Raw genomic sequence first — 288358 nt, 5'->3', positions numbered from 1 at the left:
GCTTATTAGTAGTAGTAGTAGTAGTAGTAGTAGTTAAAGTAGTATTTATTAAATTATTTTCATATAATAAATGTTTGGGTGTATCAATCTGAAACTTGAAGGGGTCGACGAGAGCTGAAGAGTTTGGGAGCCCTGGTCTAATTAGTAACACTGAAGGGGAGGCGTGTGCCTAATTTATAATTGTCATATCTGGACTTCTTACATTACTCCTAAACCTTCATAGGTAGCATGAAAACCAACACATGTCTGAAACTTGAACTAAGTGGAGATTAGTTTTGATCTGGACCCAGATTTGAAATACTAAAGATTTTCCTACTACAGAATGTCTAAAGTTCCAAATACTGACTTTGACACAGAACTTAAAACTTAGTATAGTACTGCAGCTACCATACTAAGCAAAGCCATATATCACACTAAATCATGGTTTCTTAATATGTGATAATGACCTGGTTCATGCATCACCATGGTTTCTAAACCACTTAAACCCCTACCCTCACCTCAGGAACAACCACAACAAAATCCTATTAAAGAAATCCAAGGAGACAAACTCTCAAATACACAATAGTCCCTATATTCTTCAAAATCCCCATCTGTCCATGTGGGGAAAAAAACCTTCACCACAAAGTCTAGTAAGCAGTCCCTCCTAAACAATAATCTGAACAAGTGAGACCGTTATAGTTGCTACAACTTCAGAAATACAGTCTGGTGTAATTGTAGAAAAGATGAAGATATCTAGGCATTGGCTATGATTATTTTGCACATCTTCAAGATGAATGTTGGCTTAAAACAAATCATGACTTTAGTATTAATGTGAGTATAGTTTATATCTGTGCCTACATGGAAAACAATCGTACCATTCAGTTCTATGTTAACAGGAGCCTGAAGATGGCAATGCATAAACATGCCAGGAATTGAAAAACTGTCCAAGCTGAACCTGCTCTAATAAGACTTCTATTTCTGAGTTACTTTCCTAACTGGCTTTTTATCCTAATTTTCATCACAAGTCAACTGTTATTACAAAGTTCACAAATATTTAATACCAATATGTGTCTGATGTGGCATGCAGAGCACAGATGTAGAAGCTCTTTGAAGCTTCTGGCTCTCAACTTGAGTCCGGTCATAAATCAAGTTTGGCCTGGACCAAACCCTGGGATAATGCAATGCAAGAATGAATAAAGAATTCAAATATAATATCACATTAAAGGCAGCTGCCAGTTTAACCAGAACCAAACGTGAAGGAAGGATAGAGAAGCAAGCCCTCCATTTGGCCCAACAGTGCAAAAGACAACAAGGGAAACAAAATTGGAGAACACAAGCCAGAAGTCAGACTGAAGAACCATCACCTAGTCAGATCAATATCCAGGAAAGTCTTTAAAGCTTCTGGACTGTTGCTCTGAAATTCAGCCTGGTCCTGAATTTGGGGCTACGTCTTTATTACATTACTATAGAAATGTTGTCCTCCCCCTTGTGGAGTACAAATCTCGCCACAGTAGGCGCACAAAGGGCTGTTTTTTAAAAAGATAGATAATATGCCGATTTCTCTTGGCCAACCAGTACTTGCCGAAACAGTTTTGAAGCAGAAGGCTGGAGTTCATCCTGTTTACACCATTTAAATTCATATTGTGTGCACTTTCCAAGTCTTAGAATTAAATTAAATAAATGGGGGTTACCAATGAATAATGTTCAGGGCTGGTGTAGTTATGTGGAGTCCTTGGTGCTCTCTGAGCCTGGTTGTTTTCTTGCAGACGTTTCATTGCCAGACTAGGCAACATCTTCAGTGCAAAGAGGGAGAGGGCCTTGCTCTCAGTTGATATACCATGGCTTGAAGCCCTCTTCGCACTGAAGATGTTGCCTAGCCTGGCAATGAAATATCTGCAAGAAAACAACCAGGCTCAGAGAGCACCAAGGACTCCACAGTTCAACCCTGAGCTACAAACATTCGCTTCGATTGGTGTAGTTATCTCCAGCACAAGGTCTTCCAAACAGTCCCAACTAATTAAATGGCATCCTAAAATGCCAGTGCCAGGTATTAACATGCTACAGCAAGCTTTTATAGAACCTCATTTCCAGTCTGTGCCTTCAGCATCTCTGGACTGGAGATATACAGGAAAAGCAATCACAAGAGTGTCTGTGTATTTGTGATGCTTCACAGATAGATCTAATCCAGTATATCTTGATCTGCAAACCATATTTTGGGCATAGAATCTGTTTCGTCTACCCAATCCTACAGAGCTCACACAGAGAAATGATATTTTTCTAGCTGGAGAATATAATTTATATGCAAGACAGCAAGTAATAAAATACACATTTGCAGCAAGGAGGCTCAGAAGAAGGCCAATGACAGACAAGGCAGTTCACTGCAAAAGTGAACTTTTAAACATTTCATTGATTGTAATGGCTAATATTTAACTATTGGTGAATATTGTTTCATGTACTTCACATGTAATGGGGGCTTGGTACGTCCTAGTGATGGCTGGATGACCATCTTCACATTTATCATAGCATTTCTTTGGTGCTGCTAATACCATATAACCGATGGAGATATTTTAATAAAAATATTTCTTTAGGGCGGTCAAAGGAGGGCATACATGCAGTTAGAAAAGTATTCTACAAACAAGTCAGGATCAGTTAAAAGTTTTTTTTTTACAAGGGGAGAGACAAACCAGCACAAGAAGAATCTAAACAGGTTCCAGGACAGTCCAAAAGTCAAGCATGGTGCTGAGACTGTAGTTTGTCAAAGCTAAGCACAAATTTTTGCTATGATGTCATTCCCACATTCCTTTGACTCAGCCTTTCTCTAAAGGAATCCTTGAAATAATATTCAGGTCTCAGGGAATCCCTGCATAAAAATTATTACATCCATAGCTCACAGTATGCAGCATGATCAGTAAGTTGTGCATATAATAATCCAGTAATAACTGCCAATGCTCTTTCAAGTACAGAGTGATATTTTTTTGTGGATCTGTTTATTTTGGCCAAACTTTTTTTTGTTTGGTTCTTCTCCCTCACAAAGAATATCAACTCTAATTCAAGTCAGTAGTGTAGGGAGAGAAAACTTTAGTTTTTCCTTTTTTAAAAAAAAATTCCAACTTGATTTATTTTTTACCTTATCCGGATAGGCCTAAAAATCTTTTCACAAATTTCTACTCTATAAGATGCTAATAAGGAATGGTATATGCAAGAGTAGTTTTGCATATAAAGAACTAGCACTGCACAATGCACAAAGTTCAAAAAACAAGGTTTATTTTTTTCAGTCACAATCTTCCCCAAAACTGCTAATGACCTCTTACAGAACTCTAGTTGAGAAAGGCTGCCCTAAATCATAATGCAGTAATTATTTTTGATGGGCTTCAGATTTTTGTAGCTCAATGTGGTAGTTGTGGCTAAAAAGTCCTCATCCTTTTTAATATGAAATGATTATGAAGCAGAGGCCATTGTATGAAAGAATCTGCTACTTTATATTTTTAGATCAACTGAGGTTACATTTGAGTGCAATGATTTGTTTCAGGAAGTGTCTTGAACAGATAGGTCATCAGACAGGCCACTTCTGTCCTAGATCAGTTGAACAGGACATTTCAGGCATACCTTCAGTAGCAAACATTGAGCAACACCCAGTAAAACATTAAACAATTTATTGCAGTTTAGAGTACTATCTAAATATCTAACAGTACAGTAATTATCTCATGTGAAACACTCAAGCCTTGAATGTCCTTAAGTTGATTGCATCCCATCTTGGACAGAGGAAGGAAATGTCAGTCAACTGTATTAAAAGATAGCCAGGGCTCAAAGTAGGATGACTTTTTTGCAGCTTTTGGTGATGGGGGGAGAGAAAGAGATTCATTCATTCATTCATTCATTTCCAGAAGCCAAGGATCACAAATGGGGAAAAGGTGATGTAATAATGTTGTTAGAGAAAATGGAGATTTTGGCCTGATTAAAAATATGTAATAATTAATTGTGTGTTAAGCCTACTAAAGGGTTAACACATCTTATTTGTTAGATTTCCCACCAAAGACTACTAGAAAATCCTGTGCTACTATTTGCCATTTTGTCACTACATTTTGACAAACTTGGGGGGCTTTGGAAATCATAAAACCAGGAATTTGTGGCCATATGGTATCCTCAGTCTGATTGTCACCCATCCTTGCTTTATCTCTAAGCGCTAGTGATAGTTGACTTGTCAACTCCTAATGACTGTTAATAATAAGACAGGACCAAGTGCAATTAATCTTGGTTGGAGGCATCCTCCAAGATGCATTGGATGACACACTCAGAATTCCCAGCTAGCACAGGAACTGGAAACACCAAGGAAATCAGCCAATCTTGGTGGCTAAAAAGCTGGAGGTGATGTTGGAGAGAGAAATCAAGGAAGTTCACCACATAGGGAACAAGTAAAGAAATCATTAGATAATTCATCTTTTTATTCATACCAATATTCTCCTTCATTGGATTTTCTCATGAAACACCTGAAATATTTCCTTGTTCTGACTAATATAGTTGATTTAACATTTACTAAGACAGCTACACAATACCTAGGTTGAGGAAATGGTTTACTATGACATATGGCTCAGTGATCTAATTTATGCCTTAGTCATAAAACTGACCCGCCTTTTTCTTCTTATGCTCTTGTTCTCTGAGTCTCATGCCCCATTCAGCAGTAATCTCCAGGAAGTGGAGGTACTTGTGGATCACCTGCCTTGACAGTGCCCTGACAGAGCGTCTGAACTAAGTCTACCGAACAGCAAGAAAAACAGGAAGATCAGAAGAACAGGTAGAATGCTGGAGGGCTGGATAAATGTTGGTAGATGCTGGTGTAATAGCCCCACTGGTTTCAGTGGGACACACTAAGCTTTATTCAAATAGTACACCTATACATGTGCGTCGTCAGATGACCAGCTGAGTGGAACTTTATTTGCAGAGTGAAAGCTTTCCCCTGTCTGAATGGTGGACTGAGGGAGGTTTGAGAAATACTACAGTTGCCAGCTTTTCAGCCAGCCAGTGTGACTTTGCCTACAGCTTGAACTGCCACAGGTGAGGACATATATCTGCAGGCTATGAATGGATTCACCTGTTGTTTTCTATCAAGTTGCTGCTAGAATGCCAACTCAGGTGCTATCAAAGATCACTGCTAAGGATCTGAATAGGTTTGACACCTGAGTAGTGAGCGTAAAGGTGCCCTGGTTCGGGATCTTTCATTGTTACTTGAAAAATGCCATTGCTTGCTAATGCTAACCTTCCAAGGCTGGCTGGCTGGCTGGCTGGCTGGCTGGCTGGCTGGCTGGCTTATCTATCTATCTATCTATCTATCTATCTATCTATCTATCCATCCATCCATCCATCCATCCATCCATCCATCCATCCATCCATCCAATTTAGCTTGCAGCTAAACCTCAAAAAAATCAAGATTATGACAACCAGCTTGATTGATAACTGGCAAATAGAGGGAGAAAATGTAGAAGCAGTGAAAGACTTTGTATTTCTAGGTGCGAAGATTACTGCACATGCTGACTGCAGTCAGGAAATCAGAAGATGCTTAATCCTTGAGAGAAGAGCAATGACCAATCTCGATAAAATAGTTAAGAGCAGAGACATCACACTGACAACAAAGGTCCGCATAGTTAAAGCAATGGTGTTCCCTGTAGTAACATATGGCTGCAAAAGCTGGACCATAAGGAAGGCTGAGCGAAGGAAGATCGATGCTTTTGAACTGTGGTGTTGGAGGAAAATTCTGAGAGTGCCTTGGACTGCCAGAAGATCAAACCAGTCCATCCTCCAGGAAATAAAGCCAGACTGCTCACTTGAGGGAATGGTATTAGAGGCAAAACTGAAATACTTTGACCACATAATGAGAAGACAGGACACCCTGGAGAAGATGCTGATGCTAGGGAGAGTGGAGGGCAAAAGGAAGAGGGGCCGACCAAGGGCAAGATGGATGGATGATATTCTAGAGGTGACGGATTCATCCCTGGGGGAGCTGTGGGTGTCGACGACCGACAGGAAGCTCTGGCGTGGGCTGGTCCATGAAGTCACGAAGAGTCGGAAGTGACTAAATGAATAAACAACACCATCTCACAAACAAGCAACTCTGGGCAGCATACAGCAAAGCTAAAAACAGTTCTAAAGAATTAAAACACAAAAACATGTAACAGAGAGAGTACCTGGTTTTCATAATACAGAGCATTTAACTAAAGGCTGAAAAATGGCTGTTTGCACTGGCCCAGCCCCTCTTATGATAATAACTAACCAAATTTGTTTTTATCTGAAGTGAGTGTGTGCGTGTGTGTGTGTGTGCATGAGTGCTATGCACCCTTCTCTCCCACACAAAAAAACAGGGCCAGACCAATTCTTAACAAAAATAGGAGATAGGTTTTAAAAGTATACCTAAATAATATATGTACCTCTGTCCCTCTCTCTCTCTCCTTTCTATTTTCTTAATTTGTTAGGAAAATAAGATAATCATGTTTTGTTTTGTTTTTAACTAACTCAGTCACTGATTTAAGGTTCCTGAGAAGCTGATACACATCATTCATTGTCTTTGTTTCTTCACAATTGTTTTCCTTGGTTGAGTTTAGACATAGCAGAATTAGCACCCTGGGGCCTTAATTCCACATTCAGCCCGAGGCTGGTAGCATGGGATTCTCAGCATAATGTCAGATCTCCAGGCTATATATCATTTCCAAATATTTGGCATGTAAATCTAACTCTTTGCTGTAGCATGCCTTAGAGAAAAATGGTGATCAGAAAGAGAAGAAAGGAGGTATCGGGCACCAAACAGAGGGTCTTCACCCAATTTTGGCTTCGGGTTCTTGTATAATATGCTTCATCCCTGCTCATTCTGTAGCCCAGGTGAATTACTTCTGAGAGAATGAGGTTCTGAATAGAAAAAAGGCTGCCACCTTGATGTAGAATAATAGGCAGCTTTAGAAGTCCAAAAGGCATCTCTATTCCGCAGTTCTTTTATCCATTGTACAACTTTGGCATTATTCTGCTAAAAGCAACTTAGCTTCTCTCCTTAAAAAGGTGTTTAAACTAAAATTATTCAGCTACCTGAATGCAAAGGAGTGTGACTGAGTGAGAAGTCATCTTTGTTCCAGCAATCAATCTGGAATTCTGTTTTGATCTGCATGCTGAAGTGAGTGAAAAGTCAGCGTTGTCAGGTCTGTCCAAATGTTTTGATGCTATACGTTTCAAGGATTGGAAGCCTCTACTTGAAATCCATAGTTATCTATAATTTTCACTAAAACTGTAGACACAGTAATTGTAGAACAACCATGCCAGTATGGTACCCTGCCAGTGTGTTTCGATTATAAATCCCAGTATTTGCACTGGTTATGGTGGTTGGGAATTTTGGATGTAGTGGTCTTAACACATCTGGATGTCACCTGTCATAATTATTTCATGCAGTGCCCTTTACATTGGCATTAAAACACTCATATTTCATCATTTGAGCTACTATCAAGAGTGAACTCTTCCTTACTTTTGATTAGGAAGTGCATCAACTACCGTGCTGGGAGTGGAATGTTCATCCTGATCCTACGATTCTGATGGTGGTCAGAAATGGACTTTGTGGTCCGAGGATGACTTTTTAAAATCCATCCTCTGAAATGGAAGCCAGTTATAATATTCTGGACATGATCTAGCCCTGAAACCAGCCTGTTTTGTCTGGGGCTCCACAGGATTACTTTTTGTAAAACCTCCTGATCACCCTTGGAATGGCCACATCTAAAGGTCCAGAAGAGAATCAGAACATTCCAGAGTTCTCTGAAGTTTTTATGTCTTAGAATGGTAGATTTTGCTCATCCCCACTCTTAGTCCATCAGGTTTTCCTCACATTTAACTGTAAAATATCCTATTGTATAAGACTTTAGCCTGGTTTGCATCTCTGCATTGTGGAGAAGTGAGATCATGTTTTCCCATTTTGTCTGTTAAGCATGCCAGTTTGGGTGGATGTCTGCATTTCCACATTATATTTGCATTAATGCAAAATTCAGTGGGCTTAGCCTTGAACAGCACCATTCTTATTATTCATTACTCTTTCTTGTATATCTAATCTACATAATGATCAAAGTTCTCTGGGCAGATTATAAAGTGACTTAAAGCATTAAGAATTTCTAAAAATGCTTCTAAAAGGAAAACATTAAAGGAGTATAATGCAATTAAAGGAGCACCATGCAATTAAAACATCACAGGAAACAAGAAATACACTGTCACAATGCAGAGTGGGAACTTTAAAATCAAATTCTCTATACAGCTATAGAGATGCCTGAGAGAAGAGAAATTATTTGCCAGATGGCTCCCCAAAATTAAAATTAAAATTAAAATGCATTCCAGGCACGCCTCTCTAAAGAGAGCATTCTGGAAATGGGCCACTACCACTCTCTTGCAGCCAACAGCCTTACTTCACTTGACAGGGGCACCAAGAATAGGGCATCCAGCGATGGCAAACATTCTTGATAAGTAGATAAGGAAGCAGGCATGCCTTGAAATACTCTAGCACCAAGCAATATTCCAAACTAGACCAAAAATTGGTCCCATACCTTGAGCCTTCAGCCATTGGCTTACATTGCCATGTTCTGACCATAAGTAGGTTTCTATTGGAGCAGATCAATCTAGTTCAACTTTCAGTTCTGACTTCTGAGGAAGACGTGGCAAACTGAAGATGGCTCCGCAAGAAGTAGAGCCAATGACCACAGACAAATGAAGAGCCAGCTAGTAGACTGGCTCTTCGTAATTCCTCTCCAGACAAGGAGAGGACTTGAGATCGCCCACAGGTGCTCCAGACAGTTGCTCCTTGTGAGGAGACTGCAAGACAGCAGACAGGTTTTAGAGGTCTGGGAGAGAAGGGAATAGCCATCTTGCTAAACTGTGGTTGGCACCTTTAAAAGGACACTGGGTTTGTGTACTTCCTTTTCTAATCACTTCCAAAAATTGCTTGTTAACTGCCTTTCAGCTATTAGGAATCTTTGGATCCACAGATTTTACAGCACCGGGTGACTTTCCTTCAATCCTTAGTGAAAGAAGTTTTAAATACAAGTTTAAGGACTTTAAAAAAATCTCTTTTTTTAATAAACAGCAAAAGGGTAATTAAAACTTTGATTTTAGAAAGTTACAAATGGACTAAGGCTCCAGATAAATTTGAAATAAGATTTTAGAATTAATTATAAGAACCTTCCCCATGGGAAAATGCTTCTGTTTTGAATTCTTTAAAAAAACAATAAGACTTTAAAAATTGGGCACTAGAGGAAACTAGAAGGAACTAAAGATTACAATTAAAAGAGAAGAACACTTAAATTTGACTTACAAATACAGGATGAAGCAAAATATTTTAATATTGGACAGACTAAAGGATATTTTTGAACAATGCACCCAGAAGTTAATTTTAAGAGTATCTGCCTCTATAGACAGACTGTGTTTAAAAGATGTTATGGAAGAGGAACCAATTTTACCTGGCAACATTGAGATGGATTTGAAAGTGGATTTAAAAATGACAAGCTACAAGAATGACATGGAAAAGGATGTTACACTAGACATACAAAAGAAGCTGGCTGATGTCTTAGTAATTAAAAGGGATATACAAATAACAAACCAAGAGAGTGACCTGGATAATGTAGGCCACTTTCTGTACTACAGTGCATTTTTATTAATTATTTTAATCAAAATGAGTATTTCTGTGCAGGCATTTTCTTAATGCATGTTCTCAGGGTAGGAGGATTGATAAATGGCATTGCAAAATTCACAGAGCTGTGAATGTTGCATATGAATTTTCAAATGCAAAATTAAATGAATTCATTGAAATGTCAACCAGGCAACTTTCTCCCACATCCTAATTGCAACTCCCACCATCTTAAAGCATATTATTATACTTCTGGAGGGCAATGCTTTGGAGAAGTACTGCAGCCTTTATTTCTTCCTTACGTTTCAACATCTTTGTTTAGATAAGGCATGGATTTCCAGTTACAGATATCAGAGCTGTGTTTGCCTTTGTGCCTTTGTTGTTTGATTACAGGCTTAATTTGATAACTTTATCAAAGGGAACTCTGAAGACGTCAGAATGAAACCGGACATCCCATGAAACACCTTACACTCTCATACTACGAAACTATTACCAGCAGTACTCTGGGGAAATAGACAGTGCTAAACTCTCATTGCCTTGAAGAACTGTGTGCTTTGGTTTGTGTTAAATAGCAACCAGGCTACCTTAGGCAATCGTGTTTGCTGGTCACATTTTTCCATCACTCTGCATTATCTCAAGCTGCCTATCTTCTCCAGTATGAAAAAGCTCCATGAAGAACCTCTTCCCTTGGGATGTAATTAAAGCTTTGAATATCGGAGAAACTGCAGTCCACTCTAGAGATTATTGTGCCGTGAAACAGATGACAGCCATCCTTGGTCTCCTCATATCACCCTCCAGAATTTCACTGAATTTCTCATCTCATTTGAAAGCATTTTTTAAAAAGTAAAACTAAATGAGAACCGGTTTTAAAAAATGCTGGAGAATTTTTTCTTTCTGTACAGCTCAAAGGTTATTTTCTGTCTTTTTTTTTAAAGAGGGCCTTAAGCCAACCTTCATTATAGCCTCATAGAGAGTCATACACATTGCACACTGAGGAAGGTTGAGGTATCAGTGTAGTAAATAAAAATAATTTATGCTGTTGTTTACCAACCAGCCGTAAATGCCCATGTCATTCATGCTGAAGAATCAGGATCATATTTCAAACACAGCACATCAAAACAACTCCCTTCCCACCCTGCTATATATTGCTTAATTCTACAGCAGTTAATTTTTTTGCCTCTTCAGAGTAAGTTCTTTGGTCTTTTTGCTTCAACAGGTTGGCTGGTGTCCTTTCTGATAAGCTTCTGTATATCTTTCCCTGCACTGGAATAAAAGTATGCGAGCAACAGGTAAGCACAGAGGTTCTGATATCAAAAGAAAAAAGGTTCAAAACTTTGGGTTTTTGCTTGCACAGCTGATCATTGACAGCCATCTTTCACTTTATCAGAGCAGGTATTTTAGGAGTCAGCCCATACAGTCCAAAATATAACCTCCTTAGGTAAAGTAGATATTCCTGATTCTTTCAAAAAAAAAAACACCTTTTCTAACATGAAGACTGACAGAGGTTTCAGGCTAAACTAACACCATTCTCTCTCTCTCTCTTTTTTTTCCCCATAAAACGTTATTAAGTTTCAACAACAGATAAAATATAAAGAAACAGGGAGGAAAAAGAATTAAGAAAAAAATCAGGAAAAGAGCAAAATTAAGAGTTCAGAAAAGAAAAAAAAGGAAAGAATAGAAAAAGAATAGCTTCCGACTTGCTTTGGTACAGATACAACTATAAAATGCATTAACCTCTTACTATAAAATTAACAACAGTACATATTATTTCTATATCATAAACAGTTCTAATCATCAAATCCCCAAATTAAAGTTTCATTTCTTTCAGTTTCAAGCAAAAACTCCAGAAGAGGTTTCCAAGTTGAAACATAGCTAGACAAAGTCTTTTCTATAATCAGCTAACACCATTCTCAAAATGCAAGGCAAGAATAGGGAGAAACAATTTAATACACACACAAGCATGCATACAGTGCCAGTGCAGATTTTCCCATTGAAAGTAAACAACATGGAAGGGATTTTATCAGTCCATCATTGAACTGATGTCTGTTCATGCAAAGCTTTTTTTTCCCTGCACCCCCATGGAATCACACTTCCATCCCTGACTCCTATATTCTGTAGTTGAGCAAGCCTTGGTCCTGGTTCTGGGGCAACTAAGGATATCAATGTCTACTTCTCTCTGGCTGTGGAAGAATGGATGTTCCTGTGGACAAAAAATTGCTTTGTTGCTCGAACAGTCCGAGAAGAATTCACGTTGCCACAATAGGTAGATATAAATCCTTCTTTAAGCAGGCCGACATCTGAATGGGAGGACCAATCAGACCCAGCAGCTACCTGCTTTCTGAACATTCTCTTAGTGGCTGCCCATTCATTTGATGCACTGACTATGCATGGACAGTTTCTGAGGCCCCACCCTGAGTGTGGGAACTAACTAGTCCAGCAGCTGAGTATTAGTTGGTAAAGATCTAGGACAGTGTTTCTCAACCTTGCAAACTTTAAGCTGTGTGGACTTCAACTCCCAGAATTCCCCAGCCAGCCATGCTAGCTGGGGTATTCTGGGAGTTGAAATCCACACATCTTAAGGTTCCCATGGTTGAGAAACACTGATCTAGGATGTTGCCCAGCTTCAAAGCTCCTTCCCTTTCAGGAGTCAGATAAAAGACCTTGGTAAAGAAGAAACAGGCAGAGGATTTTGGTTGTTGAACTGTGCTCAGGAGAAGAGACAGGCAGAATTTTTCCCATTCCTTTATCCAGACACCACTTTTTAGGCTGCTTATGCCTCATTTGCTGTATTTATTTGCAGGATTCATCTATCTTTCCTTTCCTCCAAGGGTTAGGATTGCATGGTTAGCTTAATTTTCCTCCCACTTTCCCCACCACCATATTAATTAGATGGGGTTATGTCAGCCTTGCAAGGTAGTCCAGAGAAGAAGCATGACCAATGCACTAATTCTACTTTATTGTAAGATTACATTAACAGAATCTTGCAAGTCTGAGAGTACATTGTCTCATTGTCTTACCTACTGTCTTCATTCTGATGTCCTCTTTTTTCAGAGGATCATTCTTTCTGCCACCTCATCATCCTTGTTCATTGGCTGGTTCATGGATCACACTGAGTCATGAATGGCTGCACAATGACTTGTTGGTTGGGTTCATACATCATGCTAAGCCATAAGCCATGGTTTACAAATGACAAAGTCTAGGCTAAATCCAAACCAACCACAGTATGACTTAGCAGAATGTATGAATCTTGGCAGAAGTTGAACAAGCCATAAGCCATGGGTTGTTTAAGCCATGGGTTGTTGAATAAATCAGTGTCTGGATTCACATATTGCATGAAAATGAGGTGGCAAGTAAAAGGAAACACGCCCTTCTACCTTTGGATTCTTTGCTGCCAGTGAGAATAGACAATACTGTAGCAGTAGAAGAGTTCCTGATATTTCTTAGCTGAAAAGGATTGATTCATCAGTGGCACGCAAGTTCTAAAAAGTAATGCTTTATTTGATTAACCTCAGAGGTGATGTTGCTGACATTTAGGCTGCAGAGCTAGCGTTAGTTTTTGTGAGTTTATTCAGGAACACACCCAGCTTTCTCAACTCATCTTGCATCCAACCTTGTCTTCCTTCTGGCCTAGGTGTGCTGCGGATAGTGGTGCTGCTGTTTACCATAGCTGCAACCTGGCTTTTTGCCAGCACCTATTTCAGCAACACAGGCATGAAATCAATCAATGTGAAGAAATGGCTGAGTAAGTTGTAATAAATTATAGTTCTTTCTTCCCCAGTCCATCCCATCTTTTTCCTCCTTCTTTTGCCCACTAGGATCTTCCAGCTTAGCAGATGAACCACCAGGAATAGGGGGGAGGGTCTCTCCTGCTGTTTCCCATCTTTTTAATCTAAACTGTAATCCTGGGAAGCAAGCCAGGAAACGCCTTAGTTAGGTTTCCAGGTTATAACCTGCACAACATATTTACCTTGTCTCCATGTTGGCTACAAAGCAGAATACAGCTCAAGCATTTCCCTTTCTGCTCTTCATAGAATCACAGAATCATAGGATTGGAATGGACCTTGGAGGTCGTCTAGTCCAGCCCCCTCTTCCCAGAGCTATATCAGTTCCCCACCATCATGCATAATGAGAGAGCTACTTGGGGAGAAATAAGGTGGTAGAATACATCCTTCTAAGGGACCGGTGGCTTCTAAAAGAGACAACTCTTTCCTTCCCTCTGCCACGAAGCAAGAGAAGTGGACATAACCTACAGGAGTAAGCTATGGCCCTTTCTCTGCAACAGCCATGCAAAGTCTCTGTCCCACAGCTAAATATAACCCAAGAGAGTTCCCCAAACGATTTCACAGGCCAAGCTTCTTTTCTCTCTGCCAACCCTTTCTTAGCATTTGGGAGAAAAGAAGAGCTTGTATCTGATTTGCTACAGAGAAATATGCCCTTGATTCTATAGCCAGGAACTTTCTGTGGGATAACCTCAAGAATACTATTATGGACAGACAGCTACTTGATACATAAACGATACACTAGTTCCTGTCTGAGAGCCCAGTGTAACAACCACGGGGGCTCTCTGAGGTGATAAATCTACAGCGAGGTGTGGCCCTTTCCCTGTTTAATCTGTTCATTAATTCCATGATTGAATCAGTGAACAACTCTGACAGTCATGCCCCCAGATTAGGCTGCAAGATCTCAATATTATTGTACCCCGACTATGCGGACCTTACTTCTTGTTCTCCCCAGGAGCCGAAAAAGCAATGAATGCACAGGTGGGAGACAAGCGTTTTCCACCAGCCTCAGGAGATGCCTGGTAGCCCCTTTTATGACTTAACTTCATCAGATGAAGTGAACTGCAGCTCAGAAAAACTTATGGCTTTTAATAAAATTTGTTAGTCAGAAAAGGGCTACCAGACTCCTGATTTTTTTTCCACCGTAGAGTAAGACAGGGCTCCTCCTACAATTTCCCCAGCCTCATGTCCTTCCAGTGCTGGAGCAGGAAAAGGTCAAGTCCTTCCATGTTTAAGATGTGACTGGGAATGAACATTCCCCATTACTCTCTCTATGAAAAATCGGGAATGATTGTCTTTTCTCTCTTTCTGTAAATAGAAAAAGACTTCCTTACTGCAGAAAGAGACTAGAAATGATTATATTAGCCTCCATCACAGCAGAGGAAGATTGGGCAGACCTGTGTTTCTCAACCTTGGCAACTTTAAGCTGTGTGGACTTCAACTCCCAGAATTCCCCAACCAGGCATGCTGGCTGAGGAATTCTGGGAGTTGAAGTCCACACAGCTTAAAGCTGCCTAGGTTGAGAAACACTGGGATAGAGGGTGGTTGGAAATGAGTGTCAACACATGAACAGAGTTCATGAACATTATTTGGCCTGATGGAGGTCTGTGTGGGCTCTTAGACAAGATTCTGTTTCTGGCTTTTGCTAGAGTGTACTACAGGATAATGTTTCAGGTTCACATTCTTCTTGTTCCTTCAAGCTGACTTTCCTGTTTTATATTGTATTGATGATCCTGTTTTGTACTGATTAAACTGCTTTGATATTTTCTTTAATGGGAACCAGTACAGAAAAGTTTTGAATAAATAAATCATCTGAATTTATGTCTGAATGTGGCGAATATTTGCAAAAGTTAGCCCCTGAGAATGTATGGACTGTGGCAGTGTAGAAATGTGGAAAATAAATAAATATTCTGTCTGCTCATGCCACCTGAGGGCTAAAAGTAGTGGGGGTATAAGCTCTTTTTTACATGCAAATTCAATCCCCCACTTCCTAGTCTCCACCCACTCAGACACTTGTATGTTAAAGAGAAACATCTGAGGGGGTTTCACTTGTGAATATCAGTAGAAGTTTTCAACAAATTGAGAAGCTTCCTTTAATAACTTTCTCTAGTACATATTGGTTCTACTCAAGATCAAACAAGCACACTCAACCTAGGAAGATGAAGAGTATTTTGAGAGCTTATGGCTACACCTGTGTTTTCCTCCCTGCTTTCAGACATTAGATTAGGAGACTGAACTCCTGCACAATACTGTTGTTGGTCTCCAAAGTCAAAATGTGCTTTGTAGTAGATGAGAGTTGGGTACCTCTGGAATGTCGGGAGCCTCCTGAGCTTCTGGAAGACTGCAGGAAGCTGTGAATCATGAAATCATGTGATATTACTGCAAGTGGTGTGGCAAATTTTGTGAGTTTTAAGGTGGAAATGAAGCAGAAGCCTTCTGGAGGCCAACTGATCCCATCACTACTGTTCAGTGCTCCCTAAACGTCCAAATGGTAGGAAATTGCACCATTGAAATTCAGCTGTTTTGCTGCTGAATTTCATCAATACAATTAGGGATGCCCAACCCCAGGGTAGTCAAATTTCACTGTAACAGTTCCCTTTTCATATGTTTTACTGTATATATAAAAAGAGAAGAAAATGAAAGAAAAAAGGGAAACACTGCAAAAGTGTTCATCTTTCAAGTACAATAAAAACTATTCATGTGTGTATTCATATCTTGTTATACAATTAAATTATTAGAGCTTATCAGTTTACTCAACTATAGGAAATAAGCTGGAAATTAAAAAGATAAAGTATTTAAATGTATAAATAGTCCTTTAGGAGTTCTAGTGATAAAATCGTATTTGATTATAGAAAGTAAAATGAATTCTTCAGGCCACTATACATTGAAGGAAGATTGGTATCCTTCCAACCTTATTGTATCACTTTATTTTGAATCATGAAAGCATGCAATATCTATTTCCGTTATCCTCCTCTTACTTTCCAAACCATTAGTATATAATTCAAAAGAACATAAGCATCCAGAAAAACCAATGAATCATTCAGAACAAAATTAATATGTGAAATAACTTGATAAAATGGATCTGCTCTAGCAGAAAACCACATCATACAAATTGGCATTGCATTTGCATACCCCATTTCCAAAATTTAGCTGACCCCCCCACCCCATGTCTTCCTTAAAGGTATACTAGTGCCCAGTAGACCCCAAATAATGGTTTTGTTACCATTGTTGAAATAACCACAAATGTATATCCCCCTTTTTAATATTAATCACATGACAGTTCCTTCCATTTGGAGGTCCAAAGGATCAGGCACTATGATTCTGTTGCTTTGGCCCATGGCCTATACATTGAACATTGAGCAGGAGTAGACTAAACAGAGAGACTTACTAATGAGCTGGAAATCTGCATGATTGGATGTTCTACTCTGGCCTTTGCAGCAGATAATCTAGTGACACCTTAATATTAACTAATATTATTACATTTACTGCCTTTATGGATCACAGTCCATTCATCAGTATTGCCTTGAGAGAAGAAAATTAAGTCTCTGTCTCTCTGACTCTCTCACACATTGATGTGTATGTAGGTAGGATGGGGAGAAAAAAGGGGAAATGGTAAAAAGAGAGGAGAGAAGTGAAATTGTCTATAGGCAATTACTATTAATTAAACAGTCTTTAGGTGTGACAATGGGACGCGGTGGCTCTGCGGGTTAAACCGCTGAGCTGTCGATGGGAAGGTCGGCGGTTCGAAACCGCGTAGCGGGGTGAGCTCCCGTTGCTAGTCCCAGCTCCTGCTCACCTAGCATTTCGAAAACATGCAAATGTGAGTAGATCAATAGGTACCGCTTCGGCGGGAAGGTAACGGCGTTCCGTGTCGTCATGCTGGCCACATGACCCGGAAGTGTCCTATGGACAACGCCGGCTCTAAGGCTTAGAAACGGAGATGAGCACCGCCCCCTAGAGTCGGACACGACTGGACTTTACGTCAAGGGAAACCTTTACCTTTACTTTAGGTGTGACAGAGCTACTCTTCCATCAATCAGCTGGTTAACTTTGTGGTAAGAAACATTGTGAAAGGTCCCCTGTGCAAGCACCGAGTCATCTCTGACCCTTTGGGGGGACATCGCTTTCACGTTTTCTTGGCAGACAATAGCGGGGTGGTTTGCCATTGCCTTCCCCAGTCATCACCTTCCCCAGCAAGCTGGGCGCTCATTTTACCAACCTCAGAAGGATGGAAGGCCGAGTTGACCTGAGCCGGCTACCCGAGACTCCAGCTTCCGCTGGGATCGAACTCAGGTCGTGGGGAGAGTTTCGGTTGCAATACTGCCACCTACATTACTCCATGAGAAATGAATATGAGTTCTAACACAATGAAATACTCTTCAATAATTCAAGGATAGTTACCTTGAGATCACTATCAGGGTGTCTTACAGAGTTGGGATATGATTCAGGGCACACCAGCTTGAGGTAAATGGCCAAGTGATGACTTGGCCATGATGACATCTGAATCATTACATTTTGTCCTCATGGTCCAAACAAGAAACCTGGGGTTTTGTGAGGCAACACTTTTCCTTGCCTACAAAGCATGAGAGTTACCTCAAAGTTTGTTTGTTTTTTGGTTGGGACAGAAAAATAAACTGTAATCCATAGCGTATTTTTTTTATGATCAACTTTTAAATGAATGAGGCCAAAAGGATTTGGTCCCTCTTATTCCAGGGGGTCTCAAATATGTTCATAAAACAATTAGTATGAGATCTGATTCTAATCTGATTCAAAACATTCTGTTTTGTCTTTTTCTGATTATTTCTGCAGGGACCTATATTGAACCAACAAGTGAGTACATTTCTTTTGGTATTATTTCTGTTTTACCATATGGTAACCTCTGTATCAGAATGCTAATTCTGCAGACCTCAGTTTTCTGTGGATATACCTTTACAGGACAAAGCCCTTGAGAAGAAACATTGGTCATTCCCAAGGCCTACTTTCCCTCTCCTTGTTCCAGCCAACATTTCTTCCCCATGCAGCAGTTTGTCCCCTTTCTTGTAAATATGAGAAGACAAAGCTGCAGTAGTATTTTTCCCCTCAGTTAGGAGCCATGACAAAATGGCTTCTTCACTCTCTTTCCTTTCCTTACAAATATATTGATAAAAAAAGCAAAAGAAGCCATATACTTGGTCCCCTGGATAGCAGGCCCAGGAAATCCTTCTTTGTGTGTCTGGTGCTTTTTCATCTAACCCAAACTACCAAATTCTACCCTCGATGGTGGTATTTTTAGGACCAGCTCATGCTTCGACATGATCACAGGTGTTCATGTTCATGCTGACAGAGTTTCACCATTGATTTCTGTTTAAGAGACCTAGTTTCTTTCTTTTCTTTCATCAGGTGGCAGGGCTGGGTCCATGTTGGGAGGGGTGATTGACCTTTCTATGCCAGTGAGCCATCTGGCTGTGGTGGAGGTGCCCCACTCAGCATTGTCCAGCTGGACCTATCATGTGGAACACACAGTAGACCTCAGCAGTGGCCTTAAGACAGCCAGACTCTGACTTTGACCCTGTCAGCTGATAGTCTCAATATGATTAAGATTGTTGATATGATTTCCAGCAGAAAATAGCTGGCAAGACTTTGCCTGGGCCATTCAGAAAAAGAGAGACGCCACTGGGTGGAAACAGAGCAAGCTGAGATGATGTACTCTTCTCCTTCCTTCTCTTTAACGTATGCCTATCAGACAAGAAAGGCCCATCACAAAGCAAAATGAAGGTGCGGAAGAAAGCCTAAGATGGCCAGTATCATTCTTGTTCCCAGGCACCCATAAAATAATTGGAAATATTGGGTGAAAATATACAGAGTTTGTGCTGTTGGCATGTCATACGGGTCACAGTTAACAGGGAAATGGAGATCTCTCATGTAATATAACCTACCGGATAAATTTTTTATCTCTTCTGAATTTTCTTGCCAGAAACACCAACAATCCAAAATAAATGCCACAGCAGAAGACTTTGTCCTGAACACACTTTTACGTTCAGAATAGCCAGTGGTGCAGCAAATGTTGTTGGCCCTTCCATATGCTTTGATGACATTGTGTAAGTTCAGTGCAGTCAATGTGCTTATGTGTATTCATTTGATAGATGTAGCATTGCATTTACCAGCCATGCTGGCTGAACTTTCTCTCTCAATCTCTCTCTTCATTTGCATTTCTTAGATTGATGAGCAATGTGAAAAATAATGTCGGTCGGGGTTTGAACATTGTACTTATTAATGGTGAGTTTTTCCAAAGGCTTGATCATATTCAGTGTGACTTTTCCGTTTCCATGAATGCTTCTGCTGAAATCACTGAGACTCCCAGTCGGAGTGCTGTTTTGAAGCAAATGTTTTTACTATTCAGCTTATTGTTCCCCACTAAAAATGGCAATCCAGTTTAGTTAGAAAAAATACAATTGCCAGAACATCTAAAAGGCATGGCTGCAGATGAGAAGAAGTAGAAGAGTTACATTCTTCTAGATATCTCCAGAAGAAATCTGCTGTATTGGTTTTGAAGTGCATAGCTGTATGCAGAATGCTGTTCATGTTCCTTCCCTTAAATCCCAGGAGTGCCCATATAGCCAGGCAAAGCACAAACTGCACCGGAGGATCTCTTCACAGACACTCACACACAGATGGCTGGTGCTGTTGTGCAGTTTCCCTAGGATTATTTGCTTGCTTGTTTGTTTGTTTGTTAGATTTATATGGCTGCACAGCTTGTGAGACACAACTCTGGGTGGCTAACAGCAATAGTAAAAACACAATAAGACAATCCAATTTGTTACAATTACACATATGCACTTCACCAAAACCAATAAAGCAGATTTCTTCTGGAGATACCTAGAAGAATGTAACTTGTAACTTCTGTTTCTCCTCATCTGCTACCATGCCTTTGAGATGTTCTGACAATTGTATTTTTTCTAATTAACAAACAAGAAAAACCCAATGGCCATTCAACAACATCTGTCCAACTATACAGTACCCTGGGCTCCAACCTTGCTATGCCAGTGCCTGGGGGGGAAAGCCAGCCCTTAATGGCTTTCCGGAAAGCTAAGAGGGTGGGGCCTTGCCAGGTCCCAAGGGGGAGGGTGTTTCATAGGGCAGGGGCCACTACAGATAATGCATTGCTGTTCACTTATCAGGAATATATGCATTTTTGTATAGATTTTTCCCTAAGATACATATCTGTTTATTGGCAAAGTGCATTGCAAAATTCAAAAATATGCGGATTGTGAATGATAAGTATGTTTTGATTCACATCGGTTCAAAAATGCAAACTGAGGTAGGGTTCCATTTAAAGGTTAACTAAATAAATTTCTCTCCTATTCCCAGTAGAGAGGAGGTGTGGGTTACTGTCCACAAGGAAGAGATGGCTTAGTTCAAGAACTAAGGAACTCTTTGTGTATTGAAGTGATCTGAGTTTATATTCTGGAACTGATGGATTTGCTTGCCACCTAGGTAGCCCAGGCTTAAGGACACTTTTACTATATGAGGATTTCTCCCTTCATCTGCTACTGGACATGGCTATTCATTGCAATTCGGTGCTGATTCATTGCAACTAGCAAAAATACTTCAGCTGCTCTGTAACTTTGGGAAAAATACAACTATTACTACTACTATCATCCTGTGTTTCCATACAGAGTAGGCCAAGCATTCTAATGGGATGTTTCCTCCTAGCAAATGTTCAGCATTTCTCACTCAGGATTTATCCCCACTTCACAATTGCTCCATCACCAAAGTGGGCAGGCAACTTTGTTTGGAGAGCAGGAACAGACGACATCACTTTATATTCACCACCACTCCATTGCTAATCTTTAAAAGTTCTCTTTTCCCCTTTATGTGGGCATGAGCATGCCTGTCCATGTCAGCTGTTGTACTTCACTTCATTACAAGCTAACTCCAACAGTTCATTGGCAGCAGAGTTGAAGCCCTTCTATCCCAAGTGACTGGGAAAATATTGAAATGGTGCACCACTGGACTTATTAATTTTATATATATATATATATATATATATATATATATATATATATATATATATATATTTGTATGTATGTATGTATGTATATTTTAAAGGACAGGGAAAAGTTGGTAGGACATGGAAAGAAAAGTGGTGTTTTTTTTTAAGGGCAATGTTTCTGCCAGGTTTCAAATGAACAACCTTCTATTTATATGGCAAGTGTGACAGTCATTGTGCTATTACTGATACGAGTAGCTTTAGAAGATATTAGAAACCCTGGTAACCATTGATTCAGATGGGAGCTGTTCCTGCCTCTGTGAAGCACTGCAGGGCTTAGTCTCTAATAAAGTGAAGTGCACCAGCCAAAACGGACAAGAGCACTTGAGGCAGCATAAGGAGAAAAAGAATGCTTTAAAAATGCCAGGAGGTGGAGGTCATATTTACAATAGGAGGTGGGTGAGTGCAGAACAAAGTCATCCATTCCAGTAGAAGAGAATATATGGCTGAGGATTGAACTGTAGAATCCTTGGTGCTCTCTGAGTTTGGTTGTTTGCTTGCAGATGTTTCATTAGCCAACTAGGTAACATCATCAGTGCATCATCAGTTACCTAGTTGGGTAATGAAACATCTGCAAGCAAACAACCAAGCTCAGAGAGCACCAAGGACTCCAAAGTCATCAATTTCTGCCCTTCAAAAATGGTTGTTGGCCTGCTCTGGTGATGGGATCACTAAATGGTGCAGATAAGCCCCCATAGTGTTTACAGGCTGTAGTTGGTGAAGACAAAGTGAAGAAAAGATGGATCTAGTTTACATCTGCTTGCAAATCAAACAGTTATGACAAGGCTCAAAGTAAGCCAGCACTTTCTGAACAGATGCAGAATCTGAATCTTTTCTTCTGCAAATACAGAAGACAGAGGCAATGCTCCACAATCATAAAGATCCCAAGATAATTAAGCTAATCTTGAGAAAATAGTATGACATTGGGCAAGCTGAATGGACATTGGCACTATTAAAGACTTCATAAACACTTTCTGTAGCTTAATCATTAATCCTATTTATAAAGGAAGAGAATACCCACAATGGAGGGATGGTTGGTGAATATGACAGAATTTGCAGAGATGGCAAAATTGACTTCTTTGATTAGGGAAAAGACAACACTCTATTTGTCAGTGACTGGAAACCCTTTATGGACTTTTTGCTGAAAATGGAAAAAAACTAACGTGATTTATGGATTTGATGATTAGAAAGGGTAGAATATGGAAAGAAGGGAGCCATGATATAATTGTAGAGTGAGGATTTATAACTAAGAAAACTGGAAGCTGTTTCTTTATATGTTTTTTCTTTTCTTTTTCTTTCTTTTTTTCTTTCTTACTTATTTACTTATCACTTTACTTTTCTCTTTCTTCTTTAAATTTGTATTGTTTTTACTCAGTAAAAAAATTCTTCATTAAAAATTAAAATGGAAGGACAGGCAGGCGAAGAGGTCTAGTTATCTCTGGGCCCCTATTATTCATCCCACCATGATCACAGACACTTGCCCATGATTGCCTGCTTCTGGTTAATCTGCTTTTTGAATATGAGATCACTCTCCTTAATCCTAGGCTAGCACAGCTCACAGGCTGCTTATAAAGTCTCTCCTCCTGTGAGGATAGAGGCTAAAAAGGAAAGTCCGATCACATATCACTCTCCTTGATTACTTAAAAAGAAGAAACATTTAGTTATTCAAGATCAAAACATGGGAAGAAGGTCCTAGGGGGCTCTGAGTTTGCAAGTGGCAAAAAAGCCATATCATTCTGAGTCAGTTATGACTGGAGTGGCCTAGTAAATAAAAAATAAATGGGCAGAATTTAAAAGGGAGTCGATACAGTACGGCAGGGCACAGAAAGAGCAACAACACTAATTTCTACTAAATTTCAACTAAAATAATACTGGTGAGAACTTATGCATCTGGCTGGGTTCACCACGTGCACAGCACACTTAATTTGGGTACTGAACTAACACCTTTTTCTAGATTCACAACAATATATAGAATCATAAAATAACTATATACATGCATGGATATCCATCATACATACATACACACACAAAGCTTTCCGTGCAGCCACTGATTTGGTTTAGGTTTGAGTGTGTTATGTGAACCCAGCACTGCTCTCTAAAAGTATGTATCTGGATAGACATGAGGTGCCTGATGTACACACTGTGGAATTGTATTCACCATAGTATTATCACCAGGCATCCTGTCTTGTCCTTGGATCAGGAAAGAAATCTGAGTTTTTAGCTAGCAGCAAAGGTGGCTGTGCAGTGTGCATTTCTGATCTTGGGCTAACCACAAATATGTCATCACCTTTATTTATACCTACCATTTAGTAGTATCTCAAGTAGTCATTGCAATGCAAAAGTGGGCTTATAGAAGAATGCTATGCTTTTGTTGTTGTTTGCTGTACAACCTTTTTCTGAATAGGCTGATGCAAAATTCAGTAGAAGAGATTTGCAGTCTTCAGCTGGTCTGAAGCTGCGAATGGCATTTTTAGTAAGGGTGAAGGCCACAGTAGATGGGGAAGGACACAAACTGTGTGGGCCTGCTTGGATGTTTTGTTCCTTTTCCCATTTCTTGGGAGGGGCAGTGAGATTGTGTTTTCTCTTTGTTTCTGAACTGTGTGAAATCTATTTCAGGATTTACAACAAACCTTTAAAGCATTTCTTACCTCAGAGAGATGGAAAGCACTCGCTGTTTTTCAGCATTCACACTACTACAGTTTGGAGAGCGCTCTGAAGCCACAGAAGGGGCTAGAAAGGAGGTGCAGCTTTGGGGGCTAAAGGATGACGTTTTACAAATAATTATCCATTTAACAAACACATTTTAAAAAGGAAGAAATCCTACAGCCTCCTTTTTAGATTATACAGCAAGTTTCCATAGACAGGACTGTAGCAATAATAGATATCATTGGTAAAATATCTGTTTACCAGAAGTTCTTACAAATTACATGAAGTTTGACATTACTTTATTATTAGGTTATTTTTGTGCAATGTAACTTGAGGGATACATAATTATGTTTGGATAACTGGAAGATTCAAATACTTTGAACAAAGTGGCAACACTTTCAGGCCTACACATTTGCCTTCTCTGGGGTTCAGTTCACTGTTAGGCTAGGATTATTTCAAAAATCAGCAAGATCTCTCAACCAGAAGCAAAAGCAGGAAAACTGCATGCTTCGTAAGAAGCAGCCCTTCTTTTCAGTAGTTTCAACATTCTGGAAAAATTATCATTGTTCTTCATCCTTGAAGGAGTTACCTGGTTCCTTGTATTTTGAATACTAATTTCTCTTGAAATTTTCTGTGCCCATTTTGTAGATTTTGGCCATGCTCCAAGAACAAGTACAAAACCTGTTTTTAGCAGTTTTAGCAACAGGACATGCAATGCGATGCAGGAAAAAAAGTATTTCTTATCATGCACCTTCACCTATATTGAAAACTTGTTCCACTTTTGATAACCAATTAAGTTAACCTTTGACAGTTTTATTTCATTTTTCCATCGCTCTAGAGGTTGAACTAAGGGTATGTACTTTAAAAACATGTTTCATTAAGATCTGTGTTTCACTTCAAATCTCTAGGAACCACAGGAAAACCCATCGGTATAGATAGCTTTGACATGTATTCTGGAGGTATGTGAATTCGTTAATTTGGTATGTATAGATGGGGCAACACAGAGGGTGAGAGAGGGTTGCAAGTACAGGAAAGTTTCCATAAAGCAAAGAAATTGTTGAGATGGTTAGCATACGTTATTGTTAATATTAATATTTCTTCTGAAGTGCAGGGTAACACTCGTAAATTGGATAACCTCCAAGTTGGGTTTCTATAGTCATTGTAGTTTATTATACCTATTTCCAATCTCAGAGGGATTCAGAGGAGGCAAAGCAGGTTGGACCAGTCTATGGGATTACCCTTATATGTGGTTTGAAAGCTTTCACTTGTTCAAAATCCAGCTACTATACATCTGGCTGGTTTCTCAAGACAGAACCTTTCTCCAGATGCAACTTCTAGAATTCTATACAGCACAGCCAACACCTGGAAAGTGCTAGCTGACCTATAGCATTTGATTGATTGATTTTCTTTCAGTGTGTTACATTATTTGTTAAGGAACAGTGTGATCTCCTTTGTTAGTTATAGTGTCTTTATCTTGGAAGTTCACTAGATAGCACAATAAGTAAATAAACTTTTTTGTTTGTTTCTCCATAAGATGTAAAAAATTTACTGGCTTTTTTGAAACCAATTAAAAAAGGCACCCTTGCGCTCATTGCCTCTTACGATGACGTAGCGACAAAGTAAGTAAACTACTGAAGTACCTCTTTCAATTTTATTAGTCTTGTGGCATAATTTGTTTGCAAAGGAATAATGCATAAGGAGATCCTTTTTCGAAAGTTCCTGTTCGTGATATAAGCATGACGTGGCTGTCAGCAAAGACACTACTCTCTTCCTCTTCATCTCATGCCAAAATACACTAACAGCCAGTAACACTGCTTCTCAGCTGTGAACTTTGAACATTTCCTTTGTTCTGAGGCAGAGGAGAGAAGTCAGATGGTCTAGAATTCCCCTGAGTATTGAGTATGGGATAAAATGAGTGCAGTTAAGATGAATATAACTCCAAGGTTGATATATATTATGAGAGAATTTATTCGTTATATTATTGTATTAATTAATCACATTATTTATTTATCAAATTTCTATCACTGCCCGTCTCCCTTTCAAGGAGGGACTCTGGGCGGTTTACAATAAAAACAGAGTTAAAATTCAAACAGTTATAAATACAATAAATACCTAAAAATAAAAATGAGATAAAATCCAGATGGCTGAGAGTTCTCTAACAGTCCGTGAGTATAACGGGCCCTTTCAAAATCATTCTATGGCGCTAAGCCATCCCCAGGAGTGGCTAGTCCCCTTCCCATTTCGGCCTTTACATTTATTTTAAATGAACGTGCAAGATATGGAATACATTTCTTTTTTTTTTCTTTGCTGCGTAAATTAGTTTTCTGTCAAGAAAGGTAGATTTTACATTCCATACTTTTAGGAGTTTATCCAGGGCATTTATCCTCACTTTGCTTACTGTTTGGAATAAGGAAAATCAACTTTTAGCTCCCTTCTTGGGCTCAACTTGTTACTCAGAACTACTGGAAGCTTGGCGCTCAGACAAATCAGCCATCAATAGACACATAGAGATAAACCACATTTACACACCATCCAAAAGAGACAATAAAAAAGCTAAGAAGGAAACAAAAAGGCCAGAACACATCCTCTCCAGCAGCCAACACCCAGATAAGCAGGGATTAACACCAGGCAAACAATCAAGCAGAAAACAATCCCCTAATATACAAATATAATATACAAATATACAATATAATATAACATATATACAATATATTCATACCCATTACAAATACAAATACAATTAATAAAATGAATACAAATGTATTCATACCCATTCCAAGGAAAGGAGATCAAACAGAATGTGGAAATTATCAAACAATTTCATTAATTTCACATGCTAGCAAAATTTTGCTGAAAATAATTCAACAACATTTGCATACATCGACAGAGAACTACCAGAAGTCCAAGCTGGATTTAGAAGAGGATACGGTATAAGAGATATCATTGCTGATGTCAGATGGATCTTGGCTGAATGTAAAGAATACCGGAAAGATGTTCACCTCTGTTTCAAGACATTTGACTGTGTGGACCATAACAAGTTATGATTAATATTATGAAGAATGGCACTTCATAATAGAGCACTTAATTGTACTCATGCAGAACCTGTACACGAATCAAGAACAGAACGTTAGAACAGAAAATTGTGATGCCAAGTGGTTCAAAATTGGAAAAGGTGTGTGGCAAGGTTGTCTACTTTCACCCTTCTTATTCAATGTGTACGCTTATTCAATGTGTACACTTATTCAACGTGTACTTATTCAATGGGTACGCTGAACAAATAATTCGAGAAGCAGGAATGTATGAAGAACGGGGTATCAGAATTGGTGGAAGACTCATTAACAACCTGGGATATGCAGATAATACAACTTTGCTTGCTGGAAGTGAAGAAGACTTGAAGTACTTGCTGATGAAGATCAAAGATTGTAGTCAGCAATACGGACTACACCTGAATGTGAAGAAGACGAAGATACTCACAAATGGACCAATAAACAATGTCACAATAAATGGAGAAGAAATTGAAGTCGTCAAGAATTTCAGTCTACTCAGATCAACAATCGATGCCAAGGGAAGTAGTAACCAAGAAATCAAACGATGTATCATGCTGGGAAAATCTGCCATCAAAGACCTATCTAAAGTTTTCAGAAGTAAAGACGTCAGTTTAAAAACAAAGACTCATGCCATGGTCTTCTCAGTTGCCACATATGCCTGTGAAAGTTGGACATTAAAAAGGGAAGATCGAAGAAGAATTGATGCATTCGAATTGTGGTGTTGGTGAAGATCACTGAAAATACCATGGACTGCCAGAAGAACAAACAAATCAGTTTTAGAAGAAATACAACCAGAATGTTCCCTAGAGGCGAAGATAACTAGGCTTAGACTCTCATACTTTGGGCACATCATCAGGAAAGACCAATTGCTTGAAAAGGACATCATGTTTGGTAAAGTCAAGGGCCAGGAGAAAAGAGGAAGACCTTCAATGCGATGGATTGATACAGTTACAGCAACAATGGATGCAAACATTGGAACAGCCAGGCATATGGCGCAAGACCGAACAGCATTTCGTTCTGTTATACATGGGGTCACCATGAGTCGTAAACAACTCAACGGCAGCTAACAACAACAATATACAACATACATATATACAATATACAATAACATATATACAATATAATATATATACAATATAAAATATAATATACAAATATAATATACAAATATAAAATATACAAGTCAAGGAATATGATCATAAAGTTGGAAAGGACCATTTAGACCACTGTGTGCAACCCCCTGCTTAGTGCAGAATCAATTACAGCTTAAATATTGCTTGAGCACATAATAATAAACACCGCTATTCATGCAGATGGCTGGCAAACCTCTGTTTCAACATAAAATAAAAGACAGGTGATATGCATTATTTTTAAAGGTTCATGGACAATTTATGTTAATATATAAAATTAACTGAAGACATGCTTCTCTAAGTTGCAAGATATTGCAACTATAAATGGCTCTGAAGTTCTTTATGAACTACAGAAATATAAAAAGATATTGTGCAAAATTTCTACCTTATTTAAATGGACAGTAAAGCAGACTGGATTGTTAGTGTTATCCACATCTCTAGTACTATCCTACGCATGTTGCAGGGAAATAAGGCCCACTTAGTCCAGGGTATATAGGAGTACATCGGGTCAACCAATGTCAGATAAGAAGGTTTGAAATACATTAGATATAGATGATGAGAGATCAGAGATCAGAGAGAGAGAGAGAGACTGAGAGAGAGAAGATCTCTTCATGGCTCAGATATTCTCCCAGTCCTGTTTCCACTTCTCCAAGAAAGGATGACTTTCAAAAGGATGGTTCTAATAAATCCAAAATATGTGTTGTGGTTTTTCTCACACCAACTTATGAGCACACAGAATCTCAACTCAGAATGTTCTGTTTTGATAGTTCCCTGCAAAGCAGCAAGGATAATAGAAACAGGCCAAGCCTACAAAGGGAAACTTTAAAGGGTGACCTGCTTGGATGGAGAGGGAATCTCCTAAAATCTTTGGCTCTGGGAACAACAGTGCTGTTGCTTTGGTGAATGGTAATAGCAAAAAGATTAAAATCTCTTCGCAACAGATTTGGGCAATGGAGGATAAGGAGAAACTATCTGGAGTTGGAGTGAGCTTTGTATCAAGAGATCTTCCTCCGTCTTCTGAAAGGCTGAATCATGAAGTGTTGAACTGATGGGTTGAACACTTCTGGTGCTGTTATTCCCCCCCCCCCCCGTTTATTTTGCTATATTTGGACTTTAGGGTATGTACTGTATACTTCTTTGGAAAGTTTGTTGTTTTTGTTCATTCAATGACGTGTTAAAGAAAAAACATGACAAAACCATTTCTGTCTCAGGCTAAATGATGAAGCCCGGAATTTACTTGCTGACTTAGGAAGCATCCATGCTTTCCACCTGGCTTTTCGAGACAGCTGGATATTCCTTGGTGGGAAGGGACTCAAAAACAAAAGCCCGTTCGAACAGGTATGTTGTTGCTAACAGTAGCTGTGCACTGCAATCCAAAGTGACACATGTGCAGAAGGTTTCTTACTTGCTGACTTAAGGAAATGGCAGAATCAGAAAACTCCTAATCTCCCTCAGAACATGGCAGGAAAGCCCCTCCCCTGGCAAAGAGGAGATCACCCAGGGGTGGTGCATCTCTGTACCACAGGATCCACATATACTTGGGATAACGCCTATAGGTTTCCGCTAGCGTCAGCTCCTGGGCTAATCTGTTCAATTTCAATGACAGGTATTCCTATCAGCCCTTGGAGGTAGGCAAGGGCAGAAAACAGGAGTCGCTAGGCATCTTGGGATGTACTTTAATGTGGCTGGGGTATTGTAGCAGAATCTGTCCAAGCCCCTCTCTACTTCAGCTTATACCTAATACATCAAGGTGAATTGTTTCAAGTTTCTTACTTACACTTATCCTTTTATAGTTTCCCAGGACTCAGATATTTTTACTGTAACTGCTTAGCATTACTCTCCTGCTTCTCTGAATCCAACTGTAATGATTGCCCCAGCCCCAAATACTCAGACTCACAAGAGGATGCTAAATGAAATCTGATTTATTAGAGTACTAAAAGCAAATACAGAGAAAGCTGAGAATGAGCAAAAGCGCGCCAAATACAAACTTAAACCCTTGCTTCAAACGTATCCCGCCTCCCTCATAACAGCCCCGCCCGGCACAGGTGCTAGCAATCGTCAGAGTTGCTAGCCTGGGAAAGTAACCTTGAGCGCAGTAGATAACACAAACACATTCCAAAGCAAAGCCAAAATATAATCGTTCCCATCCTCCCTAGACAAATGAAACACGCATCCAATTAATGACATGCGAAACGTTACGATGCATCAAATACATTGAAACGGCGCACATGACATACCGCCCTCCAAAAATACCCCTAGGGACCTGGTTTCGAGGGATAAGCGGAGTGGAAACGGGCCACTAGAACCGGGGAAGCTACATCTGATGCGGCGACCCACTCAGGATGAGGGAAATGCTTCCAACGAACTAAATATTGCAAAGTATTGCGAAGGCGTCTAGAGTCCAAAATTTCTTTAACTTCAAAGTGTTGCTGACCATCAATCATGATGGGGGTGGGAGGTGGAGGTTGCCGATGCCAGCGATCAGAAGGAATAGTCGGTTTGAGTAAGCTGCAATGAAAAACAGGGTGTAAGCGTTTCAGGTTATGAGGCAAATCAAGTTTAAAAGTCACAGGGTTGATCTGAGCGACAATTGGGAAAGGACCCACAAACTTAGGTGCAAGTTTCTTTGAAGGTTGTGATGACTTGATAAACTTGGTAGAAAGGTACACTGAGTCCCCAACTTGGAATGTAGGTTGGGGGGCCCGCTTCCGATCAGCATACAATTTATAATCCGCTTGAGCATCAGCCAATGCATTTTGAATCATTGGCCAAGAGTCAGCCAGTTGTGTTGACCAATCATCTGTAGTGACCGCACCTGCAGGAGGTTGTGGGAGATCAGTGATAGGGACAAAGTCTTTACCCAGAGCCACCCGAAACGGGGTCTGTCCAGTGCTTTGATGCACTGCATTGTTGTAAGCCACTTCAGCAAATGGTAGAAGGTCCACCCAATTGTCCTGCTGATAATTCACAAAAGCGCGCAGGTACTGCTCTAGAGTGGAGTTAACCGCCTCAGTGGCCCCGTCCGTTTGAGGATGCCAAGCCGTGGAGAGGGCTTGCTTCGTGCCTAACAGCTTGAGAAACGCCCGCCAAAACTGAGAGGTAAATTGTGTACCTCTGTCTGAAATCAAGCGGGAGGGACATCCGTGTAGCCTGTACACGTGTACAAGGAATAGGCGGGCTAATTGACGCGCTGACGGAATGGACACGCAGGGAATAAAGTGGGCTTGTTTGGAGAAATAATCTTTGACCACCCAAATGACCGTTTTGCGTTGGCTGGGTGGGAGCTCTACAATAAAATCCATGGAGATTTCTTCCCAAGGGGAAGAGGGGGCTGCTACCGGCTGCAACAGCCCCTGGGGCTTGCCCACCTTGCGCTTGGACATTGCACAAACAGTGCAGGAAGCAATGTAGTCTTTGACATCTTTACGTAATGTGGGCCACCAGAATTGCCTCCGAACGAGGTGCAAGGTTTTTACAAACCCGAAGTGACCTGCGAGTTTGTCATCGTGTGAACGTGTTAACACGTCTTTTCGGAGGCTTTCAGGAACGTAGAGGCGGTCGGACTTCCAAGCGAAGCCTCTGTCAAAAGTAACATTGTCTTTATTCGCAAGCAACCAAGTATCCGTTTTTAATTCTTTTAAAAACTTTTGTTGCAATTGGGAGGGAATTGACAAAGAGCTTGGCTGAGCAGCGCTTGTGGTGGGCGGTTGTTGCGCGCGCGTTTGGCTACGCGTCACAGCTTGCATGCCCAATTGGGGCGCCGACCATAGGGTGCTCACCACATCTGGCGCCGCCCCAGAGTCTTGAGGTTGCCTTGACAAGGCATCAGCCAAGAAGTTCTTTTTCCCTGGAATAAATTTGAACTGAAAATTGAATCGATTGAAAAATTGAGCCCAACGAACCTGTTTAGGGCTCAGTTTTCGAGGGGTACTAAGTGCCTCCAAGTTTTTATGATCAGTCCATACCTCAAAGGGGTGATTAGCCCCTTCCAACAGATGCCGCCAAGCTTCTAATGCAGCTTTCACTGCAAATGCCTCCTTTTCCCAAACATGCCAACGCCTCTCAGTTTCAGAGAACTTGCGGGATAAATACGCACAGGGCTTGAGGCATCCTGCCTCGTCTTTTTGCATCAACAATGCGCCAATAGAATAATCGGAGGCATCAGCCTGTACAACAAAAGGCTTTGAGGGATCAGGGTGTTGTAAAATGGGCTCTTTAACGAAAGCTGCTTTCAGCCGCTCAAACGCCGTTTGACAAGCAGGCGTCCACCTCAACAACGCTCCGGGATTCTTGACTCGCCTAGTATCTCCCACCCCTTTCGTTCGAAGCAGGTCCGTTAGGGGCAAGGCAATCTCAGCGAACCCCCTTATGAATAATCTGTAATAGTTGCTGAACCCCAAGAAACTTTGAAGTTGCCTGCGGGTACGGGGACTCTCCCAGTCCATGATAGCCTGCACCTTGGCAGGGTCCATTTCTATACCTTTATCAGAAATTCTATACCCCAAGTAGTCAATTTGGGCCTGATGAAAGGCACATTTGGATAGCTTTGCATACAATTCAGCAGATCTGAGTTTACACAAGACTTTCTTTACCAGAGCTACATGCTCTTTCATGGTTTCCGTATAAATCAATACATCATCCAAATACACCAGTACACCTTTAAACAGATGTTCATGCAAAACTTCATTGATTAATTGCATAAATACCCCAGGGGCCCCAGCCAACCCAAATGGCAACACCTTATACTGGAAGGCTCCCAACGGGCAGTTGAATGCAGTTTTCCACTCATCACCCTCCTTGATTCGTACACGATAGTAGGCTTCTCTTAAATCCAGTTTAGAGAAAATCTTGCCTTTGGCCAGATGTGACAACATGTCCTTTATCAATGGCAAGGGATATTTGTTGGAAATTGAGACGGCATTTAATCCGCGGAAATCCGTACAAAGTCTCAATGTCCCATCCTTTTTTGGGCGGAAAAGAACCGGCGCCCCCACGGGTGAATTCGCCGGCTCAATGAATCCGCGCGCCAAATTTTTGTCCACAAATTCCCTCAACAAAGTCAGTTCCTTTTGCGTCATGGAATAAATTTTAGGTTTAGGCAATTGAGTGTTGGGCAGCAGTTCAATGGCACAGTCCGTCTTTCGATGGGGGGGCAACTGGTCAGCTTCCTTTTCACCGAATACATCAGCAAACATCCTGTACTCGGCCGGCAAGCCCTCCAGAGGAGAGGCCGGGTAAGGCGGAGTCGCAGCTGCCGCAACCCCCACCATCTCCTCTGGGGCACCCTTCCCCTCTGCCGCTTGATAAAACCCATCCCTAAATGTGATGGTCCGGTAGACCCAGTTTATTTGGGGGTTTTGCTGCACCAACCATGGTACCCCCAACACCACCAATGGGCCCCCTACGGGAGCCACGACAAAAGACAACCCTTCCTGGTGACTGCCCAGTTGCAAGGCTACCCGCCCTGTAAAATGGGTGACCGGTTTGCCCCCTGCCATGGACCCATCCAATTGAGTAAATGCGATGGGTCTTTGTAGGGGAAAAGTGGGGAGCTCCAAAGCCGCCACCACGTCGGGGTGCATCAGACACCGGGAACACCCCGAATCAATCATGGCCCATACTTCCACCGTCTTGACTTGTGAACCCAATTTCAATTTCACCATGAGTAAGCGATAAGTGCCACTCACCGCTGGAGGCTCGCGCCCGTCTTCTACCACCTGCCCAGCGGCGCCCTTTAGAGCAGGTGGCTGGCGTTTCCCGCCGGTTGCGGGATTTCGGTCTCCCCTTCAATTTCGTAGAACATCACATCGTCTCCCTCGGTCTCAGCCACCGCAGCTTTCTGTTTCCTCGGCAACGCAGGGGACTTCGCCGGCGGTTTTCCGGGCCGTTCCTCCACCTTTGCCTTCGGGCATGCTGCCACTCGATGCCCCTCCTTACCGCATCTCAGGCACAATCCTTTGGCATACCGCTTCTCACGCTCCTCGTCCCAGGGTCGCTGTCCCGGTTTTCCCCCGGTGGTCGATGGGCGGCTGGGCTTCATCTCCCGTCCCGACTTGACAGTCTTCCGCTGGGCAAAGACCTCTTGGGCATGTTCAGCCCTTCCTGCTAGCAGGATCCACTCATACAGCGTGTATGGGTCGTCCCTCCCCAGGGACCAGCGCAGCACCTCGGTATTCAAGCCATCTTTGAAGAGCTCGATAATGGTTGCTTGGGACCAGTCATCCACCTTCCCAGCTAGCGCTTTAAACTCCAAAGCATAATCGGCCACTGATCGGAACCCCTGCTTGAGTTCCTTCAGGGCTCGCTTTGCTCTCTCCTTTGCTAAGGGGTCCTCGAAGTGTTGCTTCAACGCCCAGAGGAACTCCTCGAGATTTTCCAGTTCAGGCGCTTCCGACTGGCACATCTGGACATACCAGTCTGCCGCCCTCCCCTTCAGTTTGGTGGCAATGGTGATGATTCTTGCCTTCTCCGATTGGAAAACCGCCCCCCATTCTTCCATATAAGCTTTCGCATTAGTCAGGAAGAACGAGAGTTTGGTCGGGTCCCCATCAAACTTGACAGGGAAGTCTCGCATACCGCCTCCCGCCGGGCTGCGCCCCACCACCGGGGCTGCTGCGGCGGGTGCTTCCCTGACTCGGAGCGGCACGGGGCCCCGGGGCGATCGCCCGGGCGCTGCTGCGATTTCCATCTGGACCGACTGGTCCCCTTCGTGCCTCCGCACCACCCGTCGCCGTTCCGGGGTCAGCCCCTGGGAGGAAGGGGTTGAATGCCTCTGGCTGGATTCTTCCCGGAGCTCTCGCATCGAGGTTACATCCAAGCTCAGCTGTTTCAGAATAGCCTCCAACGAATCCATTTTCGACTCCAGCACTCTGATTCGATCCGGAGTGGGTGAGCCCTCCGTTGGCTGCACCTGCACCACGTTGGGGGATAAAGGGTATCTCTGCCTCCAGGATGGGCCCCCCGCTGCTGTGGCATCTCCTCGGGTCTCATCCCAGGTGAGCAGCTCACCCGGAGAATTCACGGTGGTCTCCGGGGCCGTTTTCAGCCCCCCGGCTTCGCTCTCCGACCCGGAGCTCGCCTCCTCTCTGATGGCGGACAGCTCCCCTCCTTGGGACGGTCGGCCGGACGGCCTCACGGTCGAGTCCGGTTCCCCTTCCTCCATCATCACGATTTCGGGCTCGGTCATCGCGGGCTCTCTCCCTCACAAGTTAGACGCTTGTCTTCCTTGGACAGGGGCCAGCGGAGTTAGGAACTGAGATTCTCAGCTTTATGTAATGATTGCCCCAGCCCCAAATACTCAGACTCACAAGAGGATGCTAAATGAAATCTGATTTATTAGAGTACTAAAAGCAAATACAGAGAAAGCTGAGAATGAGCAAAAGCGCGCCAAATACAAACTTAAACCCTTGCTTCAAACGTATCCCGCCTCCCTCATAACAGCCCCGCCCGGCACAGGTGCTAGCAATCGTCAGAGTTGCTAGCCTGGGAAAGTAACCTTGAGCGCAGTAGATAACACAAACACATTCCAAAGCAAAGCCAAAATATAATCGTTCCCATCCTCCCTAGACAAATGAAACACGCATCCAATTAATGACATGCGAAACGTTACGATGCATCAAATACATTGAAACGGCGCACATGACACCAACCCGCATTCCTTCACACCACCAGAATTAAGATTTTCAACAGTGCTGCCCTGTAGCTGGTTTGCCTGCTTTTCTCTTTCTATTAGAGCGGAATATTTCTGTATCTCTCTCCCTTTCCCTCTCCCTCTGTCTCTGTCTCTCTTTCTCTTTATCTCTCTCTATCCTTCTCTATCATATCTTCATAGGAGGTCAATAACATCAGTCACTTATAAGTGACCAAGTGATTGAAAACCTGCGCCTTTTAAAGTGTGTCACACATTTTTACATATACATGTAAAAAAGGGTAGAACCTTGATTGCTTGGTCATGCCTGCCATTTTAATGTCATTGACCCACCCACCATGAATGCTCTTCTTCCTTCCTTTCTTCCATCCATCCATCCATCCATCCATCCATCCATCCATCCATCCATCCATCTGCAATGGAGTGAAAGGCCTGGTAACGTCACCCTCCCCTGTACATTTTTCTGTCCCTGCCTAACATGAATCAGCACTGCCTCCACAATGGCAATCTGTCCCTTTGCCGCTACACATGCCCTCACATGCCCCAACATAGCCATAGTTGGGATTGCTTCCTTAGTTTTCATAAACCACTTAAAACAACCTTCAGCATGTGGGCTGAAAGTGGTCTTTTTTCATCAGCAGCTGCTCTGATAGAACTAACTTCCCCACCAGTTTTTCTTTAAATATCTCTACAAATTCAAAAATAAATTGCAAGCTTGGTATAAAAGGAGTTTGACCTGTTTTATGTCTCAGCTTCAGCAGGGAGATGAGTTCTGAACAATGTGTCACTGGCCAGATGTTGCTGGATTGCAAATCTGATCTCCCAATGTTGGACTGGCTATTCTTGCCCAGGGCTTTGTAAATACACCACTAATCATACTTATTATGAAGTTTATATTTAGATAGTGAATATCAAGGCCAATTCTGAGAATGATTTTGCACTCTGAAAAAAATTAATCAGCTAATTTTAGATTCCCACCCCCCCACCCCCATATATATATTTTTTTTACATATTAAAGTTGTCTTTCTTGGTCACACTGAGAGACACACTGATGCCATGGCTCAGAGTGCAGTCTGTTGTATGTGTGTGCTTCCCCCACCACCACCAAAACTGAGCAGTTTTCTGCTCATCGATGCACTCAGAATCCACACATAAATGCATGAATGTGTGATGTAGTTATAACCACCATAATCTTTGCCACATCCAGTGAAATATATTAAATGGATATCCAGTTATCTTAACATAAAATAAATGCATAATCTCACTGATGCACTTTGTGGAAATAATTTTATATAGCCAGCAAACCAATTATTTATTCAGAAGAATTAAAATCTGAATTTGATTAATTATATGCCATCAAGTCATTGTCAAGTCTTAACCATATAGATAGATTTTTTTCCATGACAATCTACCCCTATCCTGTTCTTTCAAGTCTCCCAATGGTGCACTCATCACCACTGTAACTGAGTCCATCCACCTTGCTGCTGGTTATCCTCTTCTTCTCTGTCCTTCCACCTTTCCCAGCATTAGTGCCTTATCTAGAGGGCTGGGTCTTCGCATAATGTGTCTGAAAAAGTTTGAATACTCCATGTAACATTATTAAAGGCCCATGGACAACTTCATGTTTTGATGGCCTATGATGAACACTGAAACAAAAAGGGCTCATTCATAAAGCAGGTGCCATGGTGGATGTGGCCAGTCACATCACACGAATGTATCACTAGGCCATCTGCAAACGTTCTCCTTCATTCCTTTTGGCCGCCCAGAATACTCACTATCAGCTTCCCCTTTCTTTTTCTGGACAGGTGGACTGTGATGATTGAGTGGTGGTACTGCTGACCAACTTAGAGCACCTCCTCTCAGCCTAGAGGAGGAATTTAAGTGGTGGTGGTGGAAAGATTGGTTTGAAGGAGATTCACCGTATTAGTCTAGGGCAGGGTGTCTCAACCAGGGTTCCGCGAGAGGTCACTAGGGGTTCCCTGGGAGAGCACAATTTATTTAAAAAATTATTTCAAATTTGGGCAACTTCACATTAAAGAAGTAAATTTCATTCTTTATTTTTAGTTTAAGAACGCTGTTCATGCATCTATACAGGCCTACCCATGAAATGAATACAATAATTTTGTAACTTCTGGCCTATATTTGAGCCTGGTTGTGCAGGGGTTCCCCGAGGCCTGAAAAGTATTTCAAGGATCCTTCCAGGATCAAAAGGTCAAGAAAGGCTAGTCTAGGAAAACTTCTACTGCCAGGGAGACTGGGGCTAGGAATATATTTGCCAAGGTCAGCAAGGACTGACTGGCTAAAGATACAATGTAGAATCTAATGAAGCTTTTTAAGAAGCATTTAAATGCTTAGCTTATTTCCTTGTTTAAAAGTTAACCAAGGGACCGTACTGTCCTATATGTTTCCCACATTCCACCTAGCCATGTTACTCTCTAGATAAAGGAAAGAAAATAAATCTCCATCAGAACAGGCTGAAAAAAAGGACCCTGTAAAAACCTCCCAGAGGAAATAGAATTTGGCTTAATTTTAAAGAACAAAATAAGAAAATAAAGCCCACAATGAGGAGAATACACATCATGGATACATTTACAAATAAGGCAGTAGCTTGCAATCACCCAGGTTTTCTTTTCTATGAACACCTATGAAATTTACAGGGAATACAGTGGGAATAGATGTGTTTCTCAGTGCTAGGGCCAGCTTCCTTTTTTCAAATTTTATTTAAACATGCAGTAATCCAGTCTCATAAATTTCTACTTAAAACTTATCCTAAAAGTTAGAAATAAATGATGGGTCATGATCCCTCCCCTCTTCTCCCATTTTTTGACACTGGATATCGCACACACATACAAAAAGGGTATAGCTTGTATCTTTCAAAAGCCTTCAGCACTGTACCCAAACAAGGTGTTTTTACGTTCCAACTTCTTTTAAAATTGTGTTTTCAATTAAAATAATCATTTAAAAATGTAAAAGGTAGAAGAGTAAAAAGCTTGGTGGACCCCAATGGAGGTGTCGGCAAGGACATCAGTATCCATGGAAGACAGATTGAGGATCTCAGATATACTGACCCAGCCTTTCTTAACCTATTATCCTCCAGTTTTGATCTCAAGTTACAGAATTTCAAGCCACTCTTGCCCTTGGTTAGAAATCGTAGTTCTTCCCAAGGCATACAGAGGAACTAGGTTGGAAATAACTGTATGGACTCACCCCACTGCTCAGAAAATACTGGATGCTATTAAATGAATGCCTGTAGAACCTTGCTACAAGTCACCTATGATGCTTTAACGTATAAAAGGAAGGTACCTGATTAAACATAACTGTAGCTGTATCACAGAAATGCAATTCCTACATCTCCAAATAAAAGTCAGTTCTGTAATACTGAGGAAGAAATATCTGCCAGCTACTGAGCTGAAGAGGTTAATGGTTTGGTTTTATGGAAGCCATATTCGTATCTGTTGAAAAGTATAAATATCAAAAGCTAATGCCTACACATTTTACTCATCATACTCTTAATTTTGCCTCTCTTTTCTTTTACAGTATTTGAAAAACAGTAAGGAGACAAACAAGTATGATGGCTGGCCTGAAGTTCTGGAAATGGAGGGCTGTGTGCCTAAGAAGCTAGAGTAGCATAGAACTAAATTTGGAGCGAGAACAAACTGTGGTCTTATCAAACAGACTTTTTATTTTGCCTGAGAGCCTGGGGTAGGGAATTTGAAGTGACTCAGCCTTCAACCCCATGAGGTTTTGAACTCAGAGTTCAAGTCACCCTGCTGGTCTCAGATGAGATAACAAAAAAGGAAGTTGGTTATGGCATGTGACCAATAGCAATTTCACTACTGCTCTGATATATATGTAATGAGTTCTGAGGGACTACAGGCGTATGCTCCAGCTGAACTAATGTTTTGGGAATTCCTATGACCATTGTAGCTAGATTCCACAAATGTAAGAGCAAATCCTTCAAAAAGAGCTTTTGGAGCTGAAGATGCACATAATATAAAATAGTGATGGACACTGTTTCACTCTCAGGAGCCACGTTTAATATTGGAGCTGAAGCAAAGACTACAGTAGGCAGGGTCAGGGATTTGCGGGGGGGGGGGTGTTGAGGTTGGATGGAGCACAGTTCTTGGATTTATCTTTTTTATATATATACTGTTTTAATTCTATTTTAGGCTTACATTGCAGTTTTGTTGTATTTTGTGCTCCAGAATGGCATGTAACCTAGCTGCCAATTTTGAGTACCCCATCCTGAATACCTAGTTGATGAAGACTGTTACCGGATTAAATTGCAAGCTAGTGTTATGATACAAATCACACCAATTACATCATTCATATTCATTTATGACATTTGTCATGATGGCGTAATTAGGGAACTACTGATGTCATTATGTGAAGGAGTCCATTGAAGCAAATCATGTCATTTATATAATTTGTGTAATGATATCATCATGTAAATTATATATAGCAGTGTGGAAATTTGGTCTATTACATGGAAAACCTATTGTATCAAGGTTTGGTAAATCAAAGTTTCACTGCATTTGAAAAATGGAACCCCCTGAAACCTTCACAGTACCCATTTGTTACAGCACACATCTTTTTTCTTTGAACAGTAAAACATTCCAAGAATACATAATGTACTCTGGTCTGATTTCCTTTGGAAGGAGTTCAGTGGAAGCCTATCGGCCATTTGAAATGTTTGCACTTTTTAAAATATATATATAGATTGAACACGGTGGAGCTACACAGTTTTCACACTTCAGATAGTCATTCCACTTCTTGTTCCTACATCAGATCTCCAGAATGCTGTTGCTCCTGATAAAATCTAAAACCTCAGCCTTCAAGTCACTCTTACTCAGAGAACTATTTTGTCTCCTCTTTTTAGGTAGGGAGGGGATAAAAAACGTCCTGCTACCTTTGCTTTCTTCATTCCCATGGAGACACTTGGCTGTATTTGCCTAACAAAATAGTGAACCCAGCCAGTCTTTTCCAACCAGTTTGACTTCCACAGTTCTCTTCGACTCTCGGTCTAGTTTGTACAGTCACAGAACCTTAGACTTGGAAGAGAGTTGGAGGGCCTCCTGTTCTTTTTATGTGTATTTATTTTGTCAGATGTATAAAGTTGCTCAAATCAATCAACTTGGGTGGAATACAATAAACTCAAGCAATATAAAAGTCTCTGATAAGATGGCATGACCTAATGAAACACATAAAAACTCACAAAGTTAATACAAGACAACCAAAGGAAATCACTCTTTATCTCAAGGCCTGGGGAAAGAGCCAGGTCTTCAAGGAAGGAAGGGACAAAGCAACACAAAACTCTGGGTGGAAGATAATCTTGAAGAAAGAATGCAAGAACCATTAAATAAACATCAACTTATCCCTGGGAAAGAAGAGGAGGTGAAAAAGAATCTCAAGATAACCCCACCTTGATTTTTCTGAGTATAAGAGGGAGAAGGGAAACTCTAGCAGGCTTTCAAGGCTGTTGTTATACCCCCAAATAATAGAGTTCCTTGCATTGTATGTTCCCCAACCTGGCCTACCCCAAAAGGCTGATCGCCAGATCTTAGAAAGCAAGATCAAACAATGAGAGAAAGGAAGTCCCTTAAGTAACCAGGCCCTATACCACGAAGGCTTTATAGGGCATCAGCTTGAATTGCACCTGGAAGCTCATCAGTAAGCAGCACAGCTCATACAGCAGTGGTGTTATATGAGTGTACAGAGACATCCTAATTACCACCTACCTGGCTATTTTTGGGACCACATGCAGCTTCTGAGTGGTCTTCAAGGTTAGCCCCATGTACAATGCACTCCATTGTAACAGTCCAAATGTGAGGTGATTAAAGCATGAATGAATGTGAGAAGGGGATCTTAGTCCAGGTAAGAATGCACTTGATGCAGCAGACAAATCTGTGTAAAGGTGCTCCTAGATAAAGCTGCCACCTGTTCCTCTAATAGAAGCTGAGGATACAAGATTGGTTGATTATATGCCATCTAAGCAGTGTCAACTCTTAGCAATCCCATATATAGACCACCTCCAGCATGATCTGCCCCAGTCAGGCTTTTCAGGTCTTCCAACAGTGTACCCATCATTATTGTAATCAAGGTCATCCTTCTTGTTGCTGGTCGTCCTCTTCTTCTCTTTCCTTTTACCTTTCCTAGCATTATTAGACTTTTCCAGAAAGCTAGGTCTCTGCACAATTGTATCCAAAATAGGATAATCTGAGCCTGGTCATTTGTACCTTGAGTGAGAACTTTGGGCTGATTTTTTTCTGTGATCCATTTGTTTGTTTTCTTGGCTATCCACGGTATTCTCAGGAGTCGTCTCTAATACCAGAGTTCATAAGCATTAATACTCATTCTATCCTGCTTCTTCAAATTCAAAATTTTGCTCCATAGAGTATCACAGGGAAAACCATTGCCTGCATGATTCTGATCTTGTAGATATTGACACATCCCGGCATTTTAATATCTTTTCCATGGCTTTCATTACTACACTATCAAGCACCAATCTGTGGCATATTTCTTAACTTCAGGTTCCTATACTGTTGATAGGTAAATATAAAGGTTTCCCTTGACATTAAGTCTAGTCGTGTCCGACTCTAGGGGGCGGTGCTCATCTCCGTTTCAAAGCCGAAGAGCCAGCGTTTGTCCGTAGACGCTTCCGTGGTCATGTGGCCAGCATGACTAAACGGAATGCCGTTACCTGCCCGCCAAAGCGGTACCAGTTAATCTACTCACATTTGCATGTTTTCGAACTGCTAGGTTGGCAGGAGATACTGCTGATAGCTAATCCTAAAAGTCAGAATATCTGGCATACTGAAGATCTGCCAATCTATCCAGCCACCATGCCTACTCACAACCAAACAATATGTGTGTACCCTTAATGCACTTTTCTTAATTGTTCCCTTAAATCACTTTGATAGTGGGTGTTTTTAAAAATATACAGAATCATTCAGTGCTGAAAGGCAACGGCAGGTGCTAGCAACTAGTGGCTGCTATTGGCAGCACCCGGAAGAATTACCCCATGGAGTCTGCAAAATGGCATGAAAGCAAGCAAAACGGCACTGCCTCCTTCTTGAAGTAATAAAAAGAGTAGAAAGCACAGCCATATAAAATCCATTGTCAGCAGAAAGCCTTAAATGTGCTCATTTGGGACAGAACCAAAAGTATAGCGTTTTTCCCAGCCTTGGGCTAGATTGGATAGGGGGCCAGACTGTGGATTGTCTGATTTGCGAGATGGAGGTGGTTTTTCTCCAGACAGTATTTCTGAATTACATAGATTCTTTTATGTTACATTTGTACATTGTACCTTGCACAGAGTCATAATGGATTGGGCAGCCTATAAAATTTAGTAAAAATAATTAAATAAATAATTCAAGTGTCAGCCTTTTGACATTTGGCATAGAGAGAAAGGTCTACAGTATTCTCAAATGCCATTATCTACAGGTTTAACAATAAATCTACTGTTTTTCCAAAAGACTGGTATAGCAGTGTATATAAGGAGCCCAAGAAATGCCTGAACAACATTTTATGAACTACAGATCAGGCATTAATGCAGGCAGATGCATCTATGGAAATCACAGGTCTGGTTTCTCCAGCAGCACAAGCCAAAATGGTCATGGAGGGCAATGGCTAATGACCAGGCCAAGGGGGCATGACAGCTGGAGCTTGCCAGATGTCAGTCCTGACCATGTCATCCCCACAATTGCGAATAAGGCACTGCAGATCGTTCATACACCAAGACTTTGTCAGGAGAAGACAGCAAACACAACTTTAAATCTGGAACAGCTGAGGGCAAATTTAGGCTCCCTCTGTGTTGGCTGCATCATGAAGACATGTCCTCTAAAACTGGTTAATGGGATGCCAGGTGGAAAAGCCATTAGGAAGACAGATGATATATTATCTGTTTTGTTGAAACCCTCAAATTGCACGAACAAGTATAGATGATTAAATCTATATAGTTTACGTGGCTGGTTGAGATGAGTGGAGGACTCAGTGTTGTAATGGACTCCCGGCCTGAGACAGGACTGTTCATACTTCCATTTATACTTTCAGCCGTTACAAAAATCCCGGCAATCGACAAACGGAGGTTTAGAGCAGGGTAAACTGTTGTTGTTTTTTTAAGTCAAGATAGCAGTCACAAATGTGTAACCGAAGTCCCACCCCTTTCAGATATATATGCGCGTGTGGGTGTGTGTGTGTGTGGTTACATATATATAAAAGCGGAAAGTTTCAGTCATACATTTATGGCTACCCTCTTGACTTTTTTGATCCACCCCCCCCCCCCCATGGACACATCAGGTTCAGAGCCACCACAGTCCACCATAACCTCGAGAATGGCCTCCAGAATCCATCTAAAAACTGCTACCAAATTATAACTGAAAATCTAAAGTATAAAGAAATACTGCTTCTTTGGAAATAATTCTTTGAACTTGGCCATATGTTCAGAGGCAAATATTTCAGTTTGTAGTTGTTTATTTGTTTAGTCGCTTCCGACTCTTTGGACTTCATGGACCAGCCCACGCCAGAGCTTCCTGTCAGTCGTCAACACCCCCAGCTCCCCCAGGGACGAGTCCGTCACCTCTAGAATATCATCTATCCACCTTGCCCTTGGTCGGCCCCTCTTCCTTTTGCCTTCCACTCTCCCTAGCATCAGCATCTTCTCCAGGGTGTCCTGTCTTCTCATTATGTGGCCAAAGTAGTTCAGTTTTGCCTTTAATATCATTCCCTCAAGTGAGCAGTCTGGCTTTATTTCCTGGAGGATGGACTGGTTTGATCTTCTTGCAGTCCAAGGCACTCTCAGAATTTTCCTCCAACACCACAGTTCAAAAGTATCTATCTTCCTTCTCTCAGCCTTCCCTACGGTCCAGCTCTCACAGCCATGTTACTACGGCTTTTAAATATTTTAAATATTTTAAATATTTCTCTTATAATTTCTCTAAAGATAATTCAACAAGCCACAATTTCATCTTTTAACCAGCAGGTGGAAATCTTTCCTTGGGAAGGAATAGCAGCAAAAAAAAATGTTGGAACTTTATATTCACAGGTTGATTTCTTTAAATCAAGAGACCTCTTTTCTGGATGACAAAACCTGAAGGAATGCACTGGCTGTAGCCCAAATAAGGCACTGTGATACACCAATCACTTATATGTGAAATAATGCAGCCCATCCTTTTTATATTAAAATCAGTGCATTCAATTTACTTTTCTATTATTTATAACATATTTAGATGTTGCTTTTCTGTCCCATATGTGGCAAATAGAATATTCCCAGATTGATCTGCCCCATGTTTGACATGACTCACCATGTCCCCCTCCCCTGAAACCCTTTCCCTACTACAACTCCCATCTTCCAGGTCATTAACACGCTCCCCCAATTCTTCTATCAGGACATTTCCCTTGGATCAAGTCCACTGCCTTTCCTCATATCGTATGTTTTTCAGTTTTAGAAAATCTTCCAATATTCTTGTTCTGCTAATCATCCTACCCCAGATGAGTATTTCTGGCTGGCTTTCTTGCAAGGGAATGAAAAGATTTGCAAGGCACCTGCAGCAAAACATACACTAGACTTGCCTGTTCCTCTGCTGCTGTGCTGGGGTGGGGTTTTCTCTCAAAAGCATTACTTATCAGGAGGGGAGGGCTACAGTGGCCAACAGGTCAATGCATTATAATGCATCAAAAGGTGCAGTGTGCAGTCTAGGTTTTGTGTTGTCAGCTGTAGAGCGAATGAAGTCAAGGGCTTTTCTTAGAACAGTATTTCAGGTAAAGTCTGAATTGGGGATTGGGGATAAACTGGGGATTGCAAGAGTCTTCTTCTCTTCCCTCCTTAATTTGAGCTGTGGCTGTAATAATGGTTATGGCTAAGACCTGGCTCACCCAACATATTTTTATCCATCACACCACGGAAGTGACTATCACCTATCCCAGGCAGGTAGGTGAAATTTTACCACCTGGAAGGCAATAGAGGGATTCACTGATAAAAGAGTTTGTATCAAACCTTGGCCTGCCCATCCTCAGGGCCATTTGCTCCGTTGTGATGTTTTGCCACGTTTCTGTTAGGCGATGCCATGCTTTAGGCCCTTCTCCGAGAAAGACAGGAGCAGAATATAAGGCCAGTAGGAGTCTGCAAGTCCAGCAGGAGCATACAGGATGCTTAGGCAGCGAGAGCCCAACCAGACTCCCTCCTCCTCTCTCTTCCCAACGCAGCTCTTGATGCTTTGCTTTCCTTGTTGTTGTTTTTCCCAAGGCTGCGCTGAAGTGAGGAGCAAATTGGGGGCAGAGGGAGACGAGGGGAGGGTGGCACAAATCCTTAATCAAGAAAAAGGGCTCCCACCGTGGTGACCCAGCTGTGTGGCACAGGTTGGATTCCTTCTCTGATCAGCTCTGCTCCCAGTGACATCTTGCTGTGTCAAGTCTAATTAATCTAATCTTCAACAGGCTTTTACGAAAAGAGCTCTGCTAAGGAGATGGCCATCCACAGCATGAAAGCTGCCTTTGTATGCAGCCCCAGGCAGTGTGCAAGCCAGTTGTTAGGTATCTTCAAAAAATGAATTCTTTACATGCCAGGATAAGCAATCAAGGGAAAACGGCTTTGCTCATCCCCTTGAACAACTTGCTGCTATTTTCTGGCCCTTCTTACGCTATGAGTAAATGGGAGTGCAAGGGGATGCATAGCATCACTCTCTGCAAGACTGAAGACAGCAGGCATCTCTCTGCAAAAAGTACCCTGGAGAACATGGCAGAGTAAGACGGCTCCATATAGGGCTGGTTTTCCAGCTTTCTCACTCACCCACGTGCAACAAAACCCTGGAGGGAAATTCAAAGTGTTGCAAGGGAAGAAGTGAACTCCTAAAAACATGGGTGCGGCTCATGGGAAAAAGGTAATGATTTTCTATTTTGCATTTGGAGTTTGGATAAGAAGTCACTGCCTAGCTAGCAGGGGATTCACCACCTGAAATGGGTCAACCAGTTATAGAGTGAATCTTTCTACTGAATCAAAGGGGGAAAACAGCTTTGGTGGCCTGGAAGGAAAGTTTTATGAAGCAATGAGGGGAGAAAATAAGAATTGCTGGAATATTGGAAATATTTGGGGATCAGTTTTGAAAGGCTCCTTAGAGATATTAATGAATCCCTACCCAGGAAAATGTTTTCCTCCAAATAAGACACCCAACTAACATAGTAATATGTGTTTTAATGAACTGGAGCTCTGTAATTATTTTTAAGTTTATCTTATTCTCTGTGATTAAATATGGTAGAAAATGGAAGAATTTAGGGAAGGGAATATCCTCAGCTAAACTTAAGTGTCTCTAACATATCCTGGTATGATTTTTGAAAATTATTTTTAATGCATTTACACTCATATTATACCACAAGGGAAATGGGTAGAATAGGAGGAGGAAGGTGAATGCAAGTGCACCTCCCACTGGTACTCAAGTACTCAATTCGAGGAGAGGAAAAGTCAAGTGGCACTTAGTTCCATTTCTCCTTCCACTGGAATCTGGTCAAGTGGCTGCTGATGGAAAGAATCCTTGGAAGAGAAGAGCTACAAGCTGCTTATTCGAACCCAGTCTGTGGTTCCACCCAGTCTGAAGCTTGGAGTGTCACATTAATTGTTCCACCTCCTCACTTCTCAAAACGGTGAAAGAGTTGCAGGGGAAGCTTTACTTGGTTTCCTTTCAGAGAGATCACCCAAGTCATCATATTTGCCTTATCCAGTCACAACAGTTAAAACTTTAAGGCATTCAGATGATTACAAATGCTCATTTTGTTCAATAAACCCAGAATGTTCCCACACTTCTTTGTATCCCTCCCTCTTCACTATTTTCTTTTTAGCTTTCTTCTTGATTGGCCTGTCTCTCTTGTCATCACTGGCTCTTCTAATATCACAATGTTGGAAGGGAGTGATCATATTTCCCAGCTGAACTGGTCTGAAGGGGGAATAGCCATCTGCCTTGTCCCAGAAAATGTAGGGTTGGGTTGAAGGCTGACCTGAACACCAAGGTGTTCTGGGGTGAAGCTGTGACAAAGACACCTTTCATATTTTACAGCGCAGCATAGAACAGTACTTTCAGTCCCAGAAAAATAGGAAAGTGTTGCAACTTTTAATGAAACATTCCCAAGCAGTCCCAGAAATCAAATTATTGCACATTGTTCTGAGAATTGTCATCTTGGAAGCTGTCTTCAACCAGTCAATTTGTCCCTAGAGTCTAGATTGACGTATTCTGACCAGCAACAATTCTCCAGGTTTTCAAGCAGATGTCTCTTCCACCATCCTTTTAAAACTAAAAGTACAAGAGATTGAATCTGTGGCCAAAGGATATAAAGGAAATGTTCCATGATTAATGTATGGCTTCTTCCCTCCTACATGGATGTTGAAATGCCTCCCTGCCCTCCAAATCCTACAAAGGGTCCTAGGGCATCTTAGAGAAATTGACACACTGAGATGAATTTAATTTCACAAAATCTTGTATCTTGATTATGTGATTCATTGGAGGTACCACAAGTCTCTGAGGTTTTCCAACAGGAGCAACCCCCACTCTGGCATGGACAGATAATAAAGCAAGTTTTCTGGAAACAATTCAAGTTATGATTTCTCCTTTAAATGTCTCCTTTTTGCCGATGTCGATGAAGATTTCTCCTTTTAAAGTCTCCTTTTTGCCCTTTCCCTTCATGCAACCTCCCACTCTCCTACCTGAGGGAGAGGATTATTTTAAACCAAAGCCTATTAGTTTGGCCAGCTAGCCTCCTAATCTGATCTAATCCCATTGTCTGGTGTCTTCCTTCTTTTTTACAATTCTTGCCTGTCAAGGACTAGAAGGCCTTATGCATCAAAAGCCCAGAACTGCATCAGCCTTGTATGATGCACCCAAAAAGGCAGGGGTGGGCAACCTTTTAGCAGTGGCCACATTTTACAGTAGACTCAGTTAACCGGAACTCAAGCAACCGGCACTCTCAAGCAACCGGCAAAAAAATCGAATAAATAATACTTTAAATAAAATTTAATAGTAACTCTCAAGCAACCAGAAACTACATTTGTCCAGCATCTACCAATCCCCATGGGTGCCGGTTAACTGAGAGTCTACTGTACTTTGAGGGAGAGCAAAGTATAACAGCCACTGTGGTGATGATACAAAGTGGGCAGGGTCATGCCACAAAACTACACAGAGCTAGAATATTCTTCCTGGGATATTGTCTTTTTTCATGATAAAACCATAAAAGCATTTTAGACTGTACAGGATGTCTTCTACGTTTCTCACCTCAAAATGGAAGGAAACCGCACCTCATATTTTGGGCAACTGCAGATTCACTGATGCAGACGGTCACAATTCCAAGGCTATAGAAACAAGGTTCAGGGACTACCTACTGCACTCAGATGAATGGAAGCTCCATAACAGAGAATATTTCTGCTGCTATTCATTCATTTTTGGTTTTGGTTGAATTAGATGGTCACTCTTGCACAGGAGAATGCAGAGTAAGGTATTGAAAATGGTGGTTAATGTGTTTGCCTGGCAGCAGGGAGATCCACGTTCAAGTCCACCCCAGAGCCACAGAGGCAAAGGGCCAGTCACTTTCTCTCAGTCCAACCTTGTGCACAGGGATGTGACTGCAGGGAAAATGGGAGGAGGGAATGTTATATATGCCACCTTGAGCTCCTGAAGGAAAGGTAGGATATAAATCTAATTCATACATAGCAAGATGTTGAAACATTGCTCTTGAAGAGGCTGATGAGAAATTTATTCCCCAATTTTATATGACTCTATCCTTTTTGTATTTCCTGAATGAAAGAGTCCCTCTGGTGGAAGGAGATGGGTGGTGACAAATTTGATAAATAAATAAACAAACAAACGAACAAACAAACTAGAATGCCTGGATATGCTGTAATCTACACTTTCCAGAAATATATAAATGTGTGCATTATAATGACATACAGACAAAATGCATTATATTAAAGAAAAACTATTTGCAAAAAAACACATTTGTTTGGAGGAACATATTAGACACAGGTGGGCCAGGGTGAAACTCTGACTTGACCATGGCAATTTTGGGGCCTCTCTCTCTCTCTCTGCTGCTTCCCATTGAGATCCTTAAAGGAAACATAAGCTATAAATGTAGGAAATAAATAAAAGAATCACAAGATATATCTATACAGATTCATACAGATTATTTTTAGCTGTATTTAGCATCAGGATCAAATAGAACTCACAGTCAGTAAAGCAACAGATGGAGAAACCCTAAGGCTGGCTGTTAATCTGTATGAGGAGGCCACATTCTGTCAAGCCATAAAAATAGCAATTACATCTACAAGTTCAAAGTATTACAAACCATGGTGCCAGCACCAATTCCTCTCAGGAAGAAATCATCTGTTTCAAGAAGGCAGTTCCAGGAAACCTAGCTTATAGTCTCTGTCCTATTCACAGGATCTCCCAAATTCTAGATGCAGTCATATTCTTAACATATCCTCTAGGTGGTAGGTTCACCCAATCACATGGATTCTGGGTATACCTCAGAATATTATCCCTTCTATCAAATAGGTGAAAAATAACTTGCCTTTACTCATCTTTGTAAGCAATACAGATGTTTCTGTTACTTGATTCTACACTTATTAGCAGAAAAAAATACATATATTAAACAATGTAAGCAGTAGGTGATAACATCACATTTTTGAAAAGTCTGGAAAACATTACTCCAAAAAAAGTACAAAATTGCTCCAACGTTCTCTTCTTAATCTGGAAAAAGTAATACAGACATTTTAAATACGTATGTTCTATTATCATAACAATTAACAGAGGAAAAAGTATACATTCATGCAATGTTACTAACAATATCATGTAACATCAGTTGAGAATCATGATTTTTTTTTAAAAAAGAAGGGAAAGAAAAAAGCATGGAAAATTATGTTATATAAATATGGGGAAAGATAAGTCAAATGTTGACATATAATACCTAACAACAATCCATTACTGTGCAGATTTTTTTTTCCAGTGTTGTATAATAATCCTTTTAACCAGCCCTCAGGCATCTAAAGTCTTGATAGAAACTAAATACTGGAAATATAGCCAAGAACTACATATACATGCTTAACATATAGTATATTAATTGATCTTGTGTCACTCTAACAATTCCGTTGAATTTCTTCTAAAATGTGGCAACAATAGGACAAGTTAATTTTCCAGCTTCTGAAATACATCTCCAACAGCAAGGTTAATGATAGCCAACCTTTATTTACCGAGGTGTCAATATACACAAAACCAAAATTGTTGCATTAACTTCATTTTAAGATCAAAGGAAAGTAATTTCACATTATTTAAAACAATTCTCCAAAACAAATTCAAATTGTAGCAGTCAATCACATATCAACAATCCAGTGCTTCAGGTATAAATTTATCCTGTATGAAAAGCTCAACATTCTTGATGTCTGGATAAATACCAAAGCTAAACTTATGCTTCATTAACCCTGAATGATCTATCTAAACCCCAGCTAACAATTCTGTAGACTGCAATCCTAAATATAAAAATAGTAAGATGAAACCTGATCATCTGCGTTAATGTTCCAATTTCTCACTTGCTTCTACAATGACAAGATTGCTTCAACCATTATTATGAATTCCAGGTGTCCTATGTACCAGAAATAACATTTTCTATTGTATTAATCTCATTTAAAGATTAAAATAAACTCATGTTACATTCTTGAAAGCAACCTTCCACTGGATTACAAGAATGGGAAATTCAGTACTAAATTTCCTTCACTTTTTTCCTTCACAAAATAGATGGTTTGCTTAGGAAATTCAGGATTAATCTGGAACCTGTACTTCAGAAGCAACGATAGCATCAATACCAAATGATCCAATTAAAAAGCTGTTTAAGTAGAATAAATTGTCAAGATACACACTTTGATTTACCTAACTCCATTTAAGGGCCCTAAAAATTTAAAACAGCTTCTTTGGAACACTGTTGGTTGAAAGATAGTCATATTTGAAAGACCAAGTTTAAGAGCTATTTTTAAACTGAAGCTATTCTGTAATGTAAGCATTTCGGGGGCAAAACGTCCCAACTTATATCCATGATCCAATATTTTCAATATGTATTTTGCCCCATTAAGTGAAGATAATTAAACTGATCTTCAAATGTCCACAGCTTCCAACATTTTCATGGATTTCATTCAGGTCAAACAATAGTTTCAATCTGAGCCCAAAGAGAAGCTGATATTTAATTTATTTCTTCCAAAAGACCAATGCAGAAACTTAAATCCAATTTTTTGCAATTTACAATGAGGCTCTAGAAGGATGCCCCTACTAAAAATATATTTAACATCATATACATTTGCTTAAAGTGGTGTGAAGGAATAAAAATAGATATCTTAAAATAAAACTCAGGCTCAGAGTTAAATTCATCTTAATCACATTTATCTTACTCTAAGTACTGAATCTAATTCTAGCTCATTTGTTTAGATATTCATTTATTTGTGGTAGAATAGAGTTTCATCCTGAGCTTGGTGTATTTCATTCCAAAAGGGACCAAATGCCAAATATTGATCTGGAATAAGGTGATCCTCCAAATACCCTAATCCTAAATTATTTGAAGGTCAAACACATTACTGTGAATTGGGATTGGAAACAAATTGATAATCAGTGTAAATGGAATGAATTTCCTCTGAGATACTTATTCCACATTCCTTTTGCTTCTTTTCAATTTATACTTCTATCAAGGGATTTTGGAGGAAAAGATAGAGAGACAGAATTAATACAAGCAGGCAGAACACAATATTTGGTGCCAGCAAAACAGAGGAAAGCTTTATAACATCAGAAGGAAAGGCCTTTTTTCATTCAAAGGAGTAGGTTAATGGCAATGCTCAATGTTCCCAGGGGCGAGCATTATACCAGCCACTTAGACAGCTTGGCCATATGTTTTCTGCCAGAGAAATGGGAAAGATGTCCTAACTAAAAGTTAGAGCCATTCACATTTCTCCATTCAGCTTGCTTTTATATATTTCTCCTCTGCAAAGCAAAGGCTGACCCTAAAAAAAAAGTCTCCCCCATAAGCAGGATGGGAAGGCAGGTTCATTCATAATTAATTTTCAGCTAGTGTAGAAGAGTTTGGCTCTCTCCAGTTGAGCATTTCACACAATGCAAATATTATTTCCGTGGCCTAGCAACAGGTAAGGCCAGCAGCAGCAGCTGGGCAACCTGGGCAGCTGCCCAGACGTATTAGGCTGTGAAGAGGCCTGTTCCAGCAGCCACTGCCAGCCAAGAAGAACTGAGAGAGGGCTAAATTTTGTTCTTTCCTCTAGGCTTTTAATTACAGGAGGAGAGAAGCATTCATTCCTCCTTTGAGCTTTGGGTAGCACTGAATGCAGGATGCTGGCAAGAAAAATATTGGATGCTGGCAAAGAAATGGCAGCAAGCTGCTAAGCCCTGCAAGTGATTGCCTTTCAATATGGGGCTGCAGAAGAGACCATGTGTGCCCAAATCAGGACCATGAAGAATGGAATGAGATGGAGAAACGCAGGCGCTCTATCCAAGCAGCCTATATCCCCTCATCATTAGAAATAATAAGGGTGAATGGAGATGATCCTTCTTGTTTCACCACCTCTGTCATTTAGAAGATGAACATTTGCAGGGATGGATCAGTTCTACTGTATAAGATTTAGAATCCACTCCCTCCAGGATATGGGGAAACAACATGCACAGCAGAGGTTCATCCACACAGCTGCTTCAATGTCCTTTCTTCCCATCCTTGATTTGGGAGGAAAGTAAGTTGACATGTTGCCCTCGTGGCTGTTTTACTGACCTTAGCAAGAAGACTAGGCAACATTGCAATTCTGGGGTGGATTCCATGCTGTTCTTTCCCTCCACCCCCAGAATCACATACCACCACCTCCTAAATGGCAGAGGGCTTCCAGGCGCTTTTTATGCCTTCATCCCATGTCCCTCTTATACTCCATCAGCCAGTCACTTGGAATATTTCTGTTTCTCTGTCTCTGTCTCTGTCTCTCTCTTTTTTTGACGGGGTCTAGGGGTCTGTGCTGATTGATTGATGAACTGATTGTCACATGGTTATCACTTTCTGTCTTCTGGAAGGTACAGAAGATGAAGGTCAATATTCACATGGCAAAAATAGACTGTATTTTTTCAAAGCTACTGCACTAAAGCCCCCTGCCAAGCTGTTTCTAACAATAACCTTATTGTCTTCAACATCTCCACCTGACATTCCAACTCTAGATGAAACAACTCCCTTGGATTTCAGCAAACCTGTTCTCCCAGATAAATCTGTCTAAAAATCATCATCTGGGTTGAAATGTGAAGGTTTATGGCAAGTCAAGGGAGAAATTATATGCTCCCAAAAACAACAGATACATAAAAGAAAGCTGATGCTGCTTCTTCCCAGACTCTTTTCCTATAGATGGATGCACCAAACAATCCAGAATGTAATTCCCAGTATTTAACTTGATTGTGTTTCAACTATGGGCACTCAAGGCAGTTGTGAATTCTGCACTAACAAGGCATCCAGCTCCGAGAAAAAGTGATTCTCAGTCTAGATAAGTCAGTCCTTGGGTATAAGGTATGTTGATTCCACCAAGGTAGAAAACTGCCAGAAGACCTCTGTCCCAGCCTCTGCCTTATAGGTAGTATTTCACAAATGGGACAAGATGGGCTTTTCTCCCATTGTCCCCAAAATGAAAAATCAGTGTGGAGCACTATAGCAGGTATGAAAGGATGCTCACTTCCCAAATGAATGCTGTTGTGACAACATCTCAGAGCAAAGGTTTGGGGGATTCCAACATCAGTATTACTAGATTTGATTTGGTTGGTAAGAAGAGGTGAAGTAATAGGTCCCTCTTCATTTTTCCATTCTTTCTATTTGTTCAACTGCACGGCAAAGGAGATTCTCTTCTTTTCTCACTAGGGTCCAGGTCAACTTACTCCTGTTTCTAGGCTGCATTTTTTTGCCATTCCAATACTGTAATAGCATACCATTTTTGGCAAGGGTACTTACATATGCATTTATTGCTTGCTTGCTTGCTTGCCTGCCTGCCTGCCTGCCTGCCTGCCAGCCATGGGAATGTTAATCTCTCAGCCCCTCCATTCATTAGATCCTTGTTTCAGTGCCTGGCAAGCTGTCTGGGCTTTAACCATAGTGACCTCGGAGAAACTATGTGAAGACAGTTACAATGACATGTACAAAAACATGCTTTAAGCCCAAGAAGAAGATTGGGAAGAAATTCAGGCTGACTTCACCCTAACTCCCTGGGGTATAAAACAAGGAAGGGAAAACACAGACAGGCTTTCAAGAATCTGTTGCTGTAGCCTGTATCAATAAATTCAGTTGCACTCAAACTTATGGAGTCAGTTTCCTGGTCTGGCCCACCTCAAACAGCTGACAGAGGTTGATTTACTATTAGTGTAAAACCATTAGCTGGGGTTCAGAGGAAGTGATCATTCAGTGTTTCATTTCTCTAAGAATCAAAACAAAGTAAAAATTCTGTCACAGTGACCAGTGATCGAATGGAGGAGGGTGTGTGCTTGCAGCAGACTTACACAACCTATAGGGTCAGCCTCCAAACATGTCATCCCTAGGCTTGTCATTCTAGATTATCTGGATGGCAAGCTTTGTGTACAGACAGAAATGAAAACCTCACTCCCCCACTGGAACAACTGAAGCCAACTCTGGGCTGTAACAGCAGCCAGAAGACAAGTTGGAGGTGATGTCATGAGGACGTCTTCTTCAGAAACAGTAAGGCATCTTCTTGCTGTGGCAAGCATGACACAAAGATCAGCCCTAGGCTGGCCATTACTTTGCCAAAACTGAGGAAGAAAATGCCCCAATTTGTATAAAATGTGTATTGATGTCAGCCCTATGTGGTAGACCAGATCAGGAAACTGACTCCACAAGAAGACTAGATCTACACTTTGTTGAGATAGGCTATCATAACAGAACCTTGCAACTCTGCCTGTTTTCTTTTTCCTCCCTCTTATACCCCAGGGAGTTGGGGGGAACCAGTCTTTCTCATATTTTCCCAACTCTCCCCAAAGGCTTAATGTATACTTGTTCTGTACCTATTGTTGTCCTCATGGCTTCTGGATGCCTTCTCCAAGGTCATCTCCATGGCTCCCTACAGTTGCATCAAGGTTGCACATTGCATTTGCTACATACAGGCACACACTTGGAAAATGTTGTCATAAATCAAATAGAATTATTCGATGTATCTAAATGTCATATCCATAGGGTTTTCATCCAGGCATCCATAGGGTTTTCACAGTCAGGCATATGACACAAGACCAAACAGCATTTCGTTCTGTTATATATAGGGTTGCCATGAGTCGTAAACAACTTGACAGCAACGAACAACAACAAATGTCATATAGAAATTTGAAATAGGTGATGTGTTTGATCCCTCAATTTTAATTTGTTCAATCCCTCAACTTTAATTTGTTCGCTAGGGACTTTTCAAAATCTTGGATGGTGCAGAATAAAATCTGTGTTTATTTGAGCCTGCATACTCTTTCCCTACTTTCTTCTCAACGAATTAGATTAGAGTTACCAGATCTAGGCTGTATCTCTTTCCTGTCATTTACTGGAAGTCCAACTATGGTGGCTTTGGCCTATACTTTTCATCCTTTTATTTTGAAGTCAATGATCCAGTAAGTAGGAAATTCAGAATTATATTTTAACTGATTGGTTTTTATATTTATAACTATAATTTACTATAATTATATACTTAAAATTATATTTTAACTGACTGGATTAAAAGTATCAATTCATTGGATAGTTTAAAATAACAAACCATATTTTGAATGGGATCCCTCTCTATGTTTGTAGGGCCCAGAACAGTTGTCCTCACCTGAAAAGGGCCTTGAAATTTGGGTCATTTCCATAATTCTGATTTGCAGCATATCTAGAGGATTGATTGATTGATTGATTGATTGATTGATTTAGATTTCTCTGCCGCGCATCTCACATATGACTCTGGGTGACTTACAAATAATAAAAACAGCAAATCACTGAAATAATTCAATATAAATACATAAAAATACAAATTGTTTATTCATTTAGTCGCTTCCGACTCTCCGTGACTTCATGGACCAGCCCACATGAGAGCTTCCTGTCAGTCATCAGCACCCCCAGCTCCCCAGGGATGAATCCATCACCTCTAGAATATCATCTATCCATCTTGCCCTTGGTCAGCCCCTCTTCTTTTTGCCTTCCACTCTCAGCATCTTCTCCAGGGTGTCCTGTCTTCTCATTATGTGGCCAAAGTATTTCAGTCTTGCCTTTAATATCATTCCCTCAAGTGAGCAGTCTGGCTTTATTTCCTGGAGTATGGACTGGTTTGATCTTCTGGCAGTCCAAAGCACTCTCAGAATTTTCCTCCAACACCACAGTTCAAAAGCATCGATCTTCCTTCTCTCAGCCTTCCTTATGGTCCAGCTGTCGCAGCCATGCGTTACTATAGGGAACACCATTGCTTTAACTATGCAGACCTTTGTTGTCAGTGTGATGTCTCTGCTCTTAACTATTTTATCGAGATTGGTCATTGCTCTTCTCCCAAGAATTAAGTGTCTTCTGATTTCCTGACTGCAGTCAGCATGTGCAGTAATCTTCGCACCTAGAAATACAAAGTCTTTCACTGCTTCTACATTTTCTCCCTCTATTTGCCAGTTATCAATCAAGCTGGTTGCCATCATCTTGGTTTTTTTGAGGTTGAGCTGCAAGCCAGCTTTTGCACTTTCTTCTTTCACCTTCATCATAAGGCTCCTCAGTTCCTCTTCGCTTTCAGCCATCAAAGTGGTATCATCTGCATATCTGAGATTGTTAATGTTTCTTCCAGCGATTTTAACTCCAGCCTTGGATTCCTCAAGTCCAGCACATCGCATGATGTGTTCTGCGTACAAGTTGAATAGGTAGGGTGAGAGTATACAACCCTGCCATACTCCTTTCCCAATCTTAAACCAGTCCGTTGTTCCGTGGTCTGTTCTTACTGTTGCTATTTGTTATGGTCCACACAGTCAAAGGCTTTAGAATAGTCAATAAACAGAAATAGATGTTTTTCTGAAACTCCCTGGCTTTTTCCATTATCCAGCGGATATTGGCAACTTGGTCCCTAGTTCCTCTGCCTTTTCTAAACCCAGCTTGTACATCTGGCAATTCTCGCTCCATGAATTGCTGAAGTCTACCTTGCAGGATCTTGAGCATTACCTTACTGGCATGTGAAATGAGTGCCACTGTTCGATAGTTTGAACATTCTTTAGTGTTTCCCTTTTTTGGCATGGGGATATAAGTTGATTTTTTCCAATCTGATGTCCATTCTTGTGTTTTCCAAATTTGCTGGCATATAGCATGCATTACCTTGACAGCATCATCTTGCAAGATTTTGAACAGTTCAGCTGGGATGCCGTCATCTCCTGCTGCCTTGTTATTAGCAATGCGTCTTAAGGCCCATTCAACCTCACTCTTCAGGATGTCTGGCTCTAGCTCTCTGACCACACTGTCAAAGCTATCCCCGATATTGTTATCCTTCCTATACAGGTCTTCTGTATATTCTTGCCACCTTTTCTTGATCTCTTCTTCTTCTGTTAGGTCCTTGCCATCTTTGTTTTTGATCATACCCATTTTTCCCTGAAATTTACCTCCGATGTTTCTAATTTTCTGGAAGAGGTCTCTTGTCCTTCCTATTCTATTGTCTTCTTCCACTTCTGCGCATTGCTTGTTTAAAAATAATTCCTTATCTCTTCTGGCCAACCTCTGGAATTTTGCATTTAATTGGGCATATCTCCCCCTATCACTGTTGCCTTTTGCTTTCCTTCTTTCTTGGGCTACTTCTAGTGTCTCAGCAGACAGCCATTTTGCCTTCTTGGTTTTCTCTTTCTTTGGGATGTATTTTGTTGCCGCCTCCTGGACAATGTTGCGAAATTCTGTCCAGAGTTTTTCTGGGACCCTATCTACTAAGTCCAGTCCCTTAAATCTATTCTTCACCTCCACTGCATATTCCTTAGGAATATTAGTGAGCTCATATCTAGCTGATCTGTGGGTCTTCCCTAATCTCTTTAGTCTGATCCTAAATTGTGCAATAAGAAGTTCGTGATCTGAACTACAGTCAGCTCCAGGTCTTGTTTTTACCGACTGTATAGATGTCCACCACCTTTGGCTGCAAAGGATGTAGTCAATCTGATTTCAGTGTTGTCCATCTGGTGAAGTCCATGTATAAAGCCATCTCTTAGATTGTTGGAAGAGAGTGTTTGTTATGTAGAGTGAGTTGTCTTGGCAAAATTCTATCAGCCTATGTCCTGCTTCATTTTGTTCTCCCAGGCCATGCTTACCTGTAATTCCAGGTGTCATTTGACTGCCCACCTTAGCATTCCAGTCTCCTGTGATGAAAATAACATCTCTTTTAGGCGTGTTGTCCAGTAGGTGCTGCAGATCCTCATAGAACTGCTCTACTTCAGCTTCTTCAGCATCTGTGGTTGGGGCGTATATTTGGATCACTGTGATGTTAGATGGCTTGCCCTGAATTCGGATTGAGGTCATTCTATCGTTTTTTGGATTGTATCCAAGCACTGCTTTAGCCACTTTACTATTAATTATGAAGGCTACTCCATTTCTTCTGTGGTCCTCTTGTCCGCAGTAGTAGATCTAGTGGTCATTTGATGTGAAGTGGCCCATTCCAGTCCATTCCAGTTCACTGACGCCCAAAATGTCTATCTTTAATCTTGACATCTCACCAATAACCACATCCAATTTGCCCTGGCTCATAGATCTTACATTCCAGGTTCCAATGGTGTGTTGATCCTTAGAACATCAGATTCGCCGTTCACCACCAGCACCGTCAGCCGCTAGCCATCCTTTCGGCTTTGAGCTAGCTGCGTCATCACGTCTGGGGCTAGTTGAACTCATCCTCTGTTCCTCCTCAGTAGCATTTTGACCATCTTCCAACCTGGGGGTCTCATCTTCTGATGGTATACCGACATATCTCTGATTGTACTGATCCATTTAGTTTTCACGGCAAGAATACTGGGGTGGGTTGCCATTACCTTCCCCAGGGATCGCATTTAGTCTGACCTCTCTGTCATGACCTTCCCGTCTTGGGTGGCCCTTCACGGTTTAGCTCATGGCATCATTGAGGTGCTCAAGCTCCAGCACCACGACAAGGTAACAATCCTTTGCTGAAGAAAAAAATACAAATACAAGATATAAAATATAAAATATAAAATAATATAAAATATAAAATTCAAGATGGGATCGCCCAACCATTGCTGAAATGATATAAACGTTGTTTGCATATCTGTTACCTGTCACAATGAAAGTTGGATGAACTTTAGAAGATGCTATACTTTGCTAGTGTGGAAATTACGTTTCTCTTTTCTCTTATGGTTTTAGACTTGGGGTGAACATCCTTCAGACAGAGTACCTTCAAAGAGAGGAGAACCAGTTCCCCACTCAAATGCTTGACCCCTAACTTCTAGGACAAGCAACAGAAAGGATAAGAATGAATCCAGGAAGAACAGAGAAGGAAGTCATGAGGCAGGATTACTCAGAAAGAATCTCCTCTCTTCCTGCAACAGGTTCATTTGGCTATTTACAATTCAGTAAAAAATAATAAAATAAAATAAAATAAAAATCAGATGCTCTCCCACCTATATTCTGCTAAGATCTTACATTAATTAAATGGGGAGGTCCTGGAGCAGTAGCAGTGGGTATCTGTGAATTTAATACCATTTTACCTTGCTTTTCACCTTGAAATGCACTCAGAGTTAGTTGGAATATATATAGAGATATATAGAGATATATATAAAAAGTTCCCTTCTCACCCCTATTGGGGTATGAGTCTTCCTCAACCTCAGGTTCTCTACCAGAGGCCTGGGAGTTTGCAGGTTCTGCACTGTATCTTAGCTGTTCCTAGCACTGCACTCCTCTGGACAGAGAGCTCTGATGTTGTTCCTGGGATCCGTTGGAGCCACTCTCCCAGCTTAGGTGTCAAAGCCCCGAGTGCTCCTACCACCACTGGGACCACTTTGGCCTTCACTTTCCACATCCTCTCTAGTAGTTCTTCTCTCAGGCCCTGGTACTTCTCCAGCTTCTCATACTCGTTCTTCCTTATGTTGCTGTCACTTGGCACTGCTACATCTATCACCACCACTGTCTTTTGGTCCTTGTCTGGACCTGGAAGTCCCACAGGATCTTAGCTCCATGACCTTCTGTGGAATCTTCCATCTGGACTTGAGGGGATCTAGCCCATACACTGTGCAGATGTTCCTGTACACAATGCCAGCTACTTGGTTGTGCCGTTCAGTGTATGCTGTTCCTGCCTGCATCTTACACCCTGCCACGATGTGTTGGACTGTCTCTGAGGCCTCTCTGCACAGTCTGCACCTTGGGTCCTGTCTAGTGTGGTGGACCCCTGCTTCTATGGATCTGATGCTTAGTGCCTGTTCTTGTGCTGCTATGAGCACTGCCTCAGTGCTGTCTTTTAGTCCAGCCTTTTCCAGCAACCGGTAGGATTTCCCAAGGTCAGCCACCTCAGCTATCTGTCAATCATACATCCCATGCAGGGTCTTGTCTTGCCATCCTTTACTTGATCTTCCTTCCATGTCTGCTGCTGCCTCAGGCATTCTCTCAGCAGCTCATCTTTGAGTGCCATCTTACTGACGTACTCCTGGATGCTCTGAGTTTCCTCCAAGACAGTGGCTTTGAACTCGAGATAGATAGATGGATGGATGGATGGATGGATGGATGGGAGAAAGAGAGAAAGAGAGATGATAGAGAGATATGCATTTACACACACACACACACACACACACACACACACAGCATCCATTTAAAACATCAATCAGAAGTATGAGACCCAGTTAAAAGATCAATGAAATTCAAAGCAGGAAAAGCTAAGAAAAAAAGCCAAGTCTTCACCTTACACCTAAAAACTGGGAACACTGGAGTCTGGGTAGCAATGAATTCCACAAAACTGAAGTGGCCACTGGAAAGGCCTGATTCCTTGTAGATACTAGTTGGGCTTCAGATAGAGGAGGACTCAGAGGGAAGCCCTTCTGGCGGTTCTCAGGGACTTGACAGAAAAAATTCCCCAGCTCAGGATGGGTTTGAATTTGAGATCTTTTGCATGCAAAACATGTTCTACCACTAAGCAACAGGCTTTCCTCAAGTATTTCTCCTCATTGTTCCTATTAGGAGGGAACACTTGTACATTCTTAAATTGTGCCTTTCATATGCAAAGAAGTCCTTCCATCGTGAAGAACATATCTCAGATTTTGTTTCTTGGACTTCCATCATGCTACCCCCTCTCCATTCTTCCAGGCGGTTCCCCATTTCTGTGGAGAAGTTTTTCAGTGGTCAGAAGGATCAGTGAAGGGAAAAGGAACATGAAGATTTCATTGAGTCTCTGAACCCTCTCTTTAATAGCAGCAGTGAATTCCTAAAATACAAAAGATGATTTATTACGAAGCTTGACTCTTTCCCAACACTTCCCACTGAATCTCAACCCTTGAAGCAAACTTTCTGTCTATCCAACTTGCTTAGCTTTGCTTTCAGCTGGTTCACCCTCATTCAGCCTGTTATCAAACCCAGAGAGCATCAATGGTGTTAACAATTTACTTGGAATTATATGATGAAGTGTTACTGTAACACCAGTGACATCTGCTACGGCAGCTAGGAATGCAGAGTTCTTTCACCTGTTACTTTTCTACTTCAGATCATCATTACTTTTTCTACCTCAAATTTAAAAAGGCTTAGCATCACTGTGTTTGAAGTTCCTTCCCTGGAACAAAAGAGGTTCTCTGGTAGGCACTTCAATCGCTCTATGCTTAAAAGGCTTCATTGTTTGCTAAAATATAAAATGAAAACAAAGTGATAGTCTTCCTAACTCAAGTCCTGTGAATTCAGCATGTTCCACCTTGACACTATTTTTATTGATTATGTGCTGTCAAATCAGTGTTGATTGTTAGCAACCACCTAGATAGATTTTCTCCATGATGATCTGGTCCTTCAGGTTTTCCAATGATGCACTCATGGCCACTGTAACTGAGTCAATCCACCTTGCTGCTGGTTATCTCCTTCTCTTTCCTTCCACCTTTCCCAGCATTAGAACCTTTTCCAGAGAGTTGGGTCTTCTCATAATGTGTCCAAAGTAGGATAATTTGAGCCTGGTCATTTGTGGCTCGAGTGAGAACTCTGGACTGATTTGTTTGATGATTCATGTGTTTGTTTTCTTGGCTGCCGATACTATTACACAAAACATATTTGTAGAAGTGTTCCTGCTCCTTGGACTAAATATGATTATGTGGCTAGCTTGCATGAATTAGCTAGCTTGCATAAGTTACCATTTCTACATGATAGAAAATGTGTTTATGTTACTGTGATATATAAGAGCACAATACAAAAGTCCATTCTATGGGGTGTAGACATCTTATGTAAATAATAGGGAATTTAGGAGACTACTCCTAAGGCTAAAATATGCTTTGTTTGCGCTAAATTACCCTTTACCTATAGAAGAAGAAAAAGGATTCTATCTACAGGGTGCTCCTTCTGACATAGCTTGCTTTGGTATGCTTGTTTTTCTATTTTGCAAACAGATAGCATGAGCAGTCCTAACTGGATTAGGATCCTAATATGAGGGGTAAGGAGTTCTAACCAAAGATCAAAATCCAAACTAGAATTCCTCCCCTCCTGTCATTCATATTTACTATTCCCAATGGGAAAAGTGCATTTGCACTAGCAGTTTCAGTGGGTATTTGGCAATTCTATTTGTAAATTGTCTTATTTTTATAGGATTTTAATTGTTTATTATTATAGTTTTAATTTTATTGTAAACCGCCCAGAGTCCCTCTTTGGGGGAGATGGGCAGTAGCAAAATTTGAATAATAAATAAATAAATAAAAATTCCAATGGAAACAAGGGTGGGAGCAAAAGAGTAAAGCTTTCTTTCATTTTTGAGTAGCAAGTATAGGAAATCAGGACAATGGTAGAAACAAAATGGTAACACTTCCTTACTTCATTACATGGTCCCACCCATCCCACCTCTTGGCTAGCTACATATGAAAGAAAATGTGAGGGTGCAAGGACAAACTGCCTCAAATGACATGCCTTGTTTCTGTATCCCTTAGGGTTGCCAACTTTGATCTTATATCTTCCACTGTCCCTGGGATTGAAAGGCACAATAGTCCTGCTGTGAACAGGGCAAGGCAACTTGGCATCCTTCTGAAGTTTGGGCTTTCACTGCTTTCAGCCTTGGCCAGCATGGTCAAAGACAAGAGAGTTGGGAGTTGTGGTCCAAAGCTTCTGAAAGACACCAAATTGCCTACTCCTGCATATTAGGCTCATCTTCTACATTCTTCCATGTGATCAGGAGAGGGTATTATCCTTGAGAAGGTAAACCTGTACCTCGATTGTTCTACTTCAAACTTCAACTGGGGGCTCACAAGACTGAATGTTCTTTCAGTATAAAAACAGATGGGGGAAAACAATCCTGCCATCTCAAAGGGGAGAAATATTCTATGTTAACCTGCCCCTAGCATGCTACAAGTTTCTAAGTTGATGCTTATTTGCATGTGTATGCTGGTTGTGGGCAAAACTCAGCAGCTTACTAAGAGAACATTCCACTTTTTTCCCAATGGAACCTGCTAATCTGGCTGATAATTCCAGAACACAAAGATGGTTATATGTTGTTCCAGAGTGATGGGAGTTCTGCTCATCCTCATGGGTGCACGCACATATAAAAAATAGCTGGAAGCACCACTAATCCATTGAGTCCCTAAAATTAGTACAAAGAGTATATCATAATACATAATAGTGTCAAAAACCCACAAGAATGCCAAATCTTCATACAATGCGTTTAATTCAAGTTTTACTTAGCCGATATGTGTATTGTTTGTACTCAGCTGGTCTTCTGCAAAATGAACAATATGAGAGGAGAAAGTGGCAAAGGGGCTATTTTGCCTCATAGCTATTGGCAATGGTTCATTTCTTGCACCATGGAAACAGAAGACTATGATAATGCCCGTATTAATGAGGCAGTGTGGCTGAGGCTGATACAAAATCATAATTAAAAACTCATCAAGTTGTTTATTTTGTTACGCTCAGTCAGAAGCAAATTTTAACCCTCTATACTTTCTGGACCTCTTTCTTTCCAGTGTGGAAATCATGCCGAGTGCTTCCTCTAAAAGTTAAAAGATTAGTAATACAGGCTGTGTTACAACCACAGGCACTCATCACTCTAAGATGTAATGTGATATCTACTGAAACCAACTGTGCTGAGGTCAAGGAGCAAAGGTAATCTAATAGTTGAGTATTGCTTTAAAAAAATAAGCCAATATCTTGCCTACCATGTGCATGTGAACAAGGAACAGGAAGGACAAAGAGGAAAAGTCATCGCATGTTGACCAAAGGATGAGCAGAACATTTATGCATCATTGTCAGGAAAGCCAAGACAATGGTTAAATTCACTCATCAGGCTCAGCTCAAACTACTGCACTTTAGTGTGTTCAATGAATGAAGCAAACCATGGCTTGCTGACTAAACCACAATTGGCTGGAATCCCATAACATGCTGAGTCATTAGGTATGATTTAAAAGTTACAGTGGCTAGATTCACATAGCATATCACTCCTGCAACTCCTGTGGTTTTCACTCCCAATCCCCTCAAAGCAGTCTGAAGATTACTAGCAATCATATTCATTAATGTTAGCCTCAAAGTAGGAGAGAACAGCATTTAATTGTGGCCTGCTTCTGTCCTTCACTTTGTTTTTGTTCAATATTTGGTTCTTTCCTCTGGTGAATGGTTGTTGGGCACCATATCTGTGCTGCAAAATCCAGATGACCTGCACAGGGTCTGCAGAAACATCCAACATTTGCTGCCATAAAGTGGTCATCATGATTTTTGCAGCAATATGCTTCAGCCCCAAGAAGTAAATTGGAGTAGTTAAAGCCACCAGGCTAGAATCCAGGATACCGTAAGTTCTAATCCTGCCTTAGGCACAAAGCCAGCTGGGTGACCTTGAGCCAGTCCCTATCTCTCTGCCCCGAGAAGAAGGCAGTGGCAAATCACTTCCAAAAATCTTGCCAAGAAAACTGCAGGGACTTGTCCAGGAAGTCCCCAGGGGTCAAGACTGCCTCAAAGGCACATACACACAAAAGCACTATAGCCCTACTGAGTGGCTATAACAAGAAGAGCTGCAGAACCACCAGGACTGTCTCCCTCAGCTGTATTTAAAAACCTGTAAAATATGATAACAGAACTTTTACAGGTAGAGGGGAAAGATGTCTCAAGCCCAGGAGCTGGGAGGTGAGGTGAGAAAGATTCCACTGAGGGAAAACAGGCCACCCTCAACCTCTGCAGGGCTTCTATTGAGAAATCACCTTCAGGGCCATCCTGGATACTTACCACATCCAGAAAATAAATAGGCTTATCTGCCAAACACTAACAATGGCAGGGCCATAGAGCTGGTTTTAGAGCACTGCGGTTTTCCTAAGCCAAAACCAAATAAACTGTATTGAACAATCTGGATGAATTCAGTCAACATCTTTAGGGAGAAGGTATGCTATGAAGGTAATTTAGAATCTCATAAATTAGAGTAAACTTCTAAAACAATATTTGAAAAGAAAACTTTTTATTTAGTCCCAAAGATTGCCGAACTGTTTCTCTATTTCTTGTACTAAGGTCCTGAGTGATATGGATAAGAGGTCCACTTCCATCAGATTTATTTAGCTTCTTGGGCCAGAAGATTCAGAGAGCTTAAAATGGAAGGGAAGGGTGTGATGGGGGATAGAACTATGTGGGAACATAGAAATAAGACAAGGATTATAAGATTTGATCATGGCATGGAGGTGACAGAGCATGGTATGCATTGGTATCTCTGACTGAGTATTTAGTTGGAATGGTAGCATTACATAAGTCCTGGGTTCACATATCACATTAAACCATGATTTGTTGAATAAACCACAGTGGCTTGACTTACACATTAAGCTAAGCAAATAAACCTGTGTCTTAGGAGTCACCACATGCACCCAATTTGTGGACCCCAGCATGGATGGGGCTGACATTTCCTGACCCTTGCTAGAGTTTGGGGCCAGTTGTGGGTGGATTGAAAGAGCAGAAAGGATGCCTTAAGAGCTGCCAAGAGAGCCAAGCTCCAGGCAGAGCCAGAAAGATTTCGATCTCCTCTAAGCTGCTTCCAGTCATCAAAGAACTAAATGGATCAGTGAGCTGGATCGGTGTAACGGAGCGTCCTTGTTCCGTGAAGAGCAGGAGCCTTGATCAAATGTCAAAGGGCATCTCAATGCCACTCATTTAAATGCCATTCTCATTCCTTGGGAGCTCTGGGTGTGGTCGAGATTTCTGAGAGAATTAGTCACCAGAATTATTTGGGGAGGGTGAGGGAGACCATGACAACGGAAGTGTTATAAAATGGATTTACAGTGGGGGTATGTGAAGACTCTTCACTCAAGCACTGATATCATATTGATCAGACAGCAGAGTATCCACAGCTTAGCTTCAGAGAAGGCAACATCACTTCCCAGTAAAACCCACAATATTATCAGAAGATCTCAGGATCATTCCCTGATAGTTCAGTTTTTAAAATCAAGAAGCAGGTGACAGAAAACCTAGTGTTGCTGCTGCCTGTCAGAGTAGGTAGGCTAAGAAGGATACATAGGCCTGGTTCATACATTCCAACCTATAATTTGGTTAATTTGCTTTTGGCTGTGTGTACTGGAACCCCTCACTCATATGCCCCCCCACAGCATCGTTTAGTGTTCTGTGTAAACAGAATTGTGCAGCTTGTAGTGGCATCTGCAGCAAGCCACAATGACACAAAAAGTGATGATACACATGCAGAATCATCATCATACAAATTCTGCCGCTATATAGTTGCGTCCCATCACTGGATGTCAGTACAAAAGTCATGTGATTTGCATTACGGCACATATTTGGTCATTTTGCCCCTTGCCCTCCCTATAGATGCCCAGGGTAGTTTGTTCAAGGAGCCATGTTTTATTCATTACCTGGCTTAGTGTTATGTATGAGTGCAGATGTGGTTCAACCTGACAGAAGGCAGAATTCCACATATTCATGGTAGCCTATGAAGGCAGCATAGTGGTATTTAGGTTACCACTAAATACACAGACTCTGTTTGGGTGATTGGGAACTATGTAATACACATTATTCCTCTTGAAAACGAGCATATAAAAACCTCTCCTCAAAGTGCTGAAGGCTCCGTGTGGCTGCTTTGAAAGCTTTTCCCAGGTGCCTCCACATCTGTGTACATGCACAACAGGCTCACTTTGCAGATTGTCCCAGCGGAAGTGTCCGTGCATGCACACACACGTGGGCAGACAACCAGAGAAGATGTCCTTGGGGAGGACATGGCTGCTTTAATGCTTCAAGGCAGGATGCTTCATTTCCACCCATGCAATTCCCACCTTTGGAATGCATTGCACAGGCCAATAAGGACAGCATCCTATCATCAGGGTATTTCTATGGGACTTGAATCTATTGAGAAGGACACCTGCCATGAAGCAATTATGACTGCATTAGTGGTACTTTCTCGCAGCAGCCCAATCAAAGCAAGAGCCCCAGCATAGATGATTGACAGCAGTCATTTTGTTGAAAGGTGACTCTGAGCTAGCCAGCTTCAGGACAATTATATTATTATTATTATTATTATTATTATTATTATTATTATTATTATCACAACACTCCAGATTTAACAATTGTTAATAAGACAAAAAAGTCTGGATAGTGGACCTTGCAATACCTGGAGACAGCAGAAGAGAAGAGAAAGAATTGGAGAAAATCACAAAATACAAAGACCTGTGAATAGCAGTAGAATGACTGTGGCAAAAGAAAACCAAGATAGTACCAATAGTAATTGGCTCCTTGGGTACAATCCCAAAACATCTGGAGCACCGCTTGAACACCATCAGCATTGACAAAATCACCATCAGTCAACTGCAAAAGGCAGCTTTACTTGGAACAGCTTACATCCTGCCACGATACCTTTAATATTATTAAACAACATCTGCCTATCCCAGGGCCTTGGGAAGGACTCGATAGGTGGACAAAAATGCCAAATCCAGTCTAAACATCTGGCTGACTGTGCGACCAACCATAATAATATAAGTGGAGGAAAGGCCAATAGAGCGAAGCTCCAGGGTCTTTCTCTCAAGGCAGCTATTCAACAAGGATCTTGAATCAGATGCCAATCTTGCTATCATTGCTGCAATAAATAAATTCAGAAGAAGAGAAAAAACAGGGGGTGCTGCCAAGTAAATATAGATATAGCTATGTATATGTGGCTGCTGGTCCATCACTGAAACTGAAATGAATGGATATTAGGCAGAATAGAATTTATTCTAAGGGTATATGACTAGCTCTGCATCTTTAAAGAAATAACCAGAATCTTAAATTGAGCCTGGAAACAAACTGGGAACTAGTGATGTTGAACAAATGTCTGCCCCAATAGAAATGTCTGCTCGATCTGTGTTATTTTGTATTGATTAAATGAGTTAACCATACAGGGCAAAAGCAGGGATGTGTAATATCTGCTGCAAAAAAATAATATGCTTTTCATTTTCTTTTTGAACTTTTAATAGGAAATATACATGATAACCACACATGTACCAATCCTGGGAGTTTATTTTATTATACTGTATGTAATATCCTGATTTGAAGTTAGTTAATTAACTTGTTCCCGAGAGACGCATAACTGACTTTCAGGCAGTGTGTTATTTTCAGCAAAATGGCTCAGTGGTGTCATGCCACCTTATGTCACGCTGTACCTCTCTGCAAAGGAAATCTGAAATGTCAGTTTTCTGAGAAAAACAAGGTTTCAAGATAGCGATGATAGAAGGGAATAATAAAATGGCTGGATGCCCTCCCACACGGCCTGCGCTTCTGATCAGCTTGTATTTTATTAACTTCATAATAGTTCAGCCCTTGAAATCTAGATCTGAGTAATTTTTTAAAAGCCACCCTTCAATAGAATCAGCCCCAAAGTAGTTTGTGGAATCAAAAAGCAGTAAATGTTTTTTAATAGGGTAATCATATATTTTTTTAAAAAATGGCCGAAGGTTTAGAACAATAAAGTTGTCTGTGTTCAATAGTAACAGCTTGGAGAAATGAAAAAATTAAGGGTGAAGGAAGGTAAGGAGAAAGGTAGCAGATATATATAAAACCATGTATGGTGTGCAAAATAGGTACCAAGAAGTTTTTCTCCCTCTCTTATAAGCTATTGAGATCCTCTGTTGAAAATAATACAGGGACAATTGGATTTGGGTTTCTTTATACAACTATGGAATTTGTTGCCATCATATCTGATTCTGTCTATCCATGTATCCATCCATCCCATTTATATGGCTGCCCGCCTATCCAAGAAATTCTGGGCAGCAAGCAAACTAAAACCAAGGGATCCCATTAAACAAACAAACAAACAAACAAACAAAAAACCAAATTAAAAAACACTGAGACCATCATGTCCAACCTGTGCTCAGTGCAGTAATCTAAATCAAAGCCTTCCCAAAACATGAAATATACAGAATGCATTTTGCCATTTTCGACAATGTTAGGTAAGCTATCTATCTACAACCAAAGATTAGCTTTGCATTCATATGCACATCTTTAACTCTGAAATGAACTCCTAGAAAATAAAATAAAATAAAATAAATTGCATTTTCTATATTTAGAACTCAGTTTCACTGAGTTCACTAAGATTTAAGTTTGTATTAATATTTATTACCTATTTATCCTGCCTGGGCGGCATATATAGGGACCTCTTCTCATTTTAGCCTCGCAGTAACTCTAATCTAGGTCAGGCTGAACGTAATTGGCTCAAAGTCACCCAGAGATTCCCTGGCTCCTGGGGATTTGAACCAGGGTCGCCCATTCTCATCTACACAATTATCCCTGCATCATTTCCCCATGAAAATGTTTGAGTTAAGAGTTGCCAGCATGCATATCGAAAATGGCTCAGATTTCCTCCTCTTACCATTACCAAAATTTGCTATCTGCTATCCGCTGTAACAAGAGCCAGGTTGGTGTAGTGGTTAAGGCACCAGGCTAGAAACCAGGAGACTGTGAGTTCTAGTCCCACCTTAGGCACAAAGCCAGCTGGGTGACCTTGGGCCAGTCACTTTCTCTCAGCCCCAGGGAAGAGGCAATTGCAAACCACTTCTGAAAAACCTTGCCAAGAAAACTGCAGGGACCAGTCCAGGCAGTCGCAGAGAATCAGACACGCTGAGAATCAAAAAAATCCACTGTAACAGCATCTTCCAGACCTGCAGGTTAGAGATGGCTATCCTTGCTTTTCCCTTTCTGTCCCTCCCTCTGTAACAAAAATTTGGATTTTTCAGGTCTTCAATGCAGGGGCTGTTAGCAGATTGCTAGGAAAGCCTTTGGCCCAGGAGAGATCAGAAAAGTCACACACCAGACATTTCTATAAAAATTTTATTTACAGAAAGCAAACATATTTACAGGCTCTCAGTGAGAGCTGCTTAACTGTCTACATGCCTACGCAGAAGGGAAACTGAAACTAAAACAAGTCCAGGCAAGTTCTTCTCCCCAGGTGCAAAAATTAACATCCGAAAAGAGGACAATTAAATTCAACCTCTTCACCTGGCCAAAATGATTAGTTACCATAGTAACCTTAATCTGTAGTAGAAAACATATTAACAGGGGCCTCAAACATTTATGGCACAAGAAGAAGAAGCCACAATTAAGCTTTTTCAGATCAAGAACAAAGTTTCTATGTTTTGGAAAGAAGCTTCTTGGGGAGAAGGGTTAATTTTTAAGAACACAGCATGTTTAATTTCATCCTATATGTGACCTGAAATGATTAATGTCCTTTATGTGCCAGCTTCGATAGAGGTCTTCCTTTTGTTGAGCATTTAATAAAGATACAACATTGCCCAAACATTACATAAAGAACCTTTGACCATCCTATTCTAAGGCTAGGCTAGGCACTACACACTTGTGTATTGTCATATCACTTGATGTCTGTTTTTAAATCACAAAAATTCACATTTGGCTCAGTGGTGTAATGCCACCTTATGTCACGCTGTACCTGAAGCCAATTTAGTGGCCTGCTACAACCACTAAATTGGAGCAGAGCTTAACACAGCTTAGAAGCTGTCCACAGAAAAAGAATATTATCGTAGATAGCTTTAATGAGCATGGCAGAGAAATACAGGTTATGAATCTTATACACTCAGCCCTCCCAAGCATAAAGATAGATTAGGTTAAGATAAGTAAAAGAATTCTTACTGACTTTATTCTTTGTTGTTTCTGTTACATCCATCTTGGTGGAAAAGATGAAGTTCCTTTGTTCTTCTTTTCTTTCTAAATACTTAGTTTGCCCTAAACCCTCAGCCCTATTTTACTGCCAAGGGCTATGTGAAAGAAAGGGCTAAATCCTCCATCAAGGCCCAAGCACATGGCCCTGATGAATGGAGAGCAGAACAGCATGCTTGCTTCTCCCTGATTGGAAGAAGAGAGGAAGTGGGAGTGGCAACAAACAGCTTCCTCAGAGTTGCATTGTGGGACAACTCAATTTACATGCTAACTCACATGCTAATGAGGCATGCTGAATTTGCCAGGACTTCCAACAGTACCTCTTCCACTTACAAGCTGAGATATAAGCACAATGGCTGAGATATAAGCACAAACATCTTATATAATAATGTCTATGATTTTTTCCTGGCAGATGGAGATTTTCTGCATGGTTTTTAAGAGCAGCATTGCTCCTTAATGGTTATAGGAGCACCATTATAAGAAACAGATGAATAGGATGAAATCCATAGGAAGTATTGCATCACGAGGATTTTCCCATGGGATCTATCAGAAACAAAGGAAGCTGCAGATTCTTGGAGGAATAACTATCAAGAACTGGACATTCTCACCCATACCTCTGGGCTATCCCATAACTAAATAAGTACAAAAACAATATAATGATTCCACCCAGGAGAATTTCTCCAGCATTCTCCTGTGAAAATTTTCTTAAGCAAATTATCTTTTATCAAACTGAATAACAACAGATAGGAAAAGAGAGAAAGGAAACAGGAGAATTTAACCATCCATCACTAGCTGCTCAACCTTTATCAAGCTAATAAGCCATGAAGAGTCATAACTGTGAGATTTTGGCATCTGGACAAACCAGTATCCACATATTGCTTAAAGTGCAACCCTTTTATGCCCTTAATTTTAAGATTCCACTTTAGTACAGGGCAACCTGACTAGAGTAAAATTGCATCAAATAGATTAATAATTGAATAAAGCATCCTCTGCCATCCACCCACTGACCATCTGCCCTCCCATCTTCACCTCCCCACAAGATATATGCCCAGCCTCTCTGTGGATGTTGGCTGAGAATTCAAGAATTACAGGTACAAGTTCATCTGGGGAATGCCAAGTTGGGAAAGGTTGGGCGAAATAAATGGAGGAAAGAACAGCCCTCTTATCTGGGAAATGAACCGGGCCTTGTCCAGAGTTCCCCCACATATTAGGGCCAGCATTCCTTATGAATTATCATATTACAGGATAAGGCTAGCCCAGTGCATATGACATTGACTTCCAGGATTCTTCTGATTTAGAATGAAACTTCCTTGGAACACACCATGCCTGATAAGTCCACAGGGAGTTTAAATGTTGCAAAAGTTGATAGTACCATTCTGGAGATGAGATGTATGCAAATGTCATCATCTCAGGGTATCAAGTGCAGGAATTCCACTTTTGTAAGTACAATTGTGGGAGGAGACGTCTTCTTTTTAACCATGAGACACACTGTCCAAAGCAACAGCTCCAGATAACCATCACCTAGCAACCAGCGGTACTGACATGTGGTAACCTTCAGGGAACCATGGAGAAAGACAAAGCCTTTTTGTGCAGAAATCTGTAAGAGGACAGGCTGGGACTGTTTCTTAATTTAGATACCAAACTAAGGTCTAAACTAAATAACTTTTGGAAAACTGGATCTTGATGTGAAACTCATCCCCTTAATTGGTGCCCAAGATTAAAGAGGCCTAGAGTATCTCATTTCCTCTAAAATAGTTACCTTGTGCAAACCAGTGGAATTAATCTAATATACACAGGCCAATTCATTCACTTCTCACGATACCTGGATTGGCAAGAATAGCCCCAAATACTTGATTGAATTAAGCACAGAAAAGACTTTCGTTATACAGGGAGTCACCATTTGATGTCGACTTCTTGTCAAGGCAGCATGCAGCCTGTTCGGCAACAGACTCTTCTTCAGGTTGCTATGACATGTTTTCCAGATATTTGGCAGATCAAATCACACTTGCTTCAAGTTAGACATTATTTGCACAGGGTTAATAAGATGACTAGGACAACAGCATAAAAAGTCATCTGTGGAGTCTCCAAAAGGATTCTCTGTAGCAATAGCAAAACCTGTGAGCTGGATTCATACTCCATGTAGCTTCTTCAGGCAGCCATTATGTGAGTATGTGGTTGGAATCAAGAGGTAGTTTGTTTGTTTGTTTATTTAATATTTTTTTTGGATAGGATATGGTACCAATCATTTTGAAGGAGGCAATGATGCACCTTCTGCTGAAGAGCCCTCTCTTGATCCAACCACTTTAGACAACTTTCTCTACAATCTCTTCTATGAGCAAGGCGTGGGGTAGAATTCAGGAGAACATAGTGGAGCACAGACTCCTACATAAAGTATGTTATCTGGATTCCATTCAGACCTGGAAAAGGGACTAAAACAGCATTGGTCACTGCTAGATTACTTTCATGGCCTCCAGGTGGAACAAGTCCAATTAAGTTCTGGTTCTATTAAACCTCTCAGCAATATTTGATACCACCAATCATTAAGGCAGTGGTAAAGGCATCACTGAGTGAAAGGGTGCTACCATTCTCCTTAAAAGAGGCAGTGGTGTGACTCCTCCATCACTTGACCCAGATATACTGGACAATTACAGACCAGCCTCCATCCTTCCATTTTGAATTTGGTTAGACTTCTGCTATAAATACATACAATCTATTTTTCCATTGCTGTGTGTTCTCTAATTGTAGTTATTGTATTTTGTGTTGTTTTAATCCAAGTTACGATGTGGGAATTGTATACTATTCATAGTTGGAGCTGCCTATAAGATCTGAAAAATGGAATGAATGAATGAATGAATATTCTGGACCTCCTGCAAGGGTGGGGATTGGGAGACCCTGTTTTATGATAGGTCCACTCTTTCTTGAGTAAGCAACTCTAATCAATAGTTAAGGGGGAGAAGCAGTCAGACTTCTGGCTTCTTCAGTGTGAGTGCCATAGAACTCAGCTCTTTGCCCCATTGTGCGATTTAATGCTCATTGCTTTGATAACTGTTAGTCTCATTTTCAGTCTGAGCATTCACTCTCACCTTCATGCTAGTTAGCATCTGTGGTAGATGAAATTGCTAGGTGATATTATACACTGATTGGGGTGAAGTATTATCAATGTGCCGATGATACCCAATTATATACTGTCACTCTGAGCCAACCTGGAGATGCAGTAGAGGTCTTTACCTGGTGTCTGGAAGCTATGAGGCTAAGATTGGGTACAGTTCTTCCATATCAAGTGGCGGATATGCAAGGGTTGGGATTGGCTGATACGAATGTGTTGCTGCCGTGGGGGGTGGGGGGAGGGGGTGTCTATTGTGTTTTTTTGGTTTTTAATTTTGTAAGCCACCCAGAGTCACCGTGAGTTGGACAGCCTTATAAATTTGTTTAATAAATAAATGAATAATAAAAATAAACATTTTGACTTGATCCTGGCTCCTCAGCTGGCTCTGGATGGGATCATACTGCCCCTGAAGGAGGATGTCTATAACTTGGGGGTCCTCCCAGATTCATGTCTCCTACTTCATCGGTGAGTGAGAGCCATGGGCAGGCTAGTGTACAAGTTGTAGCCCTTGCTGGAACAGCAAGGCCTGACAACAATAATTCACGTCCTTATCACCTCAAGGACAGACTATTGCAACACACTTTTCTTGGGCCACCTTTCAAGACCACCTAGAAACGAGAATTGGTGCAAAATGCAATTGCTGGTGCATGCGAGATGCTTTAGCAGTATAATACCTGTCTTTCGGATGTTGCATTGGTTGCACAGCTTGAGGCTGAAGCGACAAAACAAAGAGAAAAGTGCTGCCTAAGCTGTAAAATAACTTCTGAGCTTTAGAAAAGCACTAGGAATTGAGATAATGATAAACAAACTGAATTAATGGCTTTTTCTCTCTCCCACTCTTCCCTAGAAAGAATACTCTCCTCGGTCCAACTGTCACCAGAAAAATGGAAAACGTGTCACCAGTCATGCAGGTGAGTCTGAGGTAATACAAATCCTGATGAGGAAGACTGCAACAGTATTCAGGCTGAAATTCCTTTATACCTTTGGATTCTGGCAGTATAGAAATATGAGATATAGGTTTGTTTGTTTGTTTGTTTGTTTATTTATTTTTTCTAAACCGCCTTTATTATTTTTATAAATAACTCAAGGTGGCAAACATACCTCATACTCCTTCCTCCTCCTATTTTCCCCACAACAACAACCCTGTGAGGTGAGTTGGGCTGAGAGGGAGTGACTGGCCCAAGGTCACCCAGCCGGCTTGCATGCCTGAGGCGGGACTAGAACTCTCATACCACACCTGATTGGCTCTTGGGCTGAGAGGGAGCGACTGGCCCAAGGTCACCCAGCCGGCTTGCATGCCTGAGGCGGGACTAGAACTCTCATACCACACCTGATTGGCTCTTGGGCTGAGAGGGAGCGACTGGCCCAAGGTCACCCAGCCGGCTTGCATGCCTGAGGCGGGACTAGAACTCTCATACCACACCTGATTGGCTCTTGGGCTGAGAGGGAGCGACTGGCCCACAGATTTTTCCCCAGATGTCTCCTACACTGTTGAAGAATCCTATTCTCTTCCCCTTCCCCCTGAACTTTAACCAACCTTAATTAGTTGCAGAACTCTTAATTGAGGATTCCATTTTTGTGATGAAAACACTACTAATTTAGACGTTTTACTAAGCCTGGCATATGATAAGATCAGCTCTACTCTTGGTCTCACAGCTGGGTCTGATTCAGAGTATGGTGCTTATGACTAGGACCTTCTCAGGTGTGGTCCCTGACTGTAGAATTCTTCCTGCAGGGAAACACAGCTGGACCTCACACTGTTTAGTCCCAAATGACACTAGATGTGTTTATTCATCCAGAGATTGACAGTCACAGGATAACCAATGTTCCAGGAGCTGACTGCTTCGTAAATAAATGTTCTTTTAAACTGTTGTACAACTAAGGAGTCCCTCCAGTGGGAGGAGATGGGCGGTGACAAATCTGATAAATAAATTAAATAAATAAATAAACACTGTATTTCTATTGCTTTGTTTTATCATACACTCGGGGCTCCTCTGGGAGGGATGATGATGATGATGATGATGATGATGATGATGATGATGATGATGATGGTGGAATGGGTGCTTGTTCCCACCCATTTGGTCTGCTCAGTTTAAGGAGTCCAGCATGTTATTTGAATGCAAGAGACACAGTGCTTCTGGCCCCAGCTAACTAGAGAATGTAGCCGTGATTTATGGTAGGTTTGTTCATGGGTACTTAAGCCAGAAAATAGCCTGTGTTCTGCATTCTGATGTTTTGTTGGTTTATTTCTTTGTTTGATGCAATTTAGAGATTCCCCAACTCCAGGTGACTCTGGGTGGCTTACATTTAAAAAGAAACTTTTTAAATATTACATTTTAAACTTACATTTTTAAAAGAAACAGATCATAAGTGTCCAGAAGGGAAACTTTATATAACAACAAAACCACCTACAGCAACTTTTCTCAGTTTTTTGACCCTGGAGGAACCCTTGAAATATTTTTCAGGCCTCAGGGAACCCCTGCACATTCAGGCTCAACTATAGGCCAGAAGTTACAGAATTATTATATTCGCTTCATGGGTAGGCCTGTATATATGCATTAACAGTGTTCTTAAACTAAAAATAAAGAATGAAGCTTACCTCTTTCATGGGAAGTTGCCCGAATTGAAAATAATTTTTTAAATAAATTGTGAACTCCCAGGGAATCCCTAATGACCTCTCGCAGAATCCTAGGGTGCCATGGAATCTCGCGGAATCCTAGGGTGCCACGGAACCCTGTTCTACAGGGACTCAACCAACCGTCCGCCCCACAACCTGGGAGAACAGCCAAGATTTCAGTGGCTTTCTAAACATCATCAAGGTGGGAACTGTACAGATCTATGGGGGAATGCTGTCTCAGACACTCAGGCACTGTGACAGAGAAGGCATGCTTCCTAGATCCTGATAGATTACCTTGTTTTATCAAAAGGACCTGAACCTCTATCATCCTTTATGTTACACTAAATGCTAAACTAACTACCAACAACTGTTTATAGCCACCACACCCATTGGGAGAGAAGAGCAGAGGCCACAAGTGCCCTTGTTCTAAATTAGCCAATCCCGTGGACATCTCTACATGTTTAGAAAGCCAATCTCTTAATAGCAAACTAATTATGTCCAGATTACCTCTGAATATGCCCATTTGGCCCCAGTCAAATTAAATGCCTTCACTTCTCCCAGATTAACTTCTATACTGACTGACTTTTTGAACTGACTGAAAAAGAAGACAGTTCCTTATGTTATTAATTATCGCCTTGTCTCCACTTGCTCCTAACCATGGCACACTTATACCATTTATTTTACTATTTTCCCCAAGATGTTATCTTAATTTTGTCCTCAATCCATGACATACGTGGAGTCTAGAGACAGACTTAGATTGTCCTTAGGAATGTTAAAATTATGTATTTCCCCCTTATTCTAACATTGTTTAAGAGCAGCTTTAAGATATATATAAAAGTTTTTGCAGCCATAATGCCATGGGGCTTTAGGAGGAGTAATCAGTCCTGGGGGTGGTTAGTGCCTTGAAGAGGCTCCCATGAATTAAATAAATTTAACTTAAGAACTTTTTAACATCTCTGTCTTGGATTTTATGTTTATGTTTTTATTTAAGAATATTGTTTTTATTGTATTTTAATCTTTATTTATCCCAGTTTTATTGTAAACTGTCCAGAGTCGCTCTTTGAGTGAGATGGGCAGACAAAATTTGAAATATAAATAAAAAATAAATAAGATTTCTGAAAAGAGGTTTCTGACATTATTCCCCATCTGCCAGCAATCTGGGGTATATTCAGCAAAACTGTCTTTTCCCCCGTTTTGTGAGACAATTTCTCTTGAGCCCTATATCTGTGTTTGCCAATTCACACAGTGTATTAATAGTTGGTATCCTTATATTCTCTAGTTTTGACAGACTCCAGATTATCAATAAATGGCAGTAGGACAGTTCTATGGGATCCATGGAGAAAGAGTGAATCCCAGGGTGGGAGGTGACTAGAACTCAGGTGGTGTCCCTGCTAATCAACCACTAGGGAACACATTACTGAGACTACTGTGGTAGTGATGGGGTGAAGCCAATATTTTTCTCCTCTGGTGAGTTTTTACCCAACAGAGCCTTTCAAGGTGGTCCAGCATGAAAAATTAGAACAGTGTTTCTCAACCTTGGCAATTCTAAGATGTGTGAACTTCAACTCCCAGAATTCCGCAGCCAGCAAGCAACAAGATATATCTGTGATATATCTGGCTACACATATCACTTTCAGGACAAAATTGATCATATTAATCATGACTCAGATTCTATGGTGTTGGTCGTTCATCTAACATATGTCTAGGACACCTACTAGTCAGATTTGTTTTGGTTAACTTTCCGTTTTTAAGGCCTCAGATTATGCTTGGTAGAATTCAGCCAACTACCTGTTTGCTCAATCTTTCTCTTCTTGGCTTATTATTATATCTAGTATGACAGAGATGTTCACCTGGATAGAGGAGCTTATAAATTGCTCCTTAAAAATGATCTCATTTTCATTAAAGGCAATCATAATGTGGCCAGCCTGGAAAATAACATAATTGGACAGAGAAGATCTGAGTATGTATAAGCTTCTGCTCAACATTTCCTTCCTGGGCAAAATGCTCAAACAAGTGGTGGCTAATTAGAACCAGATACTCTTGGATGAAATGGATTTCCTACAGCTATTTCAATCAGAGTTTAGGATGGATGTTGGTACTGAAATAGCCTTTGCCATCCCATATTCACTGGGAAAGAGACAGGAGGAGTACAGTCCTATAGATTCCTATGGCTTTCATTAACACCAATCACAATAGCTTTTCGAAAGGTTATCTGAACTATCACAGATTCGCAGTGATTCCTCTCATACCTGGGTGGCTGCCTCCAGAAGGTGGCACTGAGGAATTCTGCTCAACCCCATGACATTTACACGATCGGGTTCCACAAAGATCAATTTTCTCCCTGTTATTTAATATCTACATGAAGCTGCTGTATAAAACCACTCAGAGCTTTAGAGGACAACGACATTGGTGTACTGATGACACAGCTCAATCTCTCATTTTCATCAGATCCAGATGAGCTAGTAGACATTCTGAATCAATACTGGCATGCAGTAATATGGAGAAAACAGAGGCGCTGTTAATGAATGGTGCAGATTCAACCTGTTCTGAAATAAATTGCAATCCTAAAATGTAATATTTGAGGGCCTTTTTCCCACTGCTGAGTTGAAGTGCTCTCCACCCATCTTTGAGTTGGCAGAAAACTATACTGGCATGAAATGTGATGCTCCCAATCTTTATCCCAATTTTACTGTATCTGTTTTGACTCACTGGCAAATAATGGCATCCTGATTATGCACCTGCAGCCATGTTAAGCATGGCAACAGGTTGATTCTTCTGAATTTGCTTAATTTCAGTCTCCCCCAGATATCACCAACTGACAGTGATCCACCAATCACAATAGTCATTCAGGAACATGAAGGGGTCTGATGACTGTAAGCTTCTGTACCCTTTCACTTGACAGTAAAGAAGTGAGAGAGATCAATAGGTAGCAATTTTACATACTTTGCAAATGATCCTGAATGCTCTTGGCTTAAGTGGGAAACTCTACTTTAACAGTGTTACTTAACACTGACATGACTTAAGGCTATTCACTCATGGATGGGGATGAGATAAAGGCAACATCATGGGGATACAGAAAAAAAGCAGTTGTCATGACATGTGTGTGACACATTCAGGTACAAGTGGGGAGAGGCCCTACAGTTTGGGAGTGCTGTTACATCTCTCTTTGTCTTTACAAGCACAAGGATCCTTTGTGGCATGAAGCAGCTTTTACCATCTCAAGCTGGTGCACATAGACTTCTTATAGAAATCCATGCCTTGGTATAATTTCTTTTTTAGATTGTACATGATTCTGCCCTTGAAAATGGTTCAGAAACTTCAGTTAATACTAAATACTGCAGCAAGGGTACTGATTGACATGGGATGTTATATTTCTCCCATCATATATAGGCTTCATTGGTTCCTAGTTCATTTCCAGTCCCTATTCAAGGGGCTGACACTGATATAAAAAGCCCTTCATGGCTTGGAAACCACAGTGTCTGAAGTGTTTCTTCCTGTAGAATGAAATCTTGATTCAATGGACTAATAGGGTAAGGAAGGATCCATTATTCCTGATTGTCTGTTAAATCAGAATGCACATTGCTCATGGTGATCCTTCAGTCATTAAGCAAATGACACATATTAATCAAATAGCATATAGCACAAGTGACATAAATGCACTGGAATTTCATCCTCTGCTTCTAAAATCCATTGCACTGAGACCCATTAAATTTAAGTTTCCCTGTATTTTCTATTTACACCCTTTGATCGTTTGTGGAGGCTTACACCATCCAATAGGTCTATGAGTCATATCAGTGAGCCTGGGGCAACCGGGCTCTGTTAACCCTAGGCGTAAGTAGCGATCAAGTTAACAAAATCTCTGTGACTACATTCACCCATTTGGCTTAGCATTTTGACTGAATCCTGCAGTTTATTCAGTAAGTAATGAGTAAGGAAATCATAGAGTAATGGGGCTCAAAGGATTGGTCCTTTCTGATTTGCGTAAGCTCTTCGGCTTTTCTAAGTACGTCTGCAAGCAATTCTAAGCGGGGCTGCAACCTGAGCACTGATGGTGACGCCTGTTTTGATTTGGCGCCTGCTGTTCGCAGCGTAGGAGTTGTGCTGCAAATGTCCCTGCCTGCCTGCCTAAATTCCCATTTCACCAACTCCTCAGCATATCGGAAGCTGGTTTCTATAAGTCTCTTTCTCTTCGCTGGGCTACCTAATTGCTAACATGCGCGGAGTGGAGTGGGGTGGGGGGGAGAGATCTCCCTGAAACAAACAGAAAGCCTCGTTCTCCACGCAGAAGCTGAAGTTGCACATAATGCCCTTATCACGAAGTTGCCAGCATGCGCGAGCAAGCCTAGCACAAAGGCGTCTGAAGGGCCCCCTTGCCCAGAGTGTGGGATGCAGCTCTTTCACAGTAAGCCTTGCCACGTTACAGGATCCGAGGAAAGAGGTTTTGTGGGAGCGGAATGGGCTCGCCAGGAGGGGAGGGGAGGGCGGCCCAGGCAGCGGCAGCTCTACAGCACAACCGCTCACGCCCTCACGTGACTCCTCATTCTCGCTGCCTCCGAAAAGATCGGTGCAGAAGCGAGAGGGCTTCTCTGCGTACTGCCCCAAAGTCTTGCACACTTAGAAACACGCCGAAATAGGGGAAGGGGCAGAGGGAGGCTTAGCGCGGCTGGAACAGAGTTAGGCAGCCGCAGAGACCCGCCTGCGAGTGTGATGACCCAGAGGATGGGAGACCAGGTGAGAATCCCACCTGGGGCGACTGGGTTGTACAGAGCAGTGCTAGTCAAATCAGGTAAGGACGCAGCCTGTGGATGTTTTCTGAACAGCAGGAGAAGCCAGTGCTCGTTTGCAGGTGGAGCCTGCCCACCTACAGAAACGCGCAACCCTTTTCTTTGTAGATTGGTAGACTGCGGGATCTTCTCGTTTGTGTCCGCGTGCGTATGTGTGTGTGTGTGTGTGTGTGTTTTGTTCCTTGCACTTCCATTGAACCCTTGAGCTTTGCCGTGCTGAGTTGTCTCATAATGCTCCTTCCTTCCTTCCTTCCTTCCTCTGTTCTTGCTCCCCAGCAATCTCCAAGCCAGAGATGGCCAAATCTGAAAGCTGTAAAATGAGTTGTGCTGAGCTTTGCAAGACATTTTTCACTGGAAAGATTGCCAACAAATTAACCCACATTTTGACATTTGTCTTCCATTGTGAACTGTAACTGGGGGAGGAGGCCTGTTTTATGACAAGTCCATGGCTGATGATTACCTAATAATGATGCAGTTAATTAAAGATGTAGGGTGATAACATGATTTCACAGCACTTATCACTGCTTAATCTTATGGTTTTATTTACAAAATATGTTTATACATTGGTTATTGAACTCCCACAAAGAATTTTTAAATATTTAATAGGTGGAGAAAAATCAGCATTGTTACTCCCTTCCCCCCAATAATTTTAGAAAGGCAATTTGTTACTGGAATAATGAACTGTAGAGTGCTTAATCCTTCAGCAAGGCATTTTAATTGATTAATGGTTTTAATTTATTCCATTTACTAGAGGGAAGAAAAGATACACAACTTGTCATACTTACTTGGCTGCAATGTTTTGACCACTTTCTAAAATTCGGCTTCATTCAGGACAGAGGGAGCTTGCCACTAACTAAATAGTTGCACCCCCTGTATTAATTTCCAGGTGGGTCACCATGTGCATGACCAGGCTTGTGTCTTTGTGGATATTCATACAGGGAGCTCATATATACTGAATTTAATGTGAATTGACTCAAGAGATCTGAAGAGGGTTGATAACCCAAGGTGAAGTCAACTTCCAGATACCTAGTTGCATTATAAATACAAGCAAATTGTGTTTGGTTAATTATCTGATGATATATTTGCAAACCATAAAAAAATCTTTTGGAGGTTTCATACTTAGAAGATGTGTGAGGATGGGTGGCAAGGAAGCAGAAAAGCAGTTCTAAAAGCAGGCACAGCCATGGCATTGGAATTGCCACACAAGCCAAATTCCTGCAAAGTTCTGAAGCAAAAATGCCACAGTTAAAGGGAGCACATTAAGTCACAGGTGCTTAATGAGATAACACTATGGAAAAGGTTTGCAAAAGATTGGCTAGATAATAAACTGTTGTGATAGTTGTTGCTGGGAAAGGATTGTGCCTGGTTCTAGAATCAACCTCATCCTGACCTAATGAGAACTGGGAATTGCAGTCCCAACCCATCTTGAAGGTGCCAGGAGTGCAGCATTACTTACATTATTAGGAGTAGTGCGGATGTTTGCAGAAAGCTGTCTTTCCTGTAAAGTGGCTGGGAAAGTCACAACATGGGAGACTAATAAATTCAGATCTGCATGGTTCAGTTCACAAGAATAAGGTATCTGCCACAGCAAATTTCCTAGGAATCCAGTTTATATCGTTGTTGTTACAAGAAATGAAGTGTTTAGCCAGTCTGATTGCAAAGAACAGATATATCAAAATGCAGGAGGCAGAGAATGCATGTCTGTCCCACCTATCCTTTATTGCTTTCCTGTAGGTGCAGTAGTTTGAAAAGTACAATTTGGGTAGTTTCTCTTGGCTACTAGCTCCGTTTCTAAGTGATTATTAAACATACCCCAATTTTAGGGTTATATAACCACTCAAGGAAGCTTGCAGCAATTAAGCCAAGATACAAAATATAAAACATAATAACATTAATACAATCAAAATTAAAATCAGTATCATTAAAATCAAGTGTGAGTTGAAAGCTTGGGAGCCTGGGAGGCACGCAGAAGCAAGCTTGTTTCCTGCGTAGTCTGTAAGTGAGCTTCTAGCTGTAGGAACATCTTTGGAAAGGGTCTCCCCTGCTGATCTAAGTAACCAAACCGATTCATATAGGAAAAGGTGGTCCCTCAGATAGTCAAGCCCTAAACCATTTAGGTCTTGAAGGGTCAATACCAGCACCTTAAATTGTGTCCAAGAGGTAATGGGCAGGCAGAGTCAGTTATTCCATTCAGGCATGATGTCAGATGTATGGTTTTAACTGGTTGTCAAGACGGATGAGACTTTCGTACATCATCTCATGACCTTTGTTTGAGTGGACTAGAGTTTGCTACTTTTCAGTGATGTGCTGATAGTTGTCAGATCAATACACTAAGCCTGCAAGTACCCAAAATAGGTTTCCCTATAGCTGGTAGATGGGGCATTAGTATGATCAAGTGCTGAGGATAGATGATGGTGAATTCAGTACAGGAAGCAAAATGCAGAAGGAACGGCAATCTCCATCCTGATCCAAGTTCTGGAGACAGAAGCCTTCTCTGAGGGAGGAAGGAAGGAAGGAGATCTTTGTAGCAACTGTATTTCTACTTAAAGCCCTGAGGAACTTCAGAGGAGCAACAGACCTTCATGGAGGCTTTTTTAAAAGTTCTTATTGTTCTCTCCCTCAGTAATCTCGTTGACATCATTATGAACTTGTTTTGTGTGTTGGTGGTTGAATCTAAGATCAGAATTAGCTACCTATACACAGCTGGAAAGATGGTCAACTCTCGTAACATGTAGAATAAATCTACATGATCCTTTATACTTGAACAAGGCAAATTTTAGTGGGTTAAGGCTGAAATGGGTCTGCTGTTGAGGAAGGAAATGAAGCAGAGGATAAACTGTCATTTTTTTTCTTAATATCCTTGAAAAAGCATTAATATTGAGAATTCAATATGTGAATGTAAATTTAATCAGTCACACTAATTTAATCAATGAAAGGGAAATAATTTAATTAAAAGCTCTTTATTGGATAGACTGTCCTAGCCTCATCCTTTCAAAACCAAATTATTCTTGTGCTGATCTGCATATACAGTTAGGCACATGTGCTAATTAGGAAGCAAATTTCATTGAACATTGTAGGACTTGCTTCCAAAAAATATTGCAGTCTAACTCATCAGGTGTGCATATATACACACTATATGTTATACACACACATATACTATAATCCATTCTGTAACAAATGTGCATTCTTTTTCATTACATCTGCATAAATCTGCATCTGCTATGGTGGACTGTGATTTTATTAATTTTTGAAGCAGGGGTGGGCAGTAATACATACAATATATGCATCAAAGCTTCTTGACAGCAAAGAGAAGGATGAGGGCTGTCTCTCACCTCTCTTTTTACTGCCACTAATCTTGCCACCAACAGTTGAGTGTTTGTGTAATAGTCCTTCCTTGGAAACATGCTCAATTAATTGGATGAATTGTGCTGTGGTCCTCAGTATCTTACATGGGCATATACTGAATAGACTTAAAATGTCCACGAGACTTTTGCAATTTTTATGTAAGTGAATCTAGAATCCAAAACCATCTCCAGCAAGGGTGCAATTGGAGATACAAGATCTCCACAGGACTTAAATGCCTGCAGCTCTACTGCAAAAGTGCCATCAGTCTGAACTGAGACTATGCTGACTGCAAGGAAGTTCAGATTCTTCTTGTTTATAATGGAACATTTGCTAGTTTTCCCTCTGAGAGAGTAAGATCCACCTATTGGACTTCTAATCCTGTGATTGCTTAATGTCAGGGTCTTCCCTGTTCTGAAGCCCTCCAGATATGTTGGAGCTACTACTCATAAATTCTCAAATAGCACCCGAGAGATTTAGTTTAAGTGGACGATATTTAAGGGGTTGAGAGCTGCAAATCAGCTTCCTGGCTTTTCCAAAAATCACAGAAGGCTATCCAGTAATATGGCATCAGCAGAAGGGGTGAGACAAGGTTTCTTTCACTCTTTCGTGTGGCAGTTTAGGGTGGGAATGGGAGGAAAAGGGTTTTTGAGTGGGAACATAGTCTCATTCCCACCCTTTTAAAAAAACATGAAAAAATTGTCATATTCCTGTAACAACGTTGCACCTATCCCTGTATTTGAATCATCTGTGACTATGTGGAAATAAATAACGAAACAAACATCTTTGTTTCAGAATCTCAAATACTTGTTAGCACTTGGGTATTCATAGAACCTTACCCAGCCATAACTTTTTAACTGTCAGTCAAAGCAGAGCCTAAAGCACTGTATGTAGAACAAGTCGTCAATAAGAGTTGTCCAGATTTGATAATCATATATACTAAGCACTCATCCAAGTCATTTATCCATATGTAAAACAGCACAAGTCTTACAGTAATCCATTCAACACTTTCCTCTAACCTGATGGATGGCCATTGATGTATGCTTCTTGAGTGTGATTGTCCCACTTGGATCATAGGGATAGAAGGGATCATAAAGGTCATTTGGTCCACTCCCAACAAGTTCTGTATCCAGCTAAAATAGCTTACTCCCACCCACCATCTTCTCTCCTAGATCAAGTGGGAGAACTTTTCAAATGTCCACCTTATTCCCATCATTGCCTAAACTGACTGCTCTGTTGAAATGTTGACAACGTTCTCTTTTTCTCTGAGTCCCACTTTAGCAACATAAGAAGTTGCCTTCTATTGAGTTAGACCATCTAGTCTGTTGTTATCAATGACTGGCAACTACTTCCAACTTTTCAGACAGGGAACCTCTTATCTTTACTTGATGATGCCAGTGATTGTCCCTAGAGACTTTTTTTTATCAAAGCCTGACCCTCCCATGCCCTTTTTGCTATGCTCCACTCTCTAATCACAAAATCATTCATTTAAAAAAAACCATATAGGTTTGGGTATATGAACAGGGATGTAGGAACAACCCTGTGCTACACATACTGCGAAGAGCCTGTGTTTGATTTCTTACTATATTTTTTTAAGTCTGCAGAATTGGATGGCCAAGAACAATGTTTTGAAATGTATCTCTTCTTGTACAAAGCAAGAGAAAACCATTCATGGTCCTATTCCATCTCCAAGAAGCTAAAAGTAGCACATTTGATTGTTCCCCCACTCAAAACCAGATAGGTTAGGCTGACAGTGACTGTCAGAAATCATCCAATGTAAGATAGGGATTAGAGTATTGGACCAGGACTGAGGAGGCTAAGACTCAAGTCCATATTCAGTCATAGAAGCTGATGGGATGATATTGGGCCTCCCATCTTTCTCACCTCAGTCTGTTCACAAGGTGATTTTTATGTGGATAAAACTGGAGGAGAAAATACTTTCAACTCGAGTATTAAAAATGGAAGAATGTATGGAAAGGAAGTGATTTCCCTGGTTAAGGGGAGAATTGGACCAGGTATCTTTGGCCATAGTCCAAGATTCTAGATGCATAACCAAGGATGGTCCATCAAAGAGTTTTACCTTGTGGTGGGGGCTTTGTGGGGAGACAGGGGTTCATGTAAAGTAGATATTTTAGGCCTAAATAATATGTGTGTTTATTTTCCCAACGATAGCACAATGATGTCAAAATTGGGGGTGGGGTATGTGCAAGTTGCCTATCCCTGTATTACAGTATCTTGGCATACTAAAGATAAAGATGGGAAGGTTATTGGCTATTCAGAGAATGAGTTGAAATGATCTACAGGTTCCATGGAGCATAGAGACCCAGAAAGTTTTTCTCTCCAATTTCTCAATAGCAGAGGGAGGAGGAATCCTTATAACCTGGAGGAATACTCATCACAAAATTCTTCTGCAAGGGTTCACGTTCCTTTTACTTCTGCATGCTGCTTTTAGTGCCTGAGGATAAAGGTGCCTCTTTGTTTGATGAAATGTACACTCTGTATTTTGTAGTATACATATTCTATTGATCACTTTCTCAGTCTAAGGGTCCCTGGGTTGAGTTAGAAATATGAATAAAATACAAATGCATTTCCTACATTAGAAGTTTGGGAGTTTTTCATGCTGAGGAGCTATTCATGCTCAAGTAACTTCAGCCTAGAGAGCCAGCATGGCATAATGGTTAAAGTGCTGGACTAGGAGTGGGGAGACCCAAGTTCTAATCCTCGCTTAGGCATGGAAGTCAGCTGGGAGACCTTGGGTCAGTCACTCCCTCTCAGCCCTAACTCAGCATCAGGCTGTGCAACAAGCTGACTGAAAGTCTCTTATTGCAGCATGCTTTGCTATGAGACTGCAATGAGCACAGTGCGAATTCTAGCAGACATAGTTTGTGTCATAATGTTTCAGGCTAGGGAGTTCTTGGCTCAGCTGTGAATGCTGATGGATAAGTTACTGCTTGCTGTCTTCTATAGATATCAGTGGGACTTCTTGTGACATGAAGTGGCCCTCCATGCACACAAATGGGCAGAAAACAGGGAAACCTTCGAAGAAGTCACCTTGAGCCTTCCAGAGGAAGTGGCTGCTTTTATGCTTCTCGGAAAGATGCCAGTATGTTTTGCAAACCACCCCTTTCCAATGCTTAACACATCCCTAGCAAATAGGCAAGAAAACAACATTAAAAGTAGTGAAATACATACCTACTCCATTCACTTAACTCACATAACCTAGTTACTTTATTAACCTATTTTCTGGATCTGTGCAATACTCTGAACCATAAACTGATCGGGTTGGGTTTATACAACATGCTATACCAAACATGCCCAAAAGAAAGGTTAAAACTAGCAAAACTTCACACACACACTACCGGTAAAGCATATTGCACAACCATAGCTATCATCTCACATAAATAATTATATGTGAGAAGCATTCAAATTGCAACCACTATTTATGTCTATAAAGCAATGAGGGAAGGTGCACTTCTGATAAAGCTAGAAGGGCAAAAGATTTTAGAGGTGAGCAAGGCTGAATAATTCACATGTTGTTTGAAGCAGCGTGATGGATTAAAAATTAGAAAGAAAAAATTGAATTAAAAAGAGCTCAGTGAGGATTATATGATTCCTGCAATAAGAGCAGGCGTGTGGCCTGCTCTTCCACCATTTATTTCATTTGTCATGTGGACTAGTAAAATATTCTTATGAGGCCTCAATTTGCATACTTTTGTGGAAAGTGTGTATTTGAAAGAGAAGGGGATTCATCAGCTCTGGTAACTCTAGGAATCAGACTTAAACCTTGGTCATAAACTCATGGTGCTCTGCCTGAGGTTCTTTCACCCAACCTATAACAATCAGACATTGCAACTCTTAAAATATTGGGCCAGTTATGATTTGCTGTATTAAGAGTATGGTGCCATTTCTCCCAGAAGTGATTTTCTGGCTCAGAAAGTTCCATGAACTTGTGTGGGCTGAGCATCCAAAAACACAGTTGCCCTCCTTCCCAAAAAACACCCATTACTGATTGGTATTATCTTCCACTAACAAAGCACTGATTTATTTGTTATCTTCTTTCTTTGCTTCAGCTGCCTCAATTGTTTCTTGTAAAGCATTTGACGTGTTGTTTGTCCTTCATCTAACTCTAAAAATCTCTCCCATGTGTGTGCTTATGTCTGTTTTGCATATGGGGCTACTATTCTCAAATAACTTGATCGTACAGTTCCCATACAGAGAGGTTTTCCACCATGTAGGTGATCATTTTTTATATTAATTCTATTCCCAACTTGCTGTGATAACTAAAAAGAGTAATTTGTTGTTGCACATTCAGGATTTTATTGTGCTTTAACTTATTATGTAAATGTTGTTAGCACCTATGTGAGATTTAGACAACTTTTGGGGATGGTGGTCATGAGGCATTTTCAGAGCATGTCATTATAGGAAGACAGCTGTGTTGATCTATGATGGGAAAAATCAGCCTACTAACACCTTTTCGGACTAGCACATTTTATTAAAAGGTACAAGCTTTCATGCATTTCAATAAATGCTCTCGCCAAATGGCTGCCACAGTGGGTATTGCCCATCAGAAAATCAATTTATCAGAAGGCAAATGGATGAGGCTCCTCCCCACAACCTTCCAGCCTCTTCTCCTGCATGGTTTCTACTAACCCAAGCTTGCTGCTTTTTTTTTTGTTTACTGGCAGGAGCGCATACTTCCCCAAAATGCTCTAGAACAGTGTTTCTCAACCTTAGCAACTTTAAGATGTGTGAACTTCAACTCCCAGAATTCTCCAGCCAGCTAATTCATTTTTTTTATAAATGAAATTAATCCTAAAGGTTAAACTTTGCTTTACCTCATGGATAGAGAAACCTTTCGTGAGACAGACTGCCCTTTATTAGGAAAGGTGGATGTCCTGAGGCCACCAGGAGGAGATAAGGCTGAACTTTTCAGCCAATGTTTAAAATGATTTTGCAAGGCAAATATTATAGCAAATTGTTTTGTTAAACTAGCAATAGTTTAACATTTCTAGTTTATCCCCTAATTAAAATTTTATTTATTTATTTTTTATTTTTATTTATCAAATTACACCAAAAATTATGCTGTGCACACACAACCTAATCAGGTCATTATGTCTTTAACTAGCTCAGTTAAGCATGCTGTTGAATGCCCTAAAAAATATCAAGCAGCAGTGAAGTCAGGGATTGTAGGTAGCCTGTTGAGTAGCAAGGGAAATATTCATGGGCATTAGGTGCCCTTAGACCCTACAATATCTAGGCTGGGCCTATAAAATTAGGTAAGTGGACTATTAATATGCCATGGTGGTTGGATATTGCTTCTCAGTTAAGTTGTTGTTTTTTTTCAGAACCCTGATAGTAACATGAATATAACCCTTACTGCAATGTTGTTTGCAGTATTCTCAATATCATTTCGTAAAATATTCTGAGAAGCTAGTCCTCTTTAAAAGCTTATCTGGTAGCAAAAGAAGTTTGAATCATCCACATTTCTAGTGCTTTCTATCAGATCTTTGGAGTGGCGGTAATAAAGCTTCTAAATCAATTAGTTTACACAATGGGATCACCACATCAACCTGTTGCAACATCAAAAGAATAGCTGTTCCTAATGGTTAATTGGGCTGGATTTCAGAATTTTAAAATAGTGAGATCCTCTGAACTCCTTCAGATTTCACCTCAGCAGTCTCCATGGTGCCTAGTTTTGCTGCTTTTAGCATTAGTTCAGAATTAAAGAAGGTGTTGTGTTTTATTCTGTTAACGTCCATCTTATCAAGTCAGATGAAGAGAAAGCTTGTGCTGCTTTCACTGTATCCCTCCTAAGAGGAAACCTACGTGAACATTAGGTGTCCATTTTAAAAGGACCAGCTCTGTGTGGAGTTTTGTTTTTAAATATTTTTGATAGCTTTTTCCCCCCACTTCCCGTTATACAAGAGTTTGTCAAAGGTCAGACTTGGGAATGAAATTTTACAAGGCAGAAACTGAGTTGACATGGCAACCCTTTTTGTATTTAATATTTGTACTTGGCAAGCAAAATGATAGCTTTGTTTAATGGAGCATGATAATGTCAGCTTCTTGGAAGTAGCAACTGTATTAGTGAAGGTAGCAAAATATTTGAAATCCTACTTCTCCAAGTTATGTATTCTGTTTGCACTTTGAAATAAAGTATATCTTCTTTGGAAAATGGGATTTGAGACCTCTATAGTTTGCCATTATAGAATGATGGATCTTTAAGAGGCAAAAGGTCTGAAGATAAAACTGTGGGTCAGGGAGTATATTCCACACATGGAATATTTATCTGTGGCTCTCAAGCAGTCTGTCTACATAATGCAAATGCAGGAGGATAAATTAAGGCCACCTCCACAACGCCACTGCATTTCCTCCCTTGCACACCTTTTTGCCACTGAGTGAATGTTCACATGGCCACTCCCTCAGGCTTCGGAGATGAGGAAGAGGGCTGAAGGAATGGCCACTGAGGGATTAGGGAAATCAGCACCTCAGATAGCGTCCTACCCCCTTGATATGCTTTCCTTCAAAATGAGAGGGGGAAAACATAAGTGTGCAGAGTGAATGGCAAGACTAAATCTTCGAGCACTCCAGAAGACTGAGGATGGGAAGACATAGCTGGGAGGCACTATTTAGACCAATGCTTCTCAACTTTGGCAACTTTGAGATGTGTGGACGTCAACTCCCAGAATTCCCCAGCCAGCCATGTTGAAGTCCACACATCTTAAAGTTGCCAGAGTTAAAAAAAACACTGCTTTAGACCTTCAGGTCCAACCCCTTGCTCAATGCAACTAAACCCTTTGCTCATTGCAAATTAAAGCAACCCTGACAGATCATTGCAAAGCCTCCAGTTGAATACATCCAGTCAAGGGGAGGCCTCACCATCCTCAGTAATTCCACTGTCAAACTGTTTTCACTGTCAGAAAGGATATTTTTTTTCCCAACATTCATTTGGAATCTGTCTTCCTGTAACTTAAATCCATAACTCTGTGCCACGTTCTCTGGAGGGAGAGAGAGCAGGTCCTGAACATCTTGCTTGTTTGCTTTTTTTGTATCACATTGCTGACTCATGTTCAGTTGTAATTTACTATTCTGAGACTCATTTCACAAGTATTATTACCAAGCATGGTCTCACCATTCTTAGGTATTTCACTCCTTTTTCCTAAGTGAAGAACTTGGCAGTCATTTCTGTAAAATTGAACTTATTCAATTATTCAATTACTCAAGTTATTTTCAGTCCATATCCCTAACTTATCGAGATGATTCTGAATTTTATTTTTGTTTTCTATTATAATAGTTACCCCACCAATTTTATGTCATTTGCAAATTTCATAAGCATTCCCTCCATCTCTTCCTCCAAGTTATAAACACAAATTTTGAAGAGTCCAGGGCCCAGAACTGAAATCAGTGGGCCCTTCTCAGTTGATGAGATGGTTGATCTTTTAACAGGCTGTCTGTCTTTTGCCTGATGGTGAAAGGTGAAAGGTCCCGTATGCAAGCACCAAGTCGTGTCTGGCCCTTTGGGGGGACACCACTTTTGCAATGCTTTTTTGGCAGACTCTAGCGGGGTGGTTTGCCATTGCCTTCCCCAGCAAGCTGGGCGCTCGTTTTACCGACCTCGGAAGGATGGAAGGCTGAGTCGGCCTGAGCCGGCTGCCCGAGAGAGGATCCGGCTTCCGCCGGGATCGAACTCGGGTCGTGGGGAGAGTGTCGGTTGCAATACTGCCGCCTGCCACTCTGCGCCACACGAGGCTGTGTCTTTTGCCTATCACCTAGGAATTTAAATACTGCCAAATAGCCCAAACACACTATAAATGATTGCCAGTGCAATGTTTGGAGAAACCTGGTGTTAGGATTAAGGAGATGTGCTTTTTGATACCAGGTTCAAAAGGTTCCTCTCTGAATCTTCAACCAAATTTCCAAGCGGTGAAAGCCTCCTTGTTTTAACATGCTGGTCTTGAGAAACTGGCCCTTTGTTTTTTTAAAGAGAACATTGAGATGCATGAACTTTGGGACTCAACAGGTGCAAGCCAGCAAAAGACTGTGATGCCCCACCTTTAATTCCAGAGTAAATATTTGTTGAGAACTTGCTCAACTTGTCATAGGTGTACATACTTCAGTCATGGTGAACTTTCAGTGATTCATTTAGTCCTCCAGGAAATCATTCAAGGAATCTCAGCCTCAAGAATCTGTTCTCTTTCAATCCAGGCTTTTATTTTGATATACACAGGTCTTTGCATGCAATGGTAATTAATTTGCATTGCTGCCGACAATATTACCCCAAGGACCTTGTGTAATACTCATGTTCTTGTAGTTTTGCCTGAAATCACACAGTAAGTACATGGATGAATCAAAACATTTATAAAGCACAACTCTCAAACGTATTTTTGGTTGGTCATTCCCAGGAATCCCCAACAATCTATACATCTGTTGGCCATCAGGGTAGAGGGATAATGCAGGCTGAAATCCATCAGATATGAAGGGCTTCAGGTAGATGACAGATGATCTAAATTAAAAGGGGGAACTATTGGCCTTCCAGTGGCTGCTGAACTACAAATCCCAGCTGCTCAACCAACATGACCAATTGTAGGGGATGTGCATAGTTCAGCAAGATTTGGATAGCCATAGGTTCTGCATTTCTGCTGTAGGTGTTTATCTTGAGACATGAACTGCCATATCCATAGAAATTTCACAGCTATTAATGCAGCCATGATTGGTTTCTTAGAACCTGGATCATTAGCTGATGTTGTCATATAAAGCCTTACCTCACAGAAACTCTTTTAATTTGCAGTGTGGATCTAAGCCCTAAATCCAAACTACATTTCCTCCTGAGAAACTTGGTAAATGCAGGGGTCTTTTCAAGTAGAAAAGCTGAGAACCACATGTTCCTTCTGTGTCTGAGGCAGTGCCATGAAGTAAAACCCATTTTTCCAGCTGTAAGTAGCAGCTGGAGTTTTTTAGCATTCTGCAAAAATCTATCTTCACATGAATGGTGAGCACTGGAAATATGTTCTTCTACATACAGTACATGTGATATTCTCTCTGTGTGATAGGATTCATAGTATATTTCCCACTGTTTTTGGAAAAACCCAAAGAACATGGATGACGAGCGAGGAAATATACAGTAATACATGGTGGCAGAACTCATACAATGAATTGCAGTAGATAGGACAGCAGAAGAGGATTTTGTACAAAGAATGGACCAGCCCTACTATTAAGCAGAATGAGCAGCAGATGCCAGGGTGGGGGAAGTAATAGTAGTTTTTGGGTTTTCCTTCTCAGCTCCATAATGTTCTCTCTCAGAAGAACTGGAGGTCTTGGAACCGAATATAGTAACCAGGGCAACTCTCAGTCTACAGTTTTATAGGACTTTGCAGAAACTTTCAGTCTGCAAAATATCAGGATGAAAATGTGGCAGAGCAAGGTACATGTAAAAGCTCCTAATGTGGTGAGGCCCAAGTGTCTATCAATTCCTCTGCATGTTCAATGCCCCATTTATAGTGGTGTCATCAGTGTATTTAAATTAACAGGCCTACAAACCTTCCCTCAGTCAGGAACCCTGTTTTTCCACATTCAGCTAAACATACTTACATCAACCCTACAGGCTTTATTGCTCAATACACAACATATCTGAGAAAAGCCAGGAATGTAGATCTGTGGGGTATAGGTCTCATATTACCACATTAAAAAATGCCTGCAGAATTTAAGGATGATTCCATGAAACGTGCACCCATCCAGAACTCTCACCTGCACATGTGGGAATGAGCAGCTGGTGGGTGTCAGAATCCATCGGCATAGGAGGCAAATGATATAGCCTAAAAAGACTGACAGTTGAAATCCAGACCAGGATAACAAGGATCCTGAATGCCAGAGACAACTGGAGTGGTGTAAGAAGATTGTCAGGTTCCAAATCAAGGAAATTAGGTAGGTTTGCTTAGCAATTTCTTTCCCAGGTAAATTGCTCAGAATGCTGAGGAAAGTAAGACATGAAGGCCTCATTTGGGTTCTTGGGTCTCTTGATTCCTTCTAAAATGGCTGGTTGGATCTCTCTTCCCATCACTGTTGGGATAGCAAAGCTCCCAAAAATCTGTCCCCGGATACTCGGAATTACATGTAGTCCAAAGCCTACACCTGGCCTTGCTACCAGGTTCCCCGGCTGGACCCCAGTGATATCATCCAGAGGTGAAAGATGACACATCTGTACAATTAACATAAAAATAGTTTCATTCGGCTTCAGGTTAGCACACTCTGATTTCATTGAGCTGACCAGGAAGCAAAGAAGCTACAAATGCCAGCCCTGAATTTCTCTCCTGTGCACTTTTGCCGTGGGATTTTAAGGATTCTGGGCAACTAACAAATCCACTCAGCCCCTCTTTGCAAAAATTACTTCTCTTTTTTGAGGAACCAAAAGGTTACAGAAGAGTGGTCTGAAGCCATGACTACCAGAAGTATTCCCCCCTTCCCCTGCCAAAGTGACTAGGAATTGTGTCTTTTGGTACCTTTCATTTTACATAAAAAAGTCCTAATGGAAATTCTTTCTTACCACAAGCAGTGAGGGAACACTAACACATTCTTCAGCTCTGTCCCTTTGCTTTTTATCTCAAGTTTAGAAAGAGGGACATCATGTTCCACAGAGAGAAAGAGAACATATCAGAATCCTTACTGAAAACTGTTTCCGTCAATAGCAGTATCTGGTCTGAAACAACCATAGGATTTACATAATTCAAGGACAAACAGTGCATTAACAGGAAGGCAGTTCTCTTTGGCAAAGACATTTTTGTGAGAGAGAGAGAGAGAGAATGAGATACTGATCATGGTATCAGATTAAGCACTGAGGGTACAGATCTCCAGCCATGAGGCTCCATGGGTGACCTTGGGCCTGGGACTGCCTCTCAACCCAATCTACCTTGCAGGGTGGCGGTGAGGATAAAATGAGGGTTACGTATAAGAAGGCTATACCTTGCAGAAAGGCTGGGGTGAACGTTTTGAAATTGGGAAAGAAGAAACAGATTCCAGGCTTAGGAAGATCATCTAATGTAGATTACACAAGGAAAGACCCCTTAACAGTGTGCTTGAGGGACTGTGCCTCAAAAGTCTCTGATAACATCAGGAGTCAGGTCAATGGCTGATCTGGTTCAACTATTTAAGCTGATTTATGTTGTTGGCAGTAGCTTTCTGGGATTTCAGACAAAAATATTTCAAAGTTGAGATACTGGGGACTGAACTGGAATCTTTCATGGGCAGTCAGTGGGCTCTGTCACTGAGTTACCATCCTTCCCTAACCATATCAACTCACCTGCTGTCCATATACATAGTTGAGGGAGACCCCACAGATGTTTTTCTACTATCTGTACCTGAATCCTTTTTCTTCTTGGAGAATGGAGCAATGGCCACAATTACCCAGAAGTGAGTTTAATGAGAGTCATGTTATTTCGGGTTGTGAGGGCTTACCTGTTGGGCATTTGGCCATCTGTATCAATTTTGTTGCATGCCTGATCCATGGATCTCACCCTTTTCTCATCAAGTTGACATGAATGGCTGAATAGCGTTTTTCTGTTGTTGGAAAGTGAATACAGTGTACAATCCGTCCCCAACGTGGCACCCTCCCATGCAGATCCAAGGACTCTGGAGGGCACCAGGTTGAGGTAGGCAGCATTTGATGATCTGCTTTCGCTACGAACAGTGGCTTGTTATGCCACATACTGAAGACCTCCAGTGATCATTTTATTTAATATAATAAACGGTATTCAGTTTTGCTTTTGTTCACTTTTCTATTGACATGGGCCTGGTATTAGATCAACAGATTACTGTAATGAATTTTGTGTCCTCCATATTATCCTTGTAAACCTCTTCTCCCATTCCTGTAACCCAAACTCACAGTCTTTGAAATGTCAGGCATTACAACATCTTGAAAATAACCGTCTGCATGAAGAAGCAAACAAAAAAGTTCCTTATGCAAACATTTCTAAATCTTGAATTGGTAACACACAGAACAGCTTCCCTGCTTCCTGTGTTTTATTAATGAGCTTGTTTTTACTAGGCAAAATCCTGATTTTAATCATTCTAAAACTTGCTATTCCCAGGTTTTCAGTGAAGGGCAGCAAAAGGGGTTTGGTGCAATTTTTTTTTCAGTCTTACTGCTGTAACTCTCCAGGGGCTATATTAGTCTCAGTTACCCACCCCTACAGTTTGTGGACTCCCAAATTTTGAGCTTTCCAAGTTATAGAAAGAGTCTGCATCTTTTGAAACCCGAACTGGAAAATCTTTCTTGAAAAGAAAACCAGGAGTGAGCTAAGCGGGCAATGCCCCTTGTTGCAGTCCTCACCATTAGCAATTTCATAGGACCAAAATGATGGCAATAAAACCCACCAATCCTTGGTGAAAGGAGTCACGAGACCCATTATTCCTCCTTTGGTGCTTAATTGTAGCACTGAACTTTTCACCCCAATTATAGTGATGTGATCCATTGTGATCATCTTTGCCTTCAGAGATCTGTCACTGCAGCACGCAGGGGGAAATGTTTGCAGTGCTGTGAGTTCTGTCACTTTCTCCTTTTACAAAAGGAAAAAAGTCCTGCATATTGTCCAATTTTCTGAAATTTACTTAACGTGCCCTGCTTCCTTTCAGCTTTCTGTTGGACTTCAGAGATGTTTGGTGAAAAGAAGAACAAATCCAGCAGTCAGGGAGGGGGAAGGAGAAGACCACACGGAAGGGGGATCAAATGCTACCTGAACTCTGTATAGGTGTTCAAACTCTCCTTGAATGTTCAGGGGGAGGGTGTCTCACCTACAAGCCATGTCTCATCTGTTGAAGGCTCCCAGTCATACCATGGCCAAGGCAACCAGATATCTGTGGTCCACCTGAAGTACATTTTTCCATGGTCCCTTCAGGATGCAAGCCAGGGGATGGACAAGTCAAGCTTTTAGATTAAGTCCAAGGAGACTCAGATGCATGTCCACTCTCAGCCATAGATTGGCAGAGTTGCTATCTTGCAGTCTGTTCCACCCTAACCAGTTGTTATGGGAAACACAGGAGGAGGCCAATGAAGGAGGATGGCAGGCAGTGAAGAGGGAGAGGAAGCCCAAGTGCCAGTAAAAGTGCTTTTGGGGCTGTGAACTTGATCACAGATACTCCAGATGGGTTCTTGAAAAAGGAATACATTTTCCAACATGCATCAGGCCAAAACATGTTTTTTACTGGCACTCCCTCTCTCTCTCATTTGTTCATTTTATGTATAAACTTCCGGAGGAAAGAAGAGGTTTAAATCTTATGATATAAACCTCATGTATTAGACTAAGAAATAAATAGCCAAGCATCCCAACCATTGGTTATGCTAGCCAGGGATTCTAGGTGTTGTCGTTCCAACTTATCAAGAGGACATCAGGTTGTAGAAAGCTGGTGTGGCTTTTGATGAGCATGCAGACATTTGTGCATAATAATTCTGGGCTATTCAGGATCTGCCTCCAAGCTCAGAAGACATTTACCGGTAAGCTAGTGTGAGTAGATGTGGTCCACATGGATTAGTAGCAATGACCAGGGATGGGGAGAAATTTGTTTAGCATACATTTGAAGGGAAACAAATCCAAATTCGTATTTTTGGAACCAATATGCAAACCAAAGCATTATCATTCAAAAGTCACAGGTTTCTGACTATTTACATGAGAGAGTTCAGGCGTGAGAGAGAAATTGAACTAAAATATTAGCAAAAATTAGAAATGGAGAGAAACCAATATTGATTGCTTCACCCAAACTCTAGTAGAAATACATTGTGCCACCACCTGTATTAATCCAAAGCTCAGGGATTCAAATGATATTTTACTGAATTAGTCTTCCAGGACTAAATAATACAAAATTAGAAAGTAATGTAAAACTTCTAATGTAAATTAGTAACTTCGTTTAGGGATAGGAACTGCCCAAATAAAACTCTGATTCTAAAATCTGAGGGCTCTGGATTTGATATATGCCTGATTTCTGGGAATTTCCTTTTGGTTATTGTAATATTTGTCTGATGTTTCTCCCTTCCCCCAGCATCTATGTATTCAGAAATACAAACAGAGCGGCCTGATATTGGGAACATCATGACCCATCCTGATTATCTCGATGGAAACCCTGATCTTATCAAACCTAAAAAGCTGCACAATCCTGTAAGAGCCTCGAAAAGCCATCAGGAACTTCACAGGGAGCTACTTATGAATCACAGAAGGTGAGCAGAAGGTTGGAGCCATAGGCTTCCTTGGGGGAGAGGGGAATTATATTATGTGTGCTGTGACATGATGCAACTTTGACAGGATAAAGCTTGCACTGTGTTGTCACATATTTTGTTGTCATGGTTGGGAACCCAACTCCATCCATCCATCCACCCACCCACTGTATCTATCAAATTTGTATGCCACCTGATTCCCAACAACTATTTTTCCACCCCTCCACCCTCATGGTGTGTAGAACACATGTATTTATATTACTATCCCTCTTGTATAATTTATTATAATTTAATCCACATTTTCTCTGGTTTTTAATGATAATCTATTTCTATTGTACAGAGGTAGGCGGGGGGTTATATTGTTGATGATGATGATGGTTTCAGCCCTCCTCTTTCAGCATTCTCTAACATTTATCAATTAGCCTATAAATCCTTATCCCAGTGTTGTGTATCTGGTCAACAGAAGTGGAGAAGAGGCTCAAATTCTTCCACGTGTTCTTAAGTGATGGGATATGGGCTCAGTGTCTTGGATTTGAGGTTAAGCATATTTAGACATACTTGGAAAGTTTCTTAGCTGGGTACATCCCTACTCAGGAGCATCCACAGAAGGGGGCCATAAAGCCAAGATTGGCAGGCATGATGGCACAATCAAATCCCACCACTTTGTATGTGTTTGTGGCAATGATGTATGAACAAAGGAGTGGGACTTTGGTCACATCCTCCATCTTGGAGTTTTGCTTGATGTCACCTAGTAGCAGGTCCATAAACGCAACTGTTTCTGATGATACTCCAAGCAAAAAGAGAAAAAAAGAAGCAAGTGGAGAGACAGAATCTTGGTCTAGAAAGAGGCACAAAAGTGGGGTCTGGAAGCTCCTCTGGCCTTCTAAAATCCCTTCAGCGGCCCCAGGGGAAGTATATTACCCAACGTGGATCTGGTCAAAATTGTCATTTTTAGAAGTTTTGGAGGGAGGTTAAATGGATGTTTTAAGCCTTGCAAAGTGTGACCTTTGACCTGCTGCTGCCATCTTCAAGCCAATGGAAGTTCTAAACCTTCTGAACTGGATGTTAAGCAGCATTAACCTCAACCAGGGCTTCACTTTCCACTATCAAGGTTTCTAGCTGTAGTCAGTGAAGCACCCTTGAACATCTCCTTCAGTATTTGTAATGTCTTTTATTCCTCTCTTACCCCTGCAATCATTACTAGCAGTTCTGGAGTGAGATACAAAGGACCAAAGAATACTGAAAAGAAATCAGTAGGTGCTTCGTTGGTTATTGAGAGGCCTTCTGTTGCATCAACCATGTGAAGCTGTGGAGTGAGCCTAGGAAAATGGGAATCCTACAACATCTTGTGGTCCTCATACAAAATCTACACATAGGTCAGGAAGCCACAGGAGAGACAGAACATGGCAAAACAGACAGGCTCCAGGTTGGCAAAGGAGTGAGACAAGGCTTTATACTCTCTCCTTATTTTTTCAATCTATATGAGGGAAGCTGGACTGGAGAAGGATAAACATGCGTTTAAAACTGAAAGGAGAAACATCAATAACCTGTGCAGTGCTGATGACACTACTCTGATAGCTGAAAATGCAGATCATCTGCAAGCTCTAGTAATGCAAGTCAAGGAGCACAGTGAAAAAATGGGACTAAAATGGGACCAGGTTATTTGAGGGACAGCCTGTCCCCAATTACATCTACCCATCCCGTTAGGTCTAGCAGAAGAGGCATAATCTGGGTCCTCTCTGCTCGGGAGAGCCATGTGGCGGGGCCCAGGAAGACAGTCTTTTCTGCTGTGGCCCCTGCCCTTTGGAATATCATCCCTCCCCCAGGGATCAGATTGGCCCCAGCCCTCCTGGCCTTCCGTAAGGCCCTAAAGATTTGGTTTTGCCATCAAGCTTTGGGATGCGGGTGTGTGGTAGAGTCTGTACAGTGACTCTGTTGATTATTGTTGATGGGTTTTGGTATAACTTGGCTACAGACTCTGTCATATGGTTTTTTATATGGTTTTTTATATTGTTTTATACTGTTTTATATTTGTGTTTTTGTATTGTTTTTAATTGCTGTGAGCCATCTAGAGTCATATATTTGAGGTGGGCGGCTATATAAATTGAAATAATACATACAGTAGACCAAACTAATGACAACAGGTACAACAAACAGCCTTAGAGTTGGCATGAAGGTATTCAAGAGGTAGATAGCACCTACCTTTTAAGATCAGCTATCAACAATAAAGGAACCAGCATTCAAGAAATATACTACTACAGACTAGCACTTGGTAGAATAGCCAGGAAGGCTTTGGAAAAGATACTCAGACACTACAAATATCGCAATCATACAGGCTGTGGTTTTCTCTGTGACACTCTATGCAAGGCAATGTTGGACTTTGAAGAAGTAAGATAGAAAGAATATTGACATATTTAAATTTTGGTGTTGGAGAAAACCCCTGAGAATATCATGGGGAGCCAAAAAGAAATCAACACAATGGATCATAGAACAAGTCAACCCAGTTTATTCTACCCAATCAACCCAATTCTCACTTGAGGCTCAAATGACCAGGCTCAGATTATCATACTTCAAAGAAGACAACCAGCAGCAAGATGGATGGACTCCATTATAGCAGTGATGGATGCACTTTCAGAAGACCTAAAGGACCATGTTGGTGATAGATAGTCTTCAGTAAATCTGTCTACGTGGTCTCTAAGAACTAATACTAACCTGATGGCACATAACCGGTCAATCAGAGAGATACAGGAAATCTTGGCAGGTTTGCAAAACAGGTTACCTTTATTGGCGTGGCTGTGTTGTGTGTTGTGTTTGAGTACCTGCAGTGCAGGAGATTGATTAGGGAATGATCTTCTTATTCATTTAGGTTCAAAAAGGTGGTTTTATGTTTTGACTCTCCGAGCTCTACCTCTACCTTGAATAAATGTGGTGTCACCCAGTCTCAGCAATTTGCCTTCTGTAAAATGGAAGCTGGTGACCAGCCCTCACATAGCATATCAGAACAAGCATATTGTGAATGAGATACATGCAAACCCTGTTTCAAATGCATCCACCATTTTGCAATTGCAGCCTTAAAACTTGAGAATTACTATGTAGAAAACAAGCCATTGCTTGGGCTTTAAAACAGCTTGCCTCTTGCACTCTAGAAACTGGCAGAAAAAAAGATCAAGGCAAAATGCATATACATTTATTTGTGTATTTATCAAATTTGTATACCATCTGCTCCCAGCAAGGCTAGGACCATGTAATTGTTTATAATACATGCCTATTTCTACAACAGGGCTCTTGTATCATTAATAGAAAAGGCAGTTGAGCAGACACATGCTGGGTTTTTTGTGCATCATCTTGATCCACAAACTTTCCAGCTATGTTTAGCCTGTGTGAGGTTAGTTTATGATTCAATGTGTTGTGTGAACCTCGAATATTGGATTGAGAAAAGCATAATACAGCTAATCATAGAAAGCTTTTTTGTGCAGACACAGCCATTCGTTACGATATAAGATACTGTACATATGCCAACATTTGTGTGAACTCTATATCTGTGCTGGTGTTGTCTAGCTCCATATAGAACTTTGAAGAAGTTTTTTTTTTTTTTTTTAACTTTAAAAATCTTGCCTGATTGAAAAAGTATTTTCCTAGTTGTGTTGGTCCCGGAGGAAAAGCTCTCTCATGATTCAGATAACATTTCATCCTCTTTTTTTGGTACCCTGCAGCATAAAAAAAAAAAAATACCAAAGATGATCTGAGATTTCCCAAAGCCTCACAGAAAGGTGCATATATCTGTAGATTAAAGGCAGATGACAGGCTCATCAAGAGCTATCTAGATAAAAAGAGGGAGAGGATCTGGCAATATCCTGTTCATTTCTCAGCCATATCCGCTAGCATTACTTGTTTTATGAAACACAAATTTCCTTTGCAAAAGATAGACAGATCGGATATGGAGTGAGTCATTCAGACCTAATAAAGAAGGTTGATGTGGTGGGAGTTTGATTTAAAAAAAAACTCAGAATGCATCCTGACATTAAAAGGAGGGCTGCTGATCTGCATCTTCTTAATAACAGTTGTACTTAATTACAACTATGATTAATATTTTCTGCGTCTCCGAGAAAAGGCTACTTAGAAGGAAGCTTGCACAATTTTGAAGCACAAGCATAAAAGTATCCAAAATCTAGATAAAAACATTGGGAATTAACAATTATGGAGCACATCATGCACTATGAAGACAGGCTGAAGGAATTTGGGATGTTCAGTCTAAAGAAAAGAAGACTTAGGGGAGACGTGATAGCTGTGGTCAGCTACGTGAAAGGAAGATACAGAAGATGGTCAAGAGCTATTCTCCATGGCCACAAAAACTAGGACCAGAAATAATGTGTATAAGTTTCAGCTACTTAGATTTTGATTAAATACAAGGAAAAACGTCCTGATATAAGATGTCAGTCAAATAGTCTACCTGTGGAGGTTGTAGGTTCTGCATCTCTGGAGGCTTTTGAAAAAGATGCTGGACGGCCATCTTCCATGAATGGTTTATTGTAGAAGGTTAGGCTAGATGATCCTTGTGGTCCCTTCCAACTCTACAGTTCTATGATCAGTAAAACTCAGAAGGAAATAAAAGAGGTTTTGAGGGCTGTCTGAAGGCAGAGACTGATGTAGCCATAAGAAATAAGTCCTTATATCCGACATGGATATGCTGGCCTGCATTCAGAATCCTTTCTCATCCTTACTAAATGTAAATGCACGGCCTGTGGATTTAGAACCATCAGGTGTAATCGCTTGTGGGTTGGCTATGTGGCTCTTCCCCAATCCTCTACATGGCCTTTTAATATCTGAACTCCTCTGTTTGTATTTGCCACATTTATAAGCCATCCACTTTTGGCAAGCCAGCCTGAGGTGGTTAACAGAATAAATTAAAAAGAACTTCAGTGAAATTCAACAATACCTTAAACTTTGCAGTATAAAATCCATAAATTAGCTCAATACTCAAAACCATGCACAGTGCGAAATGTAAAACATCTGTGTTAAAAAACAGCAACCCTAAGGAAGGAAGGCTTGAGTGTAATACTGAGCCTTTAGTCTCTTCTTAAACTCAACCACAATGGGACCAATCTGCACTTTGCAGGGAAGGAACTAGTTAAAGCAGGTGCTCCACCAAGAAAGTTCTTGTCCCTGTCCGTTCTGCAGGCTTCTTGCAGGTTGTAACCCACAAGAAAGCCTTTGAGGATAATAGAGTGACATTGTCAGAAAATTCAGCTACAGTTGGTTACAGCTCCCTGTGTGTTGAAGGGACCTTGTGACTGGGAGGATTAGGAGTGGGACTTCAGAAATGTGTCCTGCATGTGCTTAGAAGAGGTTGAAAAGAATACGTGACCTGCTGGCAATAGAATTACAAGAAGATTCCCTCCTTTGCTATCCATCAAATCACCAAGCAATGAGCATGAGAACATAGGAGAGTCAACCCAGCTATTAACAGTGGTATGTCCTACACAGCACCAAGAGATCTGTCCTTGTCGTCCAATAGCAAGACTGACCCTCATAATATTGAAACCATTTTAGAAGAACAACTTTTTCGTCTGACCCGTATGACTCACGCCAACAATGGGAAAGGCCATCTAGCACTTCACATCCAGTGCTGAACTTAAGGGTGAGCTCTTCCAGCAAATAGAAACAGGTTGAGCACTTCTGTGGTGGAAGCCATGCCAGAGATTCCTGTGCTAAAGTCAAACAAGATTGTTGGTTATGTTACTCCCCCTGCTGGAAAAAGGGAACAGAATAACCTTTTTTCTGGGTTTTTTTCCTTTTAATTAATCCTAAGAAACATGATTGATCCTATGCTTTGTGAAACCTGAGTTCTTTTTTCCTGCCTGGGCTACTCCTTCACTTTTGCAGGTTATATTTATACACAAACATTCATCAGGTTATGCATTTGCCTGCCTGATGAAATGGAAACAAGAAAACCTTCGCCTGCCAAGTTTCTGCTCTTTTTTTTTTTTTTGCTCAGACCTTTGACAACCTTATTTCAAAATATCTGTTTATTTGAAATGCTTATATGCCATCTTCTACATGAAATTTTAGGCAACCTACAGTGTAAAAATAAATAATGCAATTAAAATTACAGCCAGCATAAAGCAATAGACCCAAACTTTGACACAGATTAATAACAATTTAATCAGATGATAATAGCAATTTGTTAAGCATGGATTGTGTTTTGGGAAATAGCATATGTGTTTATGGTGTGTGTGGTGCTGCTTCAGAATAGTAGTTTGCAGGTATCCTTAGTTTAATGCAGTGTTTCTCAACCTCAGCAGCATTAAGATGTGTGGACTTCAACTCCCAGAATTCTAGGTGTTGAAGTCCACACATCTTAAAGATGCTGAGGTTGAGAAACACTGGTCTAATGTAACAGGATCAAAAGACAGTCCAAGGATCAAGCATAACTGTCTAAACCCCAGGCCAGACAATATAACCAGCTCAGCATGCAAGGAGAAGTCTGAAGGCATTCCTAAGACAGAGGAAGGTAGGGAAGTCAAAAATTCAACTCATCAAAGGCTAGTTCACAAATGATGTTGTGATCCTGGTAGGCAACAAATTGAAAGCTGCTTTGCTTCACGCTGCCTAGAGGGCTGGTTTTTGCTAGTTAGAAAGCTAGAACCATGATGAGTTTTCATCATGAGCAAAACATCTCCCATTTCCTGTTTTCCAAAGCCTAACATTGGTGTTTCAAAACATGTTTCGGGAAGCCTCAGTTGTCCCTGTGGTCTCTCAGTGGATTGCTACTGTGTGCCCTTGCTTGATATATTTTACCAAGGCAATCTTCCCTTGTCCAGTGTTTGATCTGACTCAAAAGGGTCTACAGCAGGGTTTTTCATGCTCCCTTCTATGGAACCCTAGGGTTCCATGGGAGCTTGATGAAAGACTAAGGGGGGAAAAATCACTTGAATGCAGCAGGGGCATCAGTAATGGTTTTTCTGAGGTACAGCTGAAAGAGTAAAAATGTTAACCATGATCCTTACCTAGCAAAATGCCTCACCTGAGAAAAAAATTACGGTCCTTATTTTGCTGTGCTTTCTGCAAAGTCATCCTGCCCCAGCCCAGCCTTCTCCCCCTGTCCCCAAGCAAGGTCAGACCGAAGGTTTCAGGTGAAGAGGGCAAGGGCACCCCTCTGGACAGTGATTCCTAATCAGCCCTTTTGGCAGCAGTTAGTGTCAGCGCTTCATTTCATTGCCTTTTTTCTTTTACTAGAGCTTTGCCTCTTGTTCAGAGGTTCCAGGATTTTTTTTTAAGGTTCTGCTGCCTGAAAAAGTTTGAAAACCCCTGCTCCACAGTGTGGGAATTCATAAATGATTTAATATGCTTTGAGGAAGAAAGGGGGTGAGAACAATCCTTTAATTATCAACACTGCATCAGGCAGTATTACTAATTCTATATTTTAATCAAATTGGTGGGCCACTATGCATTTGTATTCATCTGTATTTAGTTTCATATCTTAGTTTGTTTAGCTTTTGAGGAGAAAATAATGTTTAATAAAAGTAGCAAGTTAATTTACATTCACATTGTCCTCCAGTGCTCTGATACCCATTTTGATGAAGCTGCTCTTTGCAACTAATTATCAAGCTTAAATAGGGGAAAAAAACCTCTGGGGACATTTGGAAATTCAAGGCTTCGGATTTCTTCTACTGCACCATCTACAATAGGTAGATGGAAAAAAGGGGAAGGTGAAGAGAGATGCTCTTTTGACACACCATTCTGACTAGTCTTTGTGTTCTCCAGAAGTTCATTCTTTTATCCTAGCTCTTTTTCATGTGTATCTTTTGACTTTGCACATTCTGATGTTTGCTTTCCTGGAGGTTCCATGGAACCTCAACTTCCATGTTGGACTCTGCTGTCAGTTGTTAGCAACTAGATAGATAATCTTTCTCCAGAATGGCCTGTCCTCATCTTGGACTATTTAGACTTTCAATACTGCATTCATTGCTGTTACAATCAAGTCCATCCATCTTGCTGCTGATTATTCTTTTCTCCCGTTTCCTTCCACTTTTCCTAGCATTATGAACTTCTCAAGGGAGTTGGGTCTTTGCATAGTATGTCCAAAATATTATCATTTGGCCCTGGTCATTTGTATCTCAAGTGAGAACTCTGGATTGATTTGTTCTATGATCCATTTGGTTGTTTTCTTGGCTACCTATGGCATTCTCAAGAGTCTTCTCCAACACCAAAGTTCAAAGGCATCAATATTCTTTCTATCCTACTTCTGCAAAGTCCAACTTTTGCTTCCATGGAGTAGGTATAGACACATCCCAGTATCTGAATAATTTCCAAGACCTTCATGACCACTCTACAAGTGCTCGTCTGTGGCATATTTGTTGAGTGCTGGTTCCTTTACTGTTTATCTTAAAGGGAGAATCTATCCACCACTTTAGTATCATCATTGTCAATTCTAAGGGTAGTTGCTGTACCTGTCTCATTCGTTTGGTCTTCTTTATATTTGATTCTTTATGTCTTTCCACTCACTTCCTTTTTTTCACTTTTTGCCTGGAGTATCATCAAAAACAGACCTGCTACTGGGTGACATAGAGCATAACACCAAGACAGAGGATGCAATCAGAGTACTGAGTTTTCCCATGTTCATGCTTCTTATGTTCCATGTTCCCATCATCATCCTATTTTTGCAGCTTCAGATTTTTTTTCCTATATGGTTTCATTAGCAACTAGACATCTGGAAAGCTTTGATCTAGCCATGTCATAAACACCATTAGTACTCAGAAAGATCCTCAACTCTTCCTCAGCAGCAGGTTGAGGGCCACCCAACCTGAGGGGTCTATATCAACAATCACTATATTTTGTCTATCCATTTGATTTTCTCGGTAAAATATGGGAATGGCTTACCATGCGTTCTCCTGTGCAGAATGAAATGATGCCTTTATGATTGTCACTAAAATGATCATCCACCTCCAGTGTCTTATTTTAGCTGGGCAGCTGGGGTGATATTTACACCTTGTGTGACTACCAGAAGTATACACTCTTGGCATATAGTCCCATTGTGTTTTGCTTATCTCTCCAAGGAACATCTCCCCAATGAGTGGCAGTACTGGGGTGGGGGTGGGGATAGAAATGTATCTAGGAACTCAGTGGAATTTATTTTGGGGGGGGCAGACATCCATATATTGCTCTGTTAGGTTATTATTCTCCAGTATTTATCTTTTTGGCATTAAAATTCAATCACTGTCTACCCTACATTTGTAGAGGATTGGGAGTTGAGAGTAAACCAGAACTACAAAGAGTCCTGGAGCATCGTCGACGAAACCAGCTGATGAGACAGAGGAAAGAAGAAGAAGAGGCAAAGAAATTAAAATCTCCATTTGAACAGGAGCTCTTGAAGAGGCAACAGAAGCTTGATCAGGTAGAAATAATTGTGGTTCTACTATGTTGAACTCCTTTAAAAGACACAGAGATTTGTCCAGTAGCGCAGAGAACCTTGAAGCAAATAGTCAGAAACCATTCTGTAAGCAAAAAGCATTCCCTAAGTCCTGGGAACAGGGGCAGTATTAAGAGATTCTGGTTGGCCCCTCCCTGACTCACTGGAGTATAAGAGGGAGGGAAGGAAAAGCACAACCAGACTTGCAAGATTCTGTTCTTATAGCCTATCTCAGTGAAGTATAATTCTACTCTTCCTGTGGAGTTGATTTTCAGGTCTGTTCTATCTTCTGGGGCTGACAAGTAGAAAAGTGGGTCTTACTGTCTTTAATTATTTTATTAAATACTATTCTACAAATATAGGTAGAATGCATGCAAATGTTCTCCTGAGGTGGGTATTATATTTAATTTATTTAATTTATTTTTTACAATATGTATAGCCTGCCCTAGTCAGCAAGAGTGCTTCATAGATGAGATCTGCCATGACCAGGCCTTTCACCTGGTCAACACCCCATGTATCTGTTGAGGAGAGGGAACTGCAACAGGCCCTCTCTGGATGACCAGACCGATTGGAGTAGATCCTGTTCTGGGAAGGCATTTGCTAATATATTCTGGTGCTGCACTGCAACCAGCTTTAAAGGTGATAACCAGCATTTCAAATTGGACAAAAAAACCCTACTGGTAACTAGTGCACTGCAGTGACTTCAGAATCGGTGCTATTCTAAGTTTATGGTGCTGTCCTGCCAGAAGTCTAGCTGCCACATTTGTGCCAGCTGTACCTTCCAGGTTGTTTCCAAAGGCAGCCCCATGTAATCCAGTTGCAGTATTCCAGATTAATGGAGATCAAGCTTTGAGTTATGATGCCAGAGCATCTTGGTCCAGGTAGAGCTGTAATTGGCACAACAGCTGAAGCTGAGCAAGGGTTCCCATAGCCATGGCTTCCACCTGCTGTTCAAACAGGAGCCAAGTGCCCTGAACAAGCCCAAGCTTTGAAGGGAACCATGACCCCATCCATAGTTACTTCTAGGGTCAACATTATTAGATTTACCGGATGACTCTTGATGATAAGCAGCTCCATCTTGGAAGGATTTAATTTGAGCTTGTTTTGCCCCATCCAGATCCTCACAGCGTACAGGACTTTCATAGCATTTCTGGCTCAGCCCAGAGTGATGATACATAACAGTGTCATGACTATATTGATGACACCCCATCCCAAAGCATTGAATGACCTCCTCTGGTAATTTCAAATAGATGTTAAAATAACAATGCCAGAGAGCACCAAACCCTGAGGCATCCCACACTGGTGTTCCTAAGGTCTTGGGCACTGCCCCCAATGACAACTGACTGAAGCTGCTCACAAGGTAGGAGTGGAACCACTGTACAACACTGCCCCGACTCCCAACCTTGCAGGTAGCCCAGAAGGATAAAATAAAAATATAGCACTCCATTCTTACATTATAAACAGTCTAGCATTTCTCCACAATTGGTTGTTTAGATGTAACCATCTTTCTGCCAAAACTAGCAACCAAACACAAAACTGACAACTTTGAGTGAGGGTTGTGGTCAATATTAATATTAGAACCTGCATTAGAATCTGAAAGGAGAGCGGCAACATAACATTTATCTGATCTGCCATGGAAGATTGTTAAAAGGAAGTAATGAAAAAATAATATCTATTTAAAACAGGCAGTGTAACAGCCCATGACCTACAATTTCAGTCATTTCCATTTGATATGGAGAGTGAGTTTGGGCATAAGGGACTTGTGCAAATCTCTACTTCATTGCATTAGAAGGCAACACATCAAAACAGGCCAAAGGAAAGGCTCTTCGGAGCTTGGGAACTACAAAACTAGAGAGATAATATACCAGAATAAAGTTTCTCTTTTGATTCCTAATTGCCAAATAGCGTGAAATTAAGCTCCTATGTCTTTGAGTTTCCACATACTAAATTCTTTGTCCAATGTTCTCTTTGGCCTTAAACAGGCCTGGCTTCATATTTCAGTTTCTGTTAATCAACAATAGTGGCCATTCTGGGGTTGCATAACACACAAGACCATTCCTGGTTAACAGAACATAAAACACAACCAAACAGCAACTCTATTTTGCACCATGGACAGATGCTGCCATAATGAGGTTCTCTTCCCTTTATCCTTATTTTCATTATTTACAATAATTTGTAACATTTTTAAAACCAAGTATTTAACTTTGTTTTTAACACACTGACTTAGTTAAATACTGATTTATATGCAGGTAAGAGGGTGGGGCATACCTGTGATGAGGAACTATCGATGGGATTGCTGAAAAGGGAAGAAAAAAAAGAAGCAACATATTCCAATGCAACAAACCCAACTAAGGGTTAATTTTGTAGCTCTCTAGAGGAAAAAGGATTAAATGCTAGGAAAGAATTGATTTATAAAAGCACTTCAGAAAGAGATTTAAACATCCACAATTGCATGAGGATTGTTTACTTCTGAATCCTTATTACTGGGCACAATTAGAGACAAATTTTGAACTCTGCCTTCCACTTTCCAGCGGTTGCTGCATCAAGAAAATAGAAGTGACTTTATGGCACTGATTGGACTGAAAATGAAAGCTGATGAGGGATTCTGTGCTACTAATTGCCTGATACAGAGTTGAGAATTCAAATAACCCTTTAGGTTCTAAACTCTGAATAACATAAAATGTGTTTGGTTCAGTGGCTGGATGCAGGTGGAGGCAGATGGCAACACTTAAGGCTAGTTGTCTATATCCTCACTGAGTGACACATCACATTAAATTCCCATAAAAGTTTTGTCTGGTCTGCCATTTCCTGTAACTAATTGAAATTGTTAGGATTAACAGAATGTACAAAAAAATCTACTATTTACTTATTTGTTTCTTCTGTCTTTATCAGTTGGAAACGGAAGACAAGAAGCAAGAAGAGAATGCACCAGAATTTATTAAAGTCAAAGAAAATCTGAGGAGAACATCTGCAGTAACTGGGGCAGAGAAAGTTGTATAGCAAGGCATCAGCTAAGACCATAATAGATTAAGATCTTCTGCTTTGAATACCTACATTCTGACATTTTGGTAAACAGTGGACGTTCAAAGTTATGTCTTTGGGGCTACTTACTATACATTAATGCTTGCTCCAGTAAAAGTTTTGATGGGGCATTTTCACATCTGGGGAAAAAAGAACACCCAAACAATGTGGCTTTTTGTTCACAAGAGTCCTCAGATGCGAAAAAGATAAGGTAATGGAGATCTAGGCTTCCTTTCAAGTACTGGGATAATGCCAATAATGCAGGTGTCCTTTCCCATCACTAACCTTTGGCTAATCCCTTGAGATTCAGCAGGACAGGCGCATGTGTAGAATGGGAGATGCTGTCTGAAGAGAAAGAGATTGCTAAACACTTGGGATTTCAAGTTTTTATATAGCAGAGCATTCCGTTGGTGGTATTGAAATCTTCAGTTTAGCTAAATCAGTGCTTGAGGGAGCAAGTTGGAAAACTAAAAAAGATGGTAAAAGGGGAAGTTATGATCCATAGGGAAAGTACTAGCTAAGGTTTAGAGCACATCTACCTAGGCTGGCATCATAGGTGCTGTATCCAAGCAACAATATCCAGCAGATATATGTGTGTTTCTTTGTTCCTGGGATGTAGCAGCCCTGTGCTGGCTTCAGTCATAAAATGATGTTTAAGATTCTTGTCACAAATCAACATCCATGACAATTATATAGTCAGGTTTACTATGACAAGGATATTGAGTTATTTCCAAATAGTGGGATAGTCCACAAGTCTTCTCCAGAATGAGAAGCAGAAATAAGATAATCTACTTTCTGGAAAGGATCTTTAAGAGCAGCAGAAAAAGTAAAAGAAGGTACAGTCCTCTGAATTATCTGGGTAAAAATAATAGGAGAGCAACACAGAAAACATAGATCTGCAAGTATGTTTCCAAAAAGCAAGTGACAAATCCACAAAAAAGGATTTGAGAGAAACAGCAAAGAATTCGAGGGAGAAGGTCACGGAACAATGCCAGATGGAAGATCTTCTGACTTTTGGACAAATATAACACATTAAAGTAAGATAATTTTTTTAAAAAAATCTAATGAAATGGAAGATTATTTGTAGATTATAGCCAGATGAGGTCTACTCCTTCCTGGTGTCCTTTCCTGTTTCTAAAATCCTGTGAACAATATGCTTACTATACAGCTGCTTATTATAGTACTGGCTGCTTGAAATGATTTTAAAATATATGACAACAGCAAGGCAAAAAAGGGGAGTTGCCAACCCCGCTTCAACTCTTATTTCTGGAGGTAGAGTTAGGAGCCGACCACATGTCTGTCCAATGGAGCACCACTCACGCTTGGTTTTCAGAAGGATGGCTGTGTTGGTTTTTTACAGCAAAAACAAGAGACTTCTTTTAAAGGCTTCTTAAAATATCACAAGGTTCTTTGTCTTTCACTTAATCTTGGAGTGCAGATAAACATAACCAAAAGCCACAATAGCTTTTTTTTAGTTTCACAATTTACATATGACAGATTAGGGTCAGCTTTTCTGGTAGGGAGGGCCCTCTGAGGTGCAGATGGCTGTTCCACCAGGGAGGGACAGGCCAAAGTAATACATATTATCATCTAGAACTCATAAATGACTTAATTGTAATGACAGATTTTGGGGTGGGGGGAAGGTTATTAATAAAGAGCAGTTGTATCTTTTGTGAAGTCTATATTCTGTGAATTAAAGCAGGCAACAACCAAATAAACTAATTTTACTTTTTAAAAGTAATAATAAAGTTGATGGTTTTATGATCTTTTAAAGCTACACCTTCAGAGGTATCAAGAAGCCATTTTTCTTTTCATGAACCTCGGGCCTTCCATGCTGCTTCTGAGATGTATGTAGATGGGTTGGGACTGCAACATCATGCCAAGAAATCTGGGAACCCAATCAGTAGGGTGTCAAAATTGGAATGGTTACATTGGAGCGCCATTTGTCAGATGGGACTATTGGGAAATGAGAGCCAGAGAGGAGAAGACAAGAACATAATGAGAAGAAGAAATCCCTGTATTTCCAAGTTGGCACAGCAGAGCTTCAAGGCAATACAGAGGCACTTCGTGCAAGATGGGCAGTGATGAAATTTGAAATAGAAATAAATAAAAGGCTTGAACTTGGCTAAAGCCTCATAGGCAGAGTTAGACAAGGACCTTGCTTGGATACAATGAAGCTGTATAACACAGCATATGGCCCTGTGTCAGAATGATGATGTGGATTCCTTCTTCTGCTCTAAGGCATTTCAGACCTAGTGCCTCATGGCCTTGAAGCTGAGTGGTTGCTTACTGTTTATTAAACCATCATCTGTGCCCTGAGAATTGCTGCCTTTAGATTTGCCTCTCCTACCTGTCTTGAAGCTGTTTTCTGGATGCATGTGATGGCCTTTACATTGAGTGAATGGGTTCATACATGATTTGCTTATAGAGTACATGATTTATTGACTAAGCCACAATTGGCTCGGTTATTCACTCAGCGAATACTCTGCCAAACATAATGGACAAATTTCTATCTTGCTAGGGCTGCTGTATCTGGACTACAAAAAATCTGGACTACAAAACCACTAGAAGACTGCAAAGGCTGATATTTTCTGTATCTCTCTGCTGCTGTCTGGTGATCCTTTGGATTTCTGCAAATATGATAGCTCTGCAAATCACACTGAGCCATAATGTGGTCTTTGATTTTAGCTTAGCACAATGTAGAGATGTAGTTAGACAATCCGTCAATCTAGCATAAGCTTGTCTAGACTGAGAGATGTTCTCCAGGGTCTCTGGACCCCTCTGTGCTACCTGCCCATTTCATGGATTGAGCATTGGGATCTTCTATCTCAAAAGCATGTGCTCTATCTAACAGGTATTCTTCTGTCTTGCAACCCTGATCTGCCATGTTCAATACATGCTACACTTTCATCAGAAAATATGTGGTTGCGTTATATCTGGAGGGCATTGGGCTAAGTGGTCCAAAAGAAGCAAAAGGTTGCCTCAGTTCGTATATTGCACCTTGGTTTGTTTAGCCATGATTGGTTGAATAAGCCACAGTTACCAGAACTAACACAGCACTTTCAGCCGTGAAAATGACTCCCATGTCTTAGTGGTTGGGTTCATACAGCACATGATGTCAAAATGAAACAAGCCACGTGTGTATGAACAAAGTCCTAGAGTGAAAAAGAGGAATGCTGCAATAGAAATAGCCACATTCTTATAAGGTACATCCATATGTCCTTCCACTAGTTCCTCAAAGATGCCTCACTAAGGATATATCCTCCCGTAGCTGAGGCTACCTACCTTCATCTGATTTAAGGTGAAAATTGTGTTTTCCAGCTTCTCCCAACACAAAGTCTTACTACATGCACAATCAGTTGTGCTTTATCAGAGAGCGCTATGACGACACAGTCAGAGGCTGTCATCTACTCATCTATTGGCTGTTCTCAGAAGCAGTGTGTCTGTCCCTTCCAAGCACTAGATTTTGCTCTCCATGTCCATTTTTATTAGTAATGGTGGCCTGATGTGGCAACTGGCTACAACAACCTGCACTACACCTGATTCAACATGTGTTCAGTATTCTTGAGAAAGATCACCCTTCGTACCAAAAAAAACTTTTAACAAACAATGGGAACTTGGTACAAAAGTTTACACAAAGATTCACTGGAAAAGAGTTGTGTGGTGCTGATCATTGTGTGGTGTGATCAACAGATCACAGTATCTGTTTTTATGCCAACTTCAGCAGTAGGAGAAGTATGGGGATCAACAGCGGGACTACCACAAATACCACTGCTGGCTGCTCCATGCTTTGAGAGCAATGGTGGAAGTTGAAGCTCATGGTGATTCTGCTGTCAGTCCTTATACTGGCTGCTGCTAGCTACTCTTTGTATAACTTGAGGGGCTGCCTTCTCCAGTGCTATTTTCCCATTCTCCATCCACCATTTTCCCTACTGGATTGTCCACACAACTGGACACCACCAACATACTCCTTATGAACTACATGATGATGGACACCAGAAAGATCATTCTTCAACATTGTCCTGGTTTTTTTTAAATTGCTTTTTAATTAACAACAACACAAAAACACAAAAATCATAATATCAAGGTACATACAATATCAGGAAAAAAAACATTAAAAAGTGCTATTACAAACAAGTGAAGAAATACAACAAAGGGGGGGGGGAGCCTTGTATATCATTATAGTTCTGTTGTCCTGCTGATGCAGGGAGCAGCAATGGAGGCTGATCCTCGTGGTAGTGATAACTCTGTTAAGTTTAGTGACCTGACCAGAAAGGAAAAAAAAAAAAAAAGGCAGCTTGGGTCCAAAAACCATTTCCAGTACAAAGGGGAGAAAAAACACAGTGTTTCTTAAGTAACTGGAGGAAAGTATATTAAACTAGCTGGCTGGATGAGCCAGCTTCCATAAAGGCTTATTGGCAGAGCATCCTCTTTCTGTGCAGAAAGTCCTACTTTTAGTCTCTTTGAGGCAAGGCATCTACAATCAAGTCACTTCTCTGACCAAGCCACACCCCTGAATCTTCAGCTAAGTTCACGTTTGCATGCTCAAAGAGGACCTTTATGTCTGTCCACAGAATAGGAGGCTGGGTCAAAATGACCTCCTTGGGCAGATTATTTCAGCCTTTTTCTTTTCAGTTGGGGCCAGGAGCTGGGAGATTATGGTAAACTTCAAAGCAGTTTAACACACATATTTCATTCTCACATAAGCACACCATTAAAGCAACCTGCCACTAAATTTCCATGCTATATTTGAGGGCTTGGGGGGCTATAGAAATTAGGCTAGGGGCTGCATGTAGTTGCCTGCTCCTGCTCTGATGCATGGGCTACATTCACACATTACACTGAGCCATAGTGTGTTTTCCTAGGTTTTGCCTTTGTTGTGTGAACACCACTATGGTTTGTAAATCATGATGTATAGCTTGGAATTATATATAGACCCAGCCACTGAGGCTTAGGCAATATACCATGATCAAAGTAAGCCATGGCATAAAGTGATATCTGAACCAGGCCATAGTCTGACAAGGCATCCAGTGTTTCTAAGTGGTTAAATAGAGGACGAATGCATTTTGTGCAGTGCAAGAGTTAGTAACTACACATCCTTAACTCTGGAGCCGATGCTCTGTACAAGGCTATCCTTTTACCCAATATACAGTAGCTGTTGAAGTACATATTCCAACCTATTGCTGGCTTCCTTATAGGATGTTTATGTTGTTTTTATGTTTTTGCTTCCTTGATTCTATTTTTTATATCTAACAGTGATTATGAATCCGTTTTTGGGAGAACTGCTGTGCATTTCTTATTCATAGCAGAGTCTATGTCTCTTTTTGTCAGTTTGCTTTTTTTATCCGCAAGAGGAAGAATCAAATCTTTACCTCCAGCACTTCACAGTTGGAAGCATGTTAATGATGTTCCATAGTGGCACAGATCTTATTATTAGGACATTTTTCCTGGTGTCCTACTGAAATGGACTTCCCTCTAACTTAAACCCATTATTTCTGGTCTTCTGGAACACTTTTGAGTATTCTGCCCGATATTCTACATGACAGCCGTTCAGCTACTTGAAGAAGGCTATTGTGCCTTTCCACAGACTTCTCTAGGCTAAACATCCCCAATGCCTCTAACTTAGGGTATGTTTTTCCTTCTAGGCTCCCATCATGCAGAGTTGCCACACACCACATGCTGAATGTGTAACTGCTCTGCTTTTGGAGTGCATTTAAATAATGCACTCTGCTAGTCTTTCTTTTCATGTCTACAGTTTTTATTGGACTGTTTCTGCTCAGAGGACATGAACAGTCCTTAATTCTTTTTCATCAGTGTTCTCCTTCACACTGGATTCCCAATGGATCCAGAGACAGTAGGAAATGTAACAGATATTCATACATTCTCCTATTGACCCCCACTACACTTTCCTTTGTCTGTCATTTCCCCAGTGCTGCACTTTTAATTGTGAGCACCCAGAGCTGAGACCTACTTACTTCTTCACTGTAAATAAGACAAGTAAAATGATGGTACTGGGTTTGTACAAGTAAATACAGGTAGTCCTTGCTTAACAACCACAATTGGGACTGGAAATTGGTTGCTGAAGTGGTCATTAAGTGAATCTTACCCAATTTTACAACCTTTTTTGCAGCGGTTGTTAAGTGGATCACCATGGGCATTAAGCAAACCACATGGTCATTAAGCAAATCACGTCATTCCCCATTGATTTTGCTTGCCAGAAGCTGGCTGGGAAGGTCAAAAATGGCAATCATGAGACCACTGGATGCTGCATTGGTCATTAATGCGAATCAGTTGCCAAGTGCCCAAATAGTGATCACGTGACTGTGGGGATGCTACAATGGTTGTAAGTGTGAGGACCGGTCATAAGTCATTTTTTTCAGCACCATTGTAAAACCAAATCATCACTAAACGAATGGTTGTTAAGTGAGGACTACCTGTAATTCTATAGTCAGTCAGGATCACAGCCTCAGGTTTATAGTTTCACCACAAGGAGGTGCTTTTATCCAATCTTTGGACAAACAAAGCTTTCTTTAGCTTATGTAGGGAACATTCTGTAAATTCATCCTCAGTTTTGATCCTAAGAAATAAGTGACTTGGGCCTTTGGCCTATGACAATTAGACACTGATCATCATTCTTGACAACAGTTCTCTGCATTTGGCTTTGAGGGAAACACAGCTGGAAGTTATCTAAATTTTCACATCAATGACAGATGGAGAGCACAATCCTATGCACCAATCTCCCAACCTACTGTCTTTCCTATGTGTTGGAGTAGGGCTTCCATCATCCAAAGCCACCATAATTATGCTAGTTGGCATTAATGGACAACTGGAGAAGGCAGTTATAACTTTCTTGGTATACCAGTCCCAATTGTAGAAAGGGATTTCTGAGATATTTCCTGGGTGGGTGAAAGGGAAAGATTGTGAATCTACCCTACTCCAGAAACTTCCCCAAAGCAGAGTAAACTTAATGGGTAGGGGATTGTTTCTATAAGTGGGCAGAGTTTTGTTGTAAATATTGAGTGTAGTGTAGATTCTTGTTGCTTGACAGTTGATATAAATATAACCTGAAAGCTGAAAGGGCTTTTTCCTGGTTCTGCACTAGATCATTTGACACCTGAGGGAGGTGGTCTTGTCTTTTGCATCACTGGGCTTGTGGATGGTCTGTCCTCCCTTGGCACAAACTTCCCACATTCTACCAGCTCCTGGGCTCAAGCAAGCCATTGAAACAAATACATCTTCATGAAAGAACACAGGAGGCAACCAACAGTGACTATCTACTACTAAGCTTGTTTCTCAGGCTACGTTTACACATAGCACTAAATAATGGTTAGTTGGTTGAACTATGGTTTTCAGAAGAAACCACAATAGCTGAGTTCATACAACAAAATGCAATGGCTGTGTCCATACAACATACTAAGCCAGGTCAGTTTAAGACCTAGTGCTTTATTTGTACATCATGCTATATGGTGACATTGTAATGGTTGCCTATCCTAAAACACACTCAGACTCACAAGCAAGGGCTTGATTCAAATCTGGTTTATTTAAGAATAGTGTGCAAGTACAAAGGAAGCTCTTCAGCAAAGGATCGTTACCTTGTCGTGGTGCTGGAGCTTGAGCACCTCAATGATGCCATGAGCTAAACCGTGAAGGGCCACCCAAGACGGGAAGGTCATGACAGAGAGGTCAGACTAAATGCGATCCCTGGGGAAGGTAATGGCAACCCACCCCAGTATTCTTGCCGTGAAAACTAAATGGATCAGTACAACCAGAGATATGTCGGTATACCATCGGAAGGTGAGACCCCCAGGTCGGAAGATGGTCTAAATGCTACTGGGGAGGAACAGAGGATGAGTTCAACTAGCCCCAGACGTGATGACGCAGCTAGCTCAAAGCCGAAAGGACGGCTAGCGGCCAACGGTGCTGGTGGTGAACGGCGAATCCGATGTTCTAAGGATCAACACACCATTGGAACCTGGAATGTAAGATCTATGAGCCAGGGCAAATTGGATGTGGTTATTGGTGAGATGTCAAGATTAAAGATTTTGGGCGTCAGTGAACTGAAATGGACTAGAATGGGCCACTCCACATCAAATGACCACCAAATCTACTACTGTGGACAAGAGGACCACAGAAGAAATGGAGTAGCCTTCATAATTAATAGTAAAGTGGCTAAAGCAGTACTTGGATACAACCCAAAAAACGACAGAATGATCTCAATTCGAATTCAGGGCAAGCCATCTAACATCACAGTGATCCAAATATATGCCCCAACCACAAATGCTGAAGAAGCTGAAGTAGAGCAGTTCTATGAGGATCTGCAGCACCTACTGGACAACACGCCTAAAAGAGATGTTATTTTCATCACAGGAGACTGGAATGCTAAGGTGGGCAGTCAAATGACACCTCGAATTACAGGTAAGTATGGCCTGGGAGAACAAAATGAAGCAGGACATAGGCTGATAGAATTTTGCCAAGACAATTCACTCTGCATAACAAACACTCTCTTCCAACAACCTAAGAGACGGCTTTATACATGGACTTCACCAGATGGACAACACCGAAATCAGATTGACTACATCCTTTGCAGCCAAAGGTGGCGGACATCTGTACAGTCGGTAAAAACAAGGCCTGGAGCTGACTGTAGCTCCGATCACGAACTTCTTCTTGCACAATTTAGGATCAGACTAAAGAGATTAGGGAAGACCCACAGATCAGCTAGATATGAGCTCACTAATATTCCTAAGGAATATGCAGTGGAGGTGAAGAATAGATTTAAGGGACTGGACTTAGTAGATAGGGTCTCGGAAGAACTCTGGACAGAAGTTGGCAGCATTGTTCAGGAGGCGGCAACAAAATACATCCCAAAGAGAGAGAAAACCAAGAAGGCAAAATGGCTGTCTGCTGAGACACTAGAAGTAGCCCAAGAAAGAAGGAAAGCAAAAGGCAACAGTGATAGGGGGAGATATGCCCAATTAAATGCAAAATTCCAGAGGTCAGCCAGAAGAGATAAGGAATTATTTTTAAACAAGCAATGCGCAGAAGTGGAAGAAGACAATAGAATAGGAAGGACAAGAGACCTCTTCCAGAAAATTAGAAACATTGGAGGTAAATTCCAGGCAAAAATGGGTATGATCAAAAACAAAGATGGCAAGGACCTAACAGAAGAAGAAGAGATCAAGAAAAGGTGGCAAGAATATACAGAAGACCTGTATAGGAAGGATAACAATATCGGGGATAGCTTTGACGGTGTGGTCAGTGAGCTAGAGCCAGACATCCTGAAGAGTGAGATTGAGTGGGCCTTAAGAAGCATTGCTAATAACAAGGCAGCAGGAGACGACGGCATCCCAGCTGAACTGTTCAAAATCTTGCAAGATGATGCTGTCAAGGTAATGCGTGCTATATGCCAGCAAATTTGGAAAACACAAGAATGGCCATCAGATTGGAAAAAATCAACTTATATCCCCATACCAAAAAAGGGAAACACTAAAGAATGTTCAAACTATCGAACAGTGGCACTCATTTCACATGCCAGTAAGGTAATGCTCAAGATCCTTCAAGGTAGACTTCAGCAGTTCATGGAGCAAGAATTGCCAGATGTACAAGCTGGGTTTAGAAAAGGCAGAGGAACTAGAGACCAAATTGCCAATATCCGCTGGATAATGGAAAAAGCCAGGGAGTTTCAGAAAAACATCTATTTCTGTTTTATTGACTATTCTAAAGCCTTTGACTGTGTGGACCATAACAAATTGTGGCAAGTTCTTAGCGGTATGGGGATACCAAGTCATCTTGTATGCCTCCTGAGGAATCTGTATAATGACCAAGTAGCAACAGTAAGAACAGACCACGGAACAACGAACTGGTTTAAGATTGGGAAAGGAGTATGGCAGGGCTGTATACTCTCACCCTACCTATTCAACTTGTATGCAGAACACATCATGCGACAAGATGGGCTTGAGGAATCCAAGGCTGGAGTTAAAATCGCTGGAAGAAACATTAACAATCTCAGATATGCAGATGATACCACTTTGATGGCTGAAAGCGAAGAGGAACTGAGGAGCCTTATGATGAAGGTGAAAGAAGAAAGTGCAAAAGCTGGCTTGCAGCTAAACCTCAAAAAAACCAAGATTATGGCAACCAGCTTGATTGATAACTGGCAAATAGAGGGAGAAAATGTAGAAGCAGTGAAAGACTTTGTATTCCTAGGTGCAAAGATTACTGCAGATGCTGACTGCAGTCAGGAAATCAGAAGACGCTTAATCCTTGGGAGAAGAGCAATGACAAATCTCGATAAAATAGTTAAGAGCAGAGACATCACACTGACAACAAAGGCCCGCATAGTTAATGCAATGGTGTTCCCTGTAGTAACATATGGCTGTGAGAGCTGGACCATAAGGAAGGCTGAGCGAAGGAAGATCGATGCTTTTGAACTGTGGTGTTGGAGGAAAATTCTGAGAGTGCCTTGGACTGCAAGAAGATCAAACCAGTCCATCCTCCAGGAAATAAAGCCAGACTGCTCACTTGAGGGAATGATATTAAAGGCAAAACTGAAATACTTTGGCCACATAATGAGAAGACAGGACACCCTGGAGAAGATGCTGATGCTAGGGAGAGTGGAAGGCAAAAGGAAGAGGGGCCGACCAAGGGCAAGGTGGATGGATGACATTCTAGAGGTGACGGACTCATCCCTGGGGGAGCTGGGGGTGTTGACGACCGACAGGAAGCTCTGGCGTGGGCTAGTCCATGAAGTCACGAAGAGTCAGAAGCGACTAAACGAATAAACAACAAAACAAAGGAAGCTGAGAATGAGCAGAAGCGCACCAAATACAAACTAAAAACCCTCGGTGCGAATGTAAGCCCTTCCCCCATACAACCGTTTCAAGTTCCCCAACCCAGGTGCCCCTAACGAGTTCTGCTAATCAATGGGTAAAAAGACCTTGAACACCAACGATAACCCAAACACATTCCATCCCCAAGAAAACAGATAGACAGCCTGGTACAAGGTCCCCCAGCAGCTCCCTCCCAACCGGAACGCGCGTCAGCACCATGGCATGCGAAACAATACGATGTAGATCAAACACTGCAACAGAGAACCTGACATACCGCCCCCCCAAAAGAAAGCAAAGCAAAGCAAAATTAACAATGGTGAAAGGTACAGTCAAGCCGCAGGCTTGAAAGGATAAACTAGGTGAAAGTGGCGAACTAAATCAGGAGCATTGACGTGTCGAGCAGGCACCCACTCAGGGTGGGGGAAGTGCTTCCAGCGAACTAGGTACTGCAGGGAGTTGCACAGCTTGTGGGAGTTGATGATCTCCTTGATTTCAAAATGTTGCTGGCCATCAGTCATGATTGGCGGAGGTGGGGGAGGTTAGGGACTTGCCAGTGAGCGGAGGAGTGAGCCGGTTTGAGCAAGCTGCAATGGAAAACAGGGTACAAACATCTTAAATTGTGAGGCAACTCTAGTTTGACAGTAACAGGATTGATAAGAGCCACAATGGGGAACGGCCCAATGAATTTAGGGGCAAGCTTCTTTGAAGGCTGAGGGGATTTGATAAACTTTGTGGAGAGGTAAACCAGATCCCCAACCTTAAAGGTGTGTTGGGGAGAACGGCATTTGTCAGCGTGACGTTTGTAGGAAGCCTGGGCATCGTCTAGAGCCTGCCGGATGATCGGCCAGGAGTCAGCCAGCTGCGCAGCCCAATCATAACCTGAGCAAGGGGGGGGGGGTTGAGGTAATTGAGGAATGGGAACAAAGTCCTGTCCGAAACCAACCCAAAAAGGGGTCTGCCCAGTGCTCTGGTGAACGGTGTTGTTGTAAGCAACTTCTGCAAAGGGCAGAAGTTCAACCCAGTTGTCCTGATGGTAGTTGGTGTAGGAGCGAAGAAATTGCTCCAGGGTGGAGTTAAGAATCTCAGTAGATTCGTCCGTCTCCAGATGCGATGCCGTTGACAACGCCTGTTCGGTGCCAATGAGTTTTTAAAAAGCCCGCCAAAATTGGGAGGTAAGCTGTGTCCCACGGTCGGTCACCAAACGGGAGGGGCAGCCGTGGAGACGGTAGATGTGGCATAGAAAGAGGTGAGCCAGCTGCTGAGCAGACAGCAAGGAGGCGCATGGAATAAAATGGGCTTGTTTGGAGAAAAAGTCCTTGACCACCCAAATGACGGTTTTCTTTTGACTGGGTGGGAGGTCAACGATAAAGTCCATAGAGATCTCAGCCCAGGGACGAGATGGGTTAGCAACAGGTTGGAGAAGACCCTGTGGTTTTCCCACCTTTCGTTTGGACATGGCACAGACAGGGCAAGAGGCAACATAGTCTTGACATCCCGCCGTAGCGAGGGCCACCAGAATTGGCGGCGCACCAAATGCAGGGTTTTGACGAACCCGAAATGGCCCGCCAGTTTATCATCATGGGATCGTTGTAATACTGAAGCTCGTAAAGTTTCAGGCACATAAAGGCGGTGGCCGAGCCATGCGAGATCATCCTTAAAGGATACTTTGTCTCGACTAGCCAGCAACCAAGTGTCAGATTTCACTGCTTGTAGAAAGTCTGATTGTAATTGACAAGGGAGCGGCTGCTTGCGGGGCGGGGTTGGGGTGGTGCTCTGGGTAGGTGGAGCACGGGTTTGGCTTCAGGTGAGAGCAGCCAGTCCCAATTGTGGTGAAGAGAGAACAGTACCAATTACTTGAGGGGTGTGGTCAAAGTCTTGCAGCAAGCGGGACAAAGCCTCCGCGAGGAGGTTTTTCTTGCCGGGTATGAACTTCAGTTGGAAGTTAAACCGACTGAAAAATTGAGCCCAGCAAATTTGTTTGGGGCTCAGGCGGCGGGGGGTGCAAAGAGCCTCCAAATTTCTGTGGTCCATCCAAACCTCGAACGGCTAGGCAGCCCCCTCAAGGAGGTGGCGCCAAGTTTCTAAAGCAGCTTTGACAGCAAAAGCCTCCTTTTCCCAAACATGCCACCGGCGCTCAGTCTCAGAAAATTTCCTGGACAGATAAGCACAGGGTTTCAGGATGTCGTCAGAGTCCTTTTGCAGCAATATAGCCCCAATAGAAAAGTCAGAGGCGTCTACTTGGACAACAAAGGGGCGTTCAGGATCAGGGTGCCACAGAATGGGTTCCACAGTAAAGAAAGTCTTTAGTTTCTCAAATGCAGCCTGGCATTCTGGAGTCCAATTCAACACTGCCCCGGGGTGTTTTACCTTACGTGTTTCCCCCAACCCTTTCGTGCGAAGCAGGTCGGTAAGGGGCAAGGCAATTTCAGCAAACCCCTGGATGAACTGGCGATAATAGTTGCTGAACCCCAGAAAACTTTGTAGCTGGTGTCGGGTGCGAGGGCGTTCCCAATTTAAGATGGCCCTAATTTTCTCAGGGTCCATCTCGATCCCCTTGTCAGAGACCCGATAGCCCAAATAGTCTAGTTGGGTTTTGTGAAATTCACATTTGGACAGTTTGGCATACAGCTTGGCTGCCCTCAGTTTTTCTAACACCTGCCTAAGAAGGCATTCATGCTCCTCCTCGGTTTCAGTGTAGATCAATACATTGTCTAAATAGACCAGGACCCCCTTAAATAAGTGATCATGTAACACTTCATTAATCAGTTGCATGAAAACTCCAGGCGCGCCGGCTAAGCCAAACGGGAGGACCTTGTACTGGAAGCAGTTGAATTGCTCCAATGGGCAATTAAAAGCAGTTTTCCACTGGTCTCCAGCCCGGATGCGTATGCGAAAGTAGGCTTCACGGAGGTCGAGTGTAGAGAAAATTCTCCCTTTTGATAGGTGGGCTAACATGTCTTTCATTAGGGGCAAAGGATATTTGTTACATAGGGAGACTAAATTTAACCCCCAATAGTCCATACAGAGTCTGAGGGTGCCGTCTTTCTTTTCCCGGAAGAGCACAGGCGCACCCACTGGGGAATTGGCAGTTTCAATGAATCCACGTGCCAGGTTTCTGTCGATGAACTCATGCAATGCCTCTAGTTCTTTCTTGGTCATTGGGTAAATTTTCGGTTTAGGCAACTGCGTGTTGGGGAGCAACTCGATTGCACAGTCAGTTTTACTACCCATGGGATGGTAGCTGGTCTGCCTCCATTTCCCCAAAAACGTCTGCAAAGTCTCGGTAGCGGTCCGGCAGCCCTTCAAGCTGCGGTAAGTTGGGGCACGGCGCTGCAATTGCAGCCCTGGCTCCCCACCCCCACTTAAGGGTCTCCCCACTGGAGGGGCTTGGTAAAACCCATCGCTAAGGGTTCGGTGCTGCCAGTTTACGTAGGGGTTTCCCCAAGTTAGCCAAGGAATCCCTAGAATTACCATGGGGTCACCCACAGGAGCAATGATGAATTTTAAAGCCTCTTTGTGGCTGCCCATTTGCATTGCTACAGTCCCAGTGAAATGAGTTGCTGGACCCCCTCCCGCTGTTGACCTGTCTAGCTGGGTAAAGATTAAAGACTGCTGGAGAGGGAAACTGGGCAGGTCTAGGGCAGTCACTAGATCCGGGTGGATGAGGCATCTCGAACACCCAGAGTCAACCAGAGCCCAAACTTCTGTGGTTCGGGTGCGGGAGCCCAGCTTCACTTTCACCGCCAGGGTGGGGCAATCAGCACTCACCATAGCGTCCTCATGCTCATCCTCCTCCACCTGCCCCAGGGCGCCGTTCAGGGCAGGTGGCTGGCGTTTCCTGCCGGCTCTTTTGCATCTTCTTCAACCTCTGTGTAGAAATACAGGGCTTCCTCCAGATCAGTGGCACCTTTGGCTGTGGTTGTTTGGCGTGACGGCTGGGGCGATTTAGCCAGGGCTTTCGTTGTCCGCTTTCTGGACTTGAGCTTCGGGCACTCAGTGGCTCGATGGCCTCCTTTTCCACAACGGAGGCACTGCGCTCACGCCTAGCAGCGATCCTTCTCCTCGTCTCCAACTCGGTGGCTCGGTGGGGCAGCTGTTGCTTCGCTCCGGGGTCCCCGCAATAGGGTTGTTGCCTTCTCGGTTCGACGGGTCTGCATGTAGGTGTGCTGAGCATGCTCAGCCTTTCCGGCCAGGCAGATCCACTCGTACAGGGACTCCGGATCATCTCTGCCCAGCACCTACCTGAGGACGTCTCGGTTGAGCCCTTCTTTGAATCTCTCGATGAGTGTTGATTGGGACCAGTCGGGAACCTTGCCCACCAAAGCTTTGAATTCGAGGGCATAATCAGCTACCGGCCTGGGTCCTTGGGTGAGTTCCTTGAGCGCCTCCTTAGCCCTGGCTTTGGCTAGGGGTTCTTCAAAGAACAGCTTCAAGGCGAACATGAAGTCGTAGAACGACCCGAGCTCAGGAGCGTCCGCTTCCGTCAGTTGGACATACCAGTCCACTGCTCTGCCCTTCAGCTTAGGGGTGATGGCCGATATCTTAGCCTCTTCAGAGGTGAAGCACGACCCGTATTGCTTCATGTAGTTTTTCGCGTTGGTTATGAAAAAGGAAAGTTTGGTGGGGTCTCCATCAAATTTGACAGCAAAGTCCTTCGCCACCTTCCCGGTTGGAGGGGGCCCAGGTGCGGTTTGAGCTGTAGGGGCCCAGGACACCCCAGAAGACCCTGTCCATGATGAGGCTCCGTCGCGATGTCTCCTCCGGCCTCGCGCCAGCTGCGGTCCACTAGGAGGAGGGGAGGAGGGCTGTGGAGAGCGAGCACTCTCGTCGCGGCTTCCCTGGTCACCCATCGCAATCGACAGGGTTTTCAGCAGGTCTTCCATCGACTCCACCTTCACCTCCAGCCTCCTTACCCTCTCAGGGGTCAGTGATCCTTCCCCTCGTTGGGTATCCGGTCGTTTCTCTGGGGCCACTTTGGTCGACTCTCCCTCGGGAGTCAAGGGGAACCGATACTTCCAGGAAGTCTCAGCCGCCTCCTCCTTGGGTTCACCCTCATCGCTGGAACCCCCCAGCTCAGGGCTTGAGCTGGAGCCCCTTGGGTAGAACGAAAGGTCAGGGGGAAGGGGGCTCTTCGGTGCTGGACCAGCTTGCGGTTCTAGCCCCTCGGATGTTGGTCTTGATTCGGTCATCGCTAACTAATTTCCTCGCAAGGAATAGCCTCAGAAGGAGTTAACGGGAATTACAAAGATTCTCAGCATTATGTAATGGTTGCCTATCCTAAAACACACTCAGACTCACGAGCAAGAGCTTGAATCAAATCTGGTTTATTTAAGAATAGTGTGCAAGTACCAAGAAAGCTGAGAATGAGCAGAAGCGTGCCAAATACAAACTAAAAACCCTCGGTGCAAATGTAAGCCCTCCCCCCGTACAACCATCTCAAGTTCCCCATCCCAGGTGCTCCTAACGAGTTCTGCTAATCAACGGGTAAAAAGACCTTGAACACCAATGATAACCCAAACACATTCCATCCCCAAGAAAACAGACAGACAAGGTCTCCCAGCAGCTCCCTTCCAACCAGAACGCGTGTCAGCACCATGGCATGCGAAACGTTACGATGTAGATCAAACATTGCAACGGCGAACATGACAGTTTGTGTACTCACTGATTTAGAAGAATATACTACAGAATTCAAATTACCTAAAGCAGTAGGTCTGTTCTGGGCCATCTTCAGTCCATCCCAGTTTAGCCATCTTTTGTGAGAGGTAAATAGTTTTTCTGACAGCATTTTCGTGTATCTCATTTTGGTTCTCGAAATACCAGTTTTCTCGGCTAAATTCTGGATCGGCCTGGAGCACAGCCTCTGTTGAACACACAGCCACTCTTTCAGCACATGATGGCATAGGAAGGGCTTAACAATACTTTCAGCTATCTCCTCAGATCCTGCCATAAAGAATTCCCTGGAGTGTTGCAAATGACTGTGGGAACTTTTGGTTGCTTCTGCAATTTTAAATTGGAGGAAAGCATAGCTCGTACTTTGAAAATAGCTGCCTCTACTGATAATTTTGCTTCTATATTGATCAGTAGTACTTTTGAATGGAAAAAACATTCCAAATCACAAAAGATGAAGCATTCAGTATGTTCAGATTTATTTAGTATGCCTCACTTAGTGCCAACATTCACAATTCTCTAATTAAAGATGAGCATTTTTGAGTGATGTGTCAAAAAGACTGGCTTAATTTATTTTTAAAATGATAGCTGCAGTGGTTCACTAAATTATAAATTATGCACAGTTTCACAATGATACGTTAGAGCCAAGCCAACTCCCCCAAGAGGTTATGCAAGTTTTCAGGACTTTTCATCAAGTGACAACGTGCAAAAAGCCAAAATGGGAGAAGTAATAAAAAGGCCCTTAATTAGCCTAGATGTCCTGGCCAACAACCCATCCTTCAGTCCTGGTCTGAGTAAGACAGACGGCAGATTGAATGAATGTGTTACTATTAGTTATTACAGATTTCAGATTATATTTCATATCGTAGGGCAAAGAAGCAGCTATGACCACTAAGAGTGCCGTGATATTACATACCTCCCTCTTGAAAATATGAAGATAATTTGCAATAATAATTTGTTGCAAAACTCACAGGTTTAGCTATCTTTTGTGAGAGGTAAATAGATTTTCTGACAGCATTTTCGTTTCTTTCATTAAATGAATAAACAACACAATCGTTAGAAAGGTCCAAAGTGCAATGAGACTGATTCTCTGGTTAAGTGCATACAGCAGCCATCCCAATCGTGCATTTTCCATAAGTGTTGGACCTCAATGCTCATAATTCCCAGCAGCATAGCCCAAAACATCCACTCTGAGCAGCTGACAGGAGAAGCTTGCGTCTTTCCTTTCCTTTCCTTTCAAGAAGCAAGCCTGCCATCGAAAAGATTGCTTCCCTCCACACCCCCACCCCTACCTCACCCCCAAAAGCAGCAAATTCCATTTCCAAAGCAGTAACTTGCATTCCCTCCGGAAGGAAGCGGTAGCGACTCCACCACAGAGAAAGAGAAGGGGGAAAAGCCGAGATCATAGAGACAGGACGGAGAAGGAGGAGGGGCAGGAAGTTACTGTATAAAGTCCGTAACCGATCGAGGGAAGCGTGCTGGGATTTGTTTTTGGACAGCTGGTAAGTTAGGCATTCAATCCGATGCAAACTGGATGTGTCTCTGTCGCCGTTAGCTGATGAAAGGGAGTAGAAAGGATTTCTTTTTTCCTGCCCTTTGCTAAAAAGTTTCTGCCAGGCACGAAGTGAGGAAGTGCACGCTCGCTCGTTTCTGGCATTTCTGGGTAGGCTACGGAGCTTTTTAAAATTAAGCTGAGTTTGTGTTGGCTTTTCTCGGCACTTGCAACAACTGAAAACGGATTTGGTTCATCTCGAGGGTGCAGAACTGTCCGCTCGCTTGCCAGGTGGTTTGACCACCTGCGTGACAGTGTTGACATCCCTTTGTAGGGCGTTCAGTTGGGAAGGAAGTGTGGGTTTCGGTTCAAGGGGGAAAATGCTACGAGGGTTGCGGTTCGAGGCACACTTACCTGATAGTTTGTAACTTTCGAGACTTAACTCCTGAATAAGATGCCTGGGCTGAGCGAATGCAGTTTTTTTGCGTGCTGGGACGTAGGGCCAGTTAACTCGGGGGAATTGATTTGGAGAAAACCCGTGTAAGTTTTGATTCAGCTAAATCCTCCCATGAATTGTAATTGATTTGTGGCTGAGCTACCAACATAATTTAATAAATATAAATTTGTTTAATAAATAAATAATAATTGAACGTCCCATATGTTGCTTGCAATCTTGGTTTTTTTCCCTTGATTACTTTCAATAATTCATTTTGAGACTTCAATTTTGTTTTAATAGCTTCACTCCCCCACCCTACCCTTCATTCTAATTGGGCATAAGGCCTTATAGAGGCTTTCTTCTTTGTGCTTATTATGCGTCTGTATGAGGAAGCCTCCTTCAACTCTTGAACTGCAAATGGTAACTGGCAAATTGCATTGACACAGTTGTGTAGTGTCAGGGGTGTCTGCAGGGTGTAGTTTAAAAAGTCAAGATGGTGACTACAATAATGCAGTCAAAGCTTCGCCTGTTTTTTATGTGCCACATGTGAGACACACATTTAAAATGGGTGAAGCTTTGACCACACTGTCAATCTTGACTTTTTTGAGCATATCTTGCGGACACCACTGGTACTGATTAAAGCAGCCTTTTGACCCTGGAGGAACCTTGAAATATTTTTAAGGCCTCAGGGAACCCCTGCACATTCAGGCTCAAGTATAGGCCGGAAGTTACAAAGTTATTATATTCATTTCATGGGTAGGCCTGTATATATGCATTAACAGTGTTCTTAAACTAAAAATAAAGAATGAAACTTTGCTCTTTAATGTGAAGTTGCCCGAATTTGAAATAACTTTTTAAGTAAATCATGCTCTCCCAGGGAACTCCTAGTGACCTCTTGCGGAACCCTAGAACCCTGGTTGAGAAACCTTGGATTAAAGCATTAGACTAGAGGTCTAATGGGGTTCCCTAGAACCCTGGATGAGAAACCCTGGATTAAAGCATTAGACTAGAGCAGGGTTTCTCAACCTTGGCAACTTTAAGATGTGCGGACTTCAACTCCCAGAATTCCCTAGCCAGCCAGCCGGGTTAACATCTCCACTCACTAGTTACTTTCCCTTTTCATAACTTACAATTTCACAGAAGGTTGTTAGTAGGAAATATTCTGCATTAAGTTCCTGTGGAGGACAGGTGGTATGTAAATTAAATTATACACAATTAAATTATTGGTTCTAGTTAGATGAATTACCATTTTAACAGAGGCCTTACATTTTAAAAAAATAGCTTTCTTTCATTGAGATTTTGTTGTTGAAGTCATGTAAGAGTGAAAATAAAAATAAAGTGTTTCTTGAGATGAACAGTAGGTGACGTGCAGAAGGCTTTATTTGTCTTCCTTCACCTTGAACATTTGTCTTTCTATTAGTGTTCTATTAATGTGTCACATCTAGGGCAGTGCAAAGGTTAAGTTTAGTTTGCAAGGCAGTATGACATGGCTGCCAGAGAAAAGTAAGAGCAAAAATGACAGGTTTTTCAGTGGCTATTCCTCACAATCTTATCCTTCTAATAGTCTTTTATAGGAAAGTTATTATAGGAAAGAATATTTTCCACTTGGATGTCACAGAAGTCATGAGTTGAAATGTTTTTCTAAAAATTATAGATAGGTAGTCCTTGTTTAGCCATCACAAGTGGGACTGGCAACTGGGTTGTTAAGTGAAATGGTCACTAAATGAAACCATGACTGTGTTTATGATCTTACTTCAGCTTTCCTTTGCTTTACAGACCTGCAAAAGTTATAAGGATCAATCATAAAGTTACTTTTTCATCACCATAGTAACTGAATGGTTGCTAAATGAAGCAGTCACAAAACGAGGACTGCCTGTAGGTTATCAGATAGCATTGTGAGGATGTAGACATGTATTTTAGGAAGCTTCCTAAGAAAAAGAGAGGAATAAATGCCTATATGTAATTATATAAAGATTCTTAAAGACAAAGGTTAAGCTTGCATTTGATTAATGATTTATTAAATAATGTACAATTAAATTAATCCACATAAAGCGTCAAGCCAAAAAAGAGAGTTTATTATAGCTGGTCATACAGTACATAAGGTGCTAAGCCAAAACCAGATTTAAGCACCTTGATCTGGTTTACACTGTGTGCTATGGTTTAGAATCAAAAATCATTTGAAGATGGCAGGATATACAGTTTGTTGTTGTTTATTCATTCAGTCGCTTCCGACTCTTTGTGACTTCATGGACCAGCCCACGCCAGAGCTTCCTGTCGGTCGTCAACACCCCCAGCTCCCCCAGGGACGAGTCCGTCACCTCTAGAATATCATCCATCCACCTTGCCCTTGGTCGGCCCCTCTTCCTTTTGCCCTCCACTCTTCCTAGCATCAGCATCTTCTCCAGGGTGTCCTGTCTTCTCATTGTGTGGCCAAAGTATTTCAGTTTTGGCTTGAATATCATTCCCTCAAGTGAGCAGTCTGGCTTAATTTCCTGGAGGATGGACTGGTTTGATCTTCTGGCAGTCCAAGGCACTCTCAGAATTTTCCTCCAACACCACAGTTCAAAAGCATCGATCTTCCTTCGCTCAGCCTTCCTTATGGTCCAGCTCTCGCAGCCATATGTTACTACGGGGAACACCATTGCTTTAACTATGCGGACCTTTGTTGTCAGTGTGATGTCTCTGCTCTTAACTATTTTATCGAGATTTGTCATTGCTCTTCTCCCAAGGATTAAGCGTCTTCTGATTTCCTGACTGCAGTCAGCATCTGCAGTAATCTTCGCACCTAGAAATACAAAGTCTTTCACTGCTTCTACATTTTCTCCCTCTATTTGCCAGTTATCGATCAAGCTGGTTGCCATCATCTTGGTTTTTTTGAGGTTTAGTTGCAAGCCAGCTTTTGCACTTTCTTCTTTCACGTTCATCATAAGGCTCCTCAGTTCCTCTTCGCTTTTAGCCATCAAAGTGGTATCATCTGCATATCTGAGATTGTTAATGTTTCTTCCAGCGATTTTAACTCCAGCCTTGGATTCCTCAAGCCCAGCATGTTGCATGATGTGTTCTGCGTACAAGTTGAATAGGTAGGGTGAGAGTATACAGCCCTGCCGTACTCCTTTCCCAATCTTAAACCAGTCCGTTGTTCCGTGGTCTGTTCTTACTGTTGCTACTTGGTCGTTATACAGATTCTTCAGGAGGCAGACAAGATGACTTGGTATCCCCATACCGCTAAGAACTTGCCACAATTTGTTATGGTCCACACAGTCAAAGGCTTTAGAATAGTCAATAAAACAGAAATAGATGTTTTTCTGAAACTCCCTGGCTTTTCCCATTATCCATCGGATATTGGCAATTTGGTCCCTAGTTCCTCTGCCTTTTCTAATCCCAGCTTGTACATCTGGCAATTCTCGCTCCATGAATTGCTGAAGTCTACCTTGCAGGACCTTGAGCATTACCTTACTGGCATGTGAAATGAGTGCCACTGTTCGATAGTTTGAACATTCTTTAGTGTTTCCCTTTTTTGGTATGGGGATGTAAGTTGATTTTTTCCAATCTGATGGCCAGGATATACAGTAAATATTTCTAATACGTAAAGCAGAAGAGCATGTGATGATCTTTGGATGAGAGTTTTTGGAGGCAAGAATATAGTGTGATAAAAGCAATAGATTGTATACAGGTAGTCCTCATTTAGTGACCACAATTGAGGAGGCAATTTGGTCATTAAGTGATATGGTCGCTAAGTAAAACCATGACTGTGCTTATGATGTTACTTCAGCTTTCCTTTGCTTTACAGATCTGCAAAGGTTGTAAATGTGAGAATTGGTTATTAAGTTACTTTTTCATCACTGTCGTAACTGTGAACAGTTGCTAAACGAAGCAGTCGCTAAACAAGGATTACCTGTATGTGTAACTTGTCATACCCAACCAATCCAGCTAATTTGCTGTGCACCCATATGGGGTCCCCAACATGCCATGATGGACCCCAGTGTGTGCAAAAACACCTCCCTCCACATCCAATAGGCTCCCTGCTCCGCCTGTCTTTTGACATATTTCCAATTATTGTTTTAATTTTTAAAAAATGGGCAATTGATGTGATGCGAAGTGGGATGGCAACCTCCAGCATAATCTTGATTTTCAAGAATGCCTCTAGGTCCTTTGTAGAAAATAAAACGCTGAGCAGCTGCAATTTCATGTTTCTCCTGAAAAAATGTCCAACTTTCCAGTGACAAAACAAAGGTAATGCACAAACAGTAAGAAAGATCTTGGGGGTGGAGGATACTAACAGGTAATATTCTAGTACTTTTTTTGCCATTTAGGTAACAGGAAATAGAGAAATGGTGAGAGAATCCACAGATGTTGTGAAAATTCCAGATGTGGCTCCCAGACCCAAAAGACTGGGGACCACTGCCCTTTTTTCAGCTATAGGAATCATAGTGATTGTTAATCATACCTAGCCAGTGTCTTACATTCAGCCTGGTGATAAATTGTATGGAAATGAACTGAACAAAGCATGCAGTATGTTAAAATTACAGGTAGTCCTCACCAATTGCCTTGCTCAGCAACCGTTCAAAGTTACGATGGTGCTGTCCTGCAGTCATGTGATCGCCATTGCAATCAGTATGCATTGTCCTGTGCCTGACCTGCTGTTTTTCCTTTTTTCCCCCCTTGCAGAGCAGAGAGTTTGGAGAGGAAGGGATTACAAGAGAGTAAGCAGGCACACAATGGGGAATACACATAAAAAGCAATGCACTGGCACTGGCAGCCACGAGAATAAAGCAGAGGAACACCTCATAAAAGTAGTGCAGTTATGTATACAACTTCAGTACTTTGATGAGCTCCAGTTATTTTTGGCACATAAAAGGTGGATAGCTTCAATGCTTTGTACTAGGGCTATGCAAATCATTCAGTGGGATGTTTTGCAAAGTGAGTGCAGTCCCCCTCAGAACCTGCTGCTTGAAGCACTGAGGTGGCTGTGCCTTTTGAAGCTTGGCTTGGCCATTTCCAGGTTCTCCCACATCATCCTAGTATACAAAGAAGCCCTTCAGCAGCTATCTGAGTGGAACTGTCTTCTGTGCCTGCATGGGTATGCTCAGAAGACATGAAGAGAGCCTTGAAGTGGCTGCCCCAAACCTTCCAGAGTTGTGGCTTCCTTATGGCTTCAAGTAGTAGATTTGGAGATGCTTTGGTTGCTTCACAAAGCATGCCCCGCAAAGGATTTGACCAGCTCAGTTATTAGTTGGAGTTACAAAAGTGTACAGATCGGTTGCACAAAAATTATCAGATATCTTAACACCTTCATATTTGCATGGCAGAAATTTGGTGTCAGGTTATTGCATCCTTGAGACATCTGTATTTTCCTGCAAAGTTAGGAAACAACTTTAGGGGTGAGATCACTGAAATCTTGACCATTTAAAAGATTATTTATTTATTTATTTATTTATTTGGGATGGGAGGAGGACAGCTGCATATAGAAATGTCATGGTTGTTTTGGCATCCGTGGCTCCACATTGCTGATGGAAGATGATAATGCTACTGGTAATCACGACGAACAGGCTCATCCCCAGGAGTTAAGTAAAATATATCAAGTATATGAGATACTCACAAATAGACTCATGCAATGACAGTGCAATCTAGTGAATGATTGTTCAGAATAAATCCTGCTGTATTTGAAATTGGTTATACCCAGCAGGAGAGTATATGTAGGATTGTATTGACACTCTGCTAGACCCATTTCTAAGAAAGCATCCTTTCTATACTCAAATTGTTGGTTAGTTAAATTTTCCTTACAAGACCTCAGAAGACCCTTAAATAACTAATTTCAGCTGCATTTTACAGGTTCTTAAATATTCAAAATGGAAGCACAGAAGGCAAATCCATTTTCTCCAAATTCTCTGGGACAAGATGTGAACCCTGATCTTGACATCGAACGAAAAAATACTCCTTTTGCCATTGAGCGCCTTACCAATATATTGGATGGCAGAGCAGAAAACACCAAGATCCGGAGGGAAGTTGGTTAGTAGATACCTCAAAAGAGCTCGTGACAAATGTATTATTTGATTCCCACACCTGTGTCTTTCTCTCTACCCTATGGACATCTTCCATCATTGCAGTGCTGTATATGTTTTTTTTCAGACGGGAGTTATTTCTTTGATTTTAGGCTGTAGCAGCCAAAACAAGCAGCAGACATTAAATCCAAACTAACTGCACTGCATGTAGTCTTTGGAACTTAGCTTATGAAACTATCAGTTTTAAAGGAAAAATAGTAAGTCCTCTTGATCAAAGAGAAAAACATGGGGGGAAAAGTGTGCACATAGGGTTCAGCAACAAATGGGATCTTGAGCAGATGTTTTAATGTTGAGAGAAGAATTTTTATGTTCTGCAAAGTTCTCGTCCCATCTATGGTTCCTGTTGCTGAGAAAAACCATGTGGTTCACCATCAGAGAATATATTTTACATACAGAAGATTCCAAGTTTGGTCTAACCCAGAAAGACTTTGCTCTGAGAACCTGAGCATACACTACAGGAGGTATGCTAGTTGGGTCAATGTTCTGACAGAGCATTCCTTGGTAAACCTGTGAGTTTGCAACAAATTATTATTGCAAATTATCTTCATATTTTCAAGAGGGAGGTATGTAATATCACGGCACTCTTAGTGGTCATAGCTGCTTCTTTGCCCTACGATATGAAATATAATCTGAAATCTGTAATAACTAATAGTAACACATTCATTCAATCTGCCGTCTGTCTTACTCAGACCAGGACTGAAGGATAGGTTGTTGGCCAGGACATCTAGGCTAATTAAGGGCCTTTTTATTACTTCTCCCATTTTGGCTTTTTGCACGTTGTCACTTGATGAAAAGTCCTGAAAACTTGCATAACCTCTTGGGGGAGTTGGCTTGGCTCTAACGTATCATTGTGAAACTGTGCATAATTTATAATTTAGTGAACCACTGCAGCTATCATTTTAAAAATAAATTAAGCCAGTCTTTTTGACACATCACTCAAAAATATTCATCTTTAATTAGAGAATTGTGAATGTTGGCACTAAGTGAGGCATACTAAATAAATCTGAACATACTGAATGCTTCATCTTTTGTGATTTGGAATGTTTTTTCCATTCAAAAGTACTACTGATCAATATAGAAGCAAAATTATCAGTAGAGGCAGCTATTTTCAAAGTACGAGCTATGCTTTCCTCCAATTTAAAATTGCAGAAGCAACCAAAAGTTCCCACAGTCATTTGCAACACTCCAGGGAATTCTTTATGGCAGGATCTGAGGAGATAGCTGAAAGTATTGTTAAGCCCTTCCTATGCCATCATGTGCTGAAAGAGTGGCTGTGTGTTCAACAGAGGCTGTGCTCCAGGCCGATCCAGAATTTAGCCGAGAAAACTGGTATTTCGAGAACCAAAATGAGATACACGAAAATGCTGTCAGAAAAACTATTTACCTCTCACAAAAGATGGCTAAACTGGGATGGACTGAAGATGGCCCAGAACAGCCCTACTGCTTTAGGTAATTTGAATTCTGTAGTATATTCTTCTAAATCAGTGAGTACACAAACAGATTGTATTCCTTAATAGATTTGGGCAGCTGCAGTTGTAACCACATGTTACGAAACGTGTGACCTATTGAAAGCAGCAGGACTTACATGCATAGGATTGCAAAGTAAAACTAATGACTTTACTGGAAGCAATTAGGTATAATTTTGTTTTCTGCTCTGAGTATTTTCTTGGAGGCTGTGTGCAGAGATAATGAGAGGGGTAGATGCTGCTGTGGAAATGGGCTAGCAAGATTTATCAAGTGGTATGTGGTTGTAATTTTTAGGAAGGGGGAAAGCAACACATCTACTGTAGAAAGAAACAAATCTCACTTATGGAAGCTAAACACGATTGCTCCACTGCAATTTTAAACACCTCCCCTCTCACTGTCTACTAATGAATTGTGTATTGAACACATAGTTGTGGGTCAGTGTTCGAGATATAACAGCATCTGTGTTTTTGCAGGTTTCTTCATGGTAATTTGGCTTTTAACATACACACAGTCTTTATGAAGAGCATTTTGGCATTAGGCACCGATGAACAGATTGACAAATGGATTCCCTTAGCAAAAAAGTACTTCATCATAGGAACCTACGCCCAGACTGAATTGGGACATGGTAAGCATCCTTGGCAGGTACAGTGATCCAGACCTCTGGTGTGAGTGCTATTACCCGACAGGAACTGACTTGCAGCTGTCCTCCTTTACTCAATGCCCAGGAAGGCTGAAAGAAGCAGGATTTTCTCAGTAGGACTTGTGGATAACCATAGCCAGGGCTAGGACAGCTTGCCCCATCTTCAGCAGAGTGTTTTTTCTTGTTCTCACTTATCAGTAGGTCGAGCCAAATGCAAATCAAATGTTCTAATGTCCAAGTTGTTTACTGAAGTTTTGCAGAGGAGGCTGTGAGCATAATGCTTAGTGATCCTGTACTGGGCAGTAGGAATAACCTTGAGGAACAGGAGGAAGAGCCACAACCAGGGAAATGATCAGATAAGCTAAGTCTGAGTCCGGTTAGATAAACTAAATCTGAGTCTGGGGCAGAAAGAGAAAGCATCTCAGACAGGATCTTCCCTAGTTCTCATGAAGATCAAGGGACCGGGGAAGCGTGTTCCGATCTGCAAGGGTCTGTTACTGGAAGCTTATAATAAAAGTAGTATTAGCATTCATAACTGTGGCTTCCTAGTCTGCTCTACCTTGAAGGGCTGACAGATCCACAGGCTCCCACTTTCTCCAGTGCTGTGGGGAGATCAGTAATGATATTGCATATTATGCAGATGTTGGCTAGATTCAGAATTCTTAACATGCATACATATATGTCATGTGTTGACCTACATTGTGTGCAGTGCCTCTATTGAATGTCTTGCTCTTCAAGGTGAAAGCAGCTGAAGATGATAGCTTCCTATATTTATTCTCCAGTGGCTGCTTCACACAGGCAAATCAGTAGTGTAGCACTGGAAGGGTTAAAGATGGACCTGGAGCTGGGGCTCCATATCCTCAGGGCTGAGGAACCTTTTAAGAACAATAGCAGGTCTCTATCACATTTCCTTCATTCCTGATGTGGAGGATGCTGCAAAAACCTGTTTTGCATATTTTCAGCTTACAGTAGTTCCATTTGCCAGGTAAATCTCTTTGTCGAGAGACTTTACTGGTTAGTGCTTGTGATACCACATTTCTACCGCATAATCTTCCCAGCAAATTTTGATACAGGCTTTTTTATTATTTAAATGTTACACAGCAAAGAATATATAGGCGTACATCTGGCTCTGTGCACTGTTTTAACTTTTTTTGTTTTAAGTGCAGCAGAAATGAATTGGTGCTTGCTTAACGGATTAAACAAGGCTCACCCTTTATGTGAGACTAATAACTAGTAAAACCCATCCTAGTGTGACTGTTAGTAGAAGGTTACTTCTCTGTTTGCCCTCATTAGCTATGGAAAACTCTTGGTCTGATGTTTGAACCTAGATTTTACAAATTATTTCACAGATTTATGGAAGCTCTTGTTAATATGACAGTTTTTAATTAGTTTTCATGTATGATTTTCTTTGTTGTTGGCCTCCATTGGCCACTTCCCTCGTCAAAGAGTATTCCATCACCATCATCATCATCCTTCACAATCAACTGCAGAGCAAACTACATAAACAAAAATAGCTATAGAAAATAGAATGGAAAGATTGAAGAAAAACGTACTGTCTTTGTAACCTCCATGTGTTCCAATCAGTTGGCAGCAAGCACTTTAAAATAACCCAGTGCTTAGGTGAAGAGGTCTAGCATTTGACCAGATTGAAACAATACGAAGTCTGGCGTATCTATGAAGTAATTCTACACTCTGGGCACCACCACAGGCAAAGCTTTTGCTTAGGTAACCTTGAGTACAATGCCCTTCAGGTCAGTTCTCTTTTACAGTCACTGAGCAGTATGAGGCAATGTCTGCCAACAGCAGTGAGAGCAGAGTCCTTCCTCCAACTATCTGTTACGTTCGGTCCCTAAGCGATTTAGGACCTTATGAGTCCACCTAGATAGGCACCCAGCCTATCGCCAGAGAATAGGTGCAGAATGGTGCTAACTTTGTTGTAAAAGTTCAAGCTGATTTTTAGGTCATAGCCACTAAGTGGCTACGATCTCTGAAGGACAGAATGAAAAAATTGGTCATAGTAAGCTGTTAGTCAAATCAGGCCAGACAGTGATTTTATGATTTTGATCAGGGAACCTCTTATTTATTGGTGTATGTGTTTTAAGATAATGGATACTAGAAGTTCAGAGGAAATGAGATTAACGTCTAAAATATCACTGAGATCCTTGCAAGGATGGAACTTGCTCACACCAAAAGAAAACTTGCTTTCATTCCTGAAGAGAGACCAGCTGGGATCCCTAAATCTTGCTAGCAAATACTCAAATCTACTGCTAGTTGTCTGGTGTGCAGAAAACTGTCTCCTTTATGTTTTTGTTATAAAGGATCTAATCTTCGGGGTTTGGAGACAACAGCCACATTTGATGTGGCCACTCAGGAGTTTATCCTCAACATGCCAAGCTTCTCTGCCATGAAATGGTGGCCAGGAGACTGTAAGTAGCAAGTATACTGGTAAGTTGGATCTATATGGAAGGAATCCTTAGATTCATTTCTTCGTTTGTTTTCCCCACAACCTTCAAGATAATTTAATGTGAAGGCTACAACTTTCTCGGTGGAATCATTATAAGTGAAGACATTCCAAAATCACATAGAGCAATGAGGGCTAAGCAGTGAACTTTTCAAGTTGATTATCAAGTGTTTGGGTCTTGTCTTCTTTAGGACAACTTTAACAATTCAATCGAATAGCTAGTGAGATTATATAGTAAGATCTGAATATTCTAGTTTATTGTTTAACCAAGTGATGACCTGTTTTCTCCCCTTGCCTTTCTTCTTGCAGTGGGCCAAACTGCAACTCATGCTGTGGTTTTTGCTCAGCTTTATCTGAAAGGACGCTGTTACGGCATGCATCCATTCATCGTACAAATCCGCAGCCTCAGAGATCATTCTCCAGCTCAAGGTGATGTTTTTCTGAAGCTCTTGAGAAGAGTAAGCTAGGCATGTTTTCATTCTCCCAGACACTGGGCATTAGCCACCATGAACCTAAGAGTGCTGAATTCTCTTTATGATCTGTCTGGAATCTTCCTAGGTATTAATATAAGACTAGTCGGTAGTTTCCTAGATCTTTCTTTTTCCCCTTTCTGAGGACAGAGTCAACGTTTGCTCTCCTCCAGACAGCTGGCACTTCACCACTTCTCCTTGATTTTTCATGGATAATATGTTGGGTTTGGCCAAAGTACTGACTAGTTCCTTCATCACCCTAAAGTGTAATTCATCCCATCCTGGAGATTTAAACTCATTCTAAATGAAGAGGTATTTCCTTACCATGGTCCTAGCAATCTCAAGACTCAATGTTGCTGCAACACCCTGCTGTTTTGGGTTGCCTGATGGAACACATGCCCTTAGTTGAGAAAGACTAAACCAACGTAAGAGTTAAATAGCTTAGCCTGACTTCTTTTGTTTCCTCTTATTTTGAATGTATCTAGGAAGCCCTTTTTGTTATTCTTAGCATCCTTTACTAACCTCAGCATATTCAGAGGTTTTGTTTTCCCAAACCCATCTCTATTGTTCCAGGTTACCTGCTTGTTCTCTTCCGTCCTCTCATAGGGATCATTTCCATACATAAGGAGATGTAAGGGAATGCAAGTGGGTGAAGGGCTGGTGAAACCAAGAATAATACATCACTGCAAAAGATCAGAAAACTTTAAAATTTAGCCTGTAATTGTACACATATTTTCCCGAGAGAAGTGCCGTTGAATTCAGTGATATTACTTCTGAATAGACATGTACAAGAGATAAGAGAAGGAAGCTTATTTAGAATGGTTTTCTCTCTCTCTCCAAACTGCCTAGCTTCTTGCTCAACTTTTTCCAGTAGTGCTCTTAACTGATTTCCCAGCAAAGCCTTCCAGTACTTGGCCCCCTTAGCATTTCCTTTAACAAACTAGTTTTGTATCCCCATTGTGCAGCAGCAGATTTTCATTTTATGAAATCATGTTAATGTTTTTGTTTTGCTTCTTTTATTCCTCAGGAATATCTTTAGGGGATATTGGTCCCAAAATGGGCTTTCAGACTATAGACAATGGCTTTCTCATCCTGAAGAATGTCCGCGTTCCAAGAGAAAACATGCTGGCCAAGTTCTCTCAGGTATAGAGAGGTAGCTCTCAGGTATTCCAGTTTCAGAATAATGAAGATTATGGAAATGTTCAGAATTTTGACAGAACGTTAGTAACCCTTCCTTCCTCCCTCACTTCCTTCCTCTATTTGAAATTGTACTAGCTATGGCTGTAGAAGGTTGAAACGTAAAGATCTGAGCCCTGGATACCCTACCTCCTCCTCCTCCTCCTCCTCCTCCTCCTCCTCCTCCTGTTTTCGTTGCTGTTATGGTTGGTTGCACACTCAGCCAGATGTTTAGACTGGATTTGGCATTTTTGTCCACCTATCAAGTCCTTCCCAAGGACCTGGGATAGGCAGATATTGTTGTTTAATAATATTAGAGTTATCGTTGCAGGATGTAAGATGTTCCAAGTAAAGCTGCCTTTTGCAATTGGCTGATGGTGATTTTGTCAGCACCGATGGCGTTCATGTGGTGTTTTGGAAATGCACCCAAGGCGCCTGTTACTTTGCTTTCTTTTGCCATAGTCCTTCTATATGCAGTTCTTTATATTTTGTGCTTTTCTCCAGTTCTTTCTCTTCTTTTCTGCTGCCGCCTGATGATGATGATGATGATGATGATGATGATCTCATCTCGTTTACCACTGAATCCAGTAGGATTCTTGGTGGTTAATAGTGTTGTACAGTAAAACTTCTATAGTAAGAAATAAACTTACATAGAATGTATGTGGTATGTTAAAAACATCCACCACAGAATAATCATTTCAACTGAAGTGATAGTCAATCACCACCTAAACATATCACAATACCACATTCAATCTAGACAGCATCCTTTCAGCCCAGAAATATTTTGTAAAGGAGCTAGTTTTGATCATCTCAAAATCAAATTAAACACTCAAGTCATTCAGTTTTTGTAATGAATTTTCATTTATAGAGTCATTTTGGGGGTTAATATCTAGCCCAAGTAGACTTTGGTTCATATTAAATGTACCACACTTCACCCATAACTTTCACATAGATGAAGAAGAGAAGTTGGCCCATATTTGCTTCTCAGTTGCAGTCTTTGCTGACAATGTTGCATTTCCTTTTTCAGACTCACCAAAATATGCAGGATTTAGGAATAAATTCTGTGGATTATTTTAATCACGTTTCATAATGCCTATCAGTTCCCATCCCCAATATCCATGCTTTAAAAAAAAAGTCTTATCTTCCAGGTTCTACCAGATGGTCAGTATAAGAAACAAGGATCTCAGAAAATCAACTATTTGACTATGATTGTGATTCGTGTGACCATGATTCGGCATGAAGTTGTCCTCAGTCTGATGAAGGCTTGTACCATTGCTATCCGATACTCTGTGGTGCGTCGGCAATCTGAGTTAAAGCCTGGGTACGATATGAAAAAAGGGAACTGCTACTTTCTGGATGCTTAATTTCCCATACACAAACACACATACATAATGCTGTTCTCCTTTTACAATATTGTTTTTGACTTTGGGTAGGGATAGGTATTCTGTATGTTGTTGGACTACAATTTTCAGCATCTATTCTGAACTCTAACACCCAGCTGTTATACTCCTGCTCAAGGATGGGAAAATAATTTTAAAAATACTTTTTGGGATCCAGATGACCCACAATTATTTCTGAGTTTCCCATGGATGCCATAGTCACAACTCTTCCAGCTTGGATCCATGTCACTACAAAAGAAATGTTTTCCACAATACATCAGCAGAAATCCAGGAAGTCACCTGGAGTTGGTTATAACTTAGTTGAGTTTATTAAATTCAAGTAACATTGGTGGGTTAGCTGCCCTGTGTACCCCAGTAAATAATTTTGATGTGATTTCTTCTGATCGGAACAAAGCAATTTTTCTTATTTTTAAACAGGTCAAAGTCAATGACCCAGGGAACTATAATATAGTTTGCTGGCAATCATGGGAGTAACAGCTTCAGTTCCTTCTTGGAAACTGGAGATGTATGCATTGACTCTTAAACACCATTTGGAGAAAACTGCTCAATCTTAAACCATTGTTTGATACTCTTCCAACTCAAAAAAAAAGCCTTAAAGGGTGAGCTTTTGCAGCCTTCATGGATCTGAATGCAACATGTGATTCTATTCCTATGGATGTTATGGTAAAAATTGGAGACTCTACCGATAAAGGGCTGCTTTATCTTATTAAGGCCTTAAATAGTACTACCCTGTTTCAGTTCAGATTTGGCCATGCAGGACACCTGTTTGTTATCTCCGTGTCTAGGGAAGTTAGGTAATAATGTGTTTTCCTAGCTCTTACTTTGTTCAATTTACAGTTTTGAATTATTTCAGAAATATCTCAAATGAACCTAATGTATATTTGCCAAAACCTGACAAGCAGAAAAACTATGTTGAGATATATGCAGATGATATAGTCAACATCTCTCGTTCTAGACCTGGGGTTAAGTATTTATTACCTAAATGTTCCTCTTATTGCAACAGCAATTTCTTAGAGTTCAGTTATGGCAGATAAAGAATTTGGTCCTTAAGTTTACTCCGCAAAAGCTGTTACCGGATGATCAAATACTGGAAGAATTAAAATGGAGATTATCTAAATTGGGCAGTAGCTAGTTCTTGAAAAGGGGTGGGGGGCAAACCAAGCAAGGGAGGTGAGTCTGGCAAGATCCACGTCCTCAGAGTTGGGAGAGGAGTTGCCACTCCTCCTGCTTGACTCATCAAGGAGTGGAAGGCAACTTCTGGCTTCACAGCCTCTGGCATTTCTGGGTTAGCACTGTCTAGTGCTTTGGCAGGTTGGTGCTGGGCTAGAAACCAGGAGACTGAGAGTTCTAGTCCCACCTTAGGCATGAAAGCTGGCTGGGTGACCTTGGGCCAGTCCCTCTCTCTCAGCCCAACTCACCTCACAGGGTTGTTGTTGTGGGGAAAAGAGGAGGACGAAGGAGTATTAGGTAGGTTCGTCACCTTGAGTTACTTATAAAAATAATAAAGGCAGGATAAAAATTTAAAAAACAAATAAATAAATAAATACAGCTGCCCCTTTGCCCCTTAAGCGTGCTGCCTGCTATATCCCACTGGAGACTGAGTGCAGAAGTATGATCATGTGTCTGGGGGGGGGGGGTGACATTTTGCAATACTCAGAAGTGTTTTATAGGCTGTAAAGCCAGGCCGCAAAGCACCAATTCCGAGGCTGTCGTAACTTTGAAGCTTTGTTAAATGAACAGTCATAAGTCAAGGTCTACCTGTATTTTTAACTTAAAACAGTCCACCTATTATAGCTAGTGGTGAGCAATGCTTAGAGTCAGAGTTTGGCAACATTCAGGTTGCCATCAATGGAATCTATCCATTATGCCTTAATTTTATGCCCAAACCAATATGACATTCAGGAATCGCAGATTAAAACTCCTGGTTTAGCACGCAGGCGTTGCCATTCATTGTTTTACAGCTTTTCCCTTTATCCATTAAGCTTTAAATTGATCTGAAAGCCAACAGGGGTTCTTTCTGAGGAATCACCAAAGGTCAATAATGGACCATTTAGTGATAGAAATAGGACACCACCTTACCTCATGCTGTATGGATACTGGGGGACAAGAGTGTGGCAAGGTGCGTTGGAGGACCAAACTGTATCACCCATGGCCAGCATGTCTCATGGAAGTCTGGTGTCCTCAGGTGAATAAAGAAGTGTAACTTCACTGTAACTGAAGTAAAATACAATACAGTGTTCAATCCTTGTTTATTCGTTTAGTCACTTCCGACTCTTCGTGACTTCATGGACCAGCCCATGCCAGAGCTTCCTGTCAGTCATCAACATCCCCAGCTCCCCCAGGGACGGGTCCGTCACCTCTAGAATATCATCCATCCACCTTGCCCTTGGTCAGCCCCTCTTCCTTTTGCCCTCCACTCTCCCTAGCATCAGCATCTTCTCCAGGGTGTCCTGTCTTCTCATTATGTGGCCAAAGTATTTCAGTTTTGCCTTTAATATCATTCCCTCAAGTGAGCAGTCTGGCTTTATTTCCTGGAGGATGGACTGGTTTGATCTTCTTGCAGTCCAAGGCACTCTCAGAATTTTCCTCCAACACCACAGTTCCAAAGCATCGATCTTACTTCTCTCAGCCTTCCTTATGGTCCAGCTCTCATAGCCATATGTTACTACGGGGAACACCATTGCTTTAACTATGTGGACCTTTGTTGTCAGTGTGATGTCTCTGCTCTTAACTATTTTATCGAGATTTGTCATTGCTCTTCTCCCAAGGATTAAGCGTCTTCTGATTTCCTGACTGCAGTCAGCATGTGCAGTAATCTTCGCACCTAGAAATACGAAGTCTTTCACTGCTTCTACACTTTCTCCCTCTATTTGCCAGTTCTCAATCAAGCTGGTTGCCATAATCTTGGTGTTTTTGAGGTTTAGCTGCAAGCCAGCTTTTGCACTTTCTTCTTTCACCTTCATCATAAGGCTCCTCAGTTCCTCTTCGCTTTCAGCCATCAAAGTGGTATCATCTGCATATCTGAGATGGTTAATGTTTCTTCCAGAGATTTTAACTCCAACCCTGGATTCCTCAAGCCCAGCACGTTGCATGATGTGTTCTGCATACAAGTTGAATAGGTAGGGTGAGAGTATACAGCCCTGCCGTACTCCTTTCCCAATCTTAAACCAGTCCGTTGTTCTGTGGTCTGTTCTTACTGTTGCTACTTGGTTGTTATACAGATTCTTCAGGAGGCAGACAAGATGACTTGGTATCCCCATTCCACTAAGAACTTGCCACAATTTGTGATGGTCCACACAGTCAAATGCTTTAGAATAGTCAATAAAACAGAAATAGATGTTTTTCTGAAACTCCCTGGCTTTTTTCATTATCCATCGGATATTGGCAATTTGGTCCCTAGTTCCTCTGCCTTTTCTAAACCCAGCTTGTATATCTGGCAATTCTCGCTCAATGAATTGCTGAAGTCTACCTTGCAGGATCTTGAACATTACCTTACTGGCATGTGAAATGGGTGCCACTGTTCAATAGTTTGAACATTCTTTAGTGTTTCCCTTTTTTGGTATGGGGATATAAGTTGATTTTTTCCAATCTGATGGCCATTCTTGTGTTTTCCAAATTTGCTGGCATATCGCATGCATTACCTTGACAGCATCTTGCAAGATTTTGAACAGTTCAGCTGGGATGCTGTCATCTCCTGCTGCCTTATTAGCAATGCTTCTTAAGGCCCATTCAACCTCACTCTTCAGGATGTCTGGCTCTAGCTCACTGACCACACCATCAAAGCTATCCCCAATATTGTTATCCTTCCTATACAGGTCTTCTGTATATTCTTGCCACCTTTTCTTGATCTCTTCTTCTTCTGTCATCTTTGTTTTTGATCATACCCATTTTTCCCTGGAATTTACCTCCGATGTTTCTAATTTTCTGGAAGAGGTCTCTTGTCCTTCCTATTCTATTGTCTTCTTCCACTTCCGCGCATTGCTTGTTTAAAAATAATTCCTTATCTCTTCTGGCTAACCTCTGGAATTTTGCATTTAATGGTCATATCTCCCCCTATCCCTGTTGCCTTTTGCTTTCCTTCTTTCTTGGGCTACTTCTAGTGTCTCAGCAGACAGCCATTTTGCCTTCTTGGTTTTCTCTTTCTTTTGGATGTATTTTGTTGCCGCCTCCTGAACAATGTTGTGGACTTCTGTCCAGAGTTCTTCCAGGACCCTATCTACTAAGTCCAGTCCCTTAAATCTATTCTTCACCTCCACTGCATATTCCTTAGGAATATTAGTGAGCTCATATCTAGCTGATCTGTGGGTCTTCCCTAATCTCTTTAGTCTGATCCTAAATTGTGCAAGAAGAAGTTCGTGATCGGAACTACAGTCAGCTCCAGGTCTTGTTTTTACCGGCTGGGATGCGGTGGCGCTGCGGGTTAAACCGCTGAGCTGTCGATCGGAAGGTCGGCGGTTCGAAACCGCGCGGCGGGGTGAGCTCCCGTTGCTCATCCCAGCTCCTGCTCACCTAGCAGTTCGAAAACATGCAAATGTGAGTAGATCAATAGGTACCGCTTCGGCGGGAAGGTAACGGCATTCCGAGTCGTCATGCTGGCCACGTGACCCGGAAGTGTCTATGACAACGCCGGCTCCATGGCTTAGAAACGGAGATGAGCACCGCCCCCTAGAGTCGGACACGACTGGACTTTACATCAAGGGAAACCTTTACCTTTACCTATAGATGTCCGCCACCTTTGGCTGCAAAGGATGTGGTCAATCTGATTTCAGTGTTGTCCATCTGGTGAAGTCCATGTATAAAGCCATCTCTTAGGTTGTTGGAAGAGAGTGTTTGTTATGCACATTGAGTTGTCTTGGCAAAATTCTATCAGCCTATGTCCTGCTCCGTTTTGTTCTCCCAGGCCATGCTTACCTGTAATTCCAGGTGTCATTTGACTGCCCATCTTAGCATTCCAGTCTCCCGTGATGAAAATAACATCTCTTTTAGGCGTGTTGTCCAGTAGGTGCTGCAGATCTTCATAGAACTGCTCTACTTCGCTTCTTCAGCATCTGTGGTTGGGGCGTATATTTGGATCACTGTGATGTTAGATGGCTTGCCCTGATTTCAAATTGAGATCATTCTATTGCTTTTTGGATTGTATCCAAGCACTGCTTTAGCCATTTTACTATTAATTATGAAGGCTACTCCATTTCTTCTGTGGTCCTCTTTTCCACAGTAGTAGATCTGGTGGTCATTTGATGTGAAGTGGCCCATTCTAGTCCATTTCAGTTCACTGACGCCCAAAATCTTTAATCTTGACATCTCACCAATAACCACATCCAATTTGCCCTGGCTCATAGATCTTACATTCCAGGTTCCAATGGTGCGTTGATCCTTAGAACATCGGATTCGCCGTTCACCACCAGCACCGTCGGCCGCTAGCCGTCCTTTCGGCTTTGAGCTAGCTGCGTCATCACGTCTGGGGCTAGTTGAACTCATCCTCTGTTCCTCCCCAGTAGCATTTTGACCATCTTCCGACCTGGGGGTCTCATCTTCCGATGGTATACTGACATATCTCTGGTTGTACTGATCCATTTAGTTTTCACGGCAAGAATACTGGGGTGGGTTGCCATTACCTTCCCCAGGGATCGCATTTAGTCTGACCTCTCTGTCATGACCTTCCAGTCTTGGGTGGTGTCATGCGCTGCCTACTACTGAGTAAAACACAGACACTGATTCAAGGAAGAGCAGGTTCAGATTTATTTCAGCATAGTGCATAGCTAGAAAAAGCTGAGAGTGAAGGGAGCGCGCCGGTGCGGGGTTTAAATAGCCCGCGCCAGTCAGCGCCCCCCCCCCACCTTGGGTTGTGTCATCCCCCCAAGTCCTGCATGCTTCCTTGCCGGTAGGTGAGGGGTCGCGGGGCCCCTGCTGGTGCCCCGGGCTTCGCTCATGATCGTTTTCTTTCTCCGACCGGTGATTGCTGTCAGCTGGGCGATATCCGTTGCGTTCTGCTGACAGCTTCAGGTGTGCCTCATGATCCGCCCTGTCTTTGTCTTTCTTCCTTCCTCCTTTGTGTTCTGATGGCTGGTTCATCCGGCCGGGGTCGTTCCCTTCTCCTCGGGGTCTGTGTCTGTTGTTGTGCATGCTTTGCTTATCTTTAAATCCCTTCCTCTGCTTCCTAGGTATTGTCATGTGTGCCGTTGTGCTGATGCCTTCAGCTCAACGGTGCTCATGACAGGTGGCCCTTCATGGTTTAGCTCATGGTATCGTTGAGGTGCTCAAGCTCCAGCACCATGACAAGGTAATGAACCTTTGCTGAAGTGTTCAATCCTACCATCTTATTATTGTGAAAAAGAGGGGAAGAGCAGCTTCTTCTGGAAGGTGAGATTTGTCTGTTTGCACCATTAGCTTTGCTAATGGAAGCAGAAGTGTAACCAAAGGAAAGCGGAACTGTGGTAGAAAGCTCCTTCTGTGTGAGGGTAGTTCGAAGTTATGTGGGCAAAGTTGCCATTCATCTTGGTTAACCAGCAGTGTTTCCTTTCCTCAGTGATCCAGAGGCTAAGATTTTGGACTATCAGACTCAGCAGCAGAAGCTTTTTCCTCAGCTGGCCACTGTCTACGCCTTTCACTTTGTTTGCGACTATCTGCGGGACCTTTTCAACAGATGCTACAGTCATACCAAAGAAGGAAACTTTGACTTGCTTCCAGAGGTAACGTGAAAGAGAAATATAGCATCTTTTCATGTGTTTTGAAAACCTTTGGCCCATTTCATCTGTCAGCAAAAAATATCCCTCACATATCTACTCAGAAAAACATCTCATGGTCTTCAGTAAAAATTACTCCCAAGTTAGTTTTGTTGGATTGGAGGGTGAGCCGTGTACTATGTCTTGACAATCTCCCAAAATAAGAAATGCTCGAGATAAGGCCAGTTCCTCATAGAGAAGTTAGACTGACCACTAAAATCTCTTCTTCATTGCTGGTGATGTGACAGCATCCTCTCTACTATTCTTGAGGGCAGTTGCTATGTGACACATAACAAAGTATTTTTAAAAAATGATACTGTAGTAGTAATTGCAAAAATAGTTTGAAAGTAAAATAAAAGTATGAACTGTTACTACCTTTTGCTCACAACTTTCCCTCTTTCAAGAACCGGTTTTAAATCACAATTTGCATTCATTAATTTGTGCACATACAGTATGTTCCTTACTAACACATGGATTGAAAATTTGCAACTGAGATGTGAATTGCTTACAGAGGGACACTTGTGCATGAGATGACACAAAAAATAGGATAGCTGTTCTGTATCTGCAGTCCAACACGTAATATTTTCTTCTACAACTGATGAATGGAAGGGGAAGAGAATTAGCAACTGGAGAATTTCAGCAGACAGTTAAGACTTTGGAACTCCATGTAATAGTTCCAAAATAGTGGAATAACTAAAGCTGCATGTCAGCACTTAATCTGAGTTCTTTCAGTTTTGCAGGGGTTCCCAAAAGAGAGCTGTGTGAGATGGAAGCAGTGGTACACATGCCTGGAATCAGCATTTGCTCATTCTTATTTTTAAAAACATTTTATGGTTGGGCACATTGGCTGGGCATCGCTAAAGCTGCTGCTTTCATATCGTTGCTTGGTGCCAAATAAATACACTTTGTGTCAGGCCGACAGAAGCAAGCTCTATCTAACTGCTTTACTCATTGTATATGCCTATGAAATAGAAAACCCCATATACTCCAAACACTTAAACAGACTCTAGTAGCAGTTCCTGTTCTTAAAGGATAAGATATGCATTCTTTATCAATTTTAGAGATTTCATATATCCTAAAAATAAGAAGATGGAGCAGTATGTTCCCATATGGTCTAGATTTAACAAGTTTAAGGATTTACTTAATTTTATATTATTACTGAGAGCCTGTTTGGTGTGGTGGTTAAGGCATCAGGTAGAAACTGGGAGACAGTGTGTTCTAGTCCTGCCTGAGGCACAAAGCCAGCTGAGTGACCTTGGGCCAGTCACTTTCTCTCAGCCCTAGGAAGGAGGAATGGCAAACCACTTCTGAAAAACCTGCCGAGAAAAGTGCAGGGACTTGTCCAGGCAGTCTCTGAGAATTGGACACGATTGAATGGATAAAAATTATTATTATTATTATTATTTGGATCCTTTTTTCTTTTGTTCGGTCTTTTTCTTCCTTATATTTATTTTATCACTGTAAGGTCTAGACCAGTCTTCCTTAAACTTGGCAACTTTAAAATGTGCTGACTGGCTGGGAAATTCTAGGAGTTGAAATCCACTGATCTTAAAGTTGCCAAGTTTGAGAAGCATTGGTCTAGACTTTTTTAATTGAAATATCACTGATAGGGTTTTTTTTAATTGTTTGCTGTACTTCACTAATAAAATGAATAAAAAAGCAATTCAAAGGGATGCAGTTTCAGGAGGAAAGCGATTGGAGCTTTCTCCTTGTTTGAAACAGAAGACTTTGGTTCTATGGACAGCTGTGGTTTCAAGAGATATTTGTGCATTGACTCGTTTTACAACCACAAAACACAGGCTTCGGATATGGTCCAAGTAATGTTAAGAGCTTTTAAATCTGTTGTCCAGTATAGATGCTTTTATTAATAGCAGTGGTCCTTTTTTTAAATAGATGCAATATTGATTTATGTAGGTAGAGAATGCTTTAAGGGTGTGCCTAACTCTCTCCAGCATGAATCAGTGGGACTTGATCCAACCACTGGTAAGCATTTATTGCCTACATTTGATCTAATAGTCTTTTCCAACCTGATGTCCGCCAGACGTGTGGGCCATTCCGGTTGGAGGTTCTCAGACTTGCAGTGCCAAGACTTTTGAAGAACATCAGGCTAGGTAAGACTGGCCTGAAGAAGTTTTAGTTATTATATACTGTGCTTGTTCCCTTCCGCAAATTCCTGGACTGAGTCTATCATAACATATGACCTGTGAATATAAAGTAGGAACAGATCGAAACCCTCATAATTGTACATTTCTGACTCAGAAAAGGTATGCTAAATTGAAGCTACTGTAAGCTGCCTTGCAGCTTGCTTGCTTGTTTATTTATTTTTCATATTCTCTGAAGAAGTATCTATTGGAGTATCTACCTTTTTTTTTTAATGCTGAGTCAATGTTGACTCCTGGCTTTTTTTTTTTTCTCCTAATGCCTTCAAGTCAGTGTTGACTCTTGGCAACTGCCTGTACTAGCAGTTTTCCTGGCAAGATTTCAGTAGTGGTTTGCCTTTGTCTCCTCCTTCCTAGGGATGAGAGGGAGTGACTGGCCCAAGGTCACCCAGCTGGCTTTGTGCCTAAGGCGGGACTAGAACTCACGGTCTCCTGGTTTCTAGCCTGGTGCCTTAACCACTAAACCAAACTCGCTCTATCTTACCATCTTAATTTCTGCCACATTCACAGCTTCATGCACTGGCAGCAGGCCTAAAAGTGATCACTACTGAGTATAGCTCAGCTGGAGCGGAGGTGTGTCGCAGGGCTTGCGGGGGACACGGCTACTCTCTCCTCAGTGGCCTTCCTTCCATTTATATGAACCTGGTCGCATCTTGTACTTACGAGGGAGAAAATACTGTTCTCCTCCTGCAAACAGCCAGGTAACATCAGTAAAAAATTGTGTCTTTCATCTCTGGAGCCTTGCCAAAACCATTTAGAGATTTCAGAAGTTTTTCCAGAATATCTTTTACAAGCACTTCTGGAGGGTTTTTTTTTATTATTATTTTTTAAATGAGTGGACTCTGGCAGTCAAAAGTTTTATTTTCCAGCATTTTCATATTATGAAAGGGATTCCAAAATGATGCAGGGAAAACTTCCATGTTTGGGCCTGTGTTGGTTTGCATTCTTATCTCTATGTCAGCCTTTTTCAACCTTTTGACCCTGGAAGAACCCTTGAAATGTTTTTCAGGCCTTTGGGAACCCCTGCACATTCAGGCTCAAATATAGGCTGGAAGCTACAACATTACTATATTCATTTCATGGGTAGGCCTATATGTATGCAGTAACAGCGTTCTTAAACTAAAAATAAAGAATGAAACTTACCTCTTTATTGTGAAGTTGCCTGAATTTGAAATATTTTTTAAAATAAATTGTGATCTCCTAGGGAACCCCTAGTGACCTCTCGTGGAACCCTAGGGTTCCACAGAACCCTGGTTGAGAAATCCTGGTCTATATGTATAATCCTTTACTTAAAGTAGGGGAGCCTTTGGTGCTGACTGGCTTCCAGAGATATCATGGAATAGAATATCCAAGAACATTCCAACTTCTATTGGGACAAAGCTGTAAGCATACTTGAATTACAGCTTTTGTGAGGAAGGGAAAAACTGTCATTTTTGCTGGAATGAGTCTCTCTCCCAGTTTCCAGAAAGGAACAGAAATACTTTTTTCTATCTTTTTATTGTTATGGTTGGACCGGGCTGAAATAAGGAGTTAAGGAAAGATAGTGATGTAGCATAATATGAGCACAGATTACCTATATAGTAAAAAAGGTTTTTTCTGTATTCTGTTGTCCAAAAATTATTTTCTGCATCCCTGTTTTTTCTGTTTGAAAATAATTATCATTCATATGCTCTTGCCTGAGGATGTCTCTTGGTTTTCATTTTTCTTCTTTACCTTTAGATTTCTTATAAAATGCTATGGAATGGCACAAATGGGCCAGTCACTTCCTTCATCAGTTGCCTACTTTTCTTCCACAATTTTTGGAAAATGCCAAGCCCAGGAAAAAAAGGATTTCCTAAATCCTGATATTTACACAGATGCCTATAAACACCGAGCTTTCAGGTTAGTACAAGGAGACTGGAACAGAGTTTGGTATATAGTACACCAATCCAAAGGTTGGGTGGTAAAAGATCTGAGAGGATTAAAGATGAGCTGGAAAATTTTAGCTTAAGGTCTTAAGTCCTAGTGTAAGCTGCTTCCCAGAGTTTGTGTGTTCTTCAGTTGGTTCCCCTAATTCCCAGAATTAAACAAATTGGCCACATGAATATAACAATAGCTGGAAAAAATCTGTGTTGTCACGAAGAGTTGACACTAACTTAAGGCACATCATCAGTCAAGAATCCAACACTCATTCAGTACTGCACTTACCCAAGGAAGATGATCTTTCATCTTCCAAGGAAGAATAGAGAGGAAAAAATTACAAAAACAGAAATCCTGTATAAGGTTCAGTTTCTTACCTTGTCCACTTAAGGTTGCCAACTGCAGCTGAAACCATCCTGGAGATATTCCCCGTCCAAAAAGTATGTGCATGCTTCTCCAGAAGCCAGTGTCCCATTAAAGTCAAATGTTAACTACTGACTAAAATGAACTCCTTGCAAAGTAAGATTCCCCTTTATAAAATTAACTGATTTCCCTCATCCTGTCATAAAGAAGGATGCACAGATATCCTCACGGTCATGCATGCAGTTTCCTCTCACCTTCAAACAGAAGAACAAAAAGAAAAACAAAATAGACAGGATGAGGGACGGGTGGTACATTGGGGAGAGAGGACTGGATGGAAGGCAAAGGAAGAGGTAACTGGGCAGGGAAGGAAAGGTGAGAGAGAGAGACAGACAGAAGCCCATATAAGTTTTAGCAAACAGATTCCATGCAGGCATGCTTTCCCAGCCAAGTAAACAGGGAATCTTCAAACTAAAGTGCAAAGGTTCCAGATTTTTCAGCAGGACTGTTTAGTCAATTGCATTTCTGGCCCATTCTTTTGTTTCTAGCAGCCTCTATTTTCTATAAGATGCCCCCCTTTCATTCATAAGTAGTTGGTTGGGAGAGGGAACTCATGGTTCTATTGTACTTACATTCAGGGATGGCTGTTGGATAAAACATTTTTAGGTTTTTGATCCCATGATTTTGTATTTAAGACTGTTGATGGAATACCTCCATTGATAGATTTTGCCCATAGCAGCTTCTATCCCTCAGCTGATTAACACTTGAACTAAATACTCTCTCAGTCAGCTGAAACAGAGCTTTACCCAGATGGCACAGAAAAACAATCATTATTGAAATGTAACCATTTTATAAACATAAACTAGAAGCTGAAATTTCCATTTATCATAAGTGACATACAATTGTGTCATGGTCTTTGGATTGTATATTGAACTGGTTTTTGATCTGCAGTGAGTTATTTTAAATCAGTGTTCAGAAACGATCTTTCATTTGCAATCATACATTCCAGAATTCCATCCTCCCATTTCACTGCATGAGTAGATCAGCCCCCTTCTTGTGCCATTAAGAGTATTTTTTAGAAATGAGGAAACCAATTATAAATATTTGTTGAACATTTTGACATTTTAATATTTGTATTCCTCTCTTCTCAGGAGTATAAGAAATGCAGTGATCAAGCTTCAACACTTGGTTCAGTCAGGAAAAGCACAACATGAGGCCTGGAACCAGTGCACTGTGCAATTGGCAAGAGCTGCAATGGTTGGTAATTGCTTTGTGCTTTTCCCCAACTAGTTCTTTTGCCAGAGACTCTGAAAATCCACCAACTAAATTGTGCTCAAGCAATGAAGCCAAGGAAAAAGGAGTCCTCTTTGGCATTCATCCAGATTGCGATTTGAAAAGCCACGCTTTGTGTAGGAAGAATGGTAGGGAAAGATGGCATTGACTTTTTAAGTTTTTTCAAGGTGTACCAGTTTTCTCCAATCTATCATGTCTTCTCTCCATTAAAGTCCTTTTTAAAATAATTTTTTAACCAAAATAGGTAATCCAAAATTAAATATTTACTAGTTGAGTCAGGGTCTGTGGCAGTTAGCAGGCTTTGGACTGGCCAGCTGACTCTTGGTGAATGTGGGGAAGGAGGTTCTGGCCAAGTGATTGTGAATACAGTCAGGCAGGTGCTACAAGAGTGAGCAAGCCCTGGCTGATGAACATAGGAAGGCTGCTGTGGTTTAGCAGTGATCCATGTTCATTTTGAGAATTGCTGACTTATATTTGCTTCAGTTCTACTCTTCATTCTATCACTAGCATTCCCATATAAATTTCTTTAAATACTTCTAGCATTCCCTCATTTCAGTTTCATTCCAGATAATTTTATTGCTTTTATTTCTAATTCCATTCACTTTGCTGGAAGCTTCTTGTTTAGCCCTTTACCCACACTTCCTTTACATTTTCTCTTTTAATTTTCAGCATTTCTTGTTCCTTTTAACTACATTCTTTGCAACTTTCCTTTTCTCTATTACACATGTATGCATCTTTCTTTTGTCCTCATTTTTTGCAGCAATTATTCTGTTAATCATGTTTTTCATTCACAGCCTCCTCAATACCATCATTCAACTTAGCATTCTTTTTCATACTTCTCACTAGCATAACTACAGACACTTCTGTGGAACTATGTAATATGATTCTTTTTACTGTGTTCCAAGCAGCTTCGTCATCCTATATCCTTGCATTCACTTTCCATTCGTTCTGTTGGGAGATTAATGCATCTTCTAATATATTGTCATAGAGGTCATTTTGCTTTAACTCTAGTTTCTTTTACTTCTTTTTCTTCACTATCCATTTTTCCCTAAGAAACTGTTTTGATACTTCCAAAAAATAGTCTGTTTTTGTTTCCTTCACAAATTCTCTTAGTCTGTTGTCATAAACAGGTAATCATGCTTTTCAATCTATTCCTTTTTCATATTTACACATGAATAGACTTAAGCTGAAACTTGTCAGCTTTCTCTTGATAGGTTCAGTTAGAAGCTAGTGCATACAGACTTCCAGCAACACAAGCTACAGTAAATGCAGATAGTGAAATAAAGGTTCAAATTCTTGCACTCTTATTTCCTGCCTGTGCCATATATCAGGATTAAAGCCACTCTCTTTAGGGTGGGAGAGTGAGTTTTCAACAGTCTCATGTTTTAGTAAAATGGACTAATCTGGTTTCAGGCTGCCTGCTTGTGACTTTCTAAGAACTGGCTCCCATACCTACAGAACTTTACATTTAGACTTTTAATACCTCCTTTTTTAGAATTCTGAACTATCCTGTACTTTTTTCCTTGCTTTTATTTGTTCTCCACTTATTTTAACCCAGATGCTCTCAACAGTACTGCCAAGTCCATTCACTTGGAATTTTGAGCAAGAGTGGATACTTCATTCTTCTTCCCTTTCTGTATTTTTAAATAGTGTCCTTCAACTCTTCTATTCCAATTATAGTATACAACCTATCAGGTCTTTGTTATACCTATTACATTATAATAGGTATATTATAATGTAATTATATTATTCCTGTTCAAGTATATTATTCCTGTTCAAGTCAAATTATTTCTGATACTCTGATTTCCATTCCATTTTTTATTTCTTCCCTTTTTGTTTCCACACATTATGATGGAAGTCCACATTTTTCTTTTCTTTGTTCCCTTTAGAACTGGGATCTTGATAATCTAGAATGGAATGCTATTTTAGGGTGTAGAAATTTATGCATACATGTATTATGAGACGACGCCAGATCTCATGGTTCTCATTGTCACAAGGTGTTTGGGGTAGGAAAGTAGTACTGCATTTTTCAGTAATTTTATTCCATTTGTTTCATTTGCATTTTTATCAGACTAAGACAGAGTTTGTTGTGCTATATAAAGGTATTATGCTCTGGGCTCCCAAAGTATTGCTGCCCAGAGCCACTTCCCTTGGTGCCCAGCGCCATTCCATATTGATCCCAGAAGCATTCTTAAAAATTACAAGGTATTTGGTCCAATTCTGTACAATTTGTGGAGAGTTACCCTGCTGAGGGACAGAGATACAGAATTCCAAGCACCTTTATATGATTTTTCCAACATTCAATTAGGTTGGAAAAAATAAAAAAATTAATGGTTATAGGACAATGCTTTGTTTACACATTTGCATCAGTATGAAGATGTCAGGCACTAGAAAACAGATGAGATCACTGTCAAGTTCTTTGGGGTGTTGGAGCAACAGAGTCCCAGCTAACAGTAAGCAGCTGTTGGGGCCAGATGTTTCCTGCATGGTCCACCAATCACCCCTTTCTTAGGTTCTCTGTTGATTTTTCTTTTTTTCTCGTGATCTCAGGCCATGCATTTGGGTCTGTTTTATTTTCCCACAATGTGTCTGAGGAGTTAGATGAACTTGAATTCAAAATGGTGGACAACAGACATTGTTAGAAGCGTGGTATTGCTCAGAGTTATGCTGCTCACCAGGCCCTATCAATAAAAAATGTGGATTTGCCTAGACACACCCACCCCCAACCTCAAATTAACCAAATATAGAGTAAGAGAGTACCAATTTGGAGAAACATGCCTTTCAGATGTAGCTCCCAGACTTGTGCAAATCTTCAGACAAATCTTCTGATCCCAGTTCCTGAGATCACTGTGAGTAGAGTTATTTCAGACATTGAAATGGAAACCCTACTGCATAGAAGTAGAACCTCCACAATGGATCTCTTTCCCACCATTTGACATACAAACTTTTAACCTATGTGGAAGTTTATGGTACAAAGATCTGAGTTATGACTCTGTTAACTTTTTCAGGCTCATAGCCATTACATTGTGGTGCAAAAATTTACTGAAGCCCTGGAGAAGTTTGCAAAAGAGTCTGCCATCCAGAGGGTCCTTAAAAATCTCTGCGACTTGTTTGCGCTACATGGGATTTTCTCTAACGCAGGAGACTTTATGCAGGATGGGTATTTTTCTACAGAGCAAATTGACGGGGTGACTGAAACATACCTGGACCTCTTGGCAGTCATTCGGTGAGATGACTTTCTTCTCCTCTCAAAGACTTAATGCATTTGGCTCCATATTTGTATTACACTGACGCAAATCTAGCAAATTGCCTAACTTTTAGATGAACAAGGGAGGCCTGCACATTTCAGGGATCCTGCGAGAAATACTGGTATCTCTTCTGGATTGCCCATAAACATACTTTGCATTTCCTTCTCTAGAAAAGATTAACTATGTCATGTGCTATGGCCTAGTACAGGTAGTCCTCACTTAACAACCATTTGTTTAACGATGGTTTGGACTTACAATGGTGCTGAAAAAAATGACAACTGGTGCTTGGTAACCAGTTCACATTTATGACCTTTGCAGCATCCTGCGGTCACGTCATCGCCATTTTCAATCTTCCTGACCAGCTCCTGGTGAGCAAAATCAATGGGGAACCGCATGATTTGCTTAACAACCACTTGGTTCACTTAACGCCCAGTGATTCACTTAATAACCGCTGCAAAAAGGTCATAAAATTGTGTCAGATTCACTTAGCAACCTAAATTCTGGTCCCAATTGTGGTCATTAAATGAGGACTACCTGTAATAGTGACATTTCTGTGGGCACCGTATTTCTTTCTGTGTGAGTAAATATGGGAATGGAGTTAAAAGTTTTTACTCGCAGTGTCTGAGCAAAAGCCAGTTTGCCCAAGAAATGCCTATACCACACTGAGGAGCACACTAGGATCTCTTCTCCCCTAGCGGTGGCTTTGCAAGGCAGGGAACTTCCCTATATTAGGTCAGCCTCTTTGCCATCCAGCCCAGAGTTAACAGCTTTGACTGGCAGCAGCTCTTAAAATCCAGGCATTTTTAAAATCGTTATTTGTATATTTGTTTATTTTTTATGTCTCACCATTTCTCCAGTTCAGGGTGGCTTATATGGGAATCTCCTTTCATTTTAGTCCTGACAACAGCAACCATGTGAGGTGGGTTGGGCTAAGAGAGTGTGAATGGCCCAAAGCCACCTGGTGAGTCTCCACAGTGAAACCTGCATCTCCCGAGAGAGAGCACGCGTGAGCGAGCAGCAACTGGACTTGAGACTTTCAATATATATGAAACAGCTGTTCTGCCAGTGAGCTATAGCCTCCCTCTGAAGGGTCTTTTTAAAGGTACCTAAGACGCGGTGGCGCTGCGGGTTAAACCGCTGAGCTGCCGATCGGAAGGTCGGCGGTTCGAAACCGCGCGGCGGGGTGAGCTCCCGTTGCTCGTCCCAGCTCCTGCTCACCTAGCAGTTCGAAAACATGCAAATGTGAGTAGATTAATTGGTACCGCTTCGGCGGGAAGGTAACGGTGTTCCGTGAGTCATGCTGGCCACATGACCCGGAAGTGTCCTATGGACAACGCCGGCTCCAAGGCTTTGAAACGGAGATGAGCACCGCCCCCTAGAGTCGGACACGACTGGACTTTACGTCAAGGGAAACCTTTACCTTTACCTTTACCTAAGAAGACCATCCTGTAGAAGTTCTAGGGAAATAATTTGGAAATAATTCTATTCTAGATGGCTCTTGGAGCTATGAATTCTGAGAGTTGTAGTTTTGTACCTGGTGCTCCCTCAGAAATATTCACACAGTATTTGTACCATAGGCAGGCTCAGGATGGGCTTAGTTTCCAGATTATTAAAGATACTGTATTCATAACAGTATCTCCCATTTCGAAGGCTCTTAAAATTCAAGAGGACTGAGAGACCAGGCTCAGAGAAGGTTTGCCAGTAAACATTAAAAACAGCAGGCTGAATTGCCCAGTAGCTTAACTGTACAAAAATCAGCTTGAGATGTTCATACAAGTTCATAGTTCCTCTGTTCAAACTAAAAATGGCACTGTAACCTTTTAGTTGCTGATTGGGTATGTGGCTGTTCATAACAAAAGCAGGCATTGAAGAAGTGCCTTTGATCATGGCTCTGATCTTTGGAAAGCATGGAAGTCGCAACTTTGTCTATTTCACGATGGGAGCAAATCCATTAGTGCCGTCAAATAACTTTAATTGAAGATGAGTGTCTGGGCTTTTAAAGAAGTCAGAAGTATTAATTTAAAATATTTATTAATCCCTTTCTAATGAAGAAGGTAGGTGAAGTGGTACAACCGCATCACCAAATACAAAGGCATAAAAATAATGTATTATTTCCAGTCTTTTAATGTATTGTTTGACACACTGAAAGGGATAGGCAACATCTGTATGGCAGAGGCTAAGACATGTTTTTTTTTTGCACAGTGCAGAAAAGCAGCCTAATATGCTTGACTTACAGAATTATAAACAGCACCATAACGGCTACTTTCTTCCTTTTGTGTCCTATTGCTACCCTTGAAGACTATTATTCCCCCAACCCATCTCTTCTATCCATAAAACAGGATTGTGTGTCTCCTGGGGTTTGAGAATCGTCCTTGTCTTTAGGGCTGTAAAATGGCTGGTAGATTTTTGAGAGCAAACCACAATGAATGGAACTGTTGAGAAAAATTCCCAGTGCTCATAAGAGAGCTGGGCTCCAACAAGCTGCTTGTTTTATCCCCAGAGTTAGCAGAACAATAAAATATATTCCAAAATAAATGGATTGGGTATATAATTTATACAGCTTGTGGAACCTGGTTGTGTTGGTGGGCAATTTTGATACATACTTTTGGTTTTGTTGAAGTGTACAATGTCAAAGAATGTAGTCAGAGAACAAAGAGCAGACAAAGAGAAAATGTAGAGGGATTTTGATGGAAATTAGTTGTTTTAGAAGTGGGTGAAAAAAGTAAAAAAAGGGGGCCTCCAGCAGAGTTGAATGGAATTAAAAATGAAAGTGATGAAATTATTTGGGAGGAAACTGAATTGGAGAAAAGAGTATTTTAGAGAATTGTTTGGGAATAATAGTGATATACTTAAAAGTAGAATTGAAATTAGTGCTATAAATGTTACAAGAAAAAATTGATGAAATGGAAGTCTGTATAAAAAGGGAAAGGTAGCAATAGTAAATGCAAAAACTATGGGGAGCTTAGGTTGTCAAGTGTATCTGGAAAGGAGATGGACAGAATTTGGATTCATTTTTTACAAGAGGTGGTAAAAGCAAGACGCGTGGCTTTACCAGTGTGGCTGGTCAGCTGGTATGCAGACCAACACCTTTTATACCAGTGTGCAGGTTAAGGATAGTTTATGCTGCATTACTGTTTATTAATATAATTAACATATTTAGAAGTTGTATTGTGTAATAACAAAATCAATTCTTTATACTGTTATTTAGCTCGTGCAAAATGTTGGTGAAAGTACATTTTTCTGGTTCTGGCTGACGTGCAGTAACTTTCATTAGCTTCCATGCCCAGTTTGAGATCCTTGCACTTTCTTCTGAATCCCTGTTGTTCCAGATTTTGCAAACTTAAAGGAATATCTGCTTCCATATAGATGGAAGTCTAGAACCTAAACTACAACTTCCACGTTGTTCAGGCCAGGGCCAATGGTAAGACACAGAGTTGTAGTTCTGCAGTATCTGTAGAGCCACAGGTCATCTCTCCAGGGATTTCCCTCTGAATGGTGATCTTTCATTTCCCTGCCCGTGTTACATCTTTCACTGCTGCTTGATTTTTTTAAATTTTGTTTATATAGATGCTTATAAATTGCTGCTGCTTCTGAACTATACATCTGGTCCTTATGTTTCTAACCTGCTTTCACTTAATGTTGATGTCTGTTTTAAGTTTCTGTTGGATTTTTTGGTTGTATTTTGTTTTGAGTACTATATGGAATAGAATGTATGACTGATAAATTGTGACTCACAAAATGTTTTCTTTGCTGTTTCAGGAGAGATGCTGTACCATTAGTGGATGCATTTGACTTTTCTGATGCATTTTTAAATTCAGCCCTGGGAAGCTATGATGGCCACGTCTATCAGAGGCTTTATGAGTGGGCCAAGAAGTCACCAGCCAATCACCAGGTGAGAAGAATGAAGGCCAAAATGAATAGAAAACCAGGTTTGCGTGAAAAGGCAGTATTTAACAGGAAATAGTTGCTTTTCAGTGTCAGACCAAGACAAAATCTACTTTGCAGGCTGAACTTGTATTACGAAAAATGTATCATTTGTGTGATTTCCCATAACCTGGTTAATCTTATATAAATATATACAATGTATACAAACCTGGGCATGATAAATGATAAATAGAACTAGCTGTAACCAAACTAGGGTTAATGGTAACAGAAATCAAAACATACAGAAAACGTAAGTTTGAAATGATTTGGGACATGCTGTGGAAAGAGAAAAAAGGGCATTTGAGGGCTGATTTGAAGGAGATAAAAATCATTAAATGGGCAAAGAAAAAGGCAGTTCTTCATACAACAAGAGAGGCAGGGTATTGGCAAAAAAATTGTCATGACAAGAATACAGATTACCCAGTACAAAGAGAGATGGAAAATTGAAGCAGTAATCTTGAGTAACTTTAAATTCTGGATTTAATGGTCTAATGGGATTTGAAATTGGCATGCATATTACTTCTAGGCTTCAAGCCTGGTGTGGAGACCATCCCAGTTAATGTTTCCAAACAGGACCCTGTACTCCTTTCTTAGGTCTTTCATGATGGGTTGGACAAGAAGATGCATTAAAATGCAAAACTATGTCAATGTTTTACAAACATGGGAACAGGCAATAGCCAGTTTGGCTGGGTTCACACAACATACTTAACGTGGATTAAGAAAACATGGTACCTAGCCACTTTTGACTGCTGGTGAAAAGTTTATAGGTTTACACCTGGTTAGTACTGGATAGGAAAGCTCAGGGGAAAAGCAGGGCTGGTGGTTGTCTGAGAAGATGGGGAGGTAGTTTTCTGACCCTGTTTTTTCTCCACGAGAGGAAAAAAAGAACGAATTAGTGCTCAAATAACAGTTGGGCTGGATGGATGAAGATATCAACATGAACTATTTTAAATAGCTCTGAAGGCATCCAAAAGTCACTGGAACGTAAAATGGGACATGTTTTTGCATTTCATTAAGCCCTTCTTTCCCATCTCCCAAATAATCTGAAAACTAAGAATAAATCAGGGGACAAGAGAAAATATCCGTACATCTGCTTAATTGGCATTCTGTCCACCAATGCCTGAACGCTGGCTGGCTGGCTGTCTCCAGGGTTTTAAGTTGCACAGAACAAATACATTTTCTCTGCTTCTTGATAAAATGTTGGGTGCTTCCATTCCTGTGTTATGGACTTCTGCTCCAGTATAGTGTCGTTGGCTGGCATGATGTATAATGATAGGAAGGGAAGGTTTTTGACGGCGAACAAGCAAGTAGTCTCAGTTTCCTACTCAAATAACCCAATGAGCACAGCTTGGGTGGGGGCTTTGCTAGCAGCTGCAGAAAGAGCAGAAAAGGAAGAACTAGGCAGTGTCGTAAGTCAAGGCCAGAGACTTGGTGTAGCAAAGCCCTACAACAGGAGGCAAGCCCTGAACTGCCACACTAATAAATTTCCCTCCATCTTTGTCAGTTTTGACCATCAGATGCAATGTGTGACAATACACAATTATCATTCTAAAGGCTGATCATTAAGTGATGTGCATAGGTTCTGGGAATGCTGCATAGAACCTATGCTTGCTACACACGCCCTCCCCTTTTTTGTCCATTTTCAGTACCTTTTCAGATGTCTGATGGGGAATCCTTCACCCAAGCCCTAACTCCTTGCTGTAGAGGGCATAGGAACAGAAGGGACAGAAGGAAGAGCAGCTACCAAGGCAGTGGTCAGATAAGAGGGGCTTGAGCCTATTCCAAGGAAGTAACTTGGGAAAACGTATCAGTCAAGCCCCTCACTAGTTCACACACAGATTAAGTGAGAGAAGGGGGAAGCACATTCAAATTTGCACAACTATGTTATCATAGCTGTTACAATGAAAGTACTCGTGACCTAGATGGCATTGGTTTCTTAAGTCTGTAAGGGCTGACATTTGCAGACCACTATTTTGAGCTGGGTAAGAGCCTAGGAGCTCTGATTTCGCTACATTTAGTTTAACGCAGTGAAAACATAAAATTGGACAGGTAATTGTGAGGCTGTAATGAGAAAGTCAAGCTAGTATGTTCTGCTGACTTTGCCACCAACAGCCGTGGACGGAACATCTACCTAATGCTTTGCCCTCCCTTTCCTCTTTCCAACAGGACAATCGGGTCTTCAAGACATACTTAAAGCCGCTTTTCCAGAATGCTCTCTCCAAGCTATGAAGACGGGGCTGGCACAGAGCAACTCCTTTCTTAACTGCCCTCCAAGCAAGATTGTCAGCTTTCCATAATAAGCCCATGTAATGTAATTGCAGGCTGCTTTTAAGCCTTACCTATCAGACCTGAGTTGTCCTTTTGAATTGTCCTGTCATACAAAAGGCAGGCAGTTGATTTCCAAAGAGCATGTGGTGGTGGGTTGATCACAAGATCACCACAAAAGTGTATGATAGTGATCCTGTGTTCATTTTCCATTCACAGCAGATTTGACCTACATGCAATCAAATGAATTCTATGAAATCCACCCAGTTACAACCAGGGAAAAAGTCATACATATCCTCCAAAAGAACTGTCTCCATCATGATGCCTTCCAAATATACTAGCCTGCAACTATCCACAGGAAAGTTGTAGTCCAAGGCATCTGGCAGGCAGTAAGTTGGGAAATGATGCCCTAGAGTAGTGATGATTGGGGGGGGGGGGGGGGCTAACAGGAAAGGGTTTATAGAGGTGGGGTTTGGGGGGGGCGCTTTTGAGTCAATGCTGACTTCTAGCAACTGCCTAAACTAATCCCTGCAGTTGTAAGGCTGAGAGAAAGTGACTGGCCCAAGGTCCCCCAGCTGGTTTTGTGCCTATGGCAGGACTAGAACTCACAGTCTCCTGGTTTCTTGCCTGGTGCCTTCACCACTACACCCAACTGGCTCTCATAGTTTTTTTAGGGCTTACTTAATTTTTGAAAAAGTTCTTAGTGAAACTCCGACTGGATGCTTACTATAGTCACACACACCAAATCAATTTCTCAAACTGACCCTGAGATAGCACCCCTTGGGGCAGTGGGAAAATTACAGCAGCTGTCCTTACTGGTGGAGCACATGCTGACTCCAAATCTGATTTTTCTGTACTTAGTAAGTGCATTCTCAGAACTGAGCGCATCCTATATGGTGGGTTGCCTCTCCTTGCCACCACTTCTGAAATCTCAAAACTTGGTGGTGCTTTTCCCTATTGCTCATATTACAATGGTTGCTATTTTCTCTTACGACTATTAACACTGGATTCACATCTGCATTCAACCTGAGTCTCGTCTCAACTGTGTTTTGGACAGTTACTATTTCTCCATCTTATACAAATAAAATAAAGTGGTGAAATCAGCCTGAGGTTAAAAGTAGTATGTTTAAATATAATAAATATTACCACCTTGCAGAAGAAACCCTGCAACATAGATAATAAACATGTATTGTGAGAGCTGGATAAAAAAGGAACCAAGTAGAGCCGGGGGTGCTATAAAGACATTATTTACAACCCTCTGTGTGATGAGCTAAGTAAATTTAAACTGGAATATGGGTTTTGTCTGCTGCTGCTTTGCAGCTACATTATATTTGTCTCTAAGTCACTGTCCCATTCATGAAGGAGCTTTTGAAGAAGAGTACAATCAATATACTATTAGTTACATTTGTTATATGGCTTAATTAAAAATAATATGACTAACAGCTGTTATATTTAAAAAACTGTGTTCAATATGCCGTTTCAAGTTGGAAACAATTGTTCAGATCTTTCTGGAAAGTTTCCAATATTCTGATTGTTCTGGAAGGGTTATGAGTTCTAAATCAAGCACTGAACACTTCAGAACATCCAGAGCATTTCCAGTAACATAAAAAAAACGTTTCGAGCTTGAAATATTTTGAATATAAAACATTCCTCTTTTGGATAGAATCCCACTATGTAAGATGTGCTTAGAATTTGCTCATCAGACATGTCTTTTAAATCAGGAGTGAAGAGGTTTTTTTGATCTACTGGGTAACACAAAATACCCACAGGACCAGCCCTAGGTTTGCTCCCCTGAAGCTAGCAATTAATCAGTTGGCTGGCAACCAGGTGCATAGGATGGACTTGGGCAGATCAGGTGTTACCACTGTGGGCTATAGCTGGGTGCTGCTGGAAGTTACAAATGCAGCCTAATTCACCTCATAAAGCTGATAAAAATAGTTTTTTTGAAACACCCATGGGGAGGCAGCTTGGTGTAGGGCTGAAGGTGCTGGATCAGGAGACTGACTTCTAGTCCCCCTTAGGCACCAAAGCCAGCTAGGTGACTTGGACCCTCTATCAGCTGAATTCACCTTACAGGTTGTTGTGCAGGAAACAGGAATCAGGAGCATTAGTTATGCTGCCTTGAGTTGTACAAAATAAAGACATGATATGAATCTAATAAAAAATCAAAAATTGGCAATAAAAGACATCACAACTCGTGTCATTTTTTTCAGATTTAACTACTATAATCACAAGGGAGTGAAGTCTTGTTTTAAAGATAAAGAGGTGGTATTTCAGAATCTCGATAAATGCTATGAATTGTAAAAACCACATATTATAAAGAGTTTTAATTAATAGATTATAATCTGGGATGGGCGTCTATGCCTAAGGACTCCCATGATTTTCAGACAATTAAAATATTAGCTTGCTCAAGACATTTCCTTTATCAGATTTACATTCCTCTACAAAGTTTAACATTTATTTCAAAATTTCTATTTGTATTCCTTTGAGGTAATCCTCTCCCCACCAAAAGAAAAAAGAAAAGAAACAGCAAAAATAGTAATTATCCGCACACAAGCTGTTGTCTGTCAGAGGTAGAGGCACTATTTCCTGCAATGTTAACAGCAGCAAAAAACAAGCCATAATTTTTTTTCATTACACATTTTAGGGCTTATGAAAATCTTATTAAAGGTTGCAATTATTTTCAAATAGGATAAAATTGGGAGTTCTGTACCATGTTGCAAATTCTAAAATAATTGGTTGCTTAATTGGTATAAAATATTACTATTTTCCCAGTTTGATTGTAAATTTCATAAAAAATACTAAACTATATTTGTGATTCAATGAAACTACATATGCATATATACCTATGTACTCATATATTCTTGCATATATAAAGCAAGAACAGGACCAATTTAATTCAGCAAGTCCTAAGTATCTGCACTGGATTAATACCTAAGCTTCCATTTGCTCTCTAGGTAAAAATTCCTAACCCTGTAATGGATCCTCTCCCAGAAAGGTATGAAAGCTGATCTCTCCCACATAACCCCTACCTGCTTGTATGATCCATCTTGTTCTGCAGTTAGGGATCATGTTGGAATGGATGTCACCTCTTCCAGGAGAAACATGTTGTCTGCATGCAGAACAGCTCTTGCTTTGCTCCTGATGCAACACTGGCATCGGCACACAGTACAGTCAGATTATGCCAGGATGCCTGATGCTTTTCCGCTAGCACTGTTTCAGAACATTAAGGGTGTAGGCCTGAAATAATAAAGTATGGTAGTCCTCCATCCTCCTTCCTTCTAGCCCCACTGCCAATATAGTGTCCTTTCCAACAATAGGGGTGGGGGGTGGGGAGAGAAAACCAGGTTTTCCCAGAATTCCCCAGCCAGTACATCTTTGGAATAGGGGTTACCTTGTTCTCAGCAACTCCTCATTGCTGCCTGTGTATGGATCAGAACCAGTGAAGCAGATGCAGCCTGAGCAGTTTCAGTACCACCATCAGACCTGAGATGGAGTGGGAATAATTGCTGGCATTCAGAGAGTTTGAGGTTTGCTTTTCAGAGTGGCAGATGCCCTTGTGCACTCTCCCTATTTGTCTCTCAAGCATTAGCAGAGCAACAAGAACATTCATCAAAGATTGGCACAGGCTGGTCTGAAGTTGGTAGATTCATGGGCCCCCAACCACCACCCAATGCTCAGGGTTGGCTGTGATCAGAGTAGCCTACAAGCCGATGTTTCTCAACCTCAGCAGCTTTAAGATGTGTGGGCCTCAACTCCCAGAATTCCCCAGCCAGATGTACTGCTGTAAGCTCTGTAAAATAAACAAATGAACTTTTCATGGCAATCTGCCATGATCTGGTGTATCAATTTAAACAGCCTAAAATCAGCATGCTTAGGAAGCACTTGAACTTGAACGTGCCTCTCAAACTAGCTATTTTTAAATACATCTCTGTATTGTACTGTGTGGCTCTCAAAATACTGTTCCAGGAGTCAAAACTATGTATTCAAGCCAAGATGATTCAGGCCAGTAAGTAAAAGCTTTGGAGATATTTACAAATGACTGAGACTAAGAAACAACTACATAGATTAAAGCCCCTAATGATGCAGGTCAGCAGTAGCCTTTTTTCTCTTCCAGAGTGCAGACAACATGACTCTGCAATCAAATACAAATAAAAAGTACATGCCTATAGGCTTATTGGCTGCATTTGCACGTATTAGACCATGGTTTAACATTGTTTGTGTGTGTCATGGCAAACTGAAAGAAAACCTTGGGTTTATTCATTCCGTCTTCTCTCCTTCGCTATATGGCCAGGAAGACAACACAGATTTCAGTTTCCATAGTTTCCACTTGCTGGCCATAGATAAAACTATGGAGAGTGATTTAAAAAAAATAATCACCAGTTTGTTTAAGTATTCATCAAAGTTGGTTATACGGTATAATGTGCAGTTCATATGGAAAAGCAAATCGCTGGCAATTTTAAAGAGCTTTGGGCAAAATGGACCAACCATTTAGATTCTACACCAAAGGCCAGCAATTTTTTTGCATCTGTGGAGGTACTTGGAATTTTGAGACCATGCTGGGGACACTGTCACCAAAGGACTGCCATGGAAAGGTATTTATTCATGAAACAGATGCTGTACGGCATAGGTAAAATACAATTTGCCAGATAGAAAAATGATGAAGTTGCTTACAGCCACCAGTTTCTGCTCCTTGCCCTCCACCCCATTTCATTTTCTCAGAATGCCTCACATGGGCCCAAAAGCACCCTTGGGAAGAAAGGGTACATCAGAGATATGGGGCAGGGAGCCTAATGGGAGGTACGTGTTACTTGCAGCCCTGTTCTAAGAGGGTCCCATTTGCATTGCCCAGCCTACTTCCCATTTACAATTGTTTTGAAAAGCCCAGCCAATAATTTTAAGTACTTTCCCTGTTTTAAAAGTTCCTTCATTTGACATTCCTGTATGTCCTAGAATGAAATGCAGATAGGTAAGTAGGAAAATAGGGAGGAAGAAACAGCTTGCAAATATAATTTCCACACTGCCTTTTATTAGCTTTTTTGTTGGAAAGCATTACATTTGGGAATAATATTGCACCTGGCATTAAAAAATAAGGATTTCTACCACAGGGATGGTTTTGCATTCAGAATCCAATATAAATACTTCTAATTGTACTGTCATAGCTGCAGATATAATATTTGGTTGCTTGATTTATAATGCATAGAAAGAAACAGTTGCCATAACTGCAAAATGCTGTATTTTGGAAAATAAAACAAGGTGCAGGGGATGGCCTTGGAGGTTTGTTGGTAACTAAATTGTTATAATACTGCTTGCTCGCTGATTTAGGAAAAACTAGGTTAGATTACATGATGGTAGCATTTCATCTCCAAAAGCACCGTAACCATTTCTGGGGACAACCCAGAGGAATTTCTCCAGCTTTACCTCCTCTTGCAATCATCTCCATGCGATCTGCACAGAAAGGCATGAGAAATTGCCTCTTATTCCCAGTGGTTTGTGGTAACAGGAGATGGATTAAACACAGTTTGAACCCAGAGGCTGATTTTTATCATACTATATTGTGGTCAATGACCGCAACAAAAAGTGTCATAATGCGGTCATTTGCCATTTTTCTAAGGATGCCCTCTTGCTTTATCCTGTTTTTAAAAAGTCGTAATATTTGAGCAGCCACATGCCTATGTTTCTCGTGAGACAAAAGACAGAAGAGTCCAGCACGTGTCCATTCTCCAGTCTTTAAAAATCAATAATAAATACCCACAGCAAAATAAGAATAGAGAGCCTCCAATGATGCTTTAGACAAAGCCAGACCCATTCCCAATACATTGTTCTGAGAAGCTGGGCCATCTTCTTGAGAATAAAATAACAGAGAATGAACAGGAAATCAATCATCTGTTTTCCGTGCGAGCCTGCAGAAAGTCCAGTTGTGCTCGACTGTGTTTTCATTGGCTCGTTCGCTCATGTGGTGGACCCTCGTGTTTCGGATGGTGAAGCCTTGCTTTGTAATATACTCCATCAGGTGGACTCTAAGAGACACTTCTTGGTGGTAATCACAGGGCCCAAATGTGAAAGAAACCTGGCAGTCCCTTGTGTCCATCATATGCTTATTCCACTTGGTAAAATAGTTGGAAATGCCTTCCAGCAACGAGTGGACCTTGGTTGTGATGGTCAGCTGGGTTATGATCACCGCCACTGGGTTGGAGTACTTTGAAAGTTTGCGTGTACTGGAGAGCTCCACTACCTCTTCAAAGGTATCCACAGAATATAGAGGTTTAGGGTCATTAAGACATTGTATTAAGGGTTCAATCTGGTAAAAATCGGCTTCTTTCCGAAGCAGATCAAATTCCTTAAAATCCAAAGGTAAAGTTAGCTCTGAGGTTCGTAAAAAGTTGAGAACGTACCGGAAAAGTGGCCCATCTCGGTCAATGAAGTAATTGCCTTGAGAATCTCTGGCAGTGGGGAAGTCCCCCCTGAACATGGCCCCCAACATCGAATCGGGATACCTTGTGAGAGTTGTAAGCGATGTTGTATACAAGTGTCCGCCCACATTTAGAGTGACTGGCTCAGTCATCTTGAGGAGGAAGAAGAAATAGTTTCAGAGCTCTTTGACACTCACATGAGCACAAGTTACCGTTTTTAAGTATTCAGCAAAACACCATAAAGAAATCACCAGCTTTTTAAAAAGATAAACTAGGAATTCTGTAACTTAACACATTATTATTATAAAGAACACCTCCAGTTCAGAACACTTGCAGAATACGCATTCAAATTACTTGAGGAACACATGCTAACAAGTAGGTCATTTCTGGTTAAAGTCCCGCTGCAGGCTGCTTTAAATCACTCCATGTGGCAACTTCCACAAACACTAGTTTTATTTACATACTGTACATCATTAGGCATATTTCTATGTTTTTTTCTCTATGTACCTTCTTGATTTTGGAGACAATGTACAGAAGACAGACGTGTAACAGTAAGTGCTGCACAACCGCAACTCACACCATGAAAACAGAGCTGGCAAGTAGCAGAGAATCCTATAGTTGCTAGGAGTTGGTTAGGCTACTGAGGGCAACCCACTGCTCCATGCAGCATTCCAAATTACAGCCTTTCTAACAATTAACTGTCCAGGCTCTGATTAACACATCCAGCAAAACAAAGTAAGTCCCATCAGTTTCTCTGTGACTGAGTTCACTACTGAACTTGTCTTATTGTTAGGAAGTATTTTTTTTCCTAATATTTAACTGGAAATTGCCTTTCTGTAATTTTAATCCATTATTCCATCTCCTGCACTCTGGAATGGGTTACAACAGGTTTAACCTTCTAATTGGCCTTTTTCTTTCAGGTATCTAAAAAGCTAAGCAAATCCTGTAGACCACAATTTAAAGCAGCATCTCTGTGGCCTTTAGCTTCCCCTACAGGCCTTGTAGTTTGAATTCCAGGATAGTTCATCATAATAAACGACAACCCAATTGAGTAATAGAATTAAAAGAATTCAGCGTGGAAGGACCCATGTATCAGACGTGAATGGAGTTTTCAGAAGAAAAGAGCCAGATAACAAACAAGAAAACTCACTAACGTAACTTATTACAAAGATAGTACAACAGGAAAGCAGTGATTCTTGCACTGGAGAAGCCGTGGAGATAAATTGCTTCTGTCAGATACGGCTCTTTTAACTATGACACAGGGGGTCTAGAAAAGATAAACAACTTGTAACATTTCCTTGCTGATTCCGGGGAAATAGTTCAAGTAGCAATGAGCACAAGTTACCGTTTTTAAGTACAATGACTACTTTAAAACACAATTGGAAAGGACTTGGTCACTGCTTCATTGAAAAAATCATGCAGAAATAACATGGGGCCAGAATCCAAGGAATTTATGGGAACATCTCTGATGTGGAACTAGAGGAGAGGTTCACTTGAATTAACTAGGACAAATATTCCAAGAAGGATAATGGGTACTGGGAAATTCTCCAATATAAGCCTTATTGAATGAGATTTCACTAGGCAGCAGCCATTCTAGCAGGCAGAGATTGATTGAAAATAAGGATGCTCCATCAGGCTTGCTGAAAGACTAGCTCCATGAAATTTCTCCTCTTCCTGAACAACCTCCATTTCAGCAAGTCATTGTTCCATTTCTGTCACCTCCACTATTTAAGAACTATTTATATTCTTCCTCTCCTTACCTTATGTGTGTGTTTACATATGTGCATGTGCACACATACAAACAATTCTTCTCATGAATTAGAAGTTAATGGTGGGTAATGGCAATTTTTTAAAGAAAGAAAACAAGTATACAACTCAAGGAAGGGAGGGAGGGAGCACAGAGTCTGGGTGTTCTCAGACTACAATTTGGAGATCACCTGACTTTATCAAATGCATAAATAAGGGCTTTCCAATCAGCATAAACATGGGCTCTGAATTCTCCTCCTTCTAATTAGCATAGTAAATTAACTTCTGGTGTAGGTCTGTGAAATCTCTTAGTATTTATAAATGTAGCATTGGTATTAGGATAGCTATTTGTGAAAACAGCACTCTTTTATATAGTTTGCAGATCCACACATACCACTTATGAGAAATGTATGTTATTGGGCAACAGGAATACTTACTATATATCCCCAGTCTCCATTATCCATCTGTTCCAATGCACGATCTACGCAAATCTGGTTTTATTTGAAGTGTTTTCGAAAAGCTGTACAATTCACCACTTATTCTACCCTGTTCAGGAGGTGGGGGGAGAAAGAGAAAAAAGCATTGCAGACTATGAGCTCTTGCAATAAACATAACAAGCAAGATGTCTCTACCTTGGATTCTAGCTCCAAAGAAACACAGGTCAAATCATATATGATAGAATACCTTCCCCCTCCTGATTATCCGGAATCCTTTACAGCCAAACAGGATATATGAAAACTGCTCGGTTATTCTGCTTGCCTTAAATAATGAGCTGCGGCTTCTCTGAAGAAGATTGCATTTTTAAAATCCTACATCATTTTATGTGGTCAAAAGCAGCTGGTTTTGAATAGCTGGTCAACTCTACCACACACAGACCAGGATCTCCCCTTGCCTTCTCTAAATCAAAGACATAAATACATCTCTGTGTTAATGAGACAAACACTGTTCCATTTAATTAACACTTGCATCTTCTATACAGATAAGGATTTTTAAAAAACTGAAGTTTATCAGAATAAGGAAATAGGAAATAAGCCAACAAGCCATCAAAGTGTCCCAGTTTTCATGATGCTAAATGAAGAACAATTAGCTAGAGATAATAGTACATTAATATTAGCAAATAATCTCTCAACGTTTTATGACAAGGTAGCATGATCCAGTAGTGAATTCATGTCTTAAATTATGTCTGTTTAAATACCACTTCACATTATTGTCATAAGTTCATCACTTGAGTTTATCCTGCAGTAAATGATTAGTTTTGCTTTATAACAGCCAGCTGAAATGTGAAATGTAACTCTTTTAGTCTAGAACAATTTAGTTGTTTTTACAAGAGAAGATGAATACAGCTACTGTTCTAGAAACAAATACATACACTGCTTTCAAACCAATTCAGATCTTTTAAAACTCCTATCCCAAGAAATATTCTAGGAGTAAGAATATTGGTACCAACTGTGTCATTCCCTCATCCTAAATAACATATTAGAGATGAGCAGAAGAATTTGATATGAAAAAGAACTACAACTTTTATTTTTCACTCAAGTTTAGTCAGATATTCTATGGGCAAGACTAAAAGGAAAGTCCATCTCAAGTCAAGCTCAATTCCTGGTAATTATATAGTCTGCAAATTTTTATTGGCAACAGCACTGTATGGAATGGTTCGCTACTGTCTTCTTCAAGGACACTTTTCAACTTCCCAGTCTACGGCTCTGGATTGTGTAACTCTCTTCTCCAAAGGTAAAACAGGAATTTTGCTCTTCAATAGGCAGCGAGCTGGGAATCTGTCATTATTGTGGAAAACCATGGCTTCTAGTAGAATAATACAATGTAATAGGCTGCCTTTCATTACACTGCATAAGGGGAAAAAACCAGCTCATATATACCATTCTTTGCCTCTTACAATGGGCAATAATTATAACTCACCCCAAATGGTGACCCACAACCACAGCAGAGCACAAAGAGTCCTCTGCAGTATACAGCAAAAGATCAATGAAAGCTTAATGCTTAGTTAGAAACAGCAGTATCACTGTCATCTTTTTTTTTTTAATCTCATTGTATGCCAAAGTACTAGTTTCCTATGTAGAAAAATCTGGCTAAATGTGCCTTCACAGAGAAAGTGTGAGGACAAAGGAAAAAAGAGGGGATGGAGAACAGCTAAACCAGATCTGAAAATGGTGACCTATTTCTAGATATTGTCTCTACACAGTATGATGCATCATCCAATATCTTCGGTGGTGCTTATTTAAGATCCAAAGTTGCAAGCTGTAGTACTGGAAGAAAATGTATATTTAAGTAATTTAAGTACAGTGCTAATTATTCCTATTTTTGAAGGATGCAGATCTTGCCAAAGTGCTACTTCTCAGTTATATCACATACGCCCTGTGGAAATGCACTGACTTTGGAAAGTAATGTTGATCCCTAATGTAGCAGCCCAACTGCTAACCAAGGTTGTGTGCATGGAGCATGAGGGCTCCCTTGTTTAAAAACACTGACTTCCTATTTCTAAATGCTGCAGAAGATCCACTGAAGACCATTAAAGCTTGGAACTGTTTAGGTGTCATGCACTGCCTACCGCTGAGTAAAGCACAGACACTGGTTCGGTTGAAGCAGGTTCTGTTTTATTCATCACGTAGTGTCAGTTGTGGAAAAAAGCCGAGAGTGAAGGGAGCGCGTCGGTGCGGGGTTTAAATACCCCGCGCCGGTCAGCGCCCCCTCTCCTTAGGTTACGTCACCCGCCCTTTGTCCTGCATCCTTTCGTGCCGGTAGGTGTAGGGTTGCGGGGCCCCTGCGGGTGCCCCGGGATCGCCCATCATCGGTCTCCTCCTTCAGCCGATGATTGCTGTCCGCTGGGCGATCTCCGTGGCGCTCCTGCTAATAGCTTGGGTGTGCCTCGTGATCCGCCTTGTCTTTGTCTTCTTTTCCTTCTCTTTGTGTCGTGATGGCTTTGCGTGCTATGCTTATTTTGTGTCCCTTCCTTCTGCTTCCTTGTCTTTGTCATGTGTGCCGATGTGCTGATGTCTTCAGCTCATCGGCACTCATGACATTAGGGCCAGAATATTTGAATGGCTATCTTCCCCCATGTTTACCTTCCATGTCCACCTAACTATCTATTGAGATCCTCTGCTGTGACCTTTGTATGGCCCAAGAGCCCCTAAGGAAGGGCCTTTTGGTGACTCACTTAACTTCTGGTAATCCTTTCCAAGGAAAGTCAGACTCTTTTTTAATGTATATTATTTACTGAACATTTTGAATATATATATATATATATATATATATATATAATCGCGCGCACATACAAAGCGAAAAGACACAAAAAAGTGAAGGACTGGGTGAATAAACAATGGATTTAGAAATGTGTTAAAATTTTAACTTTTCAAATATTCCAACAAGTGATTAGAAATAACTGAATATACAACTTCTAAAAACCTGAAAATCACTATTAAATTCTACACAAAATATGAGTATCAAAATAAACAATGCAAAATAAATCATATAATGAAATTATGAACCGCAATAAATTCCTTTATTTGAAAAAAATTACTATTAATATACAAAAAACCATAAAAATAAAAATCAATGACATTAAGAAACTACTTACTTGCAAATTATACTCTTTCCTCTCATTGTACCGCAACTGTTAATTTCAATCAATTTATTTGTAATCATTAGGAATTGTTTCTGATTTCTAGTTAGGTACTTTCATCTATTTTTCCCCCTTAGAAAGTGTGTTCTAAATGTCTAGTTTGCATTGTTTTGAAATATATCATATATAAAGGAGCCATTCTTGCTTGAATTTAAAGGGAAGCCAGTCTCAATAATCTTCCAAAACTAACATTATTTAAATAACAAGGAATTAAACATAATTATAATTTACAATTTTAACCCAGCTCTACTTTTTAATATTCCAAGTATTTTGATTGCTGGGTTTTTGTGTTTCACATGATGCTGTAAATTGGAAGGATCTTTTTAAATTACTGATTTGCTGTAAACCATCAAGAGCTCTTCAGAAACAAGACTATATGTTTTCAAATAAATCTGCTGAATAGCCTGGATAAGCCACTGCCAACTGCAGAAGTTAATGTTAGTCCTCAATTTCCTTTAATATCAAAAGAGGCCTGAACATGTAAAAACCTAATTCTCATCAAGGCAGTAAATCAAATTCAGGTGCAACCAGATTTGACTGAAATTCTTTCACTTAATCAACTAACATATCCAGGAAAAGACTAGCTATATGCCTACTCTTCAAAAATGTTTTCTAAGGAGTAGGCTGTTTCTTGCAAGGAAGAACAAATGAATGGATGAAATTAAAATCCACTCAATTATATAAATACATGAGAGAAAACAGATGGAGCCTTTGGTTTGGTTGGCTCAACTTTGGTGGAAGCTGTTAGTAGCCTCCATTCTCTCTCTCAAAATTGAATTAACTACCTACATATTCATGAGAAATTAGATCCATTTTTTATTACTTGCAACTACCAAACGTAATAGCCTCATTTGGGCATTCTACAAAAAACTCACAGGATATGTATACAATATATTGTTGTATTTGGAAAAGCTTTCCTGATTTCAGACAACCATGCTGAACCCATGAAGCCAGTATACTTTGATAACGTTAACACCTGAATTTAGCTACTGTTGCATATATTTGCCATAAGTACAAAGAATAGTGAAATTAAGGTAGGCATCCATACAAACAGCAAAATAAGATCTACTGATAATTCTTATAGAGCCACCTTCTCCAATCTGATGCCCTCCAGGTGTGTCAGTGGTCATGTTGACTAGGGATGACTTGACCAATACATCTTACTGCCTCAGGAAAGAGAAATGTTAGGGAGTAGACTCACTCTTTCCCAAAACACAAAAGTGAAATTATGGGGAGCCTAATTTTTCCTCTATTCTCTTATGTTATTTGTCCATGATTTCTCATGGCAGCTAATTCTTAATATGGAGTTAACCATCTTCTCTCACAGAGGACAGAACTGCTTTTAAGTACATAGGATTTCTCTGGTATTGCTGAAAAAGTAGGACAGTTAAGTGTAGTGCTAAAATTACACAAGGCAGGAAAAGCAAGCAGAGCATGGCTTTTGGAATTCCTTCCAACCCCTTTACCAAAAGCAGGTAAACATTGGCATGAACATGTTAACTGAGAAGCACAGGGCAGACTCTAGAGCAACCTTGGCAACTTTAAGATGTGTGGACTTCAACTCCCAGAATTCCCCAGCCAGTGTGATCCAGATGCTCCATACTGAGCCATGTACCCAGGAGAGCAGCAGGATGGGGCTCTGGAATGGAACAGTCACCAACATTCCAAGCTGCAACCTGATTGTTTCTCCCACAGGAACACACTGGATGAATTTGGGGGAAACTGTTTTTCAGCCCATTTTAAAACTTACTCTTTTTTTTGCCAGTTTCTCCCACACATAAAATTTGGTTCAGTTCATTCAGCTTTTGGAGAATTATCCTGCTGGCAGATAGGCAGAAATATAAGGTCACAACCCCTCTACATAAGTTATTTCTATTATTCCTTTGAGATATAATTAAGACATAATTCCATTAAGAGAGCAAGTCTGGCGTAGTGGTTAAGGCACAGGCTAGAAACTGGGACACCGTGAGTTCTAGTCCTGACTGGGGCATGAAGCCAGCTGGGTGACCTTGGGCCAGTCACTCTCTCTCAGCCCGAGGGAGGAGGCAAAGGCAAACCACTTCTGAAGTCTTGCCAAGAAAACTGCAGGGACTTATCCAGGCAGTCACCAGGAGTCAATACTGACTTGAAGGGACCAAAAATAAAAAAATAAACTAATTTCATTGGGTTGGAAAGAATAAAAAAGGTCCTGTCTGCTGCTTTTAGAAAGCTACTGAGGAAAGTTAGTCAGAACATCATTTAAGGGGCTTCTATCAAGTACTGATCATGCATTTTCGCCTTTAATATTTACTAACAGTCATGAGATTAAATATATAAGCTTTATCCAAAGGATTTGTTTCTGAGAAAATAACCAACCATAGGAGACAAAACTAGACCTTTTGGACAAATGCACTACAGATAAAAGGTTACCACAAGTAATAATTAAAAAAAAAAAAATCCCACTGGAAACTATCACAGAATTTCACCGAAGTAGATGTTACGCTGTATGGGGAGGGGTGGCCTTGGATGTCCACTGACATCCCACAGATATTCCTTGTTTGCATACAGCAGTACAAACCAATCAATTTAGATTCACTGACCAATTTCCATTACCTTTAATATCCCTGAAGGCTTTAAAAGATGAATAAATCACAACTTTGGGGGGAAGCAAAAAAGATTTACATCTTCCTGTCTCCTCCATGGCAGAGGAGACAGCTTTTGATCACAATGCTGTTGCACAGCATCAGAATGCATAATTCATTAAGGCAATTGGTTCAGGCAAGCATTCCATAACCCCTTTAAACATGGACACATTTGCTCAGACACACACACACAGAGACAAACAAGTACGTTCAGTGGATGCCTTATTGATTTAGTGTAGTTTTTCAGAATCACCAGCTACGCAGAAACCTAGTTTTAAAATGCTAGCATAAAGCAAAAAGCATCAACTAGTGTATCTTGTACCAGAAAATACCCGGCTGCTGAATCTGATCAACAACTTTAGCCTGAAAAATTTAAAGCTGCATATCAGAAGGGCACAGTTGCACCCTGATTTTTCTGGCGCTTTTAATAAAGAACCACTGTAAGGCTTGTATTTCTGCACAAGATATAACCATCTTGAATTGAAAATATGAAAAAAAAAAAACCACAGAATCAGTCCCAAGAGTAGAAGTGCAAGAATGGTACACATAGGAGCAAGATAATGAACAATACACCACAAAGCAAACTGGTGCCTGAGAATACAAAAATGAACACTTTCGCTATATTTCCCAAATCTTGCCAAGTCTGATTCCATAAAAATAATCATGGGTCTGATTACTATAACAATAACAAAAACAACAACAGGGAAGTTGATGTATTTTCCAAGTTATGATCCTGGTAATTTCTTTATCCCTTTGCAGAATGTGGGGCTGTTAGCACATGATATCTGTACGTGTTGGTACCAATTTGTGGATATTTATGTTTATACGTATGGGTTTCTTGATGTATTTTAAAGCCACCTAGAGCCAGCAGTATCAGGCAGCCTGCAAGCAACATATATATTTTACCCCTCATATTTACTTGACTGAAAGTTACCTTGGATAAGGAAGACTCTCTGCTATTTCCATAAGATACCTGAAGGCAAAACTGACTGTTCTGGAATAGGCAGAATACCTAACATTTTATTTCTCAGAAGAGTAGTGTTACAAATTAAGCCAGGGAAAATGTGCCTCTATTAGCCTGTCTAACAACACATGTTAACCATTTCTGGTGCAGATGACCAAAAAGGTAAAAAACAAAGAATGAGGAAAGGTAATCTCTCCCCACCTTTTCCCTCAATAAAAGCTTTTCTTCCCCAGTTCTTGATCACTACAAGATGATGGCTGGAAAATTAAATGAATTCCAAAATGCAGTGATGATGCTCAACAATGTGGCACCAGTCTAGCTAAATTTCATCGCCTTAAAAGGCTCCAATTTTATAACTAATTATTTGGGGAAAAGCACTGAACTCCACAGACCTGATTTCTAAGGATTGTACACCGTTCCAGTAGTCTCAACTACCTTATTTTATTGGTTTCATTTAGAACAGGATCCCTCAAGATGAGGCTTTATCTGGCAATAATTCTGCTTAAGTCAATAATTTTATGGGAGTTCCAGATAACATTTTCTTCTATTTCCAACCCTCCCATCAATAATTTCATTTTTTTTTTCAAAAACAAAAAATGGGTAAAGATGGAGAAACAGTGCATTTTAACTGAAGTCATCAGTCTGGAAATATCACTCAACTAGCTGTAGCCAGATTAGGACCAAAATATAACATATTTATCCATATATTTATTTTATTTATTAATTTGTCAGGATCTATACCCTGCTTTAATCCAGCATGACTCTGAAAAGGTTTTGCAAAAGCATGGTTCTGATACTGAAGGTTTTTTTTAACAATTATACTTTTAGCATTACTAATAATATCAAAACTTTGTACTGAATACCAAATATTTACATCCTCAATAGCAGGCATTCCTTAAAATATATTTTAAAAAACCTACGAATATACAACTATATATTCTCAGACAACTGTAATCAAATTATTTTTTGTTGGCTTCTAGGGTTCCCCTTTGTTTCAAGAAACAAGTTTAAATGAATATGTGATTTAGGTTATGAATCAGTTCATGCCTCTGAAGTATAGGCCCCAAACAATAAGAATGTATTTTCATTACCTGTACAGCATCAGAAAAACGACCTTAAGCAAAATAGGCATATAATAGGTTATATAAGTAAAGGGGGTTGAAACATTCCTTAAGTCGCTGATATTACCAAAGGCTTGGTATATAAATGTCAGTTCATTATATCTATGCCACTGCATAATTTTGCAAGATAATAAAGACACTATGTTTACAGGCAATCTGGGCTATTAATCTGGGCTTTCATACGTGCACTGGTTTACATACCACACTACATTATGATTTGTTTAACCATCCCTTGACTAAGTCTCAACTGGCTGGGTTCAAACATCATGATAAGCAGCTTACAAACCACAATGTCTGCATTTTCACATTGCTAAGACATAATGTGGTCTTTTGCTTTTGGTTTCAGGTGTTCTGTGAACTTAGCCATCATGGTTCGTAAGACAATTTCTGGATCAGGCAACAAACCATGGATTAAGCAAGCCATGATTTACCATACAATGTAAATTCAGCCACTGAGTTAGACCCCTGATTTATCTAACCCAATACCTTAGTTAGGAAAGACGTTTCCATGCTTCTTATCCAAGATCTTTTTAGCGGGACATGCTTGAAATTGAACACGGGTAATTCCATTTGCCAACAATGTTCTCTACCATTGAGCTATGGTTCTTCCCATTTTGTCACCAATGGGCAGATTTTCTACCCATGTAGAAATTGGAAGCATTTTGGCTTTCTGAAACCTGGATACTTTTCAGTCTTGATAAAAACCAGGCTTTAAAAGGTCTGTTTTAAAAGAATTTAGCTAAAATGAGGCTGAGACTTTCATTACACAACTCCATGCTGTCAGTCTTTCAAGCTGTTCTCAGACTGACAATTACATCCCATTATACCAAGCTTCCTGCCTCTGGCACTGAACTGTTTTATATATTTAACAGATGGAGCATGTGTCCTAGCTCCAAGGAGAACTACATACAGTGCTATTTCTGCTGAATTTCTTCCCTTACAAACAGAATTTGGCAGAAGAAAGAAAGAAAAAAGAGAGAGAAATAGAGGAGGAGGAGGAGGAGGAGGAGGAATTTTCAGATAGCCTCTTGAAGCAAGAGGATTCAAAGTTAGTACAAAATATAGTAAGAGTACAGAGGAAGTATTCTGTTTTATGACTCTGAATGGGCATAGGTAAAGGTAAAGGTTTCCCTTGACATTAAGTCCAGTCGTGTCCAACTCTAGGGGGCGGTGCTCATCTCTGTTTCAAAGCTGAAGAGCCGGCGTTTGTCCGTAGACACTTCCGTGGTCATGTGGCTGGCATGACTAAATGGAACGCCGTTACCTGCCCGCCGAAGCAGTACCTATTAATCTACTCACTTTTGCATGTTTTCGAACTGCTAGGCTGGCAGGAGCTGGGACTAGCAACAGGAGCTCACCCCGTCACGCGGATTTGAACCACCAACCTTCCAATCAGCAAGCTCAGCAGTTTAACCATGGCATTTTTCATCTACTAGGTCACAAATGGGAGGAGTAAACCACAGCCTACTGATGGACCACCCCTTGATAAACTTCTGTCAGATTATCCAGGTCTTGCTGATTCCAAGGGTTTGGGCAAAGAATGCTAGACAAGCAGAATCATTGCAATCCACTACCTGAAGGATCCTAGGACTTGGCAGAAGCTTTCTTATGTTTGCAGAAAGTAAGGTTTGAAAGACACACTGATAGAACCGTCCAACTGCATATAGCAACAGAAGACATGATTCTACCACCACCAAAGATACACCAACAAAAACCTTAAGTCACAACAGTGATATAGAAAGAAGGAACAGGATAATGCAAGACAGGAGCACACTTATACCATATCCTGCACTCCTGCAAACTATGTCTATCCGCTCAATGACAGCAGGGCATTATAATATCATTAATGATAGAATTTTACCCCAGCACTAGGTTACGTGCAGTACATTTTGTGTTACTGAATGGAAAGGGAAGTGGGGGAAAAGAATCACCATCTCTTCAACTGCTTGGCCAATATCATTAAAACAGACTACTGGGTATGTCACAGCTCCAGTATATGAATACTATCCTGGAAGATCACAACTCAGATGATAGAACATGGGCTATTTTTTCCTAGCCTTATGTTACACTTAGTGCTTACTTATACTAAGCACTAATGAAGGGGAACAAAGAGAAAAAGCAATTTGCACAAAGCAGGCTCTCTTCAGAATACTCTTAGGAACTTGAGTGTATTGATAAAAGAGCTATACTTACAACCTTAACAAGTATTTCATCATCAGGAAACCAAGCACAGATAACTCAATATTAATTCCCAAGCTTATTCAATGATCAGGCTGCTCCTCAGGGGAAAGTTGGTCTGTGAGAACTGGCTGACCAATTACCTCAACTGAGTCCAAGTATGAAAGTCCACACCTTTCTTGCAATCTTGCACCCCCATCCTTGACACTAAGCATCATTTAAGTCAATGAGTAACTTACTTTTGAAAAGGTAAAGAATTGCACTGTAAATTGACCTTACTCTGACCCAGCAGGATTCTGAAGCAAAATTTTGTAATTGTACATTCTAATTATATCTTAACAGTTCAGCAATCCTGAGAGTACTTGTTTTGTAAATTAAATGAAATCACATTTAGATTTTGTCCTGGCCATTTCCACTTTTTGGAATGTGACCCTCCTTTCCCCACAGCATCCCATTCAAAAGGCACATACAACTCTCACCCTATAAAAGATTTTGTACCATTTATTTAATTGAATCCCACTTTTTGTTTTAAAAATTCCCCCAGCATTGTCTCTCACATTGTTTTTAATTTTATACTTGTGTATCTTGGTTTAAGTGTTCATATTCAAAGAATTCTCATAACATGGAACTCCTCTGATAAATTATTCCAGTAAAAGATATCAGCTAATTTGGTCTGATTTTTCTAAATATTCCAAACTATGGTACAGTATAAGAATCAAATATCTGAAAATAAATGATACAATGTAGCAATTACACACACACACACAAAGTCTAACAGTCTCATTATGTTTATCTGTTTGTCTGTCCCCTCAAGTTAGCCCAAACAGTGCATTATATTGCAACAATTTTTGAATCAAGGTACCTAAAATCTGCTCACTTAAAGTATGCATAAAAAATCCAGGACCCACTACTCCTGTGGAATTGAAATTTCCATGATGTTCAGACCAGTTTCATTGGCAAAGTTATGGCTGTTGCAGCATCCCTGCAGTCATGTGAACATGATTTCTGATGCTCCCTGCCGGCTTCCCACAAGCAAAGTCAATAGGGAAGCCAGCAGGAAGTCAGAGGTCGCTCCCACTCCCACTGCTTTTTTGCCTGCTCGCAATCATTCTGTTTATCTGTTTAGGTGAGTAAATATTAACTTATTATTGAAGTTTGTTTGCCGCTACAATTATTTTTCTATTTATGATATATATTCTTCTTAGATGATCATGGGACCATTCAGCATTGGGGTAAAAAAAATATGGTCAGCCTAAAATTTAATGTTCATTCTGGTTACATCAGACTGCACTACCTTTCTCTCAAAGAATGACCCAACGGGTCACAGGCATGATGGAATGTGTTTCTGAGGGGGAAGGTGATGTTATAGAGATTGCAGGTGAGGAAGGAGGGGGCACTATCCAGCAAGAGAAACGCACTCACAGTGTGGAAGACCTTGGGCACCCAGCCAAGAAGGTCGGGCAGGACCCACCTTAGAGTTCCCGGAGTTTTTCCCTTGGAACCTGCTAGTTTGCTCAATTTGGCAAGATTCTGTTTGTATGGTAGAAACAATAAAGATTAGAGCTTCGTTACTGGCTTAGTGTAGTTTCTTCGCCTAAACCTTGACATCAGGATTGTCTTGTGTGTGTGTGTATGTGTATGAGAGAGAGACAAGGTATTGTGTAGAAAAGAGACAAAACATTAGTTTCAGAATTTGCTCTAGTACTTTGTAAGAGCTAGCAACTTGCTTCATAATAAAAGCAAAACAATATTCCTTTCCAACCTACAAGCAAGAAATTGAAATGCTCAGGATTCAAAAGATTTTGGCTCCATCCTACCATTTCTACCTTGCAATATGCTAACAGCAACATAGATTAGACCATTTGTAAATCCACTGGAATGTATGAAGGATATGAAATTGCAAGATTTTGTTGACATGCCTTCCATCTCCCACATGTGAAGCACAAACAGGCAGCGAAAAACCATTCACTATTTAATGCAAGAAGTACCTGTATACTACAAGTATGGATAGAGTACAACAAGACAAAAGGCCAAGAAAGGAAGGGCTACTGTAGGGCATACATATGTAAACAAGACTCAGAATAATTAAAACAGTTTGTTCATATCCTCGAAGAAATTGCTTCTCTCTGATTTCCATGACCAGCTCACTGCTTTAACCACAATTTCTTTAACCCTCAGCCCTTCCCTGTGACATATCCTCCAAATGCTGATGCTGATGCTCAGGTAACATTCAAACAGAGCACTGACCTAACTGATGTTGTGGTAGAGCGCAAAAAGAACCACACAGGGCCAATGACCAATCTAATCAAGCATTTGGCTATGGGAATCCCTCCGAGGTGTTTCTTCTCCAGACACACCAATGCTGAGCTACCATCTCTAAAGTCATAGGGTTGGAAGGAGCTATTTACATCACTGAATCCAGCCTCCTGCTCAGTGCTGGCATCCCAAGTAGATGGTTGTTTAGGCTCTGCCTGACTACATCCAATGAAAGCAAGCCCACTCCTCTCAGAATCATTACCTCCACTCAGTTCCGCCATCAAACCACTCTATTAGAAACTTGCATCTAACATTCAGTTAAAATTCTGCTTTCCTGTAGCTTAAATCCACTGTTCCAGAAAGAAACAGATCTTGACCTCCTTTTTCATGGTATTCTTTCAGGTATTTGGAGAGTGCACATACACATATACAGGGTCATCTTTTCTCAAGGCTAAAGGTGCCAACGTACCAAACGTTCCATCTTCATTAAGTCATGGTTTCTAGTTCCCCAATCATCCTTGCTGCCTTCTCTGAATCTGTTCCATCCCTCTGAATCCTTCTTAAGGTATGGTTGCCCAGAACATGAAACAATATTTGAAGTGGATGTTTAATCAAAGCAGAATAGAGTGGAATAATTACATTTGCTTTTTTTATAGCCCTATCATCCTGCTGGCTCATGTTCAGTTCACAATCAACTCTTACTCCAGCGTCTTTTTCACAAATACTATATATTACAAAGCCCAGGTACCTCCCAAATTATACCTGTGATTTGAATTTCGTCTCCCAAATAAAAAACTTGGAATTTGTCTGTTAGATTTTATTCAGACCATCAGCTAATACCTTTGGTACTACAGGATTCAATTCATTCAGAGTAAAAAGGCTTTCCCAAACCATGTTGTTATCCTTTTCAAAGCATCAATTCTGCCTTTTCATTCAGCTCTTCAAAATTTTCTAATGGAAATGTATTTTTTGTTAAAAAATACAAAACCAAAATAGGTGCTGACTAGCTCTGCCTTTTCATCACTACTTGTAGCATTTTGTTATCTTCCTTGTGCAGCCAATATACTGATTCTTTATTTTTCTCTTTTAATTTGAACATACCGAAATAAGACCTTTTTGTTGGTCTCCTTTCCTAACTTCAGTTCATGCTGTGGGTTTTGTTTTCTTGACACCAACTCTACAGTTCTAGAGTTTGTATTATTCTTCATGACCTGGACCTCTTTCCATTTCCTATTCTGTCTTTACAGCTTCATGTTTTCACTAAGCTTTTTGTGTAACTACATTGGCTTCTTCTGCTGTCCTCTTTTTTTTTTCTTTTTTCATCTTACTGGAATTGTTTGCAATTTCCTTTTAGTATCTCCGTCCTTAAAAACCCCTTTTTCCGGTAGCTTCTCCTGCCAGGAGTTCCTACTTCTAACTGCTCTAAGTTTATTTAATTTGCCTTTTGAATGTGTATCTGGCTACACTAAGTTTTAGGTTCCTTAAAATCAAGAACTCCAGCATTACATATTATCACTTTTTCCCCAATGCTTCTGTTTCTTCCTCAATGAAGTTTTCCCTACTGATTAGTACAATGCTTCTCAAGCTCAGGAACTTCAAGATGGGTGGACTTCAACTCCCAGAATTCCTCCAGCCAACATGAACTTGAAGTCCACCCATCTTAAAGTTCCTGAGCTTGAAAAACACTGGATTAGTATATAGCCTCACTGGAATTTTTTTTTTCTGACTGAAGAGCAGCACAGCAATGCTTTAAATTAATAAAATCTCTGTGGAAAATAGCATGATTCATAGCTTGAGGTGACATGACTGCTTTTCAATAAGCGCAAACCATGAGACAGGGCATGTAAAATATTCCTAAACGAGCAATGATAGTGGTCCTCCAGCTATACTCACCACTATCCATTATCATCAGCAGGAAATCAGCTACTCTAGATGCACAACAGAGGTCTGACTTTTTTTTTCTTGGCTGAAGGTTTTCCTTAGCTTTGTAATGGCATCTTACCAGTCCTAAGCTCAAAAAAACAATTATTGACAGGGCAAGGAAGGTAAGACCAAAACAAAACTTAAATTTCATTTTTGATTGTGTACATTTAAAAATAAACAGTTATGTATACTTAATTCAATTACTTCTCATGTGTATAGCAATTCCTCCTTACACTGAAAAATCCTTCGTAGGCTGGTGTCACCCATCACAGACTTCCAGACAACCCACCTATTAGCTGATCAATAGCTGTAGGAGATTGGTTTTTGAGAGGAGGAAAGAGAAACCAAGGGAAAGGATTGAAAACTGCTAAAAGCTAATTTAACAATATGTTTCAGGATGCATTAATACATCTGCCTTAGCAATGCTATACCAAAGTGTAGTTGCACTTGCCGAGATTCTTCTTGGGCAGGTAGAATAAGTAGCAATCACATATGGAATCTCACAAACCCACAAAATCTTTTATTCATAACTGAATCATGAATTACAACCCATTGATTGAAAAAGGGCTTATAAACATTCAACAATGTTCTAAATGGCATGCAACCATCAAGACAGTCTAATAGAGCACTAAGACTGGACATCAGAACTTGCTTGAAATTCTAATCAGCATGGGCCTCAAGGAAATCTTCCAATCTTAGCCCATTTATGTACTTTACATTCAAACAATTTTAGGAGCAGTAGCCTAAAATTTTATTTCTGTAGTATAAATCTTTACACACTTCACATCACTGGATATATGTAGAATATTCTGAACAAGGAACATGCATGAACATGGCTAGTAGGCAGGAGGGAATAATAAATGAATACACTCTGAAATAAATAGTCATCAATGCGAGAACATGTGTCACATCTAAAAACTCTGTTGGGAATGACTACTATCAACAGTCAGTTTCTATAATTCCTACATTTCACTTCCTTCTGACCTTACTCTTTATCATTCCTCTACCACCATACAAACTTGTATGTTGCCCGACTCTCAGCAACTCTGGGCGACTCACAACAATCAACAAAACTAAAATAATAAATTGAGTAGCCTTTCAGATGCCACAAGACAGTCATAAATGGACTGAGGCTTCTGAGTCAAAACGATGAGAATGATATGCATTCTACTACACCATTAAAATATAAAACCTACTCCAAGCTGCTACATTCTGGATAGAATGCAATTACTAGAATGTTTAGCCAAGGTCACTGATTCAGAACTCCGGCAGTCTAACACCTCTGAAAGCTGCCAAGCTGGAGAAGTCTGATCTGGTCCATCAGCTGGGAACATTCACTGATCCTCTTGCTGAGAAGTCTGAACCTGTCATTAGGCAGGTTGAGATAAAAAATCTGTTGGCTCATGTCAGCTATCAGGGCAAATAACTTGCTACTTAGTTGCTGTTGTTATTATTATTGATTTATTTAATTTTTATCCCTCATAACTTTTAGAAATAACTCAAGGTGGCAAACATACCTAATACTCCCTCCTCTTTTCCCCACAACAACAACCCTGTGAGGTGGGTTGGGCTGAGAGGGAGAATCCCAACGGCTTTCGCATCTAAGGCGGAACTAGAACTCACAGCCTCCCATTTCTAGCCTGTTGCCTTAACCACTAGACCAGACTGCCTCTTAGTTGTTTATTAATTACTATTAAATATTATTGTATCACTACAATGGACGGTGCAATCTGAATTTTCTGACCCAGGCATCAAGAACTGTTTGAAGCCAATCTTCTGCTACAATTACTTAATACACAATGCGAAGCTCTATTTTCATACACAAAGCAAGCTGACTGGCTTTGATCAGATTTAGGCTTCACTTCTATGAAACAAACAGAAATGAAGCTACATCAAAATCTTAAATGACTTGACTGCTCTATGTCTACTGAAATCATACAACACAAAAGCCTAGTTTAGGTTGTGGCATACATTCTGGATTGTACAATTAGTGCAGTGACAGGACAGCAGTACAGAACAGAAAGTGAAAGGTAAGTGAACTGAATCTTAAATGGATTTTCTGCAATGCAATGCAGTAAATAAATATTCTAACTGGAAACCACAAATAGCTGATAAGCACCAAATTAAAAAATCTCTATTCTTTTATTTTCCAAACTAGTTAATATAATAATGCTACGCTACCTTGGGACGTTAAAAGGTATGCACGAAAGACAGTTGCACGTAGCACGGAGGAAGCCCATCTGACAGAGCGCACAGTCCAGTTGGGCTTGCAAAGAACAAGGATGCACGCTCTTCTTCTGCACATCCTTCCCTGCTTATGCATTCTTAAGATGTCACGAGCACACATCATGGATTCTAATTCCCTGCGGACGCATCCCTTCCCTCCGCTTCACCCCACAAGTTCCCAACCCTCCTGGCAGCTCCTACCGATTATTTCAGCCGATCAACCCACCTTTCCAAACTCCCCCCCTAAAGAAAACTTTAGACACGTACCCTGCTAGCCCAACCTATCCCCAAAGCGTGGGACTACACTGCTTCCTCTTCCTAGCCATGATCTGGAGGGCACCCAGTGCACAGCTGCCTTACTCCTAACCATGCTTGCTCGGGCACTTCATTTCTTGGTAAGCAAGTTCAGGATCCCGCTTTGGTGACATGTACGAAACTTACACGCCCCGACGAGGCTCACGCATACCCCAGTGGGGGGAAGGGTCCCCTGACAAGCTATCATACAGTGGGGATAACCGCCGGCGGAGACGACGACTGGCGGCGGTGGGGAAGCAGCAGACATCAGCATCCAAGGTTGCAGAACTCCCCCTTCGCCCTTTAATACGCCGCTCGCATTCCCACGCTCCAAATTAGCCCTCTCGCAAAAGGAAGAGCCAGCCCACCTCCCCCTCCTCGAGAGGAGTCCAGGGACGGCGCTCCCCCTGCTCTTCAATCCCACCTCGCCCTCCCCGCGAAGAGCCCGGGCGCTCCGACGCTCCCCTTCCCTTTATCTCCAAAAGGGAGCCCCGACGCCCGGGCTGCACATCCCTCTCCTGCCTTCCCCCACTCAAGAGCTCTGGGCTCTCTCGGTCTTTCCCCCGAGCGTCCGACCCGCTCACCGCACGCTAAACGCAGCGCTCCGGGCTTCCCGCCATCTTAAGCCCCGCTGGCTTTACGCACCCGGGAATCGCGGTCGTTCCGCAAGCTCCCTCGGTCTCCCCCCTGCGAGCGCTCTCCGCCGCTACTGGGCGCAGGAGAGGCCGGCGGCCGCGACAACAACCGAGCCTGAAATCCGCCTGCGTCTCTGGCTCCTCCCCGGCGCCGCCGCCTCCTCCTCGCCCCTCGGAGCCTGCTCTGGCCTGAGCGGGGAGGGAGGGAAAGGAGGAGCCGGGCGGCGGGGAGCCGGGCGGGCAAGCCCGGGTGGCGGCGGGCGCCCAAATGCAAGGAGTCTCGGTCCGTTTCGCGTCCCGGGTCTTGCAAGGCCTTTGTTGGAGAGCGGCTCTCTCGCCCTGCCTGGGTCCCCGAGTGCATTTCGACCCTGAGTGTGTTTACTCAGAAGCTTGATGAAGTCTATTGATCTAGAGAGTAAATGGCTGCATAGTCAGCTGCGGCCAATGCATTCCAAAGGATATTCCAAAATCCGAACCGCGTGGAAAAGGGGATTATTTACTTCCACGATATATTTCATGGGTTATTATATACCCCACTTGCTGCCCTCTAGTTCTGATGTACATCATTCCTTCTCAACTATGTTACACCCTAGTAGCAGTCTCACATTGGCTGGATTTGCACATAGTCGTCCACAGCATTGATCCGCGCATAGTTAGGTACAACTGCGTAGCTGAGCTTGCCTTCCCTATACAGGAGCAAACAGGACTGCGCTGCAGGATCATTAGAGAGAGCTATTGAAAAACCCAAGCATGAGGCCATCGCTTAAGTTTCATTAAAGAGATCGCATACGATCACTCATACATACAGCAAAAGAGGTCTTCCCTCCAGTGGTAGTGGATTTCTTCAAAGCGAGGTCAGCATGTTATTCCAGCTGTAACTTTTAACAACTTTAGCTTACAGAAAACATGTCTTATTTGTAGAAATCTCAATGTTCCTGTTATTTCTTTGGCAGCCTAAAGACTTCCTAGCAGTTTTTATTTTCAGCTTTCCAGCAGACCAGATTTTTCCTTAGAGTTCTTTCATTAAACTGTTTTCACGCCATGTAGCCCATTTTTCTGTCTCTTGTAGATTTTCCCATCCATCTTCCATTCGTGCTCTAAAATGCTTAATAGAATATAGAAGCTGTGGTAATAAAAATGAATGAATATCTTTAATTACAGAAATTACAATGAGCCAAATAGCTACCCAAACATTAATAAATATTGTATGTGTGATTCACCAGAACATGACAAGCCAAAACATTTATTTATTTATTTATTTGGTTGGTTGGTTGGTTGGTTGGTTGGTTGATATGGCCACCCATCTCAAACATATGACTCTGGGCAGCTAGCAGGGAATAAAAACAAGGTAAAAATATCATAACTTCATATTCCCCGTTTTTTGTTTTATATTTATGGTTTTTAATCATTCCAATTGTTTTTAATGGTTCTGTTTTAATTGTTTCTGGTTTCTTTTTAACTGTGTGCACTGCCCAGAGTCACATATGTAAATGAAGGACTATATAAATTCAATAAATAAATAACAAAACAAAGGTTATAAATAGAGCAGCCAAGATAAAACTAAACAGCACAATCGACATAATCACAATATGTCACGCTTAACCACACACCCCAGGCCCCAGGCTTACTATTTTGGCTTTGGATATTGAGTCAGCTCTTGAGTTTATATATCAGTTTATGGGACTCTGACTTATTAAACGCATCATTCTAACAGCGTTTTTCTGAACTGCACCTGAATGCACCCAAATTCTCTTTCAGGTCATGACATCAGGCTTGCAAACTCAGAAGAGAAAGAGCTCCTGCCGGGATGTTTGGACTTGGGTCAACTCATGCCTCCCAGACTGCTTCCCACTTGGTGCTTTCATACCCTCAGGCTGTACACTTGAACAAGGCTATGGTTATTCAGGAAATGTACACATGTTTGCATATATATCTCCATATACAGTATATGAGACCCAATTTAGTCCAGCATGTTACTTCCCACGATGGCCTGGGATACTCTCAAACAGGAGACGGTGAGATGCCCCTCTCCTAACATTGTGCCCTTGCAGTAGGCGTTTGGAGACACACATCTTGTCGTAATGAATTAATTATGCCTTCCGTTATATTGTGGGTCTCTCCAATTCGGTGACTCTTTCAGTATTTGTACTGTGGAAATGTCTATGCCACTGTTTTGTGGGGAGGTTCTTTACCATTCTGGAAGTAAAACTGATATAGAGAAGAATTCTCAGGGATGAACATTTTTGGGGAAAAAACTGAGAAGATGCTCCAAGCAATCGTTTTCATCCGCCACAAAATTTCTCAGTCATGGACTCCCCAAGGAACCAAATGATTCAGATGACAATTTTCAGTGACTGTAGTTGTTTGGTTCTAGAGAATCATGAAGCTGAGGAAGAGAGATTCAGCTCATGAGCAATTATGCCTTTTAATAAAATTCGTTAGTCAGAAAAGGTGCTATGGGATTTCTGATTTTTTACCACCATAGGCTAACATGACTCTCCTTGTACTGAGTCCAGAGAGTGGCTTTAATGAGTGTCTTTTTTAATACATATTTTTATTAAATAAGTTTTTCTAGAGTAAAAACAATACAATTTTTGAGTTAATGATAAGAGAAATATCTGAATAACAGTGTCAGAATGAAAGTCAACAACCACTTCCATATATTATTAACTTAAGTTCATGAAAGGAAATAACTGAATGAAATGAGTACAATCAAACAAAAGTATAATTATTCAGAAAATACTATTTTTTCTTATTTTCCAGGCTCTCAAAAAACAGTACCTTTGGTTAAGTCTGATCATTTAGTCCTAAATACTAGTATTTTTCCTATTTAGTAGCCTATGCTTTTGAGAACCAGTATATTTGATAAAACTGTTCTTATAGACTGTTTGCACATCATACAAGTCATAGTTAAATAATCCAGTTATTAAATTTACCTCAGTTGGCTGGGTTATATAATGTACAGTGCTATCAACCACAGTTTACGTATTACATTGGTTCTATTCATGTAACTTTCTAAGCCAAAATCAAACACACTACATTATGGTTTAACCTCATGTCTGCACCCAGTCATGAGAAGCATCAGGACCCAGAATTTATTTCCATTTTCTAAATTTCTCGAGTAACATGAGCTACCAAGATCCTTCAGAAATACTGAAACAGCCTTGCTCCTGCCTGTCTTATTCCTCTATCTTGATCCATGTACTTCTCTACTATCTACAGTAAGTATGTCTTGTCTGCACTAAATTTAAACTTTTCAGTCTGCACCTATCACCAAACCACTTCCATCTACATATTTTGGAATTCCATAGCCTACCTTGGTTGGCTGCAGAAAATAAGTAGAGCTGCGTCTTATCTACAGTAGAGCTGTGTGTTATTAGTGGTATTACAACTCAGATCTTTTATGTATTGCCTTTATATCTCATCTTTTCTCTGACAGCTCAAAGTGGGTTTCCCCTGACTTTATCTAAGAACAGCCTGTTGGCAGAGTGCTAGAAAGCATTTGGCCCAGGAGAGATCAGAAAAGTCACACACCAGGCATTTCTATAAAAATAATTTTATTTACAGAAAACAGACATATTTAAAGGCTGTTTGCTGAGAGGAGAGATTTCTCTCAGCTGCATATTCTCTGCAAGCCTACACAGAAGGGAAACTGAAACTAAAGCAAGTCCAGGCAAGTTCTTCCCCTTAGGCAATGCAACCATTAACACGTGAAAAGGGGACAATTAAATTCAACCTCTTCACCCAGCCAAAATGATTAGTTACCATAGTAACCTTAATCTGTAGTAGAAAACATAATAACACAGCCCTCTGAGGTAGGTCAGGCTGAAAGTGAGTGGCTGGCCAAAGTTGCCCATTCAGCTCTGCATAGCTCTCATCTATGGCCAACAGAGAAGTTTTTTTCCAACTGGATATGTCGTATCCTAATTTATTTATAACTGTTATTTATTTAAAGCACTTTATAGTCCACCAGCCAGAAGGGCTCCTAGAGATAGCCTCTGCCCTCAGGTTTACAATCTACAAGAGGTGGAAAACAAAGGAAAGCAAAACACAAGAACCAATGTTTAAAGTCCTAAGAATTGTTGTTTCTCTTTCTCTGGATGAATTGGAGCCAGGGGTTGCAGAGGGGCTGTCTGATGGCCTTGAATTCTTAGGAGGGCTGATGTGATAACATATAATAAAGTTGTTGCAAAAACATGTTTCCACAGGGAATAATTTTGTCCCCATCATTTTTCTCCTGTAATCCAGAAACAAAGAAATAAATAAGCCAATTAACAGACCAACCAACCAATTTAGTGTGGTTTGCTGGTCTAGACAGTTGGGAATTTGCTGCATCCTGAGTTTGTACATTGTGCAGGCACCACGGGTCACATTCCATGTTTCCATGAATCCCTAAATGAATAGAAGCTGGCACAACCTCTACAAGGTACAGAGTTAAACATAATATCTTTCTGAAAATCTGAACACATACTTACTATTCATGTGCGGCTGTTGACATATTCAAAATAAGAAAACAGTCAATGTGGCAAGTGCAAAAGTTTGAATACCCTTTCAGTCAGTAGTTTTTAACACATCCTTGGCAGAAATAACAGCTTCCAAGTGTTTTCTGTACCCAAGAGCCCTTCTATTCTTGCTTTTGTTTTTTTGGAATTTTTCCCATTCTTCCTTGCAGAATTCTTCTAGCTCTGAAATATTCTTAGGCCTTCCTGCATGCACTGTGAGCTTAGAATCTCTCAAAAGATTTTCAATAATATTCAAGACTGGGATTATGAAGGCCATTCCAAAACTTTTGTGCAAGCATCTTATGGAGGTATGTTCTAGATTGTTGCCTTGTTGAAATATCCAACCTTTTAGTTGGTGGGAAATGGCAATAATCTGTTGGCTTGCAAGGAATCTCTGTCTTAGAGATCCTGGTTTGTGAGGAATAGCACAAGCATGCTTTGGGTAAAACTGGTTGCATTGATGCATTCTGGCCAAAATATAACAAAACTGGCATATCTTTACTATTTGCAGGAAATGCTGCACATGCTACTGGTATAACTAAGGCTGGTATGTTCATCAAGATTTTGACGTCTAATCTAAAAAGTGGTATGTGAAAGTTTTGATTAACCAAACCTGTGATGGACAGAAGATGTCAATATCTGTGGACCCATTTTGTGAGAACCTAAGAGAAATAGATGATGAAGTATATGAATTCATAAATGAAATGAAAAAGAAGGAAGGAAATGCATGTCTGTGCAACTAAAAGGAAGATTGTACTATATGAATAATGAATAATGATAATGGCAGAACCTGAAATAAGTTTGGGGAAAATGATGCAATATTTTGAATGAATGTGCTGCATGGAAAACACCAATGGGTGAAAATGAGATAAGAGAATAAAGTTACTGGACCATTTGGAGACCCAACTATGAATGAAAATGATGATTGGCAAGCATCTGGTTAGAAAAAAGTATATTCTGACTATGTGATTTAAAATAAGTCTCTTCATATGTATGCATGAAAAAGGAATGAATCTAAAAGAATGATTGACCTGATTGTTTTTGATGAAAAACTGACAAAACAAATGAAGGAGACAAAGGAAATAAGATATTCTGAGTGTGGAATAGGCCATTTTTGGTAGTATAAAAAGTAGATATTGGCAATAAGTGGACATGGAACAAAAATAAACAAGAGGGAAAATACAGTGAATGCATGAAGCATGAGTCCTATATACTACAACAGGGATTCTCAAACTTTGTGGTGCCATGACCTCTTAAGATGAGTGTGTGAGATTTCCCACAAGCTCCTCTTTGGTTTTACTGAATGTACCATCAATCAGTTTAGCTTTGAATGGCCTCCTTAGATTTATGTATTACTAGATTTGGAATGACTTTGGGCAGCTTACAACTACAATGTTTAATCTCCCAACATAATTAATGGAAAGTTGCTGTAAAGAAAGTATAAAAGCTGCTTGGAACAGAGTGAAAATAATTGTGTTGCTGAGTGTCACAGAACTGTCTGGAGTTATGCTAACAAGAAATTATGAAAAAGGATGCTTGGTGGAATGATGACAGAAAAGATGCTGTGGATGAGAAAAAAACATGCATATGAGTGATTATTTCAAAAATCAAGGAGAGAAAGACACTGTGTAATGTGAAAGAAAGTAAGTTGCAAGGAATCTGGTTGAAGAGCAAAGAATGATTTATTCTTAAAAGAGGCACAGGTTATGTATGCAGATGTAGATGGTGTAAATGCAATAGGAATGTGGTTTGCATATGGAGTGGCTGAGGGATTTGTTTAATGTATGTGCAGAAATTGTATCTATGGCTGACAACTGGAAGAATACCATTGTTGCTCCCATATACAAAAGAAAGGCAGCAAGAGTGAAAGTACAGAGAAATTCGTTTGTTCCATTGCCTGGGAAGATGTTTGGCTGAAACCGGACCGAAAGGGTACATCGTTCATAGTGAATACTAGAAGACCAAGGTAGTGGTGTTTAACCAGTTCAGCTAGAACTGAAATACGGGTTTTCTAATAATTGCCACCAGGTCTTTGCCCTGCATATAATGCATTTTCATATACTTGTAACAGAACTTGCAACAATGAATGGGCTTCATTTCCAAAATGTCATTGGGAAGTGTATTCCATTCATCCTACTCTTTCTTTTTGCAAAACAACTGTAAATAAAACGTCTTTCCCAGCGAAGAAAGCAAATGTCTTTTCCAGATGAGTTCTAATGTGACGGCTCAATAATCTTAGATGGACTTCCATTCTAAAGCTTCAGTCTTAAGAGTCCTACAGATATCCCTATCACCTTATTCCCTTGCGGAGTGAGCAAAGTTATGTAAATCATCCTTAAATAATCATTTACATTTAAAGAGGCCGTTCCAGCCGCCGCCTCTGAACCCGCCTTTTCTTTATTAACTGTGTGGCTTTTTCTGTCTGAAATCCACCCAGATACATATAAGCTGTCCTGGAATTGGGTCATAGTGGGATTTTTTAATAGGGGCTCCGACTTGGTAATATCAGCTCTGAGTCCATCAAAGAAACACATGTTCGGCTTTCTCCATTATCTGGCTGAAATTCTGGGCTCTTTTCTGTGATGCCAAACCAAGGCAGGTTTGATAATAACGCAGATTTTTTTTTTTCTCATCCAGCCAACTTTCCGCGACCGCCACGAATTACCGCAGGACAATATTCTCGTATGACGTCGGAATCCCAGAGTTCTCAACTGAGGGCGGAAGCGGAGCAAAAAGATACTAGCAACTAGCTACAGGGGCAGCTCTCGTTGTTTCAACCTCGCGAGAGCCCTTTCCTTGCCTGGTTACTAGGCGACTGTGGAGCGCGAAGGCGGATGGGTGGGCGACTCAAGGGTTACGCACAGCGGCGCGCCGGGTAGAGGGCAGGTTCAAGATGGCGTCGTGGTCACTGCGGGCTCTTGTCCGGTGTGTACGGAGGCCGGGAGCCGGAGGGTTCTCGGCACTTCCACAGCGAGGCTTCCGGTCGTCTGGGCCTGCTGCTGCTCAGGTACGGGAGCTAGTACCAGAGCGAACTGTAAGGAAAGGTTAAAACACGCGGAAGCAAAGGTCAATTTCTCCCAAATTAGGGACAGGACTTTGAATCATTTCTAGCCGAAAAGATACTTGTCTGGACGAAGGTAACCTAATTGGGGATTACTTGGTTGATCTAAAGGAAGAGCAGATGCGAATAAGTAAATTTGCTGTGTTTAATTTTTCAGACAGAGTTACTGCAGTTTTCTGTATAATTCCAGATTAAATCTGGCACCTAATAACATCTGTTTGTTGTGTTGTGCCATTTTATATGTCCTGGGAGAAAAGAGATAACTTTATGTAATTTCTCCAAAAATCTTCAACCAAAATCAGCTGAAATGGGTATTGCCACCAAAAATGCTAATTTTAACCCTCCAGTTTAGAAAGATTGTAATTAGGATAATAGAACTTTAAGGAATGGGTATTGCCACCAAAAATGCTAATGTAGATGGTCCTGGCTTAATGACCACTCATTCAGAAACTGTTTGAATTTACAACGGCGCTGAATGAATGGTATATACAACTGGTACTGATAGTTGTGGCTGTTGCAGGATCTTTGCAGTCATGTGATTGCGATCCAGGCGCTTGGTGTCCAGCTCACAATTACAACATCGTAGCATCCCATAGTCATGTGATTGCCATTTGCGACCTTCACTGCCAGCTTCCCACAAGGATACTTAATGGGGAAGCCGGCAGGAGGTTGCAAATGGCGACCATGTGATGTCACATTTAACGATGTCACAAGATTCACTTAACAATGGTAATTAGGACTGAAATTTCTGCTGCTAAGTGGCACAATCATGTGATGTCATGCTTTATGACTGTGTTGCTTAGTGACAGAAATTCCAGTCCCAATTGCCATCATTAACCAAGGACTGCCTGTACAACAAATCTAGCCCTCCAGTTTAGAAAGATTGTTATTGAAATAATACAATTTCAAGGAAGTGTATTACCAGATATGAATTGAAAAAAGTTGTTTAATGTATTATTGATAAATGTCTAGGGAATGCTAGTGACTTTGCAGATGTGTTTTGGGGTGTGTGAATGCCTATGTACTTTTGTATGCAGACAATATCATGTTGATGGCTAAGAACCTGAATAACTTGCAGCAAATATTAGATTGTGTGATGCTACAAGGAAAATGGATCTGGCAGTTAATGTGGCAAAGAGGTATGTAGTTGTGCTTGACTGGGAAAATGGAGTAAATGATTATAAGATGAATGGAGAGAAATTAGAACTATTTGTGTATCTTGACAGAATATTCACTAAAGAAAAGGGAGGGAGACATTGTAGGCTGTGCAAATACAGGTAGAAAAGTAGTGAGTAGCATGTAGTTTGTTGTGATTATTTGTTTGTCTGAATTGTGGTCAGTATAGTCTTGACTTGCTTTGCAAAGTATAAAATAGCTTCACAGCCTAGCAGCAGCAAAGATAACTTATTTTTCCACTGTCACTGTATAATCTGTGAAGTACCTAGTAGGACATTTTCAGAAGGTGGGCAGGTTGTTCAAAGCTAGTCCTGAAGCAGACTTAACTGGCCACTAAATCTACTATGGCTGGTTTACTAATCATTTTGAGAATGAAATCATTCGTGTCTTCTCTGGATTTATTCATTACATTTGCATGCTATCAAAACTACCAAAGACTCCTGGTAATTTACAAGAAGGGAAATAATTAAAACATCCACAGTAATATGTCAACAAAATATGTATAGTAATAATTAAAATAGAATGATATATTAAAACATAACTATAACAATAATAATAATAATACTAATGACATTTTTATTGACAGGACCATCATCAAACCCAATTGATTATAAACATGAACAATAATAACAGATGGTAACAACTAATTAACTACCGGGCAAGTCTGACCTCTAAATCAGTGTTTTTCAAACTTGGCAACTTTAAGATGTGTGGACTTCAATGTCTAGAATTCCCCAGCGAACATCTTAAAGTTGCCAAGTTTGAAAAACTCTGGTCAGTGGAGGCTGTTCCTTAAAAATAGGGCTATCGCTGAAAAGTGATGCCTCCGGGCCTCAGCACCTCTTATTTCACAGAAATGGAGAGCAACCAATAGCTTGTCCTGGGACAAATATACTGGATGGGTCAATTTGAGTTGGAGAAGGCACTCCTGCAGGTCCCTAAGTGCTTTATAGGTAAAAAATAGCACTTCGAAGTGCATCCAGCAACCTATAGGCAACCAGTGCAGGTTCACAGGTACAGGTGCTATGTGCTCCTGTCCTCTAAACCCTGCCAATAAGCAGGCCACTGCTTTCTGTACCAATTGTAGTTTCCAGGGAGTCTTCAAAGGCAGACCCATATGGAGTGTATTACAGTAATCTAAGCAAATAGGGCATGTATTACTGTTCTGAGGTCCTACTCCAGATATGACTGGAGCTGGGTAACTTTTCTCTACCTGCCTGTCCAGTAGTAGCTGAGAGTCCAGGAAGATCCCCAGTTCACAGACTTGCTCTCTCAAGAGGCAACACTGGAACAGAGTGAGAATTTAGATGAACAAACAATAGGTCTTCATGAACAATCAGCAGGTCTGAAGGTGAAGGTTCAACTTCAGCCTGTTTTGTCCTATCCAGACCTTCCAGCCTCTGGACACCAGAACAAGACTTCCACAGCATCATTGGTCTGGCCAAAAACCGACGGATAACCTCTCCCAGTGGCTTCCCATAGATGTTAAACAGTAAGGGAGACAGGACCAAATCCTATGTTGTTCTATAAACCATGAGGCTTCCTGTGCTGTCTGGTGACATTCCTTTTGGGGAAAAAAAGTCTCAGAAGTGGCTTCGACTGCTCCCTTGTATCAGCTCCAGCTCTCGCTGCAGCTGAGTGGTCCCTCAGTAATGGCAGTTGCCACATTGCGTTCTCCTCTGCCGTTGCCATTCTAACCTTAAGAGCAACTTCCATATTGATGGCAAGGAATTTATTTCAGTCTACATTGCTACATAAAGCAGTAACTCAGTCCAGTAGCCAGTATTATTAACACCAATAGACTAGATGAACCTCTGAACCAGTAAGCCAAACACAGGCAGATCACATAATCAAATACCATCCACTTCCACAATATCTCTGTAGCCACTTGTTCAGGCCTTATTTTTAATTCCTTATTCTGATAATCTCAGACTTTCTATCAATTTTATACTGCATCCTAAAACAGTCCATCCCACCAAACTAAAAATTGGTGGTCCTTCCAAACACCATCTTAGTAAACAGAGATGCCACAATAATTCATAAAAGTTTGTGGGATCTGTTTCAATTTTATCAGACCAAAGAGGTGGCCATGATGCTTGCAGGGATTATGCTAACTTTGTCTTCTCTAGATATTTACCAGTACCTGCAGAAAGGATCTAGTTATGTGGCTGGTGCCTCTGTGTGAAGGAGTTATGTCCATCAGAATGAAGGAGGTAGTGGTATTACTTGTCCCTGGACCCTGAGATTTTGATAAGCTAGTATCCTGTTGGAAATACTTTTTTTCTGTAACAGGGTGCTTTAGTGAGTAGTGACCATCCAACTGCAAATGTGCTTGGAAGGAGACCATTACTTATATACATCCAGTCAGTCTTCAGGCCTAAATGTAACATGGAAATAGCCTTGGTTAGAAATAAGGAATGCTAGCATAATGATCCTTCTGGATTTTTCAGACATTTTTGACACAACTGATTATTTCTGGAGCAGCTCAGCAGTTATACATTAAAGGCATGATGTTACTGCAGTCATATCTATAGGACCACCACCAGAGAGCGGCATGGGAGAGATATTAGTTTAACCCCAGTATGTGTGCATTCTGAGGTTGTGATTAAAAAAATAAACACAGTATTTTAAACTTTGCACACCATACCGTTTTAGTGATTACAGTAGTGGGAATTTTTATACACTACAGCTGGGCCTGCCACTTTGCTGCTGTGGTAAACATTGTAAAAGGTGGATTGTGTAGGTTAGAAGTGTGAAATATGAAATTGTGAAGTTTTCATATTTTTTGCAGAGGTTCCTTGAGACCTGAAAATTACTCAAGGGTTCCTCCAGGGTAAAAAGGTTGAGAAAGGTTGCTGTAGACTGTGTCTTGAGTGCTATTACTATTCAGAGAATAAACCTAGGTGTTACTAATAGCCAGGAAAAAATTAATTCATGATTCATGCTAGCTCAAAATGTGATTTCCTTAGTCTTAATTTAGCATATTTCCTGAATCTAGGCATTGTGATTTGTAAACCATTGTTTCTGCCTTAGTTTAATGTATAAACCCAGACAACTGCAATTTATTGCATCAATAAGCATTAACCAATCAGGGCTTAACATGAAAATGCACAAAACAATGTTAACATCCATTAAAAAATAGTACAGAATAATTCAGAAAGTTCCATAATAACCACATGATCTTTCCTCCTTTTAAGTGCCAATGTAGCAAAAGGAAAATCTGTATTCTCCAAGCATGGGCACCATTCTAATGTTTTCCCCTGCATAGAACTGAGACAGATAACTTCTACCTCTTCAATAATTTGTTCTCCAGAATGAAGGATATCCTATCCTTTCTACTCCAGAATGAAGGATATCCTATCCTATCCTACTGAGTAAGATCTCAGATCAACATAAAATACTTGCTCTCAACTACAGAAATTCCAATTTCCAGTTAAAATACTGCAGTCTTCCTTTTTCAGAGGACAGTAACTACAAGTAACGGTTAATGGATTTTGACCTAGATCTCTCTGTCATCACAGGTCACTGTCCGTGATGCTTTAAACCAAGCCTTAGATGAGGAGATAGAGAGGGATGAGAAAGTTTTTTTGCTTGGAGAGGAAGTTGCACAGTATGATGGTGCATACAAGGTAAGCCCTGCAGTCTAACTAGTACATTACTTAAAAGGACATTGTTTTAGCAGCAGTTTGACCTCCTTTTTCAAATCTACAGATTAGCAGAGGACTTTGGAAGAAATATGGAGATAAGAGGATAATAGACACTCCTATATCAGAGGTATGAATTCAGAAAATATTTTTCAATCTTTTTATTTTAGTATTTGGTTTTAAACAAACTTGCTTGCAAATGAGTTCATCAGTATCTGTAAGTCTTATTTCATAAAGTAATGGTTTGAGTGTTTGTTAAACCCTTTGTTTGCTTGTTTTCCTTCCCTAGATGGGATTTACTGGAATTGCTGTTGGTGCTGCCATGGTATGTAGCTTCCATATGTTATAAAGAAATGTATTTTAAATAGCTTTAAAGGCAACTTAGTTTTTATATACACGCACCACACACACACACATGGTTCTTTAAAAGAGTCTGATGATTTCTAAAGAACAGGTATCAATCGAAGAGGATAATTGTAGCTCAGGGTTGAACTGTGGAGTCCTTGGTGTTCTCTGACCCTTGTTGTTTTCTTGCAGACGTTTCATTGCCAAACTAGGCAACATCTTGGAACATTCTTGGAAGATGTTGCCTAGTCTGACAATGAAATGTCTGCAAGAAAACAACAAGGCTCAGAGAGCAGCAAGGACTTCAAAGAACAGGTACGGCAGTTCTGTATTCAAAGGGCTGGCAGCTCAAATCAGACATAGAAAATGAATAGAAGAAAGAAAGGGAAGAGGGAATAAGCAGCAATAGACTATGTCAGTTTGTCTCTTAATATTAATTCATGTGGTTTGTTTTATCAGGCTGGCTTGCGACCTGTTTGTGAATTCATGACCTTCAATTTCTCCATGCAAGCTATTGATCAGATTATAAACTCAGCTGCCAAAACCTACTATATGTCTTCTGGGTTGGTACCCGTCCCTATTGTTTTCAGGGGTCCAAATGGTGCCTCAGCAGGAGTAGCAGCCCAGCATTCACAGTGTTTTGCGGCCTGGTATGGGCATTGTCCTGGACTGAAAGTAGTCAGTCCTTGGAGTGCAGAGGATGCAAAAGGTCTCCTTAAAGCATCAATCAGGGATGATAACCCAGGTAAACAAACCCAAGAAATCGCTATGTAATGTGAATGCATTGTCTTTTTACATCTTATCTGCATCAAACATTTTCTGCACTTTCTTATGCAAATTGAAGTTGTAACAGCAATTCTATGCTGAATATTCCAGATTTCAGTAGGAAATTGGAGGGAATGTGTTGGCCATGGAGTAACTAGATTTAAGCAGATTATTTTTCTGCTTTGTTAGAGTTTCACTGCTTTTGGTTTTAGATTTGTATTGGCAAGAATTGTGTATTTATGCTTATTGACTTGGAAATCATTATACCAAAAAAGCTATTCATAAATAATACTAAATGAACAAAAGAATGCACCCTGATATCCTTTAAACAAGCCTTTCTTTTACTACTGCTACTTCTACTTGATCTGAAATACAGGTAGTCCTCATTTAGCAACCACTGTTGGGACCGGCAACTCGATTGTTAAGCGAAGCAGTCGCTCAGTGAAACCACGACTGTGCTTATGATCTTAATTTTTCCATTGCTTTACAGACCTGTGAAGGTTGTAAATGTGAAGATTGGTTGCAAACTTAACTTTTTCATTGCCATTGTAACTGCGAATGGTCCCTAAATGAGTCAGTCGCTAAATGAGGACTACCTGTATGAATTGCTGATTTTATATTAGAAAACCTCCAACTCTGTATTAATAATCCCAGCATCTTATGGCCAGGATGCAACAAGCCAAGATGAGCCCAAGGTAACTTTCACAATAGCAACCTATTTTCCAGACTCAGGAATTTAAATTTGTTTTCATGAAATTTTTCATATCCAGATGGTTTATAATTGTGCAGGCCTAAACTAATATACTGGACAATCAGTACAGGTGTTCTTATTATACGACTAGAATTTTGAAGGAGGATGGTTGGAAGACACCTGATGGTTTTCAGAGGCAAACTTTTATGGGCAGAGGGATAATGTATCAGGAAAAGTACACAGGAAGTCACTTTGTATACATTTGTTATAGGAACCAGTTCAGAAGAGCTGCTATTTAACCCTTTGACTTCGGATTCTAAGCAAACATTGTCTGAAAGTTTCAGGAGTGTTCTGTTCTCCCAAAGGATTAATAACCTGTAACACGAGGTGCTTGGAGTTTCCACATCCCTAACATTTCATATGCTGTATAGAATAAAAACAAAAGGGACGTGGTGGCGCTGCGGGTTAAACTGCTGAGCTTGCCGATTGGAAGGTCGGCGGTTCGAATCCGCGTGACGGGGTGAGCTCCCGTTGCTAGTCCCAGCTCCTGCCAACCTAGCAGTTCGAAAGCATGCCAACGTGAGTAGATTAATAGGTACCGCTTCGGCAGGCAGGTGATGGCGTTCTGTGTAATCATGCCGGCCACACGACCACGGAAGTGTCTACGGACAAACGCCGGCTCTTCGGCTTTGAAACGGAGATGAGCACCGCCCCCTAGAGTCGGACACAACTGGACCTAATGTCAAGGGAAACCTTTACCTTTACTATAGAATTTATACACTACAGTATTTGCACAGATTTACTTTGAAAAGTGGCAAGGTTTACTTGTCTTTTTTTAAACTGAAAATCCAGTTTGAATTAGGTGAGTTTCACTTGTGAAATAAAAGTTAAAGGCTGTTTCATGGCTGGAATACTTGGTAAAGATGGAGTAACTGGTTTCAGATGCAGATCAACTAGTTCAGGCTTGAAACATTTAATGCTTGAGCCTCTAATACAGTCCTGATTCCCATTTGACTATTCCAAACACTTTAATATCTAAGGCATCCTCAGAATTTTACATTGCACGCGCGCGCACACACTGCAGTATTTTGACTTTTGGGACTAACATGAACTCTTCGCACATTGCATCTGCTTCATCAGGATGTTACTTTGTACTTTTGGTTTCACTCCACAGTATCAAGTTGGTAATGTGCAGACCGCTATTGTGACATGTTTTAAGAGTTTTTCACTGTAAATGTAATCTGTGTTGGGCAGAAGAATTTGACAGTGATTGAAGTGTACTTCTCTTTTTTTCCCTCATAGTTGTCATGCTGGAAAATGAGTTAATGTATGGTGTGTCCTTTGAGTTGTCTGAGGAGGCACTTTCAAAAGATTTCATTGTTCCTATTGGAAAGGCCAAGATAGAAAGGCAAGGTAAGCAAACAAGCTATTTGCATTTAACCTTTCCAAGTATTTATTTATTTATTTACTATCCCGCCTCTATTATTTTTATAAATAACTCAAGGCGATGAACATACCTATTACTCCTTTCTCCTCCTATTTTCCCCACAACCACCACCCTGTGAGGTGAGTTGGACTGAGAGTGAGTGACTGGCCCAAAGTCACCCAGCCAGCTTTCATGCCTCAGGCGGGACTAGAACTCTCAGACTCCTGGTTTCTAGCTCAGCACCTGAACCACTTGTTTTTTAAACAGTTTGCTCTATTCTGCAAGTATTTTTTTTAAAAAGAGAGATTCTGATGATGCAGTTTTTAAAATCAGGCAGAATCTTTTTTTTTTAAAAAAAAACTTATCATCATCATTTACTGAATTTATATGCCGCCTGACTCCCAGTGACTCTGGGCAGTTTACAAATTGTTAAAAACATTAAAACAAGAAAACAACACAAAACGAAGACAATGACGATAGAGATAATAAATAAATAAAGGTGGCGAACATACCTAATGCTCCTTCCTCCTCCTTTGCTTTTTGAGAGGTAGCTTTTGAGTGTGTCTGATTGATCCTTCCGTTGGCTAGCTTTGCCTGGTATATACACTCCCGTATTGTAAGTACGCTCCCCCTTGGCCCGTCACCTTTTAAAAATTTGGTGATGGGAGAATACATAAAAAAATCATTGATCTCCTTTTTAAAATTAATTTCCCCCTTCTTGTTTCTAGATGGTTCTAAAACATTATTCATAAATATAGACATTCTCCTAATTCGCTGAGGTAGGAGAGTTTCAGCCCCTACATTTGACAGTACAGTAATAACAAACTCCTACTTCTCCTACACTGTTTTGATAATGCTAGGCTTACTTCTTAGCAAGAAAGTTATATATTTTTGAGGTAATTGGTTCATCTTCACTTCGAAAGTTTAAAAGTTGACATGATGGTGACTATTCGATGATCCTTTTTTAAAGAATTTGAATTTAGAACACAGATCTTTGCCCATGTTACAGCTCTCAGTCTTCAATCTCTTGTTTCAGGAACCCATATTACCTTAGTGGCTCACTCAAGACCTGTTAGCCACTGTCTAGAAGCAGCTACTATCCTTGCCAAAGATGGAGTGGAATGTGAGGTATGAATTATTCTACTGGAATACAGTTCGCAGAAAAGACATCTTCAGAACTTGTTCCCTACCTTTCAAACACGTGTTGAGTACTGCCGGTTCTTTGGCTGCACCTACTTAGTCAAGCAGAAGCAGCTTTAGAAACCAGCTTTGATGGGAATCTCAGTTACCTGTCATTCACATATTTGCAGATACATATTAATAACCAGATATGGTAGATACTTACAAGGACATCACCTGCAATCCCTGAATCACTTCCAAGATTTTCCAAACTAAAAAATTTTCAGTGGTGCAGAAATGGGGAACAGTACCATTCTGTGAATTTGGCTCTATTTACTAAGAGAAAGTTATGATCTCCATTTATTCCCGAGATGGAATTGACAACTAGTTGACTTCTCAACTCTTTCCCATAGGTTATAAACCTTCGTACTATTCGGCCAATGGATGTTGAAACCATCGAATCTAGCGTCATGAAGACAAATAATCTTGTAACAGTAGAAGGTGGCTGGCCCCAGTTTGGGGTAGGAGCTGAAATTTGTGCCAGGATTATGGAAGGTATTTGGGGAGTCTGTATTATGGTGGTGGTTCCTAAAATCAGAATGCTTACTCTCTCTTCTTTGAAGCTTCCAATGCTGTGACCCTTCATTATACAGGTAGTCCACACTTAACAACCATTAGTTTAGTGACAGTTTGGACTTACAAGGGTGTTGAAAAAAATGACTTATGACTCAGAGTTATGACTGCTGCAGCGTCCCTGTGGTCACATGATCGCATTTGGCAACTGGTTCACATTTATAACTGTCGCATCATCATATAGTCATGTGGTGACCTTCCCAGTTGGCTTCTGGCAAGCAAAATCTGGGGAACATGATTCACTTAACAGCCACATGGTTCACTTAGTGCTCATGGTTTGCTTAACGACCACTGCAAAAAAGGTTGTAAAACTGGGTCAGATTTGCTTAATGACCACTTCGCTTAACAACCAAAATTCCGGCCCCAATTGTTGCTAAGCTAGGACTACCTGTAGTGTGTTTCGTTTTAGACTGCACAGGCCATCCCATCTGCGATAGCAGTCTTTTGATAAAGATCAAGTCTGTGCACCCTTATACTAAATGGATAATAGAGCCTTCAAACTTACAAACCCCCGTATTTTCAACCTAAAAAGAATATATAGTCCTTTAATTTTTTTTACATGAACTCTGTATCAGTGGCCATTGTACATCTTTCTATCTTGTTTTCTAAGAGAAATGATAGCTTTACATTTGGGGATGCAGGTTCTTGGTTCCCTGAACTTTCGCAAGCAGTTTCTTAGATATGCCAGGCAACTATCTGAAAACATCCAATTTCTTACACTCGAGGGATGAATTTCAATCAGTTCTTCTGATTTCAGGTCCTGCTTTCAACCACTTGGATGCACCTGTTGTTCGTGTCACAGGTGCAGACGTGCCTATGCCTTATGCAAAGATCCTAGAGGAAAACTGCATACCGCAAGTAAAGGACATAATACTTGCTGTGAAGAAGACACTCGGTATCTAAATCTTGTGTGCAAATCCTGTTTGAGAATTTTATCTTTAACAACATATTATTTATGGAGTATACTGCAAGCTGTTGTATCCAGAGCTGCACCTTATATTGAACGTGGATTGGGGAGAGGCGTTACAAAAGGAAGTGATAATAGAAACTGTATTTGTTACAGACCCTACGGCCTCCCTCTCGAGAAGCAAATGCAAAGGAATTGAATTATTAAAGAACTTTCATTGTTGGGTGAAGTGTCTCGTTATTGGTGTGGAGATCAGGTTTGTTCTGATGAACAGCCCTACCTTATCAAGAATCAGCTTTTGCTTATTTTGTAACTTACGTAGCTTGAAATAAAGATATAAAGATATCAACTAAAATGTATCAGTGTTGTACTTCTCACTTTGTTCCACAATGAGCATTGTCAAGCTCTCTGCTATTCTTTCCTGTAAGCTGAAGATAGTTTTAGATGCAGTAGCTGTAACCAAGATCTTTCCCCATCCCAGCTTCATGAATATAGGGTTGCGGTACTCATCAACTGGACTTTCAAACCTGCAAGGCATTCATGTTTCACCATGTTTAGGAGTGGTACTACTGAAAGATTAAGCAGATTTATTTTCTTCCAACACCAATGAAATTCTATTGATGTTTTAATAAAAATATGAGTATATCACAGACTACATGAACTCCTCTACACGACATTGTCTGCATAGGAACAAACACCGATATATACTTGACTTTAAAAATGGATTACTAATAATCCTTAAAGTGCAATTTAAGATTTTGAACAAATCAGAAAAAGGATGTTTTTTCCTACTAAAACAGTAGCTTTTTTTGAACACCCAGCCCAATAATAAATTATACACTGAGGTTAAATTTGAATTAATGGAAATCCTGCATATGTAAATAGCTTGAGATCCAACTTAACCCCAAGTCTAATGGCGTTATGATTTTAATTTATTTCTCCAGTTTGTCCCCGCCCATTTCCTCCCATCTGGGCGGTTTACAATCAATCAATCAATGCTCCCTTTCTAAACTGAGTTTTATTGGGAGATGTACTTCTAGACTTTGAATAATCCATGGACTGCCTGCATTTTGCAGGGAAAAAACAATCTCAGCATTGCCATAATTTCTAGCATAGCTGAACTAACTTCGTACAGTACAGCCAACATCAATGGGCCAGGGTTTATAGTTCAACTGTTTTTGAAAGCAGGTCTCAGAAGATAAACGGTCACTCTGTTAGAAGAAATAGTATCTATTCCAAACAAGGTTCCACAAAACAATTCCTCTGAATGGGATCTTTTCACCCTCCAACATAGCAAAGGAATCTGATACAGTCCTTATTCAATTAAATTACTTCGAGGGGAAAAAACTGAAATGGCTCTAAACAAAGAGTGGCTAGATCAAATTATTACAAGAAAGACTGGTTCTGAGAACAGAAATAGAAAATATATTCAATTTGATTTGTAAACAATTTCAGCTGATTCTGGGAGCACTGTAGTCACAGATTTCTGTTTTTTTCAAAGCTGCTTTCTGGAAATTCTGAATGGAACTGAGTAAGGAGCTCCTGCTTGTGCTGTTGACAGGCTGCAGCTCAGGGGGGGTTGGCACATCCAAGTTAGGAGGAGGACCAGGAGCTGCTGGTGGTGACAGAATTGTTGAGGCACCTGCTAGAAAGAAGGAAACAGTTAACTGTTGAACTTGAAGGAATGCTAACGGCAAATGATGGGTAACAGAAACATGATCTGGTGAAATTTAAATACACAAAAGAGGTAGAAAATCACACAACGTAAAAGCAAAAAAGGTTTAAAAGAGGAGTAATGTAGGCATAATGTAGAAGGGTGCAGGTATTGAAAAAAGTGATTCTATTAACATAGTTATTGAAGATTGATAACCTATTGGTGAGAGAGTTTTGTGAACTCTTCAGAACTATCCATAACCACGCAGTACTATGATCTACAATACTGTCAGAGCTTCATCTGAGTCCTGTTGATAAATGAAAGTGATTCTGGTTAAACAATACCAAAAACTGTTTCCTGTCTTTAGTAACTGGTGGCATCTCCTTTGCTTGTTTATTCAGTCACTTCCGACTCTGTGACTTCATGGACCAGTCCACGCCAGAGCTTCCTGTCGGTCGTCAACACCCCCAGCTCCCCCAAGGATGAATCCGTCACCTCTAGAATATCATCCATCCACCTTGCCCTTGGTCTTCCTTTTGCCCTCCACTCTCCCTAGCATCAGCATCTTCTCCAGGGTGTCCTGTCTTCTCATTATGTGGCCAAAGTATTTCAGTTTTGCCTCTAATACCATTCCCTCAAGTGAGCAGTCTGGCTTTATTTCCTGGAGGATGGACTGGTTTGATCTTCTTGCAGTCCAAGGCACTCTCAGAATTTTCCTCCAACACCACAGTTCAAAAGCATCGATCTTCCTTCGCTCAGCCTTCCTTATGGTCCAGCTCTCACAGCCGTATGTTACTACGGGGAACACCATTGCTTTAACTATGCAGACTTTGTCGTCAGTGTGATGTCTCTGCTCTTAACTATTTTATCGAGATTTGTCATTGCTCTTCTCCCAAGGATTAAACATCTTCTGATTTCCTGACTACAGTCAGCATCTGCAGTAATCTTTGCACCTAGAAATACAAAGTCTTTCACTGCTTCTACATTTTCTCCCTCTATTTGCCAGTTATCAATCAAGCTGGTTGCCGTAATCTTGGTTTTTTTGAGGTTTAGCTGCAAGCCAGCTTTTGCACTTTCTTCTTTCACCTTCCTCATAAGGCTCCTCAGTTCCTCTTCGCTTTCAGCCATCAAAGTGGTATCATCTGCATATCTGAGATTGTTAACGTTTCTTCCAGCGATTTTAACTCCAGCCTTGGATTCCTCAAGCCCAGCACGTCGCATGATGTGTTCTGCATACAAGTTGAATAGGTAGGGTGAGAGTATACAGCCCTGCCATACTCCTTTCCCAATCTTAAACCAGTCCGTTGTTCCGTGGTCTGTTCTTACTGTTGCTACTTGGTCGTTATACAGATTCTTCAGGAGACAGACAAGATGACTTGGTATCCCCATACCACTAAGAACTTGCCACAATTTGTTATGGCCACACAGTCAAAGGCTCTAGAATATTCAATAAAACATCATAGATAGATGTTTTTCTGAAACTCCCTGGCTTTTTCCGTTATCCAGCGAATATTGGCAATTTGGTCCCTAGTTCCTCTGCCTTTTCTAAACCCAGCTTGTACATCTGGCAATTCTCGCTCCATGAATTGCTGAAGTCTACCTTGCAGGATCTTGAGCATTACCTTACTGGCATGTGAAATGAGTGCCACTGTTCGATAGTTTGAACATTCTTTAGTGTTTCCCTTTTTTGGTATGGGGATAGAAGTTGATTTTTTCCAATCTAATGCAAACATTTCTGTACTTGATCAATCCACACATTCCTTGGAAGTATTTTAGTCCATTTTTATTTTTTACAGTATTCAACTAATCAGTATTACAGTATTTGGCTGTCATGCATGAATTGCTCACTTCATATCCTTCATTTCAATTAAGTTAAGTTCAGGGCTTTGACTACCCAAATATATGAATGGCGTTAGACACTCTATTGTAGATTTACTTGTTTAGGATTGCTGTCCTCCTGCAATGACCCATATTTTTTTAAAGCTTCAGCTCTGACATTCTCCTGTAAGAATTTCTGGTACAATTCAGAATTCATTGTTCCCTCAATGTTTGCCCACCTGACTCTGATCATATGTAGCTAACAGTACTGTGTGATTACCGATGTCTATAAAGTGTTCATAAACTTTCTCTCATCACTGTAGGAGGAAGAAGGAATTTTCACATCTGGTCCAATTCTTAGGCAGAAAAGCTAAGCTATAAGCTGGCTATGTCATAGACATCAAGTTTTAGCATGCATCCTCTGCTTTAACATCCATCTGACAACTTGTTCAAATTCAGAATGAACCAGCTTGTTCAGTTTCCAGTATCCAATTTTAAGCAGATATAGGAACATCTGCTTAAGGCTAAGTATCTCAACTAGTATTAATTGTATTTATAATTTACCTGATTAATAAAGGCAGATCTTACTGTGTTAAAACTGGCCATTTTTCTTCTTTGTAAACCCATGAAAGTAAGTTCTTCCAACCATGTTGTAAGGAAAAATATAAACATCATATATGATTTACATATGATTCAGAGCAGTGTTCTCTCAGCCTCAGCAACTGAATTCTTTTAAGAATTCTGGAGTTTGAAGTCCACACATCTTAAAGTTGCTGAGGTTGAGAAACACTGATTTAGACGATTCCTGAAGAAAAAGGACTAATTCCAAAATAACTGGTTGTAGAAAACTTGCCCATGTGTAACACGCTCAAATTTTATGTATCTTTGGGAATATGGGCCTAAGTGGGTTATTTCCGGAATGAACTTTAAGAAGCAGTTCCATTGCTCAGGAAAGAAATTGTTCAAGTACAAAACCAAAGCTTTTAGGACTTTTTATGAATTAAAAATTAATTGGATTATCTTTATGAAAAATAAAGATATTTTTATTTTCTCATGTATAGTACATCAATATTATCTATTAACAATGGAAATCTGGGGGGAAAAAACCTTTATCAATTACATTCTCATGGATGTGAGAAAATAAAAATAATCCAGGGTGGAGAATCACCCAGTTAACTAAAGGTCTTTCCTATGAAGCAATTCTTCCCCCAGAATAGCTCTTCTCTAAGGCATTATAATGGCAGTACTGGGGTGCAGAGAATAAGCAAAAGTCCTTATCAGAACTGCCTCTAAGCCACTGCCTGCAAACCAGTTTCTCTTCGATTGGAACCGCAATTTATTTCTGCACTTGTATTTACTACATTCAGATAGAGCTGTTACCACATGTACATTTGTCCTCAAACAGCCCCACGATACAGAGACCAAGTCCTGCCAAGGGATATTAATGCAGGCCTCATAAATCAGTACAGCAGGTCCTTGGTTTAAGAACATCCTGGTTTACGGACGACCCCCAGTTAAGAACAGACTGCCATAAAGCCTATTATATTAAAAATTTAAGTACAATGTTTTGAGTTAAGTACACAATACTGCTTTATGTACTATTATATTTAAGATGCTTTAATGTATTTGGAAGTGTTTCTTAAGTGTTTTATATGCATAGAAAGGTAAAATATATACTATATACTAACATCTGGCTAACGAATGCTAAATAACTGTTCTGACTTACATACAAGTTCAACTTAAGGATGGACTTAGGAATGGGACTTGTTCTTAAACTGGGGACCTGCTGTGCTGTATTAAGGCACTCATCCTCCCAGCTGCAGTAACTCTTCTGTTACATGAGTCAAACTTGATCGACCTGTTGAGAATGGCGAGTAACCCAGTGTTTTTTAAAAGAGGTCTTTGAAGTGCAGCCAGTAAATAAGCTTTCTAAATGTGAAGCTTTTGCTGATAATTACTGGAGTGTAAAATCTGAGTTGTTAAGACAAGTGACATTAAACTAGATAGGAAGGAAGGTAGTGCTCATGCAAAATGCTGCAATAAAAGTTGACTGAGGATTTAAGATGATCAGGACAGAAATTCAAAAGAAAATGAATTGGAATTCAGTGCCAAGTTATAATGATCACAAATAACAATCCAATGAATTGTAGTTTTCCAAATTTATATACATTACCATCATTCTCAGTTGCATATTGTGGCATCTATTTAACTCTGATCTTAAGCTGATGTTTCCTTTACTAACCCTGATTTTTTTCCACGGATTTTTTTTCCCAGCCCAAAACCTGAATGGCCTTTTTCAAGTGAAAAATGAAAACAGTTCTGAGGGATCCAAAGCTATTTACACTAGTGGCATTTTGTTGCTATGCTTTCCATTAGCAGATGTGATCGTTTCACTAGTAAACTCTGCATGGAGTGCTCTTACATCAGAAACAAAGGTTGCCATGACTTCAGCAGCACTGAACAGCACATCCTTACTCACATCTTGTGTTTTTTTTTTAAAAGTAAAATGTTAAATCTTCCTCTATTATCACTGAACCAAGTAAGTGCTCATGAAGCCTCACAAAACAAAACACGCCCAAAGCTAATAGTGCTGCATTCCCCATAGCAACCCTTATCATTCCAGAAACCATGTTTGATGTTTAGCTCCTTCAAAGCTGTGCTCCGCTTTCCTTACCAAAGGAGCACATCTCTTGCTTTCAAGATGTAAAAGGCCTTTTCAGTTGCCTGTTCAGTCCCACGTGGAAACCCACCCCTGCAGTGAAAACATTCCCCCCAGTACCTTACATAACTCATCCAACACCAGCAATCAACACTTTTACTAGAATGTGATAGCCGGAAATACCTGAATTTTCGCTCTCATTATATAATACCCATGTGAGTAGATGAATTGCTTGAGCTGCTAAATACATTGTCATCTGTCATTCCTTCCTTTTGGTTAGGAGCCACTTCACCTACAATGTTTTTCTACGCAGAGAGAGAATTTTCCTGAACAGCACACCTCTCCCCAATTATTTATTTGCCCAGTTATTTCATAAAAACTCCAAACTTCAGTCAATTCAGCCTACATCTAATTAAGCATTAAACTGCAAATTAATATTTGCTCCATAATTGGCAGGGCTAAAGTAGATGGACATACTTCCAGTGCCAAAAAATGCTACTAGTCTGTATCCATAAATTGGTGAATATCTTGCATTCCTGCATGAAGCAACTTATTTAGCTGATAGGAACTTCCCAATGCCACTCTTTACTAATGGCATCTTCAATAAAACTTATTAACTTCTATGGAGAAATAGGAAATAGTCTTATGGGTTAAGTTAGGCTAAGAGACTCAATTAAGTGGGCTTTTTACCCAGGATTGCTTTCTCATTCTCCCATACTATGGAAGTTTCTCAATTTAATTGTTCATACCTTTTTCCTATCTTTTCTACCTCAAACACCAAAACATACTGAGTTATCTCTGCAACCTGGTCATCCATCACTATTTTTGACATTGTATGATTTTGGATTAATCTTTTTAAAAGTTTAACATTTTAGAGGGAAAGCTTCTTTGGAAGTTGGCTGTTCTTTTTTTCCAGCTTCATTTCCACTGTAATTCCCTGAGCTCCTCTTCTGTTTTACTTTGCAATTGGCTGGGGGAAAACATTGTTCTTAAAATGCTTGCAGCGTATAGTATTGTTAGTTCACATGTTTATTTTAAGAGAGCATCTACTTCAAATTGGTTGACTATTTGATAACCCTAATACTAACAAAGCTAAGGAGGCGTTTATAAAAATGTTTTATGGAAAAATATTTCAAGGATGGATTTAATAATAGCAGATGCAATTTTGGTCCATTAGAAACAAGTGGAGGGAAGTGGGAAAAAATGTTCTCCTTTTTAAAAACATACTTCAGCAAAATAATTTAAATCAATGTCTCATGATATCTTTCAGTATGGATCATTCTCACACTCTGAAATAACACTTAAGAAAGGGACATCAACATCAGATTACTTTACCGAGAATTCATGTTCAAAATGGCGCATGCTCTACTGAAGACAGAAGAAAAGAAGAAAGACAGGAAAAAGAGCAAAACAGTCAGTATTCCAATGTTCAATGATACCCTTTCAACAACAACAAGAGAGAGATACAGATGTAAGTAACCTGATACACTAGACTGAAAGCACATGGTTGCATGAATTGGTCTGATGATGTGTTTGCCATACCCATAGATACAAACATGCACATTGTGGCAAATACAGTAACCTCAGACACATTCAAAAACTTTCCACCTCTTTTAAAGATTGCAGTGAACATATGAAGTTACTCTGTATGATTGAACCATGGGTCCACATTCCCCTGGTTTGTCTACTCTGGCTGGCAGCAATTTCCCGCAGTCTCAAGAAAATTGAGTCTTTCTCTGCCCTTCTAACTGGAGATGCTGAGAACTGAATCTAGATACAGAGCGTAGGGTCCACCACTATACTATGAACTTAGAACTCTATAGCTGTAGAGTTACTATGTTACCACAGGAGTACTACAGAAACACTCCCAGAAATTTTCAGCTGTGCAAGAGGTGTAAGAGCTGCAACCTTACAGCCTGTTTTGTCCAGTTCAGTCCTGGAAATAAGATGCCTTGAGGAGGTACCATGAATAAAGGACCTGGAAAATGTAACTTTGGAAAATAATGTGAACAAATACATAAATACACGAAGAGGTCCAGGTCCATACTTTACTTTCCATAAAACATCCCAATGATACTGGATAGCTTGAAAGTTAATGACTGGTATCTTTTAACCTTGTTAACAATAGTAATCCTCACCAATCAGCTTCACATTCTCACTCTGCTTAAGTGGGAAAAATCCTCTGGGGGGTAGATGGGCAGTGGCAAAATTTGATAAATAAACAAATAAATCCGAGCAACTGTGCACATAGCAGTTATTTCTATATTCTCACCTTGTGATGTGCAGACAGAAGCCAATTTCCACATACGTGGTCTAAGACTACATGTGTAATAGGATGATTTGAGATATGGCAGATTAATGGCACTACTAACCTTCTCCATCACTAGGTTTCAAGGTAAATTTACAGTGCAAACAGCATCAAATAAACTTACACAGGCAGTAGGGCAATTTGTTGATATGATTCATGTTACTTTCACCAAACATGGAACTTTGGTGTGAGAGTATTGCCACAGTACAACTGTGCCAGGATAGATGTCATGGGTTAGTCATAAGAAAGCATTCTCTCATTCATTCTCCAATTTGTCTCTCAATGCTTTTGTTCAACCCCACTTGAATCAAGTAGGAGAGGAAGAGAAACAGTTTTGCAACCAAGGGCAAAAACCATGTAGTATAACATGAATGTGGATGATCTATATGCTTACTCCTACTATTGAGTTCAATGGGGTTTACTTTTGAAGTATATACAGGATTTCAGCTAAGTTTCAGCTAAAGTCTTATCTGATTTAAGCAAGACAGACATTTGTGAAAAGTTCTTTCTTACTCTGCAGAACCATGCTCTCACTGGGATCGAATGATAATTTTACCCACTCCTTCCATGGAAATGTTTTAAGATTAAAAACCAACGAACAATGCTCATATGCCTTCATCCCTTGAAAAATATGCAAACAAGCATCTAAACTAAATGCACTGATAACATACAACCATAAAAACTCACATATCACTATCAATTTGCCATCACAGAAATAAATTAAGAACAGGGTTTACGAAGTTCTCGTCCAGAACCTCACCTTGATCCCAGCTGCTCAGTGAGATAATGTTTGGAAGGAAAATAAAAAAACACATTTCCATCAATACGAATGTTACCACACAGTGACCTCTTGTGTTTTTAAGATATTCAAATGATACATGTTAAACTCTTTGTCTTCCAGCTGCAGGCAAGAACTTCCAAGCATCTTCTTTTCCCAAAATCTTGGTTAAAGGTATATGATCTTAGCAGAAGTGCTGAGAATTCTTTAGATAAACGGACTACGATAGAGATCAGTGGCAGACAAGAGAAATACTACATCTGCCAATGTATCTAGCTCCCAAAATAATACTAAAAAACTTTTTTAAAAAAGCTGAAATCTCAGCATTCTTGTAGATCTTTGGGTGAAATCTCCAAAAATCTCCAAAAATCTCCTTCTCTTATGAGAAGGCAACTTTTTAAACACACGTATACAAATATGATTTTGGGGTCAGGCCACCACGCAAGATAACATGACAGTATCCATAACCTGAAAATATAACTTGTCTTGAAGCAGACTATGTCAGCAGGCTTAACCAACAGGTTGCCCGTTGGATTTTTTTTAGGTAGGACAATGGTGGCACATGCCCTGGCCAATTCTGTTAGTTTTCTATCACCAGGTTAAAATACAGTTTTATAGGGAAATGCTCCTCCCTATAAAAGGATTAAAGGATTTGGAGATTACTACTTAGAGGCTATGTGCATAGCACTACATACTATGCCCTGCCTTTCGTTTAAATTAGCTTTGTTATTTGTATACTGCTTGGGGGCCAGTTATTATGGCAAAGAATGTAGATTCAAAAGCCTAAGCACACACATCGTAAGGGCACACAAGTACTATAGAACTCAGAAAAAACACAGCTTTAAAATGCCACTTGACAGTTAACATATCAAAAATGCAAAAATAGTATTAGTTGAACAGTGTCATAATAAGTGTTATGGAGATTTCCTTGCAGTACCATCTGCAGCTTCAGAAAAAGGATCTTCCTCAGGACCACAGTGAAAGACATACATTTATTCTACATACTCATGTCACGCATTTCACAATCATGCCCCACCTACAGTAACTGAACCTACAGTACCTGCATTTTTAAAAAATCTGTGCATAAAATCCAAAGATATATTTTTTCACACTTTGGTCCAAAAAGACAAAAGTACCTGTGTTTCCACAGTTGTGTGTGTCAGGCATTATTCCTTGTCCTTGAATGCCTACCACTATCTAACATATTCTGTCTATCATTTCCACTTCAAGACTGATTTTGATGTTCAGACCACATAGTTGAAATACCTGGCCTAATTTTTCACTTCTACAGATCCTGAAAATATTCTCCTATTATAGATAGTGATTATCCCAAAATAATAGTAGCAGAAATAGTTTTCACTGCTAACTAAAGATGAGGGCAGATTGCTGATAAAATGTGAAAAAGAGTTGTGTTAGATTTCCCCTGAAATCAGTGTTAACAGTTGAGCTTACGCACTCAGCTTAAACACTCAGCATAATACACTAGCCAACCTCTATTGTTAGTTCTTTGTAAAACACCTACTTCTTAAAAAAATGGTGTTTAATTTCTTTAAAAAAATCACCACCAAATAAAAGCAGAACTGAAATCAGCATTTGTAATTAGCTTATCTGAGGAGGACCTTCCTACATCTCAGGATCTTACCCAATTACCACCCAGTTTTCTACCTCCACTTGGAGGCAAAATTGTTGAGGTGGTGGATTATCCACACAGGACCCTAGAAGAAGCAGGTTATCTGGACCATTTTTAGCCAGAGTTCCGGCCTGGGTACAGGACTGAGACAGCATTAGTTGCATTCCTGGATAATCTCTGACAGAATCTGGATGGGTGTAGCACATCTCTCCTGGACCTCTTAGATCACTGACCACAGTATCCATGCAGTGGCTGCCTGTACGGATTGGGGACTGGAAGCACTGTTCTGATGTGTTTCCACTCCTTCCTCAGTGGAAAGTTTCAGTCAGTGGTAGTGGAATTGGTGAGGCAGCCTGGTGCCAGAGGGCTAGGTCCTTCCTCCTCTATATAAAACCACAAGGAGAGGCCATCCAACAGTGTGAGGTGCAGCATCACCTGTACGCTGATGACCCTCAACTTTCTATCACCACGGTGGGCTGCAGGGGAGATGCTATCATATGTCCAATGTGCAGCCATGATGGATGGATGGATGGATGGATGGAGTCAGCCAGCCAGCCAGCCAGCCAGCCAGCCAGCCAGCCAGCCAGCCAGCCAGCCTGCCTGCCTGCCTGCCTTTCCTTTACAGGCTGTGGTGCTCAGAAGCTGGGAGGACAGGTAAGGCAGGTGTTCTCTTCACTTTAGACCCATTTTAGCTACACCTGAGTTTAAAACAAACAGCTCAGCCTTCCAGTGTTGTTGTTGTTAGGGGAACACAAAGGTCCAGAGCTGCTTTCAAAGGGGCCTAAAATCTTTGTAGGTGTCTCAGTTCATCCGTGCAAGATGCATAACTGCTCTTTTACACCGATACAACAAACAACCCCTTTCTCTAGTCTTAGCTACCTGTACCTTTCCAGAAAAAAATTCCTGGCAGTGCTGAAACAGGAGATACAATTCCAGAGCATCTCACACGGTCTGGGAGACGCCATAGGATGGAAACCAGATCTTCACTCAGATCTTTACTCAGATCCAGTTCCATTCTGTATGGCTGTAGAATCTTTAAAGGGCCTCAAACATCTTTTGTACTTCTTGAAATTATTCTGTATAACTGCTCAGAACTGTGATCCCCATATTACAAAGGAAGAACAGAAAGTGGCTTGCTAAAGCTACCTTATAGCACAGACAAGGTTTTCCAATTCACCGTTCAATCTCTTAATCACTATACTATGCAGCTATTGAACTAGAACCAGCTGTTGTCGCTGTGGAAAGAAGCACCTTCAAACTCCCTTTCCTCTTGGTAGAAACCAACTGCCCAAGTTTCTAGATTTATTTCTTTTCCATGATGATCTTCTGCTGACATGCCAAACAACAGGCGTGTGTACTATTGATACAGGAAATAAATTATTAGTCTTATTGCACACAAAGGAGCTGCTGAAGGACAAAAGCACAAATGGAGTGCTAAGCATTACCCATGTTGATCAACCCAACATGATGCATATGGATTGATCCTAAACTGACAAGGGAAACAGACTAGGTTAGTACGAACTATGCAGCAATGACACTTCAAGAAATAAATGGAAGCTGGTAAATTAGAATATTTTTCTAATAGTTTCCTTCATTATGAAAGAAAAAACTTTTTATTTAGCTTCATTTTTGCAGAAGCCAAAAGCCACCAAGATTTCATCTCCTGTGAAGGACAAGACTGGTCCATTAGAAGCCAAGCCATGCTAAATGAGCATGCAAGGTACTGACTCTTCCACTCACCTGATGTAGGAGGAGGAACAGGAGAGGAAGGTGATGTCAGAGGGGAGCTTGTCCCAGACCCTGCTGAATAAGAAACATTCACAATTAGTATGAAGGCAATTTCAGTTTCAACATCTACTTTCTTAGTTAGGAACAGAATTCTGGACTAAGGAGCACCTCCCAAAGCAATAGTACAAAAGGGACTTTGGGCCAAACTATACATACAGAGACCCTCAGTAACCCAACTGTATTCTATGTTTTTATGCCATATGAATCTATCAGAGTGGCAAGCATTTGTCCAAGTGTCACCAGAAGCTAAACCTGACTAGAGGGCACCTAACTACCCTAAGCCATTCTTCTGATCAAATTCACAGCTTCTCATTGTGTTGGCTTATTCATTATTCATGCCTCTTCTACGTCCCACCCAATGTAGTCGTCATAGTTCTGCACAGCAGCTGTGGGGCTGCAAACACGATCACTAAAACTTCTTTACAGTAGCTGCTTTTCCCCTGCCCTGGCTCACAGCAGCTTACTTCTTGGCCTCAAAGAGGTAAGTTTCCCAAATCAGCTGCTGTAACAGGGATTAAACTTCGCACACACACCAGTATTCAAACCATCAGAAGTGACTCACACACTCTCAATTGAGTAATTTATCAAGCTTATGCCAAGCAGAGCAACTGCCATGGGAACTGGGGGAGGAGCTAGTGCTCTTCCAGGAAGGTGGTGCTGGTAAGTCAGCACTGCTCTTTATTTCCATAAGAAAAATAAACCACCATGAGATCCTAAATATCAGAACTACCATCATGAAGAAAGCTTCCCCAACCCACAAACTGAACAACAGCAAGCCCCCTTCAGAGATTGCAGGCCCTATGACAAAAAAGATTACTTCAGTGCCATGTACCACAGGAAAACCATACTCGGCTACCTGAATTGTTTGAGTTGCTGTATTTCATTGACTGTTCTTCTCCACTCTCAAACGCTGAGCATTTAGATTTCTTCAAACAGCAGAAAGAAAAGAAAAGGCTGATTAGTTTCCATCTGCCTGGTAAACTGCTGTTCATACACCTCCTATTCACCAGGTTGCTACCAGACAAGGTTTTATCATACAACTCCATTTCCCGCACAGAACTTTCTAAGGAGGATCATTAAACTGTCTTCCACTTGTGGTCCTTCCTTGTTTTCTACCCATTTTTTCTGCCTTCTTTCTTACCAGACAGGAAACGTTGGTAGGAAAGTGATGTCTTCTGATTGGTCGCACTAGGAGTGAGAACCATCCTTGATTTCAACCTGGCATGCCATTGTATGTTAGCATTTACTATACAAGTGGCAATTAAGTATGATTTGCAGACTATGAATAGTAAACAGATACCATCTTCAAAGTTTAACTGCAGTTGCAGCTCATCAGTATTGAGGCTGCATTGAGACCTGGAGTCTGAATCTTCCTGTATCACTACATTTGGTAACAGAAATTGTTTCCACATGCAGATAATGTGGAGGAGGGACAGATGTCCCTTTACATGGGCAGAACATTTCCTGCAACTGTAGATTTTTTCATGGGAAACTCTCTCTAGGAATAACAACTATCTGGCTCAGAATAGTGAAGTATGCTGCATTATCAGATGATCAATACCCCCTGAGAGCTGCCATTGCAGGACAGAATGCATATCTTTGGATGAGAATTCTACACACAAATGGAAATACAACTTTATCTCAAGTAAGCCACGCAGGTAGAACAGGATTATTGCAAGATATCACTGAAGTTGATGAGGCAGAGCTCTATCTAAATCCCAGGTTATCACAATAAATAATTATATGGCTTTTTTCATAAGATTTTGCAAAGATTTAGAGGAAAAGAAATTAACTTTCCAAAGCTGCTACCCCAAATTCTTTAAGGGAAGAGCTGACACAATAGTTCGTGGTTGTTTAAATATTTGATAAGAAAATTTAATGGAAAAACTGGCTGGAAATATGCCGCATTTATTTAAATTGCCCTGGTGCTTACTTTCCGTGCCAAGATCTTCCTCCTCTTTTTCTCTTCTTCTGAACCATGATGGGACTGAGCTCTTGTCAATCTTCTGTGCTGATGAATCTTTCAGTGGAAAAAGCAAAGCAGGAACTTAGGACAAAGCATGCTACGTTAAAAAAAATACAAATCCCCAATGTCTACCTTAAATATGCTTTGGTACTTTTCTTCCTAAAGTGACTTTTGTAATTACATGTTTCTCTTTATCAAATGCTCGAGTCCCCAAGGACAGCCCTCAAATGCCTCTGCCGTTGTTTCCTTAAGTGGAGGACAGGCCTCTCTATGAAAGCACAAGCAATCATTTCCACTTACTATTTGCTGTGCTTATTATTTACAGCATATCACAAAGTTAACTATGGAACCATAGACTAAAATGTGTAAGTTACCTGTTTCTGTTCTTCTACTAGTCTCTTCTCTATACATTCTTTGGCAATCTTTAAAGCTTCTTTTAACTTGGCTGGAATCTGAGAAAGGAGAGAAAATTTTCAAAACCACGATCATAGAACCTGACACCCACGTGGACATTTTCATGTTAGTTAATAGTCCAACGAAGCACTATGGCAAAAAGGCTTATATTTGCGAAAGAGGCAAATCCTTCTATTTATTCTGATTAACGTAATACAAAGCAGGATCTTCTCTGCCCAAAGAATGGAGAAACAAGATGAGAAGCAGAAGCGCTAAATATGGGAGTGGGGAAAAGATTTCACTGAAGTAAACAGAAGAATCAATTAAGTTTATTAATGAGTTCAGAAATAGTAACTTGTGTTTTGACTAAACTTGGTATTCATTCCATTCTATACCTTCTCTGTCTTACTGAAAAGTTTAATGTGAAAGCCTCAATTAACCAAATTCTCGATAGGTACTAGAGTTCAATATCTATGAGCCCATCTTGTGATGATCATGCCATATAGAACACTGCAACGTGGAATGTAAGAGAACAGAATTGTAAAGAGCATGAATTGTCACATGAAAGAAAGAAAGAAAAATCTAGGTTGGGTCTCTGTGAAGCTCAAAGAAGGGGAGGATGCAACAGATCTGAATGTGATCCTATGCTGTAGAGCTGATTAATTCATGCAAGAAAGCAGAAGTGTAGGTTTAATTAAAAATAAAAAGGGTTTCCTACAGTGGAAGAATGGATGATAAAATTAATGGAACTGGCAGAGATGGTGAAACTGACTATATTGATCAGAGAAAACAATTTGTCTAGTTTTGTTTCTACTGGGAAAGCACTTTTGGACTTTCTGCTTGTAACTGAAAAAGATGAAGTTTTGATTTTGGGATTTGATGATTAGGTTGGCATAGATTATAGAAATAATGTCTATTACAGTTAAAATTAGAGTAAGAGGTGAATGTGTTTTTTATTTGTATCTGTGGGAGAAGGTCAAAAGTCACTCTTTTTGCTCTATTTCTTTCTGCACTTTTTAGTTTGTCTCTTTTCTCTTTACTCTCTCTTTAATCTTTTCCTATCTTTTTGCATTTTATCTGCATGTTGAAAATTTAATAAAGTTTCTTTAAAAATAAAAAATAAAAAGGGTAATATGCATATTAGAAAGTATGAATCACCAAGGTTGTTGTGGATGCAGTAGGAAACCAGAGAGGTGATACTTGCGTGTTACACTCTAGTAAAGGTAAAGGTTTCCCTTGACGTAAAGTCCAGTCGAATCCGACTCTAGGGGGCGGTGCTCATCTCCGTTTCTAAGCCTTGGAGCCGGCGTTGTCATAGACACTTCCGGGTCATGTGGCCAGCATGACGACTCGGAACGCCGTTACCTTCCCGCCGAAGCGGTACCTATTGATCTACTCACATTTGCATGTTTTCGAACTGCTAGGTGAGCAGGAGCTGGGACGAGCAACGGGAGCTCACCCCGCCGCGCGGTTTCGAACCGCCGACCTTCCGATCGGCAGCTCAGCGGTTTTAGAGAAAATGTTCATCGTTCTGAGCAAATACGATCCAGGGAAAAAGCTTTTCTGCTAGGTGACGTGAATGAATGAGAATGAGTATGAAAGGAGTGAACAAGTGATTAGGCCATTTGGAAACCTCAAAATGAATGAGAGGAATGATTCAGAAAAAAGTCTGTTTTGAATACATGAGGGACTTAGTAGAGGACATAAGCGTGATGGGATGTTTTGTGGGACAAATCACTTCTTGATAGTATTAAGAGCAGCCTTTAGGAAAAACATGGGGAAAAGGAAAACCGTGAAAGAAAAAAGTGAAGGTAGAAAAACTGCAGGAAGTGAAAGTACAGGTCTTGTATGAAAAAGTATTAGGAATTTCTGTCCTAACAGAATGAATGGAAAGAGGATGTGGAAACTTCATGGGACAAAATGAAAAGAGCTTTTTACAGAATGCCATAGAAGGCGTGAAATCATGCTAATGGGAAATATACAAAAGGATGTGGGATGGAATGATAAAATGGGAGAAACTGATGAGAAAAATGCACGTAAGAGAATGATGGCGAAAGATGAAAGAAAAATATTGTATAAAGTATACAAAGAGAAAAAGATAGTTTCAAAGAATGTTGTCGAAGAGCAAAGGATAGTTAAAAGTAAAACAGAAAAAGCAGACTGATGTTGATGGAAGTAAAAACTGCTAGGGAAATGAAAGAAGAGCTTACAGCAACTGAGCTAGAATTAAATCAGTTTAGCTCCACAGCATTGCTGAAATCCTGAGAAGACCAAAGTCTGGAGCTGCTTTTAAGCAGATGCAGAATCTTAATATGGAAGTGACGTAAGATTATATGAGGACCTAGAACAATTGGGGGAGTGATGGCAACATGTAGTGATTGTATAATGTATGGAGCACTGCTAGATAAAATGGACTCCCAAACCAAACAGTATCATCCAGCTGTACCTTAAACTGTGTTTTTTCTGAATTTGTTAGGAGAACATCACTGAATAACCTAATGGAAAATTTAAAAACAAAAAATCAGACACCAGGAAGAAAGCATAGCCATACCAAGCCTACTATTTGCACTTGGACTTAAACTGCTCCTTATCGTTTTGCACAAATGTACAGAAAATGGAGGTATTTTTTAAAAAAAAATTAATTTCCTGCCTTTATTATTTTTACAAATAACTCAAGGTGGGGAAGATACTTAATATTCATTCCTCCTCCTATTTTCCCCACAACCACAACCCTGTGAGGTGAGTTGGGCTGAGAGAGACTGAATGGCTCAAAGTCACCCAGCTGGTTTTCATGCCTAAGGTGGGACTAGAACTCCCAGTCTCCTGGTTTCTAGCCTGGTGCCTTAACCGCTAAACCAAACTGGCTCTGTACACGATTTTGTTAAACTTGTTGGTTAAGCAGCTTCAATCAAAGTCTATAATAGTATTGTTGCATTTATTTAAAACAGCTATTCAGTCATTTATTTAGTGCTAATCTTGAAAATCAGGGCGGCAACTGCCAATTGTGTCATCATACAAATGCAAGAATAAAGATAAAAATCTATCACACTACATTTACAACAAACTTCAAGTATCTTAATAGCTAAGAGTACTTTTGGTTACGCCTCTAAAGACTGCAGTATAAGCAAGCCGCTGTAGGAAAGGCTGCTCATGAGGGAAACCTCATTACTTTGTTGTACAATAGTGCACCCTCAGTGAAGGCAGAAACTTGAAAAGTTATCAAGGAAGGATCTTAAGGCATGAATGGATATATGAAGAAGTGTTGCTTTATGGCTTTAAATTCCAAGATCTTTAGGACTTTAGAGATATATACCAACTACTGCAAATATATAGGGAGGAAGCTGCTTCACAGAATAACTTCTCATGGGACCTCCAAACCAGGAGGGCCATTTAAGCAGTTTCTCATAAACCTCATAATTGCTGCACATTCTATTTAGATCTTTGGTTCGTTCCAAAGTGGTCTTCTTCAAGTCCATTCTCAGGTTCTCTACTTTATCACTTACGGCATTTGTAGGAGCCTGGAGACAGTTGGCATGCCGTTCTTCATGGCCTCAGAAGAAATAATAGATTCTAAAACAGTCACTAATAAGAGAGGAGAGGAGAAAAACAGAGGTTCTAATACAAAGGTGGACATAATCACCATATACATATAGGCCTTATAGTATTTTTTTAACAATCAGATTATGAATTTGGCCCTGCTGAAAAACAGCTACTGTATTGTCTTTTAAACTAGCATAAGGTAACTAATTGTACACTGATACATGCTACAATCACATATTGGGAGGGAACTGGGGGCAACAGTTTAAGAATTTCCTCAACACATCCCCTACCACCAGCCCAAAGATCTAGCTTTTCATTACAGAGAAATATCCGTATAGCCTAAGCATTCTTGGATATAGAGTATGGAATGTCCCCTTGATGATTCCATCTATCCATATGGATTCAAGTTATATGAATGATCCAAATTTCTGTTTAAAACAGGATGAGCATTGATCCAAGTTATTCACTGACCTATAGACATGGATGGTGCAGGAGGGAAGCTATCCACTGGAACAGAATCTGGGGGTCTCCCATATGTCATTTCATACAACAAGTGTCCAAAGCAGTGTACATCTATAGCTTCTAAAGTCTACAAATAATGAAAACAAAATACACTTGGTAGAATATTTAATAATATCAATTATTGTGCCCCCGTTGTCAGTTCAGATGAGCAATGCTGAGCATTTAACACACAATGTGTGTGGAAAAAAATGATTAAAGTATAGATGGGTAACCATCAATACATATGCACTTATCTAGAGCAAAATAGGGGTGGGAAGGGCAATAGCTCTTCCTGGGGATGGCTGGTGGCATAGAGTTCTCCCTACCGAATGTAATCTCTCCCACTTGGATTTTATATTTATATTTATTATTTTATGATTTTGGTTATTTATTTTGTAGTTTTATAGGTCGATGTTTTTAAAAGGATAATTTTATTGTAAACCACCCAGAATCCCCCTTTTTGGGGGAAGATGGGAGGTGATAGAAATTTGAATAAATAAATAAATAAAATCCTATTAAAATGGGGATTGAAGATATTTGGGAAGTGTCCCTTTTCTAGTCCCATCCCTGGAGGAATGCTTGATGGAAACATAAGAGATGGCCTTCTGGTAGACTACTCCAGATTTGGATTATGTATTTATTTATTTAAATTGGTTATGGCCACCCATTCCAGCAGATGCTAAGTGGCTTACAAAAACCCATTTCCTACCAAAGGACTAAATCCTGCAAAAATGTTCCTATTCCTGTGGGCATTTGGTGTTCATGGTTTGTCAACTGACATGAATTTTAATTGATTAAATAAAATGTATCTTTTTAATGAATTTTAACAACTCAATTTTTGTTTTTTATAGTTGTTGTTGTTGTTGTTGTTGTTTTATCTTTAAAAATATATTGCTAGCTGGTTGGAGCACCAATTCTGGTGGATTACCATATGATAAATTCAATAAATAGGAGTACAGAACTACTGTAAGAAGAGTCACATATGAGCTCTGCCAGCTCTTAAGAAATTCAAACTAAGCAACAAAAGAACTTTTAAACATTTTTACATAGTTTGTTCAGCAAGGCTTTTAATTAAAAAAATGAAGTCCAATTCCAGATATTTAAATGATATTCTCTGTCTCGCTGGAGGCAGAGCTCTCACACAAAAATAGTGATTTTAGGATTACCATCATAACAGAGCTAGAAAGCCTTTCCCAGTTACTTAAAAAAATTCCTCCCCAAACTGTTATTATCCTTAATGGCATAACACCAGGATGCACAACTTTGAAACACAAAAGTTGCACCTCCCATCTGAGTTGTACCTTGTAGATCATGCTCCAAAAACTATGCCGAGATAGAAATTAAAATTTATCTTTCCAAATTATATGGCCTTTAGGCGATAGGTTGAGCATCCCTTTTAATAAGTGAGTTCTGCATAACTACTGTACATCTTTAGGAAAAGAGAACTGGTATTTGTGCAGCAAATGAATTGTAACTTGTGTTTCTTATGCACTAGAATCTGGAAAAAACAGGAACATAAAACTGCATTTCAGAGTTAGATAATAGTTCTCACTCTGCTGCTTCTGGTTGTCTTTTGTGTTGTCCTCCCTCCATTTCTTGTTCTTTTTCTTTCTAAACTGAAAGATGAGCTATGCATTTTGAATACAAAGGGCCAGAAATGTATGACTTACTCTGCATTTCATGTTATCTAAAGTTCTTGTGAAGTACTCAATAGGCTCACTTGAACCAACTGGTCACAGGAGCCAGCAAACATGATTAGATACACTACCCTAGAGAAGCATAACGTACGAACCGATCCACACTTCCGTATGCTGCTTTAATTAAATTACTTTCTCACAACATTAGGGTTTTTGCTTTTTCTAAACAGACTACTGCAATGTATCACACTGAAAATGAATTCCCATCTGCAAAACTATTTGCTTCAACGTACATTAATTTTACGGAATTGTGTAAAATAGGATCGATAGAAGGATGGGAGCCCCAGCAGTGAATTCTCCAAATCCAGTAACCTGCACGTGTCCCCTTCCAATACAACATTGGAAGCATGAAGGTGACCATATGGGAATCCTTTCTCATGCAAGAACTTTAAGACCTAGAGGACCAAACATAAAAAATATTTCAATTTGACTCAGAAATTGAACTTCCATCATAAGATCTGTTGTACTTTGCCATAGATATATCCCATCCCTCACATAATCACAACATCCATTAGGGTCTTCCATCCTACGACAGGTTCAGTTGCTGTTCACTCACCACTAAGCGGTTTTGTCCTGGTTTACAACCTCTCATGATTCTGTTCTCATATTGAATACCCTTTCTATTAACATTCGGATAGTATATCGCAGTTTCATGTTATCCATAGCATATGTTCTCTCCCTCTAAAGCCATCACCATGCTCTAAATGGCATATCTGCCTTTTGAATTGCTTGGTTAGGGTTATGTCTATATGTAAGACAGAGAGCCCATTTGGTGTAGTGGTTAAGGCACCGGGTTAGAAACTGGGAGATGGTGAGTTCTAGTCCCACCTGAGGCACGAACCCAGCAGAGCGACCTTGGGCCAGTCACTTTCTCTCAGCCCTAGGAAGGAGGCAGTGGCAAACCACTTCCAAAAAGCCGTGCCAAGAAAACTGCAGGGACTTGTCCAGGCAGTCTCCAAGAATTGGACAGGATTGAACGGATTAAAAAAAACAAGTAAGATATATCAGATTAGACAAGGATCTAGTGCTATTTCTTCCAATACTTTTTTTCATACTAAGGATAAGGATCTAGTGCTATTTCTTCCAATACTTTTTTCCATACTAAGGATAAGGATCTAGTGCTATTTCTTCCAATACTTTTTTTCATACTAAGGATAAGGATCTAGTGCTATTTCTTCCAATACTTTTTTTCATACTAAGGATAAGGATCTAGTGCTATTTCTTCCAATACTTTTTTTCATACTAAGGATAAGGATCTAGTGCTATTTCTTCCAATACTTTTTTTCATACTAAGTATAATAAGAAGGGGCAAAGTTCTCTAAGGAGCTGCCCTGGGGGGGAAAATGGATTTTAGACACAACAGTTATATTTTCAATTTGTATGTTAAAATGATGCAGCAAAATTGGGCTGTAGGTACACTTCTTATTGTCCTCAGACAGACACAATTTTTCTGATCTTTCGAGCGATCATGTCTTGATGCCACACCAAAATTAATTTAGAAAATTAAACCTTTTTTACCTCTAATATTTGTCTGCCAAATGTTTTAATGTGCTGAAGTTCAAGACCTTGAATTTTCTTCGGATTGCAGTACTTCTTCGGAAACGGATCTTTTGGTTTTGCCTTTTAAAAGAAATCCCTGCTTTGGTTACTATATATCGGCTAACTACAATTTCTTTAACTATTTAAATATAGTTTATCACTGACCAACTCAATTGCCGAAATTCTCTGGGTATCACAGCAATGTAAGCTTTATTTGTACATTCAATAAGACTTTTCAAACAAAAGACACACAGAAACTTTCCTTGGTTTCAGACGCCAGTGTAATAACAGAGGCAATATTAGATGTGGATCTTCTCTCTTGGATAGAAGAGAAAATGCCCCCTAAGATCTCAGAGTTATGTACAGTATATCTACATGTACGTGTTAGTAGGATGAGGAGCTGCCAATACTTTTGTCTCCAACAGTGGCAGCCGAAGCATTACCAGGCATAAGGGATACTGGGAGCTGAAATTCTACGGGTGCTTACCACAGAGAGGGAGGTCGAATTTATGTGTATTTATTGCTCACATGACAGAAGAATTACTTATTTACTTATTTATTAAATTTTTACATCTCCCAGCAACTCTGGGTGGTTTGTAAATACAAACACAGAGAATAACAGAATACTGCAACAATAAAAACAAAGAACAAAAGATGGCAAAATCCAGGTAACACCAAAGCAAATTCATTAGTTAAGCTATACTCTTAACCAATTAAACCCTAAATATACATGTTCCACATGTATGAAATGCATCACCAAATCCATATTATTTATATTACCTTATAAATAAAGTCTTTTAAAGTTCCTTTTTCACTGAAGTGTCTAATGACTAGTGCAGAAGATTCACTGGCTGTGGCAAAAATGACTTTGTAAATATAAGGATGCTGTCAAGAGAAGAAAATGAATTAATATTACCCTCAGTATACTTATTTACAAATGGGACGCGGTGGCGCTGCGGGTTAAACCGCTGAGCTGTCGATCGGAAGGTCGGCGGTTCGAAACCGCGCGGCGGGGTGAGCTCCCGTTGCTCGTCCCAGCTCCTGCTCACCTAGCAGTTCGAAAACATGCAAATGTGAGTAGATCAATAGGTACCGCTTCGGCGGGAAGGTAACGGCGTTCCGAGTCGTCATGCTGGCCACATGACCCGGAAGTGTCCTATGGACAACGCCGGCTCCAAGGCTTTGAAACGGAGATGAGCACCGCCCCCTAGAGTCGGACACGACTGGACTTTACGTCAAGGGAAACCTTTACCTTTACCTATACTTATTTACATAAAGCCTTCCCCACCCCCAGCAATTACATGGGACTTAGTCTCACATTAGGAGCCTTGTGTGGCGCAGAGTGGTAGGCGGCAGTATTGCAACCGAACCGCTCCCCATGACCCGAGTTCGATCCCAGCAGAAGCTGGATTCTCGGGCAGCCGGCTCAGGTCGACTTGGCCTTCCATCCTTCCGAGGTTGGTAAAATGAGTGCCCAGCTTGCTGGGGAAGGTGACAACTGGGGAAGGCAATGGCAAACCACCCTGCTACAGTCTGCCAAGAAAACGTTGCAAAAGTGGCGTCCTCCCAAAGGGTCAGACGTGACTCGGTGCTTGCACAGGGGACCTTTCACCTAGTTCCACATTGGAGTGCACAGGATCACAATTCAAGATACATCTTAAGTAGGCTTTAGTAAACTTTTGCTCAGCTTGGCTTGCAATATATAGAAACTTTGGCTAGCTGTATAGATGTGAATTTGAAATACAACTTTAGCCTCTGGGCTTAAAGCAGATAAAGGCTTTGTTTGTTTTTTTTAATCTAGAGGAAATCTACAAATGGAGAGGGAGACAAGGACAAGAGAACTGTCATTCTCAAACAAGGTAGCTGTCATTCACAAACAGGGTACAAATGTGCCCCCCAAAGATCAGTGTTCCTTCTTCATAAATTAACTCAGATGGTAATCTACAGGCCAGTCTCTGAAATCAAGATGAATCATGGACAAGTCTTCACTGTTGACCTCTTTGTAATCTATGTATAAGAAAGTATTTGTGTGTTTTAAAGCTAATTAACTACTTACAGAACATGAAGAAAGAAGCTTGACGGCACACTGAAGGTCTCTGTCAGATAAGTATTTATCCGGCCCCAGGTCAGCCTAAAAATATAATAATTACTACATAATGCAGTGTGTAAAAATGTTACTGGATTTAAATTTTTACTTTTGATGTCATTCAGAAATGGAATTTGGTTCACTCCAAATACTTCCATTCCTTAAAAAATGGTTTCGCATTCTTTCCCTTACAGTCCAGAAACTCTGAGATATATGAAAGCAGACAAAATGATGACATTAATCACATTCTCTCCCCCCTTAGTAAATGCAATTGGACAAGACCAGAAAAGGAATTCTTCTTGCAGCTTTAAGTGGCTCTGAAAGAGAATACTTCTATGAATGAACCACGCAACTGAAAATGTCATAGTGTTCAGGATCCATATGCTACATAAAGTATTTTCAAAAATTAGAGAGTCAGATATTCCATAAGTATTCTGGAATGAAAAAGAACCAGTTAACATATCCTATTCAGCATTTGCCTTCCATTTTTCCAATTGCTTTCACAGTTTAACGAAAGAAATCTAATGTATCATCTCCAATCAACACAATATAGTCTCTTTCCTTTCCTCAATCGTAATGTCAGGACTGTGTTTTTGTTTTATCTTTACAGTAAACAAATGATATCCATTACTCCAGGTTTTGTTACAACACTGATTTAGCAAATCAGTGGACCATACAAATTATAAACTGTCCGAATTTGTTGTCTAAGTGATCTATCCTATCTATCCTGCCAATTAATATAATCTTACAAAAGTCAGCCCTTCAAGATAAGCCAAGTCAAGAAACAGACATGCAGGGATTCCAGGAATGTTACTTTATTGTTGTAGGTTATAATAACAGAACCTTGAAGCCTGTCCTACTTTCGCCTCCATTTTATTCTAAAGAAAATCAAGGTGGATATTTTGAGTTTCTTTCTCATGTTTGCTTGGCTCTCTGGACTGCATAATTGTTCTCCAAGTCCCTTCTTAACCACTCTTTCATATTTTCCCCAAGGTCACCTCTAAATTCTTTACAATAGCACAGTAGTTGCATAACTTTACAGACAGTACTCAGAGTTTTTTTTTTAATGATTCTAATGCATATAAGGCAAAAAGGAAGAAATCAATGTTGCAATTTTGGTAAGAGATAATGCCTCCAATACACAAAAAAGGAACTTACCCAACTTAGTACTAGTCGCTCCTTTGGTTGATTCTTAATCTTCATTAAGAAATACTTCTTTCGTATCCTCCAGCCTAAGAAAAACCATGTAGCTCATCAAAATGTGTATTTTACAGTTGTAGCATTCAAAAAATGTTTTAATTTTTTTACACAAGTCACAGCAAGATTCCAAGTTTCTGGTTGTACAACCCAGCAAGGCACATTCCAAGATAAAGAGTAGGGGCACTACTGTTTTAAGATACAGTACGAAGCTTAATATTCACTAACACAGTATGTGAAAAGGACCCAGTCAGCACTTGGCATTTCCAGTTACTAGGATCTCAAGTCTGGAAAGAACCTCTGAGGACCAAGCTAGAAACAAAAACATTCTCACAATTAGCAATTTGTAAATGTTTGTTTTATCGATCAGGACTCTGCTTGGTGGGAGCAGGGAGGGCAGATAATTATGGGATTGAAACCCTTTGTCCCCTGCTTCAGCGCAGAGGTAGTTTGGAGCCCACATACCTGCAATAGGACTCTATAATATAAATAGGTTCACAGCAGAATCTTGATTCTCACAATCAGCAACTGCATAAAGGCTTGCCCCCTATGCTTGCTTACAAAACAATCTAAATCAGAACTGAAAACAGAATGCAGAGTTGGACAGAGCAACCACATATTCTGAAGTTTATGACATATAACTAAAGTTCTTACCAATATCCTTTAACGGTTCTACCACTTCCCACTTTGGTTCCGACCGAAAAAACATTGAAACATGCTGTAAGGCAATTTCTGCAGAGATAGGTTTTGCAAAGGTGTTATATAAATATTGACAATGTCTACAATAAAGCTAATTTCCACTTTAAAATTATGTGTGTGTGTGTGTCAACATTCAACAGTAAGTTATCCCAGGGTGACTAGTAAAGAGTTTAAAAGCTTAAGCTAAAATAGGAAAATATATTTACAAATAACATAATATATACAGCAGAAAATTGAAACAATAAGGATGAAGGCATCATAAGTTTTTTTTTACAATTTCATCAATATAAAATACTAGAAAATACATGTAGAATTAGTGTGGCAAAAATAAACTGGATTTTGTGCCTAAGTGTATAGGAGACCTTGAGAAAACCTTTGTGCATTTCTGTGAGGCAACACACATTTTCCATCAGGCTAGTTCAGTGCTGCAAGCAGAATTGATAAACACCTCAGGGTTCCCCCCACCTAAGGGAACCCTTAGGTGTTTATCAATTCTGTGTTGGCAAGTGAGGAACTTTGTAAATTGAAACACACATTTACAGATGTATTGAATCCAGGCACTGAATCTCCTGCACGAGATACAGCAAGATATTCCACGACAGCTTCTGATGATTTCTCTTTTACAAAGAAGCATTAAACAATTGCAGGGATAATTTCTCACTTGCTTGGAATATATGCTAGTCTCTAAGTTTCCTTTAGTGTGATTTGCAAGCACAGAGTTCAGTAATGATAACATTCCAGGAATAAACACTGACGGCCAGGAAATTCAAAAGCTAAGAGTGGCATTCCACTCTTAGGTCCCCCCACTGCGTTCAGGTGTTTCATCTTTGAACATGAAAGCAATGCCCAGTGGGGGGAAAATCCCTGAACTGTGAAATGCTTCAGCAGGACAGACCAACAAGGACATCAAATCTATTGCGCAGGCAGTTCCATGAGCTGATGGGCTCTAGGACAGAACTGACAGACCTCTTTCCAGTTCATTAGTTTCAAATACGCAGAGAGCTGCTGCTAAAATCATGCATTCTCTGGATAAAAAAGAGGAAATATGTGAAAGCCACTCTAATCAACGGAGACATGCAAAATATGACTGATATGTGGAGCTTCTCTGCACCAAGAAAGATGGGCCAGCACTTTGCTACATGGTCTCAGGAAAAGGACTCCTTATCAGAATCCCCCTTTTACTAAAGAAAGGCACTTATTTCACCAGTCCTTACACCTGTTTGTAATCTCTCGACCTTTAGACTTCGTAATCAACCAGATCACTTTCAGTGGAGCTCTTGCCCATCCTTCAAATAAATCCACTGCATTGATTAAGACATCCTTCTTCTTAGTGTTATTCCCGTGCTATGGCAGGGTCCACTTGTCAGCATATCTGTCTCCATTTGATAGTGAAATTATTTGAAAAGGAGGCAACTTATCTAATGTTACTCAACACAGCAAGAAGTATTTATAATTTGCTCCAGCCTTGTAACAAATACAGCTTTGGGAATAGGTTTGATATTGCAGCCAGTTAATTTAAGACAGCCTGCTGCCCCAGTTTTAAGACTGCTACTTGATTTCGATGCAATGCTAACACAGCTCCATGTTATAATAATGAGCTCTGGTAAGGCTACGTAGAAGGAAAATAAACTGGGCTGCCTGAACATGGACAAAATGTGGTTAAATACTACTGTAATTGTAAATCATGGTTTATAAAGCTGGCCTGTTCCCATCAACCACAATTAAGATAAGCTACAGTTCAATTTATCTAAAATGGATTAGATGCCTCCTAGCAGCAGAGAAGAACAGAGAAGCAAGCATGCCAGTTCCAAAGGAGATCAGGCTAATGTTTTAAATTAGAACCATGATTTGCATTGCTTTAGATACATCCAACTAGATTTTTTTAATGCATAAGTAACTTCTGAATAAAAGGCTGTTTTTGGATGGTAACAGAGTGTCTTTTCTAATTAAATATACTATTATTTATACTTTCTTTGAAATCATGGCAGTAGTGTTAGGAAATTACCGCTTTTCAGCAGTTTCTTGCCCTTCAACTACCCGATTGAGACCCCTCTTGCATTATTTTTCCACAGTGTTCCGAAACTATCACTAGCTTCTCTCTATTCTCCAGGACTTCTGGAGAGAAGGGGAAATCCACAGGTGGAAGCCAATTCCTCTCTTTCTGCTCTCCATTTCTATTCCATTTGGCAGGAAAGAAAGGGAAAGCAGCCAAGGGTCCAGGTCTTCTAGAGGGAAAGGGCAACGCGCAGATGGCAGGAAGAATGAGGCAGGGCTCCCCACCAATGAGAAGACACTCAACAGCATCAGAGGAGGCACTTCAAAATGTCATCCTAGGGCTTCCTCTGGAGCAGAAGCTGAACCAGTTAACTTGTGGAGTAAATCAGCTCAACCTTCCATACAACCAAAAGCTGTAAGCTCTATAGAGTAGACCAGATAAAGAAACAAACTCCACGTAGGCCTAAAGCTACTTTTATTTCTCTATAGCAACAGAATCTTTTAAGTCTGAAGTGCTTCCCCTCCTCTGTCTTTTATATTCATGTGAATTTGGCAGGGAGGGGGGTCCTGGTCTCAGATGTTTTTGTTTGGGCTTAGGCAATGTTTATCTACTCATTGACTTAGTAATGGATCTGTCAGCCCTACAAAGCAGAGCAGACCAAGAAATAAACTCCATGGAAAACTAAAGATAGATTTAGATTGGCTATAGTAACATAATCTTGCAAGCCTGAGTGTGTTCTCTCTCCTCTTTTTATAACTGTGCAAATTAAAGAGGTTTCTGTCTGAGATGTTTGTGCACACTTTCTACATGTCCCAGACTTGATATATGTTTTCCTTCTCATCTCTTTGCTAACAGTTCTCTCCTTTCTCCCTCAAGGCCATCTTCTTTACTCTCTACATAAGCCCTATGGTCATGTAAGCCAATTTCAGATTGGTGCATCTCTTGCATGTTCAGGATACTGAACATTTTAGATCTCAAAGACAATATCAGTACAACATGCTAAGCATGTTGCTGAATTTCCCACTAGCTGGAATTACGTCCCCTATATTCTCTTCTATCTATTTTATCCTCTCTACTTCTCCCTATCCTTTCCAATTCTATTGGTTGAATCTACTTAAATGAGCTGGATATAAGTCTGAAAGACCCTTGGGGGAATCAGAAGACCTATTTAGATTTTGTTTTGAAACTTTATCAGTTCCCATGGAGAACATCAAAATAGGAAGACTTTGCTATTAACACTTCTGGTCCGTAGCCAGCCCTGAAACATCACCTCCACTCCCTATTTACCAGAAACACTATGCAGCTGAAATCCTACACAACTTTTTTATATTTATGTCTCACAGTACAATACTATGCATGTCTACTTCAAAATCCCAAAGCCTTCTCTTTCAACATACAGTATATAACTTATTACTAGTATGGTGCAAGCTATGAAAGGAATTCCTGCATGCCATACCCTATGGGTAAATGCATGTTTGCCTAATACCAGCTCATGGACTACACATGTACAACGTTACACATTACTGCATACACATCCCTGCACATACACATTTCTTTTCGTGGAGATATTTGATTCTTCAATAAAGAATTTTCAAAATAATTTCCTTACCAGTGTAATTAATAGAATAGTTGTTTGGATCCAAAAATTTTTTTACTAGTTCACAGTTGGATAGGATATGATTAGAAGTAATCACATTGAGATAGTTCTGAAGGCCCTTCTGTCTTTCAGCAATGAATTCACGATCCATATTTCCAATCAATTTTTTGGGAGGAAGAGGTAGGCTAAGAGCAGAAATCTTGAAAACAAGAAGAGGCCTAATGAAAACTACTAGTATAAAATACATTCATTACATCTGCAAAAAAAATGCAACCAATATCCATTCTTTAAAAAGTACTGACTGGGTTCATACACTGCATAAACCATATGATGGTTTGTTGGCTTACTGCTATATACTAACCCAGCCATTCTGATTTGTAAACCATAGTTTCTAGCTTAAATGTTTTCTATAAACTAGGCTTCATAGCTTATTCAACAAACCAAACTTACAGCAAATCATGGTTTCACATGCCAATATCTATAGTAGTATCATGATAAACCAAGGATGTTGCTGAGCTGTAATTTCCAACAGGTCCAGCCACCTTAGCAGTAGTGAAGGATGTGGAGAATTGTAGTTCAGCAACATTAGAGGGTAAAGACTCTCATTCACACCACAAAGAATAAAGGCTCTGATTAAAACTTTATATTAATTCATTAGCAATAAAAATGGCAGTTTTTAGAAACATACCAAAGTTACATTCCTAAATATACCCTGATGGTCTTATGTTACCAGAACAAACCACTGCCATGTAAAACAAATGAAGCACCATGACAACTTTTTGTCAAAGTCTTAATTAAAAAAAATAAAAAAGTAAAATGAGGATGGACTGTGCAAGTCAGCATTCTGTATTTTTTAGCTGGAACTATCTGGAATCTTACAGAAGTACTTCCTAAGCCAGAATTTGACTCATTTCTTCATTCTAAGAAGAAAAGTTCAAAGATCTTAGAACTCATCGTTCCAGGAATAAAGATTTAGATTGTGATGTACTTGTATTATCACTACGTCCTGTCCCTTTTTAGTTCTTTTTTGGCTTCAAGTCATTATATACATTAACATAATTCAGGGGGAAACATAGAAGTTAAAGATGTAGATGTGATTACAGAATTATACTAAAAATGTGGAAGAACTATTTTCAAGCCTGGGGTTTGGCAAAGAGAATTATGCTGTATATGTGATAAGAAATGTACACTCCAGATGTTACAGAGTAGATTCAAAAGATGTGCTCTTTATCCATTTTGGAAATGTATATATATCTTTAAAATGATTTTACATAGTCTAGATTTAATAATATGCTAAAGGACTGGGTCTATATTAATTCTACATTAACAGAAATAAAAATTATCTATATTATATGGCCCCTTTTTATTTCTTAGTAGTAATAAGGTTTTCTTTTAATCCATTCAGTCGTGTCTGATTCTTGGAGACTGCCTGGACAAGTCCCCACAGTTTTCCTGTCAAGGTTTTTCAGATGTGGTTTGCCCTTGCCTTCTTCCTAGGGCTGAGTGTGTGTGGCTGGCCCAAGGTCACCCAGCTGGCGTTGTGCCTAAGGTGGGACTAGAACTCAGGGTCCCCCGACTTCTAGCCTGATGCCTTGACCACTACACCAAAGTGGCTCAAAGTAATAAAAGTAAATAGTAGTAAATACAGTATTAATTTGTACTATTACTGTCGTATTGTTTTGGTTTGTTTATTATATTTTTGTTACATTCCACCAAATTTTTAATAAATCTACATTTAAAAAAAGCTATTAACACGTCATCCCATTGTGATGAAATATGGAGAATAACTTCACTGCTAGCAGGTAACAGAGAATATTTATGATGGGATGGAAGTATCTTGGATATTGTTTTAAAGAAAGGTATCCTCAAGATGCAAAGGATTTGGGGCGAGTTAGGGTGTTTTGGGGGCCAGAGAACACTTAATTATTTTGAGAAACAGCACATTTTTTCAAAAAAAAAAAAAAAAAGGAGGAAAAGGATAAAAAACAAGCCAAATCATCAGTCCACACAGAAACAGGAAGGAAAGTTCACGGCTTTTGTGAGTACAGAAGAACTGTTTCTTCCCTTGTCTGAGGAATGTTTTTCTACAGAAACTCTTACTAAACTCATTCATTCTCCAGCAAAGGAAATTATACATTTGATTAATGCATTTCAACAATTTTGAAATAACAAGAAATTCCACTGAAGCTAGCTGAGTAAACACTTTATATTTCTGTTATATTTATCTAAGCCTGAACAAAGCTGGAATGACTAACACGCAGGATGCCTGTATTTGTTAGAAAATACAGGGATGTATCACAGTGATATATTCAAAGCCATCACTGCACATCCCACAGAAGAACTTGTTAATGTATTAAGTCCATGCTGCCATGTCAGCATGGTGTCATGCAACCCTTATCTAAAAAGTGATGTAACAACAATTACCAAGCTGGATGTGCAATTGCACAGCTATTGTGAAAGAACATAATGATCCTTGAACTTAGGAGCAATCTAAAAAGCAAACTGTACTCAGTGTTAAAATTGCTTACTGATGCCAATGCTGAAAAAAAAATCACTGATTTCTAAAATTGTGTATCTAGTTTCTTGCTCATTTACTGGAACCAAGGAGGAAAATGGCAGGAGAAAAAAATTCTTCTCTGTGGAGTCCTTGGTGGTCTCTGAGCTTGGTTGTTTTCTTGCAGACGTTTCATTGCCTGACTAAGCAACATCTTCAGCTCAAAAAGGGAGTGGGGTTTGCTCACTGTTTATATACAGTAGCTTGCCCTGCCTGTGTTGGTAGGGGTGTTGTTCTCTCCTTGTGAGTTCCTTGATTAGGCTGTTGTTTATTGTTTGATTGATTGATTTGATAGTTCCTTGATTAGGGTATTGTAGAACAATAGAGGAACAATCAAGGAACTATCAACTCAGTCAATCAAGCTATAAACAACAACCTAATCAAGGAACTAACAAGGAGAGAACAACATCCCCACCAACACAGGCAGGGCAAGCCACAGTATATAAACAGAGAGCAAGGCCCCCTCCCTCTTGGCACTGAAGATGTTGCCTAGTCAGGCAATGAAACGTCTGCAAGAAAACAACAAGGCTCAGAGAGCACCAAGGACTCCACAGTTCAACCCTGAGCTACAGACATTTTCTTCGATTGGTAATTTTCTTCTCACTTTTCAAAATTTCATCTTCCCATGGAAACAATGGAATTCAGTCAATCAGCTCCAGAGCTGATATAAATTAGGACTTTTCGCTACCCAGCAAACAAGGAAACTCAGGTTCCTATGGATTTATTTTGAATAGGAGCCGCTACCTTCCGAGCACCACAAGCAGAACAGCACCAATAAATAAGCTTTCTGCCACTCCTATGAGAGGACTTACACACATGGAGATGAAAGCCTCCAATATCTAACGGCCTCTCAGATTCTCTCTATGACAGTAAAATCGCTCACAATCTTTCATTCATCCTTTCAAGAGATTTATATGGCCGCCCAACTCACTCATGGTGACTCTGGGCAGCTTACAAAAATAAAACCCCAAATACAAAACCCACCCCACCCCCACCCCCCTTTATTATTATATTTGCGGTATTTCTATACTGTCCATCAACAGAAGTTCTTGGATGCTTCACAAAACATAAAACATACCCTTTTCTGAAATTCAACACATTTTTAGTCCAGCACATGCTGACTAGTAATGTGCATTTCCACTAGCTGGTATTGAGGTGTCAGTGAATGAAACCATATTAACACAACTCTTCTACTATTAGTATCTGACAAAGTATGAGTAGCAGGAAGAGAATTGTTGAAAATAACTATAATGCATCTACAAGCTTCCTTCTTCTGCCTGCAAACCACTGGACACTTTAATATACAGCCCCTTTCTGGTATTTTCCCACACACACTGAAAGAAACCAGTGTCCTGGAAAGTAAAAACACACAATTACTGCAGTGTTTAAAAAGCAAAAGGACACTACTGCACTGCACAATAAACAGCACCATTCAGAAAGGCCTTTCAAAATTGATAAAATAGTTTTCTACGCTGCATTTCAGGACCTAATTTTAAAAGATCAGTATGACATTTGCTTTTGTAGCAGTGAAAGAGATGAGACTTCAAATTAAATTATTGCTGGGTGTCAACATTTGCAACTTTCCCACGTTCAGATTTTACTCTTCCATAATCACTTAAAGATTGTTCTAATGCCTACTGCCTGGCTTAATCGCTGGGCTGGAACTTAGCTAGCCACTAGATTTCAGATTTTGTTTTCAAGTCTCTCAAACAGTTGTCTCCCCAAAAGTTAATCCTGATTATATAAATATCTGTTTTGAGGTAATTTAAAAACATGTATTTAAAATGTATGCACATTTACTTATTTAAATTGCAGATTTCTATCAGAGTTTAATGTATAATTAATGTAAAAAAATCTGAGTGAACATAGGCAAAACTGACATAGCTACAATATACAGATCAAAAATTAAAATACAGTTTTATATGAAAAGAAGAAGAATTTACCTGCAAAGTATTATTTAGCAAATCAAAATCACTGTATCTTCGTATAATCTGCAAAACAACACTTTATTAGTTGGGTATAACACATTCAAATACACTTTAAATCTCATCTAATTTATAATTCAGGCATAGGTTCAAAATTCTCCCATTGGCCCACATGTCGCAGCAGCACAGTATGATAGTCAGCTATGCTGATACAAGATTCATGGCAAGGAGGAGAGGTACCAGCATCAGATACAAAATCTTTTAAGAATTGGAAGAAAAGGAAAACTCCGCTTTCTCCTCTACAAAGAGCCTATAACAGCAAAATTATTTCAATTTAATTACACAAAGAAAATTACAGTGTGCACAGGCAAGTTTAATGGACTTGTGCTTGACTAATGACATGATTAAGGAGTAATCATTCCCAGGTACATTTATAAAATTGGGTCTCTTTTTCCTGGAACAAAGGGAAGTAAGTGGGGGGCATGACAGAAGTATATAAAATTAGGCATGGCTGAGATAACAGAGTTCTTTCTCATTCTTTCATACAGTACTGCTAAAACTTGAGGTCACCCACTTAAACTAAATGTAGGATGATTCAGGACCAATAGGCGGAAGACCTTTTTCACGCAATGGACAGTCAAACTGAGGAATTCACTGCCAGCAGTGGTGGTATGGTAGGATAATTTTAAAAGATGACCAGAACAGGTTCCTAGAGGATCAGACTATCACTGGCTCCTAAGATCAACAGTTGTTTACTATCTTCAGAACCACAGGCAGCACGCCTTAAATCTGTTCTGCTGGGGAGCAATCTCAGAAGGCAAATTTGGAGTGACTGGCAACATTGAGACTTGTGACTTCTCAAATATATCTAGTTGGTTACAAAGAATGCTGGAATAGGCGAGGTTGTGGCCTAATCCAGCAGGGCTCTTTATATGTATAAAAATATTTCCTTTTCCTATGGAATTTGTGCCTCTGGAACAACTAACATTCTCAGGGATGCTCACGAGCAGCACCCTTATCACCTGTCCTTCTGAAATGAAATATGGGGTCAGCTTCTTAGAACAACAGTGAAGCCTTTGGCGCTCTCAAATATCAAAGCAACAGGCCTGCATTTCAAAGGATGAAGCTGCTGTATCTCTCCCTGAGGGCGATATCCCTTCCTCTTACTCTATCTCCTCCTCTTATCAGCTGTAAAACCATTTCTTCTTTGCATTTGTGTCAGTCAAGTATACTAAATGCCTTTGATCAATATCCTAAATAAGAATTATGCAACCTTGTAGCTCTTGCTCCTGGCTGTTCTGAGTGACACCTATAATACACTTTGGCTTTACTAACCTTAATTGCCTTGGAGTTATCTAAAAACGAGTGATAATTTAACATGAACCAACTGAGTTATGGCCAAAGAAAATTGAATGCAGGAAAGAAATAAAGGGCTAAGCTCTGATCCTACTCCACAACTTCTTTCATTCAAAAATTATTTGTGCCAAATGACTCTACCAAAAAAACCCCCCTGAAGTTATACAGCAACAATACTGGATCATCATAGTTCAGCTGAAGGAAAAAAATCTGCTTTATATTATGAATTTAAGAAGTTACCTGCCAGCTGTTTTCCATTGAAATCCCTCTTTGTACACGAATAATGTATTCCTAGAAATTAGAACACAATTAAAACATAGAACATGTTATATGATCTGTCAAACCAAATTCAATATTGCTTTCAATATAATTTTAATGTATATGAATGGATTAAGACAACCAGGGGCCTTTAAAAGTCATTACAGCCCTGAGTTTTGTATATGGACAACTGTCTATTTTCCAATGCTACATTAGAGCCCCATCTTGGAGCTCACTCACTTGTCTCTACTAGTTTATCAGGCCATCCTGCCGCTTTCCCCGTTGACTTTGTTTGTCGGAAGCCGGCAGCGAAGGTTGCAAATGGTGATCACGTGACTACGGGATGCTGCTGTAAGTCTATAATACGGGATCCCGGCTATAAGTCTCCTCATACATTTCCTTGTTCAGTGCCGTTGTAACTTCAAATGGTCGCTGAACCAATGCTTGTTAACCAAGAACTACCTGTTATGAAAGGCAAACTTGGCAAACTGATGTGCATTGTGTCAGAGGAGGAAGCAACTGTGTGACAACAATATCCAAATGGATGTTTTTCCCACTGTTTCTTAATACTGAATTCCTAATCCATTAAAAGCAAGCAAATTTCAAGTAAAATATACCAAGAATATAACATATGCAATATATAAATGTTATGCCAAGTATTTATTTTGGACTACCTCACTTATGTCAACTCTGCTTGAATTTATATAATCCTCCTTAACCTTTACTGGACTGACAACTATTAGTATGAGAACTCCAATAGTGCATAATACTAAAGACAGAAAACATGTACAACACCAAAAAGTTTTTGTGTAATATAACATCCTATGAAATGTTACTTCTGCCCTCTGCAATAGAATATTTGCTTGCCAAAAGAATTATATAGTACACTTTTATCAGATACGTAAGCAAATAATAATACATACTCTGCTTAGCTATGAAAGAAGGAAAAATGTTATCAAAGATCTAATTGGTAACTTATGGTCCTGTTGGAAGAAAATTAAGATCTCTCCCTGCCCTCCATGTTGTCTTCCCCCAGAACACTGTCTCCCTGCAGTATTGCCTTCTCCTTGAGCAAGGTAAAAGGTTAAAGGTCACCACATAGAATGAGCTGGATGCAAAAAGGAGATGCCAGAGAGTAATCTATAAGAGGAAGCCCAACTGTTTAAACAAAGGATTCCCTTCCGATTCAGTCAGAAACCTTGGAACACAAAAGGCTGCTCATTCACAGACTTCAGCAGAGCCCATCCAGGTAAACGTTCTTCCCCAGCCAAACAGATCTCCATAATCCAATCACAAAAGATTCCTTCCAAGGTGGAGACAAAGCCACAGCCCCGCAGGAGACCCAGACGACCAGGACAGGAAACACCAACAGCAGGGGGCCTGGCCACAGAGCGCCTCCTCTCTGAAATCGGGTAAACTGCACTTTCCTCAAGTTCCTAGGGGGCGGGAACACCTTTGCAAAGCAACAGCCAAGCTCTCCTATATAAAGGGCTTGTGGGGGAAATACAGGTGTGGCCACCTTCCAACCAGCACACTCTGTACTCTGTACATGCTCTTGGGAAATAAACCTTCAACCTCTGTTCCAGCAACTGCCTGCGTCCTTTCATTCCCAGTTTGGGATGAACCCTGGTAAGAATTCCTTCTAACAGTCCCTTGTGACCTTAATATATTTATTTTTATTCACCTATATGATGACCAACTCCAGGAGACTCTGGGCTTCGTGCAACATTGAAAGCAATGGAAATCAGAATAATAAGAAAACAAAACATTCAACTAATCCTACAAGCACTGGAGTTGTTAGTTGATCAGGTGAAAGCACATTTTTTTCTCCTACATCTCTTATTATCATAAAATGTTAGTGCTGGAGGATTAACTATCCAAAGAAATACAGTATTTCTGGTTGCCACACTTAAGTAGCTTAAGTACTCATATTCAGACCACCACCCCAAGGAAGCTTCTCTTGGCATTTATAACAGATCTTTATCTGTAATCACCAGCATGAGAAAACAGGACGAAAAAGACAATTCAGTGCATCAGTGGTGAAATGGGAAGCTTATCTGGGAAACAAACAGCATTTTCTACTATTACAGGCAATACTAACCCTTGTAAAATTAGACAGTTCAGCAGTATTGGCCATCTGCTACATGACATTTAAAGGTTACTAATAAATCTCGGCTCTCCACCTCAGTTCCCCTCAGCTATGAAAAAGGTCTAAATAAAGCACCAAATTCACAAAGAAATTCTAAAAACAAACTTACTACTACAGACAACTTTGCATGTAGTAAAGAACGAATAAGCAACAGACAGCTGCTGTGTATAAAGACAGCTATATTTTATTTCATAAATTATAATCACTGCAGTAAATGATTAGCAGATCATGCTTGAATGTTCTGCTGCATACACAAACTTTTTATCAAACCTTTCCTAGGATCCCTGGCAGAGAAAGTGTTTTGCTATCTACCACTGATAACTTAGCTTTTGCTGTAGAGAAAGAATAGCCACTTACTTTGTTCCATGAGTAAAAAGCTCTTATATGGAGCAGCAGAGAGACGTCTCAGAAGAAGCTTATTTTTCCCCTTTCGTCCTTATAGATAATTGATATGTTTGGGAAGCTTAAAAAGTAAGACTCATTATTGGGAAGGGGGCTAATAAATTGCATGACTTCATTTGCAGGCAGTTAACTGGTTAAGGCACCAGGCTAGAAACCAGGAGGCTAAGAGTTCTAGTCCCGCCCTAGGTATGAAAGCTGTCTGGGTGACATTAAGCCAGTCACTCTCTCTCAGCCCAACCCACCTCACAGGGTTGTTGTTGTGGGGAAAACAGGAGGAGAAAGGAGCATTAGGTATGTTTGCTGCCTTGAGTTATTTCTAAAAATAATAAAGGCGGGATAGAAAATAGATAGATAGATAGATAGATAGATAGATAGATAGATAGATAGATAGATAGATAGATAGATAGATAGATAAATGATTTACCAAACCTAATAATATGAACCCTGTTGGTTTTAAATAAAGCAGGGTAAGCTGAATAAAATAAGGAGTAACTAAAACCAGGTAAGACAGCAATCCGAGATTAGATCAGGACAAAAGCTTAGTACAAGTGAACCAACTTATCTTAGCTACACAGGAAAAGAAAAACTTTGTATTTACAAGCCATTTACGTGCTCTTACTTTAATATTCTAAAAACTAGATTGCTCTGCAGGGCCTAAAGGCATATTTACTGACTCGATACTGAAGCTAAACAGGTCTGGGCCTGCTCAGCATTCAAATGTGAAATTGCATAGAATCCCTGTATACTCTGCCTTGGACTCCACAGAACAAAATAGAAATGTAAATGAATAAATCATTCAGAGATGTAAGCAAGCACAAATGCAGTCACATATGACTAAACCCAGCCTACTTCTGTCGTGTCTTCCAAAATTCTTGTAATATCTTGCTCCTCATATGATGGTAGCCTGCTCCACTGCTCTCATGCAGATCATTTGCTCACTGATCATATGATAAGACCAACTATGATAAAAGATCTGCTGTATCCATAAATAAAAAGAGTATAACTGATGATAAATTCATCAGAAACTACCTGATAATTGGTAACTGCTTACGGTAATGGTTAACTGAGCTCTGTTGTGGCTCACTATACTAAAGGATGGACTGAGATGAAACAGTTTCCCTTAATTTTCTGGTTGTTAAAATGGCTCAGTTATGGAAATATTAGGGGATGTTATTTCAGTTTGCTGTGCCCACACACTGAAAACACATGTTTCCATTCAGCAAGATCATATGATAATAGCTCTTTCAGGAAGTCAATTTTCACACTTTTAAAATCAAGTTTACTGAAAACAAGGTAGTAAACTGACTCTGGTCCTTTGCTCAAGCAGGCTGTTAGAACAGCAAATCGGAGCTGAACATTCAGTTACCAGCCAGATCTGTCTGTTTTCTGCAGAGCTATCAGAAAGAAAACCAATTTTGTTCTATGAAAGATACAGCAAACACAACATTTTTGATCCAGTGGCTGCTTCTGCAATTTTGAGAACATGCTGTGAACATTCTCACAAAGTGCCTTGGAAGGCCTGCCTATTCACAGAATTAGTGCCATGAATGAAGACTATTCCCTATAGTCTCCCACGTCCTCTTTATCACTAGCGCTTATCTTCAGTTTTGTTTTGTTTTTCTGGGCAGATGGGCAAACTTTCCATCAAAGTATTTGGCTATAATCATCTGTATTAGTTAAGGATGCCTATGTGGAGTACAACAAGGCTGTATATTGTCACCCTGCTTATTTAACTTATATGCAGAGTACATCATGAGAAATGCCAGGCTGGATGAATCACAAGCTGGAATTAAGATTGCTGGGAGAAATATCAACAACCTCAGGTACACGGACGATACCACCCTAATGGCAGAAAGTGAAGAGGAACTAAAGAGCCTCTTGATGAGAGTGAAAGAGGAGAGTGCAAAAGCTGGGTTGAAACTCAACATTAAAAGAACTAAGATCATGGCATCTGGCCCTATCACTTCCTGGCAAATAGAAGGGGAAGAAATGGAAGCAGTGACAGATTTTATTTGTTGGGCTCCAAGATCACCGCAGACGGTGATGGCAGCCATGAAATTAAAAGATGCTTGCTCCTTGGGAGGAAAGCTATGGCAAACCTAGACAGCATATTAAAAAGCAGAGATATCACCTTGCCGACAAAGGGCCGTATAATCAAAGCTATGGTTTTTCCAGTAGTGATGTATGGCTGTTTGAGTTGGACCATAAGGAAGGCTGAGCACTGAAGAATTGATGCTTTCGAACTGCGGTGCTGGAGAAGACTCTTGAGAGTCCCTTGGACTGCAAGGAGGTCAAATCAGTCAATCCTACCCTGACTGTTCATTGGAAGGACAGATACCGAAGCTGAAGCTCAAATACTTTGGCCACCTAATGGGGAGAGGACTCACTGGAAAAGACCCTGATGCTGGTAAAGACTGAAGGCAAAAGGAGAAGGGGATGGCAGAGGATGAGATGGTTAGATAGCATCACCGATGCAATGAACATGAATTTAAGTAAACTCCGTGAGACAGTAGAGGACTGGAACGCCTGACATGCTATGATCCATGGGGTCATGAAGAGTCTGACACGACTTAATGACTGAACAGCAACAACAAATGAGGCCTACATTGGGTCCAGAAAAATTTTGGAAATAAACATACTAGGAGTTGGAAATTTGCTTTGCAGCATGCCTGCTTTCATTTAACATTTTAAATGAAAAGTATCTTTAAAAAAATTAAGTGGTTTACTAGGCACCAAAGGAGGGATCCTTTGACACTGTATTGCCTACTCTGATACATACCAACTTTTGCAGGTTGTACTGTAGGGGATGTTTTTTCAAAATGTGTTCTACAAAATCTAGAATTTGATGGGAATGTGCAAGAGACTAACAGGGGGGGGGAGTTCACTCATATGCAGCCAGGAACATCCATAGCAATTTTTCTAAGCTAGTCAGGCCTTTTCAGTTAACATTCAGAAGCCCCACGCCCCCAGGGGGCCTTTGTATTTGTGGTGACTCATCTCTCTGTGGGTGTCTGAGAGACTAGCAGCAGGGGGTCAGAGAATTTATTTTAAAACAGTTTCCTTGGTCTGAAAAAGTTTGGAAAGCCTTACTCCAGAGAAGCAGAGGAGTATACAAGAGCATATAGCAAGAGATACAAATAGAATAGACAAGAGAAAACAAATATGATAAATCATGATAGAGAAAGAAGACATTCCCGAAAAAGTTAACATAACAGGTAAGAATGTCTGCAATAAACCTTAAAACAGGGAGGGTCAATGTGGTATAGTGTTAAGGTGTTGAACTAGAATTGGGGAGACCCAGGTTCTAGTCCTCTCTTTAGGCACAAAACGCAACTGGATGACCTTGGGCTAGTCACTCCTCCTTAGTCTTAATAAGCATGAGACTCTGCAGCAAGCCAGATGAAAAACAAAACCTTACATGAACTGCAGAGTGCAGAACAAGCAGATCCTGCAACCAAGCCAGACAAATACTAGAAAAAGCCGCAACAAATTTTCATACACAATCTAGCATCAACTGAGTACCAAGAGTGCTGCAAATCCTATTCAGAATGCACTTTTGTTCCTGGACACAAATAGAAGTTGATCAATGCACTATTCTATCCTAGCCTAACAGTGATACAACCTGACATTAATGTTTACACACACAAATGTGATGCCGCCCCTTCTTCAGTTTTGACACAGGGCACAACTGGGGGCTTTCTAGTGGTAGAAACTTCCTTAAAGATGCATCTATAACCCCAAAGAAGCATTGACCTCTGAGGTTTGACAGACATAATGCTGATGAAGAATGTACAGTGATGATGTAAAGGGTTAGGGTTGACCAGCAAAACCCAAATATGCTCTCTTCATACATAAGAAAAATATTAATCAAAAAAAGTTATCTTATCCCTCCAAATTCCAATAGAATTTGAACATATGAAATCAGATGGACTAAAACACAGACAAATACTCACAGTACTACAACACATTAATACCTTATATTATTAATACCTTATTTTTAGACTTAGAGAAATTAATTTTGACCAAATCTTGGTTTCCCGGACACGGCCACTTTTATATTAAAATTGTAAAAACAGAAGACTAGTTTCAGATGTGACATAAGCATCTCGTTAGAATCACATTTCTACCTTGCAATGCTTCTCTTTTTTTGGCATCCTAACAGCAACACACCAGCTATATAGGAGCAGATGACACCTGAAAACCCTTTTCCCTCAACCATCTGTCCAAGCTGAAAGGGATAGCTAGGGATAGTTAATATCCTAGAAGATATTCAGGAAAATCTTGATTAGAGAAATGAGATGAAATGTAACAGAGACGGTACGAAGTTCTTCACTTACAAAACAAAAATCAAATTCATAGCTATAGGAATTGGTTAATGGTACTTGTAAAAAAGATCTTGTAAGACTAGTTGATTGCAAACTGAATATGAGATAGAAGTTATGATGTGGCTATCAAAAAAGTAGATACAATTATTAGGCTGCCTTCATTGAAGTATAATTTATATACCACAGGAAGTAATTATTTGACTTTATTCGGTTTTGATCACACTCCTGGATTTATCAAGAGCAAATATTACAATGGTCAGCTCTACATTTTCATTAAAAAAAATAATACATATGAGTCAAATTTGAAACAAGCCAACACTACTTATTTTCACCACTTAAAAGTTAAACTGCAAATCTATGTCAATTTCCAAACTGCTGCCACTCTTCCCAGATAGGACCTCTTATCTGGATTTAGCTTTCATTTCCTTGATCAGATGGATTAACAATGCCAGGGAAGAATTTACTACCTCAGTGGGATTTGAGGAAAATGTTGAAGTGGTTGCTATAAGCATATTGATTGTGTTGTGATCTATCTGGGCAGTATCATACATATTTCATTGAACTAAGTCTGCTTAAATTTTTATTTGATGACTACTTATAGTAAATTAAACGTTCTATTTATATGCTATAAAAATAGAATATTTGCATGATAATGAAGTAAATTAGTTTAGTTTATTCAGACATTTAGTAAATTAAAATGAGTATTGGGCCCAGGATCAAACCCTGAGGTACCCCACTGCACACTATGTCCACTCCTTGTGGACACAGACCCATTAAGGACCATGCATTGGATATGGCTGTTCAGCCAATTGTGAATCCATTTGGTAGTGGGACCATCCATCCTATATTGTTCCAGTTTATCAAGGACGCTGTGGTCTGCTTCATCAAATGCCTTACTGAAGTCTAAGTACACTACATCCACAGCATTCCCTTGGTCCACAAATACAGTCACATTACCAAAGATTTGTCTGGCATGACCTGTTTTTCAAATCTGTGTTGCTTTCTGGTAATCACCATGTTCATATCTAAGTGCTTGCAAATCCACTTCTTGATTTTTTTTCTAAGACTTTCCTAGTACAGGATAACTTCAAACTTAAAATATAGTTGAAAAAGGGGGGTTTATTACTATAGTAAAGACATGTTATGGACTGTGTATTTGGAAAAAAAGTAAGAAAGGAGATGTAAACTCTGACAAGAGAATTATAGAATGTAAAGAGTGATGTTTTGAAGATCATCTAGTTTAACCCCCTGTCCAGTGTAAGAATATTTTACTATATCATCCCTGATGGCTGACTAGGATTTTGTATAAATATTAAAAAATATATTAAACACACATTGGTAAATCTATAAAAATAATGAAACTTCATCCATTTTACTACTATTCCAGTGTTTCATTTGAGCAGTACTGACAGTCTGGGAAAAAAAATCTGAAAGGTGCTTCCTGCCGTAATGGCTTTCATTGGCTGCTAAAGGCCAAGAGAAGAATGGTTTACAGGCAGGTTATTTGCTGCTTATAACAATGAGCCTTCTAAGCCTGTGCTTGTAAAAAGCTAAAAGAGGGAAGTGCAAGAAAGCTTGTTTTTGGTTCCCTTATACAATTCACATAAAACCTTATCAATTAACTTGGGCATCATGGATATTCCAACTATACAAGACAAAGCATTCTTGAGTATCTGCTGCTGAGCAACTTAGACATATCAGTTTGTTTTTTGTTTTTTAAATCGTATGGCATAGCAGTTCGGTGTTCGTGCTTTTTCTTGCTGGAAAATCCTTGTGAGTCCAGCAGCCAGATGCGTAGACTATTTAGCCGTGACAAGTCACATTCCCCGGGGTGCACCATGAGGAGGTTAGTCTACATTGCACCAAGTTGGGCTGAGAGGGAGTGACTGGCCCAAGGTCACCCAGCCGGCTTTCGTGCCTAAGGCAGGACTAGAACTCACAGACTCCTGGGTTCTAGCCCAGCGCCTTAACCACTAGACCAAACTGGCTCTCTGACAGACCAAACTGGCTCTCTGACGTATCAGTGATGGAGAGGGAGACAGAGAGATCAAAGCCTTGTTCCAAGAATTCTCAGCTCTCTATTCAGAGCCAAGATCTTTCTAATTGAGCAGACCCTTATAATTTGTTAGAGTTTAATATATATGGATGGAGGGAGGGAGGGAGGAAGGGAGGGCTCGGTAACCATTCACTATGAAGTGTTTTATATTTCCAGTTGCAATACTACCTGGTTTAGCTTCTTTTGGACAATACCACCTGGGACAATACCACTGAAAAGGTTTAAACTTAAAGGTTACTGAGTCACTATTATTGAGGCAAAAATTATAAGGAGTCTGGTAGCACTTCTTCAGACTAACACATTTCATTAAAAGGTGTACGCTTTCATGAACTACAGCTCACTTCATCAGATGCACAGCGTGGCTAAACTGATGTAAGATTTAAACTGAGATGAGGTGTGGGGAGGAGAGCGGAAAACAGGTTTTATTTATTTTTATTTTTATTTATACTTCAAATGTATTCACCGCCCATCACACTCAAAGAGTGACTCTGGGAGATTTACAGTAAAATTGGTTTGTTAGATAGATGCAGGTTACGTGTGAGACAGACTGCAAGTACCTTATTAATTAACAACTGCAATATGCTAAACCCCTTTGTGTTTGTTGAGATCTCTTGAGACAGCTTGAAACCTTTTGATGTGATTTCAGCAGTCTCCTGCTCAATCATGCTGTTAAAATCTCCGTTCTCCAAAATGGTGCCTCTGAGATCTGCAACTAGCACATAACAAGAAGCTGTGCAAAGGCACTCTTAGCCACAACTGCCACCTGCTTTTCAAGCAGGAGTCATGAGTCCAGGAGGACGCCCAGATTGCACACCAGGTCTGTTCCAGGCAGTGCAACCACATCCAGTACCAAAGATGGCACAGTCCCTGAACCAGAGGGCCCCAAAACACAGAGCCATTCAGCCTTGCCAGGTTTCAGTTGAAGCCTGTTGTTGCCCATCCAGACCCCACCACCTCCAGGCATCAAGATAGAACATCAACAGCATTGCTTAATCCGCCAGGGTCAGAAAGATATAATTGGGTATCATCAGTGTATTGATGATACCACACCCCATGGCAGCGGATGATCTCACCCACCAGCTTCATGTAAATGTTGAAGAGAGCACCAAACCCTGCGGAACCGACAAAGAACGGGTTGAGGGTGCGATCTATCTTCCTCAATCACCACCAGCTGGTATCGACCCCGAGAAAGGTGGAGAACCAGCATAGTACAGTGCCACCCACCCCCAATCCCCAGAGCTGGTCCAGAAGGATACCATGGTTGATGGTATCAAAGGCCGCTGAGAGGTCAAGAAGAGCAAGAATGGATGCACAACCTCCATCCCGCCCCCACCAGAGATCATTTAAAAGCGCAGCCAATGCCATTTCCATCCCATACTCAGGCCTGAATCCTGATTGGATGAAGTGGGTTATCTGGACTCCTTTCAGAGTCCTCTGAAGCTGCTGCACAACCACCTTCTCAATCACCTTCCCCAAAAAGGAGAGGTTAGATACTGGGCAAAAATTGTCCAGTATGGTGGGATCCAGCAATGGTTTTTTGAGGAGTAGGTGAACCAATGCTTCCGTAAGTGTAAACAACCCCCTCATTCGAGGAATTAACCACTGCCAGAACCCACCCACACATCCCCCAGACAGCTTTAGTTAGCTAGGAGGGGCAAGGATCTAAAGAGCAGGTGGCCAAACTCACAGTCCTAAGGACCCTGTCCACTTCCTTAGGTCCAAGAGGTCAAACTGATCCCCGATAACAGGGCAAGAATCCACCCTGGGCATCTCCCTAAGACCTGCAGCAAGGCCAGCATCCAACTGAGAACGAAGTTGAGTGATTTTTGTCCAACAGATGCTAGGCAAATTGTTCTGCACAGCCTCTCCGAGCCCCCTCTACCCAAGATGGCATGTGTCAACTGAAAAAAAGCTGCACAACAGCTATCTGCGGACACAATACAGGCAGAGAAGTATTGCTGCTTTGCCGCCCTCACCACCATGAGGTAGACTTTAATAGCAGCTTTAACCCATGTTCTGTCGAGTTTGTCCCTCATCGAGTACCAGTGGCACTCTAGACATCTCATTTCATCTCCCTCAATTCTTCCATGAACCATGGAGAATGATAAGATCCATGAGAGGGGAGAGGTCCCATAGTTGCTATCCAGTCCAAAGCCTCAGCCGCCCTCTTGTTCTAAGCGGCCACCAGGGCTTCAGAGGGACCATGCAGCAGACCAGCAGGAACAACTCCCAGCTCCCTCTGAAACCCAACAAGGTCCATCACTTGCTGAGAGCAGACCGATGTAACAGGTCCTGCCTCCCTGCAGTGGACAGCAGTAACAGAGAATCCCACGGTAATCAGGGTGTGATCTGACCATGACAAGGGGACAGTAAGAGTTTCCGCAATTCCAGATCATACTGCCACTGCCCTGACAGGAAAACCAGATACAGTGTGTGACCACTGTCCCACGTCAGGCCAGGAATAAGCCCATGGCTGTCATGTTAGCCATGAACTCCCAAGCTACCTCAGATCCCACTCCTAGAGAGAGCAGACTGAAGTCCCCAGAACCATAAGCCTGGGTAACTCCATCACCAATCCAGAAATGGAGTCATGGAGCTCAGGCAGGGAGGTTGCTATGCAGCAGGGAGTCTGGTACAGTAGCAACAATCCCAACTGATCCCTAGAGCCCAACTTAATGAACAGGGTCTCGCTTCCATCAACCCGTGGAACAGCTTTCTCAATGCTGAGAAAGTGCAGTGTCGTCCAGTATGGGCTGTAGTTTATTGATAATGTGTTTGAGTGATTTGAGATGTGAGTGACAATCAGCGGTATTGTATGTGTTCTTATAATAGGTCCTCCTTGGGATTCAATCTGGCTCTACTGATTTGTCTATTGATCTCAGGGCCACAACTAGGGGGAGGCAAGTGGGGCATGTGCCCCGGGCACCGCACTGGGGGGGCACCAAAAAGAGCACTGGGGGGGCGCCAAAATGGGCATGGAATCCACGTTTGCCCCGGGTGACACAGACCCTAGTTGCGGCCCTGATTGATCTCACTGGGTGGGTAGTTCAGTCTCTTGAATGCCCAGCTTAATTCCATTAGTTGAACATCTGTCAAGTGGGTCAGAACAAATGAGGTTATAACACACAGTGATGTGTTCTGGGTGGACGCTAGAAGCATGTAACTATGCATGATGATCTGTAGGTTTCCTCTGTGTGTGTCCAGACCTGATGGTAAGGCTGAGGTTGATGGTAGAGTAGAAGTTGTTGAAGTCATTATGGAATTTGATTACTCATTTCTATCAGTCAAAATGATGAAAATGTCATCAATCTCAAATAAAAGAGGGGCTTCAGGGGGTAAGAGTTGAGAAAGTGTTGTTCTAGATCAGCCATGAAGATGTTGGCATATTGTGGAGCTGTGTGTGTGCCCATGGCTGGTCCACTAATTTGTAGGTGTATGTTACTACCAAAGGTGAAGTAGTTATGGGGGACTACAAAAACACACCGTCTGCTGGCAAGTCATGCTGTGTTGGGCATCAGTGATTACGTTTTTGATGGCTTGAAATCTATATCTGTGGGGGAACTTCATGTATAGTTTCTCAACATGGCTAAAATTGTGTTAAAGAAATTGCCCATGGAGTTCAGTCTTCTTAGGAAGTCTGTGGTGTCTTTTATGCAGCTGGTAATGCTGGTGGCTTAAGGTCTGTAATGGTATGTGAGAAAGACCTTGAGAAACAGGGTGAAGAGATGCTGCCTAGGGAAAGGTCAGATAAGAGAGGGCATAGCCCGCAGCTGCATAATGGGTGGAGAAAGAGGCTCAGAAGGGACTTTGCAGGCTACAAAGGAGATGGCAGGAGATTTGTACTTTCAGACTTGCAAGATTCTGTTAATGCAGCCTTACAATAAAGCAGAATTAGCTCAGCTGGTTGTGTTTCCTGTCTGGGCTACCTAGGAAGGCTGACAAGGTTGAAGTATAGAGGCCATGAAACCTGAGAGTCAGTGATAGCTTCGGTGTTTGAGACAATGGGACAGACTGGACTGCCTGGTTTGTGTATTTTGGGAAGTAGGCAGAAAGGCTCCTGGAGTGTCTCCAGATAAATACAGTCTTGTATGTCCTAAGAAAATTGTTTCATCAGATTATGTAGTTCTGACTGATATACTGCTCTGAGATCTGAGGAGAAAAATTGGCACAATGTGGTGTTGGAGAGTTGCTTCTCAGCTTCCTTGATGTAATCTGCCTTATTCATTATAACAAGGGCCCCTCCCTTGTCAGCTTTAGTTATAAAGTCATTATTGTTCTTGAGTCCTTCAATAGCATCTTGTTCTGCTGCGATTATTGAATAATGGAGTTTTTTATTGATTATTGTGTCTTTAACTTGTAGGTGAAAGCATTCAGTGTAGAAGTCTTTCTACACTGGAAGCCTGTAGAGGCAGAACAGCTTGGTAACAAATACCTAAAGCAAGCAGCACTATTGCATCTGCATTAAATTTCCAAGCTTCTTTTTCTTTATATTTTTGGCCTGCTTTTATACATAAAAACTCAAGGCAGTGAACATACTTAATACTCCTGCCTCTGTTTTCCCTACAACAACCCTTAGTGAGGTGGGTTGGGCTGAGAGTGAGTCACCCAGTTGACTTTCGGGCCTAATGGAGGCCTAGAACTCAGAGTCTCCTGGTTTCTAGGCCAGCATCTTTACCACTACACCAAACTAGCTCTCTATTATTGTACTTGAAGCCGATTCTCCCAAAATTAAAACAGAAAATTGCTTTCTTTTCTCATACCCCATTAGGCCTGCTAATCTCACCCACTCGAAGTAAAAAAGGTATTTAAAAAAAATCCATCATTAGCTCCTGTTGCAAAACACGCTTACTATGATTCATTGATTTTTTTAACTTTATTCGTTTTCCGAGTATAGCTAAAATACAATAGAAAAGAAAAGATATAAGATAGAACTAAAGAAAAAAAGAAAAAACTGAGTGCAAATAGACAGAAAACAAGAATGAAAAGTGACTTCCAACTTACTCCAATACAGATATAAATTTACAAATATAATCTCTTACTGTTAAACCACAGTAACATTATTTCTATCGAAACAAACCATTTAATCACTAAAACCCAAAATCAAAACTTCATTTTTCCAGTACAAGTAGTCTAAAAGTGGTTGCCAAGGAGATATAAACCCAGAAACTTTATTTTCTCTTATCAACACTGTTAATTTAGCCATTTGAGCCAAGTCCATTAATTTAATAATCCAATCTTGAACTGTAGGTATTTGTGGAAATTATGATTCAATGATGATTGGTCAATCCTGGGTAATAAAGAACAATCACCAAGCAACAATAACTATGTTCACAATACTTTAAATTTACTTTATATGAACAAACTACATTTATTTTTAAGTTCTGTTATTAGTATGAGCAATATTTTAAATTATTGCTGATCGTTCTGCCAGTTTCCAGAATATTCAAACCCCAAAGACAAAGAAATATACATTTTCATGTTTCTTCCTTCACTAAAATCTACCTGTATAACACTGTCTAAACATAATATAACTTTATTGGTCTTCAGAAGGCAGTGAAAATTCAGCTTTTTCCTCAGGCTTTGGAGCTGGGATGACTGGAGATGGTTATGTGATTTCCTGGTTGCCTATCAATGTTTTGGATTTTAACTGAATTGCTTGTTTTTTTATTTATTTATAATACACCACCCAGAGTGAGTGGCCTATAAATTAAAGCTGCTTCCAGAAGAATGCTAGATCAGATTAACCTTTCCTGTTCTCAGCTAGAAAACATTTCATCTTCAAAGTTTATCTCTCACCTCTTATAGGCTTTTTTCCCCTCCTTTCCCAGCTAACCTCTAAACTAGGGTTTCCAGCTGAATCTACCTAAGGACATTCCCCTCATCAAATAATCACCTTCCAGGAACTGAATTCTACATTATATATGGGGGAAGACAGGTTTCTGTTGGTTTGCCATTTTTTCCTTCCAACCCTTGCTGGCAAATATTATATAACAACCCACATATTAACATTCGGTAGTAAATCACCAAACAGCTGTCCCGTTAACCTATGTGTACTTTAAAACCGCAGATCTCCAGGGCAATCCCGGCCGGCCACATGTAGCAGGGCTGACTTCCACAAGGCGTTCACTATTATCACGACTATGCGGGGAATCGGGTCGGGGTGACAGTATTTCCTCCGGGAAGCGCCAACTACTCCGTTTTCAGACGCGTCCCATTCCGGATTTGTACCATTTAACAACTAACTCCGCACCTACATTTGCCAACGCTCGGCGTACCCGCCCACCGCATCCCAAGCGTAAAAGAGCCCCCGCAGCGCCTCCTCGCTTTTCATTCAGAAGAATCAGACTCCGCCGAGATTTGAACCCGAGAGCTCGGTTGCCCAGACCAAAGTGCCTCCTCGCTACCTTGGAAAGGCTCTTTCGCGCCCACGCCTGCCACCAGCCTTCCCCAATCAGGGCCCTTCCAGATGGGTTGCAACTCAACACCCATAATCCCCGGCCAGGGCCCCACTCCGTAAGACGTGCCTGAAGCTAGAAAGCAAGGGCAGCGCCGACCACCGCTCCGACGGGCCTCCCGCGCCCACCGTCCTCCAGAGGCGGCCGCCCCGCACTCCCCGTCGCGCTCGCGGCTTCTTCCAGGGCGCCTTACGCCCGCAAGCCACCCCCAGGTGCCGCCGCCGCGCTCGTGCCGCAGCCCAGCCAGGCCCACCCGCTCCGCTCGCCTGGCTCACCGTGTGCGAGTGCAGGCTCTGGCTCGCCTCGATGACGGCTGTCAGCGGCACCGTGTCGTCCAACAGCACTTTCCCAGCCGGCGGCTTCTCCATAAAGGCCATGCCGAGCGCCGGGGCCAGAAGCCCGGCGGCTCCCTCCGGCTCCGAGCGACTCCGGCGGCTGTCAACACAGGAACCGCCTGTCCAGAGTCGTCCCTCCTCCGGGTCTTAAAGGCCGCCGAGTAGCCAGCGCGGGGCCGCCCTCCCCCGGCCAAGGGACGGCCCCGCGACGTCAGCCTGGCCGGTGCAGGGCTTGGAAGAGGAAGGCCGGGAAGACGAAGGTCGTTCCTGCAATGGCAGCAGCAATTTGCGAGCCTGCAAACAGTCCGCCGCTCCACTGCAAACCACATTTTCCTCCTCTTGCACGTTGGAGAATTAATTGAACAAACAGAGGAAACAACACGCATATCTTTGGGACCGACACATTATGATGTAAGGGTTCACGGCTTCATGGGATGCAAGGAACTTTATCTTCCCCGTAGCAAGGCCGTGTATATTTTTAATCTTTAACGCACTTGCCTCATCTTGGAAAGTGAGGATGTGTGGTACAGAAATCGAATGGGCAATTTGAAATGGTGACCTGGTTCAGGGGATTCAGGATTGAATTCCCTGAATCATTTTGGTTTTGATGCTAATTCATAATTCTTTGGTGTTCCCCCATGAGCCAGAAAATAAATGAGACTTGCATTAGGGCACCTAATGGTTTATCAGCAAAGAATGTCTTAAGACAGGTTTGAAATATCACATTAAACATATTGAAAATTTGACATTTAACTTATTTTTAGTGATGTGTGTAGACGCTCTATTAAAGAAAAGTGTTTTAAAATTGGGTATGTAACCTGCTGTAAGCCTACGTATCTTATTCAGAAAATATGTAGGGCTTTTAAAATGAAAGCAATCACCTGTAAAAACTGGACAAGGGTCACCTTCCTACTTAAAACGCTGATACAATGCTGTTGCTAACTACAGTGCAGGTGTCTCACATTGGTTAATTATTTGGACAATGTTCTTATTGTAGCCTACAGAGGCTGAGAATTAGTCAAGTTTCCTAAAGAAATGAAACTGAGATGGTAAAACTAGGAGCAGAAAGGAAAGTGAAAGTTAATAGTTCAACCATAGTGTTATGCCAACCCATCACTTAGTTTAAGATGCATCTTGATTAAATACTTTTTTTAAAAAGTAAACAGTGAATTAGGTAAAACTTCAGTGGTATTCTCATTCTTGTCCAAAGCTTTATTCAACTACCATGATCTTTTTGAAAAACCTTCCCAATATAACATGTTTTGCAATGGGTTGAATATTACTATACAAAAAAATAAGCTTGTCTGCTAGTATTTGATGAGTCTGGGAGAGGATTAAAAGGTAATAGATTGCTGGAAATGATCCAAGCTCCTATGCAATGTACTGTTGGATGCTATTTCAACACCCGGAGGGATAACTGCCCAGTCTCTCTTTAAATACCCCCAGCTATAGAGAACAGCTCACACTGTTAAGTAATGTCCCTTTAATTTAGCCAAAATGTGCTTCCTTGCATTTTTCAGCAATGCATCCTGCATCAACAAGTCTTAAGTGTTTGAAAACAACTATCATGTCTCCCTTTAATGTTGTCTTCATGATAAACATACAGTACTCAGATTTTTTTAAACTTTTCCTTTCCTAACCCATTTCAACTTTGGCTTATCCTCCATTTCCTGAAAGACACAGACACAATACTGCCACCACTGCAGAATCCAATGGAACTTGAAAGCTATTCAATAATTATTAAAGAGGTATGCTCCTCACTTGTTGCTTTATACTTCCAATCTTCCTAAATTGAGTGGAAGTTCTGAAGAGAGATTGAAAACATTTTGTTGAATGGGAAGTGAAAAGTGCATTTTCTCCAACCAAAATCAACCTGTCTGAAAAATGAAGAAATGTGAGAAATAAAGCTCAAGAAAAAACGTGCATCATGCTTCACTTGTATGACATTTTTCCATCATGGCCCTGTGCTACAGAACGCCCTTCCCCTGGAAATTCTGTTTGCTCCAACACTGATAGCTATCCAGACGCAGGTTGAGATAGAGCTCTTCCTTAATTATGAGAACATTGTGTCATGTGAATATTTTTTTCCCATTTGTATGTTACTCCATTTTTAGAGTGAATGTCGGGGAGGGGGATGTTTCTATAGAACACCCCTCCTCCCCCTGACATTCACTCTAAAAATGGAGTAACATACAAATGGGAAAAAAATATTCACATGACATTGTGCTATGGACTTTTTTTTACCATAGATGTTTTAAGCTGGTTTTGTGTGTGCATGTATCACCAAGAATCTTGACACTGGCAGTATAGAAATTTAATAAATAAATATGCATACATATTAGGGGTGGAAACAATGCACAGAGCCTGGATTTGTCTTCAGAGTTTTTGCAGTTATGCTAGGAATAGGTCTTACTAATAGTTTTTCTCTTGATCTAAACATTATGCATCTGTTAATGTTGATATGTAAGAGTATTTTCCATAGGTACTCATAGTTGTAGGTGGTTATGAGCTGCTTTTCACACTGCAGCAAAGACCAGGTCTTTTTCTATGGATCATGTACTGAACACTACAATATACAAACAGGCAGGTATATACACAAGGTCATGGAAGCCATGATACCTACCCTTCTTTTGTTATAAGATATTTGCAATTGAGATACCCAAAGTATCTCAAATGTGCCCGGGCCTGGGGCCCCAAGTGTGGTAATGGTCCTGTTTCTTGGTTGTATTAACATCTTACATTGTTTACTTGGCAGCCGTGTATACTTATTTTGTATTGTAACTATTTTAATTGTAATTATTTAATTGTTTTATGGTTTTTATCGTTGTAAGCCGCCCAGAGTCACTTGCTGAGATGGGCGGCTATAGAAATTGAATGAATGAATGAATAAATAAATAAAAAGTGAACAAGAACCCCTGGAAACAGCAATTCTCAGTGTGCTGTAGTTATTCCTCATTTGTTCTCAATAGCAATATTACCAGGCTACATCTCGGGAATATTAAAAATCCTATGAAGATCAAATAATCACCAGAGAACTAAATATAGTATTCTACACATCATGTAATGGATTCATTAAGTTAATATTTTCACAACATTTGCAGCTGTTTCTTTGTCTGCACTGTTTCTCTTTAAATTACCTCTGCCAGGATCCTGGGACACTTCATTTTTAACTTGGAGGAAGGCTGGGCTGGTAGAACAAAATTAAAGGTGAAATGAATGTACACATACATCTTTAAGACTTACTAATCATGGTAGGCTTATAGATCCAGGCCAGTGTAATTTCTCTCTGATAAAGTGGCAGTTGCTTTCTCAAATCATAATTTGAAATTTCCTTTGGCTGGGAATACATTTGTGATATTTTCATGTGTTCTCAAAATACAGCATGTAATTTTATACAATAATATTCTGACAACTTTTCCTGCAAGTAGGTTCATAAGCATCTAGCAGTTTTTGGACTTTAGAACTGAGGGTGAGTAGGGTGACTCTCACAATTTCCATTTCTCATGCTATCTTGAAGTGCACTTTTTCTTATTTCACTACCAAAGGAAGTGCAAGTGGATAGTTTCTCTCTTCACTAAGTTGCTATAGTTCCTATTTATGCATTGTGGAAAGGTATAGAAAACAAAAAATGGGTTAGAGTCATAATGGCTGTAAATAAATAATCTGCCTAAATAAATAGCTTCTGTCTTTTCAGCTGTGGAAAGAGACACCGACTTGGGTTACTAGACATGTTCTTCTCTTTCACTCATGCAAATAAGGAAGTTCTTTGGAGAAACAAAGATGTGATAATCACCTACAAAGGTTCTCATACAGTTTTGAAACAATTCTTAAAAGTGATTTGGAAAGTTAAAGGAACTGGATTTCAATGAAGCGTAATTTTAAAGGATCACTATGTTCATATTCCATGACTGCATTGTGAATAACTGCGCCTACTGACACCTGTATAGCCACATGTGATGGGGTTGAAAAACAGGCAGAAATGGAGGGGGGTAGGTTACCCCACACCTCACAAATTCTAACCATGATGATGACAACCCTGATTTGGCCACTGTGTGTGTGTGATTTCTTTTTCTTCAGTGGAAAAAAAAATCAAAAGTGAAGCAACTGTCCCCAGTGTAGGAAATAGCCACTTGAAATGGCTCAAGTCGGGTCAGCTGAATGAGTTCACTGGGAATAAGGATATCCGAGTCTTGTTATACCATGTACACCCTGAAGATCCAGGTAGCCTCATTAGCCAAGAGCATCTCTGATCAGCTTTCAGGTACAATATTGGAGAAAAAGAGCTTCGCCATAGTAGCCCATGTATTGTTATCTTCAACACCAGATGAATACTCCATAAGGCAGGTTGGGGTCTGCAGCTAGAACCGTATACTTTGGCTACTTACTCAGTGGGGTCCTTTACCAAAGGTGAGTAACACCTGTGCTTAAGACTCAGCACAGGTTGCCAATTAGCTACATTTAAGATCCTAAACTGCTCAAATGCAAAATATCTGAGGAATTACTGACATCTGTATTGGCTTATCTTTATCTTCTAGGGATGATAGTCTGTCGATGCTCTTTGTGCTGCAGAGAGAAATGTCCTCATGGACTGTTGTCGCCATGTGAAACAAACTTCTAATGGAAATTAGGTGGGCCCAAACTATGAAAATTAGAAATGAGTTTCCTTTCCTCAGCCACCCTTACAACAACTATATTAACTTTCTCCAACAACACTTCTGTTTACTGTTATATCTTACTCTATTGATAACCTTTATGTAAATCACTCTGATATACTTAATGGAGTATACCATGATCTTTCGATCCTTAAAGGCAGTTTTATTTCATTGGTTCTTCAACCCTAGTTAGGTTTATTGATATTTATTTTGGTGGAGAATTGAGTGGATTATATCCGGTTGAATTTTTTGACTGTTGCTTTTGATAGTTCGATTAATGCCTGTTGCTTTTATAATTGGGCAGGTAATAAGAACTCTAAAAAATAAAGCTTAACTGCCACTAGCTTGGGAGAGAAATGACTGTATGACCAGAAAAATATAAATTAGACTCTACTGATGTAAGTAAGCAGGCATATTTAAATTGTGAGCTGGTGAACAAGAACTGCTGGAGTATACTATTCAGAGCCTAGTACTTATGAGTCCAGGCACTAGGAGATATGAAAGTCTGCTCTCACTACCAATATAGGATTTTTTAGTTTAATAAAAATGATAGATCAGGATGGTTATTTCTGACTTGATCACTGCAAAGGAAATAGGGAGGATGTGCCAGAGTGTTAAGTCTCATGGACCTCAGTATCATCCTGAACATCTTGAAATAAATACAAAATCCCCTTTCAGCACTTAGATAACTCTTGAGCCCCATTTGGCATTTACAGTTTGGCTCAAAAACTGAAGAAGCTTCACCCATCTAAGTGGATCAATGGCAGCTTGTAATTTGCTTGCTTGTAATACCTGGGCAATTCATAGATCAGCAATTCCTGAATAGTTAACAGTAGCTGTTTTGGGGTCTACATTAGACTGGTTGATTTCCTATGGCATTTCAGGGAATGGCTTATGAAGTTCATGATAGATGCTGTTGGGTGCTTTGAACATACAGAAACCAAAGGCTAGCTAAACCAGAGAGAAACAGAACGTAACCTCTTTGTAGGCTTGCCCAGCAAATAACCTTTTCTAGTAATCATGATGGATATTGAGCATAATGAACGTTATGATGAATACTCAGTCTAAGGAAGTACATGTACTCCGTCTGATTGCACAGGTGCATGGAAACAGAACAACACACTAGGGTGGACTAAAACAACAATATGCCCTGAGACCTTCGAAGTATTACAGATGAATAAAATACCAAGGGTCAGGATGTGAGCTTCCGTGATCAAGAACGCCAAAGCTAGACCACTGCCTGACTTGTTTTTAATTGTAACCATGTTCCATGACAAGACTGATGAAAACCAGGTGGTCAGAGTCTAATGCTTAATAGGTTATAAAATAGACCAAGGGGAGCTCTGTCTTTGTATGCATATGTGTAAGCTATGTGACTTTAAGTGAGAGAGAAAGAAGTGTTAAAAGCTTCTCATTCTTTCTAGAATCAAGGATTTACAAGGCAACTTTTGTTAACTGATTATTTAGGTAACTGCTTAGGTTAGTTGGAAAAATGTTAATCAGCAACGTGTACCTCTAATTAGTTGTGCTGGAATTGAAAAATGTACTAAAAGGGCAATTACATTCAAGCTTCGATTCAATAAAACTATGCACTCTGTGCTATTTCCTTCTTGGCAATTGTGCCAAGAAAGGAGGGGGAAAGTGCTCTATACTATCCCCCTCCTAAGAGACTCAGCCTTCCTCTCTGAGCCACCATTATGCACCAGGCTCCAACAGTGGACCTCTAGGTTCTTGATGCTGCAAGCCTGAAATCTATTCTTTGCTAGCCTAAGAACATAAGAGAATTGGTGTATCAAGTGTATTAGTCCAGCATTCGGCTTTGCTCAGTGACCCACAGATACCACAAGCAGGATAAAAAGACATAGACCCGATCTACAGTAATTCCCTTGCAATTGGTATTTGGAGACACGCTGCCCCCAACTGGAAGGTAGGCACCGAATCTTTGAGACAAAACACCTTGATGGATATGTTTATCTATACTTTTTCAAAGCTATCCAAGTCATGGTCATTACATCATGGTAACGCATTCCACAGATTAGTTATGTGCTGTATGAAGAATCACTTCCTTTTGTTTTAAATCTTCACTACTTCATCAGCTTCACTGGCTGGGTCTTACTGCTAGTATTTTGAGAAATGTTTTCCTTCTTTATTTCCATGCCATACCCGATTTAATACACCTCAATCATGCCCTATCTCTCTTTTTCTAAGCTAAGGAGCCCAAAACATCCTAGCTTTTTTGTGTTCAAGCCCTGTGATTATTTTAGTTGACCTCTTTTAAACTTTTTTCAGCTTTATAACCCTTTTCAAGCAAGGTAACTAGCCTTATACACAAACCAGATGTTAACGTAGCATAGATTTATATACGGTATTACTAGGCTGACCATATTTCCTTGAGACAAAAATGGGACATTGGGATAGCAAAATGGGATGGGGTTAAACTTATGTAATATTCCATATTCACAAAAAAGACAGGCGATAAAAAGTTTTTAAGATCCATTTCCTGGTCCTTGAACAGATTACTGCTTATAAAAAAAGTTTTTTGTTTTCATTAAAATGAAAAAGTTTTATTACATGAACATATCGAGCTAACAATTATTCTTCAATGACAGAACTCATACAAAAATTTAGGTAGACGTAGAGGGGGACTGTATTTCAGCAGTTTGATAAGAAAAAACAGCTTCACTTGCTGCAATTTTATCGCTTTCAGTATCACCATCACGTCTCATAAACGAACTGATGTTTTTAACTAAAGCCAGAGTCTTTTCAGCATCCTTACGTTTCTGGCTACGTAGATGTTGGTTGATGTCACTTCTACGTCCATGAGCAATGGGAAAAACGGTATTACAACATTGGCATACCATTTTTGTTCCATCACTGCATAGTTTGCCCAGCTTAATAAATTTGAATTCCTTCTGGAGATCGTCATTAAAACTGCAGGTTCGCCTCTTTGTCTTTGGCATTGCAAGGGTAGACTTCAAGCTATAAAAAAAATATGAGTCCAGTTCACACTAGGTACAAGGCAAGGCTTGAGTCCAGTCCATGCTGGGTACAGGGAGGCACTAGGACCGGCACGGAAGCCAGCAGCTTCAGGCACAGAGCTCCAGCCCAGTAGCCCTTGGAGGCAGTGGCAGTGATTGGAGGCAGCGCAGGAAAGCAGGCTGGGGCAGCAGGCTGGTTCAGCAGGGCAGGACTGGAAGTGGCGGTGGGCAGTGAAGGCGCAGGAAGGCAGGCTTGTCTGGTGGTCTGGCTGTGCAAGGCTGGGAAGGCCTTCCCGGTTCTGAGTTCGACTGGAGTCAAGAGGCGAGGTCTGGAAGTTGAGCCTGAAGAATGGTTGTCCCCGACAACCTGTTCATCTTTTTTCCATCCTTTTATTCTTTTTTCTTTGTGCTGTTTGCAGATAGCAGCCAATGGGTTTGCTTTCTTTTTGGCGCTGTTCCCGACTGTCAAGCTGAGCTTTGTTGCAACTGTTCTGCCGTTGCTGCAAAGCTCAGACTGCATTCTAACAATAATGGCTCCAGCTTTTTTAAAAAATGGGACAAAATTGACCTTTACTGTATATTAAAACGGGATGGTCAGGAAATGTTTAAAAAAGGGACTGTCCCGTTCAAAACGGTATGTATGGTCAGCCTAGGTATTACAATGTCGACATTTTTATTTTCAATTCCTTTCCTAATAATTGCTAGAATGGGATTTGCTTTTTTCATAGCTACCGCATACTGAATTGGCAATTTGTGATATCCACTTCATGCTATCCATAATGATCCCAGCATTTTTTTTCCTGATTATAGACTGCTCAGACCCCATCAATATGTATGTGAAGTTAGTTCCCAATAGACGTGAGTGATCTTATGTTTCTATGCATTTATTAGTATTAATTCAAAGTCAGATATTAGTTGTGTTGCGTGCCTTTGAGTCAGTGTTGACTGCTGGCAACTGCCTGGACTAGTCCCTACAGTTTTCTTGGCAAGGTTTTTCAGAAGTGGCTTGCCCTTGCCTCCTCCTCCCTAGGGCTGAGAATGACTGGCCCAAAGTAACCCAGCTGGCTTTGTGCCCAAGGCAGGACTAGGACTCACAGTCTCCTGGTTTCTAGCCTGGTGCCTTAAGCACTACACCAAACTGGCTGTCATGTATTAATTGGTCCCTGATTGATTATGAACATCAAGTTGTTGTCTACCTTTAGTAACTACCTAGATGGATTTTCTCCATGATGATCTGGTCCTTCAGGTTTTCGAATGGTGCACTCAACACCACTGTAACTGAGTCCATCCACCTTGCTGCTGGTCGTCCTCTTGTCTTTCCTTCCACCTTTCCCAGCAAGAAAGCGTTCTCCAGAGAGCTGGATCTTTGCTTCATGTGTCTGAAGTAGAATAATTCGAGCCTGGTCATTTGTGCCTAGAGTGAGAATTCTGGGTTGATTTGTTCAATGACCCATTGGTTTGTTTTCTTGACTGTCCACTGTATTCTCAGGAGTCTTCTCCAACACCAAAGTTCAGCCTCTTATTATTATTACTTTCCTGTCTTCTATTGCTGTTGATACAAGGTCAGCCACAATGAACTTAACTGTTGCAACTTTTTCTATATATCTCAAATTGACTCCCTTAGGCACACGTTCTCCCTGAATCATAAATGGCTTTGACATGGTAACTGGGTGCCTTTACAACTTTACCCTCAAGGATGTTATTAAGAATGCCCTTACTGTTTCTCCTGCCCAGGTATGATGAGGGTCAAATTTTTAAAATAAGAACAAATGGCAATTACCATGGCATCTATGTTATTCTTAAGCTAAATGCCCTACCAATACAGGATGTTCTTACTCCAGACAAGAAGATGCCAGAGAACCACATCTGCATTTCTTATCAGTTGTCAACTATTCCTGTGATGAGATCAAACTCATGCCCCTTTGATTCTCTGTGAAGTCTATATAGGATCTGCTCTGGTCAGTCTCTGCACTTTTAGATCTTGCTGGCTGGGAGCCCAGTGATCACTTTAACTTTTATAGCTTAATAAAGAAAACTGGTTTGGATTTCTCCAATTGTTTTGTCTTATTCTTAAGGGTTTTTTTTCCCCCACGAAGATGAATTGTGGAAGGACTACAAACAGTGGCCACAGTATAATCAAATGTAGTTTATATATAACATAAAGTTGCCAAGGTTATTAAGAGCAACAGTACAAGTTTATTTTACCATCACTTAGGAAAGTTAATAGAGAAGGGAGATAAAAGCTGTAGTTGAGAATAAGGAAATTCCTGAGAAGTCAAGCATTACTTTGTGTAGGGGGAATACCAGGCTTGTACTGATTTTTCAGGAAGAGAATTTGAGGAACTAACATTAAGTTCTTAATCTTATTTATCAACTTATACTTTGTTCATAAATACAGGATATCAAACATATTTATATAAATGACTTATGTGGGAGGAAATAAAAGAATGAACAAAGAGGATAGATCTACAACATACTTCTAGTTTACAGATGATCAGAGGATGGATTGTACAAACTGCCTAAGCTATAAAACTGTCACCTAACTGGCTATTATTTATTGACAGAATGCAGAGCTAGTGAGTCACTGGTCAAACTCAACGTAAGAATCCTGAAATCTGTCCAGTACATAAGCCCAAATTAAACGATTCAAAGCACTTGGCATGCTGATTTTAATTTCTACCTCAGCATTCTTGTAAAACTCTCATTCTATCTCACCAACAACCATCACATTGATAAAAGGCAAACCAATCTTTTAAATCAGAGATCAACATCAAAATGTTGGAATTAAATTGTTTCAAATTCCTCATAGACTTAGATAATTAGTTGATTACAACTAAAAGTACATCCTGTTGTAACCTCTGCTACCAATAGGATACATCATACAATCAGGTCTCAGATTTCTGATCTTCAGGTACCATGACTTTAACAATACCCTCCATGACAATTTTGCCACTTTGGGCAACTGTACATGACACTGCAACATAAGCAAGACATCTCTTCAGTTTCTTCACTTCTGCTGAAGCCAAGACCTCTTCTCCAACATATAAAGGAGATGGAAAATTAATTTCCTGAGAAAGGAAGATACAACCAGGCCCAGGCATTTTCGTACCCAGGACAGCTGAAATAAGTCCATTGATTAAAACACCATGTACAACTGTTCTCCCGAACCTTGATCTCTTTGCATATTCTTCATCCAAATGTAATGGGTTTGTGTCCCCCGTTAATTCAGAAAAGATAAAAATATCCTTTGATGTGAATGTCTTAATTATTTCAGCTTTGTCTCCTACTTTTATGTGTAAAAGCTGAACACGGTATTGAGTGAAGAATGGCATGGATATTCTTGGCTTTGTTGAGAATATTCTCTGGAGTCTCGCACTAAAATGTCTGTACCTGGGCAATGCTATCAGCATTTTGGCGTTACACAAACCATAATCAACTGATTAGTTAATTTAGCAACATTTCTCTGCTGTTCCCAGCTAATGCAAGAAGAAATGGAGAAGTCTAGAGAGAAAGAAAAGAAATATTTTCAAATGGAAACACAGAATCAATTCCTTTTGCATAAAACAACATTCAGGCAAATAAATGGCAAATGATTAATTTCCTTGGAGACCAAATTTAATAACTGCGAGCCTAGGAGAGGATGGTTAAGTGGCTGAACTCAAGCATTTCAAATAGAATGAGATGAGAGGAAATGATGCCATAAGCAATAGTGGATTTCAAGTAATATAAGTTGCTAATAGCAACAGGCTATTTGTATTCAGAGAAAGAACAAACTGGGGTGAAACTATTCTCCAAAACAAACAAACTGGGGTGAAACTATTCTCCTAAATAAATAAATAAAGCGACCAAAAACATATTATTATTTATCAAATTTCTTATCCACACAATAATGAGTTCTCTGACCAAGTTAAAAACTTATTGAAAAAAATACAAAGCAATAAAACACAGAACAACCCACGATGAAAATCAACTATAATACTTTAAGAAAAACACAGGACAGGAAAGAAAGTGTGCGTATGAGTGTAGCCTATGGGTTGCCCAACATAACATCTGAAAGTCCCAGAGCAATAATCTGTTTTATTGAACAAATAAGGGCTTCAACTGATTGTCCAGTTGTAGTGGAGGCAATGAATGGCAATCAACCTAACATCTGGGCTAGTTTCTCAGTTCTTACCTGTATCACCCTAAAGGCACACTTTCTGTTCTGGAACGAACCAAGCAATGTTAGAGCACTCCACAGCTTTACTAGGCCACTGTAAAAATGATATCATTGGATACATTAATGAACATTACTAATCAGTAGGCAAGTAAGGTAAACCATAAATATTATATGATAAATAAATCAAGGTTCAATGAGATGGAGCCATATCCATCCAGAAGTTAGATCCACATAAGCTTGAGGCTGAAATTTTCCAACAAACATTTTATGCTTTTTCTGATGGCAAAAGCTGATGCTTTCCTGATAAAAGAATTGCATTTAATTTATTAAAGAACTCATTTTCTCCAAAGGTGTAAAAATCATTAACAACTGGTTGGCAGAAGTCTAGCTATTTCATAGGATATGGGAATTTATTTTTGTTGGGAAATGCAGGCTTGGTGCTAGCAGATTTTTTTTTTCAAATTTTCAATTAATTTTTTTTTTCAATTCAACCTGAAGGCTGATTGTTCCTATATCTAACTGTTAATAAGGCTACACACGAAGGCTGCAAAACTTTGGTTGGGCCAAGGGTCACATGAGCTTTTCAATAGCATCTTAGGGGCTGGACTGCAAAATGGGGCAGCGACATATAAAACAATTTCATAAGTGGGTGGCAGACAAAAAATATGAAAAATATTCTTTAACAAACTTTCATCAATAAAAATAGTGATTCCCCATCTCTGCACATTTCACTTGATTCACAGGTTTAAATAAATTGAGCAATATGGGAGGGAGAAACCAAGCACACTCCTCTGGCAGAGAGGTGTGGAGATTGCTGTACTGGCTGACACTATCCTTTCAGTGGGCTGCGTATAGTTGTGCACCCATCCTATAAACCAGTGTTTTTCAAACATGGCAACTTTAAGATGTATGGACCAACTCCCAGAATTCCCCAGCCTGCATGGGAGTTGAAGTCCACATATCATAAAGTTGCCAACTTTGAAAACACTGCTATAAACCAATAAGACCTATGACTTGCTTGAACCTAAAAAGAATTCTCTTCATTTGTATTATTATGCTAGAGAGCCTTCCTTTATCGAACCATAGAGTCACTTAGTGAGATGGGCAGTGAAGAAATGTGAGAAACAAACAAACAAATAAATAAAACTATGCTTGTCAAGAAAGCATATTCATATTAGTTCATTGTAAAGTGCCCAGAGTCGCTTCGAGTGAGATGGGTGGTGACAAAATTTGAAATATAAATAAATAAAATAAATAAAAATTAAAATGTCTTACGCATTAGAAACTCTGAGTATGGCAGTCAATGTTTTTTCCTCATATGTCAAAACATCAACAGGCAATGCAGCCCCAACCTAAAAGGAATCATGCCAGTTACTAGGAAGCATTTACAGTCTCTATCAAAGACATTAAGAAATTCTATGCCACCACTACATTTAGTTTAATTTGATGTAATTACAAACCTGGTATATAGGGTAAGCTTAATGAAGAAGGACTTGCAATTTTTTTCAGTGTATTTCATTACAAGTCCAACTTGTAGGATGTAATAGAGAATAATGCACAAAATGAGATGATCTTGTTGAATATATGTTCGCATCATTCTCATTCCTTCTTTAATCTACTTTTCTCGTAAACACTTTAATCACTAAGGCCCCTTATATCTGGGAGAAACAGCTGGAATGTGTAATCAGAGACATCTCCTGGTCCAACCTCATTTAAAACATGGTCAGTTAACTTTTTTGCAGCCAAGAACCATAAATGGGGTTTGGGAAAGGGAAACCCCAAACCCCATTTATGGTTTTTGTTATCTGTTTAGCTACAAATGACAGCAAGGGACATGGCTGTGATGCAATATCATTGGAGAAGGCAGAAACTGAATTTGGTCCCTGTTTTAATTTTTGGTGGCTGGAGTATGTTTTCAGTAAAACAGATATATGGCCTATTAAAGTTTGACATACCTCTCTTTCCTTCTTATTTTTCCCCAACAACAAAACACTGCTGTCACTTTGTTATAGCTTTTAGCAGGGAAGTTATTATGAAGCAGGGAAGAGACAATGCCAGAGTACAAAGAAGAAAGTATGTGGCCACTTTTAAAGGATGTGAACTACTAGCAGACAGAGGCCAATGTGCAAAGAACACAGGTTGTTAATAACAACCTGAATTCTAGCTTAGCGTGGTATACCATTACAACCGTAGTTAGTAAAAGTCTTCCTTATTCAGAGGTTTCAATCAAACCAAATACTTTTTACACTCTTCCATTTCCAATCATCCCCTTCTGTATATAAAGTAATCAGAAGCTGAAAAGAATTCAAGAATTATTACCTCAAAATAATTCAGACAAAAGTGACATACCTCACCATGGAGCCGTTTTAAAGCAGAGATGATAAGCTGTTTGAACTCAACAGGATTTAAACTAACGTCAGCTTCTTCGAACTCCCTACAATTTATTTTTGCAATAAGGTTTATTAGTAAACATAATATACCACAAACACAATCGGTTATTCAAAATCGAGCAGAAATGGAATGGGAATATTTTAAAAAAGGGATTTGAACTTACAGACGAATTTTCAGATAATGGTATTCAGAAGCATTCTTCAATACTATTCTTTCATAGGAAGCAGGTTTGATGCCCTTATTTTCATCATCAAATTCAATCATCTTATGAAGCTCACTTCTAAAAGGAAGAACAGTCCATTCTGACATTACTAAGTCCTAAGCTCAAAATCACAAACTCCAAGCATGGACAATTGTCACTTGAAATGTATGCAAATGTAGGTGGGGGGATGTCTTATTTTCATTCTATTGCTTCACTGGGCAATATTAAGTCAGGCTGCTTACATCAGAGCTGTAAGCCTTGCTCATGACAGCATAAGCTTGTTAACAGCTATTCCCAGAGTGGTCATAGGTGAGTCCAAAGAAGCAAGTTTAGAGAATTAGAGAAAGAGTGAGAGAGAGCCCTCAGTTTATTTGGTCTTTCAGATTCAGTCACTGGCATCTCTTCAATTAAAGTGATCCAGTGATCTGTCTGATCTGGAACAAGAAGCATCTTAGGCTGTCAAGCTTAGCAGAAACTCAACTTTGCTTTTTCATTTTAGTCTGAAAATGATTTAAATGCCCATGTAAAAGACAGGATGAAAATGCAGGCTTGTAATTTTTGTGGACAAAAATTTATGAACAGAAAACAATTTACTTTGGGGAAACAACTTCAGCAAAGCTTAAGCTGAAGAGACTAGGCTACAATCAGAATGTCTCCAGCTGGAATCTTGCACTGCTGAAACTTCTCTAAACATCTTTACCCAAACTACTCTCCTTGTCATATCCGATCGGTGATGACAAAAATGGTACTTTTCGATTGCAACTAGAGCAGGGTTTCTCAACCAGGGTTCCGTGGACCCCTAGGGTTCTGTGAGAGGTCACTAGGGGTTCCCTGAAAGATCATGATTTATTTAAATTTGGGCAACTTCACATTAAAGAGGGAACACTGTTAATGCATATATACAGGCCTACCCATGAAACGAATATAATAATTTTGTAACTTCTGGCCTATATTTGAGCCCCAAGGCCTGAAAAATATTTCAAGAGTTCCTCCAGGGTTAAAAGGCTGAGAAAGGCTGGTCTAGACAATACATGCAGTACACAAATTAAGTGTTCAAACGTTACCTACAAACGTTGGGTAACATTATAACTTTAAATGTGCTCCAAGAAAAGCAGAATATGCTCCCAGCATCCATCTCTAACGAGGTGCCTTTCGGTGCATCATCCTACAGCTCTCATCATCCAGGCACTGATGGAGATGCATTACAATACATCGGGAAATGGGACTTAGGGACGCTGATGGACCTTTGTGCTTTTGTCTTGATCAGCAATAAGATTTCTGCATCCTACCTCATTTAAGCAAAGCTCTGCCTTTCAAAGAGTTTCTGCTTAAACCCATGTCATTGAGCTGGACCAGAACTGATGGTCAGAGGTTAAGTGACAAAACGTGTGCTGCCTGTAGTGGGTAAGGGGTACCAAAGACGACTGGAGCCTTTGACAAAGAGGTTAGAAGGGATGTACTCCCCCCTCCCACTTCTAAAATGCGCCGGAGGATGCCCAGTCCGCCCCCTTCTCTCACAAGATCAGCGCTACTCACACCGAAACCTTCCAACGAGCATGAATTCCTCGTCCCCCCGCGTGGCCGAATGGAAGCACCCGAGAAGAAGGTCCTCCAACCCCATCAGCCAATCGCAGGCCGGCAGTTCTCTTCCTGTCCAATGGGGGCGCACATAATCGATCGTCCCTGTGGTTCGTGGTTCAATAGGCTCCCTTGCGGTGAGACGTGCATCTCGATAGGTCAGGCGAAGAGAAGCCTCGGGGCCTAGCCGGCTGTGGGAGAGAGCTGAGAACCAATAGGGTGCAACGCCGCGCCGGGAGGCGTGGTCTTCGTTTCCCCGCGCTCGGTTGTCTCTCTCTTCTTAGTGCGCGCGCAGGTTCGGCTTTTCCTTGCCGCGCCAGAGGCGGTGGCGCCGGTGTCTCTTGTTTGTGGCTGGAGGTCCATGGTCGCAAGGAGGGTCGCGCTGTTCTCAGGCTTTGCTGCCGAGACCGGTAGCATCTGAATCCTAATCCCGGTGTCTTGTCCGGGAATAAATCTCCCTAAGGCGCAAAGAACTTGAGTCCCAGTGAAAGTGTACATAACATGCTACAACGCCGGGTCTTCGCTGGAAATCGCCCTGGTTGGTTCACACTTCGTACTACAAGCCAGTCACATGTTGGACCTGTGTGGTTGTGTGAACCCAACCTCTGTGGTTCGTTTGTGGTTTACTATGTCATTGGAACCTAGTCTTGGGTTGAGTAAACCGTGTTTTGGGCAGGGTGTTCATTTAGACCACCCTGTTTTATTATAAACCGCCCAGACTCCCTTTTGGGAGATGGGCGGTGATAAATTTGATTGATTGATTGATAAACAGACCAGTGTTTCTTAAAGTGGTCCGAGGACCCCTGGGGCACTCCAAGACCCTCTGGGGGGCAGTCTGCAAAATCAAAGTTATTTGCCAGATACTGAGAATACTTGCAAAAATTTAAAACAATGCCACTCTTCTCATTCTTTGTTAAAAAATAGAGGGGGGTTTCGTGAAATACGTTTTATTTTTGTTAATATCTAATGGGTTTAATGTTTTACATGATTCAATAAATATTCCACAAATGCATCAATTTTAAATGGTAAATATTGATAAATATAACCCATAAAACAAAAGCACTTTTGGGGTCCTTTTTAAAAATGGACTAGCAGGCTTCTGGATGAGACTGAGACAGCTACAGCTTTACTTAAAATCTCTGTTGTTTCTTATAGATGGGTCACAGCCTGCTGTGGCAAGACTGAGATGCCAGGATTGGGCGACAAACGTAAAGTGGCCACAAGGTCAAAGGATTTTGTTTCTTTGCCAGTTTCTTAGCTGGCCTGGGGATCAGAGAGTGGTATAGAGCCCTTAAATGGCTGTACCATTCTTGAATTACTGTGCTCTCCTGGTGATAGTGTTGTATAGTTTGTAATTGTTGTAATTGTTCCAACGTTTTGTTTGTATGGTTTTATTTTTTGGGTTTTTTGGCATTGTTTATGTTTTAATTGGAAGTCACCCAGAGTTACGAGTATGAGGTCAGTGGCTGTATAAATTAAATAAATAAAGTGAAAGTACTGTTGATAATAATTTATTAAACTAACTCGCAATGACACTGGGTGGCTCACAACAAAGGAATTACAGTAAAATCACCACTCTTCTGAACAGCAGTGGGGGAGGGTGTCCAGATCTGGGGGGAAACTCATTTCAGAGGGCAGATACAGCTACAGAGAAGGTGCATTTCCAGGGTCCCAATAGATGACATTTAATTGAAGGAACCTGGAGCATGTCGAGGGTTCCTGCAGGATTAAATCGTCCAGGCAGATGCTATGGGAAACAGGCAGTCCCTCAGTTAACCAGGCTCTGTGCCATGTAGGGCTTTATATGTAGCAACCAGCATCTTGAATTGCAGCCAAGCAAACTGGCAGCTAGTGCAGCTTGCAAAGCAGAGGCGTTACATGGGTATACCAAGACATGCCCATTACTGCTCACACCACCACATTCTGGACCAGGTGAAGCTTCTAAGTAGGTGGTCTTCAAGGGCAGCTCCACGTAGAACATGTTGAAGTAGTCAAGCCATGAGGTGATTAGGGCACAAGTGACTGAAGGGGTTTAACAGAGGGAGCGTATCAAAGTTGTGATAATGTCAATGTAAATCAGGGAGGGAGAGTGAAATGGTTAAAAAGCTCTTGTCTGTATCTGAATTAACATTCACTCCTCCTTGTTTGGGTTGAGTCTCAGCCTGTTTCTCCCTATCCAGAACCTGACAACCTCCAGATGCTGTCAGAGCTTCTGCTGCGTCTCCCACATGGCCTGGGGTGGAGAAGTACAAGCTGGGTATCATCAGCGTATTGGTGATACCTCACCTCAAACCAGCAGCAGACCTTTTTCAGTGGTTTCACTTAAACATGTTGGGGAGAGGACTAAGCCTTGGAACACTTCATATTGTGGTCACTGGGAAAGGCTGACCTCGGGGGATACTGGCCAGATGGTCTCTCATGAGCTTCCTGTTACTTCTACATCCCCTTACAAGTTCTCTGAAGTAGTTGTATTAATAGTTCTTAATTCCCCTCCTGCTTCCCAGCAAAACAACTGCCGCACTGCACCACGTATTATTTTTTATCTGCAATAATCTATATAGAGGAAGTATATGTTTACCAGCTTTTTCTGACAAAAAGTATAAGTTTAGGTAGGCAATTAATATGACATTATGATAAACACCTTTCTGCGTGCAGATGATCCTTATAATATTCTTTATATATATGATGTGATTCTTAAATCTAGGACGAACATTTTGATATTTTAGATTTCTTAACCATAACTGGTTGTCCCCATTCACTGCTTGTCCCAGTCCACCATTCAAAACGGCTGCTTCATTTTATTCAATGATAAACCTGCCCAGTCTCTGAGCATTTTCCTTTTTTTGAATGTTGCCTCTAAGTAAAACAATTACTCTCATTTCAATCTTTGGAAACACCTACACTGTAGCAATAAAAGGAGCCAGTTTAGTATAGTGGTTAAGGCACCAGGCTAGAAACCAGGAGACCATGAGTTCTAGTCCTGCCTGAGGCACAAAGCCAGGTAGGTGACCTTGGGCCAGTCCCTCTCTCTCAGCGCTAGGAAGCAGGCAAGGGCAAGCCACTTCTGAAAAACCTTGCCAAGAAAACTGCAGGAACTAGTCCAGGCAGTTGTCAGGAGTCAACACTGACTCGAAGGGACAAGTAATAAAATAATTTTAAAACAAGCATTTGACAGTGTCAACGTCAATGCAGTAATGCAAGCGATCAGTGAACAAGGAATCAAATACCAACTGCTTCACAAATATTACTCTCTTTGAAACCAAAATACGACTACCAGTGGAGAAAGGTGTAAAGCAAGGCAATACAATCTCACCTAAACTTTTCAACGCTCGTTTGGAAAATATCATGCGCAAAATAAAATGGGAAGACAGAATTGATATAAATGGAGAGAAGATAAACCATCTCAGATTTGCAGATAATGTTGTACTGATCGCAAAGGATGCTCAAAAGCTGCAAAAAAAAGCTTCGACAACTTGACACCGAAAGTAGAAAGGTGGGTCTAAAGATGAATCACACTAAAACAAAATACATGCAGCAGGGAACCTTCCAAAATTCCAAATGAGGCTTCAGGATAAACTTATCGAAGAGGTTGACCACTATATCTACCTGGGATGGCTAATCAAAATGAACAAGATCAAAGAGAAGAACTGGTCAGAAGAAAGAAAACTGGATGGGCGAGATAAAACTCCATTAGGGAAGACTTACAGAATGACAAGATCGATGGAAAACGGCATGCTAATCTTTTTAACTTGACTGTCTTATCAGTGCTATATGGAAGTGAAATATGGTCACTAACAAAGGCAGAAGAGGAAGAGCTTTCAAGAGCAGTAAGGGCTATGGAAAGATCCATGCTGAAGGTTTCTCTCCAAGACCACATCCCAAGCAGCCAGTGTAGAACACAAAGTGGAATAAATGATGTTATCGTCGAAAAGCGAAAACGGAAGCTATGCTGGGCAGGACATGTTGCACGCATGTCGGATGGCCGTTGGACAACAGCAGTTGCTGACTGGTATCCAAGAGAAGTAAAAAGACCTTTTGGCCAACCTCCAAAATGATGGAAAGATCCAATAGTCAAGGACTTTGACCGAACCTGGAGAAGAAAAGCCAGGATTCGAGATGAATGGAAAGCGAGTTGCGACCAGCAGGACTCTGTCCAGCAACAGTCTGGTCAACCAAGGTGATTAAGTAATAAAGCATATAGTTTATTCTGGGAGAAAGAGGAGGCAGCTACTACTACTTGTAATAATGCCAATAAACATCAGCCTTGCCACCTCTGGTATCTTGGGAGAGAGGTCTTCTTTTTCCTAATTGGGATGGCATAAATGAGAAACAAATGGGCATAAATGGAAGTCTCATTCAGATCTGGGTGGGTGGGGCAGTCTGCTTTTGTTCGCTGTCTTGGGGACTTTTTTTATAGTATGAGAACTCTCACGTAAGGCTCTTATGTCATAGATTCATTGCATCTTAAAAGTGGCAATTGATTCCATGAAGAACAACCCCTCTTTTTTTTTGGTTCAAAAATATTCATCAATCTAGCATGTACCTATTTATTTATTATTATTAGGTATATATGTCACTCCAATCATGTCTTAATCATCCATATCAACTTTCATCTATAGGAACAACTTCTTTGCTCCACCTTTGGATGTTCTTGTATCAGAGGTTTCTTATTTGAGAACATGAGAGAAGAATTTCTCAGTTGTCATGCTACTTCCTCCCTCCCTCGCCAAATTACCAAAATACTCCCAATTGATTTTCTTCAGCAGTCTTGACTATAATCCTTTCAGCATGAAATCTATACCTTTTTATTTGCTTGAGCATTTAACCTGCCATTGGTGCTGGGCTAGAAACCAGGAGGCTGTGAGTTCTAGTCCCGCCTTAGGCATGAAAGCCGGCTGGGTGACCTTGGGCCAGTCACTGTCTCTCAGCCCAAGAGCCAATCAGGTGTGGTATGAGAGTTCTAGTCTCACCTCAGGCATGAAAGCCGGCTAGGTGACCTTGGGCCAGTCCCTCTCTCTCAGCCCAAGAGCCAATCAGGTGTGGTATGAGAGTTCTAGTCCCGCCTTAGGCATGAAAGCCGGCTGGGTGACCTTGGGCCAGCCCCTCTCTCTCAGCCCAACTCACCTCACAGGGTTGTTGTGGGGAGAAGAGGAGGAAGGAGTATTTGCTATGTTCCCCGCCTTGAGTTATTTATAAAAATAATAAAGGCGGGATAAAAATTAAATTAATAAATTGTACACTGCCTTAAAACTCTAGGATAAAACTGTTTATTTCAGTGTTTTAAATAAAACTTATAAGTGATTACTATGATTACTTACACTGGGGTATATCCTCTTAAACTGTTAACAGTAGTTCATTTCCATCCAACCAGCAACTGACATCAACAAATTGGGGTGGCAATTCCCAGAATAACCAGCCAGATCAGGGAACATCTGTTGGGGAAGGTTGCTAAAGTGGCCTTTAATCTGAAGAAGAGAGAAGGATCAGAGTTGATAAATAATTCCCATTATTCCCAAGTAATTATGAAAGAGCAATAGTAGGAGAAGGGACAATTAGCAACCTTTTGAATTAAATTTTGAACCCTAATATCAGGCTCCTGGCTATGATTTATACTATATTTCTACTGTTTTTATTTAAATCATCATAGGGAAAGGTGTTTTTTTTAATGATTTGCTGCTAGATAGACTTGCAACAAGGCCAGCCAAGAGTCAGAAGTAGATTTCATAATACAATGAAGCCTTTAAATAGCTATTCCAAATAAATGCAATCCACTCTCTGTTCAGCAGAAAAACAAGTATCCCAATTGTCATTCTTGGTTGCTTGTTCTGGCACATCATATGTGGTCCTACCAACAAGAAGTCAGCCCGCAGCCCCAAAGATACCTACAGTTGTCAACTTAGTCATCTCTCCTTGTTGTTTCAAAATGCATAGATCATTCTGTGCTCAAATGCAGAGACCTAATCTTTGGTTGTGTGTGGCAGGGAGGCAGAATTCAAAGAAGGTTTGAGTCACTTAATCTAAAATGCCCTCCATATTCCATTCTTGGGTTCCCTAAATGGTGGCAGAAATCTTCTTCAGCACCTACCAGCCTCTCTGCCCCATACAGTACTACTATTCTGAAATTTTAAAATATGATTTTAGTGTGAAACAAAACTAAAAAGGAAGCTTCAAGGGTCAACTTGATTTCCAAGAATTACCTTGGATTTTAGTCAGCTCCTTACACATTCTTAGAAAATATGAATCTCGCTCTCTGTCCATTTCTCTCTCTATTAGTTTGGCTTATATCCCAGTTTATTTCCAAAGACTCATGATTAATAACATAAAATTAAACAACAGAAATTAAAAATAATAGGTTGGTGCTGTGACAGGGTGAAGTGCCTGGCTGAAGGAAAGGGGCTGGGTCTGTGCCAAGGTCATGGATTTTTTAAAGAGAAGGCAGATGACTCAGCACAAGACCACAAACATGTAGGCAGAAAGAGGAAAATGTTGGAAGGCACCTGTACAGTGGGACATATTTGTCTTGGTTATAGAATATAAAACAAGGGAAAGCAGCGGGGGGGGGGGTTATATTGCAGATGCTGCAGGACATGCTGCTGGGGAGGACAATACCTGGTTAACATGGAGTGGAGTGGAGCCTGCCAAGTCCAGAGATTCCAGAGACAAGGAGGAAGACTGGGAAGAAAATCCTGGAAAGGATTTTGCGAAGGGTATATTATTTACAGCCATCTTCCAGGTGTGGATCTAAACAAAGGCTACTTTGATCCAGTGCACTTAAGGGACCTCAGCCCATAGAACCAAAGCGCTTGGGTGAAACTACCTGCCTGAAGGCCTTTCCACTGAATTCCAGTCTATGAAGATTCTTCATTTATTCTTTCAGTTATAAATAAGTATATGGAAAATATACTCACAGCATCATTCTTTTCCCAGATGATCTGTGTTGGGGATGCAATCTTCTCCCAAGTTTTCATGTAAGGTGTATCTGGCATCTGCCTTGTACATATCTAAAAAAAAAAAACCTTTCCCCCAAGAAAGACATTAACAATCATTGCTGGCATGGCTACGTATATAAAGTATTCCCAGGATCTGCTGAGGCCACAACCCAATTGGGGGAAGTCAAAGTCTCCTTCTCTATCTCTACCTACATATGGACACACACAGAGAGAAACGCAATTCTTCCAACAAAAAATTCATTGTCACTTACAGATGTGCTCATGACCGTATAGTTTATAAAAGTAGGCCTGCTTACCTCTAAACTGCACCATACCTTTAAACAACCCTCCAATATCTTTTTCAACTTCATTAAATAAAATTAATCCCCTTGGATTTTGCTTGCGTCAGTCCACTTGGGAAGTATTTATTCAATTTCTATTGTGTGTGTGTTTTTTTAATACAATCAAAACAGATTTTTCCTTCCCTTTAGCTGTCAGATGATGTACTTTCCATTTGCATTGTCAAAGTATTTCCAAGTGAGAGAAGCTCTCTTTGCAAATGTTCCCAGCCTCATAAGGAGGAGTCTGGTAGCACCTTTTCAGACTAACAAAAGGCATACGCTTCTGTGCAATGCATCTGATGTAGCTCACAAAATCCTACGCCTTTTAATAAAATGTGTTACTGTAGTTTGAAAAAGGGATACCAAACTCCTCCTGATTTTGGGCCACCATAGTCTTAACGTGGCCCTCCTCTTACAACAACATGGAAGTCACTGCAATATGCGTCTCTCCCATCCTGTAGGGACACACAAGTGAGAAGCATGACCTTTCCCTTCGTTGTTTCTGATCTGGATGCCCCCTTTTGCCAAAGTGCCACGTGTGTGGGAAAGACCAAAGCAGCTTGTCCCATCCACACATTGCTCATTTGCAACTTTGCAACTTGTACCCCCACTATATGAATAACTGCTCTACTACTAGGAGTGTATCTTTAAAGGACTAGAACTTCTAGCAGCTACACAGAAGTATAGTACATCCTTGGAGAAGCTACGCAGGAGAGGATTATCTTGAAATATCCATACAGCACTGGCAATAGAAGGGCAGTGATATTTATTTCAGCTAGAAAGAGGATGTTAACACCTCAGGATCTTGTAACAAGACTTTCTCAGCTTCACATACACATTTGCTTAATATTCCCATTTCAGCACTTAGATTTTTTTTAAAAAAATGTTCTTCCTCTTGCAATTTGAGCATTCCCTTTCAAGATCTATTGTGGGGAGGGAGAAAACAATGCACAGTTCGATGTTTAGTAAGTAGCGTTAGCAAGAGGAATTGTGCCATAATGACTAAAGCCAACATACGTAGGCACTCCGCTTGACCAAGATTTCTGCACAGTTGGAAATCGTGGTGTTATGGAATGTTTATGCATGGGGCAGTGAAGTTTAACTCTTTCTCTCCGCAACAGGTGAGAGGCTCTGCTCATGGTCACTCATGCCCTTGTGACCTCCCATCTGGATTACTGCAAGGTGCTCTACATGGAGCTGTCCTTGAAGAGCATTTGGAAGCTTCAGTTGGTGCAGAATGCAGCAGCATGGGTAGTAAATGGCAGCAGTTACTCAGCACATGTAACACCACTACTCTGTGAGCTGCATTGGTTACCAATGTGCTTTTGGGTGCAATTCAAGGTGCTGATTGTCACTTTTAAAGCCCTTCATGGCTTAGGACTGGATTACTTGAGGGACCATCTCCCCCCAGTTGTTTCTACCTGTCCAATCCGGTCAGGCAGGATGGGCATGCTTTGGATCCTGTCAGCTAAAGAATGCTAGTTGGTGGGGCCTAGAAGATGTGCCTTTTCTTCAGTAATGCCCCACCTTATAGAACGTTCTCCCTCCAGAAATCAGGATGGCCCTGACTCTGCTGGCCTTTCGTAAAGCCCTAAAGACCTGGTTCTGGGCCTGGTTCTGGGCCTGGGGCCTTGAGTGTGTGCAGGGATCTGCTTCTTGGTTGTGTTGGTGATTTGGGTTGTTCCTTGGCTACCTGTATTTTTAATTTTTATAATGTTTGTTATTGTTTTTATTCTATTTTAATTCTGTTTGCCACCCATAATCACTTGTTGAGATGGGCGGCCATATAAACTAGATAAATAAACAAGCAAGCAAAGAAACAAATAAGTCTCTGCTAAAATCATCTCTTGGAACCTGCATTTTAAGAAAAGCTCATAATGGTGCCAAGGGAATTATGTTTCAGATGCAATCAATACCTTCAAAATCTTTTTTCAGTGGAATCACAGCAGGGAGAGACAAAATTAAGCAACCTTCCCCACCTCATCTCATGTTCCCAGATAGGCTCATGGGATCTATTTCTATTAGAATAGATCTGTATGTTTCATTTCTCTTTGAGCAATTAATGTTATCTCTGAGAGAAACTTTCAGCAGAGATGCCAATAGTGAGAGAACATGCAAGTAAGCAGTAGCTGGACAACTTGCAAAAGTTGAACAGAGGAAGGTCCAGGCCTGTCTCCATCAGAAGCCAGGGCAAGGCACACTTTTATCTGTTGGAATTATCAGGGGTCAACTCAGCATTGTCTCATAAGAATAAAGGGGTCTCTCTAGCAAACGCTATTGTGCTTGTGGGATCTCACATGAGTCACCTGATTTATACTTCCTCCTCCTTCTTGGGCTTGGGGATTAGCAGTCTCCATTACCTGTGGGCAGACATGCAGCTCTCCCCTTTTCATCAACCAGTGATGATTAAGTGCTTTCTACTATGAACCTACCTGTATCCAGATCTACTGAATAGAAGTAAGCTATCTCTATTTTTCTTCATCTAACTACAGTGTGAAGAATGAATTTATTTCTGAATTAAGCTTAATGTGCAAGTTCCTTTTTTTGGCTCACACTTCTACTCTGCAAGA

The 288358-nt window shown here is 40.6% G+C and overlaps 8 protein-coding genes across 15 annotated transcripts; 4 read left to right on the top strand and 4 right to left on the bottom strand.

Annotated features, from left to right (window-relative positions):
* The first annotated feature begins 10805 nt into the window (after window positions 1–10805).
* Window positions 10806–39580, top strand: FAM3D (FAM3 metabolism regulating signaling molecule D). Its single transcript, XM_063291514.1, has 9 exons — window positions 10806–10902; window positions 13245–13355; window positions 18202–18222; window positions 19346–19469; window positions 19589–19647; window positions 24976–25026; window positions 25602–25686; window positions 29456–29582; window positions 39430–39580. The coding sequence occupies exons 1-9, from the start codon at window positions 10890–10892 to the stop codon at window positions 39517–39519; spliced, it is 681 nt and encodes a 226-aa protein (XP_063147584.1). The 5' UTR covers window positions 10806–10889; the 3' UTR covers window positions 39520–39580.
* A 42540-nt stretch (window positions 39581–82120) lies between these two features.
* Window positions 82121–114389, top strand: FAM107A (family with sequence similarity 107 member A). Of its 3 annotated transcripts, none has more exons than XM_063291506.1 (4): window positions 82121–82296; window positions 100046–100220; window positions 109455–109611; window positions 112519–114389. In XM_063291506.1, exons 1-4 carry the CDS (start codon window positions 82281–82283, stop codon window positions 112624–112626), a joined length of 456 nt encoding a protein of 151 aa, XP_063147576.1. In that variant the 5' UTR covers window positions 82121–82280; the 3' UTR covers window positions 112627–114389. The 3 variants fall into 3 exon arrangements, with proteins under 3 accessions (XP_063147576.1, XP_063147577.1, XP_063147575.1); XM_063291507.1 differs by lacking the exon at window positions 82121–82296 and adding an exon at window positions 82475–82625; XM_063291505.1 differs by lacking the exon at window positions 82121–82296 and adding an exon at window positions 82475–82680.
* A 21323-nt stretch (window positions 114390–135712) lies between these two features.
* On the top strand, window positions 135713–172145 carry ACOX2 (acyl-CoA oxidase 2). Of its 2 annotated transcripts, XM_063291510.1 has the most exons (16): window positions 135746–135771; window positions 136901–137077; window positions 138417–138579; window positions 139071–139222; window positions 141556–141663; window positions 142008–142127; window positions 143196–143311; window positions 144493–144665; window positions 151271–151433; window positions 154136–154326; window positions 155345–155506; window positions 157036–157141; window positions 160186–160403; window positions 164185–164317; window positions 166516–167224; window positions 171503–172145. In XM_063291510.1, exons 2-15 carry the CDS (start codon window positions 136918–136920, stop codon window positions 166576–166578), a joined length of 2028 nt encoding a protein of 675 aa, XP_063147580.1. In that variant the 5' UTR covers window positions 135746–135771; window positions 136901–136917; the 3' UTR covers window positions 166579–167224; window positions 171503–172145. The 2 variants fall into 2 exon arrangements, with proteins under 2 accessions (XP_063147579.1, XP_063147580.1); XM_063291509.1 differs by having other exon boundaries at window positions 135713–137077.
* Window positions 171624–192765, bottom strand: KCTD6 (potassium channel tetramerization domain containing 6). Of its 3 annotated transcripts, none has more exons than XM_063291511.1 (3): window positions 192639–192765; window positions 175211–175319; window positions 171624–173179 (listed from the first exon to the last, which is right to left on the bottom strand). In XM_063291511.1, the coding sequence occupies exons 2-3, from the start codon at window positions 175235–175237 to the stop codon at window positions 172493–172495; spliced, it is 714 nt and encodes a 237-aa protein (XP_063147581.1). In that variant the 5' UTR covers window positions 175238–175319; window positions 192639–192765; the 3' UTR covers window positions 171624–172492. The 3 variants fall into 3 exon arrangements, with proteins under 3 accessions (XP_063147581.1, XP_063147583.1, XP_063147582.1); XM_063291513.1 differs by lacking the exon at window positions 192639–192765 and adding an exon at window positions 192578–192633; XM_063291512.1 differs by lacking the exon at window positions 192639–192765 and adding an exon at window positions 189444–189905.
* Window positions 192766–199978: 7213 nt separating this feature from the next.
* Window positions 199979–211238, top strand: PDHB (pyruvate dehydrogenase E1 subunit beta). Its single transcript, XM_063291499.1, has 9 exons — window positions 199979–200137; window positions 204889–204996; window positions 205079–205141; window positions 205301–205336; window positions 205816–206101; window positions 208115–208225; window positions 209275–209366; window positions 209771–209912; window positions 210748–211238. The coding sequence occupies exons 1-9, from the start codon at window positions 200024–200026 to the stop codon at window positions 210891–210893; spliced, it is 1098 nt and encodes a 365-aa protein (XP_063147569.1). The 5' UTR covers window positions 199979–200023; the 3' UTR covers window positions 210894–211238.
* Window positions 211239–211504: 266 nt separating this feature from the next.
* On the bottom strand, window positions 211505–262651 carry PXK (PX domain containing serine/threonine kinase like). 3 transcript variants are annotated; one of them, XM_063291493.1, is made up of 18 exons: window positions 262499–262651; window positions 246819–246869; window positions 245241–245288; window positions 240756–240942; window positions 237106–237183; window positions 236413–236486; window positions 235225–235299; window positions 233949–234053; window positions 233148–233249; window positions 231863–232024; window positions 229903–230020; window positions 229395–229473; window positions 228338–228386; window positions 225873–225950; window positions 225466–225552; window positions 224389–224458; window positions 223485–223547; window positions 211505–212539 (listed from the first exon to the last, which is right to left on the bottom strand). In XM_063291493.1, the coding sequence occupies exons 1-18, from the start codon at window positions 262598–262600 to the stop codon at window positions 212349–212351; spliced, it is 1719 nt and encodes a 572-aa protein (XP_063147563.1). In that variant the 5' UTR covers window positions 262601–262651; the 3' UTR covers window positions 211505–212348. The 3 variants fall into 3 exon arrangements, with proteins under 3 accessions (XP_063147563.1, XP_063147564.1, XP_063147562.1); XM_063291494.1 differs by having other exon boundaries at window positions 223485–223544; XM_063291492.1 differs by having other exon boundaries at window positions 211505–212542; window positions 262499–262650.
* A 9663-nt stretch (window positions 262652–272314) lies between these two features.
* On the bottom strand, window positions 272315–273598 carry HTD2 (hydroxyacyl-thioester dehydratase type 2). The gene has a single exon (XM_063291481.1). The coding sequence runs from the start codon at window positions 273596–273598 to the stop codon at window positions 273074–273076; it is 525 nt and encodes a 174-aa protein (XP_063147551.1). The 3' UTR covers window positions 272315–273073.
* On the bottom strand, window positions 273575–277095 carry RPP14 (ribonuclease P/MRP subunit p14). The gene is made up of 5 exons (XM_063291482.1): window positions 276902–277095; window positions 276697–276781; window positions 275623–275699; window positions 274363–274441; window positions 273575–273689 (listed from the first exon to the last, which is right to left on the bottom strand). The coding sequence occupies exons 1-5, from the start codon at window positions 277045–277047 to the stop codon at window positions 273633–273635; spliced, it is 444 nt and encodes a 147-aa protein (XP_063147552.1). The 5' UTR covers window positions 277048–277095; the 3' UTR covers window positions 273575–273632.
* Between the last annotated feature and the right edge of the window lie 11263 nt (window positions 277096–288358).

The sequence above is a fragment of the Candoia aspera genome, chromosome 2, assembly GCF_035149785.1.
Source record: "Candoia aspera isolate rCanAsp1 chromosome 2, rCanAsp1.hap2, whole genome shotgun sequence".
NCBI lineage: Eukaryota > Metazoa > Chordata > Lepidosauria > Squamata > Boidae > Candoia > Candoia aspera.
Note: the sequence above shows the minus strand (reverse complement) of the source record. Positions and strands in the feature narration are given on the sequence as shown.

Bases quoted from the DNA above. Each gene is read 5' to 3' on its own strand.
- KCTD6 (XM_063291511.1), bottom strand. From the start codon at position 175,237: ATGGATAATGGAGACTGGGGATATATA. The intron at 173,180-175,210 runs GTAAGTATTCCT...TTCCTCCTCAAG, and splicing joins ATGGAGACTGGGGATATATA to ATGACTGAGCCAGTCACTCT.
- PXK (XM_063291492.1), bottom strand. From the start codon at position 262,600: ATGGCCTTTATGGAGAAGCCGCCGGCTGGGAAAGTGCTGTTGGACGAC. The intron at 230,021-231,862 runs GTACGTTGAAGC...CATTATTTGTAG, and splicing joins CACAATTCCGTAAAATTAAT to ACTTTAGAAGCTATAGATGT. The intron at 212,543-223,484 runs GTGAGTGGAAGA...CCTTCTTTCTAG, and splicing joins TGTTCCTCCTCCTACATCAG to CAGGTGCCTCAACAATTCTG.
- PDHB (XM_063291499.1), top strand. From the start codon at position 200,024: ATGGCGTCGTGGTCACTGCGGGCTCTTGTCCGGTGTGTACGGAGGCCG. The intron at 204,997-205,078 runs GTAAGCCCTGCA...TCAAATCTACAG, and splicing joins AGTATGATGGTGCATACAAG to ATTAGCAGAGGACTTTGGAA. The intron at 208,226-209,274 runs GTAAGCAAACAA...CTCTTGTTTCAG, and splicing joins GGCCAAGATAGAAAGGCAAG to GAACCCATATTACCTTAGTG.
- RPP14 (XM_063291482.1), bottom strand. From the start codon at position 277,047: ATGTCAGAATGGACTGTTCTTCCTTTTAGAAGTGAGCTTCATAAGATG. The intron at 275,700-276,696 runs GTATGTCACTTT...GATTCCTTTTAG, and splicing joins TAAAACGGCTCCATGGTGAG to GTTGGGGCTGCATTGCCTGT. The intron at 273,690-274,362 runs GTAAGAACTGAG...CTTTCTCTCTAG, and splicing joins GTGCCTTTAGGGTGATACAG to ACTTCTCCATTTCTTCTTGC.
- HTD2 (XM_063291481.1), bottom strand. From the start codon at position 273,598: ATGCTGATAGCATTGCCCAGGTACAGACATTTTAGTGCGAGACTCCAG.
- ACOX2 (XM_063291509.1), top strand. From the start codon at position 136,918: ATGGAAGCACAGAAGGCAAATCCATTTTCTCCAAATTCTCTGGGACAA. The intron at 143,312-144,492 runs GTATAGAGAGGT...CTTATCTTCCAG, and splicing joins TGCTGGCCAAGTTCTCTCAG to GTTCTACCAGATGGTCAGTA. The intron at 164,318-166,515 runs GTGAGAAGAATG...TCTTTCCAACAG, and splicing joins AGTCACCAGCCAATCACCAG to GACAATCGGGTCTTCAAGAC.
- FAM3D (XM_063291514.1), top strand. The intron at 19,648-24,975 runs GTGAGTTTTTCC...TCAAATCTCTAG, and splicing joins GAACATTGTACTTATTAATG to GAACCACAGGAAAACCCATC. The intron at 25,027-25,601 runs GTATGTGAATTC...TTTCTCCATAAG, and splicing joins CTTTGACATGTATTCTGGAG to ATGTAAAAAATTTACTGGCT.
- FAM107A (XM_063291505.1), top strand. From the start codon at position 82,602: ATGACCCAGAGGATGGGAGACCAGGTGAGAATCCCACCTGGGGCGACT. The intron at 82,681-100,045 runs GTAAGGACGCAG...CCCTTCCCCCAG, and splicing joins AGCAGTGCTAGTCAAATCAG to CATCTATGTATTCAGAAATA. The intron at 109,612-112,518 runs GTAGAAATAATT...TGTCTTTATCAG, and splicing joins GGCAACAGAAGCTTGATCAG to TTGGAAACGGAAGACAAGAA.